The sequence below is a fragment of the Cololabis saira genome, chromosome 13, assembly GCF_033807715.1.
Source record: "Cololabis saira isolate AMF1-May2022 chromosome 13, fColSai1.1, whole genome shotgun sequence".
Taxonomy (NCBI): Eukaryota; Metazoa; Chordata; class Actinopteri; order Beloniformes; family Belonidae; genus Cololabis; species Cololabis saira.
Window position 1 is genome coordinate 12,933,100 of NC_084599.1, and position 249,076 is coordinate 13,182,175.

The 249,076-nt window shown below is 40.7% G+C and overlaps 2 protein-coding genes across 2 annotated transcripts; one reads left to right on the forward strand and one right to left on the reverse strand.

Moving 5' to 3' along the window:
- Window positions 1-22,357: 22,357 nt before the first annotated feature.
- Window positions 22,358-203,581, forward strand: ncanb (neurocan b). The gene is made up of 16 exons (XM_061737766.1): window positions 22,358-22,691; window positions 65,713-65,795; window positions 82,425-82,654; window positions 82,768-82,936; window positions 93,602-93,776; window positions 96,331-96,458; window positions 99,097-99,390; window positions 100,250-101,092; window positions 107,844-108,992; window positions 139,069-139,185; window positions 161,388-161,501; window positions 187,195-187,353; window positions 188,998-189,080; window positions 189,286-189,430; window positions 198,439-198,621; window positions 200,917-203,581. Exons 2-16 carry the CDS (start codon window positions 65,723-65,725, stop codon window positions 201,048-201,050), a joined length of 3,996 nt encoding a protein of 1,331 aa, XP_061593750.1. The 5' UTR covers window positions 22,358-22,691; window positions 65,713-65,722; the 3' UTR covers window positions 201,051-203,581.
- Window positions 203,582-230,938: 27,357 nt separating this feature from the next.
- Window positions 230,939-239,917, reverse strand: hapln4 (hyaluronan and proteoglycan link protein 4). The gene is made up of 7 exons (XM_061737040.1): window positions 239,822-239,917; window positions 238,085-238,220; window positions 234,971-235,160; window positions 234,634-234,806; window positions 234,392-234,507; window positions 233,864-234,050; window positions 230,939-232,172 (listed from the first exon to the last, which is right to left on the reverse strand). The coding sequence occupies exons 1-7, from the start codon at window positions 239,822-239,824 to the stop codon at window positions 231,781-231,783; spliced, it is 1,197 nt and encodes a 398-aa protein (XP_061593024.1). The 5' UTR covers window positions 239,825-239,917; the 3' UTR covers window positions 230,939-231,780.
- Window positions 239,918-249,076: the final 9,159 nt, after the last annotated feature.

Below are 249,076 nucleotides of genomic sequence, written 5' to 3' on the forward strand. Positions count from 1 at the left end.
GAGAAACTAACAGCCATTTTGTCACTTTAAAGTGTTATACAGGCTTTGCAATATCTTTGGAAAACAATTACCAGGTCATTCCAGAATGATATGCCAGAATATTCATTATAAATGATATGCACATTCAATTTTTGTGAATAATAACCCTTTATTATTTTCTACTTCTCAATTTGTTTCTACCCAGCTACTGTGTTGAAGCAACAATTTCTTTCCTAAACATTAAAGAAAATAAGACGTTTGACTGATGTTTGATTGCTTACGCCAACAGTGGTGCGGCATTTCTTAAAAAGATTCTTAGTTATTCATTGTTGCACATCTCTTATATTGAAGTTGTCTATAGGAAAGTTACAATGCAATAGAGGGGAGTTAATTTTTTTTTTCGGGTAAAATAGGTTCCAACCATATACATGCCCAGGATAGGCCCAAACTAAAGGTTAGGAGCCTGCCACCCCTTCTCCAAAATATCTTAATATTAAATATTCAAGCAAACAGAACTTTGAGTTATTGGCATAAAAGAATAAGGCTGCATGTTACAGATCTCTATTATGGCGCAATGTTCCACCAGTAGCCAGAACCATACTACCTTTAACAATATAAAAAACTAAAAATATATGAATATATATGAACACTTATACCTATCTATAAGATAACATTGTAGCAGCTCGCATAGCAAAAAGAAACAGTGAGTTGTAACTGAACTTGTTTATTAACTAAAAACGGAACCCAAAGACTATCTATCTATCTATCTATCTATCTATCTATCTATCTATCTATCTATCTATCTATCTATCTATCTATCTATCTATCTATCTATCTATCTATCTATCTATCTATCTATCTATCTATCTATCTATCTATCTATCTATCTATCTATCTATCTATCTATCTATCTATCTATCTATCTATCTATCTATCTATCTATCTATCTATCTATCTATCTATCTATCTATCTATCTAGATGGATGATGGTTTTGACACAGTCAGGCCTCTGGCAATGTTTAAATAATTCTTGACTTGCCTATCAATCATTATGCTCCAATCATTTAAAGCTTCAACCTGGGGAAGCCACAGATTAAAGTATCAGGACATCAAGTGTGATGTAAACATTTCTCTTCCCTTCATCTTAATTTGCCTTGACAAACAGCTCACGCCAGAATGCTCTCTTGATGATTTCACATGCAGGAATGAGGTGAAATACAGTGTGTAGACAGGGCTCTGCATGCCAGATCAAAGCTGGGTAGATTTGTCAGAAAGCAGGTTGTCCAGACTTTAATGAGTCAGGGAAACACACGTGTTCACGCAGAAAATATTTATTTACTTTTATTTTGAAAGCATGTCAATGATATGATGATAGTTCACATGAATTGTAGTGTGGATTCTTTCTGGCAGTTAGGTCCTAATAGCACTTGGCCTTTACTTCCATTTGTCCTTCCACTTAGCCTCTTACTCATCTCCTGAGGTGCTTTGTTTTTCTTCTTTTTTGCCCTTTCGCCCTCTCTCAACCTGTGTCTCACCTTCTTATCCGCTGCTGTCCACCTGGGATTTTGATTCATTCCTCACAATGTAAATAAAACCAGAAGAATAATTTATTTTTCTACAATATTTACACAGCGCTCACAAGCTGCTATCTCTTTGGCGTTGTTCAACATCTCTGGTAGTGCTGCAAATCATTGGTTTTGACTCCTACTGGCAAGATTGGATTTACAGGATTTAAAAAAAAATACAAATTTTGATCTAGTGCCTTGAGCTTTCAAATATTCACTTCTGCCAAAAAAGACATTTTTATTATGTATGTCAACATTACAAAAACATTTGATTTCCCGAAACAAATGCCACATTTTGAGGCCACTACATTAACTTTGATGTATCACAAAGTTCTGTTAAACTCATAGCTGGTGATTGGGGAGCCCCCTGAAATCTCTGTTCATAAGAACAATGCGACAAATTTAATTTGTGACAGAATTCTTTATCAGTAACACCAAAATATGTTAACTCGGTCATTTTATAGTTTTACAGATATTCATTAGGGCCCGAGCACTTACAGTGCGAAGTCCCTATTGTATCTGTAGGAATTAATTTTTTAGTTTTTAGTATTATTTTTATTTTTCCGACGAAATTAGGGCCTTTTTGCCCCCCTAAACGTGCCCCAAAAGTCACCAAATTTTGCACGCAAGCCAGGCCTGGCGATAAATTTGATAATTTATGGTTTGCATTAATGGGCGTGGCCTAATGCGCCCCCTAGAAAACTTTGTGCCTCGAACCCCACAATACAGTTTCACGTACATGCACGAAAATCAGTACCTACCTGTATCATGTCGCAACTTAAAGAAAAGTCTCTTGGCGCCATGGCCGAAACCGAACAGGAAGTCGGCCATTTTGAATTAATCGTGTAATTTTGCCGCAATTTATGCCATTTCTTTGTCGTCTTCGCTTCTTTGCCCGAACCGTAACGCGCACCCAGGTGTGTTATACATCAAAATGTGTGTCTCGATCCTGCGACAACGCGCATTACTTTTCTCAGTCAAAAGCGTTACCGTGGCGAAGATAGATGCCAAAAAGCCTGATTGGTCCTTATTTGATAGTTCCTACTTTCTGGCATAACTTTTGAATGGTTTGACATAAAGACTTGTGGGTGGTGTCATCGGACTCGGTTTTGAGTCCTTGGACAAAATTTGTGCAAATTAGCCCCACCCCTTCTTCTGATTGGTCGATATTTGATAGTCCCTATTTTCTGCCATAACTTTTGAATGGTTTGATATAGAGAGTCGTGGCTGGTGTCATCCGCTAAATGTCCAGGCCTGAAGAATCTACATGCAAGTCATACAAGCGCTTCCACTGCAGCACGCCTGAACGTGCACAAGGGTGCGAGGGCCCGTTCATCGCTGCTTGCAGCTTTAATTTACCATTGGCTTTGGGAATGGGATGAAAAATGTATTTCTGTGATTCTCTCTGGGTAGCAGGTCTCACGCTTTCGCGGTTTTAGCCATGTGTTATAGCCTGCTGTTTTTGTAGTACGGACCGGATTGTAGCAATGGAGAAGGATTTTTCTTATTGGTCAGTCAGGGAAGGCTGACAAAAGCACTTTTTTCCATCTCATATAAGTTTGATAATTCGACTCAAGGCTGATTCAAAAGTAATATTAAAAAATCCTAAAACCTTCAAATCTGAACAACTCTCTTAAACTAAATTGTTGCAGGTGTTTGGGAAAAAGCGAAATTACATTTTAACCTTCTTGCCCATTGAGAGCATCATTTACTTTGCACTTATTGAGTTGTGGATTTTGAAAGAGGTATGGAGTTAATACTTATTATATGATATAGCAACTAATACAAACAAGATTTTTTGTTACAATGAGAGTTGATGAAGCTGCTGGAAGGAGGGAGCGATGGGTGGATTGAAGGAGCTGTGTGTCCCACCGCTCATGACTCAGAAGTTTTCTTATTTCTCTTTCCCTTAAATGCAACGTTGTTTAGTTATTTATAGTGAGTGAACAAAAATGTGTATAAATAAATTAATTTCCACAGTTTTCTTCAACCTCCTGGGATTGTGTTTTATGACATTATTAAATGTTGCTAGATACTTTCTTTTTTCACCCCTTTTCGTTTACCCCAACTGTTGTAATAAAAGGGAAATTTTCACCTTTCTGGAAAGTGGCAGGTACGTACACACACTGAAGGAGCTTCAGTCGAGGTAATCCTCAGGCTTGAATCGAGGCAACTGCACCAAGGCTGTTTTTCTTTTTCAACAAAAAACAGTCTAGTTACTTTAATTGATCCCTTTTGAGTAGAAGCCAGTGGTAGATTGTAAAGTGTGGCTGTAGAGGTTGCACATGGTCCAACAGTATTCAGGTTACTTTAATACCAACAGGAGACTCAGGCCATGGATCAATGGGTCAATGGATTTATGTTCAGGCCACATTTTCTAAGAAATTTCTCTATCATTGTATTCAGTTTTTTTTTCTTCACAAGCTTTGTTTGAATCTTCAGCTGTACTTTTTATTTATATTAGGTCATTGGATAGGAATAGGCCGGTATACTGTAGATAATGGAGCTCATTGAATTACTTATGTCTTTATCAGTTTTCTTGGCTATTCGGTTTTAATATAAATTTCCTTTTTCTCTGTCAAACCAGCTGCTGATTGATGTGGTGTATGTGCTCTCCAGCACCGCTGTCATTACCGTGGGGCCAGAGTGGAAATGATCACATTTGTATTAAAGACATAAGCAGACATCCATCCTCTATCTATATCCTCTTATTCCTATTTAGGTCACAGGGATCTGTTGGAGCCGGTCCCAGCTCTTTCTGGGCAAATGGCAGGGGTACAGAGTGGACTGGCTGCCAACTTGTCATGCTCACTCATTTGGGCAATTGTGAAATCAGCAAAGCTCGTAGACTATTATCGTGGACCAAATGTGAAAGTCATTATCTTAAGTTACTGAATTTGCTTCCTCATACTTTTAGTGGGTGCATTTTACTACAGGTTATAAAACAAAGCAAACACTGCATCACAAATCTGGCATCTTTTTTTGTACTTGGGAGTTAATTAGCCCATTAAATGTGGACAAGGACTTGTATTTCCTTGAAGTTTAGCCTCACATGAACGAACCTCAGCTGAGATCTAGCCAAACAGGAATTTAAATAGTCATTATATAAACGTATGTGATATTCAGTCAGCATGAGACATATAATAATGCTATCAACATGACATTTATTACTCTAAGCTCTCATAATATAATATACATCAAGCTTCCTTCCTAAACACCTTTGGAACCAGATGTGTCAGCCACAGAAATGTGATTCCCATCAACCGTCTTCACATATGCGACACCTTTGACTCAGTGATAAGACATTCGAAGGGTTATATATGAGACAATTTGACAAAGAAATGAAAGGTTTCTGAGAAGCAAGTGCCACATCTCTTCAGAAATATAATTCCCTAAGATATGTGGTGCCACATGTATGTAAATGGAGTGCATTTACATGGTCTTGATGTTTTTGCTTATGCATGCAAGACTGTGTGAACCAGAGCCATTTCAAAAATAGAGCAAAAGCCATTTCAACGATGGAGCAAAAGCCATGATGCATGAGTACATTTGCCCTCTTGTTTTATGGACAGTTGCCTCTCTCTCCCGCTGCGGTAAAATAGGTAAACCCACTTTCCTGTTTGTTGAAGCAGCAAAATGCCTGAGTGGTATAAATGCTATCCTATAAAAGAAGAGTGTACACAGCTCTATCTGTGAGTCTCCTTTTCACCAAGAAGCAGCAAGTCCTGATATTTACTCTGCTGTAAGATCATTAGAGGAGAGCTGGAGGAAACCATATGGACACAACTGCTACAGTTCATTCCATTTTTCTAAGTAACGATCCTGCCAAGCACCCCCAATAGACTTTCTCCATGTGTTGGTGTGAGTGCATATGTAGGAAGCGAAGCATGGTCACATTTTGAAATAAATAAATAAATAAACAGCTTTATTGTTTATTTTCACTTGAGTTTTAAATTAAATTGACAGAAAGAGGTATTTTGTGCATTGAGTGACGATAGCATATCACAGAGTTGTTAGCATGTCACCTTAGTCAAAAGTGTTAGGAATCAACACTTGTAACTGTCAAAAAGATTTGCTCTGATTGTGCTTTGACATGAAACTACCCTATTCAATTTATGCTGTTTCTCACTGAGCCATTATCCCTTCACACATCACAGGATTGTTTTTCTTTGATCAAGCCTAAACAGTTAATTTGAGCAGATATTTTCACATTTAAAATTCAACATTCACACGGATGTATATCTGACATCTCACAATTAATGTGACAGCATGATCACTGTTTCTTTAGCCACGGCATCCTCATAATGATAGCTCCCTGGCTTTCACTTGACTAAAGAAGATGAGAGCAAAATCAATATTAAAAAAAAAAAAAAAAAAAGAAGCAAAATCACACCACCGCAGGCAGGCTTTTGCCTGCTTAAATATGCAAAGGAAGTTGTAATTGTTATGCCTGCTTCTTTCTATGAAAACTAATGGACAAAGGTTATTTGGTTTTGCATTATGTGCAGCTGAGGAAGCTGAATATCAGATTATCCTTGTAACATTTACTGAAAAATGTCTTTCAGTCAGGAAGATAAACACATTCCTTTGCACATGTAACTTAATATTAGGATTTCTTTCTAGGACTACTTGAAGTACCCTGTAAATGTATTGAATTATTTATCATGTATGACCCATGAACTGTTCATTAAAACACTGATATTTTGTATTTAGTCAGTGGTGTTGAAAACTGATCAGTGTAGTGAAAGGATATATTTGACAGGAGTCAAAGATATGAGTGTGATGGAAAAGAATTTTAAAAAAGACATTAGGATTGAATTTATGTTCCCAACATAATGATAGACCCTGGAGTGAACAGATGAATACAGTCAGCTGCCTCCCAGTCCCAAATCCAGGAGGGGCCATTCAACCAGACACAAGGCCTTCATGCTGAAATACACCCACTCTTTTTTTTGGTCCCAGATTGTACGAATTGCACTGGTCTGTGTGCACATGCTGTCTTTTCAGATAAAGCAAAGCCAAGGGGGCCAGGACCACGTGCTGTGACCGGAGGCTTGATTATGCCGAGTGGTGGTCCGAGAGAGGCGTTTGTAGACACTTCAGCTGACAGATCACCACTGAGCCTCCACAGGGTGTGTGTGTTTGCCATCCAGCAGCCGAGCCTCTACGACAGATCTGCTTCCTTGGCGACTGGCGAATATTCGCAAGCCCTCCCACCCCTTGGATTGACTTAACTCTCTTCGGGGAACCAAAGCAATTGAGTGAAGAGAGCAGTGGGGAGAAACAAAAGACTCAAAATGACAAAGATGGAAACCTATGCACAGGAAAGGAGGGTGTTGGGGATGGATGGAGAAATATACCTAACTTGTGTTCTGCTTCATAATACCAGAAACAGGTTCTCCTTTACTTCTTTTCACATCATTTTTCCTCAGCAGTCTTTTTTTTTTTCTCTTTTGGGCGCAGTGAGCAGGACTGACTGCTGAAACTCAGCATTTCTCAGATTGTTTCTGTCATGGCTCTCCTGCCCTCTACCTCATCAGTCACTGCTACATTTGTGGAAATGTCCTCCGCTGTGCAAAGCAGGAGCAGACGTCGTATGTATGGGCCTGTGCTCTGACACTTCTGATCTCTAGAAGCCAACTACCACACTGATTGCTCAAAAATGATCTGCTGTTTAAGAGAGTCTGAGGATAAGGTGAGATGATAAAGTGATTGGCGCCACAATGTCGGAGCTGATAATTAAGACAATATGTCATCTGCCATTATGTATCTCAGAGTGTGCCCGTAACCCATATGCTAATTAATGCTGATTTATGCCTCATTATGCTGATTTATAACAGGACTACAGGATTGCTGTTGACAGACTACAGGAAAAAGACTCCATTAAAAGACATGACGCTAGCATTACTCTCATGTGGCTCAGGATGGCTCAGAGGAGCTTTAGTAGTTTTTTGAGGGATGATAAAAAGTCTAGGGCTATGTTCTAAATGACATACTTTCATGAGTATACGCAGACTCAGTGTACTACATGCACAGTGCACATACTGTACAAACAGTCCCATGTACTTTTCTTTGTTGCTTCACCTGACTTACTGCCATCATACCATCAAGATTCACATTTCGTTGAATGTCTAACAAAATTAACCATATCTCCTTATTGTCGTGTAATCTCGCCCCCATTATTATGAGAAATTAAAGCTGACAGCTGCCATCTTTTTAAGCAAAAACTTAGCAAATCATTTCTGCAACAATGACAAATTTGCAAAGGGAAATTAGTCTTTCACACCAGATGTTTTTTTGTTTGTGTGTGTGTGTGTGCAATTCAGTACAGGTTATTCTATGTTTTTTTCCAAACCTATATAAAATCAATGCAGGCTTTCGCATCAATGTAAATTCACTGGGCCATAATTCAGCATTTAATTTTTCAAATATATTTCATTTTTCAACTCAATTTCTACAGCTCAGGGTCAATCAGCTTTCTGCATTATCCTGCTGCTGCGCAAGGTATTTTTGTTATTTCCTTCTTCCTCGCCATCACTTAATGTGGACTCCATCTTTTTTCCCCCAAGTGCAATCTATTCTAACTGTGCTAAGATTGTAAGTGTGCCAGTAAACACCTTTGAACATGGTTTATGTTGTACAAATTTGAAAACTACACCACCAAATCTTTAGTTTTGTGCAATTCAGCTCATGTTATCGACCCAAATAATATATACTTTACATCATTGGTGATAATCTTCCCGAACATAACTAATTTCCTACTATTCATTCAGCCATTAGTTCCTCTAAGTGTGATATATTAATCAAATTTCAGAAACTTGAAGTGAGCTTGAGGTAGGTAATCCATCACAAACAGCCTCTGGGTTTTTATTTACCACTTCCTGCTTATCTTGGGGTATTTTATGTGGAAAATGTAGTCCCTCCTGGCACTATTGTGGACTGTGTGATAAACAATAACAGTAACAATCATAGTTAGCGTCCTAGAAAGTAACAAACTCTTGATCATAGTTGTACAGTATATTTACTGTAAAGCCTGTATGTCTGCACAACACGTATATTTCCCCCTGTAGTATACACAGAGAAACATAATTATATTTGCCAGTTGTGTTACGATTAACCTGATAAACAGAAGTTGTATTCTTCAGCATTTATTAAGAGACTGTGCGGTATCTATCCGTCCGTCCGTCTGTCTATCTGTCTGTCTATCTATCTATCTATCTATCTATCTATCTATCTATCTATCTATCTGGGACACACATTTGTGTAATTTGGGAAATGTACCATACACTATAAAGCAATTTGAGCAGTCAACAAAAAAAGAGAAGCATTACATAAATACAGTCCCTTTACACACAACAGTGACAGAAGAATGTGCAATAAATTGGACAGTGTATCAGGTAAAATGGATGAAGCATCTTTCACAGCTCGTGTTCGAAACAGTTTCTGGAGCAATGTATCAGTTATGAAATCTCTTTATTAGCTAGGGTGGAGTGAACATTTTTATTCCCAAATAGAGAAGCTTTTTTATGATCTTTCAATTGGTAATTTATTCACGCAATTTTTTTTTTTTTTGTTTGTTTGTACTTGTCCAAATGTCCTCACTAATGTTGTGGAATGATGAACTTTAGTATATCTAACATGTACATTTGTTTTGACAAGGGTAGAAGCCAATTTCAAGTTGAGCTTCAGGAAGGTAAAACAGAATGGTGTCTCTCTTTTTATAGGGTGATAACTCTCTGGACAGCTGGGGGGGGGGATACACATCTAGGGCTGTACAGCGTTAAAAAGAAAGATATGATTTGATGCAGTCTGGCAGGATTTTACAGTTTTTTAATGTAAATATTTTCCTTGTGAATGAAAAGAAGACATTACTAAAGATAAGGTAATAATTAGCTATCTTGAAATGAACATATTCAATAAAAGCCCAAAGAATCACTAGTATTTTTGGTACATCATAGACAGGAAAAAGACATTTAATGAGTCTTACTTGACTTCAATCTTCATTTTGAAGTACAAAGACGGCACAGGATGGTCGCTGATGTACTGTAGTTGGTATCGTTTACTCCAGCTTTGATGCATAAGTACATTATGAATGAACAAAAAACTGTAACTCTCAGCCACAAAGTAATGTTGTAAATATTTAGCAAATACTGTAATCACCTTTGACCTCACCAAGTTGTGTCTGGTAACAATCTGAGTTTTTATCGGGTGTGACATGGACAGTATTTGTTTTAGCTTTCCAAATACAACCACACTCCTGTGAACAGGGCACTAGAGGGGCAAACCACTTGTTATGTTGTTTATACGATGGGCAGAGTCCAGTCAGTCAGCGTGATGCATTAATGATGTTGAACCTCTCTTATGTTATTCTGATACTCATGTGGAAATCTCGTGTTGATCTTAAACGACACCTGAGTCAAACATCTTTAAACTGTAGAATCAATTCATTCAGAAAGTGGTTTACAGGTCATATAATAAAATATTTACACCCCAATACAGAACATTTGTGCATATTGTCTAATATTCTGCCTTATTTTCCAGTGGCATTTGCAATAAATTATTTATGTACTGTGTTATTATTTTTTTTTTCCTTCTTGGACATTTTCTATCTCAGTCAACAAGATAGACGGAGAAGAACTGTCACATTTCCGGAGAAGGATTTGGAAACCAAAATAATCTCTATAATCAGAGCTGCCAAGTCTTACCCTTTGAATGCCAAGACAAGAAGTGGATCTTCGGAGTTAATATATAGGAACATTAAATTGCAGTTATCATATTGATTGCATTTAATTTGCAAGTATAATGTAAAGCAGGAGTGGGCAGTTTTGGTCCTCGGGAGTTGGGTTGTCCTGCATGTTTGAGATGTTTTCCTGTTTCAACACACCCTGTTACAAATGATGTGTCATTAACGGAACTGTGTGGACCTTAATGGCAAGCTGATGATGATCCATTAATTTGAATCAGGTGTGTTAAAAGCAAGGAAACATCTAAAACATGTAGGACAGCAGCCCAAGAGCACCGAAGATAAGATGAGAGAAATTCATATGTTTGAGCAGAAATAAAGTTCAATATAAACATCAATATAAACTGTAAAGAATACCAACAGTTAAACAAATGATATGTATGATAATGTATGAGGATCTTGGGTGGCAGCAAACACTTCAGGGTGTCGGTCAGGACACTTATTACGGTGCAGGTGAGTTGAACGATCACAGAGTCCAGGAATAAAGTTTCAGCTCTTTATGATGTCTGTGCTCTCATTACAACTCGTGCATTTGTGTGTGTGGTTACTGAAACATAAACAATACTGGTTGATTAGAAAATAAGGTAAAATATTAAACATAAACATACCCTGAGCTGGATATATCTCTAACACCATAACTGAAAGTACAGCTCTAGATGAGTTGTGAAATTAAAGCCAGCATTAATCAGCTATCTCAGAATTAGCATTAAAATATGCAGTATAAGTAAAAATAGACGATATTACTGATAAAATAACATTCAGTGAGTCATGTATAAACATTAGTAAACATAAGTAAAAGTAAACAACATAACTCACAGCTCTATGGACGCACACACTGCAGAGAAAGTTCAGCCGACGTTTGCTCCGGGCTGATCGATGTTGTGGTGCGTTTAAGGAGCTGGAAACTGTGGGAATTTCTAAGTGCAGCATAAGCTTTAGGACATTAAAGCATTGAAATGCACATTGAAAAATACAAAAAAATTAATATTATATACATTAGATGGACTAAAGCATTTAAGGAATATTTGGATGGTTTACAAAAAGCAGTTTATTTTGTACATACAGTAGATGCAAGGCTTATACTTACATGTAGGTGAGATCTTGTAATGACATTTTATTAACACTAGGGTTGATGTACAAGCACAGAATGATCTGTAATGGTATTCCACATGGGCAGCACAGTGGCTTAGTGGTTAGCACTGTTGCCTCACAGCAAGATGGTTCCCGGTTCGACTCCCAGGCCCGGCGAGGTCTTTCTGTGGGGAGTTTGCATGTTCTCCCCGTGCTTGGTTGGGTTCTCCGGCTCCAATCCAAAAACATGCATACTAGGTTAATTGATGATTCTAAATCGCCTGTAGGTGTGCAGTGAGTATGCCTGGTTGCCTGTCTGTATATGTGGCCCTGCGATGACCCGTGACCCTGCAAAGGATTAAAGCGGGCATAGAAAATGGATGAATGGTATTTCACATGTTGCGTGGGGGATTTTAGCGAGAAATATCGGAAATGGAAATGGCAAAGTTCATTCTTCAGCTTGAACATGATTTACCCAGACAGTTTCATCACAAGGTCGACTAGAGCTTCCAGCATGCCACATCCATGATCTCCCAACTCTTAGACGTCTAACTTCATTGACCTTGATCAAAGTATAAAAAAATTATATAAACCAACAAGATAACTAGCCTTTACGAGTATTGTGGCAGGGTGGAGGTGCAGCCACTCAGGTTGATTAGGGCACAGGTGTTCTCAATCAACCTCTCCACCCTGCCTGCCTTCATAAGGCGTGGCTGCACAGCAGCAAGAGGGCTCTGCTGGGAGAAGGGGCTGCTGTTGGAGAGGCTGCTGAAGCCGAAGCACGTGTGTCCTGGATGTTTGGGAAATAAAGGCGTTCTGCACTGAAACCCTGTGTCCTCTCTGTCCTGTCGGTCGGGCCCCCGTAACACTCGCCCTGCTACAAGTATAGATTGTATTCTTTATTTTTTCATGCAAAGGTTATGGCTTTATTTTATCTTGCTTAAAAACTTTAGTATTAGAAACTACTACTTTTGACTAGGGATGGGAATTTAGAAACACTTTAGAACCGGTTCCCAGTGTTTCAATTCCTTGGAATTGTTTGAAAATTTTAAAACGATTCCCTTTTCGATTCCAGTGGGCAAGAATGATGTCATCACGCACATAGAATAATTATGGTCATGCCAAGTAGTGGCATGACCATATTGCAATTGTCCAAAATGGCCCAAAGGGCAATGTTGCTAGCATTTTGCTGAACAGCAGCGGGTGTACAGCATGACCCCACTCTGATATGAAAGAAAAAAATCTCCAAAAAATAAAACACGCCCGAGAAAAACCTGAAAAATGCAGGGGATATATTAGTATCTGAACCGGAACGTGCACCCACACATAGCATACATCAACACATGTGGATCCATTTTGCCTCGAAGGGCAATACTTGTCTCAGTCAAAAGTGTTACAGTAGCAACGCTAGATGCCAAAAAGCGGAAAAAAAGGTGAAAATTCGGAAGCTTATTGGTCGCCCGATTTTTATCGTAAAGACATCATTCAAATGTTCCCAGACTCAGTTCGCTTCGGACCAAAAGATCTTTCAACCTCATTATGCCAATTATTACAGTTTTTGAGATATTAAACTTTCAATAAAAAAAAAAAAAGTCAAATGGACGCTTGTTGCTAGGCAACAGGTTATCGTAGGGACATGATTCAAATGTTTCAAAGCTCGCCTCTGTTATACCCCTGTAAAGGGGGGGATGTGACCAGAGGTGTCAAGTAACGAAGTACAAATACTTCGTTACCTTACTTAAGTAGAAATTTTGGTTATCTATACTTCACTGGAGTAATTATTCTTCAGACAACTTTTTACTTTTACTCCTTACATTTTCACGCAATTATCTGTTCAGTTAAATTGCCCCATCCGGATAGAGTGAATTTGGTTGTGGTTGTTTCAGATGTTCTTGTCCAGTTTTGTTCTTACATCCGTTCCCTCAGATTCCTGCAACTAAACTTGGATGTACATTCCAATAAAGGTTAGGATAAATGATAACATGCCTCTGAAGTTTGACTTTTTGCACCATTACAATACTTATAGGCGACTAGTCATCATATCTCCTGCTCTCTGAAACACATGTTAATGCTCAATAGTACAAATATATGGTTCTTTAATATATTTGCATTATACTAAGATGCATTCATTTTCAATGGCTTTTGTCCTTAATGGCTTTTTTCCCCCTTACATTACTTTTACTTTTATATTTTAAGTAGTTTTGAAACCAGTACTTTTATACTTTTACTTGAGTAAAAAACTTGAGTTGATACTTCAACTTCTACAGGAGTATTTTTAAACTCTAGTATCTATACTTCTACCTGAGTAATGAATGTGAATACTTTTGACACCTTTGGATGTGACACGCAGACACACAGACACGATGCTTGTCAATCAGCGTCCAGTTCTGTATTACATTTTTTTCAAACATAGATTTTCAATCATAGATTTTTCAAACATAGATTTCTGAAACATCACATTTTTTTCAATACAGGTTAAAGGTATTGTGACATCATTTTTAACATGTTTTTAACACTATTAAAAGTCTTGGCCAACATCCCTCAAATGTGTCTAAAAGAGTGTAACAAGAAAAACTTCACTCTAGTACTCCATTCCTGGCTTTTTATTACAGTGTTTTTTTGCGCCGTGAAAAACGGTTCCTTTTCCCCCTTTCCTGTCAATCAATTCGCCGCTCCTCCTCCAAACCTCCTCCAACCCAAGCCATACGCTCACAGCGGCGTCGGAGAGTTAAGCCGGGAGCGACAGGCGAAGCATGCACGGAAAAGCAGCAGGGCGAACCACAGCAAACAATCATAAAAATAAAGGCATGCAAGCAGCAGTGTCCCCTTATCTTAAGTCCAGTCAGTGGCCGCGGGTCTTCTTAGCAGTTTTCCTCCGGTGATGAGAACAAAAGAGGCTCTAAACAGCTCCGTGTTAAGCCTGATTTATGGTTCCGCGTTAAATCAACGCAGAGCCTACGCCGTAGGGTTCAGCGTACGGTGCGCGTCGCCGAGTAACCCTACGCCGTAGGCTCTGCGTCGGTGTAACGCGGAACCATAAATCAGCCTTTATGGTGCGCTGGAGAGGAGAGGAGGCAGGGAGCTGGGTGGAGGGGGCGGTGATTTTTACTTTTTTTTTAACTTTTTACTGTTACAATATTATGAATCCAAGCCTTGCCTTTGTTAATCAGAATTAATAGGAATTTTATCACCATTACACCTCGCTGTGGACTACAACATATTCAAATTTCCTGAAGCTGGGCCGCTCGGTGGCACAGTGGGTTAAGCGGCGGCTCATATACTGAGGCTACAGTCCTCCTCCTGCAGCGGTCGCGGGTTCGAATCCAGCCCGCGCACCTTTGCTGCGTGTCTTCCCCGTTCTCTCTTTCCCCCTTTCCAGTCTGCATCTCAATAAAGGGCCACTAGAGCCCAAGAAAATCTTAAAAAAAAAAATAATAATTTCCTGAAGCTGTGATTTACATAAATTTTAAGTCAAAATGCCTGCCAAATGGCCCTATCCCCAAAGGTTTATCAACAACATTTAACGGTTTATTAACAACCCTAAACTACTTCTTGGCCATTATTAATTACCCTAAACCACACAACCCCGAAGCATGGGGTTTGGTTTATTAACAACCCTAAACCACACCCCCTGTGGGAAGCACAGGAATGAATGCAATACAACCGTAAACACCTCAAACTGACATAGAACCACCCCGAACACAAACACTACAGCCCCAAACCAAAGCAGCAAGAGGGGACGAATGGGCAGTAGGGCAAGCCAATATCAAAATTTCCTGAAATGTTCTAGTTGATGTTGTATTTTGTTAATTTCTACAGAAGAATATTTAATTTATTACGGTATTTTTAAATATTTATTTTGGTGATGCTAATCAACCTTTTATTGTGATAAAGAACCAAATCGTTAAGCAGAATCGACAATGGAATTGGAATCGTAAAAAGCTTATCAATTCCCATCCCTACTTTTGACAGGAACTTCTTCGATATTTTGACTAGTTGCAAACACCATACAGCACACGCATCTTTGTACCACTTATGTTACCACTGAGAACATCATTAAACATCACACCAAACCCTTTTTTGCTCCGTGCACCTGCACCAGGTCACTCCAAGACTCTCTGATTGGATTTCTGTTTATTACAAACCGAGTAAAGCCCAGCTAACAACCTCTTTTCTCCTCCCCTTCAAGCTTCATTCATTATAGATCACATGCCCCCACCGGCATGACTTCATTACTCCCTCATTTACAGCTTCTCTGGTCTGCTGACTCTTCTTTTTTCCTCTGCGCCTAACGGCCCTCCTGGTGCCGCTGTCTCATACCCCCTCAGCGTTCCTCCTTTCTTTGTATGCTTTCCTTCTCCTCTTCCTATCCCTCATTCTTCTACTGTCCTGAGCTCTCATTTGTACCCTCGGGTAATTTAACCCTTCCATTCAGGCATTCTTCATCACCGATAGCAAATGATCGAGTAGTGTGTGTTGATTGCATCTTAGTGCTCATCTCATTAGTTTCTGGGTCACTGAGCTGCAGGACCTGGGTTGCCATGAGTTGTGACCCCAGCATATGACACACCGATATTCCCAGACACACACACAGTTCTACCCTTCCTCTGCTTAGCTGCTCATCAATAATCCTGTCCGCAAGGCTCTCCAAAAGTAGCAAAGCCAATACGCCTCCAAAACATACTGTTATTGGCACAAGAGTTGCAGAAGGCTTGTAAATGCTCAAAGAAGTATACATTATTCAGCCTGAGCTCAGAGTATTAATACTGCAATAAAAGCAACACATTAATTGACCTTTTAAAAAAGTGCATTTATTGATCTGACTGACATTCACAACTGCTTCTCTCTTACTGTGTTTAAGGCTCGGTTGTTTTATTGCTTTTCTCATTGACCTTAGTTGGCATTCAGCAAACAGGCCAAAAAAATCACAAACATTGTTGACTGGGCAAGCTTGCCAGTGTCTGTGTGTGCGGTTTTGTATAGTATCATGGATTCTGCATCAAGTGTTTTCATGTCGCCTCTTACATTTACCAGCATGTATTAAAGTACAATAAACCCCCCTCATCCCCCTTTTAGCATTTGTTTGGGTGTTTACTCAGCCTGGATGCGCATTAATTTCGGCTTTCTTTAAATGAAGGCAGCTGGTGGGAGTCTGTTACCGACCGCTTTGCAGATTTGCGTCTGTTTGTCAGGATGGTTATATAACTGATTAAAATGTGTTCCATCTGCATGACAATTTAAATGCAAGGATTTCTCTGGCTAATTGGGAACAGGAGAATGTAGATGTTGGCTTCAGTAAATATTATTTTCTGTTATTTTGGGCAATTTTGAAGCGAGTGCAACAAAAAAGCTCAAGGGATTCATGTAATGTGGTTTGAGACTAAACTAGGGGTAGATGTCATTGTGGGTCCAGCACCTGGGTTAAGACTGAATTATTTTGGATGTATGAATTTCCACAGAAAGTATAATTTATACTCTCAAAATGATGAATCCTGTTGACTTTAAGACCCCAATAGTTTTTTGATGCCCTGATTGAAATGCCCTTACATTAACATTGGTTTGATTGGCATGAACTTGTTTTCCAGACATTCATGGTTTCCCTGATTGATAACTTGTCCTTGGAAGTCAAAAGCCAAATATAAATTCTCAAACAAAAAGGTGTTATAAGGATTAGTTAAATTAGTTAAGTTAAGTTGATCACCTCCCGTATCTGTACGTACAGTAAGGCTTATAAACACAACCTGAGTAAGTTTTATCATCAGTAGGGACTTTGAAGCCTTCAATACTTGAAATGACTGAAATTACATATCTGTCATCTACAGTTGGTTCTTATCATAGAATACTGACAAATTATCAAATCAAGGTAATAAAGGTTAAACTGATGGACCTTGTAATTTGTGTATCTAAAACAAATACCTGCATGAGTCAAAATGTTCAAATAATCTTCAATTAAAAGAGTGATGCATATGTGAACAAGCTGCTGCACCTACAGTAGCTGATGGATGGGAAACATGGGTCCAACGAGAGAGCTGTCAGCTGAAACAGTGAAAAGACAGATTTGCTGGTACCCCTCCATTACAGAAACAAAAACCCACAGTGGTCACTGAAATAATTGGAAGCTGACAAAAAGCAATAAAAGACAATAATTAATGGACTAATAATAATAATTATATGTTTTCTCTTACAGTTTTGGGGTGTTTTTAGTTGTGTTTTAGGTCATTATCCTATTGAAAGACCCTCTGCCAAGCTTTCTGACACTGGGCAGCACATTCGGCTCCAGAATGCCTTGACAGTGTTGAGTTTTATTGTACCTGCACAGGTTCAAGACCAGATGCGGCAGCTCCAACATAACTCAGCCTTCTATGTGTTTCACAGATAAAAGGTAATGTTATGGGCTGCACAGTGAAAAGAATGAATATGTATGGGGCAAACAAGCAAATTCTGGGCAAAATAAAAAATCTCACCGAAAAAAGAAGCAAAACATTTGAAACCACCTGGTGAAACGTGAGAAATGCAAACAAAAAGGGGTAAACAGACAAGGAAGGATAGGAAATGTTAAACTCAGAGGAAAGTATAATAAATAAGAAACACAAAGTCAAAGTTCATGACCAAGAGCTAGTGGGTTGGCGCTTTTCTCAGTTTCACACTTTGACTATGCTAAACTCTCATATTGGAAATCAGAGATTCAAGGAGGTTTTTGTATTACTGACTGACATGAACGTTTGTTGAATAACCAGCAATATTCAACTCACTGAGGTTGGATTCAGCATACAGTATATTCACTCTGAAACACTCACTTGACTATAACATTGCAATCTGAAGAAGAATCAAAGATTAGACTACTCTGATGGTTTGCCACATGTTTGAACTCTGGGTGAGAGTTCAAACACTTTCTATGGATGATTGAGAATAAGGCGGATCATTCAAAATGGGAAACAAAAGAGAAAAAAGCTTGAATTACGGAAATCGGACTGGGGGTCTGATTGTCTGATGACCCTTTTCTTCATTTCCACTTTCTCATTGATAGAGAACAAAATGCAGTCTAATAAATGGTATGACGTCTGTTGTCTTCTGTTATCACAGCTTTCATGAGTCTTCACCAATTTACACTATCATGACATATTTCCAGTAAGTTTCAAGGGGGAAAAACTGCTATTTTCTTCTCATTAAAACTGATTTGTGCTCCATGATTGTTACATCTTACACAATTGAAATTGCATACAGTACAAATAAAAGCACAACTCATGTCACAAATGAGGAGGTGGAAGTAAACTTAACTCCAGAATCCTCCTGGGGACATGTACATTTCTCTGCTCTGCCTCATTATTCCTTTGGGTTTGTAGTGCAGCCGGACAGTGTATTAAGAAGCCAGTTCTCCAGGGATTAATTACTCTGATGCTTTGCCTAATTAATGAGTTAAAGGAATGTAGTAAACTCTTGTCAAAAGACACACCAAAACAGTGAATTGCTTGCAGCTTCAGTCACAGCGTCAAATATGTGTTTATTCTTCTGAGTAAAGCAGTGGCTATAGATGATAAGCAAATAATCACAGCTATGAAGTTCAGGGATGGTATAATCATTTTCTTTGTTTACTCCCCAGGTTGTAGTTAGATTTCATTCAGGTCTTTCAAGGTAAATGCTGCAAGAGGAAAAGCAATGCGGTGCGGACTGAAACAGAGAGCAATGTCATTATATCATTTGCCATTATCATCATTTAGTCATCATTATTATCGAAAAGCCTTGTCATTCTCTCTTGATCTTTGGCTGATCTTATAAGTTAAAGCTTTTTGTATTTTGATTTTTTTCCCATGGAATCCGTATCAAACGCACTATAAAGTCTCTCTAGCTTGAAGTATTTAAAGCTAAGGACCATCTCGAGAACTCAGCCAACCTTTGGTTAAGAGTATCTCTAATGTGCTGCTTTTAAACACAAGTGAATTTCAACAGCCCCACAGTGCAGCAGTTCTGCTGTCTGTGGACATGGGTCATTTGTTCTAACTGAGGAGTTGTTACGCCTTTTCCACTACAGCGGTTATTAAAGTTGCATCTCTTTTCTTGCATTCCTAAATCAATCAATATTCCCAACAATACTGCACTGTTTATATCTGCTGTAGGACTTGGTATGAATATTTTTCAGTATGCATTCATCTCTTCTTAAAGTTCTTAAAGTGAGTAAAACTGTTTTACGTATAAGGAGGGAAAGCTTTTTGTAAGGCTCATTATTCTCTTAAGAACTGCTTTGGGCCCCCGTTAAGAAACTAAATATTATACTGTAACATAGAAGACAAAAACATAATTTCCACATGTGTACGCCAGGTCTTAGGAGGTTAAATGTCATGTAAGCTAGCTAACAGTGATGCCGTAAACCCCATCTTATGAGGACTAAATGCTACTCGTACAATAAAAACTTTGATTTCTAGCAGTCATCTTAAAGTTCTGGTCCTGATTTAAATTTCAAAATAACATTAAGGTGCTTCCGAAAAGGTACATCTTAAGATCTATGTCCTTTGAGTATCTCTCCCACAGTCTGTGTAACGTTTGAATGTTTACAACTCCTCCAGGTTTGAATAATAATCTTTTCCTGCTCTGTTAAACCTTTGATTAAACTGCAGACCAAAGAAAATAGCACAGAAAATAGCACGTTGTAAATGTTGTTTGTGGTTAAAAGATGTAATACTGTTACTAGTTTGCTCTTACTCATGTATTAAACAACAAGGTGAAATGTTCTGTCTGCATGCTCCTGCATGATCAGTTAGTAAGTATTTTTAATGCTCGTATACATGGGATAAATCTTGTCTCTCTCTTAAGATTGTTTTACTTTTAAGTCTTTCTCTTGTTAACAGCTGATACCTGTAATTAAAGAGGATTGGGCGCCTGAGTCTTCATCTCCAGAATACCAACCAAAAGACCTAAGGGCATCCAATCTTGCTGACAGTTACACAGAGTTTTTAAGTTGCACTTTGTCAGCATAGTATTTACATAATGATATACATCAGATGAGGTCACACACATACATCTTACATTATATTTATGATGAATATATACAGTATGATGCTGAGGTATTTCTAATCACACTCAGTATCCCTTGGTGTAGGTGCTTTTAAAATGGTTGCTTTGAAATTTTACTTTCATTTTTAAACATATAGCCTACAGCATGATAGGCAAAGTCAAGGCTGAATCTAAAAAAAGAAAGAGGAAAGACCATTGTCGCTATTTTGCTGTACCTGCAAACTAAAGCTTTTGGTGGTAAAGAAACATTCCAGGCTATAAATAATCCTGGGTTTATTACTAGTTTCTGAGGAGTGTAAAACTTTCATTGGGGACCAAACGACTTGAATCAAAACAGTTTTGAATTAGAAAGGAGTGTGTGTTTGGGGTAAATGGCAATTAATGTTAAGATGTTGGCATTGGAGCTACATCAAAATAAATTGCAACTTTTTGTCTCTGATAGGTTTACTGTTGTTGTTCAAATGTATTGTTAATTATTGTGATTGTTTTCTCGTCACCAGATATTAGGTAGAGGTATAATTATTGCTCATTTTGCTATGAGTTATGTAGGTGAAAAAATAACATTTTTGATTTTTGGCTTTGAGTGGTAACTTTTGCTGTATTTGTGGACAGAAGAACCAGTTATCTTATTATGCCAAAATTATTAATGAAATTTCACCCTACAGATGAACTTCTTGGGGAACTATACTATAGTTTATAGATAATGTGCTACAGAAAGTGCCATTACAACGTTTAAAAGAATGCGTTTGTCGTGTCTTCTTGAGATAAGATGTTCTTTTCAGCTGTCTCAAATTGATGAATATTTTGTTCATGATGGATCAAGTCAAGATAAGTTGACTTTTTTTATTTTTTAGTTCACAAAGCGGGCTCACCGGATCAGCACCGTAGACAGCTCCACTTCTCCTGCATTACTGCACCTTTTTCCACCAGTATAATATGATGAGTATTGTCCCTACAAAAGAAACAAAAGAAAAAAGCATTATACAAGCATCCTGAACTCTGTCTAAATGATTCAACCCCGCTGAACAAAGTATTAATCTTCCTATATGGACGCTGTGTCTCTTAGGAGCAGTGGCGTCAATTCAGTCTTACTAAGGTATGGCAAGGTTACGAGTCACAGAACTTAACTAGAGTATCAATCAACACGTCCAGCAAATACTCATCACAGAAGTCTGCTATGTAGCTGATCTGTGTGGTCCAGAAAATTGGAACTTTTTCAAATGCATTCTCACTCACTGCAAAAACTCAAAATCTTACCAGGAATATTTGTCTTATTTCTAGTTAAAATGTCTCATTTTCAGTCAAAAAATCTCATTACACTTAAAACAAGAGTCATTACCAGAAAAATAACTTGTTATTTGACCATTTTCACCTGTTTCAAGTAAATTTTCACTTGAAATAAGTAGAAAAATCTGCCAGTGGGACAAGATTTATCTTCTCATTACAAGCAAAACAATCTTGTTCCATTGGCAGATTTTTCCACTTATTTTAAGTGAAAATCTACTTGAAACAGGTGAAAATGGTTGTTTTTGAGTCTTGTCTTAAATGTAATGAGATTAAAAAAAAAAAAAAAATTAGACTAAAAATGAGACATTTTAACTAGAAATAAGACAAATATTCTTGTTAAGATTTTGAGTTTTTGCAGTGTAATAGTGAAATCGATCATGTTGTTCTTATTTGCATTTGTAGTTATTCCATAGCTCTCCATAGTTATTTTCAAAGCTTTGGTTTTTATCTCAGCCTAAAAAGTCTGATTTATGGTTCCGCGTTACACCAACGCAAAGCCTACGCCGTACCCTACGGCGTAGGCTCTGCGTCGATTTAACGCAGGACCATAATTCAGGCTTAAACACTGAAACACAACATGCGCTCGCTGTCCTCCCCTCCTCCTCCCTCGCTGGTCTGCACCCCCTCCTTCCCTCCATCCCTCTCCTGCTATTTGAAATGTGAAGAGAGAGTCCTGGGAGCTCTTTTGTTCAGTAGCTCTGCTGCTGGAGAGGAGAGGTGAGCAGCTCTCTGCTGGTCCGCTCACCGCGGCTGCTTTCTCCGCCTCGGCTCCACAACACGCGCGGCTTCTGCTCCACAGCTGGGCGCATTGTACTCAAATTAACACAAATAAGAAGAAGAAAAAACAACATAGTCATTGGCGTTTCTGTCCTCTGACCTGACACCCAAAACTACCTCGTTTTTTCACCCACTCTGGCGGGGCTTTTGCGCGTCGTTGGATGATACCGCTCCACTCTCCTCCACCTGCAGCCCACACAGCAAAGTGAAGCTGCAGCATCTCCACATTCCTGCGGACTGGACCTCAGTTCATCCCAAAGGTGAAGGCGAGTTGTTTGAGTTGTTTTTTTTTTTGTCTTTTTTTGCGGGGAGAGAGGGGGGTTTGCATTTATTATTAAATCCGTTAAGTATTCATTTACTTCCACATGCAAAAAGAAGAAAGAAAGAGATTTTGTTCAGCACAATTGAGATACGCTGGTGAAAGACGAGATGGGTGGCTGTTATCAGAAATACAGGTATGCGATAGTAAAGAAAAAAGAAAAAGAAAAAAAGGTGTAGAGCAATTGATGGAGGGGGGCTGATTAAAAGCCTTACTGATTAGTGTTTTAATGCAGCTGATGTACAGGACATTTGTTGGAAATTATCTAAGCTTCATGAGAAATCGTGTCTTATCGTGGCAAATAATGGTGTACTTAAAGGTAAAGATGGAATTTGTAATATTTCTGCCCCTTTTAATTCACAAGAACAATTATGCAGCATCTGTTATTTGATAATAAATGCATAAGGGCATAATAATTTATTTTGTTTTCTCCTTGGTTGAGCCATGAACAAGACACGTCATTGTTACTATCGTCATTGGCACTATTTAGATTTAGGATCTATAAACCCATCACCTCTTGTAGTGAACTAAGCAACCCCCAACACCCATCTTGCTTGTTTCTTTCCCTGTAAGGCTTCAGGTGAGTAAGAGGCTGCTTTTGACTCGGTGAAAGTGCACATGCAGGACTATCAGTACTGTCAAGAAACTAAAGGGGTTAAACCCAAGACATTATCTAGGATGGCACTTACATTCTGCAAATAGGTCTCTAAATTATTTCTGTTGGAGGAAACTTTGCCTTCTAGCTGGAAGACTTCTAGGCAACAAACTGATAAAGGTGGAGGAAGTGATGAACATGCCCGTATGCCACAGTGAAAACGACTGTTTGGTGTTTCAGTTCGCTATGTTGCAATTACATATGTTGTTGAGGGGTAGAAAAGAAAACAGTGTTGAGCTTTGCTTTTTGCCCTGTTTTAATTTTAACGAGTGCGTGGCAGCGTTTACAGAATGGCAACAAGAGAAGGAGCGGAGTTGCTCTGGACCCCGTGGGAAATTAAGTGGAAACTCAACTGAGCAGTTTGTGAAATGGTTACTCTTCCTTCTTTCTTTTGCTCCTTTTCTGTCTTGTGTCCATTGTGTGTCTCAGGGATTCTTGCGAGCATGAGCACACAGTCTGAGTTAAAACATGCAGCACCTGTCAGAATTGATTCTACACTCATGTTATTTGATCACCCCACACTCACCCACGCACGCACCCACACGCACGCACACACATACCCGACAACCACCTGTAATGCGATTTCAATGTAACTCTAGTACTGGTAGCATGATCTTTAATGTAGCCAAGCCAGTACAGGCACCAATGCAAGTTTTATTTGGATAAAATGTTTCCCTATCATTGTGGCTTGTATGTGTAGCAATACAGTGCCTATATTGTGTTTATTAAACTATTTGAGTATATTCATCTTCTGTACATTAATAAGATCTGGTTCCACATCAAACTGCCCTTTTAGGCTCTCTGCTACTCCTTCACGTGAGTGGTTCTTGTTTCTTTGCAGAAAGTGATCTTTGTTTGTCCTTCTCACACTGTTTGGACTCATTACTCTTGCACTGGATCACAGGCTCTGTGTTTCTCAAGAGGTGTGTTTTTCTGTACTTTTGCCAGTCCACTGCTCAAATTTCCACATTTTATGTGTGATGAGGCATTACAATGAATGTACAATATTCCTTCAGAGAGATGTTCTCTGCTTCTTTCTGGCTCCGCTCCAGCTGTGGTCAAGGCCAAAAGTAGCACAGAGATGCTGTCATTGCATCTCAGGAGCATGGAAGGAGAAAAAAGCCTATAGCAGCTTGACGGCCTTATCTACTCTCTGCATGAAGCTACATTGTCACATATTTCAATAATGTGTCTTTTCTGGCTGACTGCGCTCAGCTTAGTGCAGACACTTGTAGCAGAAGACGTGAATTGGCGTGAATTCAATTGTGCTCTTGAGTTGGGTCCAAACAAATAAATGGGAAACTGTGAATTTGAAACAGAGATTTTGCAAATGTGAGATATTAATATTCCTGTAATTAACCTTCTGCTATGCTTGAAGCAAACAAAAGGGTCCCAGCACGCACTGGGAAATAAAAAATAAAAAACAAAGCTGAGAAAGGCCAAAAGATGGCACAGTATCAGAACAGAGGATCTCTTGGCTATTTATCTGTTTGGTAGAAGCCTTAAGCTAAAAATCCTTCAGTTCTTGGATGAGTATGGTGCTGTTACCAGGCTGTGGTACTGCTGCAGCCACTAATTTGCCATAATCCGCGAAATTCTATGGTGGAAATTTAAATTTATGACCAAGTATGTTTTTCTCGTGTGCTTTTGCTGAAAGGCACAATAGGCTTACTAAAGAAGGTATTGTTTTCTCTGGTGGTCTTGGGAGGAGGGTAGATTCCTGAATATTAATGCAAAGAAAGGCTAATTTACAGACTTAGACAGGCCTGATCCAATTAAGTAGTGAAAACCCACATGGCAGCCTATTGTGACAGTGTGTGTGCTTATTGTCTGTTCAAACTATGCAAGTGTAGCAGAGATTTGTGCACCCATGAGGATAGATCACATTTTAGGCTACAATCCACTTGGCACCTCCTTTCCTTGAGTCAAACGGTTGTTTCAACACCTTAATGGAGACTGCACCTCTGCTCGCCAGGGCACATCAGTCTGCCTGACTGACAGCAAAGCGTCCATTCATTCCTCCAAGCTGACACCAGCGAGCATATGGAGCTGACCCCATGTGGGCTGCTGCTCGCTTTGCCTTGGCTAATAATATAATAGTCTGGCATTAGCCATGTTGAACTAGCCACGGCACTTGGAGCCAAGCAAATGAGCAGCGCAGCTGTGCCATCACGGTCAGCGACTGAGCAGACAAAGCCCAAAAGGCACAGAAGCAAAAAAAAAAAAAAAAGGTAGATTACCACAATCCCTCCAGACACAGCTCACCTCATTAATATTCACCAGTAACCCCCCACCCTATCCCCAAACCTTGCTTTACACCCCTCTCCCACCAAATGTATTATTCAAAGGAAGCATTTTCCCTATTAAATACCATAAATAAATAATGACATCTGGTAACAGTTTTTGTCTGCTGAATTAATGACAGGAGCGCAGTTGTGTCTTTTCCAGGGATAGGAGGAAGGAGGGGTGTTGAGGTGGATTTCTGTTCCTCCTATGGTTTTCTCTTTGTCTTTCCATTTGGATCCAATTCTTCTTTTGTTAATGTCACTTGGCATGCCAGCAGATCTGAATTGGATAGTGTCTCTATCATTCACCTTGTACAAGACCCAAGAGGAAATGCAAACAGTACGCAGTGGTTTATTTTGCCATTATGTCTGCATTTTCCTGTCTGAACTAATCCTTACAAAACAAAACGCTCCCTTTGGGCTCTTTATGTAGTTTCAGCACTGGACAGCTCTTGATGCATTGTCTGTTTTGTGCATTTCATTAGTTTTCTTTCCTGGTTAACCTAAACTAAACTGCTCTTACAGATAACCACACACACCCGCACATGCACACACACACATAGAATGCCTGAAAGACGCCTCGCTGAAGCCGATCAACAATGTAGTGCCTACATCATTGTTATACAGGGTGTAGCTGTCACGTTCTGAAGAGCTGCAAACAGGGAGAGTTTCAGCGGCCGCAGATGGTCAGGGTTTTCCACTCATGTATGCTGCATTTCCCAAAGGAGATGCATGCATTTTATTGTGTTTGGGCAAGTTTTCGAATGTAATTTGTGAAAGTACAAAGAAATCCCCTAGATCCCAAAATGTAATATTTTCAGACAGGGAGATCACATAAGACATAAGTTTGTAGAAGAATAAACAATTGTTACTGAGACTGATTTCTGTTTGTCTTCTTCCACCTTGCCCTGCATGCCAGGATTCCACACAGTGGAGCTATTTATGAAGTTGAGGCAGCACTGTGATACTTATAAAAATCCCCACACTAATCAGAGATGTAGCTCTGGGGTTGCTCTAGACAATCACAGGGATTTGTGTGGGAGAATAGAAAAGTTGTATAATTAATTTCTTTCAGAACGCTTGCACAAATCAGACTGATCCAGAATATCAACTTCTTTTGTTAACGTGTTGGCTTTGTTTGTGTTTGCTGTGATTGTTAGTATTTGTAGTAGGAGGCAGGAAGGTTGTATGTATGCGAGTGCAGTATTTCCCTTCTACCTCTTTTGATGCGGAATGTTTTTTTTCCCAGTCCGACAATGTGAAAAACTATTTGCCATTCAGACAATACTGAATGAAGGTTGAGGGACCGTTGTCGGTAGAGACTGTAGTGCATAATTCTGCACTGCAAAAGGCTTGATGTTACTGTATTTGGTCATCATGAAAATAAAGAAGAATCAGTTTTCCTTATTATCCTTTATTTCCCAACCAAAAATGTTTCTGTAATCCTCTTGTCTCTCTCCTTGCAGGAGCAGAGCAGTGATGCACTTATTTTCTTTAATTTCTGTGTTTGTTGTTAATTATACTGCCGTTTTATGTTTTTTTCACTTAGTTTTTATTTTTTCTGATAAGGAGGCTTTGTACATTTCAGTGAATCCAGAAACAGACACACATTTACACATTTAATCAGTTTAAAAGATAACTGAATAGAGGCCCTAATCATCTATATGAAAAACTAACAAACTAACTTTCCTAATGTTAATAATGTTGCATGCTATTGTCTGTTATAGCAGTGTAACACATAAGAGAACGATCTCATTATTCAAAAATAGAAGCAAGTCTAATATAAATGCTTATGCATCCCTGTTTATACATATTACCAGGACTCATAGATGGGATTGGCTGGGGAGTCATTAATTTAAGACATGTATAAAGTTTATATTTCTTTGCTTTTTTATTTTATTTTAGTCTTTGGAGATTAATAACCCTTTTGTTTTAAATCTGCAATGACAATGTTGATTATCTGTTTTGCTGGTATAACATTTATATCTGTTCTCCTGATACAATTACGTAAACCAACAAAGTCTTGAGTGCACTGATCAGCCGATGAAGTGTTCAGGTAAAAGAGACAATCAGTAGACAGAGGGATGAGACACAGACAAAGCCACATATCCACATAAATGGAGATCTTAGTTACCAGAGACTGTAGCAGCAACTGGCCAACCTGCAGACCTCACCAGGTGGATTTAGGTAACACGTGGATTTGTAGTTCCTATCAGTTCAGCCACAGATACAAGCAACTCTGCCTTTGCACAGCTTTGCCCTGTGTGTGTGTGTAAGTTCTTGTGTGTATGTGTGATTACGTCAGTGGAATCCACAACTGTGCTGAGCTGAACAGGTTGTGTCAGAGGATTAGAAAGTGGGTGAAAAGACCAAAGTGAGCACCACATTTTGTACGGGCAGCAACATCCTTGACATCAACTCATCAATGAGTTAATGTGTTCATTATTAGTCCTTACAGGTTCGCTCTTTAAGCTTATACATAATACACAAATACAGCAGATTGCTGTATTTTAGCCAGGTTCTGAGCCTTTGTAGATATTTTATCATCTTTATCATCTTTATCATTTCGTCATCTTCTCTTGCTAGGTTGCTAAAGACAAAAACAGTGAAACTGATTTTAACACCGAATTTGTGAGACTTAGGCGGTCAGAAGTCCTGTCAGTTGAGTTCATCGTGGTTCTACAGTTGGTAATAAGACTGCCAATGTTGCGCCAAAGTGGCTTTTATGTGGATCTGTGAAGCCTGCAGCCTTTAAAGCTCTGAGGCATTTGAATCGATGGTAGAAGTGCAGGTGGGGGTGCTGTGTGGGTGTTTGCGAGAAGGTAAAAGCTTGAAACTTTTACGAAGTAAAAGTAGGAATTTTAGATTTCAAGGGACCAACAATATTTCAAAATGAGTGGGCATTTATTTTTCCATATTTTCGTGCAGTGTTCACAAGAAAAATACGTTTTTAACTCTGAGTTTACATACAACACATGTAAAAGCACAATTGTTTCCAGCTGAGGGAAACCCCAAATTATTAGCTTGCAAAGCATAGTCTTAGTGAATATGGACTTCTTTTGTTTTGGTTGTAGATTGTGATGTGCGAGGCCATTAAACACATCTTGGAGTGGAAGTTAAGCACACGTTCCTCTCAGCAGTGAGAGTCGCTCCTCAGTTCTGCAATGGCAAATTCAAAATGAACTGCTGGGTTGCATGGCACTTCTGTTTTGTAATTAACTGTCACACTGTAAAATTAATAGAGATGAAAATGGGGAGACTTTGCCATAGTCACTCAATTGTTAATCAGGCAAAAATTATGTTAATCATCTCTCTTGTGCTGTTTGTGAGTGTATTTCTTTGTGTTTGTGTGTTTCCAGCCTGAGGGGAGCTTCCAGTGTCCTTTCCCAGTCCACTTTCACTGGGATTTCTCCCTTCAACAGCTGTAATTAAAGAGGCTGTCTGCGTGTTTAGTAATTACCCCTGGTGCAGTAGTGGTAGAGCCCTCCAGTTTGCTCCTGAACCCCTTTGATAAATTTGGCAGCTGTTCTGAGAAGTGTTGCCGAGGCAGCCCTAGTGACTGGGAATGACTTGGTTAGTGTGATATTGACGCTGGTGTGGGAGCGCTGTTGCTACATCCCCCAAGTGTCCACCTCAGTGCAGGGATTGATTGGGGGCAGCTGTGTGTGATGGCTCTGCAGCCGACTGTTGGCCGGGCTGACTGTCACTGCGGGGGTTACAGCAGCTGCTTTCAGGTGGCTGTGATTGCTGTATCTCTGTGCGGTCTTTAATAAATAGATCTGGCTCTTCTTATAATTCCAGACTTGCTTCAGCTGTTACATTAGAGTCCCAATGTCTTGGTGAAGAGTAGCCAAGACAAAAAAATCCACTTTTTTTAATTTTTTTTTTAGGCTTAATTAGGGCTGTTCGATTTTGCCCAAAAATAAAATCTCGATTTTTTTCTCTCAAAATCCGATTTTCTATTACGATTACGATTATTTTGTGAATTGACAAAAGGCAAAGAAATTTCAAATATGCTGTTTTTTAATTGAACATTTGCCCCATTGGGCTTTAAGTGCAAACTTTGCTCTTATTAAACCAAAAATGAATGAATTGTGCAAAACTCTGTAAAATAAGTTGAAAAAAAGTTTTAAAAAATATAATAAAATATAAAGTTTTATCTCTGAAAAAAAAAAATCAGCAAATCAGCACTTGCAAACATACAGTAAGTTATATTTCCAATTAAATAAAACAAGACATTTTCTAATTAAACTAAACTGGGTCTTTGCATGCTAAATAATAATGCAACCCATGAAGGAGGTAGAGGTATGTAATGGGGCACTTGTCGCAGGTATTGAGAGGTATTTCCATCAATCATTAATATGGTATCAATCATTAATATGTGTCTTAATGGTCTTGGGCCTTCTTATTTGTCTGCACTACTTTTACCCTATCGACCCTCACGGACCCTGAGGTCCTCCGGTGCTGGCCTTTTAACCATACCAAAAGTTAGAACCAGGACACACGGGGAGGCGGCATTCAGTTTTCATGGTCCCCGATTGTGGAACAACCTCCCGGAGAACCTCAGGGCCGCAGAGACTGTTGATGTTTTTAAAAAGAGACTCAAGACCCATCTCTTTAATCAGGCTTTTAACTGACTCATTTAACTCTTTTACATTTCTTATGCTCACCCTTATTTTTATTGAATCTTACTGCTCTGTTTTATATTTAGTTTATCCTTTCTTATCGTATTTTATTTTTGTTTAATCTCAATGTTTTATCTAAATATTTCAGTTGTTATTTATGGTCTATTTTATACATTTTACTGTTTTATTATTTTAGTTTTTAATGTCTTACTTTCTAGACATACTTTTAGGATTTTATGTTTGTATGTTTTATGTTTTTTATAAACTCCTTTAGTGTATTTTATCCTGTTTTCTTGTAGCTTTTATCTCCAGTGTTTCCTCATGGGGAGCCTCCATGCTGGGAGTGACTCTGGCCTGCAGGGGGTCGTCCTGGGGGTGGTTCTGGCCTGGATGGTTGTGGAGCTCTGCACCACGGCTTCACCGCTGTGGTGTGGACTCCTCTTTCCGTCCGGGCCGGGATGGTCTCTGTGGGCCCCCCCCCCTTGTAGCTGCGGGCTATGAGACCTCCTGGCGTGGACGGCTCCCTGTTACCGTTTCGTCCCCTGGATCCTCTGTGCCTAGCCATGTCTACACCATGTGTCTGTGTGCGTGTCTGTGTGTGTAATTTAGGAATTTAGGTGAATTGTAGTGTGCTTTTGTCTGCGGGGAGGGGGGGGGGGGCATTAATAAGTTTTATGTTTATTTGTTTTTTCTTGTTTTTTTTTCTGTTAAGCACTTTGTGTTTCATTATTTGTAGGAAAAGTGCTATATAAATAAAGTTTGATTTGATTTGATTTGAATATGTGTGCAGAGGTTAAAAAAAGGTTAAAAAAAAAAAAAAAGTGAAAAATCGATTTTACGATTTTCATGTTTTAACATCGTTCTAATTACATAATCGCGATTACGATTTAAAATCGATTAATCGAACAGCCCTACCTCCAAACACCAAACACAGAAAAGGATGACAGTTTTCCAAGCCTGGAAGGCTGCAGTCACCTCAAGCGTTTGATTCTGGGCTCTAATAAGGGCCTTGTCTTAGCGTGACCTTCATTGTCTGACAGAGAGGGGAATCTTCCGGAGACACTCCAAAGCTGAGGTGATCTCCTCCTCTCCGCTACTGTCCTCTCCCCTCCATGTAGAAGCACTGAGCTTAACAGCGGAGGAGGCATGTCTGAACAGCCATTAGCTCCCTCGCAGAGAAGCCTTTCCAAAAGGGTCAGAGCTGTCTGAGGTTGAGACTAGAAGGATGTTGTAGCAGTGTGTGCATGTGTGGCTCTATCTGTGACTACATACTCGTCTTATGTTTGCACCCAAAAACTACAAGATCTTCAAACCTCAGTGAATGATGAGATCTGCTGCTGACCCATTAGCAGTCCAGCTGTGTGTTCTTCAGGTGTTCTCAGAGGAAATGGAATAGAAATACTCCTCACTGCACCGCATGCTGATTTTAAAAGGTCCGCTGTGATTTATTTGACAAATATTTCTTTAGACCGTTCACCATCGCTTCACCGCCTCGGAGCTTATAGACACTGAGTGCACACACTTGTAGTGCTGATGTAGCAGGAGAACAGTTGGATGTGGATTTTAAGTGGTCAGCGGAGGTTCGCAGCACAGGATTAGATATTCTCATCACTGAACTGTATTAGTAAGAATAAGTTTGTTTTTTCTAGTCATGGTGGCATCGTCTTTCTCTCCCCTTCTACTTCCTTCATGCACTTCCTTCTGCGCCTGTGAATCAAGGTCATAATTGAACTTTAGCACTTTTAAGAGGCCAATCCTGCAATCATGCGTCTTGATTGGGGTGTTTATTTCCAATCAGAATCCCACATAGGACAGCATCTTCAACAGCCCATCATCACACACTGCAGCAATCAGAGCATTTGTGATTTCTTATACAAAAAATACAAAAACTTGTAATTGGCTGCTGTATCGCCTGCAACCACATTGCTGCTGCTGAAGAAGCTTTGTGAGGTTAATGGCACTTTCACCTAATGCAGACAGAAATTAGCATTGTAAATGAATTCTTAAAGTTACAATTTGACTGCAAGTGCTTTTTAGAGATTGTCTTTTTTAAATGTTTGTTTTTTTTGTTAAAGTTTAGAGTGTTGTTTTTCTCTTGACCGGACTGGATTTATGTCCGGGATATTTAAACTGTGCTCTGGTAGACTGCTGCCGTCCAGCTGCACCGTACTTTCTGTCCAAGCAGCTACAGCCTTTTCCAAAAGCTTGGAGCTCAGGCTGCTCATCTTCTCACAGCCATGGATCTAGCTGCCAGCACCCAAAGCCTCCTGTGGCGTTTGCTCTTTGCATTGGCCGTCAGATAAATGAGGTGTTTGCTTTTCTTTGGCAGAGTGGTATCTTTTAAAAGGTCAGGGTGGCTGCACTGGGGAGATTGAGCTCTGCTGATGGAGCTCTAGACTAAACTCTTTGAAAAAGCTCATAGTCCTGAATGTACTAGACCATTAACCACAAATCCTGCTTTAAGTTAATGTCAACTTTGTGCCAATGTTAATATAAAGTTTTACGTTTATTCCCCTGACTTTATCAGCAAACTGATACTAAAACAGTATAAGCTTGTAGTACAATCTCCCAAAATGTCATTAATTGTTATATGTCAATTTAAGACTACACAGTTATCTCTTCCTTTATGTTCAGATCAATCTCAGACCACATGCAACTTGGGAAAGAGAAAATAAAAACATAACATCATTGTATCAAAGATTGCTGGTTCGAGGTGGAAAATCACCTAAAACTAGGCCTGTGTTGAAAAGATCGATTCTCCGATTTTAAATCGACTCTCATATTAATTCCTAAAAATCGATTATGTCTAAAGATCGATTTAAAAAAAAAATATATATATATATATTTTTTTTTTTTCATAATTACATTACAACTTTTGGTACTTTTTTGTTTATGCCCAAAAAAGGAATATTTTGTTGGACACGAGAATAACTGGTGCCATGTTTTTGCCTTTAAATATGTTAACGGTATGAAAATATTAAAGTTTTCAGTTATAATTGCATAAATTGTCTATATTTCTTTGCTTTATATACTGTCTTTGGGTTACATTTGCATAAATGTTAAAAACCAAATTCTCATAAATGGGGAAAAAATAAAAGCGATTTCTTTCGTCCTCTGTTTCCTCCCTGGATCTGTTTGGTAATTCTGACCCACATGATGTTTCTGAAAGCAGTTCTATCAGCATTCTGGGAGCTGATTGGTCCTTACAGCATCATTAGCTGCCAATACTTGCTGTTGAATCTCAATATAATACTAATGTTCATATGTTGCATAACTACACAGTCATATCATTCATGCAACAGCTGAAAAAAAGTTTTATTAACAGTAACCCAAATCAATATCGGATTGAATCGGATCGAATCAAAGGGTGATAAACGATTCTGAATCTTAAGAATCGGAATCGAATCGATTCTTGATATTTTAATCGATCCCCAGCCCTACCTAAAACATAATATTGTGTTGCTGGAGTGGTCCCACGCTATATTAATTTGAGCTGATGGCTCCAGCTGTAAGGATGCTTGAAGCTGGATTTCCGACAGGCAAGGACAGCGTTTGGCAATACTTCTCCTGCATTCAGAGACAAACATCTGTATCATCTGAAAATAAAGCACTAATTAGATGGCTGACATAAACCAACATTAAGTCTTGTCAGTGATTGACCTTTTTAAGGCGTAAATTTGAAAACGAATGCAGTCGTGATTTTTTTTCCAACTTAAACAAAATAAATGTTTACTTCAAAGAAATGAAAGATTTCTGTTTCATCGTTCATGTTCTGTTTTATCAGTAAACAGACGTTTTTTTATTTCTCCCTCCTACATCAACTCTGCTCTCCTTCTCTTTGTTTCCCCTCACTCTTTTGGTTATTTTAATGAAACCTTCCGGCTGATCATTTACTTTTGCAAAGCTTGTCACCACCTCCATCAATTCACTCAGCCTCTGTGTGCAAATGTGTTATGAATCGGGGCCAGGTGCTTGGCTTTTCTTTCTCACCAAACATTCTGAATGAGTTAAATTAGCACTGCCATCATCTCCTTCTGCACAGAGCAAGCGCACCGAGAGAAAAACAGTGAGGGGGAGGTAGACAAAAAAAAAAAAAAAAAACTACGATGAAGAGGCTTGGAGCTTCAGATGCATTCATGAAGGTTCTAAGCTTTTATCAGTTGAATGTTATGGTTAAATTGTCTATGCCCCATTTTTTCTTTTGTGGCCCTTTCTGGAGTTTTTTTTCTCCTCACAGAAAGCATTTAAATCTCCTGGCTTGTTTTACCCAAACCTTTCGTGTTCATTGTCACGAAATATGTAGTTCCTTTATAAATAAAGAGCATCTGTTTGTCAGTTTCATTTGTGTATCAGTTTCTTTCATGCCAATACGGAATAGGGACTCATCTGAGTTTGTCATTAGCCCCACACTGCCCCACACATGCCATCGCGGGATTGTTACCCAACATTTTTTTTTTGGTTAGGAAAATGTAGCAGGTGATGGATGACTGACTTCTTTTAAAATTCAGTATAAACAAACCAAACATCCATGGTGTTAAAATAGACGCTCAATTCCATTCAAAATACTTTATTAATCCCCAAAGGGAAGCTCATTAAAGAGCCAAAACCATATTGATAAATTATGCTTGTGCATTAAATCAATGGTGTATGTAGCCATCTAATTTCCCTTCAGGATTAAGAAAGTAATATTAAATTGGACCTACGCTGTAGGTACAGAATCATCATAACTTATGTCGTGGTCTGATTTGCATCTCCCCACAGTTGTAACTATGTGTTAGGTCGATGCAGAAAGAAATCTGACTGGTCCACATGCATGTACTTTTACGTAACTCTGGCTACTACTTCTTTGTCATCGTTTTCAAACCAGATAGATTGCTGTAATGTCACTAAAAGTAACGTTTATTCAACTTATCTCCATAACACACAAGGTCTGCTTCACTAGCTCTGCCTTCATGTCTGGGGTGCATAAAGGAAATCAACAAAATGGATCTCGGCACAGCAAGACACGGTGTTATGGAAAAGATCCCACACTGCCAACTACTGTCTTGGTGGTGTGATTACATGGAGAAACAAAGATCGACAAGGAACAAGTATAAATGCCAGCTATGATGTTAGTTCTGTATGTTAGCTATGTGCGTTTTCCATGCAGAACCATAAAGCATGCTCTACACACAGCACTTTCAAGGCAGAATGCTTCTTTTGGGCCAGCGTTCCACATTTTATTATTTTTTTTATAAAAAAAAACAAACTGACACTTTTGTTGTTCATCTTAGGAGGCAGTAACAGAGGTGAAACAAAGGGTAGACGAGCTTTCTGTGCCCAGTATGAGCTTGTGTCTTGCCAAAGTAGTTCTCCCCATAAGAATTGTATTTCATGTGCATGGTGCAGCCACAATTAACTTAACGAGGATGACACACCCGCTGTGTTAAAATGGTTATGTTGTGAGATTGACTTCACTTTTCTTGCCAAACACCTGCACTCTTGCTCTTTATCTTTTCTTTTATTTTTTAGAGTTTTTTTCACAGATTGAAATTAATAAATAGCAGCTACTGAGGCCCATAACGATTTGATGATGTAGTGGACACTTAAAGGTAATAAAAGATAATAAAGCGGAGCATGGCAGAAAAAGAAAATTAGATTAAATGCCTTAAGATGTTCCAATTAAAAAATATTTGCTTTATACCAATCTTTTATATATATATTTATATAGACACATGCATATAACATTGTAAAAAAATGACCAATAGCAGTAGTCAGAAAGATATTAGTAGCTTAAGCGCTCATCTTGTGCCCCACATCTGAGACACTCAGATGCCATATCATAAATGTCAAAACCACCATCTGTTTTACCTTCTGTGAATGCACTGCACCATAACAGCTTTCACACTTTTCCCCTTCGTCTAGGCCTCAGTTAGGTCATTTTTTCCGTGCCCGTGCATGGCATATCCCACCTCCTTGACTTTTTTGCTGTCAGCAGATTGCAGGATTCTTGTAGGTGTCAGAATGAATGCAATGTAACATATTTCCCAGATAGGAAACGTCCTGTCCATATCTGGATGGATTTTCCCGTATAAATACTATATTTAAAAGGTTGAATACAGGTTTCGCCTGGGAAACTGTAATTGGGGTTATAAAATGCAATAAAACCTGAAAACCCCTGAGTCAAGAGCACTATCCAAATTCATGTCATATGCTTCATATCAAGTGTTAAGTAACAGCGGTTGTCCTATATGACGAGACTCTCCCTGTCCAAACTACATTTTCAATAAAAAGTCCTTGTGGGCAGATAATTACCTCCAGTAAAAAAACAGTAAAAATCAAATGTCATAAACTTGGGAGCATATGGTAAATTGTACATAATGTACATTAGTGAGCTTTTCTCTTATGTTACTTTTTTCAGCAAAAATATAAGTTTCATTCACTCACAACACAAAATGTCCTTTCTCATGTTGCTCCTTAGTGGAGAGAATTAAGACAATTAAACACAAGGAGCTACAAGATGGACAACATCAGGCAAAACAGGGATTAAGACTGACGGAATCGAAACAGACGGGAAGAGCAATTTATAGACATAGGGGTTGACAAGATGCAGTTGTGAACAATCAAAACATCTTGGTGCTGCTGGATTTGCCCTCAGGGAACCTGCTGTTTAACGGCTCCGTTCGGTGCAATGTCTGCGTGTATTTTCATGTAAAATATTGCTTGTGGACATTGTTGTGATTTGCAACCATCTTCAGCAATAATTGGCTCTTTCCAAGCTCAATACGTGCATCAGTAAGTTTAGCAGCATTTGCTCATACTGGTTTCATGGGTATGACATTGTGTGTTCTTTTTGAGTCTTAGTTGGGGTAAATGTTTACATTGTAGTATCACTGGGGATCATGTAAACCTCTCCTTGTTCCGACACTGCAATCAGGTTCATCTTCGACTTCAGCTCTGGAATAAATTAGAAATGTTGTGGGTTTGCTAGTACCGTTTTGAAACTGCTAACTGTCAGTGCAGTTGGTCTTCTTTGGGCTTCGCAACTGCGCTTGTGTAATGGGATGACGACAGTAGTCCATTTAAAAGTCAAGCTATAACAAAACCTCAGCTTAACTTTATATGTTAACATACTGATTGACAACATGTGGCCATTTTTGTACTTTCTTTTTATCACATTTTTTGTATTTTAGTTTAAAGGGGATAAACAATTATTGAGAAGTTTTTATTGGCTTTACAATAACATTAACAATATCACGTAATTGTCAACTTCAGAAACAATATGTGTCAGTATTTTCAGCTCAGCTAAGTTTCACAGACTAAAATGGGTGAAAAGAGTATTAAAATAAGGAAATTAGGTGCCTATAGTGGTCAGCAAAACAGTAATGAGAAATGTACTGAAGTAAAATACATTAAATATAAAAAAAGGAAAAAAAAGAGGCATTGCGCCGCATTAAAATATAACACTGAGTTGTAGTCATGCACAAATTTAAACTACCAGACTGGATATCACTGAAGGTTAAAAGATAAAAGCTCTACCACTGTTTGATGGAAAAGATATCAGAGGTTTCAGTCTCCTGATTTAACACTTTGTAAGAACATAAAAATACATCAGTATTAAAAAATAAATCGGCATAAAGCCAAATATTCCGAGGCTCTCTCTTCACTCTTAATCCCACATGAATCTGTAATGGCTCTTCAACTGTAGTGAGTTTATTCTCTTACTTTCTTCTTAACTTACTGTATGCAGTGCAGAATGTGCTAAACTCCGTCCCTGCATTGCCACTGCTGCATCTGTAAGGAGACGGGTAACGGGGGGGGTGAGAGGCAGCCAATCCTCCAGCAGTTGGCCGCACCAACAGGAAAGCATTCATCAGTGCTTGATCTGCAACAGCAGGTTAGTAGGTATGAGGCCAAAGACAGAGAAAATGGGCTGAACAGTTATTCGTAAATGTCAAATCAATATTCAGCACATTATTGCACGTGAAAGATAAAGCAGAGCTTGTTTTGCTTTAAGATAATTGCCAAACATGCCGGTTATTTGACTCAGCCGCTGTTGTGGGACCTATTATGAGATGCATGGCTCCACCTCAAAATCGCAAATCATGCTTGAAAAGTCTTTCAACAATGTGGGAGGAAAGCTGGCTGCCCGTGGCTGTGTGTGGTCATGATGAGATGTGTAATTATCCGAAGCAGGCCGACAAACTGCTGCAGGTGCATGAGAGATGAAGGCAAATGAGCCAGAAGAGAGGTCAGAGGAAAGCAAAGGAGGAGGTACTGTAGCATGTCAAATTCAAATGTTGGGCCAGATTTGCACAATAATAGAAGAATATCTTTTTGTTATTGCTACCTCAATGCCAGATCAATACAGGAATGCCACAGTCTCACGCTTTGTTACATTCAGCGTGTTTCTCGGTGCGGGTGTATGTGTCAAGGACCACTGCTGTGTTCAGAATAAATTGTGCACAGGAGTGCAAGGCTACAGTATGAATCAGCTACTTTCCTTGCACTGCCAAGAGTCCAGGTGGAAGAGGTGGAGGTTAACATCACCAATCATGGTAATTAATTGCTCCAATTTAGTCATTAGGTGTTTAGTTGGAACTGAGAACTGACACCTGCGAGCTCTCAAAGTGAGTCAAAGAAAGTGAGAGGAGAAATGCAGAAATAGGAGAGAAGTATCGACTGCATCATGCGGAAAAAAGAAAATAAACAATTAACGGAATGGAATTAACTCCTGAATTAGGCAACACTATTATCGGGAAAAGAATATTGATTTATTATGCAGCACATTGTGTTCTGTAGTTATAGGAGTTTCTGGAGGGTGTGTCTGTGTCTGTGTTTGTTGTGGTGGTGGTGAGGGGGGTTTCAGTACGTTTACTTCTGCCAAGACATTCACCCGTGAACCTACAGAGAGGGAAGGACAACGCAGGTTGGGAGACAAAGGAAAGAGAAAACTACACATTAAAAGAAAATGCAGATAAAGACTCAACATGAACACTCCAACCAGCAATGAGACAGATTAATGACTTATATGCCATACTCCATGATGCCGTTAATACTAATGAATAATTTTCACAGCAGTGCTAATTATGATTATTTTAAGCTAAATGAGCACATTATTAAAATTACGCCTTTTCTCTCCTGATCAGAATCCCGGTTTAAAATCTACAGTTGTATGAAAAGCCTTTTTTTTGCCATTTGACAGTTACAGGTTCCCTGTTACAAACAGATAGCTGCACAATCATGCTGTATATCCTCCAATCTTGTATCAAGCTGACTTAACCACTTTAACTTAACTACAGATCAGATAAAGAGACAGCAAATTAAGCAGAGCTGCTCATCCATGCTGCAAAAACTAATTTGTAAGAAAGAAAAAACCGAGAAGAAAATCAAGATAATCAAAAGACTACTTTAAACTTTAAAGTATTTTGAAAGTTTTAAGAATTGTAGGCACTGGTGCCGGAATCCCTTATATGTGCTGCCCCGTCCCTCAACATCTGGTGTCAGAGCTTGGTCTGCATTGTTGGCTGTAAGTCGGAATCGTTTCCTGTGGGGTTGGACTCCGCCAAGGCTGCCGTTTTTCACTGATTTTGTTCAATACTCTATTGGGCAGAATTTCAAGGCGCAGGCTAGGAGTACAGGGGGTCTAGTTTGGTGGCCTCAGAATTTGGTCTCTGCCTTTTGCAGATGATGTGGTTCTGTTGGCTTCATCAGGCCAAGACCTTCAACTCTCAGGGGGATGAGAATCAGCACGTCTAAATCCAAGACCATGGTCCTCAGTCAGAAAAGGGTGGAGTGCATTCTCCAGGTCTCCTCACGATTGAGGGAAGAATGGAGCCTGAGATCGTTGCAGCGTCCACAGTGATGCAAACTCTGCAACGATCTGTTGTGATGAAGAAGGAGCGGAGCCATAAGATGCAACTCTCGATTTACCAGTTAGTCTATGTTCTTACCCTCACCTACCAAACTCTGTCTGATCCGCATGGTCTGTATCTACTTTTAACAGCAAACTTAAGCCTCAGCTCTTTAAGGAGCACTTCTGCATCTAGTAAACTTCTCTGCTCATCAAAATTAGTTAGAAGATCCAGCTCTTTGCAGGACTCAGCACTGAGTAAGCTGCATGCACTTATGACAAGATGGTGTCTTTTTAGATGTAGCTTTCTTGTATAAAGGGATGTCTGCTGGATGTCTGCTGACGTCCCTGACCCCCCAGTCTGGCCTCGGGCAGGAGGGTCCCCCCTTATGAGCCTGGTCCTGCTCAAGGTTTCTTCCCTCCTAAAGGGGAGTTTTTTCTTGCCACTGTTTGGCTTAAGGCTTTTCTCCCACTAGGGGAGTTTCTATCTGCCATTGTTTATGTAATAATTGCTCGGGGGTCATGTTCTGGGTCTCTGGAAAGCACCTAGAGACAACTTTTGTTGTATTAGACACTATACAAATAAAATTGAATTGAAAATTGAATTGTTGTTTTCTCAGATATAAGTTGCATTGGATAAAAGCGTCTGCTAAATGGCAGTAGTAGTAAAAGTAGTAGTAGTGGTAGTGGTAGTAGTGATATCAGTAGTACCTATGGCCATGAGCTGTGGGTAGTGACCGAAAGAACAAGATTGTCGACACAAGCAGTAGAAATTAGATTCCTCCACAGGGTGTTGGTGCTCTCCCTTGGAGACAGGGTGAGAAGCTCGGTCATCCGGGAGGGCTCAGAGCTGACCCGCTGCTCCTCTGCATTGAGTGGAGCCAGATGAGGTGGCTCTGGCACCTGGTGAGGATGCCTCACCAGGGAGGACGCATCCCTGGTGAGATCTTCTGGCCATGTCCCACAGGGTGGAAGATCAAGCACACGCTGGAGAGATTATGTTTCTCGGCTGACCTGGGAATGCCTTGGAATCCCCCCAGATGAAGCGGCAGACTTCCCTCAGGGAGAGGGAAGTCTGGGTTTTCCTGCTTAGGCAACTGTAGCAGTGACACAACCGCTGATAATGGAAGAAAATGAATGCATGGATGCAGATATAAGTAATAAAAGACAAACAATACAAAAATGGAAGAAATAATGGTTGTAGTGGACCCTGGGGAATACTGAAATGCAGCAATAAATAAAAATGTTTTCGACAGCAGCTATCAAATATTTTAGTAATAGATTATTCTATTGAATATTCGATTGATCGAGTAATCGGATAAAACTTACTTTTGCTTAATTAATGCCCAGTTACAAATATACAATAGAGAACAACGCAGATCACTTAATAAAAACAACCAATTTGTTTCTTTTATAAGAAAAATATACATGTATTTACATATTATGCATATTATCTAAGTATCAAAAATAAAATAGAAGATATTCTTAAACACTATCCTTAAATTGTGCAACTTCACATTCAGAACCAATGCATTTAAACAGAAATGCTTGGCTGTGGACCGGGACTTGGAACAAAGATGCTTACACAAAGTGGACCGGCACCTTCATTTTTAATTGAAAATGATCCCACACCTATGACATCTTCCTCTTATTACTTTTGCTTTGCTAGTTTTGCTTATTGTCACTGTTTTCGGTCCCGGCTTCTGTACAACAAAACTGTTCAGACATGTTATTCCATCTTATTCCATCTTATTCCGCTTTATATGGGTTCCATACGTGTAAGCATGTTGCGTGAGCTTTATTGTTTGTCTTTTTTAATTAAACGAGGCTTTGAGGCAGAGGAAATCCTCGATTATTTTTTTGTAATCGAGTTACTTGAGGCACTCGAGGAATCGTTGCAGCCCTATTTTCAACCTTGACTTATATAGGCTATATAGGTGCTATATACAGCAAACCTTTTGTGGTGTCCCATGAGTACTTTCTAAAAAAAAATGTTTTGAGATGTCTACTGTAAGAAAATGATGTTGTAAAGTTGTGGGGGTCATTGTCCTTCATACATTTTTAAGTACCGTAGGTAGCAAGTGTTGAACTCATGTGAAAGACAAATTTTTCCAGGAGAAAATTAGTTTTATGACAAGTACCTGTCAATGGTAATACAGTTCTGGCTGATTCGATCATAAAATTCAACTTCTGTGTTTCTTTGTGAAGCACAGGATATTTGGTTGAGGAAATGCAAAGTCAAAGGGAGATACATTGCCAGTGCAAACAACGCAATAAGTGTCACCCACATAGACTTTTCATCTGCAGCTCTTGTTCATGTGTGGATTTCCATATGACAGATGGTCAAGGCAAGGTTGTCCTGATGAAGAAGAAAAAAAGTCCACATTAAGTTTACATGCTACCCCAAGTCCTGAATAATTTATAACTCTAACCTTTTCTTATGCTCCTTTATGCTTTATGCAGTGCTAAATAAGGCCCATTCACATTCTCTCACCTGCAAATGTGCCTCTCCGGCCCTTCGTAAACATCATTTTAGTTTTTGTGTTCCAGTGCTGAGTAATGAGGTACAGGTTATATGATGTCACGTCGTCACAGCAGCACTCTTTCTCTGATATCTAAATGCACCTTTGCCTCCCAGTTTGTCATGAGTTCAGTAGTGTGTTTTGTGTGTGTATACATTTATGAACGCAGACCATGCTGTGTCTAAACTGCCATTGAGTGTCACACGGGAAAGGCATTAGCATTAGTTAGATGAGGCATTAGAAATTATGCTGATTAAAGAATTAAAGGGTTCTTCCCTGCCTGCTTCTTAAGTGCTGGGATTTACCTGCAGTGTAATTGAAAGCGGTTGCTCCATCCTGTCACTGTCATTACTAATCACCAGCCGTCACGAAGATTCATGCTGCCACATGCTTGTTGGTTCAAAACGCTTACAGTACAACCATTACTTATGACACTGAGGGCTTGATATATGACAGGTTAATAGCTCTGCAGTCAGGCAACAAAGCGGTGGTATAACAATAAGGACCCTTAAGTGTTTGTTTAAGGAAATCAGAGGAACAATTATACATAAAAAAGTGGTGGTATTTCATTAAGCTGACATTAATAAACAGGTGACAGTAATTATAAGTAGCATTGGGTTTCTTTGGTGACATGGACTCTCTGTAGAACCTGTGTGTCTGTGTGAGTGGAGTGAAGTGTTACTGGGAAAACAGTGCCACTGATGACTCTTCAACAGGAAATAACATTCCTGACTGAACTGATTTCATTCACTGCTGGTGAAAGCATCCTGCACGGGGCAAAACTTTAGAAGTCTCCTCCCTCCACTTATTTTTTTTTTCTTATCAGTCACAGAACAGAATATAATACTGTAAGTGAATAAATTCACTGGCTGCTAACAGTGGTTTGAACTGTAAAGAAGGTTATTTTGTCTCCATTAAAGAAGCTATTTGTATGGATCGCTTTATTACTCAGACTGAGGTGCCAGCTCTTTCTTCTTTTTTTTCTTTCTGCACTATTTTTATAGTTGGATTTAGCTGAGATGAATAAGCTCTTCATGACTTGCTCTAATTTTCTTTGGTCAAGTGTGCTGAGCTGTGGGTGCTAATCGGTTTTATGACATTAATTCAGGTGATAAGGCAACTTGGGCGATTGTAAAAGTGTTCGTGCAACAGCACAGCCTCACACTTATCTTAAAAACTAAGCAGCCTAAGTAACCTAAATGACAACATTCAGGTTGCTTTTCATTTAATTAAAATATACAGATTGTTTAGCATCATGGAAAGCTGAAAAGTTTTACAGGGAAAGTCACAACAATGTGTTGCAGGGAACCAGTGTGTATAATTAAATGCAAAGGCCCTGTGATGTATTGGAGGATATTTTTCATGGGAGCAGTTTGCTGAAGCATCCTAGACTTCAAGCCTGTCAATTACTGATAGGAACATGTTAGTGCGAAGATGATCAAAGCCCTGCCTCTTGTAGTCTGGCCTCTTTGCTCGTGGGACTGCGGGAAGGGAGGGTTATGGATGCTCTGCAGCATCTGGCTCACACTCGAAGGACTTCTCATCAGATCAGAAAGCAGGCGGAAATTTAAGACACAAGGGTGCAGACAAACTTGTGCTCACAGTCAAGTACCAAATAATCCATCCACACATTAAAATGATGTAAAACTGATATCATATGTTATACCTCCATCCTCCTGGAGAGACTTCCCCAGCCAGAGAGATGATAGCCATGCCTGAGATTGATTCCATGTCTTGCTGCTAATTACTTTAGGCTGCCATCTGAGCTGTCTGTTGAAATCCAATTATCAGTCAGTCTGTGTAGCTTACAAGATTGGGGTGGCGACGACAGGAGGGGGAGGAATGGGAGAGCAGGGGAAGATAGCAGGTTGTGGGGAAACACTGTCTGGGTCTGAGAGATGCGGCATACCAGGATGAGAAAACCCATGTGCAAAATTTTTAGAAACATTTTCTTTAATTTGAAATGGTGAAATGGTGTTCAGTTTTGTTTTTGTTTTATTTTTCACCTCCTTTGCCATATAGAAGCACAAGCAGCAGCTCAACTGTAAGAGCTTCAATGCTTTTCATGACACCTGTAAACTAAAGTCTGCCAGTAACGGAAATCATCCAGGCTGCACTTCTAAACCTCACCAATTAACACAATGTACTGTATTCTTTACTCCGCGCAAAGCCAAGGAATAATAATTACAAAAAACTACAATACCCCCACCATTTACTCTTGAGAGACAGCTCCAGCACATACGTTCAGCGAAAAACAGTTGCTTTGCACAGATTACATTAACAAGATAATAATTAGAAAGCTTTAGTGGTGCTGGAAGGTGAAAATGTCAAGTCCCTTCTTTAAAGAGAAGTTATCCAGGCCATGAGACGATGTTAAAAGGAGACACGGCCTCTGGATATCGCCAATGAATTAAAACGATGACAGCCTGTAAACTTTGCAGCGGGGAGTAGAGCACACAGCTTGTTAAAAAATTGATCCCCTCTGGTAGCAAGCTGACTGACTCGTAATGACATTGGAACAACAGCCTGAAACTAACAATCAAGTTTACTTCAAAAGAAATACAACCCTCTGTGAAATGTCAATATGTGTTTGCTGCCTCTTCTTGATTTATGTGCGCAGCGTAGGCGGGCGTATGCATGCATGCTACGTGTCACATGTGGACATTGCGAGCTGCTGAAGCCCTGACAGGTCGGCTGAGACAGACGGGACCAGGGGAAGGGCAGGTGTCTGATGAATAAGTAAAGGCAGGTCTCTTCAACCCTGATTCTTCCCAAATGAGTGTGCAACAGAATCGATAGAGCTTGGGGATTTTGGTTTCTTTCTATCTTTGACTGTGGTTGGACTGAGGCTGCAGCATTGCTCTCTAACGTGAAGCTGGAAATAGCCAAGCGGTGTCACGAAACCACTGCCAGTCTCCCTCACTGTCTGTTACACATTCCCCTTCTCAATCTCATCCTTTTCACTGACATCTTCCTTTGCTGCTATTCTCTTCTATGTCTTTACACCTTCTTTTTTTACACTTTTAAAAGAGCATGATGCAGGATTGAGGCAGGATTTATGAAAAAAATTTGTATACGTTTTAAGTTTTCTAGTAATAATGTCAGATGAAGCGTTCCAAACCAAAAAGAATGAGCCCTCTACCGTATCTCTCCTTTGCCTTGAACAGGCTGTGTGCTGCAAAATGTGCTGCAATTCCGGGCCCGAATTTCCCGTGCTGTCCTGTGGATGTGACGTCACATGACGCTGCATGCACGTTCTACCCGTTCTCCTGTGCCGGCTTCACTGTTGGCTGCAGTACCCCCAACGGCCGTCGTGGTGAAGGGTGGCTCTAGAGAGTCTCATTTCTTAAAAGGAGCCTCATGCTCCTTTAAGCTGTCTCACTGTTTTTGACACTTTAAAAACATCCGCCCACTTTCGTAACTCATTAGCCACTCCCCATTTGAATAATTAAGAAGCACAAAACACGTTGAAATCACTCCCAGCTCCTCTTCATCTCGGTCCAAATCCCATTTTTATTCATTTTTGATCCAGCTTCTGCTTGGTTGATTTGATTTTGACACTTCTCAACTTGCCTCTGTCTTTCATCAGGTTTTAAAACCTCTGTCTTTCTTAGTTTCTTTTTTCTTTTCTCTCCTACATGGCGTTCCCTTAATCAGAAAGCCTGGTACGTTTTGTCAGTGATGATTCATTGTCTGTCAGCATCTAATCACTAATCTCCCTGCCACTCGTTGTTCAGCTGTCTATCAAACTTGATCAGTCGGCCTTGTTACAGCAGCAATTATGGACTGCAGATTACGTCAGCTTCAGTGACATCTCACGACATATAATAATCACAAATCCCTCCATTTTGTGTAATAGGGTGACTTAAATAACACACTGTTTTATGAAGCATGTTGAAACATTTGAGTTGGATGAATACCTGGTATGTCACTAGAAGAATTACTTTTTTCATTCAGCAGTGACACCTGTATAAACACAACAAGTGAAAGTGGTTGGTAAGCTCTGAAACCTGAATCCTCATTCTTTATTTATTCCTTTTGCATTTCCTTTTCTGTACTTCAGTGTCTATAGAGCAGCACTGTTTTATTGTTTTCAGCCCTACTATGAAATTTGCATTGCCCTCAGATGACAGAAGATGTTTACTTGTTCCCCAAGCCTCCTCTGGTGTGATCAAGATGGTGGCAGAAGAAATGCTGTTATTACAGAGACTTTGTGCTCCTCTCAGGATAAATTGTTGAAAATGCGATGAAACCCTGATTTGTCCATCTCACCAATCAATCCAGAATAGGGGGGGGTATTGGGAAGGACCTCACGATACGATACGCATCACGATACTTGAGCCACGATACGATACACATTGCGATATCCCGATTATGCGATATCCCGATTATTATATTCTACATAGTTCACCGAAAAATGTAAAAATGCATTACACATCTTAAAATCCAAGTTGTATATACATCAGATGATAGTGATGGATCTTAAAATCTGAGTTGCACGTTCATCAGATTATAGTGACAATTCATGGGACAAACTGAGTCAAAACAATGTTTTATTATAACTATACAAGCTAAAGTTACAACATATTTGTATATGTTTTTCATATTATTTACATCATATGAAATTAACATTAAATTTAGTATGAGGTTGCTTTAATTATGTGGCAAATGATGATAAACACAAGAAAGATGGTACTAAAACCAAGGACAGGCACAGTGATCAGTCAGTATAGATATAAATCCATAAATAAATAAACCTCTGTCCATTATTTTTCATTTTTTAAGGACAGGCAATTGTGTTATATAAAAAATAAATTATAAAATGAAATAAAACGTGAAATAAAACCGGATCTCAGTGCAGGGCCCTCCCAGGGTTGGTAGAGAGTGGCAATGCCCAGGACTGTCACTTAGGTAGGAGCACTGGGTGATATAATGGGAAAAAGATTGGGGATAAAAAAAAAAAAAAAAAAAAAAATCGATATTGAATCGGCTGGAAAAGTATCGCGATATATTGCCATATCGATATTTTTGCCCACCCCTAATCCAGAACAACATTTTTTCATGCTATTCATTATGCTTTATGTTTATGGGGCTAAAACCGCAGGTGCATGTGGAAGAACAAGCCATCATTTCGTGCACCACTGTCAGGTTTTTTTTCATACCGAGGGTCTACCTGGCAGGGTTTGTCTCTCAGCCTGTTGCTGTCACGCTTAAGGTCACAGTCCAGTCTTTGTGTCACAGACGCTCGGTGGCTGAAGTGGTGGATGAGACATCCGCCTCTTCAGCTACCTCTGTGGACATGATACAAACGCACCATCTGTCTGGTGGCATGATGGTTTTCATGTGGTGCATATTTGTGTGTGTGTTCATGTGCACATTTGTTCAGGACACAGAGGTCACAGATGCACGCGCGTCACTGCATGTGGTCTGACTGTGACATGATTTAATGAGAGTTGTGAAAGTGGATTTCAATTTTGGATTTAAAACTTAAGCTATTGGCCAGAACAGGAATTTAAAACACATACTTCAGCACACACACACACACACACACACACACACACACACGCACGCACACACGCACATGCTATATATGCACATGCTGATGTAACAGGGGTATTTCTGAATGCACATATATTACATTTTTCTCTTTCTTCTTTAATTTAATGACCATCTTTCAAATATTCTGCCCCTCGCCTGAACTTCCTCCCTCCAAGCTCTTCTCTATGGCAACCACTCCTCGGGAAAATAGAAGGGAAGATTAGATGAGTTCTCTAAATGACAGGAAAAATCTCCTCTCACCGTTGATTAATCTGGTCTGTGGTTCCCCGTTATGTTGAAGAAGGTGTAAAAAGGTTGAGGAGAGAGGAAACTAGGGTGAATGTGCCAGAAGGAGTAAAAGAGGGTTTATGGGTTTTCTAATATATATGCATGAGCCTTGACAGCATTATTATTGTCTATTTTACCTTTGCATTTGAGCCTGCAGAATATTTAAAAAAAAAAGTTGGCACTGTAAAGTTTTTAGCATTTTGTGATGCTGCCGTTTCTGTTCAGATTAACATTTAAAGATGTTTCTTCAACCAAACCAAATAATAAAACTTCCTGGTGATATTTTGTCCCATTTATCATGCTGACGGGTCTTAAGGTGCAGGGTTCATCGTACTTTAAAATTTATTCTTGAGAAGGACATGGGCGTTTCTGGAAAAGATGTTATCTTGAAAACAGCATACATTGCCTGGAAATATGAGTGTAGTTTTCTGCATTAACGCTACCACCACAGGTGTGTAAATGAACTTTCCCAAACGGAACTAATACACAGTTGACCCAAAAGTTGGAATAAAGCATTTTTTTCTTTAACCTTTTCCCATTAGATGGTTCAAACGTCGCTGAAATGTCACACTAAAGATACACTGCGATTTAAACATGAGAAGACAAGTTGATTACTGAAGCCAACTAACATATTCCAGCAAAAAAACAAAATGCTGTTTTTACACAGCAGCTTGAAGTTTAAATATAGTTCACCGGTGGGATAAGATAAGTCATATTTTATTGAATAGGAATTATAATAAAAGCTGAATGTGCAAAACACACCAAGAAAAGAATGAATTATACAGAGGAAATGAATATATCTTGTGTGATTCCCATTTCTTTGCTTTCATTGTTGTTTGATTTTCTTCTTGTGTAGACAACAGATAAAAAATGTATAGTTAGTTAAGAACACAAGTTATTTCTTCTGAGCTTATAAAATAAAAGTGTTTTCAGGACCTACTGAATAGGACTGTGTAGCATAATTCAAAAAGATGTTGCGTAATAAAGAAACACAAACACCTACACTCTTTCACAAAACAGATGAAAATAACTGAATGCAGTATGAGATTGATGTACTGCACTGCACAGTCCCTAATGTCTCCGGCCACTGGCTGCTTTATTCAGTTGGTCCTGACTGGAGCCGCAACGACGCACCGACGTAATTGATTACGTCGATTACGTAAATACGTCGACTTGCATAGAGTGCGGCCGATGCATTGTATGCTGCATGTACACAACACCCCGACGCCGGCGAGTACAAGTAGCAAACATTAATCGAATGAAACTTCTACCTCTTAAAACCAGATTCGAGCATCAGGCTTGAGATTATTTCAAGGGGAAACCCAACAAAATAGTGCTCTGTACGCTCAGTAAAATCTTAATAGCGTATTACAGCAGCACAACTGCTCAAAAAAAACATCCTGTGGTTCTCAAACCTTAAAGTGATGACACTACAACAACATTTACTAATTGTTAAGTGACAGTAAACCCATTAGCTGCATTATTAAGTGACAGTAAACCCATTAGCTGCATTAAATGTGGTTTGTCATTTTATAATTTTCACGCGTAAGTCGTGGCTTGATCGTTTTCTGGTGTAAAATGTGAAACGATGATGCTAAGCGCTTACCTGCTTCAAAGCGTTCCAGGCTATTTGGGTCTTTTTTGAGCACTTAAAACTAAACGATATTGATTTCTGTTAATGTCATGTTTGTGATGTCTGTTAATATAACAGTTGGCAAATATACGTCCCTCTTTGTGCTATCACCTGGTAAACAGTTGTGATGGAAAATCATTCAGACTTACGACTTTGGTCAGAATTTATGTTAGAATTATAGTGACAAAGTGATGTCTTAAACAATGTTTGCACTTTTTGATGGTTTGAATAAGTTATTTGAGATTTATGGAGATTGTTCTGAAAAAAAAACAAATTATGCCCTAAAACACTTATGTATCAAATGGATTTTATTTTTTCAAAAGTAAAAAGCTGTGAGAATGGTCAAATGTATTATTTGTTGGCATTTAACAGAAAAATGTATCAAATAGTGGAAAAAAAATATATAGTAAGATTATTATTAAAAAAAAAAAATCGCTAGAGTAATTGACAAGAAAAGAATGGTTAGTGGCAGCCCTAGTGCTGACTGACAGCTAATAAGAGCTAACATTTACCTGGTCACAGCAGGACTGGTCTCACAGTTGGTTCTGCTGTTTGCTGCGCTGCAACAGGGTTCACAGAGCCGCTGGGGTCCAAGTCAGTCACAAAGTTTGTAAGGCAGCGAATCCAGTTGTTCTCGGGCTCTCTGATCACTGTGGTTGAAAACCGGGTGTTTTTTCTAACACAGCATCTTTAACATGCTTGTCACTTGGACTGATTTTCTGACAGCGGACCCTCTGCCAGCATCGCTGGAGCCTGCCGGGACATCTCTCATTGCCCCCATGACGGACTGATTTCATCCTCTACATGGAGTTAGCACTCATCCTCAGTATCTGTTAATCCTTGCCAAGTCGTACAGCACTCTTTTCACCCTGTTACATCTCTGTTCCTACAACAGGCAAGCAAAAAAAAAAAAAGGGGGTGGGGGGGGGGGGGGGGGGGGGGGGGTGAAATCTGCTGTTCTACCTCAGTGCCATTCACACAGCACAAGCGTGAACTGGCTAGGAAACATGTAATTTCCTCACATCACACTTAAATGCTCCCCCATCGCTTCATGATGCTGTGATCTTGAGGACAAAAAAGGTCACTTTACCTGATTAAAGTGCAGCTTTTAGAAGGATTAATACTTGTTAATAACATATTAAACGAGTCACTGTTAAAATCACTAATGTTATCTTCACCGTTCTGCTTCACACAGTACACACAAATATACGCACGCACTCACACAGGCGAAATGACAAAGGACTGGCTTCCCCTCTGTGAATAGTAATCCTGAATCAATCATCACTTTTGCTCTGCTGTTGACATCTACCTGCTACTTGTGGTGCTGATAACTGTCAGGCACCCACAAAGTGTTTGTTAAATGATTTACTCACATGTCTGAACAGGTTATGAAGCCTTTATATCTCAAAATAAATAATAGTTACAGGAATTAACTCCAGTTCAGAGTAAGTGTGTTGCTGGCGAATGAGATTTGCTCGATAAGACGAGATCTTTCCTCTCTTCTCACTTAAACCCTGATCAGCTCCCTTTAATTGGTATATTTAGTGACAATTAAAAATGATTTAGGATTAGTAAAGGTAATAATCCCCCAAACCATCAGAGACCCTGGGTTTGGACTAGTTGCTGAAAATAGTTGCATTTGTACAGTAATTTCACTGCACAGTTTACTCACAATAAGTCTAACATTGACATCTTAATAATTAACTATTTATTTTGTTCCCAAACAAGAATGTTCGTGGGAACAATTCAATCACAGATTTGTCAATTCACCCATTTCTGTATTTTGACGTGGCATATACTACTCTAGCTGAAATTGTGAGTTAAATTCCTATAATGCCAGGCATTTACTCTTTTGCTGGATGTGGTGCAGAGTTGACAGTGCTGGTTAACAGACCAGCTCCTGGCCCTTTGCCCCAGCTTGATGGAGTAACCCTGCAGCACGAGCTTTGATTAACTGAAGGTCTTTACAACCTGCACTCAACAGCCAGGATTTAGTGTATTTCATTCCACCCTAGATCCAGCAAACAGACAAAAACAAAGAGGGAGGGGGGTTAAAGTCTGCAAGATTGGAAGTACAGAGACATATGGGCTTGAGTGTAGTGACAGAAAATAAGAGACCAAAGTAAGTACCGTACAAGAAAAAAAAACTGGCAGCATTCCCCGGCAAAATATTCCCTGTTACTGAAATAAAGTGATAACATCTTTTCAGTACAACTATATACAGTTGCATATAAACTACCGTATTTTCGGGACTATAAGCCGCACCTGTATATAAGCCGCACCCGCTCTATTTAAAAATAAAAAGATATGCAAGCCGCAGATATTTATGTTGTTAGATTAGATATTTACTACATGTACAGAAGGATTTTGAACTGTAAATTATGTACATGTTTGTACCTAAATAGATCCTTTCCTAACAGTGTATTTTAACACGGCAGCAACTTTGCTGATTAAAACGGGACAGAACGAAGAGAAAATAACCGGTATTTATTTATCTATTTATTTGTTTGTAAACTGCTTCTAAACGAACTTCTGCTTCTGCTTCTTCTTCAATCTGCTAAAGAAGAAGTAGTGCATTCTTTTTTGCATTTATTTTGTCTTAGTTTTGATTCTCATTCCGATTAGAGCGCCCCGAGCGGTGTAAGAAAAATCCACAGAATAGCACCTTTGTATAAGCCGCATGGTTGAAAACCTATGAAAAAAGTAGCGGCTTATAGTCCAGAAAATACAGTATATTTAAAACGTATTAATTTAGTTATTTTTATCACTCACAAAATAAAAAGAGACTATTGTTGTTTGGAATCACTATATCCTCTTTATTGCAACAAACATTCATGACTGATTTATTAGTTTGCATGTATTTCTGAAGATATATGTAGTTATTAGCGAGCAAGAAGCTTCTTTCTACTTTTCCCTGTTAGGCTTCCTCACAGAGGATCATTGCTGACACAACAATCACCTTTAAACGCTTAAGAGTAACCCTTTACAGATCAACATTTTCGATGAGATTTAAGGGCACTAAATTGTGGAATGATTTTTCCCACCTGGCAAAGACTCTTCCTCTTTGAAATGTTATAAAAGACGTTTGAAGGACCACTTGACTGCTGTTTTGTAACTGTTTTCCCAATGTATTGTTGTACATGTATCCATGTTTTTTGTTTTTTTTTGTGTTTCACTCTTAGTGACATGATCATTTCTACCATTAGTCTTATTTGCTCAGGAGTCAATACAAGTTGTAAAAACAATATCCCATGCACACTCACACGCACTTATTTTTTTGTCTTTATTCTAACCTACTGTATATATTGCATTGTTAGTTTGCCATCGCTTTTGTGTAGTTATACTTTTGGTTTTTGTATGTTAATCTTGTGTTCTTTATAACATGTGAAATTTTAATAACTTCGGTGGAGGCTTCAAATAAGCCCATTTAGTTTTTTTGCCTCTTCCTGCACCGTATAGTATTTATCTTTGATATTTTCTTGTATACCTTTAAAACTGTGAAAAACAATGAACTAAACTAAACTAAACTAAACAACAATCCCCTTTAAAGAGTAACCCTGTACAGATCAGTCTCATTTTACTGAAGTCATATTAATCTTTTCTCTGAAATGTATGCCTTTCATATTTTGCATCGCAGCACTTTCAATCATAAAGATGACTTGTGTCAGTTATAATAAATAAATTAAATTCTTCAGTTTTGATTGAATACAATTTTAAGGTAGTCACAGTCTATGAGTAGGTATATTGCAAATAAAAGCCCTGAGGTATTCCCCAGTCTGTCAGTTTCAATGCTTGTGTACAAGGTGTTTAAACTACTTGTTCCCCGTACCCCTGCCTCATACGACATTTATATTCAAGGCGAAGACAGGCAGACTGCCTAGGGGACCTTGATGTGACCAGAACAAGTTTAACATTTGCTGCCATATAAAGTGGCTTTGCAGCCCCATAAATGAGAAGTCTCAGACATTTGAAAATTGCCTGGCCACCCTTCCTGAGCGTAAAAAGCATTCTGTCACCTCATTTCTCAGGAGAATCTCTCATTGCCCCAACCTCTGTGCTTTCTTTACCTTGCTTCACACTGTTTTTGTAATACAATATCTTCTTCACTCTGCCACTATCCCCGCTCTTACCCGTCTTTATTCACATGTAGGTTGATCTTGCCTTTCCTGGCCTCACAGAGAGTTGTAATATGTTTTTGAAAAGTAATGAGAGATATTCTCCTACCTTAATGAGAGGGTTTTGGTGTGTTGGCTGCAGGCTTTTGAGGGGGCATTGTATGAATAACCGAGACCTGGGGACTTTCTGCTGTAAGTAATAGCTTTGTATATAGTTTTGGGCAGCTCTGAAGCTTATTCCAACTCGTCACCATCAGGGTGCTCAGCGATGTCACCCATGCGTTGTATGGTGGAGCCTGGTCAGCAATGCTTGGCTCAGCCTCGCTCTCTCTTTTAAATATCTGTTCTTTGCTTATGGACTGCCATGTTTACTGAAAATCAAAGACATATACATAAAGAAAAAAAGTATTTGATCAGTCCAAGAAAAGTTTTAATAAAAGCACATTCGGGTTGGATATATGTGTTAATGGAAATTGTGCACAGAAACACTTAAATATAATTGAAAGCACTTTTCTGTAGCAACATTGCATCAACAAGCACAGTCTCAGACTTGCTTTTATTTTGTTCTTCCTTTGTCCTTTCATTCATTTGTCCCTTATAACCAAGCTACTGATTAACTGCACCATTTCATCGGTGCGTAATGAGCTCTTCGTTTATGTACAGTGCATCAGAGCATATTATTATCAGCAATTGTACTGCATTTTCTACAACACCAGTTGCAAAGTGCTTTATTCATTTATTTTCTATGCATGCTTAATTTTGCAGCGTTTCGGGGGTGCTTTATGGCGCTTTTCCACTAGTACTTACTCAGACCGGCTCGTCACGCCTCTACCCGTTTTGTCCCCGTTTGTTTTTCCACAGCCAGATGAGAAGTGGGGGGGTTGGGGTGAAGCTGCTGTGACGTACTCGATTGCGCAACCGCTTTGTTCATGTCGGCGCAGATCAGAAATCAGCTGGAGCCGCGAGCGGCTGAGAGTAAAACAGCCCGTCTACATCCCTTTTTTAATTCTCTCGTCAGCCACCAGGTTTATGAACATCTGCACCTCAGAGTTGGATCACTAAACAGACGTTTTGCGCTTTATAATAAAATCGCTGCGAGCCGCGAGTCGCTCTCGCGCTGACTCCCGCTTCCTGATTCAAACATCTGACGGCCCCGCCCCCCGACCAATCAGTGGCGTGGAGGGTGATGACGACGAAATAGTCCCGGCTCAGCCCGGTTAGAACTTCGCCAGAATAGTTACAGAAAAAGTATCGGCTTGGCACGGCTCGGCCCGCCTTGGCCCGTAGTGGAAAAGCGCAAGACAGGGGCGTGGCGGGTAGAAGCGAGCTGAGGTGGTACTAGTGGAAAAGGGCCATTAGTCTATCCATCCACCCATCCATCCGTTATCTACACCCGCTTATTCCTGTCCAGGGTCACAGGGATCTGCTGGGGTCTATGCTAGTTGTAATTGGGTGAGGAGTCGGCTACACTCATGTCACCAGTCCATCACAACGCCGCACAAACAAGACCATGGACATTGAAAAAATCTAAAATAAAAACACATATCCATCCAACATGCATTTGTTTGTGGGTTGTGGGGGTCTTAGTGAACTGGACTTGCCTCTCTACCGTCCCTCTGCAGGACGAGCTGTTGCTGTGTGACAAAGTACTATCCAAGATGGAGATTTTCACATGAAAAGGATGCATTGTACCAACATGAGCTGCCTTATTCACTTTACATCTCAGTGTTTTAATGTTTTAGATTAGCATAAGTTTAGTGATAAGTTTATGCATGCACAGCTGCATGTGTGCTAACGGTTTAAGCACCTGGTCATGTCATTCACACCTTGTCGGCACTCAAACACTCAGGAATATAAACATTCCCGGAGGTATTTTATACCCTGCATATCTATTGTTCATAATGTACCCAGCTTCATTGTAATGCAGATCAGTTTTGGCCTCTTGTAACCTGGATCTTCCTTAGACTTGCAAGCAGTATGGAAAATCATTTATTTGCTCTGTTGTGTGTATGCCAAGGCAGAAACTGTCCCTGGGCTGTTTTGTGTTTAGGTGCCTATGATTTAGATTTGAATTTGAGGACAATTTCTTCTTTTTAGGGAGACTTGCCATAATACTGATCTACCATCCAACTGTTCTTTCCCAGCATGAAGAATGGAGCCTCAAAGAGAATTCTGGAAATTTATAGCCGCCTAGCATTGAAATTCAAGCCTCATCCACTCAGGCTTGGTATTTGAATGGTTATTATTACCACTTCCCCATTTTTGTTTATACTCCCTTTGCCTTACATCCTTTTGCTTTTCTATCCACTATCTGTTTTCCTCCTCTATTCATCCGTATGCCATGTTTGTCATTGTCTTTCATCTGTCTCTTACTGTGGATTTCTTTATTTCTCTTTAATGTGGATGGTAACTGAGTACCTCAGTAATTTCAGTCAGTCATTTGTGTTCTCGTCATCTCACCTTTTCTCTCGTCCAGGTCACAGAGTGTTTCTTTCTTCTTTTTTTCTGCATGACTATGGTGTTCTGTTGTTCCCGCTCATACAGATTTTATAAGCTGGAAGAACTATCCACCCACTTAGCGATTGTTTCCATTTCATGTGATTTTAAACAGTGTTCTGTTGAAAGCAAGCTAAGGAATCAGCCAAGGATAATGTATGCCCTGAGACAGATTCCAACACAGAAATCTTCCCTTTTGTAGGGCAAATGTGAGGAGCCAAAGCCATTTATGTATGACACTGTGTGACAGGTTGCTTGGTAAAACCTTGGTAATATCCTCATGGAAGGAAAACAGCCCTTTGTCACCTGAAGGGTAGACTCATTTTTCACTCTAAAGGACTTATTTACAGACACAGATGGGACTCACTCTCACTGTGAGGCCAGCACTATTGTGTACATGAATGTGGGTGGGTGCATGTGAGCTGCATGAAAAACGTCCGTGTGTGGTGGTGGAGTGACTGACAGAAGCTTGAGTGAATCATGAGCCTTTTGATTGTACACCACAGTGAGGAAAGACTGTCAGGACGATTTGAGAAAAAAGGAGGACAAATGCGTCTGAAGAATCTCTTACTTTTCATTTTTTATTTTTGCCAAACCAATAATCCAGACAATGTTAGACAGAATAAGGAGTGAAATGATGATGAGTGATAAAATAACAGATGGGTTAGACAAGTCCTCTGACATGAAAGGCTGAGGTTGGCCTTGTACAGATTGACTGGAATTTAACCAAATAAATACAACAGCTTTGTTGCTGTTTGTTTGTTGGTTTTGGGGAAATGTGTCCAACCTACTCATGTTTGGTCAGTGTATGACCAAACTCAAGCCCAAAGGGTTTCCCAAGCTGACAACAGTTGCTGGAAGTATCTCCACGGCAACATGGGACATGGTCAGTGAATCTTCCCCAAATAAAATGTATTTTCTTTTGTAATCCAATGCTTAACCACGTTGTTTTCCTAACCTCATCCTAGGGCTGGGCGATTTTGGACAAAAATAAAATCCCGATTTTTTTTTCTCTGAAAACCCGATTTTCGATTTCGATTTCGATTTTTTTGGTAAAACTACAAAAGACAATGGAATAAATTGTTTCAAATATTTTATCTTTATTTTTAAAGAAAAATAGCAAACAAATTTCCCTATTGGGAATGAAGTGCAATTGAAAGATACTGTAAACCCCCCATTTACAATTTTCTTGACTAAACAAAGATGACTAGACGAGCTCTGTCTGTAATGAAGCCAGCTGCAAAAAAGGAAAATCGATTTTCCGATTTTCTTTTTTTTAACATCGATTGTGATTAATAAATCCGATTTAGATTTAAAATCGATTAATCGCACAGCCCTACCTCATCCAGATATCCTTTAATCTGTAACAAAGTAGAACACACTAAGGTCGTTAAGGAAGCGAGATAAAGACAGGCAAAAAAGGAAAATTCTCTAAGAAAAGCAAGTGGGCCTTGAGTCTCATTCTCCCATGAGTTGAGCATTCATGTCCCTTGAGCTTGAGTCTTTGTATAATAAGCCAACACCACTGAATGCTTTTTACCTGTCACGTTTTACTACTGGTGCAATCTCTGTCTCATTTACTGCCACAGAAGGATAATTGGCAACATGAAGCAGGTTCCCTTGACATCAGAAAGTGACAGTAAAGGGACACCCCATGGGCTGAAAATTGTCACGAAGGGATCTTCAGCAGGAATCACTGTGTGATGACCTGAGAATGAGAATGTGTTGGTGTGTCTGTGTTGCTGTCTGCCTATCTGTCTGTAACCATCTAATGGTCTGCTTCCAGTCTGTATTTTACATTTAGGGGATCTGTGATAGTCTGAGTTGGAAGGAGGGTATTTCTCTGACAAGTTGAGATCTGGCAGATCTCTCTAGCTAATAGGGGAAGCATTCAGCAGCAGAGCTCATTCTGACTTTAAGATTAATGTATCCACATCAGCCTGATGTATTTCACAGCACGCATGCATTTCAAATTAACAATAGTAGTATATCTTTTTTTACACACTGTTTAAAGCAGACAAATGCTGGATTTATTTTTGGACTTCAATCTAGAGAAAAGGATACCTCAGTCAAAGTGAAAAAAACAACATTGCAGCTGCAGTAGACCAATTAGTGAAAGAATGGGAAGTTGACATAGTGGTGAGGGTTATGTTATCCAAGATTAAACAGACAGTAGAGTGAAAAATGCTCCCTGTTGAGGAGCTGGACTAATGAAATACCTGCACCATCTGCCATGCTGTCATTATCTTTTGACTGATCGCATCTAGACTTAGCTGCAGGCACACTGAACAGTGTAAGATCTGCTCTCTGGTCTGTCAAGTACCATACATTAATTTGTGCTAACCAGATACGACCAAAACAAGCTGTGAATCCAGAGAAATGTGCAGAGAACATTTGCTAACTGGCCACAAAGGAACTCAACTAACTGCAGCAGAGGCATCTAAGATGGTGAAAGGAAAGACTAATAAATATGGATATGAGTCAAATGCTTAAAGGGGACCTATTATGAAAAACACATTTTTTCTTGCTTTAACTTATATAAAGTGGTCTCCCCTCAGCCTGCCAACTCAGAGAAGGAGGAAAGCAACCAAATTCTGCAGTGTCTGTACAGCCGTCCGGATGAGCCGTCCAGTGTGATGTGGCTTCTACGAGCCGTTCAGATTCTGCTCCCTTTTGTTACCCAAATTGCAATTTGCATCGATTGGCCTCCGATGCGTGAAACCACGCCCACAATAACTCCGCCGGCCGAAGCTTCCGCCATTTTTTCGTAGCGGTGTATCACGTCATTCAGGCAGCCAATCAGCACAGAGCCTCATTATCATAGCCCCGCCCACTCAGAATCCTGCATAGATAATGAGGTTAGAGACTGGGAAGATAAAGATGTGGCTCAGAGGCTGAATTTCTAATTTATTTAGCAAAAACAATCAAAAGCTTGTTTTTAAGACATTCAAGGTCTGTTTAAAATAGGTATTAGATGCCATAATAGGTCCCCTTTAAGGTGATCAATCACTCATGTAAAGCGTGTTCTTTTTCTATAACAGCAAAGATGTGCATCATGTTGTATGATTACTTCTACACAAAATGCAATGCACCATTACGTAGTTGCCCATTTTCTATCCATTCAAATGATGAACACATTCAGTAGATCTTTTCAGTTATATCTCCAGATGACTCAGGTAGTTTGATGAGATCAGAGAGATGGTAACACCTGCAGGGGTCCAGGCCTGACTGCACCTTCACCTCTTGGCCAGCTGGTCATTGGTCAGAGATCACCAGTCACTGATGTTTTTGTCTCCACCGCCTCTGCCAGCTGTTTAAGCTCTTGACCACGCCACCACCTGAACCTGCCCTGGGGTAGTGCGGATGTGCATCCGGGTGGGATGTGTTCAAGGAAATCATTGATACTGCAAGGTTTCAGGCCTGCTCTGTGCCAGCCATTGTTCACATGCTAATGTCCACACATGAGCCCCTTGATAAACCCCTTCAAGAAAATTCACATTTTACCCTTTGTTAGCATGTCCATAATATGTTTATTATACAGAACCAGACTTATCATGAATAAAGTCCTGCATTTATACAATCTCCGGCTGAGTCACATCAATTTACACAGAGTAGAAGCAAAGGTTCGCTCACACTTTGTAGCCTGCTTTGAAATATTTGTGCCAGCTAAGTTTAAAAAAAAATAGTCTGATGAATTGTTGAACATCAAATTTAGAAAGAACATTCCAATCTTTGTTCTAGTCAGAGAACACTGGATGGTGTCTTTACAATGCAATGGATGCTGGAGGGTGGATGTCAGTTTGTCTAATGAGTCTTCATCTATTTTGTGAACATGGCAAAGAACTAATTTTGTACATCTTCTGGTATCCTCTGGGAGGTGTTTAAGGAGTATGAGGTCCTTTTCAAGGGCTATTCAGTGCCTGTAGAGCCAAAGTGAGAGCTTGGTCTGCATTGAAGTTCATAGTTAGATGCATTTTACTTGGGGGCTTTAATCTTTGAAAGTTGGAATTGTCACAAATACTCATTATTGGATAACATTATTTGGACATAATTTTTGACACAGCCCAGGGGATATTGTGTCTCAAAACTTGACAGATTAATTAAGACATATTTTAAACTAACATCTTACCGGCTTGCTGCATGAATGGTATAGTATTGTTAGTTGTATGGCATTCTACTTTTCATTTATGTCATTGAATTGACTTACAACAAGAAACAAGAACAAGAAATCAGAGGAAAAGAACAGTTGTTACACTGGAAAGTCCCATTGGCAATGGGAAACTGTTAACCTTTTAGTTTTAGCAGGTTTACCTCAAGCATTACTCTGGTGTAGATTCATCCAGGTTGTGATCTGAAATGGTGATGCCTTTCTAGATGGAAACCTGAACTTTTTCGAGAAACAAGAAAAGCAAGTTAAATGGCCCTGAAAAACGTCACAGAAAAGGTAGAAAATCCACACAGATTCAAATTTTGACATCAAACCTAAAAGAGAAAAAAAGAGCTTACTCAACATCACCATAGGAATGAAGACAAAGATCACAGAGCCAAAAGTGCTTAAACAAACTACCGTACATTTTGCATCCCTCTTCCAGGAAAGGCAAACCTAAACAAAAGTAGTAAAGGCTTTTAATCAAAGTCACCCTAGATGTGAAGTCCCCCCTCCATAAATACAACATTATTGTGGTGGAGGGGGTGTTTCGGTGGCTCAGTGATCATACCGGCTAAATTGTCTGAAACAGCTAGACAAAGGTACACAAATCCAAAAACCATCATTGTGGAGTCATCAAGGAACTCAAACACATTGCACATGGCACTACCCTACCATAGATGCACCACATGTAGGAAGTATCAGAAAGGGTTTATACTGTAGTACAACAGGGATCTTGGTGGGCAGATCCTCATGTGCTTAAATTGGGTATCGGGGTATTGGGATATTTGAGCCAAAGATATAATATATAAAGGGGCGGGGGGTGATGAAAAGTGTAGTGAGTGTACTGGATGACTGGAAAAAATTTAAAGGACAAATATAATGGCACAGTCACAAAGCACCGCTCTGGCCCTGAGAGTGCAGACAAGTAGCGAAAAGAAAAAAACGAAAAAAAAAAAACATAGGGAGGCTGTGAATCATTTAACAAACCCACTGAAAAAAATGCAGATTCACTCACACAATGAAACTGTGACTCAGATTTGAATAAAGCAGTCTTTTTCTTTATCTATTCAAATCTGAGGATATATGAAAAGCAAAGTCTTTTGCTTTTCATTAAAAAAATAGATTATTCACACTAAATTCTAAAAGATTTTACTTGTGTGTATCTTTAATGCGTTGCTCTTTTGAGGTTCATCCAGGGATTTTTTATGGCTTTAGTCAGAAGGAAATCTTTCAACTTCTGTCCTTTGAGGCAGTCCATTTGGGGGATCCCGTGATGATCATTATAACAATCCTATTTTCTAATTCATGTCCATTTCATTTTAAGCTTTTAAATTGAGAACGTTTGTGGTATTTAATTGAATTCCCTCCTCTTCCCCTTCTATACCAACAATATATTCACACAGGTACCACTGGGAACATGACTGATCCACTCTCATGTTTAACATTTGGAGAGATGTCCTTTTAATTAAGTTCTGATTTCTTTCTCTCCTGACATATATTGGCCCACTGCAGCTTAAAAGTTCAGTTTTACCTAAATAATCCATTCATCCACCCATTTCTGCTTAGCCAGGTTTGGTGGTTCAACCAATCATATGTGCACAATTCCTGGTCACTATGATTCATACAAGTGCTTTTTTTATTATTCTACAAACTCAGGAAAAACATAAGTGAAAACACTCTGTCAGCATTTTATAGTCTTTTTCTTCTTTCTGATCAGGGATAATTTCAGTATTTAAGAGTGGTGGGAAGCTGCTAAAAAGAGCCGATGGCTGCTGACTTTTGGAACAAAACTTAATGAGACTGATTTTATATTATCATCATTTTTTTGGTTTAAAAACATCTTAGTGAACTTGCATCCAATGTTTTCTGTTTTCCTTCATACCTTTACAACATCAGTTTATCTTTTCACACTGCTGCTTTGTCTCTCTCTGTTGTGTTTGTCAGCTTATTAAACAGGTTTTCATAAAAGGTTTTATAGCATTTCCATGTAATCCAGAAAACCAGTTCATAACATTTCCCTGTGTGCTACCATAGAAACTGTTGACTTTATCAACTTTGTTCAGATTTGTCAAGTATCTGTGAAGTTTTTTTCATCATAATTTCACAGAATCCACACAAAACACCCTGAAAACTGCTTCCACTCAGCTCCTGCAGAGCACGGCCATTTGTTTTGAGGTCAGTTCTTGTGTCCTTAACTGTATGTTTGAGACAGTGAAGGAGGTCAGCACTGCTGTAAATGACACAGGCTATCTGTGTCCACCATCTCCACTACAACCGTGCTAAGTCTTCCTCCACCCTACCCAGCTTCTTTCTTGCCCTTGAGTCCTGCTCAGCTCTCTGGAGATACCGTATTCATTATTTACACGCCGTGGCCCACAGCAGGAGCCCACTTCCATCATTTAGATTCCATCTGCTGGCTTTTGTGACAGCCACATTAGTTGACAGTTATATACGGAGGGCGTTGCGATTTAAATGTGTACACAAAAGTTCATGGTAATTACTTCAGCCTTGCATGTTTTTTTTTTCCACAGTGTTTTGCTTGCTGGAGGCTTTACACATTCAGACAGCCAAACTGATAAAGCTGAAAGGTTGTGAAAACACTTAAGCCGGGAACCATTTAACATCCTGTGATGCACATGAAGATAGTCACTCCACAGTGTATATTTAATGCAAGACTTGTCCATTAAAGAGACTTTTTCAGACTCTTCGATTAAAAAAAAGAAGCTAAGCCCATATTTTTGTAATGCTTGAACAAAATCACATTATAATATGTCTCAAAAAGAAAATTCCTTAAAAAGAAAAAAATCAATGTACAGATATTGTGGGCAGCTCCTGCCAAACTAACTATTGAATAGCAATATTAATGTTTCATATTTGTTGACAGCAAAAGCATACATCTGATATTGTTCTCAGCAAAGTTTCTAGCCTAAAATGTGCGAGGAGACAAAGAGGTCCATCAAGTTAGATGTGTTTCTAATGCTGTTATCTGGTTCTACTGTTGAATGCATCAGTATTTCACACCGTGAAGCAATTTGACAAAGTATAAAAATATAAAAACAAGCGCTGCACCAAAACATTTTAAATGTTCATTAGGCCTACATAGGGCTGGGCGATATATCGAGATTTTAATATATATCGATATATTTTCAAACGCGATATGTTACGAGACAATATCGTTTATATCGATATTAAAAAAAAAAAAAAAAAAAAAAAAAAAAAATTTTTTGATTTTGATATAGCTTATTTTGTGACAAATTGACTTGAATGTTTTATTTGAGATTTGCACAAATGTTTTGTTATTTGCACAACTGTCAACCTCAGTGGAAAAGTCTGCCTGTTACTGTCTACATTGTATTAATTGCACAGTGTATTTTAATTTAATTGTTATGCAGGAAAGGGATATTTGTTTTATTTTATTCAAGAAGCATTTTTATTCTATACATGCAGGCAGTTTATTTCTATTTCATTTGTTTTATACATTTTGATATTGTGCAGACCTCTGTTAATAAATGTACCTGTGTGACATTTGGCACGAGCTTTGTATTAAAACTGACTGTTTTTTTTAAGGGTTTGCCTCAGAAAAAAATGAAGCTAACAGAGATGCTATGCTATAATGCTTTGGGGGAAACCCCAATTATGGCACAGAAAAAATATCGAGATATATATCGAGTATCGCCATTCAGCTAGAAAATATCGAGATATGACTTTTGGTCCATATCGCCCAGCCCTACAGTACATTTAGAAAGGGGTTGCCAGGAGAACACACCCTCTCTTGGAAGAGCATGGCATCATGTCCTAAGGTTGCAAGCTTGTATCTGAATACACAACTTGACTTCTGGAACAACGCTGACCATAGTCACAGAGATGATGTTTGGACATGTTCAGTCCCAAGTTTGGCAAAAACAAGACAAAACAAGGCAAGTCGGCCCAAACATCTCATATCTGTCGAGTACAGCGGCAGACGGGCCATGGTTTGGGCTAGTTTTCCAGACAAAGGACCTGGCTATCTGGCAGGCTTTGAGTTGTTCAAAAACTTCATTGTATATTAAAGTATTCTTTTGTCATCTCTCAGACATTTAAAAAGGCCGACAAGACAATGATTCAAAGCACACCAGCTTCAGCTTTCCACAAGAAAATAGCATTGTGTGACAAGACATCAGTTGTTGTATCATACCATGCTATTAAAACTTTTTAAACCTATTGTTTGTATGTTTTTCATCAGTATGATTAGCATGGGCACTTCAAATAGTTTTAATTTATGTTAAATTACATAGTTCGGTTAATAATGGCATTATTATACTCACCCTATAACTCAATCTGTGAGAACATGCGTGGGGAAATGGCATCTGCATTTGTGAAACATCTTCAATGTCTTTCTGTGTAGCATGCACTGGGTTTTTTTTATTTTCTCACTAATGCATTATGAGGTAGTTTTAATCACCTTTGATTAAAAAAATAAAATAAAACAACTTGTAAATGCACTTGCTTAATGAGGGCTTTTACATCTAATTACAGACAAAAAGTGCAGTATAAAGATAATTTCATATTTAGCTAGGGCTGCAGAAAAAGATGAAAAACATTCAATCAATTAGTGGTGACATTATTATTATTAATACCATTATTTAAAAAAATCTTAAAAGCCCCCATGGCACAAAAAGTATCAGCTGTGATGAGCCTTCAAGTTAATGTGAACTCTAAGACATGATCAAAGAAGTGTTTACCATTGAGTCGTCTGAGGTGGCAGTTCACATAGAAGAACTTACCAACGCTGATGAGCTGAATTTGGGTTCCTTTGGTTCTCACATTCCCCTCTCTGTCTCCAGGTGCTGCAGGATGCAGGGGGTATTACCTGTGCGTGGACTGCAGCCCTTCCTGGCCCTCCTCTTGCTGCAAACTGCTGGATGTGGTAAGTCTCATTATCTGCTTTATTTTCCCAGATACTCAAAAGTGAATCCATAGTGGTCTTGTAGGACTAAAGCTAATATTTCAAAGAACCATTTTTTTTTTTTTTTACTTATGCCCACAAATATCAAAACTTTTCTTTTTTCAAAGAAATATAACAACAAAGCCAATACACAACATAGTGTAAAGTAGTTTAAATTTGATCACAAGCTGTAGATTTGGATTTAAAAATTGGAAGGAACCACGAGACAATCAAAGATCAAAGTATCAAAGGTATTTCCTTTTGTTTGCCAGCAGAACATGATCAATAATTCTTCCAGTTTGCTTCCTTTTTTATCTACTTTTATCATAAAACTAATTTTGGAAGTATCAAATGGCAAGACAAGGAATTCAAAAAGAACTGGAGCTGCCACATGATATTTTTGCTTTACAAGAACCTCAGATTTGTTTGTTAATCAAGCTGAATCAGCTTATTTGTTATTTCAGGTGTTTACATTTATTGACTTAAAATAAAAAAATATAAAAAAGTTTCTCCTAACAAAGGTTCAGTTGCTGTTTTTTGTATGTAGAAAGTGGGCAACCATTAGATGTGACTGGCTGGAAAACAGGTATCATAAATACATACATATTCTTTAAATTAAAGCTGCATTTTCTTTCCAGGTAAACATGTCGTCATTGCAGAATACTCAATTCAATTCAATATATTTTATTGTCCCACTTGGGGAAATTTGTTTTGGACTTAACAATTAAGCCATAAATTGATATCTGATCCGTTACTTACATCAGTGTTGCCCCCAATAGTGTTATTGGACGGAATCGATCTGTATTATTGCTATTAATGCTCCTGAAAGTATGATTTTAATCAATCAGGAGGACAAAATCAGCATGTTTATTTTTGATCATAGTTCATATAATAATACAAACAAACCTAACAACAAGACTTTAATAGCTATTGAAAAATAGCCAGGAAAATTGTGCAACACTGGTGACACAGCATGTTTAAAACAACAACACATCAGCCCCTGGCAAATTGAACAAAGCATTTGATACGAGTATTGTGATATTTCCAGAAACAGTCCCTCCTGACGAGTTGTGTCCTACCAGTAGCTAATAGAACTTGTTGATATTTATGTAAAGGGTACTGACAAATAGACAGTGTCATAACTTTGTATGAACTGGATATCTATCTTTGCTTTTGATGAACTGAACACAGTAAAAAAAAACATTTACAGTGGAAAACCCATTTGAAGAAATGTGAGACTATCTTGCTGATTATGAGAAATTCAAGTAAAATGTGTCTGGACACATTTTTCATCTGCATCCAACTTTACCAAACAACTCACAACCATATTTACAAATGTGATGTTATTTGGGGGAAAAAAAGACTTTACATCAATCATAGTGAAAGATTTGTTTTTGACAGACTCCAGAATTGAGAATAAAATTGTGTATCTTAACAAAATTTGAATCGTGCGACAGCATCATTTGTAAGATCTCTTGAGTCATTGCAGATATTTTCTGTCCCTGCTTTCTTACCATACCACTTCCTCTTCCAGTTTTATCTGCTTGTTATTACCCCAACAGCTCAAACACGATGTCAATATTTGATGTAAAGGGAAAAAGAAGAAGAAAAAAAAAGATATAGATCTCACATTTATCCTCTGAGCCATTTTTAATGAAAATGATTTTCATGTCATTACATCTCTGTGATATTTTTATCCTATTGAATTTGCAAAGCATTCAACTTAGTTTTGATTTATTCATTTGAAAGACTGCAGTTCAGGCTGTTAATCTGGTAATTATGTGTCATCAACTCATCCAAACTGGAGAGACGACATTCTGCATTCTTTTGCATGTCTATCTCACTGACCCTAAACTGTTGATATTGATGAGGGAAGGACAGTGCAACGGAGATACGAGTAATAGGCTTAACAAATAGAGATTTTAGTGAAACTCTGAGTCATTTGTCAATTTGTGCTCTGGGTACAGATTGGTGACCCTGATGGCCTCCCAATCTGTCTGTTTGGCAGTTTTATCTATCTATCCCAGGGATCTCTGTGGGGAAGGGCAGGCAGTCTAAGCACTCACATCCCTCAGTGCTTCTCTGTCCTCACTATCCCCGTACACTCCTGCTGAGTATCAGTGTGCATCTGCATGTGTTTGTTCATATGTAGGACAGATTTCATGCCCCTTCACTGCTCTCCGTGGCCTCCCCAGCCGTCTGTTCCTCTCTTTATTGTATTGTTCCAACTTTCTGTGGAGATATGAAAATGAATCAATGGGCCTGGCACAACAAACTGACTCAGGAATCTAATTTGCAGTCACAGAGTTTGCTGAAAGTGCAGCCAACTCATCTGTATGTGTCAATGCGTTTGTGTGAAAAGCCTTAAGTTACATCTGCCGGATATTTAGTCAACTTGGGTAGGCAATTTAGCCAATAAATGAATACGGCCTTATTTTCTACTTGTTTCACCTCTCTGAGTAGAGGACAACTAAAACTCAACCCCTGACTCTTTGACAATTTAGAATTGGATTAAGGATGGGATGTGGGAGAGGAGGAGAGATGCGGTGCTGAACACTACCGCTACATGCCTGCAATTTCACTACTAACCACACCAGTGCTTTGTAGTGTGTATAAGAATTTAAGCATTTTGCCAGCTTGCGTTACATAATTACTCCTCAGAGAGTTTGTATACTGTAAAGTCTCATATGTTTGGTTGGAGCCAGCTCAGACAGTGGGAGAGCTGAAGTTATATGTTTTGTTTTTTTTCATGTTTAATGTCAATATTTTTCTCATAACCATATATTGGTTTTAATCATATTATCATTTTTCACAGTTGTTAAATGATGACAGCTTATTTAGCTTTATATTGAGGTGTTGTTGCCATGGCTTCATTTGACATATTTGCTGTTAGTCTGATGGAAACACGGCCAAAATTTGTTTTTCTTCTTTATTTTTTATAATGATTCTGTTAAACCACAATTCAAATTGTCAATTTGTGGCGTTTTTACTATTAAATTGCTGATCACTTATGAATGGAGCCACTCAGGAGAGCATACGTGTCATTAGCAGAAGGTACAGTCCAAAAACATGCATGCTAGACTAAATATTGATTCTAAGTTGCCCATAGAAGCGAGTGTGTGAGCATGTTGTCTGTCTCTATGTGGACCTGCAACCTTTCCAGGACGTACCACAGTGTGCCCTGCAGAGATCCAGCAGATGTGAATGCAAATAAAACAATATACAAAAGAAAATGTAGCTAGCTCCCAATTTTATATAATATATTTTGACACTAATAAGTTTATGCACTGTGGACAATTACAGACATTTTAATTTTATCTGGGACTGAAATGGCTAATGTTAACATAGAAAGATTTATCCAGTTGACACGTGGTTGAAGATCAGACTGCCTGGGAGCATGACTCTGACTTTATGTGTCCCGTTTCCACATTTGAGACTTCACTCATAGTGAAACAAGGAGGAAAACTGTCTGGTGTTTCAATATGCAACCTATGTTGCTGCATATATCTGTGTGTGTTTCTTGACTATTTATTGTGGCTTTCTAGCCAAAGTTAACATGGACTTAATGGGGCCAATGACAGCCTCAACTTTTCCACCCTTTTTCTTCAAACTATATTGTGACTTTGTTTGGGAGCAGAGACTCGATTTTCATCTTATTGTTTTCATGTCTCTTGTTTTCTCCATTTGTCTTCGTGCATCATCCAATGTCTTGTCAAAAGGATGGATTTCCCTATTCACAGCCGAAGCACATCTTGTACTTCTGTCCTTGAATTGTCTCAGAGGATAAGATGACCAGGGAGAATTTATATTTTCTCTTTTGATTCCCTACATAAATCGACAGGTGTTGTCATCTGTAGTTAAAGGCTTGCTGAGGAAAATATACCTAAAGGACTTTTTTCCCCCCTTGAATCCATTAACATTGAGGTTTCTAATACTGAAGTGATGAAACAGCAGATACAGGTAACGATTTGCAGGCAAGTCAAAAAAACAACCATTTAGGATCTTGTACTAAATATAGTATAGTTTAAGTAAACCTTGGCCTTTACAAACTTTCAATTTTTGCTACTAATCATGAACTTAATTTAGTTTTTAACCATGGGTTCTGGTGCTTCTTTCCTGTGTTCAACAAATTAGCCAAACCTATGTTGTCTGGCCTAATCAACTTACATTTATGTTATTGAAAAGTACATACAACTGATGCAGGAACTAAAAAAAAAAAAGATCCTTCATGAAGATTCCCATGAGCTAACAGCTGATACTGAAGTATGGAAGAACCAATGACAAGAAGTCTCATCTCTGGGTTGAAATACAGTATGTATTTTCTATTTGATACAAGAGTACATTTGTACAATAGATTTGCATCAATTAAATTAATTTTTAAGGTCACAAGTGACATTGCAGATTTCCATTTCACAAAATATGAGATTGGAATGTCTAGAGTTTTAATTCAATTCAATTCAATTCAATTTTATTTATATAGCGTCTAATACAACAGAGTTGTCTCTAGACGCTTTACAGAGACCCATACCCAGAACATGACCCCCGAGCAGTTATTACATAAACAATGGCAGGTAAAAACTCCCCTAGTGGGAGAAAAACCTTAAGCCAAACAGTGGCAAGGAAAAACTCCCCTTTAGGAGGGAAGAAACCTTGAGCAGGACCAGGCTCATAAGGGGGGACCCTCCTGCCGAGGGCCAGACTGGTGGGTCAGGGACGGCAACAGCACAGCAGGCAGGTGGAAGCAGCAACGGGATGACCAGGGGTGGGGACCGCAGGCCAGCACGCAGCTCCCGAAGCTCCGGCCCAATCAGCAAGTCCCAGGTTGGGGTGCAGGGTCAGGGAAAGACTTGTGCTCCGTAATGCAAGCTACAAGCCACCCACGACCACCTGCAGAGAGAGAAAAGGAAGGAGAAGGGGGGCCAGCAACGGGATGACCAGGGGTGGGGACCGCAGGCCAGCACGCAGCTCCCGAAGCTCCGGCCCAATCAGCAAGTCCCAGGTTGGGGTGCAGGGTCAGGGAAGGACTTGTGCTCCGTAATGCAAGTTACAAGCCACCCACGACCACCTGCAGGTTCCGGTGTCCGGCAAAGGATGCTGCAACATGGACAAAAGAGAGAAAAGGGAGGAGAAGGGGGGGCCAGCACAAGAAACTACAGGAGCGACTCTGACACACTAAAGTTTACACTACCTAGAGATTCACCAACACCAGCTAGAGGTTTACTAAACACTAACTATAGGCTTTACTAAACAGAAATGTTTTAAGTTTAGTTTTAAAGGTGGAGGTGGTGTCAGCCTCCTTAACCCAGATTGGAAGTTGGTTCCATAGTAGTGGTGCCTGATAGCAGAACGCCCGCCCTCCAAATCTACATTTAGATACTCTAGGAACTACGAGTAAACCTGCACTCTGAGAACGGAGAGCTCTGACAGGAACATAAGGCACTATCAGGTCTTGCAAATAATGCGGAGCTAAGCCGTTTTGGGCTTTATACGCAAGTAATAACATTTTAAATTGGATTCTGAATTTTACGGGTAACCAATGGAGCGACGCTAACACTGGAGAGACGTGGTCTCTCCTGGTAATTCCTGTCAGTACTCGTGCTGCTGCATTTTACCATTTTAACATCCCAACATCCTCCTTAAATTTACTTTTCGTGTTTTTTGAGTATATATTTTAAATATTTGCATTTGGAACTTTTCATTTTACTTAGGTACTATTGTTTGCAATTCCAATTTATGGTAAATGTAATTCTGTAATTCTGTCTAAAAAGCAACTTTTTGGAAATGCATTCACCAACTGCTATCTAAACGATGCACAAAAGATTTGCATAGGCTAAAGTGGTAAAAATCACACTTGGACATTGCTTGATGTAAAATAACACCATGCAAACTTCCAGTAAATTAGCAAGACTAAAAATTACCTGACAATGTCAAGTACTGTAATTTCAGCAGATTCCTGGCTCACCATATTGGGGGGCTCCGGCTCATAAACAATAACTGCCTGGGCTAACTGCAGTAGCAGGCAGGGGGGAGAATGCTAATAGTTATACTTCCCATCTTTACATCCACCTCTAAACCTCACCGAAAGTGCATAATATTTTGTCAGCAGATTTTCTGGAACCTGTTGGAAATTGTTTATCTCAGCTTAAAAAGATCTCCTGATTCCCTCTGTTAGCATGCATCCCTACAGCTGATCCAATCTAGCACCCACTGCAATCTAACCAATGTAGATTCTTGTGAATTTTCGTGTCTGAATATCTCCATCATTATCCAGGTCAAAACTAACTATCAGAATCCTTAAAAAAGAAAAAGAAAAGAAAAACAAACCAGAAACTCAAAAGAACTCAGCTACTGTAGGTCAACTGTCATCTCTTAACACAGTGATCAACTAATGGTGGGAAGCCTCTGTTGGACACCTCATCCGTCATGATTTATGACCTACACATTCTTCTGCACAAAGACACTCTTACACAAACTCACAATCAGCTGGCACTCAGGCAGCAGGAGTGGAGTGACAGCAAATGCAGAGGATACAGTCGATCAGCTCCGGTTGCTACTGACTGACAGCTGAAGGGTCTGAATTGGACAAACTGATGACAAAATACATTTCATCTTCAGAAAACCCACTGCAGACTTTTTCAAATTGAAATGAGGGGAGAGAGACACACACACAGAGAGAGAGAGAGAGAGAGAGAGAGAGAGAGAGAGAGAGAGAGAGAGAGAGAGAGAGAGAGAGAGAGAGAGAGAGAGAGAGAGAGAGAGAGAGAGAGAGAGAGAGAGAGGGAAGAAAAGGGGTAAGTAAATGGAATAATATCCACATTTTGTGTTGCTTTTACAGAACAAATGCCATTACAACCTACCTTGTGTCTGTGCCAGCCACATAAAAACTTCCCTACTGTGTTTAATAATTTGCAAACGCCTTTAAAGAGGAGACAGATGGGTTGAGGGTGACGATCAGTTAGAAGCCACTGTGAACCTGCAAAAAGAGATAAGAAAATGTAAGTTCTCCCTGCAAAGCTGCAGGAAGTGGAGGACATGTCTTCTCACACCCTGCCCTTCTCAGCAGCCAGACACACAAACAAAGACACAAAACGAGGTTAATGAAAGATCACCCGTTAACATTTCGCAAAGTCCACCACACGGCCTCGGACTTGACAGAGTTTTATTGAGCAGGCACCTTCTTTTTCTCCTTCGCATTGACACTCAGGATTTCATCTCCTTTAAATTATCTTCACAGCCATGTGGGCTGTGTTTAGACAAAGCAGCACAAAGACAAATATGAAACATGGACAGATAACCAAACAAAAGATGACTGTGACAATATTCCCATCTAAATGCAGATTTGAGATAGCTTTGCCACTGGGGTCCTCGCCAGTTTGCATTGATCACAATGGAGGAAGATGCGCCAGTGTTGATGTTTTTTCATTTTCACACAGGCTCCCTCAAGATGTAATTTTGGATTTTCAGAAGGGGAATTTGTAACCGAATTTAGTTGACTTATTTCTATAACCTGTCTAATCTGGAAACAGCAATAAACATTTGTGGACAGAAAGAGCGAGAAGCGTTAGAAAGAGACCCTACATACTTTTGATCGTAAAGTGCAAATGGCTTCATTGGTAGAATAGTTTTGCCTTTGAGAGCATAAATAAAGCAACGCGGCTCAGACGGTTCCTGTCCAGGTGGAATGTGGCAAGAAACTCGCGAGTAGATGAAACATTATTGATTTCTCCTTGCTGAAGAATAAATTTGCCTGTTTTTGTTCTTGGAAAGCCCTCAGGTCAGAATAGATCAGAAATTGTACTTTGATTGTCTTCTGGGACCGCGCCTTAATCTACTGCTATCTACGTGTGCTTGTGTGCATTTAAGCATGTGTGCGGGAAATGAAAAGGCGCGTGCCTGCGTGTGGTAAACAAAGATGAATGCAGCATCCTCCAGGGGGACAAAGCAAAGAGAGTGACAGCAGGGAGTAGAATCTGATAGCCTATTCTGAAAGATGTGTCCGCAGAGTGTGTGTGAGTGCATGCGTGAGCCCATGTGTGTGTGTGAGCGCGTTGCTCTTAAAACACCTCCTGCTGAATCACAACACCACATCTCCTCTGTTTCCATCATACCTCCCTGACTCCTTTTCCACATCACATCATTCCAATTTCCCTCTTACACATATCTGCAGGATTTTCCAATTTTTTTGTTTGTTCATGTATTTACTTCACTTGCCTCTTTTCATGCTCACAATCCCGCACGAGTTACACTTGAGAGAAATCCCACTTGCTTGTATATTTCAGGATATCTGTCTTTTTTTTCTTTTTGTCTGCCAAAGTTAGAGAAAAGTACATCAGTGCAATAATCAAGTGAAAAATATGTATAAGGCGTTTTCATTAAAAAAAAAAATGTTTTAAATGTCTGCTCACTAAAGAGATACATGAATATAAAAAGTCTACAAAAACAGATTCCTGCAAATTTGGTAGTTGTGATCTAAAAAACAATATATGTTAAGATTCTCTACGATAATATCAGAATTGACACCTTCACTAAAACAGTGCAAAAAAATTAAACAGTGTTCAAATCTGGCTCCACAACCTTTAAGCTATAATTATATGAACCTATAATTTGCGGAAAACCATTGTAATGTTATTGGACTACTCCATATTTCTGTGTAAGAGTACATTCTTCCTTCCATATTTCTTCACTCCTACTGGAAAAAGTGAAATAGATATATCAAATTTTGAGTGCGCTCCCTTGAGTGCACTGTTAACATTTTGCCGCACTGTCCTGCTTCACTCCTCCTCCCGTCCTCCATCTCTTGCCTTTGGGCAGCTTCAATCGTGGTGTTGCATTTATGTTAAATGACAAGAGTGCAAGGAAGCATGCTGATCAGTGTGAGGCTACACCCTCATGGATCGGGTTTGTCCTCTGCTTCTCATTAATTGTGGGAGTATTTCCTAACTTTGTTTTGCATCTCGGTTGAACTAGTAGGTACTCCACTTGTACATTGCTCATATTGTATATCATGACTGGGATAGTTTTGTAACGCTCTCCTGATTAATACCATTCAATGTCAATATGATTTAAAATCTGTTGGTGAGCCCTATGTTTTTTTTACTGGGGAAATAAAAAAAAAGTTGTCCTTGGGATTCAACAGGACTTTACCTAACACATGGATACAATTGTTGGTACCCTTGCATTAAGCAAAGAAAAACCCCAAAGTCACTGAAATAAATCAAAACTGACAAAAGTAAAAATACTGAACACTGAGTATTGAAAAAGAGACATTGTTTTTGAATTGTGGTTCAAAAGAATAATTTAAATAAAAAAAAAAGAAAAGTTAAAGGAGCTTGAGGCAAGAATAAGAAATGAGACTCATTAGCGCCACGATGACCGTCGGGGTTCCTGCAGCCAACAGCGAAGCCGGCACGGGAGAACGCGCATGCAGCGTCATTTGACGTCACATCCGCAGGACAGCACGGGATTGCAGCGCATTTTGCAGCACACAGCCTGTTCAAGGCAACGGAGAGATACACTAGAGGGCTCATTCTTTTTGGTTTGGAACGCTTCATCTGACATTATTACTAGAAAACGTATACACCTTTTTTTCATAAATCCTGCCTCAATCCTGCCTCATGCTCCTTTAATTGTGATTAATTAATTACAGGCATATTTAGCACGTTATGTTTTTTAATCACTTCATCTAATTTTTATCTTTTTATTACATTTTTATCTCAAACTTTACCTTTTCTGTTTGCGAGTTGCCTTTATTATGAAATCTGTGTTTGTGAGGTTGGCTTCTTGTGCTTGAGTTTTATGGAAAACAATGGTCAGTCCCACCTGGAAGTGGACGTTGATTGGCTGTCCCTATGTGTGGGCGTGGTCAGCTCCGCTAGTAGACTCCCATTGTAGCTGGAAAGGCACAGGGGGGGGGGGGGGGGGGTGAGTGAGTAGTGGAGAAGAGAGGTGGCGAAAGTTCTTGCTAAGTTGGTGTACATGGCTAGGACTGCATCTGTTCAATCTGTTCAAAAAATAAATAAATGACTTTATAAAGCCACTTTTTGGTTGTTATATATCAATCTTTGATCTTCCACTATAATGTAATGAATTTAAAGGAAAACACCTCAAGTTGAGGGCTTTTCATAGCAATTTTTAGGTGAGATTAAAAAAGCGATTAGATTAGATTAATTAATTACAGATCCTAATTAATTACTCCCTCAATTTTTTTAATCACTTGACAGCATTAGAAAAAATAAAAGCAGAAACATATATTTTTTGTTTTTAATTTTTCTTACACGTGTATTGTTGTCTCTTCTTTTCATTTTATCTAATGCTTTTTTGCATCATTATGCAAATGCAGAGGGCTGTCCTTCTTGGTCCAGCTCCTCTACTATTGGTCAATAAACAGGATCTGGCCAAAATCAAGACTATTGCGCAACCGACGGTGACACACTGGCATAAGCATACATACCGCTCACATTTATTGAAGTGTATGTATAATACCGCTCCCACTACCTTTTTGTTTACACAATCAGCCCTCACTGAAGATTTAATATTGTCTAATGGCGGAATTTCTAAAATGATCTATGTTATGTGGTGTAGGGTAGCCGCAGGGACATTATAAAACCAACAAAGCAGCTAGTGTATATTAACTATAATTCTGGATATTATTAGTTTATAAAATGTATAGTAGAATCGAGATGAATATAATTCAATATTGAGGACATTTGTCAACTACAGTACACTGCCAGAAAGAGGAAAAAGCACTTGTTAGCTCTGGCTTTTTCTACTCTTTCTAAGCGCGTTCTCTATTTACCTGATGCAGAAATGCATAAGGTAAAAAAAAGGAGACAATGAAATGGAAAAAGCAACAAATGCATGTATAAGAAAAAGGAAAAGGTGTGCATGTGTGTGTGCGTGTCAGTGTGTTTCCTCTTGGCAGTCTACTATATTGTATTGGTCCCTCAAGAAAAGGAAGAAAAAAAATCTGCCAAAGAGGACTAAGATCACTGAAAGTGGAACGTGATAAAGTAGGACAGAAAAGACAAGACAGTGATGGGTGCAGTTTGGTGAGTGTGTGATGTGTTGTAGTGTGTGTGAATAAATGTATAATGTGTTGTGTTTGAGAAAAAAAAGACATAAGACAGACAGGTATTTATAAACAGGAGAGGACAGAGAAAAGGGGCATTCCGTTTATCCCTGAATAAATTCGGTGTGTCACATGTGTGTAGTGTGTGTGTAGTGTGTTGGGGATGCATGTAGGCCTGTGAGTATAATTAAGTGTCGGGAGGGGAAGGGGCAGTGTTGATATATATAAATAATGACATATACTGTACATACAGTAATATCTTTGACTGCTTGCACATTTTCAAGTATACCAATATGAAGTCATGCAATACATCCAGTCAACTTGCAGCACTTTTCATATGAAAATGTAGCAGAAAGTGCTTTTCATGTTTAAAAATTATACAATTTAAAAAGTAAAAACAGGCCCCAAACCCCCCAACCCTCACACAGAACCCACTCCCCCGCATACACACAACAAACACATCATGATAATAAAAAATAAATAAATAAAATGAAATCAGGCTGTGCACAGAGGGACTGAAATAGTACATTAAATAAAATAAATGCTATTACTGTAATTAAAAGCAAGACTAAAAAGTGGGTCTTTAGCATGTTTTTAAAGACATCTTTCTCTGCGGCCCTCAGGCCCACCAGCAGGCTATTCCACAGTCATAGGGGAACATAGTGGTTTTTCTTATCATCACTGGTTAGCGCCAGCAGCATCCTCGTTACATCAGGCCGGCCAAAGCCCTCCAAAGCAGGGGAGGGCGCCAGGAAGACCACCCCACCCTAGGTTAGATCACTTCCAACGAGGGCCACGAGAGGCCGCACCGCTCTGTGCTCTCTGTACTACATTATTTTTGAATGCTTAATTTTTGCGTGTGTGAACATAGAGCTGATTGCCAAAAAGCCCCAGTTTTGTCTCTTTGTGGCATCTCAATATACTTTTTGAAAAACTGCATTTTTACTTTTTTTTACGATTTTCTTTCAAAAGTGGAGTCCTCCTCAGTCGTCCACTTTGGTACGGTGATGGCCAGTATGATCTGACACTGATGTACCTTGCACTTGGAGTTCACCTTGAATCTCTTAAGAAGTTGTTCTGGCTTTTTTGGTTACCGTTCATATAACCCATCTCTTCCGTTTTTCATCAATTTCCTTCTTTCAGTCAAGTCCAGGCAGGTTGGCTACAGTCCAATTGACTCTAAAGCCTCAATTATGGTTCTGCGTCAAACCAACGCAGAGCACAGGCCGTCGCCATGACACCGTCGTGAACCCTTCGGACTTCCGTCACTCCATTTGGTCACGGTGCAGTACCCCCCGCGACCACTAGTTAGCGATCTTTTTCTGAATGGTTTATCCGACTTTTTCCGGTCACAGTGAATCAAAGAGATAAGGACAACTATTGTGCAAAAAACCAAAACAAAAACAATCACACATAAACGAAGAAAAGAGCCCTGAAAGTTCACTACTGCTTCAAACCGGAAACCGGAAATTTGTTGCTACCAAGTGAACCAATCACAGCCCTCTCCGTCTGCGTGTGGTCTGTGTCGCCTCGACGAGTACTGTAGTTACAATTTTCGGGAGGTACACGTCAGTGACAGCGTGTGGTCTGCATTGACACAGACCACACGCCGTAGGCACGGTGTCGTTTTGACGCAGAACCATAACTCAAGCTTAAACTTCTGAATTGACATCAAACTGCTTGGAGATGGCCTTCTAGCCATTACCTCGAACATGTTTGTCATATTCGATTCGATTATCGATTCTGATCTCCTCGCACAACTCTCTCCTTTGTTTTGGTGGTGAATACCGTGATACCAAACAGCAAAGGGATGATTTTTAACCCTTTAGATAGTCAAAACTAAAGAAAAAACAAATAAAATGTTCTTGTATTCATGGACTGTAGCATCCCTCTACTGCCAGCTGAAATTGGCAGTCTTCAACACGGACATACATTGCTTCCTGATGGTTGAAAATGGGGATTTCTTTATTAGATACAGTCATTAATATGTTATTAAATGTGTTGCATTTAGGTCAATGTTATTCATATTTGAGGATAAATTATACTAACTTCTACCACAGTAAAGGTTTTCTACAGGTTTATAATACAATAAGATATAATGATAACTTCAGCCACCCAGGGCAACATTGCCAGTGCAGTGCTGGCGAGGATATTATTGTTATAATAGGCAGAGTAATGACTGTTTGAGGAAACTAACCAAGAAGATACATAAAAAATAATACTGAATTGCTTCTGTTATGATGGTTTGCTAAGTGGCCTAAACATTTAGTTGGAATTTGGTTAAGTGCCATCATCATGTTAGTATGCTGCTTGCACAGACACTCGTCCACACATCCACACAGTGGTAGGCTGCCTCCCTCTTCCCTCCCTGCTATCATGAAGTCACCTTTTGCAGATTAAGGCTCTGCTGCTCCTCCTTCTTTTTCCTGTCATTCTGACAAATGCCTGGCATTTGCCTCTGGCAAATGATTGGTCTTAGTATAGAAGATTAACCAACGGGCGACTGTTCCTGAATGATGAGCCGTGAGTCAATAAGAAAAGAAGAAGAAGAAAAAACAGCACCACTGAACTGGCACACAACACTGTCGGCCAATTCCCAGTTTCATCTTTCTTTTTATCTGTCACAAATCATCACAAAATGATTAAAAGTACATAATCCTCTACTCTTTAAAGAACCCAAAACAGTCACAGGGGTCTCCTTGATGAGGACCTTCATTGCTGGTGACCTACACTGCATAACCTGTTTGTTTCTCGCCTCTCCATTTATCTCTTCTTATGCTTCTGCTTTTGAAAGTTTGTCATTCAATTTTCACAGGTCACATCATTTGATGGGCTGAACTCCTCTTGAGTGTGAAATGAGAGGCCATTTTAGCACATAATCCTGTTTGATATTGCCAGGCAGAGACATATAGATCATTTGGGGTGGGAGTTATAAGTATCACTTGTTTAAGTGATGTCACTGGGAGAGTGGATGTGTGTGTGTGTGTGTGTGTGTGTGTGTGTGTGTGTGTGTGTGTGTGTGTGTGTGTGTGTGTGTGTGTGTGTGTGTGTGTGTGTGTGTGTGTGTGTGTGTGTGTATGCAATTGTAAGGAAGGGAAAATGTCAAGGCGGGGCTGAAGTTAAGCTATAGGGGAAGAAGAGCAGCCTCTTAGCTTATGCGGTTGTAAGAATGAGTAATGATAGCTATTTGGTTTTTTTTTTTTGTTTTGTTGTTGGTGCATGTTTTCAAAGGGCCACTGGGCAACCAGAAAGGAATAAAGTATGGTGTGGTCAAAGTTCTGTGTGCACAGGTATTTGTCTATGTGAAGAGGGTTGTAGTTTGTTTCCTGAATAAAGAATAGGAGATTAAATGTTTTCGCTTGTGATGGCATTCTAAGGGGGTATGCACACACACGCGCACTCACAAAGCATTAAGGCTTAGTTGAATGGCAAAGATGCAGCAACTGCTTTAAAGCTGAGTTTTAATCTTGGAGGGAGTGAATTTTTTCCTGCGTGGCTTACATAAAAAATATAATTTAAATCTGAACATGAAAACAATATATTCATACAAAAGCTTATGGACAATGCAAGAACAAGATGTTGAAACAAAAAAAATGTTGCAGAATAAAAGAATTAAGTAGAAATGGACATCTGAAGGATGGCAAATGGTCCTAGTCTGCTGGGGGAAAGTGGCAAGAAAGAATGACAGGACATAAATGACAGAGCAGGGAGAGAAAGAAAGGCTCAGTAACTCATACTCGTTTGCTTTTGATTGTTGAAAAAAAAACACAATTTTATAACATCAAGCTGGCTGCACCTTTTTGCCTACATATATTTTGTTTCGACGAAGACAGAAAACTGAAATTGTGTTTAGCAAACATTCAGCAGGAAAATGCGAAGCCACGCTCCGGATAATCTGTTCATTGATAACTAGTGTGTATGTGACATGATTTGACTATGGAGGTATGCTTGATTTATGCACCAGAACCATTGTAACACTGACAATAATGAAAAAATCAATGGGGCCATTTTCTCCATGGTTTTCCGGCACATTGGTCAAATGGGGTTGGTGTGACATAAAAAAACCCAGTCCTGAGTCGGGAATGACATTTAAAAAGACACCTTCCAACCCTTTTAACGATATATGTACAAATCTAAACCAATGGTTTTCTCATAACTGTTACACACAAATGTCAAATAGCTTTTATATCTCAGAGCCCAAATGCATAAATAACACTAAAATGGAAAATCAGAAGCCCAGAGATGAGAAAAACCCATAAAGACCACATTTAGGAGCAAGGAAGTCCATTCTGTCCAATAGCAACTCTCAAAAAGCGCTATATGCAGCCCAAGATGGTAAAAGCTGTGTCAGTCAGCGGCTGGTGTACCACAACTCCCCTGGGAGTAAACCAGCTGTCAATGATTTTACTCGTGCTATGCAAAGCGACAGAGATCTATACATTTTGAGAGCCAGAGACCGTCTGAGACTGTCTGAAGTAGAACTGCAATTCAGTGTGGAGAGTGAATATGAGGTTTTTTCTTATTTGGACATATTGACACTACTCTTGTATTTCTGAATCAATTTATAAATGATTAAAGTCCTGTCTTTAAAAAAAAAAAAATCTTAATAAACTATAATGGCTGGGAAAAATGCAAAAGTACCTGGTCCCCTTCTGAGGTGCTGTGTAACAATGAGGGACCTGTGACAAAGGTTACAAACAAGTGCTTTCAAAAATGCATACTGTAGAAGATGGAATGCAGCAATACGAGTACTGCTGCCTGCTAACTCCTGTTATTGTTGCATACTGCAGATTGTGCAGTTGCACTTGCTTTTTTTGGCAAAATCCGTACATACTATAAATACAGTATGTGCCAAAAATGGCCCTTGTCCATGGTACAGAAATTAAAATAGAGGTGTGCTGCCTGCCTGCAGATGTTATACTCAGTGATGAGAGAAAAAGTTAGAGTAACATCTCAACAATAGTTTGTCACATTGCAGATAAGACTCACGTCTGGACCACAGCGACAGACGGAGCAAAACATCTGCTGCAAGTAGTGTGGCTAATAATAAACTAATTCATTGGATATGCTTTTATAGCTGCAAGGCTTAAACACAAACGAGATCAAAACCAGTGATTTGCTGTTGCTTTATTCTTAGAAGTGAGAGAAAAGGGAATGGCAACTAACAAAGAAATTACATGATGTTTCAGGGTTCACAGGTGGCTGATTCCCACACTGCTTACGGGATAGACATTAGGTGATATAGCATAGAGATTACAGGCTGCATGAATGTTTCATAAGTTGTTTTCCTCTGTGTTGTAAACTACCTCAAGCAAGTGAGGTGGCACAGATTGGTAGATAATGATGGTGCATGATAAGTATAGTGTGAGGGGGGTACAATTAATTGACTGTGGGCAAATATAACAATATAAAAGCATCAGAACTTTGATTGCATTATGTATTTTTTCATAACCACACTTTTCTGTACTTACAATTTGGATGAAAATAGTGTTTGTATTTTATTTTGAATGCAGAATTGACTTATTCCACCTCTCTCCACTCAGGTTTAACCAATGCTGACGCCATGGTAAATATGCGGAAGGTGACCCATCAGACCATCAGCGAGGAGCTGTCGAAAACCGTTCTGCTCCCTTGTCTCTTCACCCTCCGGCCCAGTGCCACTTCATCCCATGAACCTCCAAGGATCAAGTGGACCAAAGTATGGGGCCAGAGAGGATCTGATGGTCTGCAGAAGGAACAGTCGGTCCTCGTGGCCAAAGACAATATTGTCAAGGTGGAGTAATAGCTAAAAGAAAACATTACTAAATGTGTTTTGATGGTTTTCCTCTCCCACCTTCATCGTTTGTTTGTTGTTTTCTCTTCTTCATCCTCCCCTCCTGTTTACAGGTGAAGAAGGCGTTCCAAGGTCGTGTATCGCTGCCTGGTTACAATAAGAATCGCTACAATGCCAGTCTGGCTCTGAGCGGGCTCCGCTCCAGCGACTCTGGTCTGTACCGCTGCGAAGTCGTGGTGGGGATCAATGACGAGCAGGACACGGTTCCGCTGGAGGTCACAGGTGAATATGATCTAGAGTCTTACTTTGGCATGTATATGTATATATGTGTATATATATATATATATATGTGTGTGTGAACAAGTTGTCCAAATTTCATGTCCACACTAACTTACAAAATGTAGCAATAACTGACACAATGCAAGAAAGGATCAAACATGTACACCCAATTCCCATTCATGGATTGTGTAAAAGAAGCAAAAATCTTTAATAGCAAAATAGTTAGTGAGTATTGTTTTGCATATTCTAGAGAAAATGCAAAAAAATTAAAACAAAAAAGCACTTAGCTTGTTAGTAACCTTCTCTGATTCCCATGATTGTCCATTAAGCAAGCCATGCCCTCCTTTTCTTTTTTTTTGACATACCTACTCAAAAGTGTATTCATTTCCATCGGCACAACCAGCACTATGGTAGAAATGAGGGAAATCAGCCAATGAAGCTAATGACAATATAATGACTTGCAGAGAAATGTTTTATCTTAGTATTTAATAAAAAAACCTTACACTTTTTTCATTGGGAGACTATTGGATCCAAGGACTATTTAAGGACAAGCAATTAAGACAGTTTGCAGCAGTTAAGACTCATGAGATCGGTCAGTATAATATCCTTGTGCCACATAATGTAATCTGGCTCTTGCCAAACTGTAGAAGGCCCACTGAGGCTTTGTTTGTCACTGTCAAAAGGATTTTTCCTCCTGACTTCATTAAATATAACTCAGACATGATTTTGATCAATAGAAACATCTCCAGTGTGGAGAGATACTGATTTACAACAGTAGCAACTTCATTGATTATTTATGATTACAAGTCAGTCTGGATTGTGCCGTATGTCACAACTGATTCTCATATAAAGGATGTAACTGCTCTAAAATAAATAAATTATCTTTTTTTGCCTTGCTATCATCATGTTATAAATCAGCAGTCAAGATCATTTTGGTGTATTTACACCTTGTAAATACATTGAAAAATTATGGACTTATATACAAGAATTGAAATAGCCAAAGGCGCCAAATGTAACAAACCTGATTTTGAATTTGGTTCACTTAATAGCACCATGCCACAGCTCTTAAAAAGTTTATTTGAAGTGACAAAAAAGAACATTTGTAATCTTTAACACAGCAGGCCCCCTGAAGGAGTAAAGGATTTGTTACTTTTAGGACACTTACTAAGGTTCACTCTTGTTTGGTCTCTTGCTTGCTCTTCTCGTTTTTTTCTTTCCTGTAATTACGTTCTGAGTCTCATATTCTCGTCTACTGTGATTTACCCTGTAACATAGTGCTGTGAAGTGACATGCAGTTATCACAAGAGACAACCGGGACATGGGTCTAAAGTTATTTTGGCAAGTTTTTGACTATAGTAGGGCTGTAAGACAGGGAGAGCCAGACAACGCTTCCTAACTATTCATTCAAATGAAACTGAACCTGATATTTTAACTTGATAAAGCTCTTTTGTCCCTCTTCAATGATGGTCTGCTTTACTCCAGTCCAGTCCACTTCAATAGAGTCCTGTTTAGTTTAATCATTATTCAAATTAAATATGTTTAGTTTTATACAATTACAGTTCATTACAATAGTAAAAATATTTTAATATTTACAGTAATAATGAAAACATAGAGCAACTTATTCCAATACATTTTAGGACAGTTCATTTCAATGTATTGTTTTACACTTCAATTCAGTCCAGCATTTATTTATATTTATTCAACATCAGTTCCCAACAAGTTGAATGCATCAGATCACAATCAGGCTTCACGGTTCAACAAATGTAAGATAAGATAGCAGAGTGAGCACACATGTCCACGAGTCTGTGCCAATAAAACCAGGCTAGACTATAGGCCTGAACAAGACTCCATCTCTTCACTACAAATGTCCTGTGCCTCACTATTCCTGACCTATCCTAATCTATTCACTATTTACTGTAGTCATTTTTAGTTGAGTTTTGGTTTGGTTATAAATGACTGGATTCAACTTGTGATGCCTGGGCTATTCCAAACAAAGAAAAACACTTACAATTGTACCTCTTCTCAGAATCTTAGAATTCGGTCAGCCTGATAATAGAAATGATGACCACGATGTGTCATTAGCATTGAGATAATTGAGATAATTGAGGTAAGGCTTCAAAGAAGCAGTGTGACAGTCGCTGTTCATATTTTATATGCTGTTTTAGATACAGTTTGACTACTCCTGTGATACAGTTTTCTTCTGACAATGGGTGGGATGCAAAGTAATTCCCCCCATCAAATGTCATTCTAGATGTAATATACGTTTTCAACCTCTGCGATGTATTATTTGAAAGAGTTACTGTTCTCTTTGGCTGTGCTTTCAAGCTTTGCCACAATAAATAATAAAACCCAGTTTTCCTTGTCAGGCTAATACAGTCATTGCAGTCAAGGTTGTTTCCTGTCCATTTTTGATGTATCATCATGAGGAAAGGTAAAGGAACTTGAGCACATTAAACATAATTTAACTGGGCCTATTCAAGAGCTGCTCATGCAGTGAAAGCCAAATGAAACCAGCACCTAAAAGGACAAAACCTGTTGTACATTATCTGTATCCAACACCCCAGTATTTGTGGAAATACAGACTACCTACTGCAATTGACAGGAGCAATAACTATGTATTTTAGCTTTAATGCAACCATCAAATTGTTTCCAGTTCGGTCACTATTTTTAATGATGAGCTGTTATATCACAGGCGCTGAACTCCATGTTGTCGTCGGCCACAACGACTTTGTGTTACCGTAACAAACAGCAGCTCTAAAAGCACAGCATACTCATTCAAAGAAGCGACATGCTACAGTGGCTACGTTATCTCCTTTTGACACTAACACCAAATGATTTCTGTATGTGCTAGAACAGTATTTCAACAGGGTCCCTATCTGTTTTTCCTCAAATACGCAGAACAACAAATTTCGGTCCTTTGGATTTAGGATGGACGCCCCTGCTAATATGCTTTGGGGACCTCGTGTCTTGCCCCTCTTGGCCGATCAATGCCATGAAAACCACTTCTTCATAGAGAAAGCAATTATCCAGCTAGCGAGGAGTAGCCATCTCCAGGGCTTAGTCTTAATTGGCAGTCTCGCTACATGGCAGATCACAGCTGTTCCCACTAATTCTATTCAGTGCTCTACGTGTTAATAAGCAAGTATTGATACTGCTAAGCCGTATCAATACTTGTATTAATCCACACGCCTCTTTTCATGGACATTAGTGGAGTTTCAACCCTCAATCACATGTCGTTCGTCTCCTGCAAACTGTTTTTCTCTCATATGCTGCTTCCATCTTCCTCGCTATTTAATTTCCTCTCCTTTCTCTTTTGACTTTTGGAAAACGGCTTCTTTAACTTAAAGGCCATAACTGTTAAGTGTCTAATTATGCTTATTATTGTGGCTTCTTGCCTGACATTTTAACCCTAATGTCATAAATTGATGAGAATAAGAAATTTACACCTATGGGGGAAATATTATGTGCCAGTTATTCTCATAAAAGGAGAGAATGACTTTTAAGCGTGCAAAAAAAAGGAAAGAAAAACGCATACACACACACATTCTGGTCCACTTTTAACTTCAATTACAGTGAACATTCACTGACATTGTTTGAAAAAGCTTCTGCTATTTGACGGCTTTTATTTAAGTCTAATTGTAATTTATTTATTTATTTATTTATTTATTTGCCAACCTCTTGTACAGATGACAGGAGAGTTGGTTGGCATCCCAAAGTTCCTTAACAGGCTGAATTTCTAATTTATTTAGCAAAAACAATCAAAAGCTTAGGTATTAGATGCCATAATAGGTCCCCTTTAGGGTCTGGTTTCTGCGGTGGCTAAGTCATGCACAAAAATTACGTTTCACTCCATGAACCACTTTTACATCATTTAACTTGGGTGAATTGTGACATTCCCATTTTTGGATTATTACAAATGCTATCAGGAAAAAAAAATATTGATGGAGAAGTCAGCTGACGTCATTTATTAATGACATAACTAGGGCTGTAATCTCCCAGTCGACTGGTCGATGTATTAGTTGATAAACCTGGTTTGACCAAAATTCTGATTGGTCAATTCTTTAATTTAATTTAATTTCATCGGGAGGAAAGTACCAAGTTCTAAAGGGGGTTGTTTTCAGAGCACATGTCTTTCACAGGGAACAGTCTATCTTTAGACACCCCCTTGTTTTTACTATTTTGGATCAGCCCAACCCACTGACTAGAGACGGATCGATTGTAAAGTAGAAGGACAAGATCTGGTGATTTGTTGAACTCTATCATGTCAAAGACATCTGCAGTGGGGCAGAAATTCATGAAAATAGACAATGGAAAAGGTTGAATGTAAACTTTGTAAGCAACAATTTGGATATCACAACTCTACATCAAATATGGCGTATCACCTGAAAACGGTAGGCCAACTTTCCCCGTCTGTTTTGATATATGACGTAACGAGCGCCGTCGTGTGTCTCTCTCTGTCTCTCTCTCTCTCTGTCTGTTTCTAGCTGTGATGGGAGGGTGTTGTTTTATATATTCTGGCATTTATTTGAGCCTCACCAAAGTATGGGTAAAACATGACCAAACAATTGTTTTATAAAAATAACATTCCTCCTATTAATTTCGACAGGCTGTAGTGTGTAATTAATTTCAGTGCAAAACTTTAGATCAAAAACTATTTGATATATAGCAAATTGACAACGATGACCCCCCCCCCCCCCTAAAAAAAAAAAGAATAAATCAATAAATAAATTCAAATTTTAGTCGAAATTTGAGGGCTTCAGTCGACCAAGAATGTCATTTGTTGATTACAGCCCTAGACATAATGTTGACTAATCTCGATCGACCAACTGAAGCAACCCCATATAATATCATAATACTGCCGGTGTTCTGGCAATCCTTGCTACCTGCCGACAAATGCTACTTTGTGGTTCTGCGCATGCGCACAGTAGGCACGCCCATCATTTCTTGCACGATGTAAAATTGATAATATGGGATGTTGAATATTTGATCTTTCAAAATACACTACCCATGACATGAATTGCATTACACTTTGTGAACATTATACGATAAAGAGAGAAAAAAAATTCTATCGCTTTATTTGATATTCATTCAGTCATTCGCCTTTATTTAGCCAGGCAGGTCATTAATAACACATTCTTATTTACAATTCAAGCCTGGCAAGTGACAAGGAAAACTTGGGGGAAGAGGAAGTGGGATATAGGGAGTAAAACACAGTAAAATTGTAGCTCTACAAAGGTAGAAAACCATTAGGTAGCATTTTTCGGGCAAAGCAGCAGAAATTGGCAGAACACCCCCACAGGACGGGATATTCAGTGCTGGGAATGACAAGTGTGTCATGTCCTGTTCCAGCTGTTCTTGCCTTGATGCATCCAACACTGGTGTAACATAAATCTGGATGGCAAAGACATCATGGCCTTTTTACATTTGTATAGCGTGGTCCAGGCCTGGACTGGCCATCGAGAGCAGCGGGACAATACCTGGTGGCCTGGGATCTTAAGTAGCCTGACTGGCCCGCTAGTCAAAAAGAAAACAAAAAACCCCACAGCAAAATACATTGGTGCAGCTGATTGGCCTGCAGAAACTGGCACCGCCCACTAATAAAGTGATTAGTATTCGTTAGTTGTCAGTAATTGTGTCTCAATGTCTCAAACATTGAAACATTTCAAAGCCAGCAGCGGTGTTCAGTCCTCCACGACATCACATAAGTTAGCGTTTAATAAATGACACATGCAGGTTTGCTTGGTCTACAACCTTTGAAAAATATTAACCTTTTTAGCATACAAATAAGTTTAGTAACTATAATACCTTTTAAAGACATCTATCAAACTTTTTTCTCCGTTCTGTGTGTGTCAGACGTTATCTAACTTTGTCTGATGTTGCAACCCGTATCCAACCAAAGATCGACTTTAATGTGTCAGCTGGGAATGATCCGACAATCAATCACGATGAGCGTCTTCATCGCCTACTAAAGTCACGCTATAACATTTTGTCAGATTTTTGAGTGCAATGTACCACATAAAATTGGTTCGAAGTCAGTAAGCACAACAAAATTCATACATAAGGCCCCCCTGGATTATAAGGCATAACGATTTTGGGGAAAATGTAAGGATTTTAAGTGCGCCTTATAGTGTGGAAAAAAAACAGACAAAATAATACAGCTATGTTGTGACTGTTGCATTGAACCTCATGATGAGTGAAAAAGAAAAGCACTGGACTGGTTGCTTATACTTTTGTGTTAATTACATTTAAATTTAAATTTGGTGATTACTTACCCATATGCGTGTACATGGATTTGTGGTTGTGTGCAGCACCTGCTCAAGTGTGGCATATGTGTGCAGTGTAATAGCATTTGAGCAGAGCCATTGCTATCTTTTTCTTGTTTGTAAGCGTTTACACTGTTACTCTGTACACACAGGCATGAATAGCAATCTGATCTAACATCTAGGCCCAAAAGAAGATCCACATGTTTTGATAAATGCTGCAATATTTTTCTAAAACATGGAATTTATTTAGCATAATGTAATTTCCCTTTGGGGATTTGTAATGGCTTTTTTTTAATTGAGTTGAAATTAATTGTTAATGCTAATTTCCCCAAAGATGTCATATTCTGTTTTTGTGGATTGGCATTCTATACATTTTGAGACTATAATATTTAATTCTACACTTTGCCTAATTGTGCCAGCGAGACAAAGTACTCACTCCACTTACTGCTACAATGAGGGCATCCTACAGTATGTTGTACCTCTCTGCTCCTCTCCCTGAAGACTGTGGAGGAATGTGTGAAGATACCAAGGGTAAAAATAGAAATTACGTATTGGTCATTCAACCCTCATGTGAAATGGAAGTGAGTTTCCCATCGTGCAATGAAACTTTCCCTGTCTTACGCATCAGACAGCAAGCCAGCATCTCTGTTTGGACAAAATCTCGGAGCCTCAGAGGAGAAGGAAAGGAAGTTGAAAAATAACCAGAAGGAAAAAAGCAGGGGCAATTTATGTTTCATATAACTAATAGGAGGAGAAAATGAATGCAATGACCAAATGGCAGAATGGACTGCAGGGATTAAGGGACCGGTGTGCGTTCGTGCATAGGAATGCCACTGCCAAACACATTTCCACGTGCTTTCTGCACCTGACGCCAAGAGTCTTCAATTGGCCGCTCATGCATCTATCTCACGGGAAATTGTGTCACTCTTCCAGACAAATGCAGAGAATTAACTATGTTAGCAGCAAGATAGCAAAACGTTTACATGTGACTGGATCCGCTTCAGGAGCTTGTTGAAAGGAGACACTGGGAGGTGGATAGATATGTCTAATGCAGTTCGTCACCCTTATAAGTCTAATGTCCACGACGTCTTCCTGGATTCATGGGCTTGTCCTCCTGCCACTGAATTTAAGCCTTTCTATTCCATTGACTCAATTGCTATGGAACATAAACTATCTAAAGAGCAGTATGTCCAAAGTAATAAGGTCAGTTACGTTTTGTTAACTGTCTTATATTTTTATTGGCACAAATGCTGCGGACCTAACTGGCTGTCATTACTGGACAAACGCTTATGATGCTTTTAGACACAAATCCCTTGTATTTCACAGTTTGAAACACATCCAAAAGCCAAATGTGACTATTTGGAGATTTTTTTTTATGTAAGTGAGTCAGTTATTTATACTGAACTTCAACTTCAGAAACTGTGGCCTCTTTTTTAATCTCAGCCAGCTGGCTGCTCCTGTTACTTGTCTCTTGCATTGCATCTCATATCCTACCTGGACCCAAGAGCTGCAACAATAGTTGAGAAGCATAAAAGTATAAAAATAGGCACAGCCTCCTCACCCACTACTAATTTGATAGTGGAGATCTTTGATGTCTTAATTTTTTTTCCTAAATTACCTTGATTTATTAAAGTGACACCAAAGGAACTTTTTTCATTTTCAACACAGACTCCCCTCTAGACAGTGTGGTTAAGTTTTATTTTACAATTTATCCCTGTTTTGTCTCTTGCCCTGCTATTTTCTTGTTTCCTCTTCCATCATTCAGCAATACTTTCTTAAGTTGCTTAGTTGCTTCTGCCATGATGTCAATTGTATCTCTGTGTTGCAATGCACACTAAAGCAACACGCAGTTATTGCAAAAAGTTACTTTGGGTAGTTTTTGTAGATAGTCCTGACAGGACACTGAAAGAGATAAATGATTATTTTTAAAACGATTAATCAGGCAATTTTTTTATTGATTATTCAACTAATCTAATGAGTAATTGGATGATTATTCTAACGTTTATTTTTCTGTTAAAAAATAAAAGCCGTAAAGTATCAAATTAATTCAAAAAATCCTTAATAATATAGTTTATTAAACACAATTTTGCACAGCATAATAAAAATGTAGAATAAAATTCCATCCCTCCATCCATTATCTATACCCGCTTTATCCTTTGCAGGGTCACGGGGGTCTGCTGGAGCCTATCCCAGCTCATTACATTTCAGAGAATAAAATTATACAAAATAAAAAGGCCAGCCTGTTTACTCCTGTACAAAATTACAAAAGATTAAAAAATGCAGTGTAATGCAAAACACTGTGTCGTGCACAATGTTTTGCATTGCACTGCATATTACCAAATGTGTTAAAAATAACACATTAATAGATGCTCCAACATCTCTGTTGTGCTGGTGTGGTATGCCAATTCCAAAGGCGTTTGGGACTAAATTTAAAATATTCCTGTACTTTTGATGAGTTAGGGCTGCTTTTGGGGGCTTTTTGCAGGGCTTTGTTGGGCACACTGTGTCAGGTCACAGTTTCGGTCTCCATTCTTTAAAGTGCGAACTGTTTGTTTTGGATGACAAAATATGACGTTGACGATATTTTGAAATCGACGCGTTGACATCATCGACGCGTCGAGACAGGCCTAATGTCACTTAAATCACTGGATGACAACTGTACATCCCATGCTTCACTAACCTGCCATGAAATTTTGTCCTCAGCATGAGCAGCGCGCAGTTCCTGATTTTGTTCTCATTCCAGTTTCAACCTATTTCTTTTGTTCATGAATATGTGCTTTGATGGATTGTGGCACTCTTTTATGCTAGTAATCCACCACAGAGCAAATACAGTTTATTTGTAGACCATAATTCATACACCAGCCAATTTCAAAGTGCTTTTACAGCTACATCAAATCACAAGAAGGCAAATAAAATCATTCCATAAAACGTAAAAATAATCATTAATTAATCAATATAATTAAAAATGAAGAGAGCAGATAAAATACTTTCAGTTGTCGTGTCCACAGCTAAATAGAACTATTTTCAGCCAGGATTTGAACATTGTCATAGTTGAGGCCCATCTCACATTTTCTGGAAGACTGTTCCAGATTTTGGGAGCAAAAAACTGAAACACAGCTTCATCTTGTTTAGTCCCGACTCTGAGCACCAGCAGGAAACCGCTCCCTGAGGTTCTCAGAGTCTGAGTTGGTTCATATGACTCTAACATGTCAGAGATGTACTTTGGTAGCGATAGGAAGCTAGTGCAGAGACCTGAGGACTGGACGAAAATGGTCGTATTTCCTCGTTCTAGTCAGGACTCGAGCAGCAGCCTTCTGGATGTGCTGCAGCTGTCTTACAGCTCATACCAGAGAGACCAGTGAGCAGGCAGTTTCTATGATATATTGTTAATTTTTACATCACTGCACCATACAGTCATAACATGCTAAAAATCACTTTGTTTCAGACTACGCTTTAAAGGGATAACAGAAATCATACTTGTGGGGCTTCCAGTCATGCTTACAATTATCAATTAGTGGCGTCTGTGTGGAAGGAGCATTTAATGCTTAGTCTGGCCATTTAAAATCATACGGGACGTTCTTAAACTCTTAAAAATACCGCATTTTCTGTTGTGACGTCACATTTGGGTCTCTGCGTCATTTTTCTGCATTCATTATTTGTTGGTACATGAACAAATCCCTTTTCACTGAGTGCATGTGTAACACAACAAATTTGGCTTTGTTTGGTTGTAATTACAATCATTAACAACCCAGCAAGTACCAGAGCTCCAGAGGAATACCTTTCAAAGTAATACTTAAGTTGTATCGGCTACAAAACAAAATACTTTTGATTAAATGGAGGATAAATAGGCTTTCACCAATTGAGATATTACATCTAGTCCGGCCATAGGTTAATTTTCTAATCTTATTTTAGTTTTTCCTTTTTTTATTTTCCTTTTATATTTTTGATTTTCTGTCACTGTGGTTAAATATGTTTTTTTTTCTAGATTCTTTCTTGCTCTTTTTCTTTGTCATCATTCTTTATCGTTCCATCATGATTGAAGAGGTAGGTGGAGTGCAGCAGTTTGACACGGTGCCTACATTTAATGGAGCATAATAAACATCCTCACTATTTGTCCACTTTATCCAAGGGCAGCATTTCCTTTCTCTAACAAATAGCCATTTGATGCAAATGAGAATCACGCATGCAAGTTGTCGAATCTTCCTCCTGCACAGATGGAACACTGCCATCACATGATGAGGATGTCTAGAGGGCTTTGTTTTTATGCAGCTCTGAGCATGTATGTGTTCTTGTTTTAATGTCTCGACTTTGCTGATCATAAATCCATCTGTGATTTAAAGGTTACAGGTCATAAAATGATGAGCGTCCTCCTTACTTGTCATCTTGTTTTCTGTTTCTACTTCAGGCGTGGTGTTCCACTACCGAGCCCCTCACGACCGCTACGCCTTGTCCTTCGCTGATGCCAAGAGGGTTTGCGTAGAGAATTCAGCAGTCATTGCAACACCAGGTCAGCTCCAGGCAACCTTTGCCGATGGCTATGACAACTGTGACGCTGGCTGGTTGAATGACCAGACTGTACGGTAAGTAATAGGCAGTACTTACTATCACTGCAGGTATTGATCTTACACAACACAGTGGGCTTCATTCATGAAATCTTCATAAATCTGAGAGCAGATTTACACATGAATTACATTTATTTTAAAATCCTACTCAAGATTCACCAATGCTACATTAAACTTGGTTTTGATTTCAAGAAAGTCACAGAATTTCATGAATACCAGTTGTTAACAGATTGACAGCATGCTCCTCCTGATGCTCATAAATAAGCATAAATCTCCATAGAGGAACCATTATAGAAGGATCTGTAAAGGTACTTATACCTTTACAGCTCTTATACTTGGTCCTTAATCACACAAGCTCTATTCCTAACAGGGAGATGTTGTTGCCAACTATAACAAAAATCTGAATTACTAACGCTGTGAACAGTTTGTGCACAAATTGGTTAAGATTCTTTCACATAGTACTGTAAACATATGCAGGAAATGCAGCTGTTGTCTTAAGAAAAGAAGCGGCCTGTTCACTCCTCAGGTTAAGGAGGAGACTTGAGCTCAGTGCAGGGCCCTCGCGGGGTTGGTAGAAGGAGCAATGCCCAGGACTGATTTAGGTAGAGCATTGGGTGATGAAAATGGGGAAAAAATCAGGGATAAAAATATTTAAAAAAAAAAAAAAAATGGTCAAAACGTACAGACCTCATTGCAAGTCTTTAATAACTAACATTGTTTTAGATGGTTCTACGTTCAGCAAGTTAGTTCGTGACAGGTGAGGGTGTCAGGATTTGGTATAAAACGAGAATCTAGCAAAGGTATTAGTATATTGAACCATTTAGAAGAAATGAAAATAAGAGCAGGACGTCATGGTTCAGGTCAGGTCTCTTTGGCCCCTTCAGCTGCTGCGTTTCCATTAACTGTAGCGCCACACAAGAACCTTTTTTGCAGTTCGCAAACAGTCAGCAGAAAAATTAAAAGAAGAAGAAACACGTAAACGATGATTAAAAGAACCCCCCCCGGAGCTCTATGTAAGACCTGAACCGACTCATTGGTTTTTTTCATGTAATATCTAACTGCATCAAATATACTAATAGCAAAATTCCTGTTTGAAATGCTTAAATGATTTTTGGTCACGTGATTTGAGTTCAAGTGAGAGGGCTGAACGTAATTTCCTGCTTTTTGAATACCCAATCAGCAAAGACCACCCACCAGGTAGCCCCTCTCGGCCGAAAAACGTCCCTTTCCTACTACAGGGCCATTTTTTGGCCCGGTAAAAGTTCCTGAAGGCCACGTTACAGAGCTGTTCCTGGTAATGGAAACACATGCACACGGCCCGGTCCCGAAAAATCTACCCAAAACTCCCGCTAGTGGAAACGCGCCTTATGTGATAGCATCTTATGAGGCTGTAACAAAAACGTTGATGGACATAAATTATGAGGTATGGTTAGCATCATTTTTATCCCCTCTCAGTTTTAATGAATACAAACTTGTTCCCCATATCTGGACCTAATTTCATGTTTGCCAACTAAAATTTCATTAAACTGCATATGAACTCTTGGAGCTGCGTGCCAAGTGGCCACCTTCATTATTCCTTTTTCTTCTTTCGTCCTGCACTTCTGTTGTTTTCACTTGGGAGCTATCACACTGGTCCAGATCCAGGAGGCTCTGACAGCACATCACCCAAGAGGAAAATGTCCAATTAATTCAAGGAGAAAAATACAGACATCAGCCAATGTTTCATCAGCCACCAAGCGCAGAGAAAGCCGAAGCATCCAGGGACACCAAAGGACTTAGTTCTCTTGTTATATTCTCTGCAAAGTAGCTTATTACGTAAGAGAAAAAACTGTAGGTTTATAGCTGTGTGCAGGTGTGTGCGTCGCTTGGACGTATATTTGATTGTGTGGATTCATTTTTCAAGTCTCTGTATACCTAGCATAATCTTTTAATCTCCTTGCCTGCACCCCCTGTGCTGCTGGAATCAATGCTCTTGTGGAATAATTGCTCAAGTGGAGCCAAAATATAGATTGGGGGTTTCTCACCTCCACAGCCATGCTACAGTAGCCACTGAAGGAACCTCTGATTCTTTTAACCTCTCCTTGACTTCCTGCCTCCACACCTCTCTCTTTTCTCTCACTCTCTATTTCTGTTCCCCTAGAAACTTGAGCATTGCTGTTGCTCTTATAGTACCAGAGAACACATTTTTTTTTTTCAAGATTTTGGGTAATTATGCCACAAAACCCTGACTTTGAGAGAGATTTAAAATTAAGAATTTTACGCCAGCTGAACAGCTGTCTAATTATAGTCCAGAGCTTTGTTAGTAAAATAAATGTTTTTGTAACTCGTTTTTGCAATTCCTTTCCATTTGAAGAGGAAGGTAGTATCTATGCGTATACTCTCTGTATTCAGGGCAAGTAATGATAAAAGTGTAGCTCAGTTGTCAACTTATTTTCTATGTTTGTGAACACAGACGTCTCCCAGGGGGGCCAATTCTGTTGCTGGCTGATTTTTTTTCTGCACAAGTGATATACATTTAAGTGTTTCTTCTTCTTTCTTTGCCTTTGTTCCTGAATTTGGCTTTCGTCTGCAGGTATCCCATTCAGTCGCCTCGGCCTGGTTGCTATGGCGATCGTGAGGACTCACCTGGGGTTCGTAACTACGGCAATAGGTTCCCTGATGAGCTGTTTGATGTCTACTGCTTTTCTAAAAAGCTTCAAGGTAGGAGTTAGGAACGTTAGCAATGATTTCAGATTAAGTCATGGGTGGATGTTAGCACTGAGAGGAATAGGGTAGTTTATGAATCCTGATGAATCATGACCTAAGTTGGTTATTAGTGCCATCCTAAAAGTTTACTTTGCTGTTTGCTCTACTGAAAGCTGAGATGGCTTTCTAAACTGTGAGCTCCTAATTCAGCCATTCTCTACTCACTGGGTCTGCTATAGTTTGAAAAGGAGAGATGTTGGACTACTCTAACTGTGCTGGCATTCCTTACGTGTTTTATTGTATTTCATCAACAGAAATGCAGATGCAGCTGTCTGTATGCCCCCCTAATAGGTTTCCTTTTTAACCAGAGACAGATTTATTACAGTTAAAAATACATCTTCCACATGGATCAGTTCCTCTCCTTCCTGAGGTCTTTGTCCCTGGACAATGTCTGTAAAATCAGGTGAAACGGGAATAAGTTAAGAGCTCTATCAAGCTGACAAAGTTCCATATGTTATCCCATTTTGCAGATTATTATAGAGCCATTAAAGACCAAACTTAAGATAAATCTAAAGGATTACTCCTCCCGGTCATATTCAAATACACTACGTCCTCTGAAAGATCAGTTCTACAAGCGAGTTTAAGAATCTCTACATATTAGACACCCATGCAGCGTATTTAAAGAAGGAGATCTCTGGTTGATGCCAAAGATTAATGCTGCACATATTCCACACTGATATAAAATGTAATTCCATGTAAGGTGCTTCAGTGACATTGGGTGTTTGTTATACTTTATTAACCTCACATATACTCCAGAGAACAATTTTAATATCAGCAGGCTGTTAACACCTCAGTCTGACCCGCTCCAAGAGTTTATCTGGGTCACCTATTATGGGGTGTTATGACCGACGCTGTCATTAAGCCTAATAGAAGTGAGAGGTTCCAGCGCTGTTTATACGGTATTAACACCTTGCACATCACTGTGATATCCACGGAGAGATGAGATAGGATGACTTTATATCCAGCTGTGAAATTAATGAACTGCCTGTAATCAGTCTGCAGTTGCTGGCACATAAATAGCTTTTTTTTTTTTTAATACTACTAAAGGTTTCCAGTAGAAGAGACCTTTCAAAGTTAACCATAGCTTCCAGGGGTGAGAGAGCGGTCATTTTCAAATAAAATAAGAGGAGGATCAATCCACAGCCACATCCTTATGCAAGACAACAAACCCATGCAATGCTTTAGATACCTTCATTTGTGTGTGATTGGAGAAAAAAAAGTGCCACACACTGTATATAGAGTGCATAAATGCTATATGAGTGTTTGTGAGAATGTCAAATGAGAAACACATCCCAAAACAATTTACTGAGCCTAATAAGGTTAAGAGGCTTTATACATGTGTCATTTACATACATTTGCTTTGGTTTGCACAAAATGAAATGAACCTGGCTTATTGCATCACCATTTTCCTCGCTTTGGAAATTCAATCTCAAATCCATATGGTTTAGTTTCCTCTCACCAGCCTTCCAGGAGACATTTTTATCATCATCATTGTTAACCCTTCTACCTTCATCATCTCCATTCAATAAAAAGAAATCCCTCCATTAGTTGTCTGAATCTTCACTCCAAACCTGTTCAGCCTCGCTCATTCAGCATCTCTCCAGGTCATCTCATTCATCGCGCTCATTTGATTATGCTTTGCAGACATGGTGGTCTTCATGAGGGTCTCTGTCTCAATAACCAAAGCAATTTTTTTAGAGACACTTCTGCTTTCAATCTGGGTACTTAACTTTTTCTTCAACTCCTTTATGAAAATCCGATTAAAACAAAGAAATAGACATCAGCCCCAGGAATTCATGTCCACATCTAACTTCTTTTACAAAGTTTGAAAGTACTTGCAGATTGACATTCAGACAATAAAGGTAAAAGTAATGACTCGTATATATGTGAAAAAGGAAGTACATCCTTTTTTAAACTTACAAGTATCATGGCATTAAAAAAGGAAAAAAGAAAAACATCTGGTCCTTTCTTGGTTTAAATACAGCCTCAGATTAACATTTACACATGACATTAGGACTGCATATGATCCGAAAATGAGAAAAGGATTTTTTTCTTATTTACAATTTAGATTAGGTTTCTTTTTGGCACAATTTTTGTGGGTTTTTTTTTTTTAACTTTTATTTATTCATTGTGGAAATTGCCTTATCATGCTTCTAAGACTGATGACCAACAAGTTCTGCTTCAACATCACTTCTGATCTGTTTCCTCTTTGGTATTGTGTCAACACCCATCTGAATGTTCAAGACAAGAAAACGCCCCAAAACTCTGCTTTTAAAGATATAACCAATCTTGCTGATGACCAGTTTTGACTGATACTTAACCAACAGATTTTAACACAAAGCAAACTTCTCCACCTGTAGTTCATATTTTCCTTCTTTTTTTAAATAAAAGAGCACAGTAGTAGAACTTAAAGATGTGTACTTTCTTCTACACGTGCGTGTAAATCTCTCTACAGAATCAAACTAACTATTATGCCAGTTGACTTAAAAATTTGTATCATCCAACTAAATTAATGTTCTTCAGCTGCAGACTAAAAAATAATCTGCCCTTAAACACACTCTATTTCTCTTCTCTCTTCTCCTACACCTTCCAGGTGAAGTGTTTCACTCCACAGTGCCAGATAAGCTGGGTCTTGCCACTGCCTCCACCCACTGTCACTCCCTGGGAGCCCAGCTGGCCACGGTTGGGCAGCTCTACCTGGCCTGGCAGGCTGGCCTGGACCAGTGTGATCCTGGCTGGCTGGCAGATGGCAGCGTGCGCTATCCCATTAATGTCCCCCGGAAGAACTGTGGTGGAGATGAGCCCGGGGTGCGCACTGTCTACAACAACCCTAATCGCACCGGCTTCCCAGACACCGCCGCCCTCTTTGATGCCTACTGCTATCGAGGTACTGAAAGCTCTTTTGTGATTAAGTTAATGCACTATCGTTGTGGTAATTGCCATGGCAACTACTGCAGGGTCTGGGGACTTGCTTGCTATTCTCATTTTTAATTAACGCTACATGCTTGTGTCACACATGACGGAATTGCGATGAGATTGTGCAGTATTTGTGTCCCTCGTGGTGAATTTGAAAACATGTATGTTGTGTAGTAAAGCCCCAGAGATAAAGAATGGAAAGTCAGATAAACTTAAGAAGATGGTTTGCAGGGATCCTTTGTTTGACCTTTAGACTGAAATAACTTACTCTCATCTTCACATTGAACTGATATTAAATTTGTTCGCCGATATTGTGTGATTGATCATTTGGAGTATATTTTTGTCTTCTTAGCTTCACAATAATGTTTAATCAGATAAAGCAAAAACAAACAAACAAGTGCCTAATTTTCATTTTGTCAGCACTTGAGTGAAATATTTGAACTAACTGTTCATTCGCCAAGAACAGAGAGAAAGGAAAGCCGTGCTGAATCTGCAAACAGCTGATAGATGGACCTTTGTGCACATTTGTATTATAATTTAACATACATCATTTATACCACGTTGCATAAAAAGTAAAAAGGAAAATGTCAGAATGACTTGTTCAATAACATAGATTTGATTTGTTTGAATAATTTTGTTAAAACCTCATGGTGGCTTCAAAAAGTAGTTGATGTTTGTTGTACAAAAGCAACCGAAACCCAAAAGTAACTTGTCATTTCATGACACAGTCTCACGCTCTGAATTCATTCCTGTCTTGAGTCCAATAACGCTGTTGTGTGCAGAACCAGATAGCAGCAGCTCACTTGACATGTGGTTCCTGTGTGTTGCAGCCCACCATCCAGCTGGGATCCAGGCTGCAGAGGCACAGCCTTTGTATTCGACTGCTGCACCGACAGAGACTTTCACTTCAGTCACTGAGGCCAAGAGTAACTCCTCCTTACCCAATACTTCCACCTGGACTGGTCCTGTCGACCTAAACAAAGCAGAACTCAACAACTCTTCTGACACCTCTGAAGAGCACACAGTCCTCGACGTAAGGCCTGAAGATGGTTGGGATGAAAGTCAGAATGGATCCAGGACCAGCCTATCCAGGCAGGATGAGTCTGAGAGCCCAAAGAGCAACAACACCTTTCCTGATCTTGAAAGCCCGGAGAACCACGGAGGTTCTGCCCACGATGAAGAGGATGGCAGCAACTTTGGATCAGACACCTCAACATTGTCCTTCATGGCTTCTTCCACCCACCAGCCTCAGACGAGTAATAGTATTCTTACTGAATTTGTTCACACTCTTCTGAGACCCTTCACGTACTGGACAAGGAGCAAAGAAGCTAACGAGACAGAGAAGGACACTACGGTGTCTGAGGAAAAGGCAGGAAAGAACCAGACACAGGGCGAAGCAACCAGCAGAAACCTGAGCATTCCCAGACCCAGTGGAAATAAAGGCAGCATGGACAACGCCATCATGGAGTATAGAAGAGGCACGTTTTCCTTGAAGGGTCCAACAAGCGGACTGCCAAGTTCAGAAGAGGGTCTTTCTGAGCAGGAAAAAGAGCTGATGCCCTTGGTTAAACTTGTACCTGCCATCCAAACTACAGAGCAAAGTCACACCACCACTCATCCTGTGGAAGAGCCTGCCAGCACGTTCACTGACATCCCTCAATCCACTGCCACAGGTAGGATCTAGCTTTCTTTTTTTTGTTTTTGGTCTGTGTTTGTTTAGAATTTAAACTTTTATTGGAAAGCAATTTAAATTCAGCCTCTGTGGTGTTTTAATTCCCTGAGAATTGAAGCAGAAATGAAACCGAAAGTGGAGAGGTGCATGTAAGTGTAGCTGGTAAATATCGGCTCCATTAATGCCGTACTCTCTAAACCGTCTCTGCCTTTCTGTTCTGTTCGTTCCTCTTTTCCCTCGAGTATGCTATAATAAATTCCCCTGCAGGGCAATTTGAAGCATTGCTAAAATTTTAATTAAACAGTAATTACAAACAAACAAAAGTGCCTATCCAGTAGTGTATAGAAATGCAAACTGTAGCGGGGGAAGACGGTTCTGGCTTCACTGTCATATCGACAAAGCTTTGTTTACAGTAGAGACTGCCAAAGAGAGTAACAGCTTGAAATCCTTTTAATTTGTTTTGATATTAAAAAAAAGTTTGCTCAAGTTTTTTTGTTTTTTGTCTTGAAAACAAAACACACCTGCTTCCTATTTATTCTTTGGAGTCCAAGATGTATCACGTACAGTATGGAGGATTAACTGGAGCGGAAACACAAAAGACCTTACCAAACATGGACAGAAGTTGAAAAGCCTGTTCTCACACAACAATCAGATGTTTGTGTTTGTGTATTTACTACACATTGGGGACCTGAGGAACCCGAAGCCTCCCAAGAATCCTGAGGGTAGAAAAAGTCATCAGTTTCATCTCAGACATCTTAGAAGCACTTGAAAAACAAATCCAAAATACATTCTTCAAGCTTCAAACATCATAGTATGTTACAGACTAGGGATGGGCGGTATGGACTAAAAAAGGTATCACGATAATTTCTGGCATTTATCCCGATAACGATAAAAATGACGATAAAGAAAATACCAATTCAACTCCATCTTTTTAACTTTAAATCTATCACCACATTCAGTCTTTGGAGCCAAATCACTGCTCTAAAAGATACTAAATAATACTAAACTACACCAATTACATTGAATTGATAAAAACCGGCTCATTTCTTTCTTTCTTTCTTTCTTTCTTTCTTTCTTTCTTTCTTTCTTTCTTTCTTTCTTTCTTTCTTTCTTTCTTTCTTTCTTTCTTTCTTTCTTTCTTTCTTTCTTTCTTTCTTTCAGGCTCATTTCCTTCCTTCTTTCCTCTTGCTCTTTCCTTCCTTCTCCCCTTCCTCTTTTCTCCCTTCCTTCCTCCTTTCCTTCCTTCCTTCCTTCCTTCCTTCCTTCCTTCTTTTTTCCCTTCCTTCCTTCTTTCCTCCTGCTCTCTCCTTCCTTCTTCCCTTCCTCTTTTCTCCCTTCCTTCCTTCCTTCCTTCCTTCCTTCCTTCCTTCCTTCCTTCCTTCCTTCCTTCCTTCCTTCCTTCCTTCCTTCCTTCCTTCTTTTTTCCCTTCCTTCCTTCTTTCCTCCTGCTCTCTCCTTCCTTCTTCCCTTCCTCTTTTCTCCCTTCCTTCCTTCCTTCCTTCCTTCCTTCCTTCCTTCCTTCCTTCCTTCCTTCCTTCCTTCCTTCCTTCCTTCCTTCCTTCCTTCCTTCCTTCCTTCCTTCCTTCCTTCCTTCCTTCCTTCACGTACATTGTGCGTGGATTTAACGCAGAACCATGAATCATCTTTACACAAAAACATCATCAACGGGAATTTATCGTTTTTATCGCGAGATGACAAATTCTTATCGTGAGGAATTTCTTTTGACGGTTTATCGTGAACGGTAAAATATCGCCCATTCCTATTACAGACTGAGAAACAACCTTTAAATTCTTGTTGAATAATTACTCTAGTGATTTATTGACACTGATGCTAATTTCTATTGTAAAAAAAAGGGAAAGGACAGAAGCTGAAAGGAAAGTGTTTTGCAACGGGTAGTTGATGGAGAAAGCTTTTCTTTTAATAGCTGCTACAACCACACTCACACACATCCCTGACACCAGCTGAAAGGGGAAGGAACAAATTAAGACAAACGCTCTCACAGAGACAGCGAGAAGAATGATTCAATAAAACTCTTAGGCTTTTCACACCTAGCAACTGCGGGCTTTATTAATATAAATACTCAATATTACACTACCTGAAATCCCATGGCAACCTGATCTCAAGGTATTATTGAAAATCCAAGCTTTAGTGTGCATGCATTATTTACAGCCTTGTCCAATTAGCGTGGAGGTTAGGCTCCTCTACTGTTCACTCCAATCTTCATCTATGTCTTCGTCAATTTTGGTCCTGCTCGCTAAAGGCAGACGGTAATGATCACGACCGAGGGTGAGGAACAAACGAGGGGCATGACTAGAGTGAGGATGAAGTATGAAAGGGAAAGATGGAAAGGGGGGTGAGGTGAAGCCATTTCTTTATTTGCTGCTGTGATGGAAAGCTGCCCAACTGATGTTTCATTTTAAGGGCGCATCAGTGGGCTGAAATAATTGTGTTATTACACACAGCAGGATATCCCTTAGATCTCAGCGGTCTTTTGCGACTGATGGTGCCACGCTGCCTCTTAGATTGAGGAAGATGCAAAGTTTGTGCTGCACACAGTACATCCCAGTATGATTTAGAATTTAAATATTCATGTTATTTTGAACATTTGAAAAAAAAAATGCAGAGCAATAAATGTCAGTTGTGTCCTCTGTGCATCTAAATATTTTGAAAAGTCAATTAAATGATCATTATTTTCTCAATGGTGCTGATGGAAGCAACTGGCTCCACTAAATGAAGGATTTATATAAGCTCCAGATGCAAATCCTGACTGTCTGTCAAAGAAAACCACCTCTGCCTCCCACCAGTCATGTAAACCCTCCAGACTGAATTGATGTGATTGAAGACAGTACTACCTGTAATGTTGATGCTCCTGACATGATTCACATGGCCAAGCAATAACTTCTCCTTTTTCATTAGTTGTCATGTCTGTAGAGGGGCTGAGGTGGCATTGTTATGATCTGTCAGCCGCTGCCTCTATTCTTCTTCTTGTCAGCCTTCACTCTCACAATTTCATATCGTGTCTGCCTGTTGCGAGGGGTTCTCTCATCCCGTTTACGCCGGTAAAGTGAAGTCAACCCAGCAGGACCGGTCGTCGTGGAGGGATGCAATTATTGTCTGAACTGAGTGTCTCGTGTTTGTTTTTCCACATATCTGCTTCAAGTTATGCCTTCTATTTTTTCCAACTTAAACTATTTTCTGAAAATTGCTCAGAAGACTTCCAAACCTATGCCTAATTGTCTCATTCTATTTATTACATGGGTCATTACAGAGATGACCAAACCAGATTAATGCCTTTAATTACTCCCACTTCCATCAGTGTGTACAGTAAAAGTATGTAATTAGCTATTTGGGTTATTAATAGGACAATTAAACCAGGCTACGAGGCTCTTATGGAAATGAACCTCAGACTCATAAACCTCGCTTAGGCATAAAGCACCAGAGCACCTTCTGAATTATTTAAACAGAGTTTAATGTTTTATTCATGGACATCTTTGTGTATGTTCTCCCTCATGGGGTAATTTGTTGTGGTGTATTGCTGTTCGCTTCGGACATGTTAACCACAGTAAAGACAACCAAACTGAGCTGAGCGATGATGAATGCTCGCCAGGCCACTCGGCTGTAGCGTGGCCCCTAAAAAAATAAAAATGCCTCTCTCATCACCCACGAGTCACACATGCAGAAAGAATGAATTATTGATAGTGTTGACAGTCTAGAGTTTGGTTTAAAGTCATAAGCTGATGAGGTACAGTGGGCCACTTCCTCTAACTAAACACACTGAGCGGGAGCTTGCCTTATAGCAGATCATTTGCTTATCGTGTTGTAAATGCCTCCGAGATTTTCCATATGGCCTTGATCACCACAGGCAACTGTAGTCCAGCAGCAGGGTGTTTTGAGTAAAACAACCCGCAGAGACAGAAAAAGGAGGTGTGAAATACCATTTCAATGGACCCTCGCATTGGTTTTCTGTGTGCTTCTACTCATGCGTCCACATGGAAGCCTTCATATTTTTGTCCCCACACATCAACCTAGGGCTGGGCGATATATCGAGATTTTAATATATATCGATATATTTTCAAACACGATATGGTACGAGACAATATCGTTTATATCGATTTAAAAAAAAAAAATTTACATTTTTTTTTTTTTTATGATTTTGGTATAGCTTATTTTGTGACAAATTGACTTGAATGTTTTATTTGAGATTTGCACAAATGTTTTGTTATTTGCACAACTGTCAACCTCAGTGGAAAAGTCTGCCTGTTACTGTTTACATTGTATTAATTGCACAGTGTATTTTAATTTAATTGTTATGCAGGAAAGGGATATTTGTTTTATTTTATTCAAGAAGCATTTTTATTCTATATATGCAGGCAGTTTATTTTTGTTTCATTTGTTTTATACATTTTGATATTGTGCAGACCTCTGTTAATAAAGGAACCTGTGAGACATTTGGCACGAGGCTTTGTATTAAAACTGACTGTTTTTTTTTAAGGGTTTGCATCAGAAAAAAATGAAGCTAACAGAGATGCTATGCTATAATGCTTTGGGGGAAACCCCAATTAAGGCACAGAAAAAATATCGAGATATATATCGAGTATCGCCATTTAGCTAGAAAATATCGAGATATGACTTTTGGTCCATATCGCCCAGCCCTACATCAACCTTTATGACTGTTTTTAGAGCAAATGACACATAACTGCTATCTCAGTTCAGCGAGAAGCACACTTTTTCAACAGCTTTAAAGAGCAGCCTGAGACCAAATTGACCCAGTGTCAAAGGTAACGTCTTTATGCCGTGTTTCTCCGTTTCTGTAATCCTGTAAGTTCAATCAGTTCAGTTCAGTTCAGTAATACTGTATTAATCCCTGAAGGAGAATGATACAGTTGCAGTCAGTTGGTATCATAAAGTCACTATAAAGTAATTATAGAAAGCTATAGCTGTTGGCTGGAGTAGATGTTAAAATGGAATAAATGTTGTGATGAAACCATTGAATAAAAATGTCAGTATAGCAGGAAGATAAGCCAAGAATAAAATGTGCTCTTGGTTAGACTGCACCATCTGTGCCTCTGAGAAGCCTAAAACCAGCTTGTATACTTGCGTCTATGTTTATTTGGGGGTTTTCTTTTTATTTCATAATAAAATTTCAAAACATTCTTGTGACCATCAAAAATGATGCTTCTTGAGTTTAGTTGGTTGTTCAATAACAATATTAGACTATAAAAGCAAAGTAGTTTTCAGGGCATAAAAGTTGTTTTCACCGTTTAGGTGGACCCAAAAGCCATTGGTTCACTTGTGTCAGTGTGAACACAATGACTGCACTCTGGTGTGCAATAAAGAGGCCACTTGGATGAGGTGGTCTTGGTATGGCTCAAAGCAAAGCTCAAGGATGCTGATTTGACCCAACTACAGGCAGATTCTGTATGTTTTGAGCTTAAAAAGTTTCCATAGACACCTGAGTGTTATATTGGGGTTTGTGAATTATCGCTTCACTTCCAAGTGGACGGCATCTTATTAGTTCAGCTGCCACATTTCTCTGTCACCTGACTGCTCATAATGCAGAATCATAATTCATCTTGTTCTATTCAAAATTATTTGAATGATTATGAGCATAGAAACCCTGTACAATGTAAACTGGAGCACCCCAAGCCCGACCTATTGTCCGCTCCAGTATATGTAAAAAACAGCCTTCAAGATATTGGCATTAGTGATGCACCGAATGTTCAGTAACTGAAATTGTTTAGCCGAAAATAGCAAAAAAACACTTTCGGTGTTCGGTGGAATAAGTGGGGAAAAAAACAAACTATTAATAACGGCATGTTTAGATGACGCAATCAAACAGCGAACAGCTGGAGTGAGGGGCGTGCAGTGTTAAATGCAGCAAACATGTCAGCATGTCATATTTACTTGGATGTGGGGAAAAATCAGAGGACACGAGAAATGATCCAGGCTGAGTTGGATTTGGGAAAGCAGCTTGGTGATGGAGACGGTCACGGGATGCACAGGGCAGGAGATCGGGGAGAACGCGCAGAGAAAAGGGCCCGTACTACAGATGCAGTGCGCGAACCCTCACTGTCTGATAAGTTTGAAGAGATCCTCCAAGAAAATAACCCAGATTTTTAAATTATTATACAAGGCTTCAAATTGCGGAGATCAGCCCCGCCCCACTGCGACCTGATTAATTGGATTTGAACGGGAGAAATTGAAAAAGGAATATGAGAAAAAATACAATAAGTACAGCAAGACAAATTGTGACTGGCGGGTATTTCACATTTGTTTGATTTATGCAATGGTGAAAAAATTGGCAAAAAAATGAAAAACTGCAAAGAACCATTGTTCGGTATTATTCGGTATTCAGCCAAGTGTTTATTATTATTTTCGGTTTCGGTTTCGGCCGCAAATTTTCATTTCGGTGCATCACTAGTTGGCATGTAATATAATGTTCACAACCTGCTCAACCCAAATGCCTTCGGTCTTTAACTTCTACTGAATTGTCTCACTAAGATGAGCTGATGCTGTTTTCCTAGACATAGCTTGCATCAAATCTAAAGATAAATACACATTTAAAAGCCATATAAATACATTAAATGTTTCGGACTACGGCCTTGCTAACATCCAACTGATGTCCTTGTTGTTTCATAGTCTTTAGGTAATCAAGTTATTAATTGCTGCTTGTAAAACCATAAATAGAATCCACTTATCGCCAATGATGAATGTGTATTAATTACTCTGCTGTGTCTCTTTGTTCTCCATAGAAAGCTCGACATCAGATCTCAGTGCCAACATATCCAACCCTCAGGCCACCAGACAAGGCGCTGACATTGCCACCACTCCCACTCCACAGTATCGGTGGGCCATGAAATCCATGCGTGGTCCCAGACTGGGGCGTCCAGGAAATGAGGCCTACGCGGGCAAACACTCCTCTTGGGAGCCAATGGAAGCAAAAGCTGGGGCCCTGGAGGTGATGGTCCTGCCTACCTCTATTCGACAGGACAACCTGGAAAACTATTCTGGAGAGGGCAAGGAACAGGATAGAGAAGATGCTGTCGGAGGGAAAGCTGTATCAGGAGAGGAGAAGGATGCAGATGGGAGTGGAGAAGGAGTCACCTTTCCTGGTGGATTTGAACTTTCAGACAAAAACGTGAATAGCACCCTTGTCAATCTGAGCCCTACAACCGTATCTTCACCGAACCCAACTGATTTTGTGACTGTAGTTGAGCACACAACCCTGTCCAAGTGGCAGCTTGTTGAACAAGCCACCACCCCACCTCAGACCTCTCTGGAGCCACACACCGCACAGGAGGCCAGGGGAGAGACCTCCTATGTTCACAATCCCTACAATCTCTCCTCCGCCTACACACACAAAGAGGATGGTAGATCAAACTCTGGCTTTAACTTAGCCTTCAGTAAGCAGAGCAAAGCTGAGAACAGAAAAGACGGAATGACTACCACAACTGAAGCATTGTGGGAGGCGTTGACAACTTCTCAGGTGACCACAGTGGAGCTTTTGGATGTTGATGAACATTGGATGGATTCTGCTACTACAGGAACCAACAAAGTGGGTTTGACAGCAGAGGAGCCATCGGTTTCAATTTCGTGGATTCAGGAAGAGAAGGAAAAAAGTGCAAGTGTATCCCAGCTGCAAAGCCACTTCTCTGTGACTACTGCACCCACTGGTAGATCTCATACTGGAGTTGAACGTTTGATCCCCACTACATCAGACTCTGAGGCTGGCACCACACATATAAAATCTACTGAGTCCTTTGCTGTGGGAACTAATTCAACACCTTTGAAAAATTCAAAGTCGGAGGAACAGAAAACCTCAGATACAACAGAGAACAAAGACACGAATAACCCGTTTGACATCCTTGAACCCAACTGGGCGTTTGGCCTTTTCCCGTCAGGTAAGTTATAACCATGCTGTTCCCAATGAATGAGAACAGTATGATCATTATTACAGTATATTCAGGGTTATTGAGTCATAATCTAATCAGCAGTGATTTATTTAATTATGTATGTAGCAAAGTGAGAGCATAAAAGGTAAATGCAGGATATTAACGCTGCCACATACACTCCATCTGAATTTGCCATTTCGACTAACTGCCTCAAATTAAAAACATATAGGCCTCTATTTCCTTTCTGTCTGTCGCCTGTTGTTTTATTCTACATCTCTTTTTTGCCCTCTGCTCTGTGGAACGTCATGCAATCTTAATCCAGCCTTGTTCTAACCCCCCCCACCCCACCTTATCCGCTCTTGTTTCCTCCCCCTCACTCCGATGCTATTACAGCGAAAGCTTCAGACGGCGAGGCAGTGCAGTCAGGCGAGACCAACGAGGTCTTAGGCAAGTAATTAGTGGGTCAGTGTGAATGCAGTTAGGTGAACTGGGGAGAGACAGAGAACCTAGTCCCCAACAAATCAATGTAGACACAAGCTACAAGACGGGACTCGTAATTGACTGTGGTCTCTTCCCCTTTCTCATTTTCCAGTTTGTTCATGTTCACTCTGCCCTCTCTTTGGTGTTGGGCTCAACTTTCTTCTCTCGCACTCCATACACAAACTTGTGATGAAAATGTCGGGTCTGTGTTTCAGCAAGCTTGTATTGATTTCTTTTGGTAGTTAATCGACCTGCTACTATGGCAGAGCAACACAAAGCAGATCAACAAACACTGTATTATTAAGCAACTTGATTTTTCTTTGTCCACATTTTCACAGATTTTAATACAAATGTTTTGCCTTAGTACTTATTGCAGCTCTCTAGAAATACTGCAGTATTGCAGCATTAACACTGAGGCCAAGCGTTGACGTTACAATGCTTAGTTTTACATTTAATGAGAAGGCGATGATCATATGGTAGCATGCTTGGAGTGCATTTACCAGCCAGTAACATCTTTGTTTTAGAACATATATCATCTAGTGTTTTTTTTCTTTACATTGTTTGAGCTTCCTCAGGGAAGATTGACATTTATGTTGGTGGAATTAACATATCATTTGAATTCATTTTTACCACCAATGACTAGAGTAGGTTTTTTCTTTTTCATCTCAGAGCAACTCTCTTTCTTCTCTGGATGTTTTCTAGTTTAAAGTGTATATTTAAGCAGGGGACTTGCATAAATCCATTTAGTTACATTTCGAGAAAGATACGCTGATTATATTGTGATTTCATCAGCAAACCAGTAGCAAAGGCTCCGAACTGTTTCGTCTCGTTTGCAAGCGGTGGAGTACTGCATTTATTGTACATCACGTTTTCTTGTAGATTTGAATGTGACCCGTTATGCAGGCATTTAATTCAATGAACGTGTAAATACTCTAAATTGATTAATTCACAGCATGAATCAGAATAACTGATTTATGCAAGCAGGCAGCTCAAGGTCACTGTCATTGTTCAGATAAAACAGTCACAGTATGATTCTGCTGTGGGTTGCATAAGAAAATTAACAGAAAAGGAGTCAGGACAAGAGGATATTTGTCTTTATCAGGTTGATATTTGAGTGGACTGACTCGCTGCGTTCTTGCTGAGTGATTACAAGCGTGCCACCTCTTCTTCCGTGTGTCCTTTTCTATTTTTTTATACAAAGAAAATGGCAGCAATGGTTTTCTGCCTATTACTGCATGTATATAGAGACAAATACAGAGTTAGAGAAAAAGGCAGAAGAATGGGCAGCCCTGAGGAGGAGAATAGGAAATAGTTCATAGTGGAGGAGAGGGGTGAGTTTTTCCCTTAAAAATGCTGTCTGTTGGAGTACATAAACCTTTGTAATCAATGATCCAATCAACAACGCACTTCATCCGTTTTGTTCTCTGTTTTTATTCATTGTTTGTTATCCAAACGGCCTTATCTTTGTTCTGCACCATATGTTGTTGTGATAAGACACTGGTATAAACATCCTCCTTTTCCAATTCCCCATCATGCCTGACTCAAGTTACTGTAAACCAAGACAGAGGTGGATGTGCACGCACGCACGCACGCACGCACGCACGCACGCACGCACGCACACACACACACACACACACACACACACACACACACACACACACACACACACAATAAAACTAAAGATATGTGAGGAAGCACCAGAATGCACACACACTCTCATGCACACACTCACACGGTGACACGGTAAACACATTTTATATGATTTTATTACTCATACAGTATCTTCATTTTCACATTTTCTAATCCCAAAGCTAGTATTTTGGAAGTTTGGAACAGTTTGTAAAAGTTACTAAATTGATTTCCGCTCCAACGCATACCAAGCAGGAATGGAAATGTAAGAATGGATTCTGAGCTCTGGGGTCCAGCCCTCTGGGGTGATGAAGCAGTACTGGGGCATATAGTATTATTGGCTGGCTATCCGTCCTTTAAATTACCGATGCTGGCCTGATACTCTGCCAAACAAGGAACAGGATGTCTGAGTTATAGTCATGTTGACTAAAGCCTTGTCCCAGGCTCAGGATGGATCAGACCTGTGGCAACATCAATAACACTGTAGCCAGTCCACAATCAAATCAGAGTGTTAAATTTGGAGGAGAAGAGCCAGTGAGTTGAAGTGTATGTCTGTGACAGGGACAGGCTGGGGTGGCATATTATCAATGTGGGTGTGGATGGATGTTCTGTTTGTCTCCTCGCTGGTGGGAGACCTTGGATAGGCTGTCTGGAGTAGCAAGAGGGCACTTTCTTCATGCTGCATATAGAAGTCTATTGATTTTCCTGCTTTTGATTCCTTGTGACTTCCATCTTTATTCTCGCTAACCTTCTTTCTCTCTCCACACTGTTTCTGCCTTATGTGTTTTCTTTCTCTCTCCCTCGTTCTCTGGCCCCCTTATTATGTCTTTTATTACTCCTCTCCTCATTGTTATGACAGGACCTGGCATAATGTTTTGATAGCCTCTTGAACTCCAGTGTGCTATGGCACAAGGCAGTCAATTGCTGGCTCACTGCGTCTGTCCCCTGCATGATCCCCAGCCTCAGCAGTCATATCCTTTTAATCCCATCCATTGCCCAATCTGCCATCATCCAATTTGCTTCTGAGTTTCTCTTTTTCCTTCTTTTCCTTTGGTGTAATTACTCTTACTTTTTCCATATTAAACACCCTTGCTGAAGCTAACATTGTGCTATTCGCTGCCGTTTATTAAATGAATGGAATTTGTTAAAGAACAGCCTTGAGGGACACTGGGGTCTCTCATGATGTAGCATGGAATGGTGTTACACACTATTCTGTGCTTTTCGTATCCTTTCTAAAGGAGCAGTTCATATTCTAAAGTAAGTATGGAGGTCTGAGGAGGTCACGCTTTTTTGTATTCATCACTGACTTTTGAGTGAAAATCGACTTTGTGTTACATCCTCAATGTCAGATTTACCTAATACTTAAATACCTATGCTCAGAAAAAAACAGTTTTTTTTCCCTTGGCTGGCTGAAGGCTGTGCAAGTGTTAGAGACAGATGTCTCATTACAGAGACAAAATGCTATGTATCGACCCACCCCAAATGTTTTCGGCCCATTAAAGGAACATTGTCATCAGTTATCACTTGAAAACAAATAGCCTGGTGGTTCCTTCTCTCCTCCTTCAGGGGGAGAGTCAGTAATCATAATCCATTCTGATCACCAAAAAGCAGTCCAGATGACATCGGTAATAAGTCCAGCTTCACAAGAGCTGAAAGTCTCATAAGCTCCATGTACTTTATTTTTCTGAGCCCATGTTAACAGACCCATTGTCTCCAAGACAGGCATGGCACAACGGTGCACAAGCTGCATCTTATCTTAGTTTTGGTGGGATGTCTTGGAATAATCATTTTCCCTGTAGTTTAAAGGTTTAGGCAAAATGTCACAGGCATGGACAATTATGTTAGCTTGATGTTCTTTTAATTTCTCCGGTAACATTTTATTTAATGAGGCATTGGCGGGTCCATGACTTGTAGACCTATTGTGGTGATATCAAAAAGGGACTTTATCAATTAAGCTTTCAATAATAATTGAAAATAAGTTTTGTTTCTATAATTTGTTGAATGAAGGCTAAACATCGTGTGACCACAATGTGGTTACAACCAGTCAACTCTCCAGTCCTCAGGTCTTCATATACAGTAGTACTGTTATACTCTAGTTACAGAAGCAGGGTTTATTTTGGCTTAATATGAAGCCTATTCTATCTATGGATGTTATTAGGGAGAATTTGATAAAATCCATAAATGCAACTTTAGTGCATGAAATCTTTCCATAGACTGCCTTTTCTCGTGTTGACTTCATGTGCACGCAGCTACTCATGAGCCTTAGAGTTGTTTAATATTACATCAAGGAGTGACATAAAAGGCAAATATTTACTATTTTGGTAAAGGACTGTTGATTTGAAACAGTTTATACGCAGTGATGTTGGGGATGCATCTTAAGCACTGCAGAAAATGTTGTGAAATAAAGTATTTGTTATTTGCGTTTGCTGACATTTTGGGGAATGGATAAAAGTGTCGATTTTATATATGTAAAACTCAATGGAACACTCATGTTTGTAAAGGTAATGCACCATCAACATTTTCATTTAGTATTCTGCAGAGAGCCATACAAAGCAAAGAAAAGGCTGTCTTCAACAGGCTTTTTTTTATAGCACCATAAAAATGTTTTATTATCTGTGCTGCCACAACAAAACCTAGTGATCATTCAGCTTCTAGGAGCCTCATAATAGGCAGCTGTATTTTATTTGCTCTCATTATGGCAGATGAATGACTAAACCTCTTGACAATTCCTTGTAGCAGATCTGCAGCAAGATTGAAAACAAGTTATGTTATTTTTAGGAATATTTTCACATCATGTAGCCCTCTAATGATCACAGGAACACAGCTTCAGTAACGCAGTAACAGCGGAGGCAAAGCGCAGTTTTCTTGGCCGCAGCATGGGCTCTTAACTTCTATATGTTTTGATTTTACAAATAGGTCAGGTCATATACGTATATAAAGTGCTTTTTATGTCAAAGAATATTTGTTCTTTTTGTTGTACTCAGCTTTGTTGTTTTGGACTGAAAGTTTATGATAATCATCAGTGGTTCAGTGTCAGCCAGATCCAATGGTTAAATGGGAATACAAAAATGTGTAAATAAATGAATAAAAATAATAATTGCCTGGCGACAAAGCAGTGGAACTCATTCACATCTTGTTGGATTATTCAGATGTCTTCATCTCCACCTATCTACAGTAGCTACAAAAAGTATGTGAACTAGGGTTGTCCCGATCAGGATTTTTTAGCTCCCGATCCGATCCCGATCACTTGAGTTTGAGTATCTGCCGATCCCGATTTTTCCCAATCCGATCACTTTTTTTGGCTCCCGATACATTTCCGATACTTTTTCCCAATCAGATACATTTTGGCAAAGAATTAAGTAAAAAAGTAAAGTAAAAAAAAGTAAAGTAAATTAAGTAAAAAACTGTATTGTCCATTCTCTCCAACATGGACATATTTTTGTTTTTTCACTGACTGCATCATTGGATCAAAACAAAGCTTATCAGCTCTGGTGCCACAAAATGTAGAAACATGAAATTGTAAACTAAAACAAAAAGTTCAGAATAGTAAAATAACAAAAATAAATCAATTTCACTTCAAAAGGAGGTAGTTTACTTACGAGGTTTAAAAGTTGAATGACATCCAGTCAAACTCACAATCAATAAGAAAATGAAAATACATTTTGGCTTAACCGTAGTGCAGAATTCTCAACAGCATGAAATGAATAGCAGCAGATATTCATTGTGGCTGTTATAGTTTTCTGTCACTGTGTTGTGCTGATGTCACGCAGAGCGTAGGAACCAATTGTGGTTGTTCAGACACGGACCCTTTAGACCGTAACACCAGCCTGCAAAATAGCAGTCCGTCATCCCTGTGTTGTTACCGAGTCAATAAAGTGGACCAAAAGATGATTTACGAGTGACGGATAATCATTTACATAACACTACAGTCACTTTTCTCCGACAGCTTTTCTTTGTTTTTAAAACTTTCAGACCGTTTATCTGAGCGTAGCCTAGCTGCTGTTAGCTCTCTGTTAGCCACGCTTCCTTCCCCACCAGCACAAACGATTCTTCAGCCGCCGGCGCTGCCCAAAATCTTACAATAAACACACATCAACTGTCTGTATTGTTAAATGCAATTATAAAATGATTAAATAATTAATATATGTTAAAACATAGGCACAGAGCAATAAGCAAACAAATAAGACGAACTGGCCTGGAGCTGCTGGAGCCGCTCTGAGCTGCAGCTGGGGCTCAGAGCAGAGCCGCCCGGCTCTTCTGGCCGCTGCGCCGACTCCGCGCTCCCAGCGCTACCGGGTCGCGGAGTCGGAAACCAGCCGGCCGAGCCATAACAGTATGTCCCGATACTTTTTTGGCCGATCCCGATCTTTTGAAAATGACGTGATCGGGCCCGATCGATCGGCCACCCGATCGATCGGGACAACACTAATGTGAACCCATTGGAATGTATTGCTTTTCTGCATTAATGGCAAATAATGTGATCTGATCTCCATCTACGTCACAATGAAAGACCAACGCATTGTACCTCCACTTATTACACATAAGCAATTATAATTTTTCATGTCTTTACTGAACTAATTGAACATTCATAGTGCTGGTGGAAAAAGTAAGTAACTTGTTCTTTTGTAGTGCACCAAGTCACCACAACAAATTCCTTGTGTGTGTTAAAAAACTACTTGGCAGTAAACTTCCTTCTGAATCTGATTCTGAATGAACCTCCCATGGCAGCAGAGATTTTAGCCAAGAGCTTCCAGCGATTCTGGATCAGACCTGCACAACATTTAGGAAGAACCCCCTTAAAGGAGCTCCAGCTCTCAGCTGTGAAGGTCTCATTTTTGGTCATCCACAGCATATCCATGGATTTAAAGTCTGTTATTTGACTGGCCACTCCAAAAAGTGTATTTTCTTCTTCTGAAGTAATTCTTTACTGGGTTACATTTTGATGCTTCCAGACATTGTCCTGCTACATACAGTACCTCAGCTTCCAGCATCTTGCTGCATGGTGTTTTGCCATGGATACCCTTCCTGTTCAATAAGTCATGAATGCATGGTAAGGTCATGAGCAGAGATGTTTGTCTATTCCAGTAAGGTCATCAAAACCGTTTGCTACTCCTGTGGGTTCCTTTTAACTTCATTGAAGATCCTGAACTGTTTCTTTGGAGTCAGCTTGGCTGAGCGCCCACTTTTAGGAAGAGCTACAACACTAACCTGCCTCTCTTTATAGACTGTTTAATGTTATTGTGGGCTAATGGATGCCTAAGCACTTTGAGATTACTTTGTTCCCTTTCCAGCCTTATGAAGATCAACTATCAAACGTCTTCAGAAATCACAACTTTTCTGTTCTATTATTGTGACTTAAATGAATACCAGATCACATGTTGTAGCTAAAATAAATTACCTTACATACTCTTGTTTTTGCAACTCTAATTACTGTCATTGTCATTTAGTAACCTTCCTAAACTAGATACGAGAAAACCTCTGCTGAAGCACTTGCAGCCCCGGTAAAAACACGGACTGCTGAGAAAGTTTTTTGTCCGGTAAGGTGGAGTTTTTGTGAAACAAAGAACAACAGCACCTCTATATCCCATCAACTGTAAGATGATAGGGGCACCAGATGGAGAAAAATGGCTTGACAATGTGCTACCAGAAAAAAAAAGATCTGCTGTGTGGAGTTGCTGTGTGGTTGTGCAGATTGTGAGAGCAACCTGGTTGGGTGACGTGGGTGAGCAACAGAGTGAAACATTTATCCACAATCAGATTAGATGTCTGGGACTTTTCTGTCTGAATCCAACACAGTTTGTCCCCTAAGAGGTCAAAGTAATTTTGTAAGATCACACTGTTTTCTAGTCATTCTTAATAAGATGCTCATATTAGTAGATTAGTAGAGAAATAAAGGATTGAAAGTCTCTGTTAGTCCCAATATGCCCGAAAAGCTACATCTGAATGTTCTTTCACATTTTTGTTCTCCATTTGCTGTCACGCACACGTATCCATCACCAGCTCAGTCAATCACAGACGGAGGCACATGCCGTCAAAAATGGAGCTGCTTGCCTACAAGGATGACATTGAAAATGTTTGATTTCAAATGGATGTATTTTGTAGCTACGGAGGAGTAGCAAGCAGAAAGGATGAGTGCACCAAGTTTAGCTTTTGGAGCTGCCAGATTGCCTGACTGACTCACTCCCTCTCGCTGTCACCCAGTGCTGATGGCAGGGTGCAGCAGTGGCATCTGTGTTTGGCTGCCGGCATCAGTCACAACGAATCATGCAGCAAGCAGCCCTCAGCGGGTGAAAGAATGGAGGGGGCTCTTCATGTAGGGCATGTCAGACACGCCCACAGATCTGTCCCAGTTGTGAGGAATTACAGAGAGGGAAAAGAAAAGTCAGGTCACCCAGGAAGGAATGTTTCTAAATGTGTGAAGATTAATGTTAATATGCTGTAAATTATAGAATTTGTTAAGGTGGGAAGAACAAGGGCATGTTTGAGAAGTGTAGTTGTGTATTAACATTAGTCAGAACTGGAAGGTTGGAACTTCTCTGAGCGTTTGTTTTAATATTAAAAGTAATCTTTCATCAGATGTTGCATGGATCTCTGTTTTAAAATAAAATGAGTTAGTGATAGGTGTCATGGTGGCTTGGTGGTTAGCATGCTTGCCTCTCAACAAGAAGGTTGAACCCCAGCCATGTGTGCATTGTGTCTGTGTAGTTTGCATGTTCTCCCGGTTATCTGGCTTACTTCCACAGTTCGGAAACAGGCATGTCAAGTTAATTGGAGATTCTTAACTCCCCAAAGGAGTAAAGGAGTGAGTATGTGTATGCACCGCTGTTTTTAGTGGCAACCTCTCCCAGGTGTAGCACCAAATTCTTGACCCCATGAGTCTCCTAAAGCAGCGGCCCCCAATCTTTTTAGCGCCATGGACCGGATTAATGTCAGACAATATTTTCACGGACCAGCCTTTAAAGCGACACTACGTAACTTTTCCACCTTAATATCATATTTCCAGAGTCATTGTGATGGTACATCAACTTCCAACAGGTTTAATGACACCTCTGTCATGATCTGAGGGGGTCTGTATCGCTTTCACTGGCACTATGTAACTTTGAGGAGCATGGTAGGAACCCTGCCACACTAAAAAACTACAAATCGTTACGACTTTGACTGCTTTACGACATACGTCACTTCCCCCTCCTTCCCGATTCGCAGTCGAGACAAAAATGGGCAGGGCGTGGAGCTCAGAGCTCCGCAGAAGCTGTTGCTGTGTTGTGGCTGCAGCAGCTCCACACAACAGACGTGGGGAAAAGATCCTAATGGTTTAACTTTTCAACGGTTTCCTGCTCGGAGGCAGAACCACGGAGACCAAGTATCTGATATAACAGAGTAAAAGAGTGAAAGAGTCGTCGGCTCGCTTTGGATCGCGGCTGTAACGACCAAACACACAGTAAAGCCTGAATTATGGTTCTGCGTTAAATCGACGCAGACCTACGGCGTAGGGTACGTGGCGACGCGCAACGTATGGTGCGTGTCGCCGCGTACCCTACGCCGTAGGCTCTGCGTCGATTTAACGCAGGACCATAAATCAGCCTTAAACCACAAACACTCACACAGACCGGGTCGGATCAAAACACAGGTTTTATTCCCCACTTCGCCAGCTAAACGCAGTTGCTGGCCAGCTCTCTGCGGTGCAATTAACCCCAATCTTCAGATAAAACTAGTTTGTTGAGGAAAAAATATTAACTCTTATTTGTAGCTGCAGAGGAAACAAATTATCTCACGAGGAAAACAAAAATATTGCTCACGCCTCGGAGCCTCTTCCGCATAACATAGCGGTCAAAAAAAAGAAAAGAGAAGTAAGAGGGATACAAAACATGTACTGTATGTTGTACTATTATACAAATTTATTGAAACACATGGGTCTTCAGTAGGGATTTCATATGGATCCAGACCGTTAATAATCATTATTTTCTCCATATACCGCTCCCTGGCTTCCTTGTTTAAGGTATCCCGGTAAATTCCAGTTCCTTTCCAGCAGTTTCACATCTTTTTTTTTGCGTTCCGTCTGTTCACTTGGTGAAACAGAAAAGTGTCCCGTCTCCTCTCATCAAAACAAATGCAGCGACGGGACAGAAGTTTTCCGGCAGTACGCGCTGGTGCTCATGGGAAACGTAGTGTTCTTTCTGGTAAAACAATACCGCTTTTGTCCAAAAGATGCCGCCAAACTCAGAAAAGCTGAAAGTTAAGTTGTGCTGCTTTAAAGTGTGGCCGATAAATACAACAAATTCAAATGATACGACTGGCATAAAAACAATGGTATATTGTAAATATAATAATAAAAGTATCCACTGTGTAATCGTATGCAACTTTATTAGCAGCGTCCTCCTAACATCGCGCCAACAACATAACATGAGTAATATCCTCTCTGTCCCCTAACGACTCTGGTCGCCATGATAACATTTAAACATGGCTTCAAAATAAGATACATACACACCACAAAAACAAATATAAACTGCATGAAAATTTTAACTCACAATAATGTTGAATCAATGGGAGCCCTGAGCTTGTTTCTCTGCAACGAGATGGTCCCATCTGTTGTGTTGTGTTTATGTCCATTCTACCCCGTAGTTTAGTTTTGGTTGCCGTCACTGCAGAAAACCCCACTTCACACCGATAGGATGTTGGAAATGGCAACAGGGTTTTCAGTGCTGTTGTGGTGATCTCAGGGTATTCTGCCCTAACTTTAATCCAGAACACCAGCACAGTTGTTGCCTCAAACATACGTTTAAGGCCGCCGTCATTTGCGATCTCCAGCAGTTGATCTTCTTCTTGCACAGACATGCTGGATTTGCCTGGTTTGTTGACAAATGGGTCGCGGATCCATTCCTTGGCAGTTCGTGGGTCTTTTGTGGTTGGGAAGTAGCGCTCAAACTCTTTTAAAAGCAAAGACAGGTGATCGTGCACCAGCCGGGGGAATGAAGGCTCAGGCTCAGTCTCTTCCAAAATCACTGCTAATGTTTTAAACATGTCAAATATCCCTTTGTTCATGCGCCGTCCCCACAAATCCAGTTTAGCTTTAAATGCAGCTACTTCATCTGCATCTTCATCAGTTGTCATTTTCCCCTGAAGTGACAGATTGAGTTAATTGAGCAGGTTGAATATGTCGCACAGTTAAGCCAGTTCTGCGACCCATTCCTCATCACCGAAATGTGCTGCCAGCACTGACTTTTTTTCTGAGAGAAATCTTTGCAGCGGCTCTCGTAATTCAAACACTCCAGCCAGCGATCTCCCTCGGGATAACCATCTTATTTCTGTGTATAAGAGAAGGCGTCTCTGCTCCGCGTCCATCTCCTCACAAAGCTGTTCAAACAGGCAGCGAGTTAAGGGCGTGTGCTTTGATGTGGTTAATAACTTTAACGACATCCTTCAATACGCTGTTAAGTTCCTGTGGCATATTTCGGCTAGCCAGTATTTCCCTGTGAATGACACAATGTGTAGACTCACATCCGGGTGCAACCTCCTTAATCCGAGCCGTTCGACCAGACAGCCGTCCGGACATGGTAGCAACTCCATCTGTGCATATGCCGACACAAAAGGACCATTGCAGTTTTTCTGATATATAACCATCCAGCGACTTGAATAGTTCTGCGGCTGTGGTTTTGCTTGGCAACGATAATGCACATAACATATCCTCGTGCACATCCTCCTGATAAAGATATCGCACATAAACCAGTAGTATTGCCTTGTCGTCAATATCTGTAGACTCGTCAACCTGGAGTGCGTACCACGGTGATGTATTTATCCTCTCCAACAATTGTGTTTCATTATCTTCGGCTATTTCCTCAATGCGCCGAGTCACGGTGCTAGCCGACTGAGGCACCTGTGCTATCTTTTTAACCGCAGCCTCTCCTAGAAGTTCACTGCAAATGTCTTTAGTGGCTGGCGGGATCAATTCTTCACCAGTAGTGAATGGCTTCTTAGCTTTAGCAATACGGTAAGCCACCAAGTACAGTATGATGCTTTAAATGCATCCTCATTTGTTGATGTGGTGGCCCTCAGTAATTTTGAAGGCTTCATTGCCTCAATAGAGAGCCGGTCGCCACATATGAGGCAGAGTGGGCTTGGTGCGTGGGAATCACCTGTCGCCATAAATCCATATTTTAAGAAGGATTTGTGGTATTGTCTGTTAAATTTAGCTTTGTTTTCTTTCTTTTCTTTTTTGAAGTTGTTGGCTCTTCTTCTGTGTCCTCACGGAACCTTTTCCCCTTCGCAAAGAAACTTTCCATAGACGTCTGTTTCTTACTCATTTGTTAGCTTGTGGGTTAAATTGCAGCATTCACGTGCCTGACATGAAGGAAAGAATCCGGTCACTTTTCAAAATAAAAGATTGTTCAGACCATTAAAAAAATGGAAATAATGCAAGTTGTTTATTCTTTCAGCCCGGTACCAAATGGTACCAAATGGTCCAGGGACTGGTACCGGTCCACTGCCTGGAGGTTGGGGAGCTCTGTCCTAAAGGGCTCCTTCCTCAGGCCTAACTAACCTGTCTAACTTCAAATTGGATAGAGAAATAGATTCAGAAAATGTGTCCAAATATGTAAGGCTTTGCAAGAGATATTTGCTCTGGATACTGCCAGGAAGACAATAGATAGCATACGTACAGCAGGTATTTCAAAGAATTCATAGCTAGTGAAAACAAACCTCACACTGCGGTGTCAGGTCCTCCTGACACCGCAGCAGAACCTCTGGTCCTCCTGACACCGCAGCAGAACCTCTGGTCCTCCTGACACCGCAGCAGAACCTCTGGTCCTCCTGACACCGCAGCAGAACCGTGGTCTGTCTATCCCTGGCACCCGCTCACGTCAAACTTACCGAAGCATTTCCAACGCAGCAGGCCCAGTATTTGGGCCTCTGCCGGTAAGTTTTGATACAACTTTTACTTCTCCCGTGTACACCGCAACTGTCTTCTCTCCGCTGCGGGCTCCTCTTGGAGCCCTCGCGAGTAAGTTTTGCTCTGAACCACCGGCTAAAGCAACTAGCTAGCTGCTCGCTACTCTGCCATTACTCGTTACTGGTCACCGCTGTTTTCCGTCCTCAGCCACCACCATCTCCACCTCAACAAGCTTACCTGCTGGATGTAGCATGCTGTGGCTAATCCTGTGGATATTCCTGGGGTTCTCGTCGCTCCTCTACACCCGGACCCTCGGCTCCTCGACGCTAGCTCTCGTTAGCTTCCAGCTACCGCTCTCGACCGGGACCATGCCGCCGCTCCACTCCGCCGCGGCCCACCACCCGCGCCCGACACCTGGTCCACTCTGGCAAAACCATCCTCCACACAGCCGCTCAGGACGCATGTTTTCCTACAACTTCACGTCGCCAAACTCCATTCCTTCCTTCTGGTCTTCCTGCCGTCCTGCAACTTCGTTACGTCATCACAACAAACAGAATCTGTCCAATCTCCGTCCACTTCCTCAGTCCTCTCAGCCAATCACCAAGCAACACCACCTGAAACTGGCTCTGTTCAACACCCGCTCACTCAACAACAAAAGCCTGCTGCTGAATGAATTTATAACGGACAATAATCTGGATTTCCTCTGTCTAACAGAAACCTGGCACAAACCCCTGGACTATTTCTCACTAAATCAGGCCACTCCCCCCAACTTCACCTACATGGAACAAGCTCGTGCTGAGGGGCGGGGGGGCGGTGTTGCAGCAATATACAGAAAGGACATTAAAGCAACCTCCATCCCCATTCCTGTCATTCCTTCATTCGAACACACTGCCTTCAAACTACCTGGCCCCACTCCTCTTGTCACCGCCGTCATTTATCGCCCCCCCAAACCAAACCCCTCCTTTCTCTCGGATCTCTCGGATTTTCTGACCCAGCTCTGCTCCATCTCTCCCTCTGTTCTCCTCCTGGGTGATTTCAACTTCCACATCAACGATCCTAACTGTAAACCTGCTGCTGAATTCCTGGACCTGCTACACTGCCTCAACTTCACTCAACACGTCGACTTCCCCACTCACGCCCGCAGCCACACCCTCGATCTCGTCTGCTCCACTGGCCTCACAATAAATCAGCTCTCCAGCCTCAACCTCCACGTGTCTGATCACCTGGCAATCATCATGGACATCAACATCCCCATCCCCACTCCCAAAGAAGCACGCAAAATATCCTTCCGCAACATCAGATCCATCTCCCCCTCTGCCCTCTCAGCCTCTCTTGCCACTCAGATGTCCGCCTCCCCTCCCCCGTCACCCGACAACCCCTCGGACCTCGTGGATTACTACAATCATACACTCTCCTCCTGTCTTGATCAACTGGCTCCCATCAAAACCAAAACAGTCTCTTTCGCACGCTCAGCACCCTGGTACACCCCTGAACTCCGCAAACTGAAATCCCGTAAACGTCAACTCGAGCGACTCTGCAAGAAATCTGGATTAACTGTTCACCAACTCGCCTACACTGATCATCTCCACCAATACAAGGATGCCCTCAACTCAGCTCGCTCCACCTACTTCTCCAACATCATCCATTCCGACTCCTCCAACCCAAAGGCTCTCTTCTCCACAATCAACAAACTTCTCAAACCCAGTGACAACATCTCCAACTCCTTCACAGTCTCTAAGTGCAACGACTTCCTCTCATTTTTTCAATCCAAGATCCAGACCATCTACAGTAACCTGACCACCTCCTCCACCCCCTCCACCTCCCCACCTGTTTACCCCCCCTCCACCACTCAGCCCCTGTCTCACTTCTCTCCCATGTCTTCAGCGTCTCTTTCCACTGTCATGACGGGCATGAAAACCTCTTCCTGTGCTCTGGACCCCATCCCATCCACATTTATAAAAAACTGTCTCCCAGCCATTTCCCCACTCATCATCAACATCGTCAACTCCTCCTTCAGCTCTGGATCAGTCCCGGACACCCTCAAACTGGCAGCTGTCACCCCCATCCTCAAAAAACCTGGACTCAACCCTGACACAATGAACAACTTCCGGCCCATTTCCAACCTCCCTTTCCTGTCAAAAATTCTGGAACGCGCCGTCGCCACTCAGCTCAAGACCCACCTCACCTCCAATGATCTGTTTGAAACATTTCAATCTGGTTTCCGCTCACGTCACAGCACAGAAACAGCCCTCATCAAAGTCACCAATGAGCTCCTTCTCTCCTCCGACTCCGGCAACCTCAGCATTCTCCTTCTCCTGGACCTCACAGCAGCCTTCGACACCATCAGCCACACCATCCTCCTCTCCCGCCTGGAATCATCTCTCTACATCACCGGATCCGCCCTCTCCTGGTTAAAATCCTATCTCACCAACAGACATCAATTCATCAGCATCAACAACTGCTCCTCCTCCACTGCCCCTCTGTCACAAGGCGTCCCCCAGGGTTCGGTGCTTGGTCCTCTACTCTTCATCCTCTACATGCTCCCCCTTGGCAACATCATCCGCCGCCACCGCCTCCACTTCCACTGCTACGCCGACGACGTCCAACTGTACATCTCCACCAAATCCCTCACCTCTGCAACCCACTCTACCCTGACCAACTGCCTCGCCGAAATCAAGTCATGGATGCACTCGAACTTCCTCCAACTCAACTACAACAAATCGGACATGCTCATCATCGGCCCAAAATCCCTCACCAAAACCGCTCACAACTTCACCCTCACCATGGACAACTCCATTCTGTCTCCCTCCACTCACATCCGCAACCTCGGAGTTATCCTGGACAGTAACCTCTCCTTCCAACACCATGTCAACCACATCACAAGGACTGCTTTCTTCCACCTCAAAAATATTGCCCGTCTCCGTCCATCACTCTCCTTCTCTACCGCTGAAACCTTGATCCACGCCTTCATCACCTCAAGACTCGACTACTGCAATAGCATCCTCTACGGTTCAACTTCCAAGGTCCTCAATAAACTCCAATATATTCAAAACTCTGCCGCCCGCCTGCTCACCCACACCCGCTCCAGAGACCACATCACCCCAGTCCTCCAGAAGCTCCACTGGCTCCCCATCCCTCAACGGATCCACTTCAAAATCCTTCTCCTCACCCACAAAGCCCTCCACAACCAGGCCCCCTGCTACCTCACCAACCTGCTCCACCGCTACACTCCCTCCCGCAGCCTCCGCTCCTCTGATGCCAACCTCCTGTCCCTTCCTGTCAGAACCAAGCACCGGACCTGGGGCGACAGGGCCTTCTCCATCGCTGCACCCACCCTCTGGAACTCCCTCCCCAAAAACATCCGTGACTGTACAGACCTCCCAGCATTCAAATCCCATCTCAAAACTCACCTTTACAGAACTGCTTTTAATGTGTGATTAATGTCCTGTCTCATGTTGTGTCCTTTTGTACTGTCCTGTGTAATTGTAATTTGTATTATGTGTTTTGTTTTAATGTAAAGCGTCTTTGAGTGCCCAGAAAAGCGCTATATAAATAAAATGTATTATTATTATTATTATTATTATTAAGTCTTTCCTATTCTGTGTTCCAGCATATTGCTTTTCACTCTTCATCATTTCTGCAGATACTTTCAAATACATTTTAATGTCAATGCAAAAGCAGTCGTCACTACTGATAAGTCAGAAGCCCCATTTACAATCTTTGTTGTGCTGTACACATGACTTTGTTATTTCCTTAGTGTCTTTATTGGAAAGTGTCCTGCCTGTAGGCTCCTTTCAGGTGCCTATCCTATATATTTGCAGCATTTTCACTTGTGAGAAAACATCTCGCACCGAGATCCTTCTGCTGTCTTGTGAACCAACTGCATCTAATGTCTGGTTTGGATCTGGATATTTTCTGGAGTTTGAATACTATTGCATTGCACAACAGATGACACAAAGTTCATAATGTTGTCTGTTTTAGTTTAACCACACCACAGCTGTTTTTTATATAATATAATGTATATAATAATTTAAATCATAATCTAATGTTTTTTTCCTTTAATGATATCAGCACATTTTAAACCAAATTGAAAACACAGATCATATCACAGCCTTTTTTTTATAAACACAGACGCACATAAATATACACACACATTTTTTGTTTTAGCCGAGTAACATCTTGTTAATCATAAATGTGTATTACTATAATTAATGTGGAGTGCATTTCTTTGATTTGAGGGAAGACTTTTTTTTTTTTTTAGCTGCTTCTTCAACACTCAAAGTCTCTGCTTGGGTGCAAATTTCCTCCGCTTCACCTTCAAACTGCGAAGAGAAGCCAGTAACAAGTTACCATCTGAGGGAGACACTATGGAGTAAAACATTCTTGTAGCTGGGAATTTTGACAGGATTGTTTTTCAAAGATCTGACAGTGGATAGAAGTAAATGTGAGAGCAGAAGCTTGATAGCACACCGAAGAAGACCAGGTGAGAGAGCTCAAACTGGAGAGCAGAAACACAGGTTTAGAGGTGAAGTTGGGCAGATCTGAACACAAGCAGAGATATCTGGAGTGTAAAAGCAGAGTTTTGAGCTAAAGCAATACAATATCTGGCCCTAAAAACAAGGAATCCGGCTGTTTATTAGAAAAAAGTACAATCTTGATTAAAGATAGCAATATACCCCCAAAGTTACTTGGCGCCAACTATCAGACTGTGTGTGCTACTGAGAAGCAATATCGAACAGAGGTGTGCCGTGGATTTCATCACCTTTGCTTCAAAAAGGCTCCATTACTTCACCATGAAGGTTAATCAGTTTACTAAAAATACCTGAAAACTGGTCACTAATATCTGCTCACTGCACACTTGATTTAAGGGCTTACTTATCTGTATGCAACCAAGTTCTGTGAGCTCATATTTCAAAATGATTTGAGTGCGAGGGATTCTTATTTAAAGATGTCTTCAAAAAGAAAGCATAATATATAATGAGAGAAGCAAAGGAAAAAAGCCAAAGAGGACTAAATCTGTGTGTGATTAGGATTTTTTTCTTGCTATCTGTTTAGGAATAGAAAAGAGGCTTCAAGTGCAGGAGTTGTTGGATCCACATTCTTGTTTGTCAGTCCTGCTATGTAGGCCTGTAAAATTAAGTCATATTAAATTTCTGGCATCTCACTCCTCCCTGGACCTCTCCAAGCTGATTCGGTGTGACGCTCGGTCCACAAGGTGCTCACTAAGAGCTCATCGGCTGCTTTTGCTGTCTCCCACGTCTGGCACTGTATCTAATTGTTAGTGTCATGCTTTTCATGCTTTGTGCACTGGGATGTCTGTGTCTTTCTCTGTTTTGCTTGTGCTAAAAAGGATGAACATTTATGCTGCTAAGAAGGGGTGAAGTTGGAATTGGAAAATCTCATTTTGGAAATAGATTCAGAAACCCAGTTTGGTTACTTTATGTAAACTGTTTATTGATGGTTTTCTTGTTGTGAACCTGTTTTCTTCCTGCAACCCCACAATTCTCTCTCTTTTACACAACAACCCTTTAACGATATCTTACTACGTTAAAAATGAGTAAACTGATAAAAGTACTATTTACATATTTAACGATCAGCAGAAGTTTAATATTGTAGCAGAGCGAGTGCTACGGGGGCCCGACCGACAGGATGGAGAGACACGGAGTTTCGTGCAGAACCCTTTTTATTGCAGTTACACACCCAGGACACAGTGCACAAGCACCTCACGCCAGCAGCAACTCCTCCGACCCCTCGCTGCTGTCCAGCTCTGCCTTATAAAGGCAGGCAGGGTGGAGAGCTGCAGCCACTCAGGCGGATGGGACACAGGTGCGCGTGTCCCATCAACCTCTCCACCCTGCCACAAATATGTTGGTGAAATGTAATCATTTCTGTAACCTTCCTCTTTCTTAATTATAATTACGAGTGGTTGAGCTCAGTGTTCTCAGTGACTAGTCTAGATCTTCTGTTTTCACTCCTGACCAAACACTGACCCACATGTGTGTGTGTATGTGTGTGTGTGTGTAGGTAGGTGTGTGTGATGGCAGCTCTCCCACCTGCAGAGCTCATCAGTCCTACTTTGTCACAGGTTGCTCTGCTCGGGTTCACTGCAGTAAATAGAATTATTACACCTGCCTCCTGTGCAGTCTTCCCCTTTAAGATTCAACCACATTCCCGAATGGTGCAGGGAGACTTCCGCAGCTTCTCCTCAAACAATGTGCTGCTTCTTTCTGCTTGATTTCCCTCCAGTTTTCAGCTGCTGACAAGCCAATTAATCATCACAAATATTTAATTAAAAAAAAAAAACAACAGAAAAACACAACTTTTACTCTTAACTCAGTCCTCAATGGTGGCATAGATGGCTGGTGTACGCAAAGGATCCAAGTGAAGAGGCCTGGGAGACAGGAGCAACAAAAATTAAGTTTTTAGCTTATAGATCATGTCAGTGGGGAAGATATTGTATTTTTTTTTTAAATGCTGAAAAAAATAAATAAACAAAGACACTTCATTTAGGCCTGACCCCTTCAGATTTAACTTGTTTACCCACTTCTTCGGACTGGCAAATGGAGAGCAGGAAGCCTGGTTTCAGAGAGGCGAGGCATGCAGAGCCTCTGCGTTGTAAGCACGACCTCGGGGACGAAAGGGCTGAATAGTTTAATGTAAAACTCTAAATTGTCTGACTCTGCAGACTGACTGCTGGGGCATCTGCTGACATCATCTGCAGAGACTAACAAGTACATTTAACCTCTGTCTTTCTCCATCTCTTTTTCTGTCCCCTTCCACCTTCTCGCCCTCTCTGTGCTCACACAGAGCTCACCTCTGTAAATGAATCTTTTTGAGGTAATCTAAGACTGCAAGATAAGCTCTGCATCTCTCGTGCTGGAGACAAGTCTTATCTATATTTCAGCAGGAGGAGGAGGCTCATATTCCCTCGCTGTGCATTCAGCTGGCTAAACACACAGGGGCTTGCCTGTTCGACAGACGCTGACGCATGAATAATATTCTTATCCGTGAGCGCGTCGACCCCTGTCCGGCTTGTCAGAGGAGAGTTTGAGTTTAGAAGTCATACAGGTCAACCAAACCATCCAGTGAGCTGACTTTAACAAGACACAATGTTCTAATTATTTGTTTAACGGTGTATTTCTTCATGAAAATTACACACTTGACCATTTATACCAGATTTAATAGCAGGAATTCTGCAAACATTTCTATTTTTGTGTGAACAGGGACCCGAATTCTCTTTTATCCGTTGTAAGCTAAAATATTGGCCGTAGATGAAAGTCTACCGCATTTCGTTGTAGATGGGCACGCAAAGCAGAGAATGATTGACTTTTTGGATACATTCAGTAGGTGAATATAATCTAGTTTAAGTGTTTACAACATGAGTAATTGATCCATGCAGCAGCCTCTGCAGTTTGAGAAACGAATCCACTGTGGATGTGCCAAAAGCACACTTGCTCCAAAAAACGGAGCGGATTCCTGCAGACTTTCATGTTGAATTGCACGAATAAAAAATGTAAAAAAAAAGACATAAACAAGTTCACACCCTGGTACAAAAGGCAGTTTTTATCTCTTTCACAAACATCAATCTTACTTGTTTAATATACAGTATTATGGTGTGCGTGCCACTGTGAGTGACGCACCATGGCTGCAACGCCCAAAACACACGCTGTGGTAATGGCAGCAGCTTCCTGTCAACCTTGAAACTTACAAATTGTATTCTTTCCTCTTTGACGTGAACTTTTGTGTTTGATTTCAGCATGCTCTACAGCTGAAGTCCTGTGGTGGCCAAAAGTACCAATATATGATGCGCATTTAGGACGTTTAACATTTAAAAGAGTTTATATCAGGAAGATTTTGTTATGATGTTGTCAAATCTTCCATTTCTTTACACAAACTAGTCTTTTTTTGTCTACATCAAGCATTACTGCTTGAACATACCCCCAAAATATTACAAAAAGCTAAAAATAATAATTGTGTCCAACTCATGGTGCAGGTTTGCCCCAAACGTGGCTATAACGTTTGTTACTGATGGAGCCACTTTCACCAATGTATAATTTACCCCTTCTCAACTCATGAAACACATGTTTCCATGGCCATCGTGCAAGTGACAACATCAATATTTCACAACATAGACTCATCAAGCTTTCACGACGGACGCATTTAGGACCACATTTTGAAGTTTAGTTCTGCCATTCATATGGCTCTAACCGCTCTGTGTGCTTCAGTGCCTCTTAGCGATGTGGTGTAACATTAAATTTTAACGGGGGAGCTCTTGCTGGGCCCAGGTGATGGCTTATCACGCTCGTAGAAGGGGAACACTTGAATGGACCGAGGCATGATCTCTGTCTCAGCAAAACTATTACAAGGTTCAATGAGTCTAAGCACAGCCATGCCGTAGATGATAAGCAGGGTTATATACAGTAAATGTCAGTGCGTATGTATGAAGTTTTGCACCAGTTTTTTCACGCAGGCATCAGTGTTTCTGTCAGCACAACCTTTTCTGCAGGTTTCCTTTCAGTGGAACTTGCAGTTGATAGCTTGCACAATGTTTCCCGTTGCAAAATCCTCATTCATCGTCCGCTTTTATTCCTGAATCGTGGTTACAGTATAAGTTGACATCAAGCAATGACTTCCAAAACATGCCACAGCGCTGAGCTAATCTCTTTCCTGAGAAGCTTTGAAACAACTTTAGATGACCCCCATTGAACAGTTACTCAGAAATCCCACAGCAGAACATATTTCGTTTAACTCCCTTCAGAATGAAGAAAATGTTGCCATATCTGCTCCGTGTCAGGAAAAGCAACTTATCTAATTTGTGACGATGTATTTATGTGGTACGGCAGACCGCATTTTTTGAAAGCCGAAAGACTTAAAGCATCGCTCTTTTAGTTTTTCTGCCTATCTCAATTTTTACTGTCCCATCCAGCAGCTCTGGCAGTTTCTCTTTACACCCCCGATGTTTTTTGTTTTTTTTTTTCTTTTGGACTCTTAACTTTCGCTGTTTCTCTTTCCGTGTAAAAGACAGGCACAAAGTGGGGATAGAAGAAGCATCCTATTTTAAGACCAGTGTGTAATTAATCATAAGCCAGCAGCCGACATAAAGAGAGGAAGAAATGTATGATAGCTTCCTCCGTGAGTTTCTGTTCCTCCCTAGATGACACTTTTTCTCTCTCTAAGCTTCTTCATGCTAAATTTTAATCCTTTCCTCCCATCATTCCTGTGGACCAAAGCCTTTCTCCTCCCTCTTTTCCTCTCCCATGCTATTTTCAATCCTTTCTCACTTTCATATTAATGAGTAGTTAAACTGTAGGAGCACACAAATAGACAATGATTTCTAATCAAAAGCAAAATGCATTCTGATGAAACAAAAACTAGGCTGGTATGAATGTTTTAACAGCAAACTGGCCGTGTATAATGTTAAGTGACGATTCTACGTGTGTTTATCCGTTCACACAGGCCATTTCTCTGGACTGGTATATGGCTGCAGTGATGCAATCTATAACTATGATTGCCCCGCTGAGTCTGGATGTGATTGTTTGTGGACAGATGGTGAAAAACACCGTTTCATTTATGTGTAATAAGTCGTCACTAATTGTCAACAGATTGGATCAATGTCCTGTTCTGCTGCAGCTCAGCTCTCTGGATTAGCACTGACACAGCACAGCCACTATTAATCACTGCCGGTAGATGGTAGCTGAGGAAAAGTCACATTTAAGGTATTATTAAGGCTGTTTTACTGGAAATTGTTGAATTATGGTGCAAAATGGATCCTTTGCTAGAGGAAATTGGGCCAATACAAGTACACTTTTAAGGTTTTATGATGTAAAACACACATGGATAAACACAGCTTGCACACAAGATTTGCTCACTTTTCTATTCCTATGAGTGCTGATGCCTTTCACTTAAATCCTAAGGAGCTTCTGGATTACTTTGTGTCACTCTCATTTGTTAAGACGGTAAGAAGAGCCATGCAAGGCATTCATGCAGATTGCAATATAAGCTGGAGCTACTGTGTTGGCCTCTGTGATGTGAGTGACGGGGACTTGGTCACGAGGAGTTCACCCTTTTGGCTCCTGTAGCCTTTGGAAACTTTGTGTCAACACTGCGTGCAGAGATATTTAGATGCCAGAATTATCTTTGGCTGTAGATGTGAGAAGCCAGAAAGACACTGACAGATTATTGCATCAGGAGATGTTTGTAGCACGCTGAAGTACATTTTGACATTAAACTTTAAAAATAATTGAAATGGATTTTGAAGTAACTCCACATGAGTTTGTATTTTTTCCTTTCTTTTTAAGCTTTTTACCTCATGCAGGATGTCTGAAGTTTTGCTTCTAACATGACTAGATGGGTGTTTGCACTATAATTAAGTCCTATAGTGTGAATTAGTCTGGGGCGATAAACCGAAAATTTACCGTTACAGACATTTACTGTGATGACCGACATCAATTTTCCCATGCCAGTAAATTTGGTGTTGTGATTTTAAAAAAAAAAGTGTTTGACTGTGTGCTGATAGGCTATTTTCATTCCCCTTTAAGACCGTGTACAGTGTATCTTCTGTATAATCATGTGACTTCACCCATCCTGTCTGAAAGAGAAAGGAAACCCGAGAAAATGGCTGATGGTTCAAACAAAGAAGCGTCTGACATAGCTGCAGATAAAATAACAGAGATCTCAAATCTCACGCATTCAGCGTGAGACTCACGCATTTCAACAAATTCACACGCTCTAACACCACACGCGACATTTCTCACCCTGAAAAATTAACTTCACCACACAGTAATTCCGACAGACCCCCTGCAAACGAGTCAAGGGACGCTACCGTGCGCTCAACTCAGAGCAGCTGTCTCCAACCAATCACCCATCATAATTTATTTTTGTTGCCAGGTAAGGTTTGAGTTTCAGCTTCAAGCGTTCCATGAATTCTTTGCGCAGGTTATAACACACATAACTCTTAAACACAAACGGGGACACACAAACCCCCATCGTTCAGGGGGGACAATTTGGGGCTAAATGTGTCTTTCTTTCTTTTTTTTTTGTTGGTTTAGAGCAGAATGAGACCACTGCTGTCAATAATAATAATAATGAATACAGCGCGAAGACGAATTATTTAATATATCATGAATATTGTGAATAGACAATGGCCGCTACGGTGATTTTCTTTGCTACACTGGGAGGGAGACATATGGTGCACAGGGTTTAAACGCCTCATGAAAGTAGCGACAAAAGGTACACCATACCATCGCGTTTATCATACATTTATCGTTATTGAGTTAAAAGTGTCCAATTTATCATGATATTGACTTGAGGTCCTATCGCCCAGCCCTAGTGTGAATCTAAGAGTTATTTTAGATTGTGACATGATGCAGTTTCAGTTAAAACAGAGGAAAGAGAAGAATAGATCTCCTGCGATGTTCTGTAGAGTATCTAGTGCATGGGACAGGTTATAATAGGGAGCAGCTCTAAAAACATTCCTCCGTCCATTATTGCCATTGAAGCAAGTATTAAGCCTGATCTGGCCTTTGGAGTTAGTTTACATTCACCCACTGTTTACCTCCCTGTCTAAAAAAGGCGGCAGCCACCTGAATATGAAACAGTAAACAGGTGCATAAGGGTCTCACACACTGAAGAAGCCAAGGCTCTCCAGGGAGGAGAGACGACTTCAGCCCAACCTGTTGTGAGCAGAAGATTTTCTGGTGTTTTTCAGTTTGCTATTAAAGTGGATTCAAAACAATCTGATCTAATGCCTCAGAGGAAAGAAGAAGAATAATGGCAATGGATTTTCTTTAGTCCACTATCAGTCCCTTTGTTTTACCCACAAGATGCTGATTCCCACAACAGTTCACGATATGTTCCAACACATCCTAAATACTAATGCATCCAACAACTGCAGGGTCATCTGAGGACTTCAGTGGTCGGCAGGGTAAATACAAAGTGAGTACACACGGCCCTCTGAGGCTCCAGTACACTTTGTGTAGCAGTTTGTTAAGCACACATGCCAACACTGAAGCTAGTCCACCGTCCAGGAGACTTCAGGAAGATCAGCCTGTCATCTTTTTTCTTCCCCAGCATGGCAGGCAGACAGAGATGATGCAACTTTGTGAACAGAACAGACCTTCTTTGGCTCACTAATTAACATTAGGAAACCCATGACACCCATGACATGAGGACAAAAACGTGTAGACTTGTAGTGTTATAAGGAAACTTAACTTTGCTTTCCTGTTTTTTTTCCAACTGTTTTTAATCCAGTGTGAACAGATGGGCTTGATCCGAATCTTGTCGGTGAAGTCTGTTGTCAAATCAATCCCCAGTGTGTGGATGTGTCCTTGGGCTGGACACTGAACCCCACATTGTGGGTAGAAATCAACTGTATAGAAATCAAAGTGCTGCAGAATACAGAGTGATTGTGAAATGGAAACGGAGTAATGTGGATAGATTTGTGTAAATGAGGTCATGAGGAAGTGGCTCACAGAAATTTGGTGATAAATCTGCTATTAAATACAACCCCCCAAAAAAGTCTGTCGGGAAAGAAGCCAAACTTCCTGAAGTTTATCAAGTGACCTTCAGGCTGGAGCAAACAAAGTAGGATGTGAAAGTGCCCTTCACTGCAGTGTTACACTAATTAATTTTATCAATATGATTCTTTTGATTGCAAAGAATGTAATGGTAAATTGGTATTAATATTTAATGCAGACTTTCTTGGTTCAGATAAGACGAGTCGTGATGTCTTTGACAATCCCCTGACTTCTGGCCAGAAGAAAATTAGTGTCATAATGAATTATTCTCAATAGCCTCAGAATTGTAATGGATTTCAATCCCCAATATAATATTGCATTTTCTATAAGTATGTCTAAAGTTAAGGGACATGAACGTCCATTTCACCTTCCATCCAGAAGGTCACTTTATACTGAATGATAGAGAGTTTTAAGCTAGTAAGATGTTGGGAGTTGCGTGAAAATCACTGACCTTGAAGTTTTTAGTCTTTTGTCTACTGCAAGTTGTTTGCCTGGTTTTAGTCACATGAAATAAGGTGTGAATGGTTGTGAAACAGCTTGGGGAGGAGATTCAGGATTACACTGAGGACAGAACCCACCAATTTAGCACTAAGGTGGTCTGTCTGATTGTTCAACACGCTAAGTTGAGTAACGTTTAAGACCCATTAGCCCAGCTAGTAATAAACTCAATCAGATTAGTGACGCTGATGCAGTCTTCTCATATAAAATGGTTGAAATGCTCAGCGGACACATCTCCAAGTCTTTCCGACCGGCTCCTGATCCAACTTGTTCACAGTCCTGCAGGTCTGCTAATGGACCTCTGAATCCTGGTCGGGGGAGCTGGCTGTCATGTTTTGTGCCATGCGATTGTGGAATTCTTGTTTAGTTTCTCCAATTTACAGTCCAGTCCAGAATCCTTTCTTGTCTGAGTGTTTTGTCCTGACAGTGAATCAGTTTTTTGTCTGAGGGTGGTGTTAGGTTTGAGGTGGACCAGGATATCATGCTTGGAAAAGATCTGTCCCAGTTTCTCGGACAGTCCCCTCCGCACATGGAATTAACACATTTTTTTGTTTCACTTTTTCTGACATGGGCACAGTTCGGATATCAATAAGTTTGAAATGCTCTCTTGATGTGCTTATGTTTTTTCTTTTCTTGTTCCTGCCTTTAGGGAAAATATTCTCAGCCTAACAGTGTAAAGTTTTGATGACAGTGGGTTTTCCAGCGGGAAGAGTGGATCAAAAGGACAGACACTAGTTTTTGTGTGTAGATTTCTGGTATACTTAAGTTTTAACACTTCTGTCCTCCTTTATATGCAAAACACAGTCATAAAAGTGGAAGCTCTTTGTTTGTCACAATCAATCTAGGCTTGACTCAAGCCTTTGAGAATTTCCATTGATGGTTCAATCCCCCAGACCCTCCTACACTGCTCCCAAAGATGCTCTACAGTGTGTGACTGTACAGACAAAGTACTTGTCTGTGGACTGGATTCGTACAATAAAAAGTGCTGGAGCGTTTGTGTGAATGGATGAATTCAGTCCGTTGAACCAACATGGGGTTTAAATGGGCTATATACACATTAGGGCTGGGCGATATGGACCAAAAGTCATATCTCGATATTTTCTAGCTGAATGGCGATACTCGATATATATCTCGATATTTTTTCCGTGCCATAATTGGGGTTTCCCCCAAAGCATTATAGCATAGCATCTCTGTTAGCATCACTGTTAGCATCTCTGTTAGCTTCATTTTTTTTCTGAGGGAAACCCTTAAAGAAAACAGTCAGTTTTAATACAAAGCCTTGTACCAAATGTCACACAGGTACATTTATTAACTGAGGTCTGCACAATATCAACATGTATAAAACAAATGAAATAAAAATAAACTGCCTGCATATAGAGAATAAAAATGCTTCTTGAATAAAATAAAATAAATATCCCTTTCCTGCATAACAATTAGATTAAAATACACTGTGCAATTAATACAATGTAGAAAGTAACAGGCAGACTTTTCCACTGAGGTTGACAGTTGTGCAAATAACAAAACATTTGTGCAAATCTCAAATAAAACATTCAAGTCAATTTGTCACAAAATAAGCTATATCAAAATCAAAAAAAAAAAAAAAAAAAATTTTTTTTTTTTTTTTTTAAATCGATATAAACAATATTGTCTCGTACCATATACCATGAAAATATATCGATATATATTAAAATCTCGATATATCGCCCAGCCCTAATACACATAAATGTAAACCCTTTAGTATTTACACAAGTGTGGTATAGTTCTATTTACTTTGCTGATAAAGTAGTAGCACAGAAGCCAGATACTGTACATTCATTAGGAGTTAGTTCAATCTGACAAGTTAATTACATGGATTTAAAACCTCTGTATCTGCAAATAAACTACAAAGAAAATGTAAATGTTGCAATGAGGATCCTTTATCGGTTAAAGCTATTTTCTGGTTCTTACGGTCTGTAGCGGCACAGTTCTACCCCAATGATTTATCATCTACACCACAGATTATAAATCATCTTTAATTTTATCCTGGAACACATTTCTCTGGATATTGCTGCTTTATTTTAGTGACTGACGTATGCAACATTATTTACCCCCAGGGGGATCCCTCTCAAACCAAGTCTGTGTGTTTTATACACTCGGGTGTATGCCATGACGATCATTTCACTATTGCGCCCGTGGAGTGTCACCAGTGATGCATTCATATATGTCAGATGGATGGATGTGTCACATCTAGAACAGCGTCTTTCCTTCGCTCCCTTCTCTCCATTTCCTGAAGACCTTTATAACTAACCAGCTTCTCACACTGACCATATCATGTGTGTGTTTTTCCCCCTTCTCCATCAGCGCATCATTAACCTTTAAGCAATGTATGTTTTCAAAGCACGTATGGTGTTGGTTTTTCCCCTCTGCCTTGAATTAAGAAATGAGCCTGTCTCTAATGGGTTTTCTCATTCGGCAAATCACTTTTATGTATTTTCAGTGGCAGCTTTTCCATCACCTCTCCTGCCCAGTGTATCAATAGTAGCCTCTCTCCAGCCGTGGGAGTCTATCAACCTCTTTCACAGGAAATTGAACACACACCCACATTATATCGCACCGGCATGTAATGAGCCAGGGTCAGACAAGCAGCCAGAAATTCACACATATCTACTTTCATGTGTACGGATGCGTAAACAAACTCACACACAAACACAAATGATGGTAGTCTCAGACTTCCAGGGGAACTGCACTCTCCGCTCATACATCATTAAGTGAATCTGGGTGTTATTATCGAGAAGGCACAGTGTATTAGATGGCCTGACAGATTGTGTCAGGGCCTGCAATCCTATCAGGATTGGATAATAAAAAGACACTTAATCGAGCCAGTTCCCAACAGTCTCTCTTTGCACACAGAATAAAAATCCAGATAATCACTCTGCGCTCTAACCGTCCTTGTCAAAGTCTCGTCCTTCTTCCCTCCCATCCTGAAATTTAAGAGCATTAATTATGACTTAATCTTGTCGTCTCAAATTTAATCTTGTATATCTCCACCATTCATTCACCAAATATTTCCGATGAAGAGATACATAGTTATAGCCTAGGTACACCAAATGTATTTATTACCTTTGTTGCACAGCAGGAATGTGCAATAGGAATAGGTTCCCACCCCAGTATGCATGACTAGGTGATCATATCTGGGTTTGACTCCTTTGCAGAATGAGACTTGTGAAGCGGGAGAATAGAAGCACGCTACATTTCTGGCATGCAACTCTCCTATATAGGCAGCATTAGGGATGGGCGGTATGGACTAAAAAATGTATCACGATAATTTCTGGCATTTATCCCGATAACGATAAAAATTACGATAAAAAAAATACCAATTCAACTCCACCTTTTCAACTATAAATCTATCTCGCTCTCAGATCCGCCATGTTTGTTACACAAAAACGTCATCAACAGGAATTTATCTTTCTTTCTTTCTTTCTTTCTTTCTTTCTTTCTTTCTTTCTTTCTTTCTTTCTTTCTTTCTTTCTTTCTTTCTTTCTTTCTTTCTTTCTTTCTTTCTTTCTTTCTTTCTTTCTTTCTTTCTTTCTTTCTCATTTCCTTCCTTTTTCCCTTCCTTCCTTCTTTCCTCCTGCTCTCTCCTTCCTTCCTTCCTTCCTTCCTTCCTTCCTTCCTTCCTTCCTTCCTTCCTTCCTTCCTTCCTTCCTTCACGTACGTTGTGCGTGGATTTAACGCAGAACCATAAATCAGCTTTACACAAAAACGTCATCAACAGGAATTTATCATTTTTACCGCGAGATGACAAATTCTTATCGTGAGGAATTTTTTTGACGGTATATCGTGAACGGTAAAATATCGCCCATTCCTAGGCAGCATGGATACAAGAACAGGAAATCTGGTACCAGGAGCAGGGATTTGTCTCTGTGATATCATCCCACTCTACTGCTCTGTGTTTTTCCTAGCGGGGATGGGCTGTCAGGATGATGACAGGAGTCAGGACATGTTTCTTGTTTGGTGCCTGTTGTAGTTTGTCACCTTTCCAGCCACTTTTTAATCGCCTTTAACCATCCTCCACTCTTTCTCACACACTATCTCTTTACAGTGGAGAATAACCCATGCCAGACCAATCCTTGTCTCCACGGTGGGAGCTGTCTGCAAGAAGGCGATGGCTATAGCTGCTACTGTCCTCAGGGCTTCTCTGGAGAGAGCTGCGAGATCGGTGAGTCACTGCCAGGTTAATTCTGCGCGGATTGCGGAGACCTTTCAGGTCAGCAGCTGCAGACACATGCTGTGTCACTGTGGCATAGGGTGGGGAGGCGGGAAAGGCATATGGTGGGTTTACATTTAGCAGATGTTCTCAGATATGTGATGAACTCGTGAGGAAAACTCCAGCAGCCTTCTGTGGGTGCCGTTTATGTTTGGGGCTGTGGATCCTCTCTCATTGAGCCGACTACTTCGCTGGCAGGTTCAGCCGTTTTGGATCAGGCTTCCGGAGTGAAAAGTGAAAAGGGAATATCCATATGCCGCAAGTCAGCCATTTGTGCCAGAGGCTGTTGAAAGTGTGCGTGCACACAACTGTGTGTGTGATTATTTCCGCCCGAGTGTGCGTGTGTTTTCCCTCTCTGTCCCACGAGCAGGAGGCAGCTCGTCTTCCCGCTCAGCTGTGTGAGGAAAAGTGTGGCTGTCAGAAAATGACAGTGCAGTGATTTAGGTGTGTGAGCCTGTGTGTGTGACAGGGACATGCACACATACAAGGACACGCTTGCCACAGAGGAGCTCTGAGCTCAGCAAGAGGTGGAGTAGTCGACTAAAGTGTAGAAGCGGCACATTCACTGCTGTGAATGGGAAATGAGAGACGAGAAAGTAAAATGAAGAAAGAACGGGATGTGGAAGAACACAAGAGTTAAGAAATCAACATCAGAGATTGAATGAGCTTAAAAACATAAGGTAACGTTTTTAAAAAAATACCCCCCCCCCCCCCCCCTCAAAAAAAAAAAAAGGTTTTTTCAATCAAACTTCAGGGGGCATTAGCTGCATATTAGGCACATGGATTGACACATGGAAGTTGGTAAAAAGGAATGTTCCTCTCAGTTTAAGGATGTATAAATTGTTTGGTGTTAAATTTGCAGTTACAGCAAGCACATTCTCATTATGCAAGGTTTTGATGGCTATTTGGAATACCTGTTAGATGCAGGATTCAGCGCTCCACTGAGTTTTTCATTGTCTTTATGTCATTTTTACTGATACAAAGGTGTTCACAGAATCCAATATTGCACATTGATTCCGAGTCTTGGACAACTTTGTGCTAAACCGCATCAAAGGAAAAATAAATTATAGTAAAAAGAAATGATACATTATAGTATGCGCAAAAAAATCCACAGCCTGACACTTATGTCTTCATAGACTTTCTTTTTACTTGTTTAACACAGTTTGTGTTTAAGAAAACATTATGACCTCTGCTTCCTAATCTTAATAAACAATCATACCTGATTTAAATATGTATATATGGTTTTATTAGCTTTTATTATAATATGCCTGTTCTTCAGAGCTCTGCGTTGCACATTGATACAAAGAAAGATCAAAGGTCAATATGAGGCTTTGGGGGGTCATTACTCATTGAAGGGGGTCAGAGGTCAGGAGGAAAGGGTCAAAAAGGACATATTGCCCTCCTCTGGTTATCCATTACCTTTAATGATTGATTCAGATATGCATCTTAGGAAGTTCTACATCGGAAATCAATCAACAGCATGTTACTGGATCAATCATTTATGACATTTGTTGTATTACAGCCACCTTTATATTGATGGTTGCTCAAGACCATTTGGTTGGGGGTATTATTTAGCTAGAAAAAGGAACTCATGGTTTTACAAAGAGCTGGAATCAATTATGATGTATAAGCACATTTATAAAATATTTTTCATTTGCTGATTACTTGTAGGCATTGGGGCCTGTCCTTGGACTTTCTTCTCAGGACTGCTTAAAGCCTTTATTTTGTGTGTGTATATGTTTATTATATTGCCAAACAGCTGCACAGTTTGGCAATATTTTTGATTAATTTCAAATTATGGTAGAGGCAAAAAGGTTAGTTATCTGTGATAATAATATGCAGGACTGCAGTGTTACAGAGACAACACAGTCCAGTTTTTTTAGGGGAAAGTGGAAACTATGACTCAGTTCCATTTTACATCCTAAACACCTGTTTTCTTCATTGGGGAAAAAAGCTTTTGTCTTTGTTTTCCAGTTGCGATCAAATACAGCCACCACAATCTCTATGTCCAGCAAAACGCAGTACACTAACCCCTGCGCTGTTTTTACTTAATATGAACTGTTAACTTTCGCCTTGTCACTTTAAAAACCCCCTCCCAGATTTGGGTGGTATTTTTGGAAGTAGGTTTTTTGCAGCTTTGCAGTCCTGCGTTCCAGTGTGGCTTTGTGGACAATAGTAGTCTCCTCATCTACATGTCTTACTTTATTCAAACTCATCAGTGTCTTTCTGTACAGACAGTCATTGATTCCAATGATACACTTTAATGACACCAAAAGATTAAGCTATAGTATTTATTCAAAGCATCCAGCTGATAATCAGGATCATGAGGAATTTCAGATTCTGCAGCAGAACAAATGAATGATGAGGCACAACAGGGTCTAGCAGTTTGATGACTGTGTCTTGATATACTGTATATAAATGAAATATAGCATATTTCCTGTGTAGCTGCGATAAACGTTTGTTTGTAGACATAAGGGCCAAAATGAAGACAAATATGGAAAAAAAGCACTCATGAGGGATTTACTCAGATGTTTCCATGAAATAGTTAGTCTGTTTGCCTCTTTTCTTTCATGAGGTGCATAAGAAAAGTGTTCAAGGCGTACTTAGTAGAAAAAAGAAATATATATATATTCTGTCCTATAAATAATCCCTCTCAATCATATTTTATGGCACACCAGACATCTGTGATGCTGCATTTATGTGCACTCAGACACCAGCCTCTGCTGCTTTCATTCGTCTCCCCTTGTCTTTTCTTCTGTGTGCTGCGCTTTGGGTAAAGTTTTGGCAGCTGGTGAAGACACCAGTCAGTGACATTCAGTGAGATGTTGGACTTTGACATGAACTCTGACAATGCACACCCTTCTCACTGGTTTGTGCGTAGGTGTGGATGTGTTTAATTGTGCCTTTTAAGGTAACCGCAGCTTTACTTCTCTGGTTTGCTGATTTGTATTGCAACTCTTGCTCTTTCTGTGAACATACTGTATCTGTTACAGTGCAGGAGAAGAGAGAGGTCATCAGTGTACATTTTATTGATCTAACAGTAAGTTCTGAGGTAAAAGTTTACCTTTGCGAAAATGGCATCTATCGTGAAAAAAATGTATTTTCTATATTTAAGTGTATAAATCTAAATGTTGGAAGAGATAACCAGCTCAAGAATTAGCAACTAAAATGAGTCAAATAACATAACCTTCCCTCATTGTCCGTATATACATAGAAATATGTCTGTTGTCCAAACCGAAGCTAATTGCAAGTAAGAAATAGCTTAAGCAGTAACTAAAAATGACTGAGGATAAAAATGATACGACTGTATAAGAATACAAACTGGTAACAGTGACTTACTCTGTTTGTTACCATTTGCTACCATGATTTATTTGCCATTGAAAGTTTTGTCAAACACAAATACAGCACCGTCTGTCACTTTGTGCCATGTTCTCTTTCTCTACCGGTTTCTCTATTGCTTATTTCTTCATGGCTTGACTGGAGACTAAGAAAACCCTACAGTTTCTACATGAGCCCCTACCTTTTCACACCATTCCGTGCAATGCAAATCACAATGGAAAAAGCGGCATTTGGCGGTTTGGCACCATCATAGCGTATTGAGGATGTGGTCTCTGCTTCACTGAAACCAGCTTCACTAATTTGACAAGACTTTTTAAACTTAACAATCCTCGTATGACCCAGAGCCAGGGTGATCGCCACGTCAGTGTATTTCTAAAATGATAGTGTGCAGTCATAATGGCTTGTCTTGGACTTGAATGACATGTACATATAGTTTTTTCAGAACCGTCATTTCTCTCATGTCAATTAACTTCTTCATTCCATCTTAATTTATGAAGCAGCAAAGTGTTTTCAGTGTAAGTGCTATAAATGTTTTAAATTAATGGTGCAGTGACTAAAAATAATGACAGTATAATGACAGCTACTTTGCTGTTAATTGAGGACTTTTTCCACGTGGCACAGCCCCTTTTGCTGCTCTTTTCACCAGATAGTTCAAAACAAGTAGCTTGTCTCTCACACTGGAAAAAAGTGTATTTGTGTCTTATAGAAAAAACCTCTGAGTTAAATTCAGGTGTGTTCTTGATTATCGTTGTTTCTTGTTGATAGAGAAATATATAAAAAAACAAACTGATGCATATGCAGATTTATCTCAGGACAGCTTCTCGGGGGGGTAGTTTTCCACTAATGTAGCCCCTCTCGCCTGCAATATTTAAATGTCACTGGTTTATGAATATGTCTGCCACAGTGCAGAATCAAAAAGCATTGTTTGGAAGGTTGACAAGCCCCCAAAAGAAAAGGGCATACAAGTGGTATTCATTTATCCTGTTTACATTCACAAGAAGATAATTTTACACCCAATTAAAGGTTTTAACTATCAGAGCAAAACTGAAAAAGATCTTTCCCTTACAAGCCTGTAAATTGGGTGACATTAATGTCAGCTGAACAACAACATATGACATATTGCACAGTGTTATTATCATCATTATTATTATTATAGGAGCAAAGTGTTGCTGACCAAATGCACTTTATTATTTGATCGTCAGGAAATGTGACCACACCAAAGAGGAACAACATTAGCAATGCTCTTTGTCTAGCAACTACTACAACTAGGAAACCAACAGATTGAGCCGAAACTTTTCTTTACTACAATTTCCCATCCTGAACAAGCACAAGGTGACTGTGGAAAGAAAAAAACACTTTAACAGAGAGAAACATCTGGCAGAAACAGGATCAGGGAGAGAAGCCATCTGCCTCGACCTGTTTAGGTTTGAAAGGACAGGAAAGAGGCGAGAACAACAACAGATCAGGAACACCTACTGGGAAGGAGGAACGCAGGTTGATAACAACAAACAGTCAAGACAGTTGCCAAATTTCCGAGAGTTAGATGTCTAAATAAGTGCACCCCACAAATGACGGCATCAGAAGCTGCAGATGTAGTAGTTAAGTTTATCTTTTCACATTTATCCTAGAAATTTGTCCTTGACAACTTTAATTAGCACTCTTTTTTCCTTAAATATCATCAAAATATTTGTATTTTATTTAAATATTTATATTTAAAAAAACTGAATTAAATAATTTCATCATCAACATTTTTATTTAAAATATTATATTTAAACAGACAAAAACTGGACTATGTTATCCCTGCCTCTATGAATGCTTAAAATAATCTAGTCAAAGCTTTTTAGTTATGTACATGCACGTCATTTAAAAAAAAAAATTCTACTTATTTGTTTATTTATGCACACATTTTCATGTCAAATTATGCTAAACGGACCGTTTATAGACTCACACTGAATAAAACAATAATTCAAATAATCCAGTAAAAATATAAACAAATACTTGGAACTTGGAAACAACAGATGACAATACAACCTAAATCCAGCATTCACATCATTCCAGAGGGGCCTCCAGATCCTGGTTAACAGACTAACGTCCTTCAGATTTTTTTCATAATATAGGTGCCAGTTTTTAGTTGCCATAGAGGAACTGTGTGGTTGCTATGCCTGTTTATCAATGAAGTTCTTCCTTTGTTCTTTCTTGTATACTCAATCAACTAAATCAAATTATTTTCTTTGCAGCAGCTATCACTGCTCTATTCAAATCTGGTCTCTTGTGAGGAAAACGCATTAACCTGCCTGGTCTATCCATGAGTGCGGGTCAAATCATCACAGGGATTCTGAATAGAGGAAGAGTTTGGAAAATGATTCATGGTCAATTGCTATCTGCTCTTCTGAAAGACCTTGGTTAGCCTGTCAATCAGTGAGTCGGGAAAAAGATGGAGAATGGGCAAGTAAACAATTTAAGGCTGAGGATCTTCCGTTGTAAATGACAATTCATTCTTAGTAACACAAAAAGTCTGTGTTTTTGTCATGGCTGTTGACAGCAGATTCAACTAAAGATTTTGCACACACAGCATGTCCATAAAATTTCAAACTCAGCATGAGTTGTGAGGTCAAGATGGTGAATGATCTTGTTAAATGAAGGAAATTGTTTGGTAACACTTCATTTTTTCCGTCTTTTGACCTTTGTCCTGGTTGCCCTGCAACTTTTTTTCTTGTGGCAACATGCATTTCCTTTTTCACTTTTTTCAGTGAGTTACATGATGAATTAGACAAGACAACGCTACAAATACCTTGAAACTTGTCTTATATCAGCCTTTCTCCTTCGATCTTCAAAAACATCTAAAGCATATCAGTCAGAAACAACGACCTGAGTAGATGCCACATGTCTAGAAGGTGCACACAGATGCAGAACACCAACCAGTCTTAACACACTGCAAGCTGACTGGATAAAAACACTATGGCGAACCTAAATAGAAATAGAATGTAATTATTGTAAAGGGTTTTAATTCAATATTTAAATGACAGTAGTGCTCATTTGTTGATTTAGTGTCCATATGCTCCTTCCAGATTGGATTCCAGTAACTTATTGTAATTAAGTTTAAATGGGGAAACAAAAGACTGCACATAAGCAGCAATGTTGCCCTCACAAAAATCGTTTAAGAGAGCCATTTAGAGCACCATCAGTGATGAGTGTGTGTTCATGCACATGGCATGGATAACTCGCACGTCTGTAAATACACCCTCAACAATGAGTTATATTTACATTGTCTTTTCCAGCAAAAGCTTGCTTATTTCAGTAAGACAAATCATATGTGGCTGTGTATTGACATTCTGAGTTCTGATCTGCCTATTTGAGGTCCAGATTTGTAATATCTTTATGCCGTTGTAAATATGTCCTTGTCTCGGTTTTAGATATATCTCTGGCATAAAAATGATAAGATAACTAGCATTTAACTATTGGTCTTTTTACTTTTTTTACTTACATAACTGGTTCATAAAGCACTGGATTCTCAAACAAAGAAGATGATAACATAGTCACAGTTAGTAGGAAAACTTTTAGGTAACTTTAAGCAAAATAAATTGGACAGGAAAATCTTCTACAGCATATTTTTCTTTTCCTTTTTTTCTTTCTTGGCAGGAAAAGCGCACCTTTTTTTCCACCTCCCCACACACTCTGGCCTCACTTCCAATCAAGCTGATTAAATCAGTTATCTCTCCCCTACTTGCTCTGTATCACTTCTTCTCCCCAACATATGTGATTTTTCTTTTCCTTATTTATTTTTTAAACACATCTTTCTTTCTTCACTTTGATGCTTTTTCTCTTTATTAATCATCATTTTATAGTTCTATATGGCTTCCTAATGACATTCCTTCCAACACCAATTCTTCTTTTTCTCAGTTCATGATCTCTCTGGCTTCCTCTCTCCCTCCCTCCATCACGTTGTTATTTGGCGAGAGCAAGAGTAAAGGGGTGCATTGAAACCTCTCTGCAGAGGAGAGCTCGGGCTGACATCGAGCCCGAGGCCCACTCAGCATGTCTCCCAAATAACACATTTCATTTCCTGCCACACATCTTCACTCTCCTCCAAACCTTAACCTCTCCACCCACTTCTTTCTTTCTGGCTTTGGGCCCATATCGCTTGCAGAAAGGCCAGAACAACAGAAACGTTTCTGTATTTTGTACTGAAACGTATTTAAACTCACTCACCACCAGCACACCTGTTTTGGTCAGTCATATAAAAATGATGAGCCCAAGACTGTATGAAGAACTAATGCATAACTTATACTCAAGGAGGCCACGAGAAACACCCCTGCTGGGTTTCTGTATTAACCATTCATCCTTTGGGACCTGCTCCTCTCATATCACACCATGTGATTGAATCTGAAAGATTCATGAGTTTGAAGCTATTAATATCAGTGGCCTATACCCACCTCACCAAAGTGTCCATAGATCTGAGCAATGAGGTCAAAGAGGATGCAAAAGAGAGGGGCAGGATGTGGCTGGCTAACTGCAGTGGATGTTAGACCACATTCTCAGATATTTGACAGATTCTGGGAATTAGATGATTTTTGTTAACAACTGTGAGAAATAACTTTTTCAGTGACTTGTACTGCCATGGCGCTTCCTTCAGGACAGCTGATCCATTCCTTCATCAATTAATAAACATGCAATATGTATGCATTTGGTTAATTTCCGTGGTTTTAACTGCTGTTTAAACCACTGAAATCTTCAATGTTTTCCTTCAATGTCACACAGCAAGTTTGCCAATACTAAGGCTGGAAGACTGTACGATCTACATGCCGCTAAAGGAAGCCAATAATCTTTCAACTATGTCAAACTGGAAATTACATTTTTACACGAAAGTCAAGTCCCTTTGAGCTGCATTAAATAAGGTTCGTAGGACTTTCCCGTGCAACGGCAGCAGCCGACACTGGTATAACAACAAATAATACAGTTACATGCCATGCATGAGGCTAGATGAGACTGCGAATGTACGAATGACGTGGATTGTGTGATTGATGAGTAGCAGTCTGTCACAGTTAGTCAGCAGCTGACAAACTCTTATAGGGCTATTATTGGCTGGCTCAGCCTGTACTGCCATGCCACATTAATTTTTCCATGCCACCAGATTCTGCAATCAGCATTACGATTGTCTGTGCCTTCAACCCCTGGCACCATGCATGCCGTATTCTCCCCAAATCACCTACAAATGCTGTAGTGCTGATTGGAACTGCTGGGCCTGCAGCTACCCCAGGTGGAAATCCACATTCAGTAGACTCATGCAAAAAATAAGTAATGCAATAACACAATTAAAAACTCCATAAATATACACATCCATCCCATCTATCGAACCCACTTATTCCTATTCAGGGCCATGCGGTAAGATACACACACACATGCAAATCTCATGGAAATACACTGCAACTGAAACAGAACCTTAAGCACATATGGAGTGACATTACAGGATGAGAGATGCCTGCATGACTTCATTTCCCATTTTTCAGTGAGAGTGGACAGTCTTTCCTCACTCCTTAGGACAAAAATATGCTAAGGACAAACTGGCCGCAGAGTGAATGAGAATGAGCTTCAAAGCGTGTGTGCATCCGTGCGTGTGTGAGTTTGTGAATGCGTTTTCAGAGCAGCAAGTGGTATCTTTTTTTCATATAAATACATTTGCAGATTAATGAGCTGCTGGGCAAGTTGCCAAGACTCACCTCTTTCCTTTTTATAGTTTACCTTCTCTTCCTTTCCATCAGACACGGACACACCATCACCTTGAAATACCTCATCTTTTGAGCTCCCTTTTTGTAATTTACTCATCAGCTGGAGTGCAGCTGAGCGTATGAGGCTGACATGTGTTTGATTTAGTTCAGTGTGTGTATGTGTCTGTGTCTTGGTGTCTGCGTCGGAACGAGGGCAGCAATGACTCTGCAGACGCCGGGCGACGGCTGTAGTAGGAGGAGGCGAATCATATAAAGGCTGCCCACTTTGAAAGCGGGACACGCTGATTTCCCATGAAGACCAGAAGGGGCCTCATCAGTGATCCAGAAACCGTCACACAGAAAACACACGTACAGACGGACAAATACCTGTTCATCCATGGAAAAGTGCACAAATAGAAAATGTTTGCAACCCCATCCCCCTTTATTTATTTCCCTCTTTTTAACCCACTAGACTTCAGCGTAATGTGCTTCAGATCACTTCTCTTTTTGGTGTAGCAAATTACCCACAAAGGCAGTGAAGAAGAAAATGATAAATAACAAATAATTGCACTGTGTTATGCTCCACTGCTGACTGTCTCCGTCAGTAGTGGAGAATGAAATGGCCAGCAGCAAGCGTAGATTAGACGAAACTCCAGATAATGTGTGAAGCCAGAGGGGTGCAAATTCCTGTAGGCGCTGATATGTCTGAAGGGTGGCCGAAAGAAAACAGGAGATGGGAAGAAAAGATGCAGGGGGTCATGCAGAGGAGCTCAGTTGGTGGTCACTAACCCTTACTGGGTGAGAAGAGAGATCTGTGTCAGGGTGGCGATGCAGAGCTTCACGGGGTTCACCAGAGGCAAAGCCCATTGGAGGGTTGTAAATATATGCAATAAGATGTCTACATGTGTCTGCTATATTTTAGCAGATCCATTCATTCCCCATGTCAGCGACTCATCTTGTGTTAATTTATTCAAATGTTGTGAGCCTTGGGCTCTGCTGGAGGTCTGTGATCTCAGGAACTGTCATGTTTTCTCAGATCGCTCACTCATCATCACTCAAGCAGTCGGCGGTAACACAACCCTGTCTCTCTGAAATTAATCATGAAATCTGACTCGAGCGCTGCAAAAAATGTTACTCGATCACATAACTGACAGTTTATAGACATGGTGGAAGTGACACTTTAAAATGGTAACTGTTGATTTTAACTGTTATTTCAAAATCATTATTTTAAAAGATCTCATCTGTTTTCACAGTATGCTGCATCATGCATTTGCCTTCTCATAGCAACAGGATGCTTCATAGCTACAGCGACATTAAGGGTGCAGAGTTTCCATTTACTTTATTGCTGCAGAGCACATGATGGCACATTTTGTTGCTTTTATTTTTCACTTTGCTTTTCCGAACTGACACCTCCAGATTTTACAACAAGTTATTTCCTGTCTGCTTTCCATGTTGCTCATTTAGCTGCATCTTTTATTGGCATACCCACTTTCAAATACTGATTATTTATAAGTAAACTGTTGGGTTCTCCATATGACAGTAAATAAAAGTAAAAAACAGTGTTCTGCTTTGGCCAACAGTCCTGAGAAAGAAATATAATTATTCATAACTGCGGTAATGGGCTTCATTCCAGAGTTGTGGTAAAACAAAGGGAAAACAGCTGAACTCTACATACTGCATGTCTGCACATGTAAACACATCAAGACTGTACGTTGCACTGTGGACACTGAGGACACATGGTCCAAAGTGGTCCAACTGATGGTTTTATTTTTTTTTACCTCATTTTCATGGTAGCAGTCCAGAGATGTGGAAATAAAAACAGCAAAAGACAAGCGAGAGATCAAGCAAAGAAGCATGAAAGAGCGAAAGTGATTGAGAGGATAAAATCCTTGAATAGGCCTGAGTTTCAGGTTGACTATCAGATCAGATCTCTACACTAAGTAAATTAAATAATAAAACAAAAAAGGGAAATATGTATTCCTTAAGATTAGCCCACTTTTTGATTCAAGACCTGTATCTTTATAGAAATAGATTTAAAAAGAAAAATCAACATCACCCCTCCCTTCAGAAATATATCCTTATATAAACTAACTGTTACTGATTAATTGATACTGCCAGGACTATGGAAAAAAAAAGAAAGATAATTTCACTATTACCTCTTGCCAGAAATAACGACAGGAGGCAGAGAATAGCCTGTCATCCGCCCCTCTGGGGAACTGCTCTACTTAAACTTATCTTTTTTTTTTTTTTTAAGTGTACACAGTCAGTGAAGTGAGGACAGAGATGGAAGTAAGCAAAGAGGGATAATAGGAAAGACAGAGCAAGACTATGAAAGACATAAAGGAAAGGAGATGTGGAAAAATCTGAGAAAAAGAAGGGAGATAAAAGAGATGAAGATGTTGTGCTGCGTTCAGGTGAGTGATCACACCCTGGGTGTCACAGGCAGAGATCAGAGCCAACACGCCTGGGGGGACACTGCTGCTGCTAACACCAGCAGCCTTCAGGGGAGACCATAAACCTTCCTAACTCAAAGGAAATTTGCCCGGTAAGGCCTTGGAGGATGAGGGAGGATGAAGTTCCCATTTACAGACCTCAGGAGGGAAGAAGCAAAATATAGAATGTATTGTCAGAATTGTAAAATGACTTCTGAAAGATAGGAAGCCAGTTTTATTTTTTATTTGTTTAAGTAACAATAGAAAACTATGATTCCCTGGTATTGTTCTGCTGGTGTTTTAACACCCTGCATTTCTCCAGTTTTCACTGCACTGAAATAGCCGGCGTTTGTACGATACCATCAGCAGTGTGGCAGCTTGGCATCTTTTTCCTGGCCACCGGCTCCCTCCCGCACAAAAACAGAAACGGACATTGAAGACAGAGCCAGCAAACACACACACACACACATGCGCACACCAGGCATCAGTGAGCAGAGTCAGCCTGTCAGAAGTGAAGGCTAGCAGAGCGATGTGAGGTGTTGTGACGCTTTACCTCATTACATTTTCCCTGGCCGTTATGATTGTAGCAGCACTTCTGTCAACCGAAGTGCACACCTGTCTGAAACACACACACACACACACGCACGCGCGCGCGCACGCACGCACGCACACGCACACGCACACACAAGCATAGTTCTACATCCACATTATTCACTGAGACAAATTTGTTGCTGCTTTTATGCTGCTTTGGGATTTTTTGGGGGGATTTTTTTTATTCTTCAAAACACACGCGTGAATCAGATTTTATAGACTTACTTTTCCCATTTCTACAAGTAAAGCTGGTGCACCCATGGATGTGATTTGAATCCCAGTCAGCACACATGTCTTTACCCATCATTTTCAAGGTTTACTGTAATTGTGGTTCCAGTCAAGTAAGCTCATCCGTAGATCTTAACCAAGTACTGTAAAGGAGATGAATTATTTTCACCAGGAACACGGGATAGAAAACTTTTCCCCAGTCTGTGGGTCCTCTGATAGGCTGATCAATGGTGCACTGAGCTCCCAGGGGTGCAGCACAGAGCCTTGGGCTGTACCAGAGCTGTTGTGTCATCTCCGTTTCCTCTTTTCCCTACTGATTCCAATTCCTTTGTAATCCACCCATGCCCCAGCACAATTTATTGCCCTGGAGTCTATATCACAACCTGAGCCCACACAACCAACATAAACACTGAGATAAACACACAATCCCAGATGTTGGCAAACAGACTTGTACAGAATATTGACATACAGTATTTGTTGCGAATCCGCCTGTCCTATCTAATACGTATACCCATTTTTTACCTGTTTAGGGCTTTTGAAGATCTGCTGGAGCATATCCCAGCCCCCTTACACCCCGGATGGGTCACCAGTCCATCACAGGGCTACATATAGACAAAAAACTACACAACTTACTCCTACAATTTAGGATCGGAACGTGCAAACTCAGATAGATATTAGGTACTATAGGCATCTGTAAAGCCTATGCCTTGTGATCACTTGTTAATGTTAAAATGTTAATGGAGCTTTAAAGGAGCTTGAGACAGGATTTATGAAAAAAATTCGTATACGTTTTAAGTTTTCTAGTAATAATGTCAGATGAAGCGTTCCAAACCAAAAAGAATGAGCCCTCTAGCGTATCTCTCCTTTGCCTTGAACAGGCTGTGTGCTGCAAAATGTGCTGCAATTCTGGGCCCGAATTTCCCACGCTGTCCTGCGGATGTGATGTCACATGACGCTGCATGTGCGTTCTCCCCGTTCTCCCGTGCCGGCTTCGCTGTTGGCTGCAGTACCCCCAACGGCCGTCGTGGCGAAGGGTGGCGCTAGAGAGTCTCATTTCTTAAAAGGAGCCTCATGCTCCTTTAAGTTGGTGTCTTCCGAAGAAAAATAAGTCTGAAATAAATCCAAAAAATAAACAGGGACAAGACAAGAGAGCAATTTGTTCCTCAGAAAAGCTCATCTGGCACTCACACATGTACGGAGTCACATATCAAGTGTTTGTTTGAACCTGTGAGTGTCCACTTTATGTGCAATGTCACCCGGTAACAAGAATACAAGTGTTTAATGATTCTGTCCTGCAGCCTCACACAAACTCCTTACAGACAATAGCGTATATGCTCTGGGGTAAAAAAGGAAAGCACACACACACAGACACACACATTTTATGCGTCCATATTCTCACAAAGAATTACCGCCGCTAACACAACAGAACATGGTCCATTGAGCGTTCATGCTGTTTGGAAGAGCGGCCGTTCAATAGAAAGGTATCCATCTTTGTAGAAGGCCATGGAAATGTCAATGCCCCTCAGCAAACTAAAGGAAGTCAATCATCCGAGGAAAATGAAAACACAAAAAAAGCCTTTTCAGCGGGAACCTTTGTGTGACAAACATTTCCATTTCAAAGCCTTCATTTGGCAAGATGTCATGTCGATTCAATTTTACATAACAGTTTTGGTAGCAATTAAGGGAACGCAGAAAGGGTGGCCAGATCTGTCAGAGCTACGGACGGATGGGGTGGGGGGGCTGTGACACCGAGCCTGATTGCTAACTGTATGAGTCTCAGATGTAATTGGGAGGGTTTGTCTTGATGAATATGTTTTCGCCGGGACCCTTGCCAAGAAAAATCCTCCTCTTTGGTATTAATGTCATCTGTTTATGCCCACCATAGCACCTTGTCAGATGTGAGGTCTTCGGGTGGCATTTACCGGTTCAAAGGTTCTCTGTGTAATTGATCAGGCTGCTGTTTGATCTGTACTGCTGGCATTTAGTCCCATGCAGGAAAAAAATGAAAACGTTTTCCCATCTGTCTGGCTTTCAAATACACGTGATTGCAACCAACGGAGGTTATTATTACATAATACATGAAACGCTCTCCTACGCCGCTCGATTGTGGAATCAGCATCACCAATTAGTCTAACATACATGTTTTTGAAGCAGGAACCAAATAGCTGTGAGGCAACAGGGCTAACCCCCATGCTGCGCTGTTTATATTATAGTTCAGGAAATTCCTTAGTTACCGATTGATGATAGTGCCAAAAAGCTGCTGCTGAAACTGGCACAACTAGTTCCGATACAAATATAAGCCAGGGATATATGAAATTAAAAAAAATGATGTAGTGAAGTTGTGTTAAAGCCAGTTAATTCCAGGACTTAACATGCTTCACGTGCTTCCCTCATTGATTTGTTTTACGTGATGCTTTACTCATTATTTGGAGTATTGGGAGAGCAAAACAGAACATTTTCAATAACACAGTCCACCAGATGACCAACAAGAGTCATTTAATTACAAAAAAAAGAGAAATGATTAAATAGGAAATCTTCTTGCATAAAAAAGTGAGCTCTGATTAAAAGCAGGTATCTAAAAGCTATAAAATTAATTTTAGAGTGCTATAAGGCTCAATTGTAGGGCTTACACTTTTTAATATCTATTCTGTCACTTGGCATCAATTTACACATCACACACTGTCATGTTTACTGTTGACCCAGGAAACCCAGATCATTGTTTTAACACTGTCTTCATTATAAAGTATTAGATAGCGGAACATGTTTTGATAACTCACTCAGGACAAATTGAAGTATTTGATGCTGGCAGTGGGGCCCAGCTGACTTTGACTTGAGAGGCGGAGTACACCCTGAAAAGGTCACCGGTCCATCACAGTTAACAGTCTATTACATTGTTGTAGAGGAATTTTGGTCCATTCTTCTTTCCAACCTTGGTTTAGTTCAATTAGGTTTTCCAGACATGTTTTCATCTTTTAGAGTCTCACTAAACTTTTTACTTGGATTAAGCTTGGCACTTTGACCTGACTCCTTGATTCTTTTCTTTTCCAGCCATTCTGTAGGTTTACTGTCGTACTTGGGTTCATTGCACTGTTACATGAAACAATGTTGGCCAAGCTTTTAAATCAGACAGATGGTCTCATCTGAAAACCTATAATGCTGTCGTATACAGAGGAGTTCATGGTTGTCTCAGTCACTGCTCGGTGACGAGGTCCTGTGGCCCCAGAACAAACCCAAATCATCTCCCCTCCACCACCGTGCTTGACTGTGTTTCATGTTTGCCAGATGTGGTGCTCTGCATCATGGCCAAACATTTCCACTTGGTCTCATTTGGTAAAAGAACACAGTTCCAGAAGCGCCGGGGTTTGTTCGTATAACGTTACGATCCGTCCCATAGGGCAATTATGTAAATTGGAGACTAAGGGCCCGATTTACTAAGATCCTAAATAAAGAGTACTAAATTGCGTGTGCACTGAAAAAGTTTGCGCGTGCTGTTGTTGTGTGTTTTGCGGGTGATCAACTAAGATTGCGTGCGCAATTGATAACAGGTGCAAACCTCAGTATTTAAATGAGGTGTTGCGCGTCTTACGGTTTGCGGCGCAAACTTTGCGCCATGGAGAGTGGATGGAAAGCAGGATATAGTTGCAAGCGCAAAATTAAATTTGACGAGTTGGAGTTATAGAGATATTAGTGGAAGAGGCAAATTGTTGTGCCGTATTCAGCACCCCTGCCGTGAAAAGCATTCCCTCTTATATTCAATGATAAGTAGACCAAGAAAAAAAACAACACACTTCACACAACACTTCAATATATTTATATATACACACTCACACAAACACATACTTAGGAGTTTATATTATATATATTTACAAATATTATGGAAGAAAACACAGTAAGCAGGCTATTAATTAATGACATCAATAACCATTCACCCGATTTTTTTTTTTTTACCCGAATCCATGAGCACATTTAAACATGAATCATTAACACAAAACTGGACGCTAAACAGAACATGGACAACAGAACACGGAATGAGAATATCATTTTTGTCAGACGAGGGGGTGCTTTTCACGGCAGGGGTGCTGAATACTGCACAACACCGGGGTATGACTGCAGAACAAGTATAGGCGCACAATGAGAAACACTTTTTTCTCCATGAAAACACGTGATTTATTTATTATCACAAATAAAAAAATGAATGTGCCTCCTGTGCCAACCTTTTGCTGAATAATACTCGATTTAACATTCAAATAAAATATTTCTCCTTTTGCATGTGGAGATTAGCACCTTCCTTTCGAACGTATTAAATACAGACGCAATCACAATCCCCGCAAAAACTTTCAGGCTTGGTAAATCTCATTGCGCGTGGTAAATGGAGCAATTTGCATCTTTCCCTCCCAGTAGTTAGCGATTTCTGCCGGGTACGCCCCATATTGATTATTCATCAGGGCAAAAGTACTAAATGAATTGCGTGTGCTATTTTGCGCATTTGAGAGACGCAGTCCTCTTTGCACGCTGTTAGTAGATCAGCTGGCACTTTGGTTTGCGGGTGCTGTCAAGTTTGCACACGTTTTTACACACGCAAACCTTTAGTAAATCGGGCCCTAAATACATACATGCAAAATGTTGTTTTTGTTTTTATTTTGTTTTTTTCTAATTGAAATAGACAAATGTTAAGAGTACTATAAAACCAGTGCCAAAAACCACACAGCCAACAGCAGCAACTTCATCCACATTGTTCCAGGTGCAGCCTCTATGACTTTCAGACATGCTCATGCACTGTATGAGTCCAGCACAGCCACCGTAAAGACACTGGGGATGTGGAGGGACCGAACAGCAACTTCACCAACCTAAGCTATGATATTCTTTCTAAAGACAAGAGGCTTTCTTCTTACTCTCTTTTTAGTTGGAATGTCACAAACTTAACATTTGACATGCTAACTCGCGGAGTCTAAATGTCACGTTTGGTTCGTTGCAGTTTCTCTGAGCGGTACATGATCTGAACTTGGAACATCCACTTCTGGGAAGACTGGCAGCTGCCGAGGATGTTTTCCATTTGTAAATGATCTTTCTCAACAGAGAATGATGGACTCCAAATTGTTTACAACCATGTCTTTTGCGCTTCCCAGATCCACATGTAAAACTTTAGATTTGAAGATGGTTTATTTGTCACAGTAGTTGTTGCGGTATGAACACTTGATAGGATGACAAGTAAAAAAGCAGGAAGAAAAGATTTGACCCTTGCAGCTGCACTGCTTTGCATTAACAGTATTTCATAGAAGTGAATGAGATCCATTTTATAAATCCATTCCTGAATAGCAACTTCCTGGGCTTTTTTACCCTTGATTTTCATATTGTGGCAGAGTTGCTAAAATAAAAAAGTTATAATGGTATGTTTTATTTCTTGCTACCGGCTGCTCAAATATCAATTCGCTTCTACAAGGCTTTATTGCCCCCTGAGCAGATTCACTTAGACTTTTCCTAGTTAAACCTGCAAGGATTCATGGGCGTGAAATTGTTCATTGTTAACAAGAAAGAACTGTATACTTTTTATTTGGCTTCAACATTTACAAGAATTATATTTGAGAATTGAAAGCATAAAATTACTTTTGAAAAAATGGTAAAAGGCCCCGACGGATGGTACAGAAAAAAGGAAAGAAAAAGAAATGAAAACATCAGTGAGGCTGGGCTGGATCAGGATTTATCTTGAACTGGTCGTAGTTCTGGTTGAGTTAACAGCTTATGAAAATGTATCTTGATGTATTGAACTCAGAAATAGTCTAATAAGTGATATGGTAGGCCGTTACCACAAGGCCTTTGCCCATCCGATTTCTCTGTCTGTTTCTTTCCCTTCTTGTGTTATATTTCATCTCATTTCAATTATTCAAACCATGGTTAAAGAGGCTACAGAAGATTACATATCTATTTGCAATCATGTATGTCCATGCAATCATCAATCACATCAGCTTTTCAAAATCATGCATCCTTTCTCCCCAGAGATTTCCTGTTGGAAGTTTGGCTGAAAGAGAAATCAGGAGAAGTTAACTTGTTTGCTGCTCGCAGATTTCACCACAGGGGCCAGCATCTGATTATCCCCCCATCCATTTTTCTGCCAGCACATAAGTGGAGTACCACTATCCGTGACTCCCTGGAGACTATGCCGATGGCCAGGGCTGGCTGGGTCATACTGGGCTGTGCGCCAGATGCACAGAAAAGAAGTACAAATATGCACACGCTGCCACCTGCTTAAGTCAGATGGTCTTCCCGTGGGGGTCAACCAGGCAGAGCACCCGCTGGGAAAACTTTAAGGTGACAGGCCGATGGGGCCCGCTGCACTCTGGTCCCCAACACACCGGTTTATGAGGGGAACTAATAACCCAGTGTAAACCAGATGCCTTAAAGGTATTGTGACATCATTTTTAACATGCTTTTAACACTATTAAAAGTCTTGGCCAACATCCCTCAAATGTGTCTAAAAGAGTGTAACAAGAAAAACTTCACTCTAGTACTCCATTCCTGGCTTTTTATTACAGTGTTTTTTTGCGCCGTGAAAAACGCTTCCTTTTCCCCCTTTCCTGTCAATCATTGCTCCGCTCCTCCTCCAAACCTCCTCCTCCTCCAGCCATACGCTCACAGCGGCGTCGGAGAGTTAAGCCGGGAGCGACAGGCGAAGCATGCACGGAAAAGCAGCAGGGCGAACCACAGCAAACAATCATAAAAATAAAGGCATGCAAGCAGCAGTGTCCCCTTATCTTAAGTCCAGTCAGTGGCCGCGGGTCTTCTTAGCAGTTGTCCTCCGGTGATTAGAACAGAAGAGGCTCTAAACAGCTCCGTGTTAAGCCTGATTTATGGTTCCGCGTTAAATCGACGCAGAGCCTACGCCGTAGGGTTCAGCGTACGGTGCGCGTCGCCGCGTAACCCTACGCCGTAAGCTCTGCGTCGGTGTAACGCGGAACCATAAATCAGCCTTTATGGTGCGCTGGAGAGGAGAGGAGGCAGGGAGCCGGGTGGAGGGGGCGGTGATTTAGCGGGTCGTTACGTAACGACCTGCCAGCAAACCACATGCGCCGTTTTTGCATAGTTATGCGGAAAATCCCAGAAAGCACACAATACACTGAATGTTAAAAGTTTGTTGTTTTTTGGGTGTAATTGATGTCAAGACACCCAACAAAACACAAAAAATCAAGAAAAATGTGTTTTTCATGTCACAATACCTTTAAAGGTTGTCTTGACTATGTAGTGCATATTGCAAGTAAGCTAGTTAATAAAAATAAGTACGCTAGAATCATTCATATCCTTTGACCATAACAGTCTGTATCTCCGTCCTCCATGTTGTCCCAATCATTACATTAAGGAGTGCGGTGAGACAGGAGATTAAGTCTGAAAATGAGCGTGGTAACTTTGATCCACCAGCATCTCTCATGAAACGAAACAAGAAGCCAGTAAATACAGTAACTGAACTCTGTGAGCAACTCAAGACATCGACAACTTTAACCTACAGTATAATAGTCACACCAGCATGTACACTGTAGTTCCCGATCATGTTCTCATTTCCAGGCTCACTCACTTTCTTTCATCAGTTTCATTTTGTTGGAGAGTAGTGTGCGTGTTTAGTCTTGGATTTGAATTTTACTTTAGTTTTTCTCCTACGTTTTATACACTGTGCCAAAATATTTAGCAACATGTGACACTTTTGTCCAATATATTGTGACCTTGGAAAGGTTCATACCTAACAGAATAACAAGTCTAAACTGTAGATGTTTACAAACATTTAGTTAATCCTTATGATTAAAAAAATAGATTTCTTTTGTTTTAAACTGGATCTGACCATTTTGTAAAAAAGACCACTGTCGTGTATGAATTTTTCCAGCTTCATCTTTTTGTCGATGATCTTAAAAGTGTGTCTTCAGTGGGAGCTTTACTAAATCCAGCGTTACAAGAAACCAGGTGCCCTTGGTCCCTGTGTGACAGGGTTTAATAATAGCAAACAAGTTTAGATTTTTTGTTTTTTTTTAAACAGCTGCCCTGCCGACCTGCAAATGTATTATGCTTCATTCATTAGCTGAATCTTCACAGATGTCAAAGTTCTGTAAAGGCTCGTAATTTACATTGTTTGCATTGTTGTTTGCACTGAAAGACAACTCATATATATTTCTAGCTGCTGTAATTAGAAAAACTGAGCTGGCCTTAGTTGTAGTGATATATACAGTAAGTCCCCTCTTTAACTTTGTGTTTTCATCAAACAGTATACATCTGATGTCTCTATGTCACGTCAAGTATTTTATGAATTAATGAACGAATGCATTAAGCACATAAATGATAATCACACAGGAAAAAAAGTCTAATTTCTGCTGTCCTTAACGTGGACCAACCAGTCACTTGATGTCAGATTGTCTGAAACATAAAGCTCATGTCTGTGGTGTAGAAACTGTTTAATCTTTGGCTGTCTGCTTTGTTATTTTATTCTCTTTATTTCTCCACCCTGACATGAGTCAGACGGGCAGAGACAGTTACACATGATATCCTTTTCAAGACTAAATCAAGCATACCAATCCGACCCCTCTGGCAGAGTCTCCTGCTGCAGCATCATATTCAGCTTTTGATATCAGCCTGCCTAAAGTGAGGCACCAACAATGAACCCATCATGCCATTTTCAGTAAACAAACTTATGCCTGGAGGCCTGCTGCCTGCAAAGTCACTGAAATCCTGCCCCAAAACTTGCCAACTTCGTAGCCTTGCAGTACCCTATCACCTCTCCTCTGTCTTTCTTCACCCACCCGTGTTTTTTCATCACATTGCCCTGTAACTGTTCTCCATCATGTTTTTGTGCATCTCCTTATTCCTGTATCTTCTATCAGTCTTCAGACTGTCTCTCCCCTCCCCCATGACCTCTTGGCACGGCCGCCGGGACTCTCAGTAGTTGTGATGGCAGAGAGTTGTACGATACCAGCTGCAGTTTTAATGATTTTAGCTCCAGGCCCAGATCAGCCTACGATATACAGTAACCATTTCTCAACAGAGGAGAACAGAGACCCTTCTGTGGAATATGTGTGAATGTGCACGCAGATATCTAAACTGAATATTCGAGGTAAGGGATTGTTGTGGAATATTCATCTGTTCAAGACGGTCTACGTCATTTAATGTTCATTTCTCTGCCTCTTTCTGTTGTTTCTTTTTTTTCTTTATTTCTTACCTCTGCTGTTTTTAAATGTTTTTTGATGTTTTTAAATGTTTTTTGATGTTTTTAAATGTGTTCTGCTGGTTTTATTTTTTAACGTGTTGTGTACGGCGACCTTGAGTGCCAAAAAAGGCGCCTTTGAATAACATTTATTATTATTATTATTAATACTGCAGATAATGACATGGATCTGCAAATATGCCTTGATGCTATTATCAATATGACTGATACATTTGAGTTGGTACAATTTGTTGAGGACGGAAGCTCATATTCAACTCAGTGTTTTCTCCCTCTCTAATCTCCATGTTTGTCTTTCTATCTACTTTCACTCCACTGCATATATGCACCTCCTCATTCGTGCTGCACAGGTTCGACAGCAGACCTGCAGCACGTCCTGCAGACACATTGCAATTAGCATCATGCGCCTCAATGCATCCCGAAACGCTCAGTGATGAAGTTCAATCAATTCACCTTAATTATAACTTTCACAGAAACACCTCTAATCTCTGAAAAACTTTGATCTCCCAGGGTTTTTTTAAGTAACAAGCTGTGGCAGGCAGCTTAAAAATTAGCTGTTTGGAAAGTGGTGTGTGTGTGTGCGTGTGCGTGTGTGCGTGTGCGTGCGCGTGTGTGTGTGTTATCAATCTTGGCTCACACATCCCTTTCTTCGCTGTGTCCCTGCAGACATTGATGACTGCCAGTCCAATCCGTGCCAGAATGGAGGAACCTGCATCGATGAGATCAACTCCTTTGTGTGTCTTTGTCTACCGAGCTACGGTGGAGCTACTTGTGAAAAAGGTAACAACACAGGAGAAAAACACTGCTTTCTCATTTTAGTCTACGTTTTGTGTGTGTGTGTGTGTGTGTGTGTGTGTGTGTGTGTGTGTGTGTGTGTGTGTGTGTGTGTGTGTGCGTGTGCGTGTGTGTGTGTTATAAAAAGTACAAGAAAAAAATAAGTTTGGGGACAGGGTAGATGATGGAGGATGAGGAAATAATTGGGAGTAGAATGTGAGAATATCGCAAAAGGAGTAAAGAAAGAAGACAGGGCAGTGAAGGAAAATAGATGAATATCATAGAGAGGCAGGGTGACAGGAAGGTGGGGAGAAGATAAAGAGAGTGGGGAACATGAAGAGGTGATGATGAGGATGTACTGAAAAAAATGTGGTAAAAAACTGGATTTTCGAAGGTAGTTAATGAGGATGCTAAAAAGAGACAGAGACAGCAAGGAAGAGGGGGTTGGTGCAAACACAGACAAAGAGGTGGAGGATGAAGAAGGAGAGGGGAGCCATATGGAATAATATATTGAGATAATATACATAACACCTGCGTCCAGCCGGTTTTGTCTCTTATTATGGGAATTCCCATGTGAAAAGGGGGTCGTGTTCACCAACTGCATGTTACAAGGAAACACGGCCGACATGTTGACGCTGAACCCCACTGAGGAATACCCACAGCTGCTGTGTATGCCGGGGCTCACTCCGCATGGATATTCACCCTCATTCAGTGCTCCTGTTCCACAGTTTCTACAAAACGTGTCCGGTTTTATGATGCAAGAGAAAAGAAGGCCTTCTCAAGTTGGCAGTTGGAAAAGTTGGAAAACACAAACAGAGGATAAAAGAAGAAAAGATCAGGCGCATCATATGTCACACGCCTCATTATAATCTCTCAGTATGTACTGCAGCCAGAAACATTAAACAAATCTATGGCAACCTAACTGCTAAAAATGTTTGTATGCTACAAAAATAGCTCGTCTATTAAAAATAGTCTATAAATTTCCAGGGAATTGACAGAAAAAGACACAGTAGTAGGTCTGCAACTTGACTCAGAATCATAGCATTTTTCAATATTTCTCTTTTTCATAATAATAACTAGATTTGTTCAAATGATACACAGCAAAAAGAAGAGCTAAAAGGTGATGTGACTATGTGCTATGCTTCCAATTTATGCATTGATATTGGGGAAGAAAATCCACACTGTGAGGGTTTGAAAATCCCTTATATTAGAGATTTAGTATAAATGTAATGAAACTGTGACCTTGGAGTTTGTTTTGATGATGTGAATGTCCTCAAACATGATGTTTGAAAGAGCGAAACTTGGAAAAATGAAAAGCAAGAAGTGTGGAATTTTAGGAAGAGGAACATTATTAAGAAATGAGAATGAAGAGACAAATGACACCAGGAAATTCTGCTGGTCCAGATAGGTCCAGTTTTATTTATGGCTACGGATGTCACAGGTGCGTTTTTCTGCCATAGCTTGACATCATCTGGTACTTGGTACTACATCATCTGGAAGGCAGAGCCATCAATGCTTGACTGACAGGGTGAAAATGAAGCTTGCTTAAGAAAGAAATGTTAAAAAACTACAGTTCTTTTAGCATGCTGGGGAAAAAAAGACTTTTAGTCACTTAATATCTGCAGTCTTGTTCATTGAACCACCGGTCCTCATTAACAGACATCATCTGTACTGTCTTAACCCCTCATTTTTCAGCGGGACTTCACTCTCGGATAAGCGTCTTCATTTCTCACTCAGGTTTTTGTGCTTCTACAAATCTCTGCTCAACATTTTCACAGAAGTTGGATTTGGATGGTTATTAGACAAACAGACCTATGATGCTGATGTTTGAGACTTTTCATAGTTCTCTGCTCAGGTCCGTGAAAGTGCTACAACATACACTTGGCTTGAAATTAATTTTTTTTCACACACCTTACTGTAGTTAAACTGCTAAGCATTTCTCAGAATATAAGAACCAAGTGTAGATTGTAGAAGCATCATAAGGATATGATGGACCTTGACCCACATGAGGGTTATTTATTAAGGAAGCTTCTTGGTCTTTATTGTTTCAGTTTCCATGTTTTTATCTAAATTACTTTTTTTTTTAAGTGGAGGAAGCTCCTGGAGGTCATTTCCAAGATCATAAAATGTGTCCTTAATCTTTCCGTCCTCCAGTTTCTCATGTGTCTTTCTAATGCTGTACTGCTTCGTTCATGCTTTCACCAGACCAACCTTTACTTTGGTAACTGTCTTGTGATTCAACTGCGGATACGAGTGCACTTGCCATGGGTGTAAAGACCCTTTCTTCCAGCTTCTGCTATTGCATCCTGGCCTCTGGAGCAGCTCTCCTTCCTTGGTTCTTTTATAGCATCACCATCTTGTACATGAAGAATAGACAAGGATATGAGATTTGGTAAGAATAACTATTAAGGTTTAGAAATGTCCTCAACTGTATGACCCATGATACCATAATTGAAAAGAAAATAGCAAAAAAAGATTATTCCTTGCAATGCACTGACTAATAATTAGTATTTTCAGATGTGAAATCAAGTTTAAGTGGTAATGTTAGTCCACACATCCAGATGAGTGTGGATGCAGGCGTCCTAGAAACAGTAGTTGATACTTCAAAATACATGCCACAGTGATTTCCTTCCTGTGAGCAGGCCAACAGGCTGCTTTAAAAAGATTGCAGATTTTGTTATATAGCCTACTGACCTAAACGAAGCAGTGTTAACCAGTTATTAGCTTTGAGCTCTCTACATGTCGTTTTTAGCAGCTGTCTGTCTTTTGCTTTTTTCACTTCTTTCAACAATCGGGCTTTTTTTAATTTGCTGGGTGCAGTTTTCATTGTTAATCTAGTGGTTCCATCGGCGACTGCTCTGGCTACCAAAGGGGGGGGGGGGCAAAAGTCAACATAGCTGTGAGACAAACACACTATTCTCTTTCTTTGGGCCTTAAATCAATTTTCCCAGGAGATTTCATACCCACTGGCAGACAGAACTGCATAATGAAAGTCAGTCTAAACGAAGATGGTGTCAAAAGGTCCTGTGAAATGTGCAGCTTCTTTAAACTAAAGCTTTCGAAGTGTGAGACGTGGAAACACTTCATCAATCTTTAGGGGCCTCTGCAATGTGGAATTTTCTAGCCCTCAGTTCCATGTACTCATTATTTAGAAAGGTTTTCTCCTTCCCTTTATTCTGTCCTATACACACACATTATCTGAGCGTACCTCATGTTGGACATGCACCGGTGCCCCCTTGTTCCCTGCCCTGCCTTGTTGCTACCTTCATGGCTGATTGGGGGCAGCAGGACTGACTGTGTAAAAGTAAAGTTACACAGTTTTCCTGTGGCTTTTATCTCTCCTTGTTCTGCACTCGTAGAAATGTAGGATTCAGCTGTGAAGAGTACAATTTACACGAGGCATAGCTCTGTCATGCCTCTGTCAGGCTGATCTTAGACTGATATCCAGACGGGGGTCCGAGCTGTGACAGGAACAGTCAAAATTAACTTGTTTGTTCCGCCAAAGTTTCCATCCATATAACAAATAACATCCAATTGGTCCCTGGCCTGCTAAAATGGTCCATCTTCCTCTGTCTCATTTGTTGTGAGTATTTAAGCGGCCTGTGTGTGTGTGAGCATGTTCGGGTCTCCATGCTGCAGGCTAAAAGCGTTGAATGCAGGGTAGTTCAGGTCTGCTGCAGGCTCTCTCTGGCCTGTTACCATGGTGATCACATCATAGAGTCAATAATAGTAAGTTGACAGGGCTCACCCTCTAGTGAATAGACTGAGAGAGAAAGAAATGACTTGTTACACTGTCATTTTTAACAATTATAAATATGTTTTCTGCTTTTTTTTATCAATCACAAAGGAAGAATTTAGCACAATTTACAATGTAACTTTGTCACCATCTTTCCATCAGTTGTAGTTAACACTAATGAATGCATACACCCTGAACAGTTAGTGGCAAACATTACACACATTTCTGTATTTTCTGATCTGATGAAACTGAATGTTGTTTTTTCTGCTGGTTTTTCACTTGTTCTTACATGAAGATTCAAGATTCCTTGATTTGTCATTTTGTCACATAAAAATGAAATTATGTTCCCCACTTTTCCCTCTCATCCAGTGCTATACAGTTGAGAAATATGATATGTGTGTCAGTTATATAAATAAATAAAATTAGATAAAAAAAAATAAATACTTAAAAATTGTACATTTAAAATACATTTATTATATATTTACATGTATAAAACAGTGGTCTCTTTATATTGTTCATATTTCTTTTTTGTTAAGCAGTCTGAGAGCTCTGGTTAACAGCTGAGTCTTTGTTGTGAGGATTTTGTGTCTGATTCCAGACTACATAAGTGGGAACAAAGTGTGTGAAGGACGAGTGGAGTCCCTAATAATGTTGAGTGTCGTAGACTCGGCAGTGGGGCACCGCTGATTTTTTTTTTTTTCCCTAGCAGTTTTCACAGTCCCGTCCAGTTTATGGCTCTCCTCTACTGTGGTGTTGCCAAACCTGGAAGAGCTGCAAAACGTGAGAATGCTTTCATCTGCACCTATAAAACACAGTCAGGGCTGTCACAGGCAGGTTTTCTTCGGCGTGCGGAGGGAATCAAGGTGCTGCAGGGCCTCCTTGATGACTGTAGTGTTGTCACTGGAGGTAAGCTTTTACATCAAGCGCATCTTGGTGTTGTGCACCCTCTCCACCTCAGAGCAACTGACGGTTATTGGGAGACCAGTCCTCCTGAAATCATCTCCTTGGTCTTGGTGGTGTTGAGGGCCGGTTATGGGTCGTACACCAGGCTGTCAGCTGCTGTACCTCTTGTCTGCACGCTGACTCATTATACTTGGTGATGAGGCCAACAACTGTTGCGTCATTGGTGAACTGTATGATTCAGGTTTATGCTGAAACCAGCAGAACAGTCATGAGTCAGCAGTGTAAACAGTAAGAGGCTGAGTATGCACCCTCGGGTTCAGCCTGTGTTCAGTGTTATTCTTTTGGGTATTACTCAGTCATGTCCAACTGCCCAAAATTCATGCACATAATCCAAAATCCACACTCCTCAGCTTTTACAAGAGCTGCTGTGCAAAATCATGTTAAATGTAGAACTGAAGTCAATAAGGGGGGTCCTGGCACAGGTATCCTTCTTTTTAAGATGAAAGATTGGATCCTCTGTAGTGGGGAGGCAAAACCTGATGTGATCCATGACAAGCCCCTTCAAGCATTTCATGGCTGTGTGGGTCAGGGATTCAGAGCGGTAGTAGTTCATAGAGGCTGGGTTTGGCATTTTGAGCAATGTTAATGTGGTGGCCCTTTGGCTTGACTGAGTGAGATGTTAAAGATGTCAGTGAAGACATCTTTCAGCCGTCCTGCACAGTCATTTTAGCCTGGAATGTGATCTGGAGCAGCAGCTTTCTGAGGGTCGATAATCAAAACAAAGAAAAGCCTCTTCAAGCTGTGTGCAGTAAACTGCTGTTCCTGGTTGTTTGAAGGCAAAGCCGACCGTTGCGCTGCTCAGTTGTCTGTAACCTTGAAAACCAAGAAACAAAAAGTGTTGAGGTCATTCAGCAGATACAAATTCTGTATTAGTAGCGTGTACTGTAGGCTTTGTAGATTAAGGCTGTCTGAAATGCATCCTCCACCCTACCAAAGGCATCTTATGTCCTTGATGTCATTAAAAGTACAGGACAGTTTTTTCCCCCTGTATGCCATTCGAGCCTCTTCCATTCCTCATTTTAGGTTGCTCCATTTCCTTATTGTTTGCATCAGTATTATCAGATCTAAATGCAGCATCACAAAGCTTCAGTCACCTCACCAACATATTAATTCATAAATCCCAACACAGTGCAGTTCCCAAGTTGTTGCAGCCTCATTTGAGATGTGCCACAGTGTGAGCTCAAAGCAGTGCTGTTAAAGATGGAGCGGCTTCCTGTCGCCATGCTCATATGTCCCTAACCAGCGGTGGCCTCTAGGCCTGTATGCAGGCTTCAGCGGGATGGTTAGGTGGCCAGAGATGGTGAAATGTGAGGCAGAGGAGCTGCTATGTATGTATTCTTGATATTTTCATATAAATGATCCAATGTGTGACACCCTCCTGTTGCTTGAGGAACATGCTGGTGAAAATGAGGTAAAACAGACTTAAAGTTAGTCTTTTTAAAGTGACCAGCAATTATGAAAAATGTATCTGTATAGGCTGCCTGTAGCATATTGACAGTTAGGGCTGGGCGATATGGACCAAAAGTCATATCTCGATATTTTCTAGCTAAATGGCGATACTCGATATTTGTCTGTGCCTTAATTGGGGTTTCCCCCAAAGCATTATAGCATAGCATCTCTGTTAGCTTCATTTTTTTCTGAGGCAAACCCTTAAAAAAACAGTCAGTTTTAATACAAAGCCTCGTGCCAAATGTCACACAGGTACCTTTTATTAACAGAGGTCTGCACAATATCAAAATGTATAAAACAAATGAAATAAAAATAAACTGCCTGCATATATAGAATAAAAATGCTTCTTGAATAAAATAAAACAAATATCCCTTTCCTGCATAACAATTAAATTAAAATACACTGTAATTAATACAATGTAGACAGTAACAGGCAGACTTTTCCACTGAGGTTGACAGTTGTGCAAATAACAAAACATTTGTGCAAATCTCAAATAAAACATTCAAGTCAATTTGTCACAAAATAAGCTATATCAAAATCAAAAAAAAAAAATGTAATTTTTTTTTTTTTTTTTTTTATCGATATAAACGATATTGTCTCGTACCATATCGTGTTTGAAAATATATCGATATATATTAAAATCTCGATATATCGCCCAGCCCTATTGACAGTGTTGTAAAGTTCACTCATCACTTTCATTTATATCAGTGGTCCTCACTCCTGGTCCTCGAGAGCCGCTGTCCTGCATGTTTTTGATGTTTCCCTGCATCAACACACCTGATTCTAATTAGTGGTCATCACCAATCTTTCCTCCAGGTCTGCACAGTTCTGTTGGTGACACAGTCATCTGTATCAGGGTTTACTGGAGCAGGGAAACATCAAAAACATGCAGGACAACGGCTCTCGAGGACCAGGAGTGAGGACCACTGATTTATATGGTCACACCTTAATGCTGATGTCATTTGCGCCCGCCGAGTCATCCGTCCTCTACGATGCTTACTCCTTTGTTTCTCAAGGGAGAAAACAGCATTGCTGTTTTGCCTTTCCATGACTGTAAATACCTCAGTATTATGTTGTCTTCTTATTTGCTTTTGCCGCTCATACCTTTGTGCTCTCGCGCTCTGCACTTTACACATCTTTTTTTTGCGTTTTTATCTCTGGAGCATAGAAGGAGACTTTGTTACGCTCTGCAAATGCTTTTCTGTATGTGTGCATCACTGGGTGTCATTGTGAGAGTCCATGTGCCGGTGTGTCTGTGCAGGATGCATTTGCCGTTTTACTGCTTGTGTGGGAGTTTCAGATGTTTGTGGGATGCTTTAACGTTTTCTGGAGCTGTGAAGTTGGAGATCTTTAGCTAGAAGACCAAGACACATATTCAGAGGCTTTTTCTTGTGCCAAGCCTTTTTTTCCAAGATTGATTTGGGTGAATGGCATAAATCTGATCAACAGTATTATTGACTGGCAGATTCCATCAATGATTCCTAGATGTTATGTGTATTTTGTGCATATGAATGAACTGCACATCAGCTGAATGTGTCATCTTGTTGAGCCTTGCAGCTACTGTAGCCCTGCTGCTGGCATCCATAGTAACACAACCACAAAATCTCATGTCTAAGAAGGTTTAAAAAAAAAAAAAAAAAGAAAGCCTTGTGTCAAGAAAATTAGTCTGGCTTGTATGGTGGCTTGGCTGTTTTGCTAGTTTTTAAGAATTCCAGTCAGAAAAATGTTCTTACCCCATGGGCACAGATATTTTTGTTTAATATAACACAATTTGACTAGATTTAGGAATGCAATGCTTCTTTCTAGAGGGGCTGTTTGCAGTGCACGCTAACCACAAATACCAGTAGTGATGGAAAAACGGAGGTCAGGGCTGATTCTGTGTTTGTCTCACAGGAACTACCAGGCAGAAACCTAAATTCATTTATGACAGACTTCAGCAGGTATGAGACATCTACTCATCAGGTCAAGGCTTCTCCGGGATACTCCTGGTTGACTGAATACCAAGAGTATCAAGTTGAGTGACAAACAACATGGCCTGTTCCATCAACTAGATTTTCTGACCACTGTAGTAAAATCTAGTGGGTTTTTTTCTTTCCATTGTCTTTAGCTTTAGCAAGATGGTTGACTAGGCCTTCTGACAGTAGGCCATGTCAAACCGGTCTCTGTGATGAACCCATTTCACCCTCAGCACAGAGTAACTTTTATCCAATATAATAATCAACCATAGATAAATTGAAAAACTTTCAAGCAAAAGTTAGCATTTAGTCTGACTTTTTTTTTTTTTTTTACCCTTTCTGCACATATATTAATGGTTAATGCCATGCTGATAAGAAAGCATATATATCTGCATTTTTGATATAAAATATATATGATATATTTTTAAATATGTCACATATATTTATTTTATTAATATATATATATATATATATATATATATATATATATATATATATATATATATATATATATATATATATATATATATAGTGCGTGCGTGCGTGTGTGTGTATGTATATCTTACATACAGAGTAACTTTTATCCAATATAATAATCAACCATAGATAAATTGAAAAATGTTCAAGCAAAAGTTAGCATTTAGTCTCACCTTTTTCTAAACTAACAGATTTAAGTCTTTTTTAAAGAAACTGCAACCCGTGACTTCCAGTCCTAATATTAATATCACTGTCTCACAGTCATAATAATTAGGATTGGATTGTATTTATATTTGAAAGAGCCAGCTACCTTTGATTATTTGTTTGTATCTTAAAGAGACTGGAATACAAAATTTCATGTCATTAAAACCTTGATCAAATAATGCAAAGGGTGCCTAAGACTTTGCACAGTAGCTAATGTAGACTTCTGACGAAGACAAATCGCATCTACTTATCCCTTCTCTGTTCATACAGTAGCGCCTCAGCTGGTTTCTCAACAAACTGCTATTGTGGCGATACATATGATGCACAATAATCCAAAGCCACAAGCATAAAAACTTGTTTTCCCCAGTTCTCAATGCATCATGGGAACATGTGAAAGAATATCACTAATATATTTATGCTGTTTTTCCATTATGGGGTTTGGCACAGTTCATCACTGTTTGGAACCTAAGTGTGTTTGTTTGCAGGCAGTATCACCTTGACATTGGTTACATATGGACTTCTGGTCATGGTGATGGGTTTTTCTCCAAAAGCAGAGAAGTATGGACCTCCTGCACTAACTATAGCATGATATTTGTAATGTCCCACTGAAGGTGAAAAGTAAATTATTTTATTTAACAGCCTGCAGTGAAACATATTTAGAAATTAAATATTTGTAATTAATGGGATTTTTCTTGTATAAGATCAAGTCAAAGAAAAATTATATTTTCATCCGATTATGAGGGAGAAACCTGTGGAATCACCTTATAATTTGTATTTTCCAAAACAAATAACTGCACAAGTCTAAATATGCAAATAGGCCTGTTACTTTCAGACCTGAATGAGTTGTTGCACCTGGATGATCGACTGGAAATAACAAGAGCTGTCAGCGAAAGCAATAAAAAGGATTATACAACTTCTTCAACAAATTAATTCCACACATCATGTGTCAAAAATATGTTGATACATCAGCTGCTGTCAAAATTTGCAGAAGGTACAAACAAAATGGGAATATTGCAAAAGGAAATGTAAAAGTAGACTGAGGAAGACATGAAATCATCCGAGTAGAACATTCCAAGCTGTATATACAGAAAATAGAAAATGTACAAAACATAAAATAAGAAATAAAGGGGAGTCAGTGTTTTTTCACCGAACTATGAAAGGAAACAGGATTTATATGCAAAGCAAAACATGAACCACAAAAATGAAAACAAGGTTACAGAGGGCTAAAGAGGAGCAGTTATGGACTGTGGATGATTGTTTGAAAGAGATTTGTGATTCATCTCCAAATCTGGATTTGGCAAGGAGATGATGATGATACGCTTGTGTAGTGCAGATCCAACGAAACATACAAAGATGACTGCCAGAAGAAGACAGTCAACTCTGCCGTCATTGAGTTTGCTTATCAGAGAAGGATCGGGGTAGATGGCAATCATTCACGCTACGCAGGTGTGGAAGAACATTTTTTTGACAATTTTGTTAGTCCACCAGTTGAAAGTAGGTGTGCTGATTTTTTAGAGTCAACTGTTGTTTTGTGTTGGTTTTCCCTCTGTTCTGACAAAGCAAATAATCAGTTGACATGGAAACAAAAGGTCTGTGTTCAAAAGATTGCGTAGCTAATTAATCCCAAGATACTTTAATGGAAGTTGCTACATTTGCCACCTTCCTGAGAGTGTTAACTATCAAGAAGCAACTAATGCGTCGTCTTTGATATTTGTTTGTGACTTATGTTTAATTTTTGGTAAGATGTGCTACATCCCTTGAAACCATTATGCCGCAGAGCCTTTGAACGCCAATAAAACTAAAGTTCACATGCAACAGTAGCAGCATGGCTTCCTTGTTAGATTTTCTCAAACTCGCACACACCTCATCAACACATACACGGTGCTGTAAAAACCCAGTATTAAGTTGGTTTTAACAAGACAACAAAACTAGACAGCATTACTGGGATTAAAGGTAAAGTAGAACACAAGCCTCCTCCCAGAGGACAGCGGGTGAATCTGGGCCAGACGGATATGAAGACTTTTAAATGTGGCGATGCCTTCAGCAAGCACAAATGCAGCAGATTGAAAGTAGACAGCAGACTATTCACTGAAACTGAAACAGTGGGACCAATGATGAGCAGAGCCGACTGAGGTGTCTAACAGTGGCCGATCAGCGCATCAGGAAACACCAGCTGCCGCCCTGTAATCATGCTGTCCTTATACACTCACACTCCCATTCATCCCCTTTTACACCTTTTCTTAAAAATATCTTGATGCCATGTAGTACATCTAGTATTTTAAGGGAGCTTGGTTTCCAGGATAAATATCACCGTATTCTGCACACATATTTAGGTCCAGTGCATGATGTGCAATCAGCGTTTCCAGAAATTCTACCAGCCATTGAGGTTACAGTCAGAGGTGGAAAAAGTACAAAAATATTGTACTTAAGTAAAAGTACAAATTTTCTGCTTGAAAATTACTTAAGTAAAAGTAAAAAGTACCCATTAAGAACATTACTTAAATAAAAGTATAAAAGTACCTCAACTTAAATATAATAAAGTACCAAAAGTACATGGTGTAAAATGTACTTAAGTACAAAAGTAAAAAGTAAAAAGTACAAAGTACAAAATTCAAAGTACAAAATTATTTTCAAAAGGATTGCAAAGAAATGAAGAATCCAAGAATTTGCTTACAACTCTAAATAATGGTGATATTATTCTGACCCCTTTAGCGTTTGTTTCCATTACCCCATTTTAATTTCTCCCTTTGCTCATCACTGCTGCTGTACCCCATTGACCCGCTGACAGGTCCACCCCCAGCCTGTAGTATGCAGTGACAACATTAAGCAACCCCAGCTGATAAAGGATGAGACTTTTGAACTTTTAAATGCCAAAACCACCTTAGAAGGGGTGGAATCAAAGAATGGTGCGCATGGACGGCTGCCGCTCAAGGCTGATTTATGGTTCCGCGTTACACCAACGCAGGGCCCGTACCCTACGGCGAGGCTCTGCGTCGATTTAACGCCGAACCATAATTCAGGCTTCAGTCCTCATCGGTACTCGACGCGACGGCGGTTCGTCCGGCCGTCCGGCCCGCCTCTGCGGTGCAACTCTCCCGGGAGCTGCGGCTCCTTATCGGTATATTCACGCGCCCCCCTTCCCTCCCGTCCGCCTTATGGTTCCACGTTAAATCGACGCACACCTTACGCCGTAGGCTACGGCGTAGGGTGTGCGTCGCCGCGTACCCTACGCCGTAGCTCTGCGCCGGTGTAACGCGGAACCATAAATCAGCCCCCGCTGTGCTGTTCTCACGCCTACATTTTCATTTAATGTAAGACTTTAATTTGTAGCGAGTAACGACGTGTCCAATTTTAAATATAGCGGATTAAAAGTACGATTTTTTTCCTTGAAAATGTAACGAAGTAAAAGTAAAAGTACAGAAAAATGAAAGTATCAATAAAGTACAAATTCTCAAAAATCTTACTTAAGTACAATAACGAAGTACAGTTACTTTACACCACTGGTTACAGTTTACTAGGATGGACTATGTATATTCTATGACCAAATCTTTCGACTATCTTTAAGTGACGTTACACTGAAAGGTCAGAATCTGTTTACAGGTCTAGCAGAGTCTTTAATGTGCAAAAGAAGCTGGATGAACCAAACTGTGGATCCAGAGGGAGCAGCTTTAAACTGTCAGTTGGAGTTGAACTGAAAATTAATTAAAATATGTGGTTGTAGAGTTGGAACGAAGTCAATTTCCCCATCTCAACGTGTGACCAACAGTGCATGGCTCTATTAGTTAACACTAGAATAAACCACCAGAATCCCCTGTCGTTTTCAAAGGCTTGGCCGCAAAAAGGAATAATGTGGAGCCTTAACTGTAGGCAAAGGTCTTTACAGGACAAAAATACCAATGGATGAACTGAAATAGGTCCAGCTTTTAAATACCTGGGTTACACTTTTCATTTATTTTTGAAAATAGAATAATAACAGAATCGTCCATTGATTTGTTGGATGATTTTTGAATGGAGACATTTTGTCTAATTTTTACTTGCTCTTTTCTCAATTACACTGCACGTTTACTGGTCAGGTTTTTATCATCACAGCTCCTTGTCAAGTCATATGGCAGCAAAAGTTATCATAAAACCGCCGTAATCACCTTGAAATGTGCAGCATCAAACATGTTGTCTTTTTTATTTTTATTTTTATTTTTTTTTGTTTTGTTTTTCATTTAAAAAAAAAAGATCTTTATCAGCATCTGAATTTTGGCTATAACTGAGCAAGCATCAGTTTGCTGCATAATGTTGACCCCTTGTTGCACCAATAGCTTTTTTTTTGTATTCTCCGTCTCTGAGTGCCTTTGTGAGTCAGCACCAGCTCCAGTCGATAGCGAGGCCTTTGGATTGCAGTGCTTCTCTTCTCTTTCCCTGACTCTCCAGATTGCCATCTAAACTGGCAACTCGGCATAATGCTTGGCGAAAAATTTAATTTTGAGCATCCTGCGGGTCTTTAGAGGCCATTAATGCTAATGAAGATTCATGCATTCTAATAACATGTCGAGAGGGATAGAGGCCAAGACTGAGAGGAGAAGGAGCTAAAGATTATTTGTTTACCTCGCCCACAGCAGTCCCCTAAACAGAGACAGACACACAGGCACAAACTCAGGCGTGAGCACAAACACACTCACTCACTGGCACACTCAATGAATATCCCTGAAGTTTTGCCTAAGTCTGGCAGAGGCTATTTAAATGGATTAACAGCAAGGCATCACTCTCACTCCGTATGCTATTGTGCTCAGCTCTTGCCAAATCTCATTCCTGACAGGAAAGCTGGAGAGATGTAGGGTAATTTATTCTCATTCAAGGTGGCTAATTAGACGATGTTCCTGAAGCAACTGTCATTCTCTTCCCTTGCTGGAAACAAGTTCTGGCATCAGGGAAAGAAACTTTGAGGAATGAAAGAAAAAGAGACGGAGGTGTGAAAGATTAAAAAAGAGGAATACATGGATGGAAGACACAAGTTTTTGTTCTTTGCTAATGAACAAATCTGATTGAGAGGTGTAAAGTTGTCTTTAAAGCGGTGCTGGAGGTTTTGTATGCTTCTTTTCTTCCTCACTCTGATATTTTTCACATAAAGTGCACTCGGCACTCCCTTGAGTTTTATTTGTCATTATTCAGTGGAACATTTCTGCTACAGTTACCATTCTAGGAACTTGTCCTAGAAACGTGTGTCAGACCTGGTTCAGGCACTAAAATGACTGCTCCAGTAAAACAGGAACAAGAACAGCAGATTGTTTTATGTAATGCCAGGTGTCACATTTTGCAGGTGTTTCCGTCTCCCTATCAATAATTGCACATGCTTTTCCTAATGTCCCTGGAAACACCAGAAGCAACCTCGTGGAGTGTTCTGTGGTCTTTTGCTTTTAGTGAATTGTTTTTGCGTATCTCCTTGAATTTGGACAATGTCACCAAAAACCATTCTCTTAGTTGCTGTTTTCTTTTGTTTTGTTTTTTTATTTCATCTGGGCAAAACGTATCAAGCTCAACCACGTTAGATGGGGGGGGTATACATTTAACAAGTTCTCTTCTGGATGCAAAGACACAACAGATTGGTGGAGTAACACCCAACGTCTCATTAGAGACATCACTCGGCTCACAGTTACTGAGTCCAAACAAAGCAAGCAAAACCAAAAGGCTTGGTACACAGGAAGTCAGTTTCACACTAGCAATCCGGTCAGCTAGGTGTTTAGAACAATGTTGAAACCATGTAACAGGCAGGGTCAAAATAAAAGTAAGGAGCATATAGAAATATAGTATGGCTAAGGAAATCTTGCAGTAGGAGACTGACGTGAGGCTGGAACACTGAGCAGGAGTATTATTTAAACCAACTTAGCAGAAGTACGTTGTCTTCTAATATTCAACATGCTGTGGAAACTCACCCAGGCCGACTGTTAACTTTCTCACACCTGTTCCAGTCACACATCTTCCTTCTCTTCCTCTGTGAACTCACCACAACATACTGGCTGTGAATTTACAAAGCTGAGCTTGATCCAGCACTGCTAGCTAATCATATACCTATATCCATTCTCCCTTTCTATTTCTAAAGTTCAGGGAGGGGCAATGATGTCTTTATTGCCTCAGAGAGTAGACTCGTGTCTATACTTGTCATGTAAGATCTCAGCACTGCATTTGATACAAATGATCACAGCAACCTCGGAGTCTCGGACATATTATTGGTAGTAAAGGAAATGTTTTAGCTTGGTTTAAGTTCATGTTAATGTTGAGTTCTCCTCATACAACAGATTTGGTCATGGTGTTCCACAGGGTTCTGTACATTGACCATTATTTTTTTATGATATTTATATATTATTTATATATTTATCCTTCCATGAGGTACTGTTTTTCAGCAGTGGTGCATAATGTTTCATTACTAAGCAGATGACAACCTGTTATACCTATACATGAAGCCAGATGTGCCCTGTAAGCTAACTGGACTACACATACTGTATGTATTCAATTTGCCATGTTATTCTATTCCGATCCTTATTCATGTTGATCAAACACCACAATAATCACTCAACTAAAAAAACTTTCTGAGTCTGTTGGATAATGCAGCCTCAATCCTCCTTTTCTCTGTTAGAAAACTGAACATTTTACAGTTTGAGTAAAGTTTAAACATTTGAAAGTCAGGAAAAGGACCTTAAATGAAATAAAAAGCTGGATACTATGCTGTTACCTAATTCAGGTTTTTTTTATTTGGACATAAGCACTTGGGATATAGACTGGATTGTCATACAGTAACTCTGGCTGGCATTTCTTGAGCATCTGGTACTACCATGACGAATTATTTTTTACCATGATTGCTCAATTGACATGACACATAAAACAAGGTTCTGGAACTGCCTTCATTCACTCTCAGAATAGTAAAACTAAAGAAAATCCCATTTGATGAGCGATCTGGAAAAACTAGTAGCTTGTTACTTCAAGATTGTACAACTGCAAGGGTGCTAAGACCAGTTATAAGGATTCAGGGGAAATCATTGTTGGCTCGGATAGCTGTCTTTTGAAGAAAATCACTATTTAAAAAAATGCATTTTGTATTAACTAAGTTTATCTTTGTCTGATGTTAAAATTAGGTTGATAATCTGAAACATGTAAGTGTGAAAACAAAAACAAAAACAGAAGAGTTCCCCCTGTAGGGGATCAAATACTTTTCCCAGCACTGTATGTAGAATATATGTCATAATTATTGTCTCTCTTTGATGTCATCTCAGACCCCCAGCCAGTCAAGATAGATGGACCCCCCTGAGTTCAGGATGGGGAATACACTGAAGTGAAGATTTGATCCATTTGTTGGGTTCCTTAGGCAACTTTTTAATGAACTGGCATTCCATTAAATTTCATTTTTGGACTGTAATGAATTTAATTTTTAATTAGAATGAACTGAGATATACTTGCAGTACTTGCAATTTTAAATAATTTAGATTATATTTACCTTTGTTTATATACAGTGCTCAAGAATAATGAAAACAACAAATTAAAGCAGGATGTGGAAGAAAATATGAAAAAAGCAGAAAAGAAAGCATTATTCAGGCAGTGAGCCCACAATAAAAGACCAATTGGTCTCTGGCAGGGAACTGCGTTCCAGTAAAATACTTTTTGAGAGAACGCAGTTTCGGTTATAAAAGAAAGCAATACTTCTAAACAGTATTCTAAACTAGTGCTGTCAAGCGATTAAAAAAAAATTGAGCGATCAATTAATTAAGACCTGTAATTAATTAATGTAATTAATCATTTTTTAATATCGCCTGAAAATTGCTGATAAAAGCCCTCAACTTGAGGTGTTTTCCTTTAAATCCATTACATTATTGTGGCATATCAAAAAGACTAATATATAACAACAGAAAAAGTGGCTTTATAAAGTTTTTTTTTTTTTCACAGACTTGAGCAGATGCAGTCCTAGCCATTGACATTCACTTGGCAAGAACATTCGCCATCCTCTGTCGCAGATATGCGCATGCACAAGGTGCTCTCCTTGAGTTTAGTTAGGAAAAGAGCGTTGCTGTGGCAACATCATTGCTGCTAACGTTAGCTGTGGCTGCGCTCGAGACCGGGTGCTTTGCATTTATGTGGCTAAACTTGGGCTGATTCGTGGCAAGCAAAAGTCCTTTACACTCCACCTTTATCAATGGTGCCGTTGTGTCGTTTTAGAAATGTAAATTCCCCATTCACTGGACCGACAACATTCACATGCTCCTCCATTTTCACTTCTCTTCTCCACTAAGGCCTGTCCAGTTACAATGGGAGTCTACCAGCGTAGATAACGACGCCCACACACAGGGACAGCCAATCAATGTCCACTTCCAGGTGGGACTGACCATTGTTTTCCGCCCCTAACAACTCAAGCACAAACACAGATTTCATAATAAAGGCAACTCGCAAACAGAAAAAGTAAGGTTAGAGATTAAAAAGTTGATTAAGTGATTAAAAAATATAATGTGCTAAATATGCCTGTAATTACCTGTAATTAATTGCAATTAAGGCGCTAATTTGACACCCCTATTCTAAACAGTTGAACTTTCAACAAGAAAAAAAAACACATCTGCTAAGGTTTGGTATTCTTCAAGTGTATTTTGTCCTTTTTATTAACTTCCAAGTTTTTCTAAATTACCACTAAACTGTCCCAATCCAGGTCATGTTTCTATAGTTAAAGGTATTCTCCTTGATCCTCCCTGAGCTAGCAAGCATTTTGAAAATGGCACCTCTAAGCCCCCCCCATTCGGTCCGAATGATACGGATTGGTCCAGGTCCAGGAAGGGAAAGAACCAATCAGATGTCTTCATTTTAAACCACGTCCCCCCGCCCTGTCCCATGCGCGCACCCTGCTTCCAGCCGCCCCGTGTCCACATCGCACGGGTCTTCCTGGGCTCACAGTGTCCCAGTGTAACCCCCTCCCTCCCTCCCTTCTGCCACGGACCCCAGTATATTATAGATATTATGTAGTTATTTCCAGAGCAGCTCGGTCCCCGCTGTGTGTGACCAGGGAGCGGGAGCCGTTAGGCTGCTGCTGCTGCAGGAGCTGCTGGGCAGAGAGGAGCAGCAGCAGCAGCCCGCGGGGACACGTGAACAGCCGCAGCCGTGAAAAGCCGCAGCCGCCCCGGCTCGGAAGCTGTATGTGGTCCGTGGGGATGTAGGTCGTCTCACAGCGAGAGCGGAGAGCGCCGGTGAACGGCACGGCAGCGCGCTGCGGTGCCGTGCAGGCTTGTTGCCGCAGCTACGCCGTAGGCTATGCCGTAGGCTACGGCGTAGGCTACGGCGTAGGCTACGGCGTAGGCTACGGCGTAGACGCCGTAGCCGTGGCTTTAGAGCCTGCAGCACCGCAGCGCGCTGCCGTGCCGCTCTCCCGGATGGAGACGCCGGTGGGCACGTTTGGGTGGGCACAGCCCCCCCTAAAACCGGCCTCGCTTACAGGTGAATGAGACATGGTGTAGTTTTGCTGTAAATGTGCTGTCCAAAATGTTTAATAATCCTATGCGCGTTCGTGTTTGTGGGGGCGAGGCTTTGGAGGGAGCGCTCGTGGGTGGGGGCGGGGGGGGCGGGGCTTAGAGGAAGCGCCACTTTCAAATCTTGCTAGCTCTAGGAAGACTGCATAGAATAACTTTAAAGTGAGCGCTCGCTTCTGCAAAAGCACTAACCTATTTCCTAAGTTGTGGGACTTTGGCGTTCGGCTATGTCTATAATAAATACATTCTAAATACTGTGACAAATGTTTTAGTTTTTTTTTTAAACTGTTGTATTTTTCATCCATGTATTTTCTATGTTCATCCTTACTTTGACTTTCAGTGAGGTGCAGCTTCTGGTCACTGTGACTGGTATGATTCTTCTATAAGGTTCTCCTTACACCACTAAAGGAACTGTGGCTTCAGTCACTCTGACTATTCAGTTTGGCTTGTCAGATTTAGAAAGTTAATTGCTCTTCTCGAAAGAATGATGGGGACAGCTGTGCTTTGGGTCACCACCGATATGGAAATGATTTTGTCACATAATCCTTGAAGATGTTCAAACCATTTGTCTAACCCGGAAATGATAAAAGCACACCTGCAATAATTGTGTAATACGTTTTGTTTTACATGACTATATTTTGTCCTTTTATTCTACAGTAATCTTTAAAACATGCACTACATTTTTGATGTATGTACTTTCCTCTCCTTACATTAATTTCCCTTTATGCCCAGTTATATCAACCATGCTGTGTAGTTGTAGATTTTTTTATTTCATTTAATCTTTTGTTTTCTGCCTATTAACTGTAAATCCTCTGCTGCCCTTATTTTCACCTCAGGCCCCTCAATCAGCATCAATCTATAACGACACATCTATGGGATAATTATGGAAAATACATGTTCAGATTGGCAGTCAGTCACTCATGTTGCACTCTGTAGTGGTTTTACTGTTACATCCATTACTCCTAATTGTGGGATTACACTGATTGAATGTTTCATTAATCAGGACGGCTCTCGTATTAGCTATGATTAATTCTTCAGTTGTTTCCACATTCTCACCTTTTTCCACTGGCCATGAACATCCCCTTCTTCTCTCTGTGGACCATTGTCATCTGCCCTCTTGCAAATGGCAAACTGAGCTGTCAGCCTTCAAAGAGTCACACAGGGAAGGAGCAAAATGGCAGCACACACATATACACACAAGCACACGCAAGCACGCGCCGTTTCATCAGTCGTCTGATCTAAAAGAGCAGAGCAGCAAAAATATCACTCGGTGATGTGGATAAATCACCCAATCAGTCAGCTGGAAGTGTATGGCCTTTTATTTCCTAACTGCCGTTCACTAGAGCTTGTGGGAATATTAATCGCTGAAATGTGCCCCCCCCTCCTCTCTCCCCGTCTGAAAGAGGAGAAACTAGAAAAAGAAGACGACTTGAATAATGTCTAAATATTTGAAGAGGTTGATGTGATGTCAGGCTTTGAGCCTCCCTGTCAGCAAATGGAAGAAGAAATCAGCAGAGACCGGGTTGAAGATCTGAGGGGGAGAAAACATGCCTGCTTAGTTTTGATCTCACCCTTTTTTTTTCTTCTTTGCTCATTTTTGTTTTACTCTTATTTTCCTCTTAAAACTTTCCTGCTTTGTCTGTTTTCCTTCTTCCCACTTTATATCCCCATTGCTCATTTTGTTGACTTTGTCTGTCCTCCCGAGATGCTTAATCTTCTTCTTCTTCTTTTTTCTGCATGTGTTATGCACAAAAAGCCTCTGCAGAAATCCCCTCAGAATTTCGTTTGTGTCTGAAGTGTGGCGCTCGTTTTTTAAATCCATGGTTAAGGTTTTAATAGGAGCACCCTGGGGCCCACGGGCAGTCCACCTAAAATCACTGTGGTATTCAGTGAAAGCTTGCATTTTTAGTTTGTCGTGCATGTTTGCGGGTATATAGATGTCTCTCTCTCTCTCTCTAGTATCTCTGTCACACACCTGCCCTTGCTCTTCTGTCCCCTTTCCTGGAGACACAAACACCAACAAAAAAAAAAAACTTTTTCCACCGTTCTGAGCCAAATTAGTCCCCCACTCCCAGAGCAAACACAGCGTAGCAGCTGCCATGTGGGTGGACACTTTGAGCACACCGGTTGGAAGGTGGAGTGAAAGAGTCGTTTTTATTCAGCAGATAAAATGACAGCAGTGGAGACAGATTTAAAAAGCAGAATACATGGCAATCTTCTGGCTAATGCTCATCTGTATTTGGAAGAATAGAGCAAAAAGAAGGGCAGCAGATGCTGCTCAATCTTGAGTTGTAAAGGTATGTCTGTTCTCCTCATTTATAATTTGAGAGTTTAAAAACAAATAAAAAGTTTCATCTTGATTAATTAATTTCCAATTCTCAATTATATAAGGTTTAAGGAAAAGTCCAGAGTTAATCCAGAGCATTTCCATGCTTTGAAGTTTCCTAATGAAATCACCTTTTACTAACCAATCCCTCGCTTCATCCAATATTCAAGTGTGTTGTTTAATTGAGTTAGTTGGAGTTCAGGGGTGCTGTACCAGCAGAATGGTCTCTACCCATTTTCTATAACTGATTCAACCTGGCCAGAGTTGAAGGGCGGTTTTCATCCACTTCATACTTCACAATGTTGCACCATTTCCATCGTAGTTCATGATGGACACAAAACCAGCAAGTCTAGATAAAACTAAACAAAAGCAGAAATTACAGCCACCATAGATGTTTCATTTTTCTGCATGGTAAATTGTACACCCTGCTCCTTTAGCTTATCATACATGTCTGTAGACTGGGGAACAAAAGAGGACTTCTTACTGTGAGGCAGCTTAGTCATTGTTCAAACTGATGACAAGGAAACATTTTTTTGGTGGTTTGGAAACATTGTTTTTCTGACCATTCATTGTATTTTTGGAGTGTATTTTGGCAGTCATTAAATCAAGCATCTGAGCTTGTTATCAGTTCATTTGTGACCAAGTAGGCAGACATTGGGGCTCTGGCAATAAAGGATTCATTGCAGATAATTATTTGCTTTTTTATTTTGATGTTTGCATAACCCTGACATAACAGAAAGTTATTCATTTGTACCCCCCAGCTAAGGTTGAATAGTTATTATTTTGTCATTTGTGAATGTAATGCATGCCTGTTGTTGACACTTGATGGTATTTTTCCAAAGTCAAGGATCTCTAGAAACTTACAGATATATTTTAATTGGAGATTATTAAAATGTTATCTAAGCTCTCAAGTAAAGAGTCGCATTTACTTGTTTGGAAAAGCCAAACTTCACAAAAGTCTGAATTTTGAATTCCATTTATTGTGGGTTTGAGCCCTCAGCCCTCAGACACATTCAGCGTTTACGCTCAGAATGACATGCAGCTGATGGTTCTCATTATGTTAAACTGAGACCCATCTTGCTATGGACAGATCTGAGGACTGAGCTGGTCAGAAGAGGTTCAACTTATTAAAATAGCTAATTGGGTTTCATGTCACTTATGTGCTTTGAGGTCATCAGATTAAAATCTCGCATTGCCAGCAGAGAAGGCAAAGTAATGGAGTCATAAAATCATTTGTAGAATAACTCTGAGAGCAATTTATATTCCTGCTTAGGACATTAGGACGGCAATAAGGAGGGAGTCCAAGCGCACTACTGATTATCTTATATGTGTTTAACAAAAACGGTACCTTTCTTCTGTAAATAAAACCTTCAAACTCCTATTTATTTATTCATTTGTTTATTTTATGTTGCTCAATTTAGGACGTGCCTTTAAAGGTATTGTGACATCATTTTTAACATGCTTTTAACACTATTAAAAATTTGGCCAACATCCCTTAAATGTGTCTAAAAGAGTGTAACAAGAAAAACTTCACTCTAGTACTCCATTCTGTCCTTTTTATGACAGTGTTTTTTTGCGCCGTGAAAAACGGGTCCTTTTCCCCCTTTCCTGTCAATCATTGCGCCGCTCCTCCTCCAAACCTCCTCCAACCAACCGCTACACACTTCTGGCAGCGTCTCCACACACACGCGCGCACACCGAACCACAAACACCGACACACAGCCCAGACAGGGCGACTACAGCCCGGGGATGAAGTCCAACCGGGACCAGAGGACCGGGACCGCAGCTCCCCGCGAGCAATACACTCACAGCGGCGTCGGAGAGTTAAGCCGGGAGCGACAGGCGAAGCATGCACGGAAAAGCAGCAGGGCGAAGCAGACAGTCCACAGCAAACAATCACAAAAATAAAGGCATGTAAATAAAGTGTCCCCTTATCTTAAGTCCAGTCAGTGGCGGTGGGTCTTCTTAGCAGTTTTCCTCCGGTGATTAGAACAAAAGAGGCTCTAAACAGCTCCGTGTTAAGCCTGATTTATGGTTCCGCGTTAAATCGATGCAGAGCCTACGCCGTAGGGTTCAGCGTACGGTGCGCGTCGCCGCGTAACCCTACGCCGTAGGACTGCGTCGGTGTAACGCAGAACCATAAATCAGCCTTTATGGTGCGCTGGAGAAGAGAGGAGGCAGGGAGCTGGGTGGAGGGGGCGGTGATTTAGCGGATCGTTACGTAACGATCCGCCACCAAACCAGGTGCGCCGTTTTTGCATAGTTATGCGGAAAATCCCAGAAAGCACACAATACACTGAATGTTAAAAGTTCGTTGTTTTTTGGGTGTAATTGATGTCAAGACACCCAACAAAACACAAAAAATCAAGAAAAATGTGTTTTTCATGTCACAATACCTTTAAGAAACCCAACATGGATCTGCAAGATTGAAATCATATTTTGTCTTTTTAGTTTAATATAGTTTATTATGTAGGTATGTGTAGATTCAGTATAGTTAATATACTTTAAGACACACAATATCACTCCAGTGAGAAAAAAATTAAGAAATTAAGAATACAATTATAGAACTTTGGCATTTAATATATTTTTTCTAAATCCACAGAAATCTTTAAAAAAGTTGACAAGCAGTTTTTTCAATACTTTTACTATTAATGAACTCCATCAGCAGAATTGAGTAGTAGTACTAATTTGTCACCTTCTTTTCATGAATAAAAAAAGAAAAATCGTGAATTTTTTTTTAACATTGGTTTATGGTCACAAACACGTCTGTTTGTAGACATTTAAAAAAAATGTAATTAATTAAAATATAAAGGAGATATTTTTATATTTAAAGTGAGAAAGAAACTCACAACTCTGAGGAACCCTGAAAAACAATTCTTGATGGCTAGGACAAACTTTCCTGTAAAGGAAAGAGGTGGACACGTCGGGGAATCAAAATGATGAGTCCATCCTTAGATACTTCCCATATCACTTATACTTGTCACATGTAGCTGAGCTCTCACTAAGAGCAGGAACATTAAGGGAGTTACGAGAATTCCCCTGAAGACATAAGTCAGAAGCGCACATATTGTAAACAGGGCATTTTATGAATGATGAATTTCAAAAGGTGAAGAGAGCACCAAAGCATTACTAGCACTGAATACTTAGACCCCGTCCACACGTAGCCGGGTATTTTTAAAACCGAATATTTCCCCCCTCCGTTTATAAAAAAATTTGCATCCACATTACATCGTTTTTAAAAAAAACCCTTCCACACGTAACCGAAGATCTGCATTTTCGACCACATTCATAAGCATTTCAAACCTGTAGATCATCTGCGGCTCCCGGGGAAGCTGCACCTCCGCGGCTCCGCTTCCCCGGCAGGCGCTTCTCTTTCTCCCCCCCGCGTCCCGCCCGCCACGGAGCTGCCGCGTTATCGACGCAGCCCTACGCCGTAGGGTACGGCGTAGGGTGCGCGTCGCCGCGTACCCTACGCCGTAGGCTCTGTGTCGGTGTAACGCAGTAAGCGGTGGTCAAGAGCAGAGACCATTTATTTAATAGCTTGGAGAACAGATGGTGGATCATCTGTAGTTCTGTAGTAAACAAAAGGCGCACGTCAGAGCAGATTTGTTGTTGTTTTGGCGCATAATGTGACGTTCGAAAACGCAAAAGTCCGGTTGTCTCTGTCTACGCGCATCTACATAAACGGAGTTTTCAAAAATCTTCACTTTGCCCGGAGTTTTTTTAAACCTTCGTTTATTTGCGTTTTCATGTGGATGACAGGTCAAAATGTAGGAAAATATCTCCGGTTTAGCAGATATCCGCAGATATCCGGCTACGTGTGGACGGGGTCTTAGCCATATATAGACCTGCACGACATTCAGGAGGAATTTTGGACCAGTCATCCTTACAGAGCTGCATGAGTTTAGAAACACTGTTGGATGTCTGCTGTTAACGGATCAACTGAGGTCGTGCCACAGCATCTCTGGTGCTGGTCTGGGCTCTGGAGGGCAACATCATCCTCCGTGATGTTTTCCCATAGACTCCCTGCCCGTTAAATGACTTTAGCAAGGTAGACTTGTTTGTGGTAGAAAACAGTGTCGTTTTACGTGAGCAGCCTCACAGTGACTCAGTGTGTTACATTTGCTAAAATTGTCTCACTGTGCTTGTTCTGTACTTCACAAGGCCCTGAAAAGCACACTAAATGGAGAGGAGCTCAACGGCACAAAAAGCTCTGGTTTCAAGGTCTTTCATTTCATATTTCACACAAAAAAAACGAACACAAAAAAAACCGCCACAATGGACTCCCCTCCTCCTCTCTCCTCTCCTGTCCTCCATGACCAAGACTGCATCTCTCCGCATACTAAGCAGGGCCAATTTGTACTGCCAAAATTACCGGTGTCACTTCACATTTGTGGGATGAGAAGCTGAAGCTACTACCTGATCTCCATACAGTTGGAAGGAAGGAGAAGGAAAGCACAGCAGAAGGTCCGCGGGTGAGGGTAACCCAGATCATCTCCATCAACCAAACATATATTTACATACATTCAAGCACAAAGGAAGCAAAGCCTCAAGCTGGAAACCAAACATCACATTTGCAGTCTACAGTTCGCAATCGCAGACTTAACCCCCAGAAAGATGAGACAGGAGGCACCGGATGAGAGGGATGAAGGGAGAGAAGGAGGGAGGGGGTAGAAGGATGGCTGGAGGCAGAATCAGTGCACTGACAGGACTGTGACGGGGCTTAATTACCAGGCAAGCACTGCTCACTGCAAGCAATTTCTGCGAACTGTTGTCACATGAATACATTAAAACCTCCTACCACTGGACTGTGCGCTCTTCCTGCTGGCTTGCTGTGGATTAAGAGTCAAATTATAGAAAAGACATAGCGGCAAAGCTGGGCGGGCAGGGGTAGAGAGGATTGTAAGGAAGGGGGTTTAAGGCAGGGGGAAAGGAATAGGAGGAAACGCATTATGTATTGCTGTAAGACAAAGAATGAGCTGTGTGTGGTTTCAAAAATCCCCTCTTCAGTTAAAATAAGCAACATTTGTCTTCGCATATGAGTAATAAACGCTTTTATTCTTTTCCCCTCCTTTCCCTTTGCACACCCCCTGCACACTGGCAGACACTGAGGGCTGTGAGCACTCATGGAGGAAATTCCACGGCCACTGCTACAGGTATTTCAGCCGCAGACACACCTGGGAGGATGCTGAGAGGGACTGCAGGGAGCACAGCGGCCACCTGGCCAGCATCCACAGCGCAGCTGAACAGAACTTCATCAGAGGTAGGTGTGCACAAGGACGTGGCACTCACAGTGCAATATGAGTACACTTTTGCTTTATTTCATTTATTTATTTCGTAATTCTGACTGTATTGCAGAAAATGTGAAGACTTTATGAGATGGACTAATCCAAAAAGGGCAGTTAGGGGATTGATTATCAAGGTGCATTTCGTTTCACAGAAAATTCCTTTAGCGAGGGATTTAGTGAGCCTCCACTCATGTTCCTCCAGGACTTAACTGCTCTCTGTGATCAAATAGTTGATTCTTGCCCACTGACTTCACCATGCTAATAGAGACTCACTTGGTCTTGTGTATCTCAGTCTTTCATCTCCTCAATCTTAATGTTTCTCCCCCTGGCAACACTCCGCTGCCACTTCACTCAGTAGGTTTTGTCATCTAGTCTCCGAGCCAATCAATCCCTACTTATTAGGCGTACATAGAGATATTGGGAGTAATGAGCATAACTTAATCCCCATGAATGCAATGAATCAGCGCCTACAGGTGCAAGCTGGGGGAGGAGGTGGGATTTTAAAAGTGGCAGTGAGCTCGGCAGGCAGGAGACACCAGAAAGCATGAAAAACAAGAACGCCTTATTCCTTAAATAGACCTTTGAACAAGATGGAGTAATTGGAATAAACCACACAGACGCACGAAAGCGAGCACGCTCAAGATCGTCTGCCTTATCTAGTTCCCGGGGTTCACCTCACTTTTGCTCAACAGCAGTTTCCCAGCAGCAAGATCCTGTACTTCCCGCTCTCGTCTCGTGAGGACACTGGGACAACGCCACCGATCTAACTCCCATCTTTATTCTTCCTGCGCCCAGTTTGGAAGAAAGTGTTAAATTGCTCTGGAAATTGATGTCTCCACCCCTGCAATAAGGAGATCAAAGCCATTAAGAAGATTTATGGGCCTGGTAATGATGTTAATCAGCACCATGATTGAAATCTGAATGTGTGTGCAGGTGCAAGCACCCCCCCCCACACACACAAATGAGATTAAGCCAAAACACCATTAGGGAAATTTCCTTTCACACGGGCAGAAATCTCATCACTAGTGCATCACAGACACAAACAGTATGTCTCTGTTATTGTTTGTCTTACAGCCGCGGCCAACGTCAGCGTACATGTGTAGAACCTGCTGCTGAAATAGATCACGCCGCGTAGAATTAAGAAGCACTCGATTGATTTTACACCAAAGGGTCACCTTAACAACCAAAGAGGTTTGCTGCTGAATCTGTGAAAATAGTAATGGCAGCAGAGCTTTGTGGAGGAGTTTATTGTTGTAAGTGAAAGCTTTTCAGCAGCTGTGTGAATCAAAAACAGCTTACAGAAAATTACTGAGCAAGGCTGGACGAATGAAGGCAATCTGTTGGCTGCTTTTTACCGTCAAGCTGTTCCTCAGTCTTGACCTAAACCTAATTACAAAACAGTAAATTTATCTTTAACTCTTTAAAGATAATCTATTCTACTTCTGGATGCTTTTTTTTAATTAAAAAAAAATAAATGTCGAGATAATCGTCGTTTCCGTGCATTAGAGGAGCATTAATGAGAAAAACTATGTAAAAATGATAAAAGCTTGACCGTGAGCATCAGTTCACATCTTTATAAAGTCTCTATCTATTCATTTTCTGTGTGTTTACATCTTCAGCTCTGAGCCATGACAACACCTGGATTGGCTTGAACGACCGTACCGTGGAGGATGACTTTCAGTGGACGGATAAGATGGATCTGGTGAGGAACCAGTTGTCTGTTTCACTTTTTAGACCTTTCAAGATCCCAGTGGAGTTTAAGCTCTGAGAGAAACTGACACCCGCAGCATTGAGCGATATTCACGATCCCGACAACATTGTCTCTTCTGATCATTTTGTATGAACATGTTGCAGAGAGCAGAGCTGATTTCTGAGCTTTGTGTTTCTTTTTCTGTGCACATTGGCAGCAATATGAGAACTGGCGCGAAAACCAGCCGGACAACTTCTTTGCTGGAGGAGAGGACTGCGTGGTCATGATTGCTCATGAGAACGGCAAATGGAATGACGTACCCTGCAACTACAACCTGCCTTATGTTTGCAAGAAGGGAACCGGTGAGTTAACTAGTCCTCTGATAATCCCCCAGGGAAAATATTCAATTGCAAATCAGCTTACAGCTGAAAGTCACACAACTGAACATATTTGCACTCCCACTCCAATTACACAGCATTTCATGAACAAATAAAACCCCCACCAATCAGACGCTCAAGTTTGACATTCTTATGTCTTTCCTTTTATTTCTTCTGGTTAACAAGATAAGCGTTAGGCATGTTTGCACAGTGCTGTGCCAGAACCAGAAAAATGAAATCCCTGTCATCTCAAACATGTTCACACCGTGCTAACTATTGTTTCAGTAAAGTGAAGAGAGGAGACGGTCCAGGACAGATCAGGCAAAATCAAGTGGTGTAAAGTGTGCTTCTGCTTGACGGCGGACACAGTGACTCTCTGCTGGTGGATCTGTGGGTTCCACATGTCTGTTCATCGCCACAGCATCATGCAGCACCCCCCACCACACACAACAGCAACAGCACCGTCTGTGACAAAGCTGAAAACTGAGAGAGCGTGTCATGATCTGCTTCCCTCTGTAAAGCAGCCACCACACCTCCACTAAGTGACTGCTCACTTTTGTGCTTCTTGCACAGTTTCTGTCATTGGTTGTCTCATTACTTTCTCTACTCGTGCTATCCTCATCCGTTGTACCGATGCAGATTTCAGGTTGCGTTCTGTTCCCCGCTGCACCCCCAGGCTGTCACTGGCAGCGTTGCCTGCCGCCTGCTGCTCTCCTGAGCTACTCGGCATTGTCTGATTTTTATGCAGACATAAAGAGCATTTATGTTCAACACCACCACGCTCAAAGCATTTGTATGAACCATTCCCATGTTTCATTTGGAATGGCACATTAAGAGTTTTCCCAGGGGTTGTTGGGCCACATAAATGCCTGTTTCAGCAGTGATTGGACATGTTGCAACCTTACTTCCTTACAGCCCAGGAAAACAATTTTGAAGCCACTGCCACACTTTGCACACTGGGTGACCTTGTCTTCTTTTTGGGATGAATGGCGGTACCTTAGTCATCTTTGAAGAGAGAGATTTCAAACATGCCATCTAATGTTAGGCCAGGTTTTTACAAACTCCTTTTGAGTAGCCAGTTGATTTTACAGGTGATTAGGATGACTGACATAGAGGTTAAGGAGGCCGTTTGCTGCAGGATGTGAACGGAAAGCATTGAAAAAGAACCAGGAACTGTGAAGACTGAGTGATGTTAGATATCAAGACTGGCTGAGAAAAGACAAATGGTAGATGAAGAAAAGGTCAAAGGAGAGACAACCTCCCTGTGCTGTCGCTTCTTTGGTATGAAACATCTTTAAAGTGGAAACATAAGATAGAAAGCTGATGAAATGATCTTCAGGCAAGTTCTCACAAGTGTTGCAGCTCATTTCTGTTAAAGCTCAGGGACTAACGGCAAACGTACCCCAAGGTGATTCTCAGCCCCCCGACTGTGTCATATTCTGCACTATGAACATCTGGTATGTGCAGGAAGAGATTGACACTGAGCGTCTTGCATCAGTCGACGTACAGCTTCTAAGACTGCTCTCTCATCAACTCTCTTCAACTTCAGGAAGCTTTGTGTCTGCTGTTCGTATCACAGCTCCATTTTATTTTGGCACGTTTAGCTCACATCTTTGGGAAGAAGAATATGTCCCCTTTGAAGACCACAGAACATAACTCAAAAGAGAAAGGAGAGGAAACTTATGGGTCAGAGACCATTAGAGATTTCTTTCTCTCTCTCTCTCTCTCTCTCTCACTTATTTCCATACTAGTGAGGGATGTGACCGCTGCTACAAAGCAGTTTTATGTTTGGCTTTTCCCTTCAGGGGCCGCCACAGCCAACGCTGATGTTAATGCAGAGTTCTAGTTGCCCCACAATAAGCAAATATTCTGCTTATTAGTGAACCATACCTCTGTTACGACTGTATAAAACCTTACTTATGTCATCCTCTGCAACAAACGGATCCCCTGAGGCATTCCTGTTCTATTTTTATGGGAAATGAAAGCCATTTCCCTCTTAAGCAAGGTGTTGCGCCACTTCTGATGCACACTGTCACAAGTCCCCGGCATCCAGCCCACCTCTGACCTCAATCAGTCACTTGCAATCACCAGCGTCTTTTCATCTCCTTCCCGCTCCTCCATCAGCCTCTTTTTAACTCTAAGTAACCCTGTGTACTGTCTTGTCCTATCAGCGGGGTTTGGCAGCAACACGCTGAGATTTCCGTGCCTTATTTCTAATTATCATAGCCCAGGTGATCCGTTTGTCGTTTCATCGCATCGACCTATCAGGCACCTTGATCAGCTACCTGGAGGGTGCTACTCAGGGTGACATATCACACAGATGGGGAGTTTTTTATTTATTTTTTTTGCTTTAACTGAAAGGAAGAGAGAGGCAGTCACCTGGTGATAGGATGAAGGTAACTCTTTTTTTTTTTTTTTAACATTTATTAGAACCAGTTCCTTGACAGTCTCACACAGTATGACAGGTACAAATACACAGCTTGGTATCAAAATAACATCGTATCAAATAGACAAACAAATTGCCATGAGGTGAAAGGATATTGCTCATAAGTCCACTTATTTCAGAATACTAAAGAAAAAAAAAAAAAATTAAAAAATTAAAAAAGAGGAAAATTCAACTAGCTCAGTTGCACAGAAACGATATTCTCACTTCTCTAAATACATTCTAACAGGTGTCCATTTCGTAAGATACACGTCCGTCTGGAGTCGAAGCTTTGCCGTTATGTGCTCCATACAGTTCACATCCTTAAGTCTTTGGGTCCACTGGTCCAGTGTGGCTGGATGAGGCTTAAGCCAATTTACTGTGATCATTTTATGTGCAATCAACAAAAGCGCCCTGAGTAAAGACACACAGTTTTTCCCTAAATCTGTTAACAGAACAGTACCCAAAAGTAGTTGCTGTGGTTCTATTGTTCTATTTAAATTCAAAATCTCACTTATCTGTCGCTTCACAATCTCACAGAATTTTTGCAATTTAGGGCAATCCCAAAAAATGTGAGAGAAGTCCCCTATCATGCCACAACCCCTCCAACAAAGGGGGGAACAGTTATTATCATATCTAGCTATCACTAAAGGAGTCTTAAAATATCTAATTTTCAACTTCCAGCTAAATTCTCTCCAGGTTGGGCTGCTTAAACACTTCTGCCAGGGTACCCAAGAATTCTCCCACTCCTCATCAGCAACTATGGCATTAGCTTCCAATTCCCATTTACCTTTCACATCCAGCGTATCTACTGATGTGTCCATATGAATCCTACTGTATATACAAGATATTGTGTTTTTAGTGTTCATTTTTTTCTCCGCTATCTCAATCCAATATTGTTCAAAATTAGATGGGGCTTCTTTAATTTTTTCCCACTCTGAAGGTAACTCTTTTTGTGCATGTTATTTGATTAAACCCTTGACACAAGCCTCCAGTTAACAGTCACATGCTGAACGCCGTCACCGGTAACATCTAACATGGTATATATTCCAGAAATTGTGATAAACCTATACCTTAAACTCATATATCTATAAAACTACAGTTTATGCTGTGAAATAGGATGTATATATACTGAGTGAACAATAAATAAGATCTATATTTATTAGTTTTATCTTTTTTACTGGGAAGCAATATGTTGATAGGACAGATTGTTCTTGCTGGATCGTCATTCTTTAGGGATGGATAAATACATTTGTTATAAAAGGAAAAGTGTTGGCGCGGATCCAACGTTACGGTTTCATTTGAATGACATTGAATGAACATTAACTAGTCCTTGGTTCTGAGATCATCCAGCTAAAACGTTAAGACATTAACCTTAAACAGGACACGGAAGTATTATAAAATCATCCCACCATTGTAAATAGATTTTTTATCTACTGGGGGAAGAAATCCAATTTTGCACGGCGGTCTTTTCAGACATCCGGAGCACCGTGGGAAATTATAAGCTGTTGACATTCCCTTCAGCAGCCAGTGTGGCTGGTGTGTCATGATTATGGTGTATTACACAAATAGCTGTTATTTCATTGTATTTAACATAACAGTCTGGATTATGAGTATTATATTAAATTGTATATATTGTTTTATGAGCTCAACGGTAGCTACGCACCTAGAGGATTCCCGCTCTCAAATCTTATCTATAGGGTCTTTCTGCGTGGAGTTTGCATGTTCTCCCCGTGCGTGATTGTGTAGTCTCTGACACTCCTGCCAACGTCCAAAGTGTAGACAACAGATGGATACTGCTTTAAAGCGACACTACGTAACTTTTCCACCTTAATATCATATTTCCAGAGTCATTGTGATGGTACAGCAACTTCCAACAGGTTTAATGAACTGTCTGTATCACCTTCACTGGCACTATGTAACTTTGAGGAGCATGGTAGGAACCCTTCCACACTAAAAAACTACAAATCGTTACGACTTTGACTGCTTTACGGCATACGTCACTTCCCCCTCCTTCCCGATTCGTAGTCGAGACGAAAATGGGCGGGGCGTGGAGCGCAGCTCCGCAGAAGCTGGTAACCCGTTGCTGCGTTGTGGCTGCAGCAGCTCCACACAACAGACGTGGGGAAAAGATCCTAATGGTTTAACTTTCCACCGCTTTCCTGCTCGGAGGCAGAACCACGGAGGCCGGCCAATTATCTGAGATAACAAATTAAAAGAGTCGTCGGCTCGGTTGGATCGCGGCTGTAACGAGTCCGACCAAACGTAATAACGTTCCTCAGTAAACAAACCAACACGCACACAGACGGGCGTCGGATCAAAACACGGGTTTATTAAACCACAAACAAACACTCACAGACCGGGGTCGGATCATTCAAACGGGTTTTATTCCCCACTACTCCAGCTAAACGCAGTTGCTGGCCAGCTCTCTGCGGTGCGATTAATTTTGTTGAGGAAAAAATATTAACTATTTGATTTGTAGCTGCAGAGGAAAAAAATAATCTCACGAGGAAAAAAAAATATTGCTCACGCCTCGGAGCCTCTTCAGCATAATATAGCAGTCAAAAAAAAAAGAAAAGAAAAGTAAGAGGAATACAAAACATGTACTGTATGTTGTACTATTATAGTAATTTATTGAAACACATGGTCAAACATTTACCAAAGCAGCTGGGGACAGGAGTTTTCCGGCAGTACGCGCTGGTGCTCATGGGAAACGTAGTGTTCTTTCTGGTAAAACACTACCGCTTTTGTCCAAAAGATGCCGCCAAACTCAGAAAAGCTGAAAGTTACGTTGTGCTGCTTTAATATGTAATGTTGTGTATTGTTGAAATGATGATAAATTTGGCAAGTCACTGGAAAGTTGTAAGTCCTGCTTAAAAACCACGACAACTAATACAATTAGTCACTTTCTCAGTGAGGAGGTGTTGTCCAAAATGCTTCTCTGGCTCATCAGTTTACTTACTTGCATCATAGAAAAGAAAGAAAAGAAACACATCCCCTATAGTTAGAAAGGATGTGACAGAGACAGGAAGAGGAGATGCCAAAAGTGAGGAGCCGTAATTGCCAATTGTGAGCTTCACATTACGATTAAGGATTTGTAAATCATCTGAGTTGATGAAAGACCTCTGCACAGGCGACACTAAAGGTTTCTTTCTCTGAGCTCTTCCAGAAGCACCTGCTCTCCTCACCCCCCGTCTCTTTGATGTGCGTTCACGGGCAGGAAAATCCCCAAGGGCAGTGGAGGGGCAATGACTTACAGAAGTGACAGAGCGTAGAAATAATGGTCCTCCTTTTCAGGGGAGAGGATATGAGCAAGCATAAGTTAGCTTAATGAAAAATATTCTTGCTTTCTTAACAAATTACAATACTCACCGAAAAAGAGTTCAACTTTTTGGGAAAATGACTTTGTGTTTTTCTTGTTGAGTGTTACATAATGTGCATGTATGAAATTCAAAGCTGAGGTTTTAGAAAGTTTTAGAAATATCCAACATCCACCTGCTGTGAGTATTCTGCATCAGTGAATAAAACACATAAGTGAATATTCTACCACTTTAAATTCCAGCACAACTGGCTGATTTATGAAAGGGTTTACAGTTAAAAGAGCCACATCTAATATTTTGAAACAAGACTCCCCGTGTGGTCAGTTAAACATCTCTGCTGTTTTGCATTTAAAAGCAGTGATATCTTTTTATGATATCTCCCGTGGGATATTCCCTTTTTTTTTTTTCATTTCAGATTTTGAGGACATAGGGTCGTTGAGATTCTTGGGCCATCTTTCATAAACTGCAGGCACTTTTTTGAAGTCAGTCCAAAGAAATGTCAATGTCATTCAGATCTTGGTGCCCTGAAGTAGCATGGCAAGACCACTTTAACATTTGGCCCTTATAGGACATCCATACTGCATTTTCTGGTGTGTTTAGGCTTGTTATCCTGCTGTAAAAGCGATTCCCTACAACATGGTGTGCTTGGGGATGATACGGTTGCATGGGTGTGTAGAGGAGGGCGCGCTAAACTAAGCTCAACATGTTAAAGATGATGTTTCATCCTTCACCTCATGGCTGTTGGCCATTTGAATATCGCTTCATCTTTTACTGCATCCACAGTAACTGACTTTTGCCTGCCGCAGTGAACCACAGCTGTGTGCGTAACTTGATGAAGATGAGACATAAAAAATACAAGAGTAAGCTGAGACACAGTTTCTGTGAGTTTTTTTTTTTCCTCCCTAATTTAAAGCCACGTTGTGTTTTTGTCACATCTTATAAAACAAAAGGCTCCATCTCCCAGTCGGTCTCAGCAGCTGCCAGCGGCAACACGACATACTTAAGTGCTGCAATGTGTTATTTGATCAACTGAAAGGCCGCGTTTGTCCACATGTAATGATTCCCTGTGAGCCTCTCTCGCAGTAGTGCTTAGTAGAAAGTACACAATCACAGACACACTTCTCGCCACTTTTACCTTTACAAACATGGTCATCAGCAGGTGCGTGGATGCTTCTTAAAGGGGACCTATTATGAAAAACACTTTTTCTCTAGCTTTAAAATATATAAAGTGGTCTCCCCTCAGCCTGCCAACTCAGAGAAGGAGGAAAGCAACCGATTTCTGGAGTGTCTGTACAGCCGCCCGGTTGAGCGATCCAGTGTGATGTGGATCTACGAGCCGTTCAGATTCTGCTCCCTATGTTACGTAACGGCGGGCGCGATTTGCATCGGTTGGCCTCCGATGCGTGAAACCACAGCCACAACTCACTCCTCCGGCTGGAGCTTCCGCCATTTTTTCATAGCGGTGTATCGCATCATTCAGGCAGCCAATCAGGACAGAGCCTCATTATCATAGCCCCGCCCACTCAGAATCCTGCATAAATAATGAGGTTAGAGAATGGGAAGATAAAGACATGGTTTAGAGGCTGAATTTCTAATTTATTTAGCAAAAACAATCAAAAGCTTGTATTTAAGACATTCAAGGCCTGTTTAAAATAGGTATTAGATGCCATAATAGGTCCCCTTTAAGTCATAAAAAAGTGCAGAGGAACTGGTATTTAGCTGAAAGTATCCAGCTGACCCCGTCCCCCAGTCGCTCCACCCCTGCACAAACACACTGGGACACACACACACACACACACACACACACACACACACACACACACACACACACACACACACACACACACACACACACACCTCTTGGTCTCTACAGCACACATACACGTCTTTGCTCTTGACATCTAATGTTTACCAGACTGAAACTATTTCGTATTACTTCGAAGCATTACTATTGTGAAGGTGCACCCTGAGCTAAAAAAAACTCTCCTCATCCAGAAGCTTAAAAAACAACGTAGGAGACCGAGAGGAGCCTCTGGTTTACTTTCCAAATGGGATTTTTCCCATATCCGGCTTTTATGTTGTACTTCAAAACCTCTACATCCTCTAGGCTCCCTCAACATCATTGATATATATTTGCTTCTTTTGAATTTGTTGACCTTTTTTTTTTACCTCTTCTTAAGTATAATGAACTTAAAATGCCCCCACTCCGAGGGGAAACGCATTCAACAGTGAGAAAGACTGGAAGCACATGGAAAACTATCCCTTTGTCTTCCATTCGTGTTGATCCGGTGATCATCTCAACTGAGGATGGAGATGCTTATTGTCCTATCCGTCCATAATTCATTAGAACGTACATGTGGTGATGAGGTTTTTATGGGAATGAATTATGCTTTTCCCTCAAAAAAGATTGAGGAGGAATTACAACAAAGGCTTGCTGAGGGTCAGGGCCGATCGTCCACTGACGTCTTAGATCCATAAAATCTAATTTTAAATGTACTGTATATATAAAGGGCTTTTTTTCTAGTCTTGTTGGTTATCCAAAGGGTTAAGGCTTTTACACGTCAAGTCGCATTCATCCATCCACACAAACGTTCTCACAGCCCTATCTTTATTTATACGGGTTCAAACACACTTTTATCTTGACCATCAAGTGCAATGTGCTGTTAAGTGTCTTGTTCGAGGGCACTTCCTGGGATGGACTGCCACACTACGAACTGAACCATGCACCTTCCAGCTGACAGATGATTGCAGCTGAACCGCAGCCACCTGAAGACGATATATGATCTGGTACAAAGTTAAGATCGGGAGAAGTTGCAGTGTTGCAAGGAAAACCCATGACTGATTCAAAAACGATGGGCACTGAAGAATTGACTCCTGTTGAGCCTTTGTAAACTTTTCTTCATTCTATCTCAATGCTGTGTGTTTCGAAAAGGCCATGTTACCTTGAAAGAACTCCCACTCACCTGGGCAGATTTGTTTTCCTGCACACCCTTGAATCCATATTTGAATAAGAGCGCTGTAACCAGCTTGTGTGTGTATGTGAGTCCTTTAAATTATTCAACACAGTGAGTGTATGTTTATACCATCAGGACCACGGTTTAGTGAGGTATGTCGATAAAATAAATCCAGCTAAAAAGCTTTATCATTTAGGGACCACCCTTACTTATTAGATCCTAGTCACAGAACAGGAAATATCAACCAAAAAAAAAATGACAACCTGACTAACATCTGGTATTTTTCTGTCTCTCTAGTGCTTTGTGGAGCTCCTCCCACCGTGGACAATGCCTTCCTGATTGGTCGAAAGCGTTCGCACTACGACATCCACTCCATCGTGCGCTACCAGTGCGCCGACGGCTTCCTGCAGCGCCACGTTCCCACTGCTAAGTGTCGCGCCAACGGCAAATGGGACCGACCCAAAATCATCTGCATAAGATGTGAGTTCCAGACGCCAGCATCGTAAAGCTGACTTCTTATCATCTTATTTTTGGCCCGCACATCACCGTTGCTCCAACACACCAAACCTCCTACATCATTTGCCCTGAAGGCTGCTGTCACAATGTGCATACCGGCTCTCCGTCCCTGCTCTTATTATTAATAATTGCAAGCAAAAAAAAAAAGATTACCATGGCTGCAGCCTGAATTAATCCCTTTGGGCTCGCTGCGAAGTGATTGGGTATCCTTTGAAGTCTTTTGTGCTTGAGGTCTGATTTCTTCTCTTTTTTTCTTTCTTTTAGACTTTTCAAAACAAATTTTTAAAACAGGGCTGAAAAGGAAACATGATGTTCAAGCAACATGACTTTTTTACTGCTTTTAAAATATTGTAGTATGCAAAACATGTGCAAAAATAGCCGGGTATCTGCTCGGGCAACTTTTTTAAAGGGAGTGAAATGATAACATTGCAGTGTCATCACAGGGGCTGCCTCTTATTTTAGCACAGCGCAGCATCCAAAATCAGTTTCTTTTATCACAGAGCCTTTCTTTACATACCTTATCTTCTTTTACCTTTAAATAAATGTCACTTCTCCTGATTAGATTTGAAGTGCGTACGTCGTGACAACAGACTTAACTATAATTTGTTTCTGCAGCGGACATTTTAAAATAGATTTATATAAATATTCAACGAGCTGAGCCTTGTATTTCACTTGGCTCAGCTCAGAGTGTGACAGTAATGAGGAAAAACGGAAATAATGCTGCTTCTGCTCAAACTGATAAAGATTCTGTTGGTTACGACTCTTTATCTGAGGACTGAGTTGTTTTTATGTTCCAGAGTTATAATATTGTTATCACTCATTGCAGACAGCATGTCATCGTCGGCAAACCTAAAGGGGGACGGAGCGTTTTAATTTGGCAGCGCCCTGCAGAAGTGATCTAACGTGGGTGGGTGGCCAGCTCAGCATGGCCTCGCTAAAAGCTGATGGTTTATGCAATGAGAGATAAAACAAATTCTCTGAGTGGTGGAAACCGTCAAACTCCACAGAGAGCAGGGGGTTTTGACCTCACAGCTGTTTGATCCCCTCTCACTTGCTTCTTTACCTGGTGTCAGCTGATTCACTGATTCATCCGAGGCTTTGGCCCAGTATTTGTATCTGACCAGAGGTGGAAAAAGTACAAAAATATTGTACTTAAGTAAAAGTACAAATTTTCTGCTTGAAAATTACTTAAGTAAAAGTAAAAAGTACCCATTAAGAACATTACTTAAGTAAAAGTATAAAAGTACCTCAACTTAAATATAATAAACTACCAAAAGTACGTGGTGTAAAATGTACTTAAGTACAAAAGTAAAAAGTACAAAGTACAAAGTACAAAGTACAAAATTGAAAGTACAAAATTATTTTCAAAAGGATTGCAAAGAAATGAAGAATCCAAGAATTTGCTTACAACTCTAAATAATGGTGATATTATTCTGACCCCTTTAGCGTTTGTCTCCATTACCCCATTTTAATTTCTCCCTTTGCTCATCACTGCTGCTGTACCCCATTGGCCCCGCTGACAGGTTCACCCCCAGCCTGTAGTATGCAGTGACAACATTAAGCAACCCCAGCTGATAAAGGATGAGACTTTTGAACTTTTAAATGCCAAAACCACCTTAGAAGGGGTGGAATCAAAGAATGGTGGTCATGAACACGCGTTGGCTGCCGCTCAAGGCTGATTTATGGTTCCGCGTTACACCAACGTACCCTACGGCGAGGCTCTGCGTCGATTTAACGCGGAACCATAATTCAGGCTTCAGTCCTCATCGGTACTCGACGGCGGTTCCTCCGGCCGTCCGGCCCGCCTCTGCGGCGCAACTCTCCCGGGAGCTGCGGCTCCTTCTCGGTATATTCACGCGCCCCCCTTCCTTCCCGTCCGCCTCATGGTTCCGCGTTAAATCGACGCACACCTTACGCCGCAGGCTACGGCGTAGGGTGTGCGTCGCCGCGTACCCTACGCTGTAGCTCTGCGCCGGTGTAACGCGGAACCATAAATCAGCCCCCGCTGTGCTGTTCTTTAATTTGTAGCGAGTAACGACGTGTCCAATTTTAAATATAGCGGATTAAAAGTATGATTTTTTCCTTGAAAATGTAACGAAGTAAAAGTAAAAGTACAGAAAAATGAAAGTATCAATAAAAGTACAAATTCTCAAAAATCTTACTTAAGTACAATAACGAAGTACTTGTACTTCGTTACTTTACACCACTGTATCTGACTTATTTATGTAATGGACATTATGCTTTTTTCTTTATCCTTAGCGGCCCGGCGAGCCCATCGCTACCGACGCCACCACCACAAGGGGAGGAAGGAGCGCAGAAAGCACAAGAGGCACGGCCACAGAGAGGGAGGTCGCCACGGAGGAGAGCAGGGCCACAGCCACACCCGCTTCTGAACCAAAACAAACCACACCCTCTTTCCTCTTCTCCTCTGCTGTCAACTGCAGTTTGCCTGTGTCCCCGCCGTCCCCATCCACCCTAAACACCACTTCACTATTACAGCCCCGACCGCTCCGCCCCGGTCCCTACGCTACGCCCCCATGCCCTCGGCCCCACTCCTGGCTCCCGGAGTAACAGTACCACAGTCAGCTCTGAGGCCGGCCCAAGTGCTGCCAGCTGTCACCAGGACTATAAAATAAACCCTTGGTACTCTTTTTGCTCTATTTTTCTGCTTTACTTTTTGGTCCTAACTCTTCTTTCTCTCATCTACCCTCTTACTTGATCCAATTACGCTCACCTCGGGCTCAACGCGGGGCTATGTTGACCTGTTTTTCAGACAAAAAAAAAAAAATAACACCTTTGAATCCACCCTGAACATTCTTCGGAGAGAAGTGGTTTAGTACAAACTGTAAATAGGGATGACATCACTCAAAACGCCGTATCTAAGCCAGACGAGTCAATGAATACATCGTGTTGTTGACTTGAGCCTTTTGATTTCTGAACACGTGGTTATTTTTTACAAATACTCAGTGCTTCTTTCCGGACTGATGTTTTTGGTTTTCCCTTTGTAAGACATTGTATTAGACTTGCAGCGTCATTGAATTATTCTGAAATGAATTTGATTGATTTTGGAACTGGAAGCCGCCGTAATTTAATTGTTTGATTGTTAGCGATGTATCTTCTTGTCGGTGTGAGACAGTTACTTTAGATCAGGTGATAAACCCCCAGAGGAAAAAAAAAAAGGAAAACATCCCCCGTCCCCGTGCAGTTTCATCACATCACACATCAGTCACTTTGCAGAAGTGCTGAACGATCTCATGCGGTCCCTGCTGTGTCAGACATCCAGATCTGTCACTGCCAGAGGTTAATCTGCATGTTTGATGTCACTTTGTCTCAACTCAGCTCAGCACTCCTGCATTTGTTCTCTTTTGTCATAATTTGTGTTGCTGCAGGGATGCGTTGTGTGAATTATTCAAGGGGATGCAGCAGGGTGAAGTTCCACTAATGCAGCAATCTTCAGCAGGTTTTTATTTATATTAGAAAATTAGAGCCACACGCCAAGAGAGCAACCTTCACTGCAAAAACACCGCCCAGCCCATGAATCAAATCCTCTTACTCAGCATCTCTAGGCGTATATAATGCATTGTATTATTGTTTATGAGAATGAGTAAGTAGGAAAAACATTTTAAACAAACACACAAATAGGCATGCATTTGTTTCACTTTCTTCATGATTCCTAATTTGTTGCTGCAGTTGCTTTGTTTCTGTCCATCTAGATTTTCTCATTCCTCCAGTTCATTGTCATCGTGCACGTATGCAGCGCTGTGCGGCTGATAGGAACTCCCACCTTCTTTGCAATATCACTGTAATTTACTTTTGTGCTTAATTATTTTGTTAGATTGCTGCATGCCTCAACTGCAGAGCACTGCTCTATGTATAAATATGGATGTGTAGGCCAATATTAGATGTGTTTTGTTTTTTAATCATCTCAAATGATCCTGTGCTGAAGCACCAGCCCTTCATGGTTCATTCAGTTGCAACTGTTTCAAGTTTGCAAGGAGAGTGAGGATGGTAAAACTGTTAAAAATCTTTTTAGGATTTATATTGGCTGCATTTCATATACTGTAACTACTAGCTCTTACACATGAGACTTACAACGAGTAGCGCTGTTGACAGGCGTCCAGCTCTACTTCATTTTTGGAGTTTAGCTGCTGTTTTAGAGCATCTCCCTCGTCTACCCGTCTATTGCTCATTATTAACATTTACCTTTTATGGCCTCATGAAATTGAGCAGGTGATGAGAAGATTTAGCTGAGCGGGTGACATTGATATCCCACCGCATGAACATCAAGGGAAGATCACGTCAGCTTTATTTATTCAGATATGTCATTTATATTCCAAAAGCTTACTTTTCAAGGCTGCTGGATGCTCACAAGGTTCATGACCTCACCTTCATCTAGCTCACCGAGCCTCACACACACAAGGGTACAAGAAATGAACGATGCCGTCACGACATGGTCTTGGGGTTTTTTACAGCCAGAAAAGACGTTTGATGCTCAGCACACAGGCAGCTGTAAGAAAAACCATAGTCTAGATGCAGGGCCGCCGCAAGGGGTGTGCGAACCGTGCGATCGCACGGGGCCTCGCGCTATGGGCCGTTTTTGAAAAAAAAAAAAAAAAAAAAAATAGAAAAAAAAATAAATACATTTTTTTTTTTCGTTTTTTTTTTTTTGCTTTTTTCCCTTATAAATATCAACAGTCACGTTCCATTACAGACCTAAATGTGTACTAGTCTGTGCATATCAATAAATATATGTGCAATGATGCGCGTGTCTGTTGTTCAATACAACTGATCAGACCAAGCGCAGACACAAGCTGCTCTGATCCAGACGGTGGAGTTGGAACAAACTGTCACACAATGTCGAGAGAACGAGACAGAATCAGGAAATTTCCATCAGGAGATGAAAAAAGTAAAAAACTAAAAAAAAATGGAAGATTTTAATGCCTCTCTGAAAGGCTTGTTTGATAAATTTGTTAGAAAAATCACCAATCCTACCGGGTCTCAAGCAGCTGTGGGGCCCCGCGTCGAGGCAAGCCAAATGATGATGAGGCAGGGGAAGGTATCCAGTATTTTGCTAATTGGAGAGTTAAAATTGCGCATATAGACACCCGATCCGACCCGAAAAACCCCAAAATTTCGCCCCCCCTGGCCATTTCGCACAGGGCCTCGCAAATCTCCCAGACGGCTCTGTGTAGATGCTTGTAAGGCTTTTCCTTCCCTACAGTTTTGTTGATCCGGTTAATGTCAACAGATGGCTGGTTCATTCAATCTCTTGCTATTTTATTTATTTATTTATCAAACCACGCAACACATGGATTCATCCTGCTTGTATCTTTTAAACTGCTCTGTTTAGACTTAAATCGGCTTTTTTTTGTGGAAAATATGTTGTTAACACAAATCTGACATATTATAAGCTTAGTTTTCTTGCATGTGGTGACAATGAATCATAAACTGGAGTTGCATGACTTTTTCTTTTCTATATTGGTCACTTCATGGTGGGATATTGTCGGGCTGCGGTCCCTCTCAGTGATGATAGAAAGGTGAGCTGAGATCAGGCCTCTCCATGTTCAGGGCCGAGAGCATCTGGCAGCTGTTCACACCTCCACTCTTCCCTGCTGCCTGCCCTGCTTTAAAAAAAGGGGGATTGAGGTGGATTGAACAAGCATTTTGCTGTCTTTTCTCTCTGCTTTACAGCACAGATGAATTTCTGTTTTTGAAGCCAGCCCTATGAGGTTGGAGCTTCTGGGATTATAACCCAGACACCGGCTGCATCACTTCTATCCTTTACATCTCTCCATCTTGTTAAAGCTCTTGCTCATCTCTTCCTTCTCCGCCGCTATGCCTCAGTAACATTCATCCACTGTTATCGCTCCACAGTTAGTTTTTTTTCCATTTCTACAATAGTGATGTCAAGTGACAACATACATACCTTTCTGATTTCTATTGGAGGAGTATAATTACGATTTGTCTAAGCAGTTCCTTGCATATCTTATAAAAAGCACTCTTACGCCGGATCAGATTATATGAAGTCAGGAAAGTCTGAAAGTCCGTCCTGCGCACACTAATTGGCTGCCTTTGTTTGTCTCCTTTCACCTTGGCAATGACAACAATAGTGAACCTGCACGTCCGTATCAGTTTAATTAATCTTCTGCATGACTAATTAACAAGTTGCATTATCTGCTCGACCACAGAGCTGTGATGGCAGGGGAAGAGTAATGCTGACGGACAGCCAGAGGAAGGTGTGGGGTGACAGTCACAGCCGTCAAGCCCCTGTCGCTCACTGGATGTCAGGCTGACGTACACAGGAATGTGTTTGGACCGAGGCTGTGTGAATAAAGGGCACACAGGAGCACCTCTCCTGGTAGGAGCTGATGCCCAGAGACAAGGTCTTTACAGTCGTGTGAAGGTTAAGCTGCGTGACAGCAGACAAACTTGAAGAGACAAATTTGGCCAAACACAATAATCAAAAGTTTGTGAGGGCGGTGGGGATAGGGTCTGTGATCCTCGTGATGTCCTCAGCAGCGTACAAACGTGGATGCAGGTGGTCAAACTAAGCTCTCTGACTTCAGAGGCTCCTCCTCAAACACACTTCAAAGGTCTTGAGCACAGAGAGAAGACAGGATTAGTCCCAACAAGTACGTTTCCTAAGACTTTCTTTAGGGCCAGAGTTTGCTCCACCCAGACGGGAGTACAGAGGCCTCTTGTACTGCTAGATGACGTGGCCACAGGTGCATCACAACTAGGAGGAGGAGGCTACCCAGAAATCTGCAAAACAGAGCTAGCAAGAAGCCTAAAAGGAGAGAGAGCGAGACAAGGACCAGGAGAAGAACAGGAGGACGGAAAGACATGTAGGATCTGGGGTGGCCAGGAAGACAATGACACTGATAAAAAACCACAGAAACACCTCAGATTTCTGTAACTCTTCCATTTTCAATAAGTTGTGGCCTGAGTGGAGAGCTCTTTCTTTCAATGAAAGTTTGAGAAGTCCAAAGTAAAGTTGACAGTTTCTAACAGTGGTGATCGCCCTAAGGGGTATTTCTGTTTGGGGACTTTCCTTGTGGTACAACGTCTGGGACTGCAGCAATCTTTTAAATTACGGCCCTTTTTCATGGACAGAGGAACAAAATCATCTTCATCTAACTCAAACACACACGTTCTTTGACTTTTCCCCTCTTGAAACTTCAAATACAGCATTTGTCTCTTTGCATTGCACCCCCCAAGTTCTCCCCATTGTCCTTCATCTCCTCATTTTCCTTCGCCTGACCTTCCCTCTCCAGTCACGAAGCATCGTTATTGTGAATCTTAATTTTGAACATGAGCGAGTTAATGGGGGCTCCTGCCAGCTCTCTCTTGGCTCATCACCAAGCGTCCTTGTGCTCTTTATCTTTACGCTCATTGTAATGGTCACCCGGTAATTCCCTTAACTCACAGCTCATGGAAATGACCCAAGAGTTTAGCATAAATGAGATCGGAGTGGGTTTTGGAGGAACTCGTGACTGCAGAAACAGTGTTACAGACGTGGGTGTTCATGAAAACTCAGATCATGTTCATTTAACTCAAAAGTCCAATATCGTGAAATAAACACAATAGTAGAGCTCAACACACTGCATCCCTGCAAACACAGATGTGTTCTTCACCTGCTGCATGTATTTGTGAAATGCTCCTGTTCTTGTTTTGGGACGAAAATAAACTCTTTAAATGAAGAGCGCCACTCTAATCACTGCCCACTGGTTTAAAAACTAGACAGGCCGTCCATGGACAGTTACCCTCAATTTAGCCCAAGGCTCCTTTCTGAGTCGATCGGTTAACGATGCAACGAGTGCTTACAATGGTTCAAGGAGGGAAGCCCGGTTTTGTATGTTTTTTTAGGGAGGAAGCAAGTCCAAAGTAGGTGCATCCATGAGTTTGTTGACCACCTTTGCAGACTGTGACAGCTGGCAACCAGATTAAAAGACAGCTCTCGTCACTAATGGCAACCCGATAAAAGTAGAAGTTTCTGTCCTTCCTTGACTTGCACGCAGACGGACTATTGATTCCATGATTAGGCTGTCTGTCTTTAGCTCTGATTAGGTCTGTCAATCTGTGCAATCGTATTGACTGACCATGGAACATTTTGTAAATGACAAAAAACGGAGCGTCGCTCTCCTCTGTCTGTGGACTGTCGCATCGCTTCCTCTTTGTTAAGTATTGAACAGGCAGGCGCCGCCTAGAGGAATATGTGGGACATTACATCTCTGTCTGACACTGAGTTGAGACAATTCATCATTGTCAGGAAAGTGCTGTGTTCTGTCAGGATGAATGGATGAATAGAAACATGTTACAGAAGCAGAATGAGAAATGACTGAGACAAACGCAGGGCAGGAACCAATGACAAATGTTCCTTCTCTTCTCTGTTTTATATCATCTAAAAGGTTTATCTCCTTTTTTTGTCTTTTCTTCATATTCCATTTCTACTCTGGGTGTGTTTGTTACTTAGCTTCTCTGGGCCATATTCATACAGCCTCTGCACATCTAAAACCTGGGTCCTCCTCATGTCCCTCCCTCTCGTTTGCAGCACACCCTGCTGCTGTAAACTGCTGCAATAAAAGAAAAGAAAAACTGTCAACACACTCTGCAGGACACCAAGGAGCAAGGTGATGCTTTACCATCCACACAGACATCATGTTTAGCTCTGATCCCTGCATCACTCTTCACTTTGCCACTGATGAGATGAAAAACTGCAGCGGTCTTTATATATGCCTGTGTGAATATGGTCCACCAGTATTAATTCATATTTATTGATGTATGTTCTTCTGAATTCCAGTTCTGTCATTGTATTATATTCTTTACAAGGCAAATGATCATTAAAGCAAGCTCTTGTTCCGTTACCTGTTTGCTTGGACTGCTTATTTATTTATTCAAGGGAAGATGCATGTTTTTTTCTTCTTCCTCCTCTTCTTTATGGTTATGATGGCACTTAATTCTATTGATAAAAGGGACAAAAACACTTTTTGACTTTGCATGAGTGTTATGTATGAAAAATGTTACATTTCAACGTAGTATTCTGAGTAGATGTTGCCTGATTTTCACAATGTTTCTGGTTATGAGACACAGGTGGCATTGATGAGCTCCCAGTGTCAGACCGTCCGCTGAAACATTTTGTATATTTCCTGAGATGTTGGAGTATTTCTGTGGAACATTCTTGACTTGAACCGACCAAAGATCTGTTATCAGGTGGTCGTGAGTGCAAACGTTTGTTAAAAACAATACAAGCCAAAGTAGTTCAGAATAGAATAGAATATGCATTTGCTTTAAAATGGCAATGAATGTTTGTAACCTCTCTCAAAATACTGAAGTATACTTCTTAATAAAAGTGTACACATCTAATTAAAGAGTTATTTCAACTCCTGAATGTTCCTTTATTGGTTAACCTGCAGGCACTTTGTCACAACACATTTTACAAGGCAGAATACTACTGTGAGGAAACTAAAACTACTTCACCTGCATGATATTGACAAAATGTGGGCGATGCAGATAAACTGAATTTATTACTACTGCATTTCCTTATTATTAATTAACCCTGAAGCTTTATCTGAAAACCCTCCATATGATCGAAAATGCGGCGGCGAACAGTTTTTCTAGCAACAAAGATAGCATTTTCCATTTGTTGTCCTTGGCTCCCAGTTTCATCCAGGATTGAGTCTTCTCCTCTCTTGTAAAGCTCTTTATGACCAAACACCATTATATTTTAAAGGCTTCATAGTTCCATGTTATCACAACAGAGCACTTTACTCTCAGACTGCAGGCTGAAGGGCTGTCCACACCACAAACAACTATAACAATAAAATTGTGAGTATCCACACTACTGAGCAACAGTTTTCTATTAACCTTGTCAACACCAGGGGTCGTCAACAAATATGCACTCTGCATTGAGCGCATATAATTTTGAGAAGATAATTCAATGGCAGTCATTTTATGAGGACAACATACAATATTTTTCATTTTTTCTTTTACAGTTTAATTATACCAATAGATTTTTCTCAGCAAATCTCCTGATTCTCACACGTCAGAACTCTCCTGACTCTGTGCTGCAGATAACTTTATTTGATTTCATTTGAAATTTCCAGCCCCATATCAGTTCATTTTAATCTGAAGGTTAAAAAAGAAAAAATCATGCCGTGCGTGAAGTCACGTTTCTGTCCGTCAATAAGTTCCTTTTAAACCAAGAACCTAGCAATAGGATTTGCCACTATAGCTGTTTTTGAATATGTGGAACATTACTTTTGATTAAAGTCAAGAATGTGCTGAATTATAGAGCAATGAGAATACTTTATTGCTCTTTGATTTTGCCATATTTTATGTATTGTTTGGAGGTATGGGGGAAATACATATACTACTAATTTAATGCCTTTATTTATAATACAAAAGAGGGCCGTAAGAATAATCAATGAGACTGCTCAAAAGAGCATTGTACAGGACTTTTTTCTGAAGTGAGGACTGTTATAAGGCTTGGTTGTTTTACAGACATTATTCGTTTTATACGAAGCAAAACACGGCCTGTTACCATGTAATCTGCTAACCCTTTTTACTACTACCAGTCAGACAGCTAGAAGAAAATATGATTTCAAACACCCTCAAACAGATGTGTGTTCAAAGAGTGAAACACTGGAATTCTCTGGAAAAATGATTTATAATGTTCTCCTACTATTTATCAGTTTACACACAAGTACAAACAAGACATATATATATATATATATATATATATATATATATATATATATATATATATATATATATATATATATATATATATATATATATATTATATATTTCTTTTTATTTTTTGTGCATCATGGATGTGGTCTAATTAGTTTATTTTGTGAAAAAATAGGGGGTAGGAGCTCTGCATGGAATGTGTTTTTGTTATATGTTTATGGATTGAAGTTGCTAAATGTTTAATTAATGCATTACCATGGGGAAAAAAAGAAGAAAAAGGGAAATAAATACATACATAATCTTTTTTTATAGTCATTGTTGTTAAGTTATAGCTTATTTATTTGGGGTTGTGACTTCAGAGCCTTCAGCTCCTCTCTTGTAGCTGGTAGTTTGGTCAGGGCCACAGACACCCTCTTTTCCTTAAATATTAGACTCAAAGCTTACTTTTTTTTTTACAAAACTGATAGTTAGGGCAGCCTTGGGTGACTTTGATCCTTACGGTATATCCTATAATGCACTGGGCACCTTTCCTCACTTCACTTTTTTTCCCCTCCATAGATGTAGTACACCACCACTGCTATCATTTACTTTGTCCTTGCTTCTTTTCCATACCAGGTATCCTTGGCCTACTGCTTTTATATTTATTTGTGTCTTTGTTCTTTCTTCTCACTCCAGCTCACTCTCAAAGGCAGATGGGTGTCCTCCCTACCTGATCCAAGTTCTGTTGGACGTCTGTTCCCGTTAAAAGATGAATTTTCCTCTCTTTTGTCGCCCGCTGCCTTGTCCATGCTACGGACAGGGATACAGGGATTGGATAAAATGGAAGATTTGATTGTTTTTATTTGATTTTATTCTTTTATTTTTATTTTTCATGCTTTGCTAAGACCTTACTGATTATTTCAGGAGGATCTGACCTGCTCACAACTCATGTTGTTTTGCTGTATCAACGCTACTGCCAGGATATCTCGGAGAACGGCCTTCAGCTTTTTCTTTAATCTTTGATTCCCTTTGAGTTTCATCCTTAAAAACCTTGTTTTTCCTCTTCTGCAGGATGCCATTTCAACAGAATGTAAGTCTGTTTCATCGTGTCGGCAAATGTCCATTGTTTGTAAAGAATAAACAATAAAAATCTCTTTGGCAGCTCTTTATTTCAGTCTCACCACGTGTATTTTTCTGGCGGCGCTCTACCACATTAGAATTTTATAAATGCTTTTCATGCTGAATTCAACTCATTTGACTGGCGCTCCATTGATTTGAATTGAACTGAATTGGGTTATAATGACCTACAGTAGAACTAGGGGCATGACAATACACTCGGCTCATGAGACGATACACGATATTTAGTTCACAAGAACAGGACAAGACGATATTTTTGAATTATGAGATGAAAGAACTTTGTAGCTAAACAGCCTTTTATTTGACTGCCATACAAAACAATGGAGCTTTATTTTTAGATGTTTTCAAAGAGCAAATGCATGAAATGTGCACGAGCATAAGGATTTACATCTTTTCTACAACTTGAAAATAAACTATTAAAAGAGCAAAGGATACTGAGAACAGTTTTCTCGCCACCATATCAAAGGGCAGCTACTGTAGGGTTCAATTTCATTCATTGTTCTGGTCTGTCCTGCTGTGGTCCCCAAGCATATCTTCAAGGTTCTGTGAAGTGTTGCTCAGCTCCTAGAGGATCCTCTCCTCCATGTGTGGGATAGTCGGCTCCACCTGCTGCCTCTTCTACTCTTTGCTCACTCTCATCTTCTGAGACCTTAAAACAGTAGGAACAATGGCATTAAGTTCCAAAGTCCTGCCTCCACAATGTCATGTTTCTAACAAACTTCATAAAACCAATTGCCTTTTTCAGCTGCTACCCAGGAACATTATTTGAGAAGCCAGAAGAAATTGTCATACACATCCTCAAAAGATGGAAACCAAGGTGGTCGAGTGGTTAGAGCGCATGCCACATACGCAGTGGACCCCGTTTCGAATCCCGGCCGGGGACCCTTTGCTGCATGTCATTCCCCCTCTCCTTCCCATTGTTTCCTGTCATTGAACTTCCAAATAAAGGCGTCTGTGCCGAAAAAAAAAGATGGAAACCAATATAAAGTGATAAATACCTGATTTTGTTGCAGCTGTTTGGATTTCTTCTGTATCCTCAGGAAGATGGCCTGACGCTGGCTCTTCTCTAGCTGAGGTAGCATCCCAAACTGCTGTCCGCGTGTCAACTGCCAGATGTATGCTGATGACACTGTCATCTACGTGTCCGCAAAAACACCAAGCTTGGCAGGCGAGCAGCTGACACAGGCACTACTAAACATTCATAAATGGCTTTAGCTGTCATATTTAACTCTTAATGTAAAGAAAACTGTCTCCATGTGTTTCTCTATACGTGATAGGGCTGCTAATGACATATTTGAGGTATGGATCGACCAGGAAAAAATTGATGTAGTGACCGAAGTCAAGTACCTAGGCATTATTCTGGACAAGAATTTAAAATTCAAGAGTCAGGTTAAGCAAATTTCCAAGAAGGTCAAACCAAATCTAAATTTATTTCGTTATATTCGAAGGAATTTGTCATGTCAAACTGCTCGATTATACATGCATGCAATGATCTTTTCACATTTGTCATATTGCATCACATCATGGTCATTTGCCTCTCAAACAACTCTAAAACCTATAACATCATTATACAAGCAGGCAATAAAAATTATGGATCAGAAACCTATGAGATGGCACCACTGTGAAATTTTAAGAAAACACAACCTTTTAACTTTTGAAAACTTAAACTGGTTTTTAAATGGTTATATAATCATGTTTCACCCCTGTTCTCTGAAGTATTAGGCATCAGAGCTCTGGTAGAGTAACCACATGGGCCTGCACCAATGGTGACTGTCGTATCCCAAAGTATAAGACCTCTTTTGGTGAGTCGGTTTTTTCTGTGAAGGGTGCAAAACTCTGGAATTCTTTACCCACTAATTTAAAATTAGAAACGTGTGGCAATATTTTCAACAGAGGACTCAAACTATGGCTCAAGTCTAAACAACAGTGCCTACATGAATAGGTCAGGTCTGGTTCTGCTCTTGAATGTTGTCTTTGCTTTATATCTTATGTCATCCTCTAATTTTATTGTATATCTTATTGTATTGTATTTATATTATTTTTTTAAAAGCCTCCTGTGGACAAGTGTTGCAAATTAGCATGTATGCTAAAACACTCAAACAGTGCATTTGGTTTGTCCTATGTTATTGTGATGTCCATACCAAATAAAGAAATATAATAATAATAATAATCCGAAACCTTGGGTCCAGTGCAGTGCAGTCCAGCATATACTGTAGTTATACGCATTCCCTCTATATCTGCCACAAATATTACTGAGGATTGCACACTTTGTGTTTGCCACAATGGTGGAACTAGCATCTCTTGGTGTCATGTTCTGTTCAATCATGTTCTTCACAGGCACAATGAGAGACATTGTGAGGCTCCTCTCCTCACATAAGACTGTGGTTGCTGTCATTAAAGGATTCAGCAGCTTCACAAGGTCTTCAGCATCTCTGACATGACAGCTGTCAAGTGTATCAATAATTCGGGCCTTTTGTCTCAGCCCTGGGCTGGTGAGAGCTGCTGCTACGGTGGCTTGTTGCTCTAGGTAACAAGCCAGCATATCCAAGGTGCTGTTCCATCGCGCGCTAATGTCTATTATTAATTTACGTGACAGCAATCGTAACTGCTTCTGCTTGGCTATAAAAACCGCTGCAGCTGTTGAACTCAGATGAAAAAAAGCAGCCACACGTCTCACTTGCCCAAGCAAACAGGTAACATGGGATACACCAAGGCCAGCTTGGGTCGCAGGGCTACTCGGGTGCACAAAGCATGCAATGTGTTGCTCCAATCCCGCATCACGCAGACCCACTTTCATATTTCACACATTATCCGTCACGGAAGCGCTGCCATGGTTTGGTCTTTTAAGCTCAGAATCTGTGACCACTGTTCTTGAAACCTCAGCTATGTTTGACCTTATACGGGACTCAGAACATTTGTCATTTCCCAATCTCTGTTGATCGCATGTGCTGTAATTGTTATATAGCTCACCGAAACTTTCGAAGTCCAATCGTCAACTGGAACAGCGATACATCCTGCTTCTTTCAAAACCTGAACAACTTCTGTCTTCGTCTCTTTATAGAGGTTTAGCACTACTGTACAGGATAAATTTGCACTTGAAGGAACTGCATACTCCGGTCCCAGGGTCCAATCCAATCCAATCCACTTTATTTATATAGCACATTTTAAAAAACAACAAGGTTACCAAAGTGCTGCACAATGAGTAAAGCAAGACATAGTAAAATAGTAAAAACTAAAAACGGAGTAAAATAGATAAGAGCACATAAAAACATGAAATAAAAACACACCAAACAGACAACAACCAGTGATTCAGAAACATAAAAGACAAGACAGACACCACACAACTCTCATGCTGGAGGAAAAGCCAAAGAATAAAATAAGTGTCGCCGAAATTCATAGTCTTCTACAACGGAATATGGCATCATGTCCACTGCAATGAAAACACTGATGTCTGTCGTTATAACCATGTCTCCAGAGCTTGACTGCGAAACTTTGGACGGCATTGTCTGGCCTTTAAAGCACTATGTAACTTTTCCACCTTAATATCATATTTCCAGAGTCATTGTGATGGTACATCAACTTACAACAGGTTTAATGACACCTCTGTCATGGTCTGAGGGGTCTGTATCGCCTTCACTGGCACTATGTAACTTGGAGGTGGATGGTAGGAACCCTTCCACACTACTGGTAAAGCACTACCGCTTTTGTCCAAAGGAGCCGCCAAACTCAACAAAAGCTGAAAGTTACATTGTGCTGCTTTGACTGAGGAAGGCAGAGAGCTGTGATGGTTCTGTAGATGTCTTTGCATAGTCCTCACATTGGCCGCAGTCTAAGGCAAGGTTGTCTTGCAGTGCTTGCATATTGTCTGTGTCTTGTGTGTCACTGTTATGTCATTATTTCTACTGGGAACCCAAAATGCTGCCACACCACTTAAATGTGGTGGGGGCATCTTCTATGATCATTTCACCAGACTCTGACCTCATGTTAGCTGTTGCTCTTCATCTTGTGGGTTTCTGGGAGACTAGAAGCTGTAAGGGTGTATTGGTCCCCCTGCCGGCTTGTTCGCGATACACATTTTCACACAAAGAGAAATATCGTTGCTTTTCAATATCGCGAGATCTTGTCATACCCCGACCTAGAACATAAGGTATTGTTTTATAATCAAATTGAACTGGATGGTATTTAACTGGGCTTCAACTGAACTTCTTTTGTAAGTGGTGGATTCAGTTCAGCTCTCATCTCACGAGTATTTGTTTTTATTTTGTTTTATAAGAAGAGTCAAAGAATATTTTCAATCTTAATGTGTGGAAAAGGAAAACATTTCCTCCGCTGTCAAGATATGAATAAACAAATGCACTTTTCATCCCTTTTTTTCCCCTTTCAACCATTTTCGGCTGAAACAACAAAGAGGTTTCAGCCGGGGGGCAAATCCCTCGGAGGCACAGGCAAAATACTGTTAGACAGGGAGATTGAGAAAAAGGACGAGGTAAAGAAGTGAGAGATCAAAAGGTAAGAAAAAGGATGGAAGAGGGTGAAAGGGGAAAGAGTAAGTGATTTTGTTTTGGCAGCAAACCTATTGTAAACACAGCTGCTTCTGTATCTTCTAACCTCAGAGACATTCAGTTCACCTGAAACTCTTCTCCTGAGCCTTCATTTGTGAATGAATGGTTTCATTACTCTAGCAGTGTCTCCTGTTAAATACATCTGCACTTCTTCCTTCCGTTGTTCACCCAGTCCTCTCGCCACCTCTGCTAACGGAAAGACTCATTTCAATATTATTCAGAAACATTAAAATAAGCCTCATCGCCGAGTCCTTTTTTCCTCTGACAATCAATCACACATAATTTAGCATCTCCTTTACATCCTCCATTTCTTTTTCTGGCTTATCAAATGATGCCTTTTCTCTCAGTTTGGTGAGTTTCAAGCCCCACACTCGTTTAAGCTTCCTGCAAGGGAATGTTTTTTGTACTTTTCCTCTTTACGACCCATCTGATGATGACCTTCAGCTTTCCTCTGTTGTTGGGACAATAAAATATCTGCGATAGACGCAGACATTCAGTACTCGCATGCACCTCTTCATCCTGCACTCTATTTCAAACTTAGATTTATGCTCTTTTCTGTTATGTAACACTGCACTGAGAGCAAAAATGAAAGGCCTCGAAAGACTGCTCATCATAACCTTGTTTCTCGGTCGATATCAGGCTCATCTGGCAGGCGTGGCGAATCGATGGGGATCTCTGGCATTATCCAGCATTATCACTTAATGACACTGCCAAAGTTCAAGAAGATTATGAAAATCAACAAGGGGGTTTAGAACCAACTTAGACCCTGACAATCTCTCACTTGACCTCCGCTATTCCAGAATGACTGTTTTATCTCAAACCAAACATTGCAAGGCTGCAGGAGAAACACACACACGAGCATGCACACCGATCTGCTAATCCAGATCAAAACAGAGAAAGAATGATATGCATCTCAACTCTGTTTATCTTCCAAATCGTTATTGCAGCTGGATTGTTGAAAGCTTCAGACATGAATCTGCATTCATGCCCATCTTAATAGTGTCACACTGCAGATGGCGGAGTGTCATGTCGCCAACAGCTTCTATTGCAGATTTAATGTGTGTGTGTGCTTGAATCGCAGCCAGCAAAAGCATCAGGCAGAGCCAGGTCTTTCATAAACTACTGGCCATGTATTCTGCTCTGTCAGCTGCGTGTGCAACATGCACTGTTTTGTTATACGACCCCATCTGATGATTTGCAAAAGATGCTTTGTTGAGTTAGTTTTAGCACATTTGTTACCCATGGAGGGAAGCAGTCAAGTATATCTATCCTGTTTAACACTGTGGGAGGATTTATGTGGAAGCTGTTGGAGACTTTATAGAACCCAAGTGAATTGCAAATCGTATGACTATGCTTTAAAATATGACTGAGATGGTTGGCATGTCCCGGAAAACTGTCATAATAATGAAATCTGGAGGTGGATTGTAGTACAAAAGACGGTCTACTGCAGTGGTTCCCGAAGTGCCCCCACGCTCATTAGGAGAGGCTCAGAGCCATTGCAAGGGTGTATGTATAAATAAAAAAATAAGGAATGGAATCAGGTTCTTTCATTCAAATGAATGCTTGGACACTCCTAGAATAATCAGAGGTGCCACTTCCCAAAGGCATACCAGACAAACGCTTGGGGTCCCGAGCCAGAAGGGAGCCCTCAAGAACCGACCAACTTTGAATGGCAACAGAGCAGGACGATCAGGAGTATTTGTTTTTGTTTTTTTTTACCTTGTCTGCACACATATTAATGATTCATACTGTTGTGCAACTCAAGGTAGCTTGGCTGTCCAGTTATCAAGGCTAATGATGAATATTATTAATAATTATTAATAATTGATAAAGTTGACTATTTATCAAATCGTATTATCAATATGATAAATAAAAATCCTCGGGGCACCACCGCCGGGGCCTTACTCCGGTGGAATTCGATAACTAAAACAGCAGAAAATCAGTCTCATATGATTTTTGAATTATCCTGCAGAACAGCAAATCTTACAGAATAACAGTGAAGGCGTGATGTCCGAACACTAGGCTCTGCTTAAACAAATCAATTTGTGACCAAATCTTGCATGAAATAACAACCACTCATAAAGAAATCAATCAGGATTTATTTACATACAGGTGTCAAAAGATGATAAACGCAACACCCCAAATAAACCTGATGGCAGGAATGGCTTAAGTATCATAAAACAATTAATTAACTAGAAAAACATCAATAGAAAAATAGGACATGAAAGTTAAATGCATGGAATGAAAAAAAGAAAAAGAAATCAAGCAATAATAACGAAGATACAGAACATCTACAGTTCAAACGTGGCTCCTGTGGTCTTTTAAAGATGGACGCGCCCTCTGGGCCACGTGCAATCGGACCGGATGGCGAACGCAGCATTTAAAACGTGCCTACGGCAGAAAACAACGACTACCAAATAATCAAACATGATAATGATAACAATGATGATGTAATCTCAGCTCTGAACACAGATTTAGCTCTGTAACACCCTTAAGTTACTGATAACCCAGGTCTCACAATCTCACACACAGTTCTGAACACTCTTAAATCCTACTGATCACTGCTACGCGGGCTCACGTCTCCTCTGGGATCCGGGATCGGGTGCCTGCGGTTTTGTCGACTGGGTTCGCGGTCCTGCTGGGGTTTCGCAGTCAGGCTATCGCGTCCCGTCCCTTCCCCTGAAACGGATTAGACAGCGGCGGGGCCGCCTCGTGCCGGGCCGTGGTTCCGGACCAAAACGGAGGCTCACACGCATTCCTAGGCGCGGCGGGGGGACCGGTCTCTCCTTGCCGTGCTTCCCTCTCTGCGCCGGTCGCCGACGCGTGGCCGTCCGGGCCCCGGGAGAGCTCACGCCGGGCGAGACGCCGGCCGTCCGTCCCCGATCCCTGCGCCGGTTGGCAGACAGGGGCTCGGAGCGGGGAGGGGGGTTCAGTCTGAGTCGCAGCTGTGTCCCGATCTGGTTGCCGGGAGCGCGTGGGCGTCGGAAGCTTGGATCTGTGAACTTAAAGAGGAACAGAGTTTAGTGAGAAATCGGAGCCTCCCGGGGGACCGCGGCTTCAACGGCCGGACCCCGCAGGGCCCGGTCCGGTGCGGGCCTCCTGCCTCCCCCCAGCCCGGGGGGAGAGAGAGGAGATGGGATGCTTTGGCCTGGCCAAAGATCCAGCGCCGATGAGATGAAGTTGAGAAGAGAGAGAGGGAGCAGCGGCAGGGGTTTTGATCCTACGCGCGCTGCGGTGACGTCATCGGTGCCTCACTCGGGATTGGGTGCTGGCCTCCTGTAGGCGCCGCCCCATCCCGCAAGGCATGCTGGGGGGGTTGCTGATAGGTTTTGTGTCTGTCCAAAGAGGCCTGGTTTTAGGGCTCCGCTGCGTCCCGACCCCTGCTTAGGTGTCATAAAACCCCAAGGAAGTCTGTTTTCCCTGGCAGAAACCCTGCTGGGTCCTTGTTTTGATCTCCGGCCATGCAGTGGGGGTCGTAAACGGACTATCTCGACCCAGGCCGAGATAACCAGGAGTTAGCAGAAGGGGGTCGCAGGACTTCAGGAAGAAGGGGCAAAGTCTGGTTTTACAGGTCCTCATAATCACAAAATATTCATACATTTATAAGTCCAGATGATCACTGGGTGCGGCCCAACAATACCATGACGGTAGAAACCAAAGGTATATATATGTGCATTATTACTATATTTAATATATATACATATATATATACGCATACATATGCGTACACATACATAAATATACACATGGAAGCAGGAACACACGGAAACACACGTCAAGCACTGGAAATCTGCAACAAAAAACCACAAACAGAACACGAAACCGGTACGGAGCCAACCAAAACATGAACAGCAATCGACCCAAATCTTGAGATCTGATCGCAGTCTGAGCTAAGCTACCGCTACCTAACCCCAAAAACTAGAGAGCCAGCATGCAGGTGAACAAGCCAGTGTGTATGTCTATGTGTGTGTGTGTGTGTGTGTGTGTGTGTGTGTGTGTATGTATATGATCATGCGTGTGTATGTGTGTGTGTGTGTGTGTGTGTGTGTGTGTGTGTGTGTGTGTGTGTGTGTGTGTACATGTCTTTGTGGCTGTGTGTGTGTGTGTGTGTATGTATATGTTTATGTATATGTATGTGACTAAGTGGCTATATGTGTGTGTGTGTGTGTGTGTGTGTGTGTGTGTGTGTGTGTGTGTGTGTGTGTGTGTGTGTGTGTGTGTGTGTGTGTGTGTGTGTGTGTGTGTGTGTGTGTGTGTGTGTAATAAACCAAACAAAGCTCTACCTGAAGTGTATCTATAGTGGGGGAGGGGGGGAGCAACCCTGCCACCCGCGAGACCAGAGGCCGACACGGAAGAGCCCGGGAACCCAGGCCACCGGCAACCCCACAGAGGGGAGAAGTAGGAGTATTTGTAATGACAGTGGTCAGCCTGTGGAGAACTCCCTAAAAGGCCCCGCCTCTACCTCTGCTCTTGCTACCTCTTACGTAAACAACCCTCATGAGAGTGGATCTATCAAAATGAACAGAAACTATCCATCTGTCAGTGAGAAACGAAAGGGAAACAACAGGAGGAGCCAAAAAAGCATTAAGAAAGTAGCAAGTAGCGCAGATAATACAGAAGCCAATTTAGGTCAGAGCTGCTCAGTCTGTTCTGCTAATGTTGAGTATCACGGTAAAGACCTGCAATCATCTTGTTTACTCAGCTAGCAGTTAAAAATAGAATACCGTATTTTCGCGACCATATGGCGCACTGTGTGGAAAGGCGCACCCTCAGTTTTGTGTGTCATTTTTGGTTTTAAAACACACATACGGCGCACCGACCCAAAAGGCGCCGTCTACGGAGACGGAGCTGCACACACACGCGCTGCAAAACACACACGCGCTAAAAATACAGCGGAAGCAAAACTTAGTTTGATATTTTATTTCACTTTTCACATCAATCAAACCCTTCAAAGGTTCATATTCTGTTTCTGCATTAAAGAATTTAAAAAAACCACCGGGTTGCTGCACATAAACCTGTCTCAGCCACTGATCATCTCCTCATCCATCCAGCCCTTTTCATTTCACTCTGGCTGGAAAAGTCTCTTTAGGGAACGCTTTTCTTTTAAAAATCACCATCGGCGGCAGTTTCTGTCCATCAGCGTGGCAGGCCAGCACAAGATTAGGCTAAATAAACTTTTCATACCCCGTTGTGCTGCGGATCCCGACCGCGGCGGTCCCGGGTCCCGCTCCCCGTCTGCTCCCTCGCGCTGGACCGGGTCCGCTCCCCGTCTGCTCCCCCGCGCTGGACCGGGTCCCGGGTCCTGGGTCCCGGGTCCCGGGTCCCGGTCCGCCCCCCCCCCCCCCCCCCCCCCCCGCGCTGGTCCTCCTCCGCCCCCCGCGCTGGTCCCGCGTCCCGAGACCCTCGCGCTGGACCCCCTCACACACACGCGCTGTCGGGGAGCCGGTACCGGGTTGTATCCGACACCGCTAATTCAGCTGCGCCAGTCCGAATTTCCAGACCTGTCTCAGCTTCTTGATCATCATCATCCTTTCATCCAGCCCCCCCTTTTCATTCGCCCTTATAATGACTTCGGCTGGAAACGTCTTATGCAAAGTTTTTCTTTTAAAAATCCCCATACAGTTTCTGTCCATCAGCTGCGCCAGGCAAGCGCCACATAAACCAGTAAGTGTGTGTGTCGCGCCGCGAACACACACCGCCGCATGTCGGGATCCGGTACCGGGTTTGTAACCGACAGATTTGGCTGCAAATTTCGGAGGGTGAAGCTGATCCAACCTAAGACAGACCCCAGAAATCTCTGCTCGTAAAGCGGCCAGGAACCAGGTCGATCGGACCGCTTTGGGAACTAGGAAGTCGGGCTGCAGCAGCGCCCATCACCGCGGCTTTAACCGGGGAAAGTCACCGGTTCCGACCGGCCGGGACCGGAGGAGCCCACATGGACTTGTAGTACGGGCTCCCGGGGAAAGAGCACCGGCATTTCAGCCGGATCTGCAGCGGGGATGCGGCGATCGGAGCCCGCAACCCCACGGCAGGTGCTTCCTCGGTTCCGACATGCAAAACACACGCGCTGCAGAACAAGTGTGCTTATTTAAATAGAGCGGAGCAAAACTTAGTTTGATTGTATTTTATTTCACTTTACACATCAAGCAAATCCTTAAAAGTTTTCATCATCTGTTTCGCATTAAACAGCTCAGTGGAGTCTCATTCACGTCGCAACTCACGGGGGCTTCACCCGCCCCCTTCTCTTTTTACCGTTCTCATGGTGGCCGGCCTGACATTACCATAATTCAGGTAATAGACACGGCGCACCGTTTCAAAAGGCGCCCGGGACATTTAAAAAAAAAAAAAAAAAAAAATGTGCGCCTTATGGTCGCGAAAATACGGTAGCTATCTGGGACAAAACTTGTTATCAAATCAAAGCTGTGTCCAGTTAAACTTTAATGACAACTTAAGAATGCTAATTTATAGAATTCATTGGCAAGAAATTTAGAATATGTGCTACTAAGGTGCATAAATGGAAATAATTGTGCGTTCTGTGCCAGTGATGTTTATATTTTATTTTGAAACAGTACGAATGCAGTTTTTTAAAAAAAAAAAATCTTTCACCTTTTTCTTTAGTGTCAGATTATTTACTATATAAGGCTGATTAATTAATGGGGGGGGAGAGTCTAAGAGAGTCTAAAATCACTTCTGAGCATAATGAACAGGTTTTTGATGGGGCTTATTTGACTTTTTGTTATTTAAAAGAGGTTGTAGTTTATTTTATTGCAACCTGTAATTTATTGCAGTTTACTTTTATTTGTTAATCTGTTCAAAAAAGGTTTGGTGAGGTGTGAAATAAACTGCAATTGAGCCACTGGTCTATTGAAATGTTTTTTTAAAGGACAAGGGCCAGAGGCTGGTTGTTTCAGAGAAAGAAGGGAGAAAGGGATTTGGATGAGGATAGGAAAATGAGGATGCAGTTATTTTGACATAATGGGAAAGTGGAAGTGACAAACACCAATATCCACACATTTACTCCAGAGAATGGGAGATGCAATGAGAAGCTTTGTTGAGCTCAACGCTCCGTTAGTATATGACTTTTTCCAAGGACTTATTTTACTACATTGAGTGCTGGGCATACAGAATTCATTTATTCAAACATTATGAATGTTTTAAATGATTAATGTGTTCCAAAGGAAAGTACATATGCCAGCCTTTCAATAAGGAGTGTGTTTGATTCTGCTCACCTGTAATATTTGTTCAGATTCAGCTTGCTTAGTTTCCGGTATTGTTCAGCAGTGAACTAAATGCCAAGTACAACACCGGGGTAGAAAGCTTGTTTTTTAATGTTGGTCCCATGATATCCATATTGTCTATCTCAGCAGTCCCCAACCCAGTCACCCCTTTGGCTCTGCATTCCCCAGTCAAATTCCCATCAGTATACCGTTTAGTCACTCACTCATCACACATTCAGTTAGGTTCAGTCCCTCTAGCTGTACTTACAGCATGTCTAAACATGGCTGCAGTGAATGAGAGTGACAGTTTAAAGTCACATAAACATGTGCTGGCACAAAAATAATTACCGGTAATCTGTATATGGAAGGAGTTAAGTTTCCTGCAATTCAATATATGCAACATTAACTACATAATTACTTGGACAGCATTATAATAAGTAGGTGGACACTTTTCATTTTACTCTCGATTGGTCAGTAAAACCCTCTGCAGCACAGTGCTGCTCCACCTTCCATATAGCCAGTGTTGGGGTAGTTATCTAAAAAAATTAGAATATTCTGGGAATCTTAATCTTAAACTGTAAACCATAATCAGCAATATTAAAATAATAAAAGGCTTGCAATATTTCAGTTGATTTGTAATAAATACAGAATGTATGACATTTTTGTTTTTTTAATTGCATAACAGAAAATAAAGAACTTTATCACAATATTTTAATTTTCTGAGACAGTCCTGTAGTTGGAACCTTATTACTGCAGTGCCCAGATCAGCACCAGAAGTCCCGTAAAATCACGTAAAATCACTCAAAATCCCGCCAAATCCCGTAAAATCCCGTAAAATCACATTAAAGGCTGATTTATGGTTCTGCGTTACACCAACGCAGAATTTACGGCGTCGGGTACGCGGCGAATGTTACACAGCATAGCTGCCAGTCTTCTCCTCCATAAACTTGTGTCACTGCAAGAGAAAAACCGATGTGCTGCAAAAAAAGAACAGGAAAACTTGAATTTGCTTGTCTCACTGCAAGAGGGCAGCTATAAGGGCAGCTATAAGAGTTGACAGCTCTATTTCTTATTGTTTGTGCTACCTGGGGAGACTCAAGCAGTTTCACGTTTATCATACAGTATGAGAAAAAAAATCAACGGGTAGCATAAAAGTATGGCTGGAACCATTTAGCATGCAATGAGAATATTTTAGTTATTTTAAATGTAGAGGTCTATCACTCATAACAGAACAGAACCTACTTGTGATATTAGTTTATTTCCTTACACAGGAACTCCATTATTTTGCATAAAATAAACGTGTTTGCAGTTTCCACGCATCACCAGACAAATGAACAGATGCAAAATAGTTTTGGTACTTCTGAGTTTTTGTGTTTTGTTTTGTTTTTTTTCATATCCAAGGGATTTTATTCCAACACTTACAGCACTTTTAGTAAAATATCTTGCAAATGGAAACAATCAGAGGAACAAAACAAGTGATATTTTATTTTTGGATTTCTCCTGCTTTGAAGCAAAGCACCTGCCAAAAGTGCTCTCAACTTCAAAGTTATCAATGAAACAAATGGCAGTGTAATGTGATAAGAAACTGTTGCCTCACAGCAAGAGGGTTGCTGATTTGACTCCCGGACGCAGTGGGAGTCTTTCTGTGCACTCCCCGTGTTTGCATGGGTTCCCTCCGGTTACTCCGGCTTCCTCCCACGTCCAAAAACATGCATAGTAGATTAATTGGTGATTCTAAATTGCCCGTGAGTGTGAGTGTGCATGGTTGTCTGTCTGTATGTGGCGCTGCGATAAACCTGTCCAGGGTGTACCTCTGCCTCTCACCTGTGATGAGCTGGGATAGGCTCCAGCAGACCCCCGTGACCCTGCAAAGGATAAAGCGGGTATAGAAAATTGATGGATGGATATTACAGTTGCTGAAATGTTATCGTGTCCACATACAGCAACACTTAATGTCTCAACAGTTTTTCAGTGACAAGTTTGAGCTCTTTCTTTATTTGAGCCTCCTCTGGGAAGCTGTTCAAACTTCTTCTAAAGAGAAACGTGCACAATGGCCAGTGTTGTCAGATGCAGGATAATTATCACATTAGTATGATAATTTCAATTTCCATACGATACATGATCAATAGTCGGAAGTGTACAACATTGTACAATCCCTCTCCAAAAGTGAGTATTTATTCGCGACTCTTATTTAGTATTAGTCTGATTTGAAATCAGATTCAGCAGATTTTTTTTTTGTAATTAATCTGGTGTTTTGTCACGTTTTAGCTCTTACTCACAAGGACACGCCTCCTTAGCCCCACACCACCACCACTCGTTTTCATTCGTCGTTGTAGTAACGTACAATAATTTAATGCGAAATACGATTATTTCGGGCTCTCTATACGATAATTTGGTTTGGGATTTCTGGCAACACTGACAATGGCCATCAAGTGAGCTTTAATGCTCCTTTATGACAAGGGTGACATAAGGCTCACCAGTTGGGTAATTCTGTATCCAATATTTTCTTTTTTTTCCCAGCATGGCCACGGAAGTCCAGTAGTCAGCCTATTCTGCTTGCCCCAATCTTCCTGCACTCCTGCACCATTTCTCTGCTCCTACCTTCCTTTCTTCTTGATTTCTGCCTTCATTTTATTCCCTAAAATCTCATTGCTGTGTCTGGGGTATAAAAATGATCTTTCCTCCACACCTCTTAATTCTCTCAGGTGCTCTCCCTGCTGGCTTTCCCTCACTGTACTTTCACCTATCTTTGGTTTTCTGCTGAGGCCATCTTTTTTTTAATTTTATTTCTACCTGACAGATTTACCTGTATCCATCTGTCCACTCACCATAAGACAAGCAAGCACTCTGCAGAGCTGTTTAATCAGTGAATAATTTGAGGCTGGACTGTGATGGAATCGAAGTATTCTTTCTTGTTACCTACAGTAGAGATTAATGGGAAAACTCACCTGTTCATCAACTAAACTGCATTCTGTGGATAAAACTTGGATTTACCTCAATTTAACAAGTTATTCCATATGCCCTTCACACCAGGGGAAGCCTCTCACAATGTAGCTGACTACCTGTCTGTACAAAACAATCGCAGTCGATATCTAACATCTGTCATCAGCAGTATGTTGCAGGTGAATTACTCATAAAATGCATCAACATTAAATGATAATCCCATTACAACTAATTTTAATGGGAAAATAAAGTATGTGGATGTGTGGTTTGTTTGTGATAAGGTTTAATATTACTTATTTTAAATATTTATTAGCATATATAATGTGACTGAGTCAAGATGTGTTAAGAGGAGACAACAGCTAGAAAATCAGATATGAGAACATGAGTGCCAGTAGTGGAAGGATATTGCTTTCTCTTCAATAAAACAATAACTGTACTGTAGTGTCTATCGCACAGCGAAAGGCAACAAGCAAAGAGATTGTGTTGGAAATGGCAACCATTTCTTTCCTTAGATGTCAAATATTTTGCCACGGACTTCTGGCTCATGACTCATAACTTCTAACTACAATTTTGTGCACATATTGTAGCAACCAAATTAGATTCTTTATTGCCTCAGCAGGGTATTTGCATGAAGAGGATATCCTTTAGTATTTCCAAACTGTAAACCACTGGATTAGATAATTCCTTGTCAAGGTATTAGCATGTGTAGACTGACCATTATCTAACTTTGCACCTATCATACCTAAACTAACAACCTACTCAACTGTCTACTGTTTCATTTGAATTTTTCATTTCTGTATTTATTGTTTTTTACTGTTTAATTCCAGCCGAGAAAACGGGGTGCACTCCCACTTCCATCTGTGGATTCTGCTGTGCCTGCAATCTGGAATTGCAAATATATGTACGACTAATGAAGTTCCAGGTGCCTGCTAGGAAGAACAAGATGCCAAACTAATGCTGTGTTTTGGTTCTTAGACAGATTTTCAATTTGTATTAAGAGGTTGGAGTGTGATAGAATTTGTATTGTATTAAGACAAATTTTCAAATAGTCTTAAAATAGAAGCAAAAAAAGTAAGTAATCCAGGCCTTTACAGCACGTTGTCTGCTAATCTATTTAAATGAATAGTTTAATTTGTTAAGCACCTCCAAAACCGAGGCCATAGTTCTCCACTGGGAAAGGGTGGCGTGCCTTCTCCGGGTGGGTGGAGAAGTCCTGCCTCAGGTGGAGGAGTTCCAGTATCTCAGGGTCTTGTTCACGAGTGAGGGAATGATGGAGCGTGAGATTGACAGACGGATCGGTGCAGCGTCCACAGTTATGTGGTCGGTGTACCGGACCGTCGTGGTGAAGAAGGAGTTGAGTCAAAAAGCGAAGATCTCAATTTACTGGTCAATCTACGCTCCGACCCTCACCTATGGTCATGAACTTTGGGTAATGACCGAAAGGATAAGATCACAGATACAAGCGGCCGAGATGAGTTTCCTCCGCAGGGTGGCTGGACGCTCCCTTAGAGATAGGGGGAGGAGTTCGGTCACCCGGGAGGAGCTCGGAGTCGAGCCGCTGCTCCTTCACATTGAGTGGAGTCAGCTGAGGTGGCTTGGACATCTGTACCGGATCCTCCTGGACGCCTCCCTAGGGAGGTGTTCCAGGCATGTCCCACCAGGAGGAGACCCCGGGGAAGACCCAGGACACGCTGGAGAGACTATGTCTCTCGGCTGGCCTGGGAACGCCTCGGACTCCCCTCTGAAGAGCTGGAGGAAGTGTCTGGGGTGAAGGAAGTCTGGGCATCTCTGTTGAGACTGCTGCCCCTGCGACCCGGGAACGGATAAGCGGCGGACGATGGATGGATGGATGGAGTTTAATTTGACCTTAAAAAAGGTATGAGAGAGTGTCATTTGTATAGCAGTCAAAATGAATGTATAGACCCTTTTTCAGCCTACGTCACATAATGTTGCGCGCGCATCTTGGCAACAGAAGTGGCGTTGTTCTCCAGCAGTTCTGACTGAAAGCAAGCATTTAACAAACTGTTCCCAGCATCAACATGTCTGGTTGTTGCGTATACGGTTGTACGAATCGCTATTCCACCGGCGGACTAAAGTTTTATAGGATTCCGACAGGATCACGAGCATTTCAGAGCAACCGGTGCTCCTGCAGGAACTTGAGGAGGAAGCGGTCGGAGAAGCCCTCAGGCCCCGGGGACCCCTACGGCCCCGGGGACCCCGCACACCCGCTCCGCCCGCCGCCGCAGGCTCTCCAGGGCCGGCCGGAGCCGCTCCAGATCCTCTGGGGGCCGTTGTGTCAACGCATAGAACCGTCTGTAACACCATACCGCACATATGTGCAAAACAGCATTAACAAACAGGGGGCCGATAAATGTGACTTAAACAAACCTAATATGGTTCCATATCCTGAGTATTATGATCAGTTGTACAAAAATCCAGCACTGAAATTAAACAGAATGAGATTTTGCAAAAGTCAAAAGCCATGAGGAGCTCAATGATACCTTCATTTTTTAAGCTGCTGTGCTTCATGATACATGGTGCACTTATACAGTATTTACTTAACTCTAATGAGTGTCTGAGACTGTCAATGATGATCAAAAATAAAAATAATAGGGGGTGACTTTGTTCAGATTTAGTCATGACATGCAACTCATGGCATTAACTATGGCACCACTCCAGAGCCAAATTAGTCTTCATCATCTCTCATTTGATTATTGTGGCTGAAGGACAAATGGAGAGCAGCCATCACTGGATGTTTTCGCTACACCTGTGATACACAAGTGACGAGTAGGATGAAAAAAGTCTACTCTCTTTATAGCCTACTATTGAATTTTGTCCAAGATGTGTGAGTAATTCTTGGAGAATCAGAGACGTGTTAAGAAATGCAAACTTCTGCAAGGGCCACCAATGGATTGTGTAACCCTTTAAATCCAATCATATTTCACGTGATTTTCTTTTTTTTAGTACATTTCAACATAATGGTTTAATTTTGTTTCTGTCACTTTTCTGTCACTTTTCTGTCAAGAGAGAGTTATCATCTTTCCCGGACTGATCCCTAGTTCTGTCAAGCCCCCCTGTGCCCCCCCCACCCATCCATGTGGTCATTTTTGCATATATTAATCATGTAATAGAAGTGCTGTGGTAAGAGTGCGTTGCTGTGAATGGGTAAATGAGAAACACGACGTAAAGCACTTTCCCTCAGCTTCTGTTGCAGTGCTGTTTGGAGGCCGTGACCTCTGTCACAGGCTGTTAAGTGAGAACCATCCAATAACTCAGTCTAATATATTGTGTGGCAGTTTTTTTGTTGTCAAAGGGTCAACTAATTTCATCTCAGGCTCCAAAGAAAAGATGTTACCCCCAGACAGCCCTGTCATCTTCTGAGCAAACGAGTTTAAAGCACTTCTGCCACAGCATTGTCCCTCTGCCTGTCTTTTTTTCTTTTTCAACTTCACCGAGTGTTTATACTGAATAAAGATATAGTAAAGAAGTTTCAATAAAGCTTTGATGTTCTGCCTCAGGAGAACTTACTTGTTGAGTTTACTGTCTACGGAATGTGTTGATGTGTTTGCTTAATCTGTCCAAAATGTGGATACAATTACTGGCATTATTCTTACAAACAAAAGAGTATTACATACATATTTCTTTCTCATCTTGTGCCAAATAGCTGGCTTTAATGTTTAGGGGTTATGATGACTTCACTTTAACATGAGGTGCAGCTTGCATTTTAAATGCTTTGCAAAGTGAATTTCAGTCCTTTGGCATCTCAGTCCTAAACACATTAAAAAGAAAACATCTGAATTACTTTGGCACCGAATTGAATAAAAAATAGTTCTGTATGCATTTTAAATAGCATAGTGCAGGAAGTAGGATTTGTTGCTCATAAAATTACTGGCTGAACTTCAAATGTGGTTGTTGAGAACCATCAGGTTTTGTTTCGGAGCCTTTCGCTTTTCTTCCAACGTTTAGAGAACAGCACAACATAGTTAATAGGTTATAGCTCAGGATTGTCTCTCACACAATTCTTGCCGCTGGACTTTGCCATGAACTGGACTTCATAATGTGTAGCCAGTTGCTATGACGATGACATTGTCTGTTCTCCCGTGTTGGCAAAGACCCAACATGCTCCCACTCAAATTCAGATTCAGCCACTGCCAAACTCTCATACATCCGAGTCCAAGACAAGAATATATCCCTACATTCAAATATTCATTACCTAATTGTGGTACTCGCTCACATAAATGTCTTCAAATTATAAGTAATACTTTTTATCACAAAAGTAACCAAAGCTGACTATAATATAAGCAATATTAAATCTGATTTAATAATCTGGTTGTGGATACCATTTAAAGGCACTTTTTGAAGATAAAATATGATGAAGTTGATTTGGTCGCAGCAGCTGCTGACCGAGATTGAAATCTCTTCTGAAAGTACATACTGTGTTCATGCTGTCCAGATCATAGATGCCATGACATTTCCACCAGTGCAACCCTGGGGCTGGCTTTGTTGGGCTGAGTTTGCACACCAGTAGAACTGACTGGTTGTTTTGAGCTCAAAGACACATTTTTAAGGAAGCTTCGAGCAAAACACACATATACACAGACACTGCTAGCAGATGTATTGTCCTCTGCGTTTTGCAGCTGCAACACCTCCCGGAGTATGTGGGTGTTTCCCTGGCTTAGTGCAGATATGCACTGAAAGCTTATAAACCAGTGCACCGCTTTGAAGTCAGGAGACATCATGATGTTCAAGCAATGTTCAGTACAGGCTCCAAAAATCCATCAGGGCTGCAGAGAGAAAATACTCCCAAAGACGGCTATTCAGGGAAAAATGCCATGAAAAGCATATAGCAGGGGATCCGGTCATTAACCAGCTACAGAAAGGGTGTAAACAGAACTGTGACCTATGACCTTGAGGTGTCTGCACTGCAGGTGATATGCTTCACAGGTCCTTAGGGCTCTGAGGGCAAATGAACCCCAGCTTTGGGGACCTGAATGTGGGGCAATGGTCGTTATAATCTGTGCTGAACAGCTGGCAGAGGATACACAGACACCTTCAATGTCTATCTCTTAAAGGAAATGGTTCCAAGTATCTTTAAGTCCTTTTTTATAGGGTAATAAACAACACCAATAGGTCTGATATAGAGTCGGCTGATAGCTGGAAGTTCCCAGATATTCACTTCTCAGAAAACCTCTGCTGGGCAAAAAATCAGTGCAACAACAGTGAGCTCAGTCGCAGCTGCATTACATCAGGCTGCTAAATGAAGCCGAATTAGACCTAACCTCTGACCCAAAGCTACTGAGGACTTGTCAAGAGACAGCAGCAACACAGTGGGGCATGGTAACACCATACTGGCTGAGAGGAAATCACTACAGCAGGTCATGTAAACGGCATAGAAAGTTATGGTCTCCAACCCGCCTTATGGACACTACATACACACACTCTGGTCAAGTGTGTGGGCTCAGGCTGCAGACTGAGACAGTACAAGCTAGAGAGTATCAGCACTCACAAGTCACAGCGTTTTTCCAGCTACTGTCAGACCAGTGGAGAAGGAAATTAAGGAAAGAAAGCGGCATCTCATTCCACACTATTTCCATACCCTGGACAATAAAACACCTTAATGACTGCTCCCCAAATCCATGATAATGCTTCTCTATGTATAAGTTGTCATAACGTCCGTATTCAGACCCATCATTTCATATAGAATAAAGATTAAAACACCTGCTGTTTGAATAGACTTTTATTTTCCTCCCAAACATCCATCCATGGCATAGTTTCAACAATAGTTTGCATTAAAGGTCATTTTAATGATGTAATGAATGGTTCAGATAACCTTAAGGCAGCTAAGCAGTATATGAAGTAAATGATATTGTCATTTAGTATGTTTGCTAATTCAGCTTCAGCAACTAATCTCAGCCAAACAATACATGCAAGTTTAACCTAAGATGCTACCATCAAACAAAGCTCTGTGCATTTAAAGTGCAGATTGTAGAATTAGTGCAATATTAATAATTGGCTTGTTCAGCTCCAATGATGAGATGGTCACGTCTTAGTAGATGAGAGAACCACACTTCAAACCCAGATACTGTACATGCAGTCACTACAAACTCACAGGGCATCTTTTTTTTGCACAATTGGGCAGATCATTCGATCTGACTATGTAGTTGATGTTTTCCCCCCTGGCACGCAGACTCAGAGCTCAGAGCTCTGGCGACACAGCGGTGGCCAAGTTATCAGTCAAACGCACACGTAAACAAGAATATCCACGACAGACGCTCTGATCGGATGCTTGCCTGAGTGATGATCAAGCTACTATTTAATTTAGCTATTTTCCAGTCACAGATATGTGCCAACACACTCCTTAAGATGATAGATTGACTGGAGAGATGAAAGTAAAAATCACCCTAATAGAGATGTCACCCTTAATTTTGCATCATCTCCCTTAAATTTATTCCATCTCTCTGGCAGATCTGCAGCTGAGTGCATCTCATCTGTCGGTGTTTTACTCTAAAAGCAATGAGTGGGGTTTGGCTGCGAGACGACACTTGCAGTCAGATGTTAAATTGCATACCCTTCCTGCTCTCAGTCTGTCCTCTTTAAATCACCCTTGTGGCATTTTCAGGGATGTAGTTGTCGCCTTTCCACATTTTCAAAGAACCTGTAGGACGTGTTGTGACTTTAGTATCAGCTACAGGTTCGTCCTTGTTCTTGCGGAAGCAGTAGACCCCGTAGAGGCGGAATTTTTTATCAGGGAAGCCCAGGTGCCGAACCCCCGGCTGGGACCCTCCACAACGGGAGCGGGGGTTCACTATGGGGTAGCGAATGCTGCCGTCCTCCAGCCAGCCGGCCTCACAGCGGTCCAGAAGCTGAAACTTCCACGCTGCATAAAGCTGACCCACTTTGGCCACCGCGGAACCATCTCGAACGCAAGCCTTCACTGCCTCCGCGTAGTTCACCTTCTTGAAGCGTTTCAGGAAATACACCTTGCCTGCAGGTGCACAAAGAGAGGAGAGCGGTGTTGAGTGAACACGTGCAAAATGTAGAGGAATACAGAGCTAGTGCATTGTCCATGAGGCCAAAAATGTAGTGAATGAGAAGGGAAATCCCCCGAGATGAGCTGAACCCTGAGGGTAAAATACCATGTTTTTCCTAGCCTCTGCGCCCGAGTGTGTTCAGAATATCAAATCAACCCAACAGCAGCTGCTCAAAATCTAAAGCCAATACCGTTGCAGTGGACAAACTTAATTCAAAATAACTCTCAAAAAGATTCAATTTTTGCTTTCATCTCACCTCTGGGGAAAATTTCCACCAGGCAATATCAAAGAAACTAGTACTCTGACTGCTTTGAATTGATCGAACTGAGACCAATCAAAAGGAAGCCTCTCTTAAGAAAGAAGCGGTTTCTCCCCCAAAACTCCTTATGAAAATGATATCAGCATCTTCAGCTTGGCAATGGGCTCAGCTATTGATTGCATCCTTGTTTGTGTGTCTGGTGACTATTAGAAAGGCAGAACATTGTCTCATATTTCCCCTGGGGAGTTTCAGTAAATGCCTTCCAGCTGGACCGAGATGCAGTATTGGTCACGGCCACTGCTGGAAACCTCCTGCCCACAACAAAATGTTCACCGTAATTAACACACAAGGGAAGCCATGAGCAGTCATTTATGTTTTATGTCAAACTACCTTTTTCTCACTGAGGAAAGGCAATTATTCTTTTTCTTAGTTTATAATATTAAAATAGGCTACTGATTGTGATTCAAACTGAGGTCATTTCTTTAATTTATGTAATTAGTGTATTTTTTGATACTTTGAAGAATATATGATTAAAATTATCTTTTAAATTTCAAAAAGAGGTATGCAGGCTGGAAACTTTTCAAATATGCAAAAGGGTTTCACTGTTAATGCCTCTTCTTTAAAGAAAAAGTTCAACATTTCACTAAAGAGATCAATAACAAAGGTCCATAACAAGTCTGATACATTTCCATTCACTATACTCTTAAAATAGCTTATCCTGTTTGCTTGGTATTGTCTTTAGTAAAACTTGCCCTTTTCTTTCAAATAAGTCACAAACTAGTACATCTTGATTAAGGTCACGATAATATCAATTTTCTTCTCTAACTAGTGTATTACCCGTAAAAACAAACTACTGAGACAATCTAGTCGTACAAATGCACAGTGTCATCTTTCAACGAGCCCTGGGATTGTACAGAGCTTTGATGAGGCAAAAAGTAATGCAGACTCTTACTTTCTCAAGTTTGTTTGGGCTTATGAGCCTGAAGGTGGCATGTACAGACTCTCTGTGGAAAAAATGATGTAAATCAAAGCACTGGGAGATGAAAGGCAATGCCTGGCACCCGGAGGACACTGTGGCCCTTGCAGGACTGAGTCTACATAGTCTGATTTAAATCCAACGGCCTTAGGCCTGCAAGATCACAAGCGGAGATCAGAGAAATGGGCCTCATTTCCCCCCTCATCCAACACTCTTCATACAGTATTTCCTGTTACAGAAGCACAACAATCCAGCTCTGTCAATGATTTGCTCCGCTCCAACCGTTAAGGGTAATGCAGACAGTGATTATTACTTTGGTCATTTCTGTTAAGTTCCCCAATCCCATCACAGATGGATGTCGGCATGTGTGCACATCTGAGCCCACTGAACTGCGTATTTGTCTTTCTCACCATTGAGCTTAGAAGTGAAGCAGAACGCGTCATAGCGCTCCTCCTCCTTGTGCCTGTAGCCATAGTTACGAACTCCAGCTGGGGTGTCCTTTCGGCCGCACTGATCTCTGGGATGAGAGATGGGGTACTGGACTGAGCCGTCCTCCAGCCACCCAGCATTACACCAGTCTAATCCATCTAGCCAGGCCTGTGGAACACCATAATGTGGGTTAGTGGGTCAAACTAAAGGATTAAACACATTAAAAAGAGAATACATCTCTTCAGATGTAAACCCATTACTCTTACACTTTATTGCCCGCAGCTTTTTGCATTAAGAAGATAGACCTGCTGTAACATTTCTCATCGGTTCTTATGCATATTCTGTTATCTCAGACTTAACTGCTCCTGTTAAATGTTCATGACTGTAGCAAGAGAGTCTATGGTTTTGAAATAAGAAATGTGTCAAGATAAATGTCGTATAGAAAATGTGACATCCATGTTATTCTTCTTAATCTACGCTCAAAAGGACAGAATGGCACGAAAACTCACTTTGTGCAGCTGAGAATGAGAGGCCAGAATGGCATCCTGGTGTTTGCAGGCATCCTCCGCCTGGTGGTAGTTGAACTTGTAGCGCCCCTCACGGGGGTAGTAGGGAAAAACCACACCTACAGAGGGAAAGAAAAAAAACTTTCCAAATGCTCAGTTTAAAGATCTAAAATTATGAATCTCCAGAAATGTAAAGATATATCAGAGTTTCTGATCAATCCTTCCTGATGAAACTGATTTCTGACCTTCTAAGTCAAGACTGACAAATCCTGTGTCGTCTTCCATGTCATTAGTGACCTCACACTCATAGCGACCGTAGTCCTCCAGCGTGACATTTTGGATGATCAGCGAGGCATCACCTGGTCCTGCCTGCTCCAAAAGCACGCGCCCTCGATAGGAGCCAAACAGACGCTGCTGCCTGGGGAGATTTCACAGACATGACAGAGTCCAGCAGTGCCCTATCAACCAATCAGTAGCTCATCACTCATATATTGTTGGTTGTGGTTTGGCACTAATCAGCAGTGCCTATTGAAAGAGTAGTTGGAAGAAAAAGAATCTGAAAAATAAAGAGGCAGAATTTACTTTCCGAGTGCCACGAACACATCCTCAAACTGCAGAGCATCAGTGACTTTGGTCCATTTTATCCGGATGCGGGCGGGATCGGTGCTCTCCGGCTCGTGATGGAACCTGCAGGGCAGAGTGATGGAGCCGCCTCGGTGTGTCACCACCTTACCAGGAGCTGTCTGCACAATCACAGCTCCGGTGTCATCCTCTGAGGGAGGGAAGAGGAAAACGAAGGCTCCCTTTATACTTGTTACATTTATCTTACAATAGCAGGGAAAAGAGTCTGTGTACTTCTTGTACCTTTTTTTTCTTTAAAGGAGCATGAGGAAGGATTTATGAAAAAAATTTGTATACGTTTTAAGTTTTCTAGTAATAATGTCAGATGAAGCGTTCCAAACCAAAAAGAATGAGCCCTCTAGTGTATCTCTCCGTTGCCTTGAACAGGCTGTGTGCTGCAAAATGTGCTGTAATTCCGGACCAGAATTTCCCGCGCTGTCCTGCGGATGTGACATCACATGACGCTGCATGCGCGTTCTCGGCGGCGCACGAGTAAACATTGGATACGCGTTTGAGTCATGGAGGCAGCTTCAACTTGAATTGGGACTGAAAACAGATGCTGACATGGCCCATTTCCTACTGACCAGGTAAGATAACATTGTAAGTCATATTTAGAGCTTGATTTGAAAATCACATGAGATTACACACGCGCTCCCGTGCCGGCTTCGCTGTTGGCTGCAGGAACCCCGACGGTCGTCGTGGCGCTAATGAGTCTCTTTTCTTATTCTTGCCTCATGCTCTTTAATACAACAGAAATTACTGGGCTCTAAAAATAAGTAATCCTGAAAACATTAAATATCGTGGATTTAATGGGGGTTTTCTGTGATCCTGAAAAGCATATGGTTATGTCAATGTAATGCTCCTTGATGTGAAATTAAACACTTTTAAAACCTATAACTCCTTTGGAAACATAGCTACATTATGAAAATATCAGCGAGCCTTTCAGATACTAGGTGTTGTGACCTCACAGACCAAGATCGGAGTAGAATTATCCAGATCCAGACCCATCATGCTGTATTTTTGTTTGTTTGTTTGAAATAATTTAAATCACTGATGATGTGTCTCAGCATATCTGTACAATCTCCTTCAATATCTTTCAGCTTGCACAAAGCTGTAAGATCAACGTCAAGAGGCACACCGAAGGAAGAGGAGGAGGAGAGGAATCAAGTGGCTGACTCCACCACCAAAACTTAAACAAAAATGTACAGACGTAGTTGAAAGGTTGCTTTTGCACAGTATTCACATGATAGTTGTAGTAAAACGTGTCACAGACAATTCCATTGAGATCAACATTTGAAAAAAAGCTAAATACCTTACTATGTCTTTTCTTTGTTTCATTTAAGTGTGAACATGCAGCAAATTCCACGCTCGGCCAAGATCCATCATCTGACTGTTTTGATCCAAAATCTAACTTTTCCCTTAGTCCTCCAGGGAGTAGTTCACCATAATGACAAAAGACTAGCTGTTAATCAAATTTGTGCAACAGAAAGATCAATTTGTATTTTTGGCAGACCTTTGCTAAAATGTAGCGCAAACATGTAACCACAAAAATGAGCAGCCTCAAGAGGCTTTCTGCACTGAAGTGACCAGATAATAGCACCTACAATTATTCTTGCCAGCAAGTAATTAGCTCCTTCAGTGCTTAGTGCTCTTGCAAACTTGTTTATCATCCATGAAAACATCAAGTGGTGTTTAATGAAAACCGAGCGTATAATTTCCAACACTAAAGTTTATGTCGCTGTGCACTGACAAGACAAACAACACCATGGCACATTTTTGGTAAAGTTCACAAGACATCCCTGGCAGTGAAAATTAGTTTTAATGAATAGAAGCATTTCCAGATGTGGAGTGTTGTCAGTGTTATAGTTATGGTTTTGTAGTTTTTTCTGTCATTAATCATCTTTTTTTATAAAGCACCCTGTTGAATGTGGCTGATGCTACATTTTCAGTACAATTTGAGAATGTGGTTGCTGCTAATGAAGAAAGTGAAGCAATGAGAGTGATTGGCAGCACTCAACCAGCCATGGCCTTGTTCAAAAGAAGTGCAGAGAGCAGAGTGAAGTAATAGTGTCCTGTTAGTAGTCCTAATAACAATTCAATGTCAAGTCAGACAAAACACATCGACACACAGCACCACCTTATCCTCCTGAAACCTCACATTCCAGCCAGACCACTGAAGTCTACGGATCAGAAACTCCTGGACGTTCCCGGATCCAGACCCAAAAACGGAGGTGGTGGAGCATTTTCAGTGGCAGCCCCCAGACTGTGGAACAGTTTACCTTTTCATAGCAGACACTTGGTTATTTTAAAACTCTTCCATGCTTTTTTCCTTTCCTTTCCTTTTACTTATTTTTATTCTTTTTATTTTAATTATAACGTAGATTCTGATATTATATTAAAGGAGCATGAGGCTCCTTTTAAGAAATGAGACTCTCTAGCGCCACCCTTCGCCACGACGGCCGTCGGGGGTACTGCAGCCAACAGTGAAGCCGGCACGGGAGAACGGGGAGAACGCACATGCAGCGTCATGTGACGTCACATCCGCAGGACAGCGTGGGAAATTCGGACCCAGAATTGCAGCACATTTTGCAGCACACAGCCTGTTCAAGGCAACGGAGAGATACACTAGAGGGCTCATTCTTTTTGGTTTGGAACGCTTCATCTGACATTATTACTAGAAAACTTAAAACGTACACAAATTTTTTTCATAAATCCTGCCTCAATCCTGCCTCATGTTCCTTTAAATTTGATTGGTCTTAGCTTTATATCTGCATTGATATTGCATTGTTTATCTGTACTGTATTGTACAACACTTGAGCCTTTGTTGTTTTAAATGTCCTATACAAATTAACCTTTACTTGACTTAACAAAACATAAAATAATACCTTACTGGGGATAAAGGTATGTTTCTATGTATGGAGCATAGTAGTTTTTGTGCCTTCTGTGAAATTACTGAAACTGTGCAGCTTGTTTGAACAGTATTTGAGCACATTTAAGATCACATCAGTAACACGGAGTGCCAAAGCACTTTGTAGATGTGCTGCAATTATACATGAAGGAGTAAAATGTCCTCACCAAGAACGTGCACCACTTTCCTTCGTCCTTTTTCGTTGTCCGCAAGCAGGGAGGACACGGAGAGGGCAGAGGTCAGGATGAAGACCACAAAGAATATTTTTGCATTGATCTGAGGCCGAAGCTCATTTGGTAACTGCTGAAAAAAGGCAGAGAGAAAGGAGCATTACAGGTTTGTTTGAAGGGCGGAAACTTGGAAAATGTCACAGCTTAATTCCAGTGTACTGACTCAGGTCCTAGAAATAACATGCACACATGCTAATATTTTACATATCAGGACATATAGTCCTTACCAGCTCTTGGCAGTTATTCTTTGACTATTTGCTGCTCAGGATTGTTCAGGTGGGTTAACACAAAGTCAAGCAGGAAAGACATCAGCAATGATCTTAGAGAAGCAATTGCTGCTGCCTATCAGTCATGACAGAGACCGTCCCTGTACGGCTTGTTGGGAAGGTTCTGTTTTGTTAGGGGTGGCTAGTAACAGCAAGGTTGAGGTTTGCAAAGTTGCATTTGTACAAACCACGTAACAGCTTGGGCAAAAGTGATCATGTGAATGGATAATGATCTGACACCTGAACCCCCACAAATCTCAACAAAAAGACGGTGTTTGGCAACACATTTAATCATGTAATGAAGCATTCTAAAAAAAAAAAAAACTGTGTTTTCTGTCTTTGGCTTTAGAGGGATGAAAGCCATAAAAGCATGAAGATATTTTACATACTAAGCTATTTCTAATAGAAAAGTAAACATTTTAAACTTTTATGGTACTTCTTTACCCAGTAACACCTGGAGGTGTGTTGGAGTAAACAGGGATGGCTTCACAAGGACCTAGTGGGTAAATAGATGTGCAGAAATGAACAACAAAGAGCCTAAACCTGTATATATGGCACAGTCAGACTCTGGCTGTGTCTGTGTGGTGCAAAAGGAGGCAGTGGTCTGTGTGTGTGCTATTCAATGATGGAAGCTGGAAGAAAAAAATGTAAACAAAGCAATGCTGACATGAAGTTGGTTCATTGTTAATCCAGTTATGAAGGTCCAGAGCAGTGTTAGATCATTCACATGTGAATCTACAATGCAATTTAAATTGACAAGCTGCATCTATTGTTCCTCTAAATGCTTAAGAAAAATACAACTTTTAAGCATTCAGTCTCCATGAATTGAAAACTAACACAAACATATGAAAAGATTACTCTTGAAAATGTAATTGGACCCCAGGACTACTTCTAGGCTCTTATACTGTAGATGCACAGAGTACTACGATTGCACACACGTGTGTAGTTTATCTTCGAAGGTGACACCAGTAATGGAGCTGCTGCATTGAAAACCATTATTAACTGCATGAGGGAGCCCTCTACAAATCACAACCGTCAATACATACTCTATGGGTTTACTTTTCACTCTACAGCGTAATCAAGTCCACACAACAACAACAACAGCAGCAGAAAGGTTTCAGGTGGATACACTGCATGTGTATGCACAAATGTCAGTGTCTCATGAATAATCAGCTGCTATGATTCAGCATCCATGCAGAATATGAAGTCATAACCTGAATCCAGGCCCCAGTGATGCAGTTCCTAAAGCAGCTTTTTTACATGCACGTTGCATGCTATAAAAAGCCTCACTGCATAATTTCTCGCAAGGTTAGTCCTGTGATCACCCCCAGAAATTAAACAGTCATGTAGGACATAGAACAGCAAAGTGCAAATAAAGTAACTGAGCAGAGCAGCCGAAGAAACTTACCATGGTGATCACAAGAGGATTTGAAGCAGATGTTCCACTGCAAAGTGTTTAAGTCTGCGTAAAGGCTAAACGTAGTTCTGCAGCAGCACTCACCTCTCTCCCCCACTCCATCACAGCTCTCTCACACTGCAGGGGAACCATCGGTGTTTCCGGGTCCCGCAGTAATCCAGTGACGCAGCACATATTTCTCTGAGTCTTTATGTTTATCACTAGTTCCCATCAGTACCATATCAGTTTGACCGTCACAATGACCGTTTCAGTTAATTTAGTAAAACTGTATTAATTATGAATCAAGGCAATGCTCCGAATCAAAATAAAGAAGAATCTTATTAAAACGTATGGCTGAGAGATTGGTCAACTGATTTGAGACCCTAACCCCTACTTTATGTTGCAGTCTTGTCATTGTAGCAGCCATGACTGCTAATCAAAATGACATGTGGCACTTGGGAAAAAAAAGTATATGAATGATAATGGCTTAGGGAGAAAAAAAAAATTCCATCCAAATTCCAAAGAGTGAAAAAAAATCAAATACAATTAAACATTTTGGCCAAGCTGTATTATTATACATGTGGTTGTTGTTTTTAACTCTGACCGACTGCTTTGATGTCTTCTGGTAAGGTTTTCTGCTCACTATAGCACTTATATTGCCCTTGTCAATTTGTTCAATGACATCCACATAAATACAGACTGTTGAAAAACCACATAGCTGGTACTATTAGACCTCAGCGCAGCGTGTGATGCTGTTGACCATGGTATCTTTGCTGGAGCGATTGGAGAATTGGGTTGGACTTTCTGGCAAAGTACTTAACTGGTTTGAGCCCTTCTTAAAGGACAGGGACTATTTTGTGTCAATAGGTAACTTTACATCGGAATCAACGTGGCGTTAAGGCTCCCTTCAAGCATAGTTTATCAGGCTTACACATAAATACAGGGGTGTAGGACCAACCCTCCCTTTGAATCGGAGCCCACAGGTGGAAGCCAGGGTGGAGGTGGGATTCACAGCCAACTTGGTTGGTGAGACATCCGAAGGCATCCAAGAATGCATACTTGTTGCTCCTTAAATAGGTCGAAGAACAAATTGAGTAATTGGAATGAACCATTCAGAGAGGAGAATAAGCAGGCGCACGCACTGCAGAGGTTGAAATAACTCCCGGGGGTCGTATAATTTGTTAACAGCTGCCTTTGACTGAATTATTTAAACCATGCTGAATTTAAATTTATACAATGTTAATTTCAGTACCAAATTGTAAGTCTAGTTTAAAGGGGACATATTATGGCATTTAATGTATATTTTAAACAGGCCTTGAATGTCTTAAAAACAATCTAAAGCTTGTTTTTTCTACATAAATCAGAAATCCAGCCTGTGGGCCGTGTCTATAGTTTTACCGCTTCTAAAGCCTTTTTCTGTGCTTCATTTTCAGGGCGGGGGGGGCTATGATAATGAGGCTCTGCGCTGATTGGCTGCTTGAATGACGTGTAGGAGGGGAGGAAAATAAGCCCGGAGCCCGCTCCGGCCAGAGCAGCCGGCTGCGTCGTACACAAAACGTGTCCCATGCGAGCGAGCTTCTGCGACAAAATCAATTCCATGGCTTTATTTTTTTTGTATTGGACTGTCCTAACTGGCCGCGAGTTTAACAGTTTCAGTGTAGACAGAGAGCGTCCGATGTCACGCAGCTCGACCTGATAGTCGGACGCTCTCATTCAGTTACACGCTGTAAACGGATCTTAAAGCCTGATTTACGGTTCTGCGTTAAATCGACATGTACCCTACGCCGTAGGCTCTGCGTTGGTGTAACGCGGAACCATAAATCAACCTTTAGTCACCTCGTCTTCACACAGGAAGATTTCTCATCATTTATGTTACAAGACAGATGAATCATGTTAACTGTAAATAAATCACAACACTGAATTTCTTACAAATGGCAACTTTATTGTTAAAAAAATAAAATATGAGTTGTATATAAATAACATTTATGCACTATTGCTGGCTCAAAGAAGGACCGTGCGTCTTCTGAAGGTGTCTGAACAGCTTCAGGTGCTTGGAAGATCTGAAACCAGACAGAAAAAATGTATTACTAATTTACCTAACGAGTGAGTGGCTCCGTTAGGGAACACTGGAGCCGGACCGGTCCGTGAGCAGCTCCGGCAGCTCCGTATGCGGCGCCGGGGCTCCGGAGCTAAGCTAAGTACTTAGCCCATGCAAAGATCATACAAATACAAATAACATTAAAAAAAAAGGAACTTACCGCTGACTCGTGTGCAGTTGCCGGGTCCGTGCTGTGGGAACTGATCCTTTTATGAGGGTAAATGTCGATGCAAAATCTAATTTCTACTCTCCCTCGCTGAGAGCGGCGGAGAGACCTGGTTGTGGGCGTGGTTTCAGCAGCGGAGGCTGAACCTATGGAAATCTGCTCCTGTCGTGACTCACGACGGGAGCAGATTCTAATCGGCTCAAAAAAAATCACGTGACACTGGGGGATTCTGTCCGGCGGGGGTCAGAGACCTTGCAGAAATTCATGGGATCTCATCTCCCCTCTGCTGCCAGGGTGAGGGGAGACCACTTTATATATGTTAAAACAAGAAAAAAACGTGTTTTTCATAATGTCCCCTTTAAGTCCAACTTTTCTTTATTCTGGCACTGCACTCTTACCTTTTTTGCTCCTCTCCATTTTTCATATTTTTCTTTTATAAAACCGCCTTAAATTGCCTCGTTGCTGAAAAATAACTTGCCTTGCCTTGGCTTTTTAGATTGTGAAAAAAATATCGGAAACATTTACTGTACAAAAGTTTGGGGACCTCAAGATGTTACTGTTCTGAAAATTAAAAATAACTTTTGACAAACTAGGTAAATCAAATGTTAAGAATGCCTTTTGACTGTTCCGTAATCTTATTGCTTACAAAAATGGCTGCCTCAATTTTTAACTGATATCTGCAGCCTCTATGCAATGATCTGACTGAGGGGGTTTACGCCTATGCAGAACAGCAGTTTTGAGAGAACACCTCTGAGATATTGGGTTTTGAAGCACCCATAGGTGGGACACCTTCCCACTTTCTCTTCTTATCAATCCTATGCTTATATAGGACCTTTCCAATTCCTCGATATCATGTGACGTCACACAGTACTCGCAGCGCCATCTTGAGGACCGACTTTCAGCATGCCGTCTATCTGTTGTGCCGTGGGATGCGACAATAATAAGTCTAAAAAAACGGGATTGACCTTTTACCAGTGCTTTAAGTGGGCCGTGGGATATTGTGATATTTAAATGTTCTTCTATTTTCTTCCTGTCACTCGTGTTGAAAGCCGGTTGAAAGCGCTGTAGGAAACAGTCACGGATGAGGAACGGCTGATCCAGTTAGTTGACATGAGAAGTTATCTCTATGATACCTCCTCATTTCACCACAAAAACCACAATAAAGTGTCAGAAAGAAATAATATCCTATTATTATATAGGTCCCGGAACATCGGACGGGAGGGAGAGAAAAGGTCCTGTAAGTGGGGGAAAAAACAACATTAATGCCACGTTCCATTTGTCCTCTGAAGTCGGAATTTCCCAGTTCCCAGTGGGAATTTTCAACTGGAACGCCCCTCGAAGTGGGATTTCCTACTGGGAAAGTGGGAGAAGCTTCACCACCCCCGAGTTACCATTCCAAGATGGCTGCCTTTCCCAGTTACGATTTCCGAGGTAAATGGAACGCGGCATTAATAACTACGTGTGGTGACGCAATCAAACAGCAAACAGCGTGGAATGAGCGGCGTGTGGTGTTAAATGCAGCAAACATGTCAGCATGTCAGATCATTACTGAGATGTGGGGAAAAAGCAGAGGACACGAGAAATGATCCAGGCTGAGTTGGATTTGGGAAACGGCTTGGAGCTTCGCCGGTGTATGGAGAAGGATTGTGGACCAGGTAGATATATATGTCCGCAAACGACAAATCTGGCAGGTTTTTGGCAGACTGGAGTGGAGTCAGTAATTGATTAAATATTAGATACGGATCGAAACGTAAAGTGTCAATTTTCTGTAGATACCGTTGCTGTTCTTCGGGAGTTAAGTGAGTTATTAGGTGAGACGTCATGTTGGCTGCGCGACGTGAAGGTCCTCGGTCGGTCCTCAAGATGGCGCTGACAACAAAAAATGTCACGTGACTGAAACCCATGAATAGTCCAGTGTCCACCCCTTTGGGCCATAGATAGTTGGATAAGTGGACATAAAGTGCATTCAAAAAACAGGTGTAAAGGCAGCAAGACACTGCTCGAGAAGGACCCCACCTGTTACGAATGTGTAAACGAGAGGAGAAAAGGTATTGGGGTCTTTCTGAAAAAAAAGTGAAGAGAATTCTGGAAGTGAAGAGAGGGTTGGACAGATTGATAAGCATGACGGTAGTAATTGGAGGAGTGATAATGAACGTGCTTGTGCCCCAAAGTTGGTTGTGAGTTGGAAGAGAAAAATTATTTCTGGAGTGAGTTAAACAAAGTGAGTGAGAACATTCCCAAGGGTAATGGTTGGAGGAGCCTTTAATTGTCATGTTGGTGAAGGGAACAGAGGAAATGAGGAGTTGATGGGGAAATGTGGTTTAAGGAGATAACCGTGGAAGAATAAATGGGGGTAGACTTCACAAAAGAAGATAGAAATGACTGTGATGAATATGTATTTCAAGACAAGAGAGAGGTTTGGAGTGATGTAGAAGAATTGAGATGGGAAAATGCAGGTGAATTGATGCAGTCTGAAAGTGATTGGAGACTGCAAAGTTGTGACAAGGGAGAACATAGCCAGTGTGGGGATGGTAGTATGCAGGATGACTGGTGGTACAGAAGAGGAAAAGATCAAATGGAGAACAGAAGATGGAGTTATGGAAGTTGAAGAAGGAAGGCTGCCGTGTGAACTTCATAGAAGAGAAGAACTAAGACAGGCTCTGGGAGAGCAAATGTAGAATAAGGAATAAGGTAGCAACAGCTAAACAGGAGGCTTATGATGAATAGTACGAGAGACTGAACTCTAAGGAAGTAGATAAGTGAGACTGCGAGATCGAGATGAGAAGGATGTTCAGCAGGTTAGGGTGATTAAGTATGGTGATTCTGTTGAGGAGAGTGTGAGGGCAAGGTGGAAACAGTACTTGTTAAACTGTTGAACACAAGCACAGAACTTGCAGCACCTGCAAACAAGGAATTGCCAAGAATCAGTTAGGTTAATGTGAGCGCATCTTTGAAGAGAATGAAGTAGGCAGTTGGTCCTGATGACATACCGGTGGAGGTATACAAGTGTCTAGAAGTGACCGGAGCATTTAACCAGTCTTCACTTTGGAGAGTGAATGCCTGAAGAATGAAGGAGATTTGTGCCGACAGAGACTGTCAAGAAGAAGACTCATGTCCAGAACGGTTTTGTTCTCAACACTGTGTTCTTATTAAATGTATATATTTGCTAGAGTTCTACCCATGTGGGTTTTTTTTAATGGCAATGCCATTTATCAAGAAAAGACTGAAACTGCTGTGCAGATTAAATTCAAGTTGACTTGCAGTTTCTTAGTGTCTCATGAGGCTCCTGAACAGGATCTGTCAACTGTCGTGCAGTTACTCTTGTTTATGTTGTCATGTGGGGCATCTCCAGACTAGGGGAAAACCGTTCCATCAACATAAGATGTTGCAAAAGACAAACGGAACACCGGTGCCTTGTGGAAGTGAGAAATCCAAGGCTGACAACAGTTAACAGCCAACTTGTGTTCAGCCTCTGATGTTTCCACATATAATAGCAGCCCTCAAAGCATATTATTTAACTCTATTTAAGCAGAGAAACACACTCAAGGCATTTATTTTTCCCCAAACCTTTAAAACACTAAAGATTTGTTTAAGATGACTTGCATTCAATTTTTATCTCATAAAATGTATACAAATTAAATGAGAACGGCCAAGGGCTAGAAATGTCCGTGACATAGTTCAGCATGGTGGTTTCTGAGAATATGGAAGTCCAGGCTGTGAAAGTAAAAACCCAATAAATGTATTCAGGAAAAATAGTGATTATATATTGTTGTGTAGTTGGAAATGCAGGAAAGGTCATGTTGTTCAAATGTGAGGGCATGCAGCTTCAAGCTGTTCACAGTTACAGCACCAATAGTGAGAGTTGCCAGTAAATGCATGCAAACTCTTGCCAATCTTTGGCCTGAAAACTGGAAATATTGTTGCATATGTATGTGAAAGAGCTAAACATGCAGCAAGCTTGAATTACACAGGCAGAGACCACTCCGAGCAGCCACCTAATGAACCCATCCACCTGGTTTCTTCATAGATCATCCCATGTTTATTGAGCAGACACGGATCACAAGAACGCCTTTGTTAGCGATCATCAATTATTATGTTAACTGAAAACCTCATTGATAAATTAAAGACACCAAGCTATATCATAATGGGATACCTTACTGCTTCTCTTTTCCACAACTACACAGCTCTCCAAGGAAACATCTGCAGCACAGACTGGGATCCGTGTTTCCCATTACAGGTTTAGAGAGCTGATTGGGGCATTTTAACGTCATGCAAACACAGAATGCAGTGGTAGGATGTGCATGCAGGACCAGCGCTACACTTTACTATTAAAAAGCTGCTGAGGGAGTGCGATTTAGATGAGGCTGCTGTTGGCCTATTGCTCAGCAAACTGCTTGGGATAATTACTTATGAGTGGGCTGCTGTTGTTGCTGGGGTGGGGGTGGAGACAAGGGTCACACTGCTGTGTTTGAAAAGCTTTAGCAAATCACATTTATCTAAGTGCAGAAAAAAAGAAGGTTGACATATTTTATTTATCAATGAACTTGCGTGGCTTTAATCTTTTTATTTTATCATTGTTTTTTTTTTTTCTTAATGAATTATCAATGGTGTGGACGATGTTTACCAGTAGTGATAAGATGGAGCTCTATTTGGCCATTCAATTTCATGTAAACAGAACCAGCATGAATCATACATCATTCATGTGCTGTCTTTGTAAAAGACAGTGGTGAGCACTGCAGTAGACCATTTACTCGTCCGCCTACTCAGTGCAGCATTCATCGGAGGAAAAGAAACAAAGAGGATCAAGCAACTCAAGCTGAGATAAGATGAAACCGTGCCCAGTCTAAGCGCTCGGGATCAGACAGAATTCACGGTGGCACAGGCATGTCTTATTTTCCTTCTAAATCTGAGTGAGAGACGTGTGTGAGACTGTTTGTTCATGAGAAACTGAGTGAATGCCATACAGCACCTGATTAATGACCTGCGGTTCCCCCCGTGGATTTGGGTGTGAAACAGTCAGCAGAATGTGACATCGTCAAATGTTCTCTTTGCAGCAAAGTAACATATGTCAGTATGTCCAGTGCACAAAAAACCCACACTTTAAAACATGTATGGACCAAACAATGTTGTAGAACCTTCCTCCCTGCACACCTGCAATTCCTCTTCTGGATAATTAGCCCTCTGCTCAGGACGATTAAATCTCCATTTGGACTGGATTTACAGTAAGTCTTGGGGGCAGGCAGAGGGATTTTCAACATAACATGCACCGGTTAGTGAATTTAATCCTTCTCAGTGTTTGGATCTAGCTATTGCAGCTGAGATTATCTTCTCCTTTTGATAACTAAGAGACGGGATGGTGAAAAATGATTAGGCCACTGAATCTGACTTTCTGCAAATCTCCTTCCCAAATTCTTCTATTTTTTGATAAAGGAGGCAGCAAAGGAAGGAAGCTCCTTAAAGGGAAAGAGCTGGCTATATAGAGGTGCATTCTGACCAAGGATGCTTCAATTTGTATGAAAAAGTATTAATTATTGGTCAGGTGCAGACATCACATCGACGTCTCCAGTGACGTCAAGTTATTCATAAACCAATGCAGATGGATTTACAGCTGCAGATTACAACTTGTTTCAGGGGTGCATTGGTTACCACCCTTCAGATAGCCAACTTCTTTACCAAAATGTACTATAAGTCGTGTATGTATTATAGGATGAACATGTATGTCAGTTTTATTAAATACATTTTATTCATCATATGTGAATGTGTGGCTGCATGTGCCTCTAATGTCAGGCAAATAGTTTTACGTTTGCATTAAAAGGAAAACAGTCATAAACAGATGAAGCTGGAGGAAGGAGGCATGCCACATTTGTTTCTTTCTAACATTAAAAACATCTTTCATGCAGTAATCATGGTGATTTCATCGCCTTTGAGTATATTCTACACAGCAGCTGTTTTTATTCAGCTGGTTATTTCTTTTCTTCTGTATTTGTCACGGTTTCAGAGTCTGCGTCATTGTCAAATTCCACCTTCTCTCACATTTCACTTGCAGTTTCATTTCTAAAGAAATCTTTTCTTCATGCACTTATGGTCTGTTTTGCATTTTTCACCATACCTTTCTCATCTGTTAAGTAATTTGACATATGTGATATTTAAAAAAAAAATATGACAAATAGCAGAAGCAGTGGGTAAAAAAACAAACCATGATTGATCTTACATTGTTGTGCAGGAATTTAGGCCACGTCTCAACATTCTCAACATTATCACCTTAGCTCATAGAGGTTTGCAGCAATTCTCTTGCATTTCCAATTTTCTTTAACTCAGCAGGCCACCGTATAGGTGTGGAGGTTATTTTACAACGCTATAAAGTTTGTTTGGTCTCTCGCTTGGTCCTTCTTTTGTTTCCTTCTCCATCATTACTTTTTTGGTGTTTCAGTCACATCTTCCATGATATCAACTGTTGTTCTGTGTGCTAGTTTTATTGTTTGTATGTAACATAGTGTAAAGTAATACAGAGCAGTAGCAAAAAGCAATCATGGCGGAAGTTACTCTGGCTGGTTTTTGCTGATAGTACGGACGGGAGACCGCTGCAGCTAGACAACGCCTCCTACAAGCAATCAAATATTCCTTCCAATAAAAAAAAAAAACTGATATTTTAACATAAAAAAATATTTTGTGCCACATCAAGACCCTGTCATAATATTTCAAAGGCATTGAAGTCAGAACCTAAGCTCTCTCCTCAACCTATTCAAAGAAACTGAACTTTACAAATCAATATTTGAACTCAGAATTGGCGATGCAGTTCTTGCAATTATGCATTTTTCTGAGCTTTGTGCTGTCTGACTAAAGAACTGACAACCTGCCAACACATCTGCATTTATAGAAGGGCTCACTCTTGGTGACGATCATTTAATCAAGTGCATTTGATTAGCAACACCTGCTCCCCCAACCCCGTTCAATCACATGGATGTACTTAGCTTTTCACACCTGCTTCTGCATCTTGGCTGTG

Excerpts from the sequence above, each read along its gene's own strand:
- hapln4 (XM_061737040.1), bottom strand. Across the intron at positions 234,508-234,633 it reads TGTCAGTCTTGACTTAGAAG|GTGTGGTTTTTCCCTACTAC; the intron begins GTCAGAAATCAG and ends TTCCCTCTGTAG. Across the intron at positions 234,051-234,391 it reads CTCATTCTCAGCTGCACAAA|GCCTGGCTAGATGGATTAGA; the intron begins GTGAGTTTTCGT and ends GGTGTTCCACAG.
- ncanb (XM_061737766.1), top strand. The coding sequence starts at position 65,723 with ATGCAGGGGGTATTACCTGTGCGTGGACTGCAGCCCTTCCTGGCCCTC. Across the intron at positions 101,093-107,843 it reads CCCTCAATCCACTGCCACAG|AAAGCTCGACATCAGATCTC; the intron begins GTAGGATCTAGC and ends TGTTCTCCATAG. Across the intron at positions 108,993-139,068 it reads GTTTGGCCTTTTCCCGTCAG|TGGAGAATAACCCATGCCAG; the intron begins GTAAGTTATAAC and ends ATCTCTTTACAG.